At 46.3% G+C, this 288,358-nt stretch overlaps 1 long non-coding RNA gene across 1 annotated transcript; it reads right to left on the bottom strand.

Moving 5' to 3' along the window:
* Positions 1-57,235: 57,235 nt before the first annotated feature.
* On the bottom strand, positions 57,236-219,914 carry LOC148500849 (uncharacterized). Its single transcript, XR_015870113.1, has 2 exons — positions 219,800-219,914; positions 57,236-57,752 (listed from the first exon to the last, which is right to left on the bottom strand). It is a non-coding gene; the product is annotated as an uncharacterized LOC148500849 (long non-coding RNA).
* Between the last annotated feature and the right edge of the window lie 68,444 nt (positions 219,915-288,358).

Genomic DNA, 288,358 nt, shown 5'->3' on the forward strand with positions numbered 1-288,358 from the left:
ACTCAGTACCTTTACTCACTCTCACTGCTATGCCTGCTCATACTCAGTACCTTTGCTCACTCTCACAGCTATACCTGCTCATACTCAGTACCTTTACTCACTCTCACAGCTATACCTGCTCATACTCAGTACCTTTACTCACTCTCACAGCTATGCCTGCTCATACTCAGTACCTTTACTCACTCTCACAGCTATACCTACTCATACTCCGTATCTTTGCTCACTCTCACAACTATGCCTGCTCATACTCAGTACCTTTACTCACTCTCACAGCTATACCTGCTCATACTCAGTACCTTTACTCACCCTCACAGCTATGCCTGCTCATACTCAGTACCTTTGCTCACCCTCACAGCTATGCCTGCTCATACTCAGTACCTTTACTCACTCTCACAACTATACCTGCTCATACTCAGTACCTTTGCTCACCCTCACAGCTATGCCTGCTCATACTCAGTACCTTTACTCACTCTCACTGCTATGCCTGCTCATACTCAGTACCTTTGCTCACTCTCACAGCTATACCTGCTCATACTCAGTACCTTTGCTCACTCTCCCAGCTATACCTGCTCATACTCACAGCTATACCTGCTCATACTCAGTACCTTTGCTCACTCTAACAGCTATACCTGCTCATACTCAGTACCTTTACTCACCCTCACAGCTATGCCTGCTCATACTCAGTACCTTTACTCACTCTCACAGCTATACCTGCTCATACTCAGTACCTTTACTCACTCTCACTGCTATGCCTGCTCATACTCAGTACCTTTGCTCACTCTCACAGCTATACCTGCTCATACTCAGTACCTTTACTCACTCTCACAGCTATACCTGCTCATACTCAGTACCTTTACTCACTCTCACAGCTATGCCTGCTCATACTCAGTACCTTTACTCACTCTCACAGCTATGCCTGCTCATACTCAGTACCTTTACTCACTCTCACAGCTATACCTGCTCATACTCAGTACCTTTACTCACCCTCACAGCTATACCTGCTCATACTCCGTATCTTTGCTCACTCTCACAACTATGCCTGCTCATACTCAGTACCTTTACTCACTCTCACAGCTATACCTGCTCATACTCAGTACCTTTACTCACCCTCACAGCTATGCCTGCTCATACTCAGTACCTTTGCTCACCCTCACAGCTATACCTGCTCATACTCAGTACCTTTACTCACTCTCACAGCTATACCTACTCATACTCAGTACCTTTGCTCACCCTCACAGCTATGCCTGCTCATACTCAGTTCCTTTACTCACTCTCACAGCTATACCTACTCATACTCAGTATCTTTGCTCACTCTCACAACTATGCCTGCTCCTACTCAGTACCTTTGCTCACTCTCACAGCTATACCTACTCATACTCAGTATCTTTGCTCACTCTCACAACTATGCCTGCTCATACTCAGTACCTTTACTCACTCTCACAGCTATACCTGCTCATACTCAGTACCTTTACTCACCCTCACAGCTATGCCTGCTCATACTCAGTACCTTTACTCACTCTCACAGCTATACCTACTCATACTCAGTATCTTTGCTCACTCTCACAACTATGCCTGCTCATACTCAGTACCTTTACTCACTCTCACAGCTATACCTGCTCATACTCAGTACCTTTACTCACCCTCACAGCTATGCCTGCTCATACTCAGTACCTTTTCTCACTCTCACAGCTATACCTACTCATACTCAGTATCTTTGCTCACTCTCACAACTATGCCTGCTCATACTCAGTACCTTTACTCACTCTCACAGCTATACCTGCTCATACTCAGTACCTTTACTCACCCTCACAGCTATACCTGCTCATACTCAGTTCCTTTGCTCACCCTCACAGCTATGCCTGCTCATACTCAGTACCTTTGGTCACTCTCACAGCTATGCCTGCTCATACTCAGTACCTTTGCTCACCCTTACAGCTATGCCTGCTCATACTCAGTACCTTTACTCACTCTCACAGCTATACCTGCTCATACTCAGTACCTTTACTCACCCTCACAGCTATGCCTGCTCATACTCAGTACCTTTGGTCACTCTCACAGATAAACCAGCTCATACTCAGTACCATTACTCACTCTCACAGCTATACCTGCTCATACTCAGTACCTTTACTCACTCTCACAGCTATGCCTGCTCATACTCAGTACCATTACTCACTCTCACAGCTATGCCTGCTCATACTCAGTACCATTACTCACCCTCACAGCTATACCTGCTCATACTCAGTACCATTACTCACCCTCACAGCGATGCCTGCTCATACTCAGTACCATTGCTCACTCTCACTGCTTTGCCTGCTCATACTCAGTACCTTTGCTCACTCTCACAGCCATGCCTGCTCATACTCAGTACCTTTACTCACTCTCACAGCTATACCTGCTCATACTCAGTACCTTTGCTCACCCTCACAGCTATGCCTGCTCATACTCAGTACCTTTACTCACCCTCACAGCTATGCCTGCTCATACTCAGTACCTTTACTCACCCTCACAGCTATACCTGCTCATACTCAGTACCTTTACTCACTCTCACAGCTATGCCTGCTCATACTCATTACCTTTACTCACTCTCACAGCTATGCCTGCTCATACTCAGTACCTTTACTCACTCTCACAGCTATGCCTGCTCATTCTCAGTACCTTTACTCACTCTCACAGCTATGCCTGCTCATACTCAGTACCTTTACTCACTCTCACAGCTATGCCTGCTCATACTCAGTACCTTTGCTCACTCTCACAGCTATGCCTGCTCATACTCAGTACCTTTACTCACTCTCACAGCTATGCCTGCTCATACTCAGTACCTTTACTCACTCTCACAGCTATGCCTGCTCATACTCAGCACCTTTGCTCACTCTCACAGCTATGCCTGCTCATACTCGGTACCTTTACTCACTCTCACAGCTATGCCTGCTCATACTCGGTACCTTTGCTCACCCTCACAGCTATGCCTGCTCATACTCGGTACCTTTGCTCACTCTCACAGCTATACCTGCTCATACTCGGTACCTTTTCTCACTCTCACAGCTATACCTGCTCATACTCGGTACCTTTACTCACTCTCACAGCTATACCTGCTCATACTCGGTACCTTTACTCACCCTCACAGTTATACCTGCTCATACTCAGTACCTTTGCTCACTCTCACAGCTATGCCTGCTCATACTCAGTACCTTTACTCACTCTCACAGCTATGCCTGCTCATGCTCAGTACCTTTACTCACTCTCACAGCTATACCTGCTCATACTCAGTACCTATACTCACCCTCACAGCTATTCCTGCTCATACTCAGTACCTTTACTCACTCTCACAGCTATACCTACTCATACTCAGTATCTTTGCTCTCTCTCACAACTATGCCTGCTCATACTCAGTACCTTTACTCACTCTCACAGCTATACCTGCTCATACTCAGTACCTTTACTGACTCTCACAGCTATACCTGCTCATACTCAGTACCTTTACTCACCCTCACAGCTATGCCTGCTCATTCTCAGTACCTTTGGTCACTCTCACAGCTATACCTGCTCATACTCAGTACCATTACTCACTCTCACAGCTATACCTGCTCATATTCAGTACCATTACTCACCCTCACAGCTATGCCTGCTCATACTCAGTACCATTACTCACTCTCACTGCTATGCCTGCTCATACTCAGTACCTTTGCTCACTCTCACAGCTATGCCTGCTCATACTCAGTACCTTTACTCACTCTCACAGCTATGCCTGCTCATACTCATTACCTTTACTCACTCTCACAGCTATGCCTGCTCATACTCAGTACCTTTACTCACTCTCACAGCTATGCCTGCTCATACTCAGTACCTTTGCTCACTCTCACAGCTATGCCTGCTCATACTCAGTACCTTTACTCACTCTCACAGCTATGCCTGCTCATACTCGGTACCTTTACTCACTCTCACAGCTATGCCTGCTCATACTCAGTACCTTTGCTCACTCTCACAGATAAACCAGCTCATACTCAGTACCATTACTCACTCTCACAGCTATACCTGCTCATACTCAGTACCTTTACTCACTCTCACAGCTATGCCTGCTCATACTCAGTACCTTTGCTCACCCTCACAGCTATGCCTGCTCATACTCAGTTCCTTTACTCACTCTCACAGCTATACCTGCTCATACTCAGTACCTTTGCTCACCCTCACAGCTATGCCTGCTCATACTCAGTTCCTTTGCTCACCCTCACAGCTATGCCTGCTCATACTCAGTTCCTTTTCTCACTCTACCTGCTCATACTCAGTACCTTTGCTCACTCTCACAGCTATGCCTGCTCATACTCAGTACGTTTGCTCACCCTCACAGCTATACCTGCTCATACTCAGTACCTTTACTCACCATCTCAGGTATACCTGCTCATACTCAGTACCTTTACTCACCCTCACAACTATACCTGCTCATACTCAGTACCTTTACTCACTCTCACAACTATACCTGCTCATACTCAGTACCTTTACTCACTCTCACAGCTATACCTGCTCATACTCAGTACCTTTACTCACTCTCACAGCTATGCCTGCTCATACTCAGTACCTTTACTCACTCTCACAGCTATGCCTGCTCATACTCAGTACCTTTGCTCACTCACAGCTATGCCTGCTCATACTCAGTACCTTTACTCACTCTCACAGCTATATGCCTGCTCATTCTCAGTACCTTTACTCACTCTCACAGTAATACCTGCTCATACTCAGTACCTTTACTCACTCTCACAGCTATGCCTGCTCATACTCAGTACCTTTACTCACTCTCACAGCTATACCTGCTCATACTCAGTACCTTTACTCACTCTCACAGCTATACCTGCTTATACTCAGTATCTTTGCTCACTCTCACAACTATGCCTGCTCATACTCAGTACCTTTACTCACCCTCACAGCTATACCTGCTCATACTCAGTACCTTTGCTCACTCTCACAGCTATACCTGCTCATTCTCAGTAGCTTTACTCACTTTCACAGCTATGCCTGCTCATACTCAGTACCTTTGCTCACCCTCACAGCTATGCCTGCTCATACTCAGTACCTTTACTCACTCTCACAGCTATGCCTGCTCATACTCAGTACCTTTGCTCACTCTCCCAGCTATACCTGCTCATACTCAGTACCTTTACTCACCCTCACAGCTATGCCTGCTCATACTCAGTTCCTTTGCTCACCCTCACAGCTATACCTGCTCATACTCAGTACCTTTGCTCACTCTCCCAGCTATACCTGCTCATACTCAGTACCTTTACTCACCCTCACAGCTATACCTGCTCATACTCAGTACCTTTACTTGCTCTCACAGCTATGCCTGCTCATACTCAGTACCTTTACTCACCCTCACAGCTATACCTGCTCATACTCAGTACCTTTACTCACTCTCACAGCTATGCCTGCTCATACTCAGTACCTTTACTCACCCTCACAGCTATACCTGCTTATACTCAGTACCTTTACTCACTCTCACTGCTATGCCTGCTCATACTCTGTACCTTTGCTCACTCTCACAGCTATACCTGCTCATACTCAGTACCTTTACTCACTCTCACAGCTATACCTGCTCATACTCAGTACCTTTACTCACTCTCACAGCTATGCCTGCTCATACTCAGTACCTTTGCTCACTCTCCCAGCTATACCTGCTCATACTCACAGCTATACCTGCTCATGCTCACAGCTATGCCTGCTCATACTCAGTACCTTTACTCACCCTCACAGCTATGCCTGCTCATACTCAGTACCTTTACTCACCCTCACAACTATGCCTGCTCATACTCAGTACCTTTACTCACCCTCACAGCTATACCTGCTCATACTCAGAACCTTTGCTCACTCTCACAACTATGCCTGCTCATACTCAGTACCTTTACTCACCCTCACAGCTATACCTGCTCATACTCAGTACCTTTGCTCACCCTCACAGCTATACCTGCTCATACTCAGTACCTTTATTCACCCTCACAGCTATGCCTGCTCATACTCAGTACCTTTACTCACCCTCACAGCTATACCTGCTCATACTCAGTACCTTTACTCACCCTCACAGCTATACCTGCTCATACTCAGTACCTTTATTCACCCTCACAGCTATGCCTGCTCATACTCAGTACCTTTGCTCACCCTCACAGCTATACCTGCTCATACTCAGAACCTTTGCTCACTCTCACAACTATGCCTGCTCATACTCAGTACCTTTACTCACCCTCACAGCTATACCTGCTCATACTCAGTACCTTTATTCACTCTCACAGCTATGCCTACTCTTACTTAGTACCTTTGCTCACTCTCACAGCTATACCTGCTCATACTCAGTACCTTTATTCACCCTCACAGCTATGCCTGCTCATACTCAGTACCTTTACTCACTCTCACAGCTATGCCTGCTCATACTCAGTACCTTTACTCACTCTCACAGCTATACCTGCTCATACTCAGTACCTTTACTCACTCTCACTGCTATGCCTGCTCATACTCAGTACCTTTGCTCACTCTCACAGCTATACCTGCTCATACTCAGTACCTTTACTCACTCTCACAGCTATGCCTGCTCATACTCAGTACCTTTACTCTCTCTCACAGCTATACCTACTCATACTCAGTATCTTTGCTCACTCTCACAACTATGCCTGCTCATACTCAGTACCTTTACTCACTCTCACAGCTATACCTGCTCATACTCAGTACCTTTGCTCACCCTCACAGCTATACCTGCTCATACTCAGTACCTTTACTCACTCTCACAGCTATACCTGCTCATACTCAGTACCTTTACTCACTCTCACTGCTATGCCTGCTCATACTCAGTACCTTTGCTCACTCTCACAGCTATACCTGCTCATACTCAGTACCTTTACTCACTCTCACAGCTATGCCTGCTCATACTCAGTACCTTTACTCTCTCTCACAGCTATGCCTGCTCATACTCAGTACCTTTACTCACTCTCACAGCTATGCCTGCTCATACTCAGTACCTTTACTCACTCTCACAGCTATACCTACTCATACTCAGTATCTTTGCTCACTCTCACAACTATGCCTGCTCATACTCAGTACCTTTACTCACTCTCACAGCTATACCTGCTCATACTCAGTACCTTTACTCACCCTCACAGCTATGCCTGCTCATACTCAGTACCTTTACTCACTCTCACAGCTATACCTACTCATACTCAGTACCTTTGCTCACTCTCACAGCTATGCCTGCTCATACTCAGTACCTTTGCTCACTCTCACAGCTATACCTACTCATACTCAGTATCTTTGCTCACTCTCACAACTATGCCTGCTCATACTCAGTACCTTTGCTCACTCTCACAGCTATACCTGCTCATACTCAGTACCTTTACTCACTCTCAGAGCTATGCCTGCTCATACTCAGTACCTTTGCTCACCCTCACAGCTACGCCTGCTCATACTCAGTACCTTTACTCACTCTCAGAGCTATGCCTGCTCATACTCAGTACCTTTGCTCACCCTCACAGCTACGCCTGCTCATACTCAGTACCTTTACTCACCCTCACAGCTATACCTGCTCATACTCAGTACCTTTACTCACCCTCACAGCTTCGCCTGCTCATACTCAGTATCTTTGCTCACTCTCACAGCTATACCTGCTCATACTCAGTACCATTGCTCACCCTCACAGCTATACCTGCTCATACTCAGTACCTTTAATCACTCTCACAGCTATACCTGCTCATACTCAGTACCTTTACTCACTCTCACAGCTATACCTGCTCATACTCAGTACCTTTGCTCACCCTCACAGCTATGCCTGCTCATACTCAGTACCTTTACTCACTCTCACAGCTATGCCTGCTCATACTCAGTACCTTTACTCACCCTCACAGCTATGCCTGCTCATACTCAGTACCTTTACTCACTCTCACAGCTATGCCTGCTCATACTCAGTACCTTTGCTCACCCTCACAGCTATACCTGCTCATACTCTGTACCTTTACTCACTCTCACAGCTATGCCTGCTCATACTCAGTACCTTTACTCACTCTCACAGCTATACCTGCTCATACTCAGTACCTTTACTCACTCTCACAGCTATGCCTGCTCATACTCAGTACCTTTGCTCACCCTCACAGCTATGCCTGCTCATACTCAGTACCTTTACTCACTCTCACAGCTATGCCTGCTCATATTCAGTACCTTTGCTCACCCTCACAGCTATGCCTGCTCAAACTCAGTACCTTTACTCACTCTACCTGCTCATACTCAGTACCTTTACTCACTCTCACAACTATACCTGCTCATACTCAGTACCTTTACTCACCCTCACAACTATACCTGCTCATACTCAGTACCTTTACTCACTCTCACAACTATACCTGCTCATACTCAGTACCTTTACTCACTCTCACAGCTATACCTGCTCATACTCAGTACCTTTGCTCACTCTCACAGCTATACCTGCTCATACTCAGTACCTTTGCTCACTCTCACAGCTATGCCTGCTCATACTCAGTACCTTTACTCACCCTCACAGCTGTACCTGCTCATACTCAGTACCTTTAATCACTCTCACAGCTATACCTGCTCATACTCAGTACCTTTACTCACCCTCACAGCTATGCCTGCTCATACTGAGTACCTTTACTCACTCTCACAGTTATACCTGCTCATACTCAGTACCTTTACTTACTCTCACAGCTATGCCTGCTTATACTCAGTACGTTTACTCACTCTCACAGCTATGCCTGCTCATACTCAGTACCTTTGCTCACCCTCACAGCTATGCCTGCTCATACTCAGTACCTTTACTCACTCTCACAGCTATGCCTGCTCATATTCAGTACCTTTGCTCACCCTCACAGCTATGCCTGCTCATACTCAGTACCTTTACTCACTCTACCTTCTCATACTCAGTACCTTTACTCACTCTCACAACTATACCTGCTCATACTCAGTACCTTTACTCACCCTCACAACTATACCTGCTCATACTCAGTACCTTTACTCACTCTCACAACTATACCTGCTCATACTCAGTACCTTTACTCACTCTCACAGCTATACCTGCTCATACTCAGTACCTTTGCTCACTCTCACAGCTATACCTGCTCATACTCAGTACCTTTACTCACTCTCACAGCTATGCCTGCTCATACTCAGTACCTTTACTCACCCTCACAGCTATACCTGCTCATACTCAGTACCTTTGCTCACTCTCACAGCTATGCCTGCTCATACTCAGTACCTTTACTCACTCTCACAGCTATGCCTGCTCATATTCAGTACCTTTGCTCACCCTCACAGCTATGCCTGCTCATACTCAGTACCTTTACTCACTCTCACAGCTATGCCTGCTCATACTCAGTACCTTTGCTCACTCTCACAGCTATACCTGCTCATACTCAGTACCTTTGCTCACTCTCACAGCTATACCTGCTCATACTCACTACCTTTGCTCACTCTCACAGCTAAGCCTGCTCATACTCAGTACCTTTAATCACTCTCACAGCTATACCTGCTCATACTCAGTACCTTTACTCACTCTCACAGCTATGCCTGCTCATACTCAGTACCTTTACTCACCCTCACAGCTATACCTGCTCATACTCAGTACATTTAATCACTCTCACAGCTATACCTGCTCATACTCAGTACCTTTACTCACTCTCACAGTTATACCTGCTCATACTCAGTACCTTTACTCACTCTCACAGCTATGCCTGCTTATACTCAGTACGTTTACTCACTCTCACAGCTATGCCTGCTCATACTCAGTACCTTTGCTCACCCTCACAGCTATACCTTCTCATACTCAGTACCTTTACTCACTCTCACAGCTATGCCTGCTCATACTCAGTACCTTTGCTCACCCTCACAGCTATGCCTGCTCATACTCAGTACCTTTACTCACTCTCACAGCTATGCCTGCTCATACTCAGTACCTTTGCTCACCCTCACAGCTATGCCTGCTCATACTCAGTACCTTTACTCACTCTACCTTCTCATACTCAGTACCTTTACTCACTCTCACAACTATACCTGCTCATACTCAGTACCTTTACTCACCCTCACAACTATACCTGCTCATACTCAGTACCTTTACTCACTCTCACAACTGTAACTGCTCATACTCAGTACCTTTACTCCCTCTCACAGCTATACCTGCTCATACTCAGTACCTTTACTCACTCTCACAGCTATGCCTGCTCATACTCAGTACCTTTACTCACCCTCACAGCTATACCTGCTCATACTCAGTACCTTTAATCACTCTCACAGCTATACCTGCTCATACTCAGTACCTTTACTCACTCTCACAGCTATGCCTGCTTATACTCAGTACGTTTACTCACTCTCACAGCTATGCCTGCTCATACTCAGTACCTTTACTCACTCTCACAGCTATACCAGCTCATACTCAGTACCTTTGCTCACCCTCACAGCTATACCTGCTCATACTCAGTACCTTTACTCACCCTCACAGCTATGCCTGCTCATACTCAGTCCCTTTACTCACTCTCACAGCTATTCCTGCTCATACTCAGTCCCTTTACTCACTCTCACAGCTATGCCTGCTCATACTCAGTACCTTTACTCTCACAGCTATACCTGCTCATACTCAGTACCTTTACTCACTCTCATAGCTATGCCTGCTCATACTCAGTACCTTTACTCACTCTCACAGCTATACCTGCTCATACTCAGTACCTTTGCTCACTCTCATAGCTATGCCTGCTCATACTCAGTACCTTTACTCACTCTCACAGCTATACCTGCTCATACTCAGTACCTTTGCTCACTCTCACAGCTATGCCTGCTCATACTCAGTACCTTTACTCACCCTCACAGCTATGCCTGCTCATACTCAGTACCTTTGCTCACCCTCACAGCTATGCCTGCTCATACTCAGTTCCTTTGCTCACCCTCACAGCTATGCCTGCTCATACTCAGTTCCTTTGCTCACACTCACAGGTATGCCTGCTCATACTCAGTTCCTTTGCTCACCCTCACAGCTATGCCTGCTCATACTCAGTACCTTTACTCACCCTCACAGCTATGCCTGCTCATACTCAGTACCTTTACTCACCCTCACAGCTATACCTGCTCATACTCAGTACCTTTACTCACCATCTCAGCTATACCTGCTCATACTCAGTACCTTTACTCACCCTCACAACTATACCTGCTCATACTCAGTACCTTTACTCACTCTCACAACTATACCTGCTCATACTCAGTACCTTTACTCACTCTCACAGCTATACCTGCTCATACTCAGTACCTTTACTCACTCTCACAGCTATGCCTGCTCATACTCAGTACCTTTACTCACTCTCACAGCTATGCCTGCTCATACTCAGTACCTTTGCTCACTCTCACAGCTATGCCTGCTCATACTCAGTACCTTTACTCACTCTCACAGCTATATGCCTGCTCATTCTCAGTACCTTTACTCACTCTCACAGCAATACCTGCTCATACTCAGTACCTTTACTCACTCTCACAGCTATGCCTGCTCATACTCAGTACCTTTGCTCACTCTCACAGCTATACCTGCTCATGCTCAGTACCTTTGCTCACTCTCACAGCTATACCTGCTCATACTCAGTACCTTTACTCACTCTCACAGCAATACCTGCTCATACTCAGTACCTTTACTCACTCTCACAGCTATGCCTGCTCATACTCAGTACCTTTACTCACTCTCACAGCTATGCCTGCTCATACTCAGTACCTTTGCTCACTCTCACAGCTATGCCTGCTCATACTCAGTACCTTTACTCACTCTCACAGCTATGCCTGCTCATACTCAGTACCTTTACTCACTCTCACAGCTATACCTGCTCTTACTCAGTACCTTTGCTCACTCTCACAGCTATACCTGCTCATACTCAGTACCTTTGCTCACCCTCACAGCTATACCTGCTCATACTCAGTACCTTTACTCACTCTCACAGCTATATGCCTGCTCATACTCAGTACCTTTGCTCACTTTCCCAGCTATACCTGCTCATACTCAGTACCTTTACTCACCCTCACAGCTATACCTGCTCATGCTCAGTACCTTTACTCACTCTCACAGCTATACCTGCTCATACTCAGTACCTTTACTCACCCTCACAGCTATACCTGCTCATGCTCAGTACCTTTGCTCACCCTCACAGCTATACCTGCTCATACTCAGTACCTTTGCTCACTCTCCCAGCTATACCTGCTCATACTCAGTACCTTTACTCACCCTCACAGCTATACCTGCTCATGCTCAGTACCTTTACTCACTCTCACAGCTATGCCTGCTCATACTCAGTACCTTTGCTCACCCTCACAGCTATGCCTGCTCATACTCAGTTCCTTTGCTCACCCTCACAGCTATGCCTGCTCATACTCAGTTCCTTTGCTCACCCTCACAGCTATGCCTGCTCATACTCAGTACCTTTACTCACCCTCACAGCTATGCCTGCTCATACTCAGTTCCTTTGCTCACACTCACAGGTATGCCTGCTCATACTCAGTTCCTTTGCTCACCCTCACAGCTATGCCTGCTCATACTCAGTACCTTTACTCACTCTACCTGCTCATACTCAGTTCCTTTTCTCACTCTACCTGCTCATACTCAGTACCTTTACTCACTCTCACAGCTGTACCTGCTCATACTATGTACCGTTACTCACTCTCACAGCTATGCCTGCTCATACTCAGTACCTTTACTCACTCTCACAGCTATGCCTGCTCATACTCAGTACCTTTACTCACTCTCACAGCTATGCCTGCTCATACTCAGTACCGTTACTCACTCTCACAGCTATGCCTGCTCATACTCTGTACCTTTCCTCACTCTCACAGCTATACCTGCTCATACTCAGTACCTTTACTCACTCTCACAGCTATGCCTGCTCATACTCAGTACCTTTACTCACTCTCACAGCTATGCCTGCTCATACTCAGTACCTTTACTCACCCTCACAGCTATGCCTGCTCATGCTCAGTACCTTTACTCACTCTCACAGCTATACCTGCTCATACTCAGTACCATTGCTCACCCTCACAGCTATGCCTGCTTATACTCAGTACCTTTACTCACTCTCACAGCTATGCCTGCTCATACTCAGTACCTTTACTCACTCTCACAGCTATGCCTGCTCATACTCAGTACCGTTACTCACTCTCACAGCTATGCCTGCTCATACTCAGTACCTTTACTCACTCTCACAGCTATGCCTGCTCATACTCAGTACCTTTACTCACTCTCACAGCTATGCCTGCTCATACTCAGTACCTTTGCTCACCCTCACAGCTATGCCTGCTCATACTCAGTACCTTTACTCACTCTCACAGCTATACCTGCTCATACTCAGTACCTTTACTCACTCTCACAGCTATGCCTGCTCATACTCAGTACCTTTACTCACTCTCACAGCTATGCCTGCTCATACTCAGTACCTTTACTCACTCTCACAGCTATGCCTGCTCATACTCAGTACCTTTGCTCACTCTCACAGCTATGCCTGCTCATACTCAGTACCTTTGCTCACCCTCGCGGCTATACCTGCTCATACTCAGTACCTTTGGTCACTCTCACAGCTATACCTGCTCATACTCAGTACCTTTGCTCACTCTCACAGCTATGCCTGCTCATACTCAGTACCTTTGCTCACCCTCGCGGCTATACCTGCTCATACTCAGTACCTTTACTCACTCTCACAGCTATACCTGCTCATACTCAGTACCTTTACTCACTCTCACAGCTATACCTGCTCATACTCAGTACCTTTGCTCACTCTCACAGCTATACCTGCTCATACTCAGTACCTTTGCTCACCCTCGCGGCTATACCTGCTCATACTCAGTACCTTTACTCACTCTCACAACTATGCCTGCTCATACTCAGTACCTTTACTCACTCTCACAACTATGCCTGCTCATACTCAGTACCTTTACTCACTCTCACAGCTATACCTGCTCATACTCAGTACCTTTACTCACCCTCACAGCTATGCCTGCTCATACTCTGTACCTTTGCTCACTCTCACAGCTATACCTGCTCATACTCAGTACCTTTACTCACTCTCACAGCTATGCCTGCTCATACTCAGTACCTTTGCTCACCCTCACAGCTAGACCTGCTCATACTCAGTACCTTTACTCACTCTCACAACTATACCTACTCATACTCAGTACCTTTGCTCACCCTCACAGCTAGACCTGCTCATACTCAGTACCTTTACTCACTCTCACAGCTATGCCTGCTCATACTCAGTACCTTTACTCACTCTCACAGCTATAACTGCTCATACTCAGTACCTTTCCTCACCCTCGCGGCTATACCTGCTCATACTCAGTACCTTTACTCACTCTCACAACTATGCCTGCTCATACTCAGTACCTTTACTCACTCTCACAGCTATACCTGCTCATACTCAGTACATTTACTCACCCTCACAACTATACCTGCTCATACTCAGTACCTTTACTCACTCTCACAGCTATGCCTGCTCATACTCAGTACCTTTACTCACCCTCACAGCTATACCTGCTCATACTCAGTACCTTTACTCACTCTCACAGCTATACCTGCTCATACTCTGTACCGTTACTCACTCTCACAGCTATACCTGCTCATACTCAGTACCTTTACTCCCTCTCACAGCTATGCCTGCTCATACTCTGTACCTTTGCTCACTCTCACAGCTATGCCTACTCATACTCAGTACCTTTACTCACTCTCACAGCTATACCTGCTCATACTCAGTACCTTTACTCACCCTCGCGGCTATACCTGCTCATACTCAGTACCTTTACTCACTCTCACAGCTATACCTGCTCATACTCAGTACCTTTGCTCACCCTCGCGGCTATACCTGCTCATACTCAGTACCTTTACTCACCCTCACAGCTATGCCTGCTCATACTCAGTACCTTTACTCACTCTCACAACTATGCCTTCTCATACTCAGTACCTTTACTCACCCTCACAGCTATGCCTGCTCATACTCTGTACCGTTACTCACCCTCACAGCTATACCTGCTCATACTCAGTACCTTTGCTCACCCTCGCGGCTATACCTGCTCATACTCAGTACCTTTACTCACTCTCACAACTATGCCTTCTCATACTCAGTACCTTTACTCACCCTCACAGCTATGCCTGCTCATACTCTGTACCGTTACTCACCCTCACAGCTATGCCTTCTCATACTCAGTACCTTTACTCACCCTCACAGCTATACCTGCTCATACTCAGTACCTTTGCTCACCCTCGCGGCTATACCTGCTCATACTCAGTACCTTTACTCACCCTCACAGCTATGCCTGCTCATACTCAGTACCTTTACTCACTCTCACAACTATGCCTACTCATACTCAGTACCTTTACTCACTCTCACAGCTATACCTGCTCATACTCAGTACCTTTACTCACCCTCGCGGCTATACCTGCTCATACTCAGTACCTTTACTCACTCTCACAGCTATACCTGCTCATACTCAGTACCTTTGCTCACCCTCGCGGCTATACCTGCTCATACTCAGTACCTTTACTCACCCTCACAGCTATGCCTGCTCATACTCAGTACCTTTACTCACTCTCACAACTATGCCTTCTCATACTCAGTACCTTTACTCACCCTCACAACTATGCCTTCTCATACTCAGTACCTTTACTCACCCTCACAACTATACCTGCTCATACTCAGTACCTTTGCTCACTCTCACAGCTATACCTGCTCATACTCAGTACCTTTACTCACTCTCACAGCTATGCCTGCTCATACTCAGTACCTTTACTCACTCTCACTGCTATACCTGCTCATACTCAGTACCTTTACTCACCCTCACAGCTATGCCTGCTCATACTCAGTACCTTTGGTCACCCTCACAGCTAGACCTGCTCATACTCAGTACCTTTACTCACTCTCACAGCTATAACTGCTCATACTCAGTACCTTTCCTCACCCTCGCGGCTATACCTGCTCATACTCAGTACCTTTACTCACTCTCACAACTATGCCTGCTCATACTCAGTACCTTTACTCACTCTCACAGCTATGCCTGCTCATACTCAGTACCTTTGCTCACCCTCACAGCTATGCCTGCTCATACTCAGTACCTTTACTCACTCTCACAGCTATACCTGCTCATACTCAGTACCTTTACTCACTCTCACAGCTATACCTGCTCATACTCAGTACCTTTGCTCACCCTCGCGGCTATACCTGCTCATACTCAGTACCTTTACTCACTCTCACAACTATGCCTGCTCATACTCAGTACCTTAACTCACTCTCACAGCTATGCCTGCTCATACTCAGTACCTTAACTCACTCTCACAGCTATACCTGCTCATACTCAGTACCTTTGCTCACTCTCACAGCTATACCTGCTCATACTCAGTACCTTTACTCACTCTCCCAGCTATACCTGCTCATACTCAGTACCTTTGCTCACCCTCACAGCTATACCTGCACATAATCAGTACCTTTACTCACTCTCACAGCTATGCCTGCTCATACTCAGTACCTTTACTCACCCTCACAGCTATACCTGCTCATACTCTCTACCGTTACTCACTCTCACAGCTATGCCTGCTCATACTCAATACCTTTACTCACTCTCACAGCTATGCCTGCTCATACTCAGTACCGTTACTCACTCTCACAGCTATGCCTGCTCATACTCAGTACCTTTGCTCACTCTCACAGCTATGCCTGCTCATACTCAGTACCTTTACTCACTCTCACAGCTATACCTGCTCATACTCTGTACCTTTGCTCACTCACAGCTATGCCTGCTCATACTCACTACCTTTGCTCACTCTCACAACTATACCTGCTCATACTCAGTACCTTTACTCACTCTCACAGCTATGCCTGCTCATACTCAGTACCTTTGCTCACTCTCACAACTATACCTGCTCATACTCAGTACCGTTACTCACTCTCACAGCTCTGCCTACTCATACTCAGTACCTTTACTCACTCTCACAGCTATACCTGCTCATACTCAGTACCTTTACTCACTCTCACAGCTATGCCTGCTCATACTCAGTACCTTTACTCACTCTCACAGCTATGCCTGCTCATACTCAGTACCTTTACTAACCCTCACAGCTATACCTGCCCATATTCTGTACCGTTACTCACTCTCACAGCTATGCCTGCTCATACTCAGTACCTTTACTCACCATCTCAGCTATACCTGCTCATACTCAGTACCTTTGCTCACTCTCACAGCTATGCCTGCTCATACTCAGTACCTTTACTCACCCTCACAACTATACCTGCTCATACTCAGTACCTTTACTCACTCTCACAGCGATACCTGCTCATACTCAGTACCTTTACTCACTCTCACAGCTATGCCTGCTCATACTCAGTACCTTTACTCACCATCTCAGCTATACCTGCTCATACTCAGTACCTTTACTCACTCTCACAGCTATTCCTGCTCATACTCAGTACCTTTACTCACTCTCACAGCGATACCTGCTCATACTCAGTTCCTTTGCTCACCCTCACAGCTATGCCTGCTCATACTCAGTACCTTTACTCACTCTCACAACTATACCTGCTCATACTCAGTACCTTTACTCACTCTCACAGCTATACCTGCTCATACTCAGTACCTTTACTCACTCTCACAGCTATGCCTGCTCATACTCAGTACCTTTACTCACTCTCACAGCTATGCCTGCTCATACTCAGTACCTTTACTCACTCTCACAGCTATACCTGCTCATACTCAGTACCTTTACTCACTCTCACAGCTATACCTGCTCATACTCAGTACCTTTACTCACTCTCACAGCGATACCTGCTCATACTCAGTTCCTTTGCTCACCCTCACAGCTATGCCTGCTCATACTCAGTACCTTTACTCACTCTCACAACTATACCTGCTCATACTCAGTACCTTTACTCACTCTCACAGCTATACCTGCTCATACTCAGTACCTTTACTCACTCTCACAGCTATGCCTGCTCATACTCAGTACCTTTACTCACTCTCACAGCTATGCCTGCTCATACTCAGTACCTTTGCTCACTCTCACAGCTATGCCTGCTCATACTCAGTACCTTTACTCACTCTCACAGCTATATGCCTGCTCATTCTCAGTACCTTTACTCACTCTCACAGCAATACCTGCTCATACTCAGTACCTTTACTCACTCTCACAGCTATGCCTGCTCATACTCAGTACCTTTGCTCACTCTCACAGCTATACCTGCTCTTACTCAGTACCTTTGCTCACTCTCACAGCTATACCTGCTCATACTCAGTACCTTTACTCACTCTCCCAGCTATACCTGCTCATACTCAGTACCTTTACTCACCCTCACAGCTATACCTGCTCATGCTCAGTACCTTTACTCACTCTCACAGCTATGCCTGCTCATACTCAGTACCTTTACTCACTCTCACTGCTATGCCTGCTCATACTCAGTACCTTTGCTCACTCTCACAGCTATACCTGCTCATACTCAGTACCTTTACTCACTCTCACAGCTATGCCTGCTCATACTCAGTACCTTTACTCACTCTCACAGCTATGCCTGCTCATACTCAGTAGCTTTGCTCACTCTCCCAGCTATACCTGCTCATACTCAGTACCTTTACTCACCCTCACAGCTATGCCTGCTCATACTCAGTTCCTTTGCTCACCCTCACAGCTATACCTACTCATACTCAGTACCTTTGCTCACTCTCCCAGCTATACCTGCTCATACTCAGTACCTTTGCTCACTCTCACAGCTATGCCTGCTCATACTCAGTACCTTTACTCACTCTCACAGCTATACCTGCTCATACTCAGTACCTTTGCTCACTCTCACAGCTATGCCTGCTCATACTCAGTACCTTTACTCACCCTCACAGCTATACCTGCTCATACTCAGTACCTTTACTCACTCTCACAGCTATGCCTGCTCATACTCAGTACCTTTACTCACCCTCACAGCTATACCTGCTTATACTCAGTACCTTTACTCACTCTCACTGCTATGCCTGCTCATACTCTGTACCTTTGCTCACTCTCACAGCTATACCTGCTCATACTCAGTACCTTTACTCACTCTCACAGCTATGCCTGCTCATACTCAGTACCTTTACTCACCCTCACAGCTATGCCTGCTCATACTCAGTACCTTTACTCACTCTCACAGCAATACCTGCTCATACTCAGTACCTTTACTCACTCTCACAGCTATATGCCTGCTCATTCTCATTACCTTTACTCACTCTCACAGCAATACCTGCTCATACTCAGTACCTTTACTCACTCTCACAGCTATGCCTGCTCATACTCAGTACCTTTGCTCACTCTCACAGCTATACCTGCTCATGCTCAGTACCTTTGCTCACTCTCACAGCTATACCTGCTCATACTCAGTACCTTTACTCACTCTCACAGCTATATGCCTGCTCATTCTCATTACCTTTACTCACTCTCACAGCAATACCTGCTCATACTCAGTACCTTTACTCACTCTCACAGCTATGCCTGCTCATACTCAGTACCTTTACTCACTCTCACAGCTATGCCTGCTCATACTCAGTACCTTTGCTCACTCTCACAGCTATGCCTGCTCATACTCAGTACCTTTACTCACTCTCACAGCTATGCCTGCTCATACTCAGTACCTTTACTCACTCTCACAGCTATACCTGCTCTTACTCAGTACCTTTGCTCACTCTCACAGCTATACCTGCTCATACTCAGTACCTTTGCTCACCCTCACAGCTATACCTGCTCATACTCAGTACCTTTACTCACTCTCACAGCTATATGCCTGCTCATACTCAGTACCTTTGCTCACTTTCCCAGCTATACCTGCTCATACTCAGTACCTTTACTCACCCTCACAGCTATACCTGCTCATGCTCAGTACCTTTGCTCACCCTCACAGCTATACCTGCTCATACTCAGTACCTTTACTCACTCTCACAGCTATACCTGCTCATACTCAGTACCTTTACTCACCCTCACAGCTATACCTGCTCATGCTCAGTACCTTTGCTCACCCTCACAGCTATACCTGCTCATACTCAGTACCTTTGCTCACTCTCCCAGCTATACCTGCTCATACTCAGTACCTTTACTCACCCTCACAGCTATACCTGCTCATGCTCAGTACCTTTACTCACTCTCACAGCTATGCCTGCTCATACTCAGTACCTTTGCTCACCCTCACAGCTATGCCTGCTCATACTCAGTTCCTTTGCTCACCCTCACAGCTATGCCTGCTCATACTCAGTTCCTTTGCTCACCCTCACAGCTATGCCTGCTCATACTCAGTACCTTTACTCACCCTCACAGCTATGCCTGCTCATACTCAGTTCCTTTGCTCACACTCACAGGTATGCCTGCTCATACTCAGTTCCTTTGCTCACCCTCACAGCTATGCCTGCTCATACTCAGTTCCTTTTCTCACTCTACCTGCTCATACTCAGTACCTTTGCTCACTCTCACAGCTATGCCTGCTCATACTCAGTACGTTTGCTCACCCTCACAGCTATACCTGCTCATACTCAGTACCTTTACTCACCATCTCAGCTATACCTGCTCATACTCAGTACCTTTACTCACCCTCACAACTATACCTGCTCATACTCAGTACCTTTACTCACTCTCACAGCTATACCTGCTCATACTCAGTACCTTTACTCACTCTCACAGCTATGCCTGCTCATACTCAGTACCTTTACTCACCATCTCAGCTATACCTGCTCATACTCAGTACCTTTACTCACTCTCACAACTATACCTGCTCATACTCAGTACCTTTACTCACTCTCACAGCTATACCTGCTCATACTCAGTACCTTTACTCACTCTCACAGCTATGCCTGCTCATACTCAGTACCTTTACTCACTCTCACAGCTATGCCTGCTCATACTCAGTACCTTTGCTCACTCTCACAGCTATGCCTGCTCATACTCAGTACCTTTACTCACTCTCACAGCTATATGCCTGCTCATTCTCAGTACCTTTACTCACTCTCACAGCAATACCTGCTCATACTCAGTACCTTTACTCACTCTCACAGCTATGCCTGCTCATACTCAGTACCTTTGCTCACTCTCACAGCTATACCTGCTCTTACTCAGTACCTTTGCTCACTCTCACAGCTATACCTGCTCATACTCAGTACCTTTACTCACACTCACAGCTATACCTGCTCATACTCAGTACCTTTGCTCACTCTCCCAGCTATACCTGCTCATACTCAGTACCTTTACTCACCCTCACAGCTATACCTGCTCATGCTCAGTACCTTTACTCACTCTCACAGCTATGCCTGCTCATACTCAGTACCTTTACTCACTCTCACTGCTATGCCTGCTCATACTCAGTACCTTTGCTCACTCTCACAGCTATACCTGCTCATACTCAGTACCTTTACTCACTCTCACAGCTATGCCTGCTCATACTCAGTACCTTTACTCACTCTCACAGCTATGCCTGCTCATACTCAGTAGCTTTGCTCACTCTCCCAGCTATACCTGCTCATACTCAGTACCTTTACTCACCCTCACAGCTATGCCTGCTCATACTCAGTTCCTTTGCTCACCCTCACAGCTATACCTACTCATACTCAGTACCTTTGCTCACTCTCCCAGCTATACCTGCTCATACTCAGTACCTTTGCTCACTCTCACAGCTATGCCTGCTCATACTCAGTACCTTTACTCACCCTCACAGCTATACCTGCTCATACTCAGTACCTTTACTCACTCTCACAGCTATGCCTGCTCATACTCAGTACCTTTACTCACCCTCACAGCTATACCTGCTTATACTCAGTACCTTTACTCACTCTCACTGCTATGCCTGCTCATACTCTGTACCTTTGCTCACTCTCACAGCTATACCTGCTCATACTCAGTACCTTTACTCACTCTCACAGCTATACCTGCTCATAATCAGTACCTTTGCTCACTCTCCCAGCTATACCTGCTCATACTCACAGCTATACCTGCTCATGCTCACAGCTATGCCTGCTCATACTCAGTACCTTTACTCACCCTCACAGCTATGCCTGCTCATACTCAGAACCTTTTCTCACTCTCACAAATATGCCTGCTCATACTCAGTACCTTTACTCACCCTCACAGCTATACCTGCTCATACTCAGTACCTTTACTCACCCTCACAGCTATGCCTACTCATACTCAGTACCTTTGCTCACCCTCACAGCTATGCCTGCTCATACTCAGTACCTTTGCTCACTCTCACAGCTATACCTGCTCATACTCAGTACCTTTATTCACCCTCACAGCTATGCCTGCTCATACTCAGTACCTTTACTCACCCTCACAGCTATGCCTGCTCATACTCAGTACCTTTACTAACTCTCACAGCTATACCTGCTCATACTCAGTACCTTTACTCACTCTCACTGCTATGCCTGCTCATACTCAGTACCTTTGCTCACTCTCACAGCTATACCTGCTCATACTCAGTACCTTTACTCACTCTCACAGCTATACCTGCTCATACTCAGTACCTTTACTCACTCTCACTGCTATGCCTGCTCATACTCAGTATCTTTGCTCACTCTCACAACTATGCCTGCTCATACTCAGTACCTTTACTCACTCTCACTGCTATGCCTGCTCATACTCAGTATCTTTGCTCACTCTCACAACTATGCCTGCTCATACTCAGTACCTTTACTCACCCTCACAGCTATGCCTGCTCATACTCAGTACCTTTGCTCACCCTCACAGCTATGCCTGCTCATACTCAGTACCTTTACTCACTCTCACAGCTATACCTACTCATACTCAGTACCTTTGCTCACTCTCACAGCTATACCTACTCATACTCAGTATCTTTGCTCACTCTCACAACTATGCTTGCTCATACTCAGTACCTTTGCTCACTCTCACAGCTATACCTACTCATACTCAGTATCTTTGCTCACTCTCACAACTATGCTTGCTCATACTCAGTACCTTTGCTCACTCTCACAGCTATACCTGCTCATACTCAGTACCTTTACTCACTCTCACAGCTATGCCTGCTCATACTCAGTACCTTTACTCACTCTCACAGCTATACCTGCTCATACTCAATACCTTTACTCACCCTCACAGCTACGCCTGCTCATACTCAGTACCTTTACTCACTCTCACAGCTATACCTGCTCATACTCAGTACCTTTACTCACACTCACAGCTATGCCTGCTCATACTCAGTATCTTTGCTCACTCTCACAACTATGCCTGCTCATACTCAGTACCTTTGCTCACTCTCACAGCTATACCTGCTCATACTCAGTACCTTTACTCACTCTCACAGCTATGCCTGCTCATACTCAGTACCTTTACTCACTCTCACAGCTATACCTGCTCATACTCAGTACCTTTACTCACCCTCACAGCTACGCCTGCTCATTCTCAGTACCTTTACTCACTCTCACAGCTATGCCTGCTCATACTCAGTACCTTTACTCACTCTCACAGCTATGCCTGCTCATACTCAGTACCTTTGCTCACTCTCCCAGCTATACCTGCCCATACTCAGTACCTTTACTCACTCTCACAGCTATGCCTGCTCATACTCAGTACCTTTACTCACCCTCACAGCTATACCTGCTCATACTCAGTACCTTTACTCACTCTCACAGCTATGCCTGCTCATACTCAGTACCTTTACTCACCCTCACAGCTATACCTGCTTATACTCAGTACCTTTACTCACTCTCACTGCTATGCCTGCTCATACTCAGTACCTTTGCTCACTCTCACAGCTATACCTGCTCATACTCAGTACCTTTACTCACTCTCACAGCTATACCTACTCATACTCAGTATCTTTGCTCACTCTCACAACTATGCCTGCTCATACTCAGTACCTTTACTCACCCTCACAGCTATACCTGCTCATACTCAGTACCTTTGCTCACTCTCACAGCTATACCTGCTCATACTCAGTACCTTTGCTCACTCTCCCAGCTATACCTGCTCATACTCACAGCTATACCTGCTCATGCTCACAGCTATGCCTGCTCATACTCAGTACCTTTACTCACCCTCACAGCTATGCCTGCTCATACTCAGAACCTTTGCTCACTCTCCAAACTATGCCTGCTCATACTCAGTACCTTTACTCACCCTCACAGCTATACCTGCTCATACTCAGTACCTTTTCTCACCCTCACAGCTATGCCTACTCATACTCAGTACCTTTGCTCACCCTCACAGCTATACCTGCTCATACTCAGTACCTTTACTCACTCTCACAACTATGCCTGCTCATACTCAGTACCTTTACTCACCCTCACAGCTATACCTGCTCATACTCAGTACCTTTACTCACCCTCACAGCTATGCCTGCTCATACTCAGTACCTTTACTCACCCTCAAAGCTATACCTGCTCATGCTCAGTACCTTTACTCACTCTCACAGCTATACCTGCTCATACTCAGTACCTTTACTCACTCTCACTGCTATGCCTGCTCATACTCAGTACCTTTGCTCACTCTCACAGCTATACCTGCTCATACTCAGTACCTTTACTCACTCTCACAGCTATACCTGCTCATACTCAGTACCTTTACTCACTCTCACTGCTATGCCTGCTCATACTCAGTACCTTTACTCTCTCTCACAGCTATACCTACTCATACTCAGTATCTTTGCTCACTCTCACAACTATGCCTGCTCATACTCAGTACCTTTACTCACTCTCACAGTTATACCTGCTCATACTCAGTACCTTTACTCACCCTCACAGCTATGCCTGCTCATACTCAGTACCTTTGCTCACCCTCACAGCTATGCCTGCTCATACTCAGTACCTTTACTCACTCTCACAGCTATACCTACTCATACTCAGTACCTTTGCTCACTCTCACAGCTATGCTTCTCATACTCAGTACCTTTGCTCACTCTCACAGCTATACCTACTCATACTCAGTATCTTTGCTCACTCTCACAACTATGCCTGCTCATACTCAGTACCTTTGCTCACTCTCACAGCTATACCTGCTCATACTCAGTACCTTTACTCACTCTCACAGCTATGCCTGCTCATACTCAGTACCTTTACTCACTCTCACAGCTATACCTGCTCATACTCAGTACCTTTACTCACCCTCACAGCTATACCTGCTCATACTCAGTACCTTTGCTCACCCTCACAGCTATGCCTGCTCATACTCAGTACCTTTGGTCACTCTCACAGCTATGCCTGCTCATACTCAGTACCTTTACTCACTCTCACAGCTATACCTGCTCATACTCAGTACCTTTGCTCACCCTCACAGCTATGCCTGCTCATACTCAGTACCTTTACTCACTCTCACAGCTATGCCTGCTCATACTCAGTACCTTTGCTCACTCTCACAGCTATACCTGCTCATACTCAGTACCTTTACTCATTCTCACAGCTACGCCTGCTCATACTCAGTACTTTAACTCACTCTCACAGCTATACCTGCTCATACTCAGTACCTTTACTCACTCTCACAGCTATACCTGCTCATACTCAGTACCTTTACTCACTCTCACAGCTATACCTGCTCATACTCAGTACCTTTGCTCACTCTCACAGCTATGCCTGCTCATACTCAGTACCTTTGCTCACCCTCACAGCTATGCCTGCTCATACTCAGTACCTTTACTCACTCTCACAGCTATACCTGCTCATACTCAGTACCTTTACTCACTCTCACAGCTATACCTGCTCATACTCAGTACCTTTACTCACTCTCACAGCTATACCTGCTCATACTCAGTACCTTTACTCACTCTCACAGCTATGCCTGCTCATACTCAGTACCTTTGCTCACCCTCGCGGCTATACCTGCTCATACTCAGTACCTTTACTCACTCTCACAGCTATGCCTGCTCATACTCAGTACCTTTACTCACTCTCACAGCTATACCTGCTCATACTCAGTACCTTTGCTCACTCTCACAGCTATACCTGCTCATACTCAGTACCTTTACTCACTCTCACAACTATACCTGCTCATACTCAGTACCTTTACTCACTCTCACAGCTATACCTGCTCATACTCAGTACCTTTACTCACTCTCACAGCTATGCCTGCTCATACTCAGAACCTTTGCTCACTCTCACAGCTATGCCTGCTCATACTCAGTACTTTTACTCACTCTCACAGCTATATGCCTTCTCATACTCAGTACCTTTAATCACTCTCACAGCTATGCCTGCTCCTACTCAGTACCTTTACTCACTCTCACAGCTATGCCTGCTCATACTCAGTACCTTTGCTCACTCTCACAGCTATACCTGCTCATACTCAGTATCTTTACTCACTCTCACAGCTATGCCTGCTCATACTCAGTACCTTTACTCACTCTCACAGCTATGCCTGCTCATACTCAGTACCTTTGCTCACTCTCACAGCTATGCCTGCTCATACTCAGTACCTTTACTCACTCTCATAGCTATGCCTGCTCATACTCAGTACCTTTGCTCACTCTCACAGCTATACCTGCTCATACTTAGTACCTTTACTCACCCTCACAGCTATACCTGCTCATACTCAGTACCTTTGCTCACTCTCACAGCTATATGCCTGCTCATACTCAGTACCTTTACTCACTCTCACAGCTATGCCTGCTCATACTCAGTACCTTTACTCACTCTCACAGCTATGCCTGCTCATACTCAGTACCTTTGCTCACTCTCCCAGCTATACCTGCTCATACTCAGTACCTTTACTCACCCTCACAGCTATGCCTGCTCATACTCAGTACCTTTACTCACTCTCACAGCTATACCTGCTCATACTCAGTACCTTTACTCACTCTCACAGCTATGCCTGCTCATACTCAGTACCTTTACTCACTCTCACAGCTATGCCTGCTCATACTCAGTACCTTTACTCACTCTCACAGCTATGCCTGCTCATACTCAGTACCTTTACTCACTCTCACAGCTATGCCTGCTCATACTCAGTACCTTTGCTCACTCTCCCAGCTATACCTGCTCATACTCAGTACCTTTACTCACCCTCACAGCTATGCCTGCTCATACTCAGTACCTTTACTCACTCTCACAGCTATGCCTGCTCATACTCAGTACCTTTACTCACTCTCACAGCTATACCTGCTCATACTCAGTACCTTTGCTCACCCTCACAGCTATACCTGCTCATACTCAGTACCTTTGCTCACTCTCACAGCTATACCTGCTCATACTCAGTACATTTACTCACTCTCACAGCTATGCCTGCTCATACTCAGTACCTTTACTCACCCTCACAGCTATACCTGCTTATACTCAGTACCTTTACTCACTCTCACTGCTATGCCTGCTCATACTCAGTACCTTTGCTCACTCTCACAGCTATACCTGCTCTTACTCAGTACCTTTACTCACCCTCACAGCTATACCTGCTTATACTCAGTACCTTTACTCACTCTCACTGCTATGCCTGCTCATACTCAGTACCTTTGCTCACTCTGCCAGCTATACCTGCTCATACTCAGTACCTTTGCTCACTCTCCCAGCTATACCTGCTCATACTCAGTACCTTTGCTCACTCTCACAGCTATGCCTGCTCATACTCAGTACCTTTGCTCACCCTCACAGCTATGCCTGCTCATACTCAGTACCTTTACTCACTCTCACTGCTATGCCTGCTCATACTCAGTACCTTTGCTCACTCTCACAGCTATACCTGCTCATACTCAGTACCTTTGCTCACTCTCCCAGCTATACCTGCTCATACTCAGTACCTTTGCTCACTCTCCCAGCTATACCTGCTCATACTCACAGCTATACCTGCTCATACTCAGTACCTTTGCTCACTCTCACAGCTATACCTGCTCATACTCAGTACCTTTACTCACCCTCACAGCTATGCCTGCTCATACTCAGTACCTTTACTCACTCTCACAGCTATACCTGCTCATACTCAGTACCTTTACTCACCCTCACAGCTATACCTGCTCATACTCTGTATCTTTGCTCACTCTCACAACTATGCCTGCTCATACTCAGTACCTTTACTCACTCTCACAGCTATACCTGCTCATACTCAGTACCTTTACTCACTCTCACAGCTATGCCTGCTCATACTCAGTACCTTTACTCACTCTCACAGCTCTGCCTGCTCATACTCAGTACCTTTACTCACTCTCACAGCTATACCTGCTCATACTCAGTACCTTTACTCACCCTCACAGCTATACCTGCTCATACTCCGTATCTTTGCTCACTCTCACAACTATGCCTGCTCATACTCAGTACCTTTACTCACTCTCACAGCTATACCTGCTCATACTCAGTACCTTTACTCACCCTCACAGCTATGCCTGCTCATACTCAGTACCTTTGCTCACCCTCACAGCTATACCTGCTCATACTCAGTACCTTTACTCACTCTCACAGCTATACCTACTCATACTCAGTACCTTTGCTCACCCTCACAGCTATGCCTGCTCATACTCAGTTCCTTTACTCACTCTCACAGCTATACCTACTCATACTCAGTATCTTTGCTCACTCTCACAACTATGCCTGCTCCTACTCAGTACCTTTGCTCACTCTCACAGCTATACCTACTCATACTCAGTATCTTTACTCACTCTCACAACTATGCCTGCTCATACTCAGTACCTTTACTCACTCTCACAGCTATACCTGCTCATACTCAGTACCTTTACTCACCCTCACAGCTATGCCTGCTCATACTCAGTACCTTTACTCACTCTCACAGCTATACCTACTCATACTCAGTATCTTTGCTCACTCTCACAACTATGCCTGCTCATACTCAGTACCTTTACTCACTCTCACAGCTATACCTGCTCATACTCAGTACCTTTACTCACCCTCACAGCTATGCCTGCTCATACTCAGTATCTTTTCTCACTCTCACAGCTATACCTACTCATACTCAGTATCTTTGCTCACTCTCACAACTATGCCTGCTCATACTCAGTACCTTTGCTCACTCTCACAGCTATACCTGCTCATACTCAGTACCTTTACTCACCCTCACAGCTATACCTGCTCATACTCAGTTCCTTTGCTCACCCTCACAGCTATGCCTGCTCATACTCAGTACCTTTGGTCACTCTCACAGCTATGCCTGCTCATACTCAGTACCTTTACTCACTCTCACAGCTATGCCTGCTCATACTCAGTACCGTTACTCACTCTCACAGCTATACCTGCTCATACTCAGTACCTTTACTCACCCTCACAGCTATGCCTGCTCATACTCAGTACCTTTGGTCACTCTCACAGATAAACCAGCTCATACTCAGTACCATTACTCACTCTCACAGCTATACCTGCTCATACTCAGTACCTTTACTCACTCTCACAGCTATGCCTGCTCATACTCAGTACCATTACTCACTCTCACAGCTATGCCTGCTCATACTCAGTACCATTACTCACCCTCACAGCTATACCTGCTCATACTCAGTACCATTACTCACCCTCACAGCGATGCCTGCTCATACTCAGTACCATTGCTCACTCTCACTGCTTTGCCTGCTCATACTCAGTACCTTTGCTCACTCTCACAGCCATGCCTGCTCATACTCAGTACCTTTACTCACTCTCACAGCTATACCTGCTCATACTCAGTACCTTTGCTCACCCTCACAGCTATGCCTGCTCATACTCAGTACCTTTACTCACCCTCACAGCTATGCCTGCTCATACTCAGTACCTTTACTCACCCTCACAGCTATACCTGCTCATACTCAGTACCTTTACTCACTCTCACAGCTATGCCTGCTCATACTCATTACCTTTACTCACTCTCACAGCTATGCCTGCTCATACTCAGTACCTTTACTCACTCTCACAGCTATGCCTGCTCATACTCAGTACCTTTACTCACTCTCACAGCTATGCCTGCTCATACTCAGTACCTTTACTCACTCTCACAGCTATGCCTGCTCATACTCAGTACCTTTGCTCACTCTCACAGCTATGCCTGCTCATACTCAGTACCTTTACTCACTCTCACAGCTATGCCTGCTCATACTCAGTACCTTTACTCACTCTCACAGCTATGCCTGCTCATACTCAGCACCTTTGCTCACTCTCACAGCTATGCCTGCTCATACTCAGTACCTTTACTCACTCTCACAGCTATGCCTGCTCATACTCGGTACCTTTGCTCACCCTCACAGCTATGCCTGCTCATACTCGGTACCTTTGCTCACTCTCACAGCTATACCTGCTCATACTCGGTACCTTTACTCACTCTCACAGCTATACCTGCTCATACTCGGTACCTTTACTCACTCTCACAGCTATACCTGCTCATACTCGGTACCTTTACTCACCCTCACAGCTATACCTGCTCATACTCAGTACCTTTGCTCACTCTCACAGCTATGCCTGCTCATACTCAGTACCTTTACTCACTCTCACAGCTATGCCTGCTCATGCTCAGTACCTTTACTCACTCTCACAGCTATACCTGCTCATACTCAGTACCTTTACTCACCCTCACAGCTATTCCTGCTCATACTCAGTACCTTTACTCACTCTCACAGCTATACCTACTCATACTCAGTATCTTTGCTCTCTCTCACAACTATGCCTGCTCATACTCAGTACCTTTACTCACTCTCACAGCTATACCTGCTCATACTCAGTACCTTTACTCACCCTCACAGCTATACCTGCTCATACTCAGTACCTTTGCTCACCCTCACAGCTATGCCTGCTCATACTCAGTACCTTTACTGACTCTCACAGCTATACCTGCTCATACTCAGTACCTTTACTCACCCTCACAGCTATGCCTGCTCATACTCAGTACCTTTGGTCACTCTCACAGCTATACCTGCTCATTCTCAGTACCATTACTCACTCTCACAGCTATACCTGCTCATACTCAGTACCATTACTCACCCTCACAGCTATGCCTGCTCATACTCAGTACCATTACTCACTCTCACTGCTATGCCTGCTCATACTCAGTACCTTTGCTCACTCTCACAGCTATGCCTGCTCATACTCAGTACCTTTACTCACTCTCACAGCTATGCCTGCTCATACTCATTACCTTTACTCACTCTCACAGCTATGCCTGCTCATACTCAGTACCTTTACTCACTCTCACAGCTATGCCTGCTCATACTCAGTACCTTTACTCACCCTCACAGCTATGCCTGCTCATACTCAGTACCTTTACTCACTCTCACAGCTATACCTGCTCATACTCAGTACCTTTACTCACTCTCACAGCTATACCTGCTCATACTCAGTACCTTTGCTCACTCTCACAGCTATGCCTGCTCATACTCAGTACCTTTACTCACTCTCACAGCTATGCCTGCTCATACTCGGTACCTTTACTCACTCTCACAGCTATGCCTGCTCATACTCGGTACCTTTGCTCACTCTCACAGCTATGCCTGCTCATACTCGGTACCTTTGCTCACTCTCACAGCTATGCCTGCTCATACTCAGTACCTTTACTCACTCTCACAGCTATACCTGCTCATACTCAGTACCTTTACTCACTCTCACAGCTATACCTGCTCATACTCAGTACCTTTGCTCACTCTCACAGCTATGCCTGCTCATACTCAGTACCTTTACTCACTCTCACAGCTATGCCTGCTCATACTCGATACCTTTACTCACTCTCACAGCTATGCCTGCTCATACTCGGTACCTTTGCTCACTCTCACAGCTATGCCTGCTCATACTCGGTACCTTTCCTCACTCTCACAGCTATACCTGCTCATACTCGGTACCTTTACTCACTCTCACAGCTATACCTGCTCATACTCAGTACCTTTGCTCACTCTCACAACTATACCTGCTCATACTCAGTACCTTTACTCACTCTCACAGCTATACCTGCTCATACTCAGTACCTTTGCTCACTCTCACAACTATACCTGCTCATACTCAGTACCTTTACTCACTCTCACAACTATGCCTGCTCATACTCAGTACCTTTGCTCACTCTCACAGCTATACCTGCTCATACTCAGTACCTTTACTCTCTCTCACAGCTATGCCTGCTCATACTCAGTACCTTTACTCACTCTCACAGCTATATGCCTGCTCATTCTCAGTACCTTTACTCACTCTCACAGCAATACCTGCTCATACTCAGTACCTTTACTCACTCTCACAGCTATGCCTGCTCATACTCAGTACCTTTACTCACTCTCACAGCTATGCCTGCTCATACTCAGTACCTTTGCTCACTCTCACAGCTATGCCTGCTCACACTCAGTACCTTTACTCACTCTCACAGCTATGCCTGCTCATACTCAGTACCTTTACTCACTCTCACAGCTATACCTGCTCTTACTCAGTACCTTTGCTCACCCTCACAGCTATACCTGCTCATACTCAGTACCTTTACTCACTCTCACAGCTATATGCCTGCTCATACTCAGTACCTTTGCTCACTTTCCCAGCTATACCTGCTCATACTCAGTACCTTTACTCACCCTCACAGCTATACCTGCTCATACTCAGTACCTTTACTCACCCTCACAGCTATACCTGCTCATGCTCAGTACCTTTGCTCACCCTCACAGCTATACCTGCTCATACTCAGTACCTTTACTCACTCTCACAGCTATGCCTGCTCATACTCAGTACCTTTGCTCACTCTCCCAGCTATACCTGCTCATACTCAGTACCTTTACTCACCCTCACAGCTATACCTGCTCATGCTCAGTACCTTTACTCACTCTCACAGCTATGCCTGCTCATACTCAGTACCTTTACTCACTCTCACAGCTATGCCTGCTCATACTCAGTACCTTTGCTCACTCTCACAGCTATGCCTGCTCATACTCAGTACCTTTACTCACCCTCACAGCTATGCCTGCTCATACTCAGTACCTTTACTCACCCTCACAGCTATGCCTGCTCATACTCAGTATCTTTACTCACCCTCACAGCTATGCCTGCCCATACTCTGTACCTTTACTCACTCTCACAGCTATGCCTGCTCATACTCAGTACCTTTGCTCACTCTCACAGCTATACCTGCTCATACTCAGTACCTTTACTCACTCTCACAGCTATACCTGCTCATACTCAGTACCTTTACTCACTCTCACAGCTATTCCTGCTCATACTCAGTACCTTTACTCACTCTCACAGCTATACCTGCTCATACTCAGTACCTTTACTCACTCTCACAGCTATACCTGCTTATACTCAGTATCTTTGCTCACTCTCACAACTATGCCTGCTCATACTCAGTACCTTTACTCACCCTCACAGCTATACCTGCTCATACTCAGTACCTTTACTCACTTTCACAGCTATGCCTGCTCATACTCAGTACCTTTGCTCACCCTCACAGCTATGCCTGCTCATACTCAGTACCTTTACTCACTCTCACAGCTATGCCTGCTCATACTCAGTACCTTTGCTCACTCTCCCAGCTATACCTGCTCATACTCAGTACCTTTACTCACCCTCACAGCTATGCCTGCTCATACTCAGTTCCTTTGCTCACCCTCACAGCTATACCTGCTCATACTCAGTACCTTTGCTCACTCTCCCAGCTATACCTGCTCATACTCAGTACCTTTACTCACCCTCACAGCTATACCTGCTTATACTCAGTACCTTTACTCACTCTCACAGCTATGCCTGCTCATACTCTGTACCTTTGCTCACTCTCACAGCTATACCTGCTCATACTCAGTACCTTTACTCACTCTCACAGCTATACCTGCTCATACTCAGTACCTTTACTCACTCTCACAGCTATGCCTGCTCATACTCAGTACCTTTGCTCACTCTCCCAGCTATACCTGCTCATACTCACAGCTATACCTGCTCATGCTCACAGCTATGCCTGCTCATACTCAGTACCTTTACTCACCCTCACAGCTATTCCTGCTCATACTCAGAACCTTTGCTCACTCTCACAACTATGCCTGCTCATACTCAGTACCTTTACTCACCCTCACAGCTATACCTGCTCATACTCAGTACCTTTATTCACCCTCACAGCTATGCCTACTCATACTCAGTACCTTTGCTCACCCTCACAGCTATGCCTGCTCATACTCAGTACCTTTACTCACTCTCACAGCTATACCTACTCATACTCAGTACCTTTGCTCACTCTCACAGCTATGCCTGCTCATACTCAGTACCTTTGCTCACTCTCACAGCTATACCTGCTCATACTCAGTACCTTTGCTCACCCTCACAGCTATACCTGCTCATACTCAGTACCTTTGCTCACTCTCACAGCTATACCTGCTCATACTCAGTACCTTTATTCACCCTCACAGCTATGCCTGCTCATACTCAGTACCTTTACTCACCCTCACAGCTATACCTGCTCATACTCAGTACCTTTACTCACTCTCACAGCTATACCTGCTCATACTCAGTACCTTTACTCACTCTCACAGCTATGCCTGCTCATACTCAGTACCTTTACTCACCCTCACAGCTATACCTGCTTATACTCAGTACCTTTACTCACTCTCACTGCTGTGCCTGCTCATACTCAGTACCTTTGCTCACTCTCACTGCTGTGCCTGCTCATACTCAGTACCTTTACTCACTCTCACAGCTATACCTACTCATACTCAGTATCTTTGCTCACTCTCACAACTATGCCTGCTCATACTCAGTACCTTTACTCACCCTCACAGCTATGCCTGCTCATACTCAGTACCTTTACTCACCCTCACAGCTATGCCTGCTCATACTCAGAACCTTTGCTCACTCTCACAACTATGCCTGCTCATACTCAGTACCTTTACTCACCCTCACAGCTATACCTGCTCATACTCAGTACCTTTATTCACCCTCACAGCTATGCCTACTCATACTCAGTACCTTTGCTCACCCTCACAGCTATACCTGCTCATACTCAGTACCTTTGCTCACTCTCACAGCTATACCTGCTCATACTCAGTACCTTTATTCACCCTCACAGCTATGCCTGCTCATACTCAGTACCTTTACTCACCCTCACAGCTATACCTGCTCATACTCAGTACCTTTACTCACTCTCACAGCTATACCTGCTCATACTCAGTACCTTTACTCACTCTCACAGCTATGCCTGCTCATACTCAGTACCTTTACTCACTCTCACAGCTATACCTGCTCATACTCAGTACCTTTACTCACTCTCACAGCTATGCCTGCTCATACTCAGTACCTTTACTCACTCTCACAGCTATACCTGCTCATACTCAGTACCTTTGCTCACTCTCACAGCTATACCTGCTCATACTCAGTACCTTTACTCACTCTCACAACTATACCTGCTCATACTCAGTACCTTTACTCACTCTCACAGCTATACCTGCTCATACTCAGTACCTTTACTCACTCTCACAGCTATGCCTGCTCATACTCAGTACCTTTGCTCACTCTCACAGCTATGCCTGCTCATACTCAGTACCTTTACTCACTCTCACAGCTATGCCTGCTCATACTCAGTACCTTTGCTCACTCTCACAGCTATGCCTGCTCATACTCAGTACCTTTACTCACTCTCACAGCTATGCCTGCTCATACTCAGTACCTTTGCTCACTCTCACAGCTATACCTGCTCATACTCAGTACCTTTACTCACCCTCACAGCTATGCCTGCTCATACTCAGTACCTTTGCTCACTCTCCCAGCTATACCTGCTCATACTCAGTACCTTTACTCACTCTCACAGCTATGCCTGCTCATACTCAGTACCTTTGCTCACTCTCACAGCTATACCTGCTCATACTCAGTACCTTTGCTCACCCTCACAGCTATACCTGCTCATACTCAGTACCTTTACTCTCACAGCTATATGCCTGCTCATACTCAGTACCTTTGCTCACTCTCCCAGCTATACCTGCTCATACTCAGTACCTTTACTCACCCTCACAGCTATGCCTGCTCATACTCAGAACCTTTGCTCACTCTCACAACTATGCCTGCTCATACTCAGTACCTTTACTCACCCTCACAGCTATACCTGCTCATACTCAGTACCTTTATTCACCCTCACAGCTATGCCTACTCATACTCAGTACCTTTGCTCACCCTCACAGCTATACCTGCTCATACTCAGTACCTTTGCTCACTCTCACAGCTATACCTGCTCATACTCAGTACCTTTATTCACCCTCACAGCTATGCCTGCTCATACTCAGTACCTTTACTCACCCTCACAGCTATACCTGCTCATACTCAGTACCTTTACTCACTCTCACAGCTATACCTGCTCATACTCAGTACCTTTACTCACTCTCACAGCTATGCCTGCTCATACTCAGTACCTTTACTCACTCTCACAGCTATACCTGCTCATACTCAGTACCTTTACTCACTCTCACAGCTATGCCTGCTCATACTCAGTACCTTTACTCACTCTCACAGCTATACCTGCTCATACTCAGTACCTTTGCTCACTCTCACAGCTATACCTGCTCATACTCAGTACCTTTACTCACTCTCACAACTATACCTGCTCATACTCAGTACCTTTACTCACTCTCACAGCTATACCTGCTCATACTCAGTACCTTTACTCACTCTCACAGCTATGCCTGCTCATACTCAGTACCTTTGCTCACTCTCACAGCTATGCCTGCTCATACTCAGTACCTTTACTCACTCTCACAGCTATGCCTGCTCATACTCAGTACCTTTGCTCACTCTCACAGCTATGCCTGCTCATACTCAGTACCTTTACTCACTCTCACAGCTATGCCTGCTCATACTCAGTACCTTTGCTCACTCTCACAGCTATACCTGCTCATACTCAGTACCTTTACTCACCCTCACAGCTATGCCTGCTCATACTCAGTACCTTTGCTCACTCTCCCAGCTATACCTGCTCATACTCAGTACCTTTACTCACTCTCACAGCTATGCCTGCTCATACTCAGTACCTTTGCTCACTCTCACAGCTATACCTGCTCATACTCAGTACCTTTGCTCACCCTCACAGCTATACCTGCTCATACTCAGTACCTTTACTCTCACAGCTATATGCCTGCTCATACTCAGTACCTTTGCTCACTCTCCCAGCTATACCTGCTCATACTCAGTACCTTTACTCACTCTCACAGCTATGCCTGCTCATACTCAGTACCTTTGCTCACTCTCACAGCTATACCTGCTCATAGTACCTTTACTCACCCTCACAGCTTTGCCTGCTCATACTCAGTACCTTTACTCACTCTTACAGCTATGCCTGCTCATACTCAGTACCTTTGCTCACTCTCACAGCTATACCTGCTCATAGTACCTTTACTCACCCTCACAGCTTTGCCTGCTCATACTCAGTACCTTTACTCACTCTCACAGCTATACCTGCTCATACTCAGTACCTTTACTCACCCTCACAGCTTTGCCTGCTCATACTCAGTACCTTTACTCACTCTCACAGCTATGCCTGCTCATACTCAGTACCTTTACTCACTCTCACAGCTATGCCTGCTCATACTCAGTACCTTTGCTCACTCTCACAGCTATACCTGCTCATACTCAGTACCTTTACTCACTCTCACAGCTATGCCTGCTCATACTCAGTACCTTTACTCACTCTCACTGCTATGCCTGCTCATACTCAGTACCTTTGCTCACTCTCACAACTATGCCTGCTCATACTCAGTACCTTTGCTCACTCTCACAGCTATGCCTGCTCATACTCAGTACCTTTGCTCACTCTCACAGCTATGCCTGCTCATACTCAGTACCTTTACTCACTCTCACAGCTATGCCTGCTCATGCTCAGTTCCTTTACTCACTCTCACAGCTATACCTGCTCATACTCAGTACCTTTACTCACCCTCACAGCTATACCTGCTCATACTCAGTACCTTTGCTCACCCTCACAGCTATGCCTGCTCATACTCAGTACCTTTACTGACTCTCACAGCTATACCTGCTCATACTCAGTACCTTTACTCACCCTCACAGCTATGCCTGCTCATACTCAGTACCTTTGGTCACTCTCACAGCTATACCTGCTCATACTCAGTACCATTACTCACTCTCACAGCTATACCTGCTCATACTCAGTACCATTACTCACCCTCACAGCTATGCCTGCTCATACTCAGTACCATTACTCACTCTCACTGCTATACCTGCTCATACTCAGTACCATTACTCACTCTCACAGCTATGCCTGCTCATACTCAGTACCTTTGCTCACTCTCACAGCTATGCCTGCTCATACTCAGTACCTTTACTCACTCTCACAGCTATGCCTGCTCATACTCATTACCTTTACTCACTCTCACAGCTATGCCTGCTCATACTCAGTACCTTTACTCACTCTCACAGCTATGCCTGCTCATACTCAGTACCTTTGCTCACTCTCACAGCTATGCCTGCTCATACTCAGTACCTTTGCTCACTCTCACAGCTATGCCTGCTCATACTCGGTACCTTTACTCACTCTCACAGCTATGCCTGCTCATACTCGGTACCTTTGCTCACTCTCACAGCTATGCCTGCTCATACTCGGTACCTTTACTCACTCTCACAGCTATACCTGCTCATACTCGGTACCTTTACTCACTCTCACAGCTATACCTGCTCATTCTCAGTACCTTTGCTCACTCTCACAACTATGCCTGCTCCTACTCAGTACCTTTGCTCACTCTCACAGCTATACCTGCTCATACTCAGTACCTTTACTCACCCTCACAGCTATGCCTGCTCATACTCAGTACCTTTGCTCACTCTCACAGCTATACCTGCTCATACTCAGTACCTTTACTCACTCTCACAGCTATGCCTGCTCATACTCAGTACCTTTGCTCACTCTCACAGCTATACCTGCTCATACTCAGTACCTTTACTCACTCTCACAGCTATGCCTGCTCATACTCAGTACCTTTGCTCACCCTCACAGCTATGCCTGCTCATACTCAGTACCTTTGCTCACTCTCACAGCTATACCTTCTCATACTCAGTACCTTTACTCACTCTCACAGCTATACCTGCTCATACTCAGTACCTTTGCTCACCCTCACAGCTATGCCTGCTCATACTCAGTTCCTTTGCTCACCCTCACAGCTATGCCTGCTCATACTCAGTTCCTTTTCTCACTCTACCTGCTCATACTCAGTACCTTTGCTCACTCTCACAGCTATGCCTGCTCATACTCAGTACGTTTGCTCACCCTCACAGCTATACCTGCTCATACTCAGTACCTTTACTCACCCTCACAACTATACCTGCTCATACTCAGTACCTTTACTCACTCTCACAACTATACCTGCTCATACTCAGTACCTTTACTCACTCTCACAGCTATACCTGCTCATACTCAGTACCTTTACTCACTCTCACAGCTATGCCTGCTCATACTCAGTACCTTTACTCACTCTCACAGCTATGCCTGCTCATACTCAGTACCTTTGCTCACTCTCACAGCTATGCCTGCTCATACTCAGTACCTTTACTCACTCTCACAGCTATATGCCTGCTCATTCTCAGTACCTTTACTCACTCTCACAGTAATACCTGCTCATACTCAGTACCTTTACTCACTCTCACAGCTATGCCTGCTCATACTCAGTACCTTTGCTCACTCTCACAGCTATACCTGCTCATACTCAGTACCTTTGCTCACTCTCACAGCTATACCTGCTCATACTCAGTACCTTTACTCACTCTCACAGCTATATGCCTGCTCATTCTCAGTACCTTTACTCACTCTCACAGCAATACCTGCTCATACTCAGTACCTTTACTCACTCTCACAGCTATGCCTGCTCATACTCAGTACCTTTACTCACTCTCACAGCTATGCCTGCTCATACTCAGTACCTTTGCTCACTCTCACAGCTATGCCTGCTCACACTCAGTACCTTTACTCACTCTCACAGCTATGCCTGCTCATACTCAGTACCTTTACTCACTCTCACAGCTATACCTGCTCATACTCAGTACCTTTGCTCACTCTCACAGCTATACCTGCTCATACTCAGTACCTTTACTCACTCTCACAGCTATATGCCTGCTCATACTCAGTACCTTTGCTCACTCTCACAGCTATGCCTGCTCACACTCAGTACCTTTACTCACTCTCACAGCTATGCCTGCTCATACTCAGTACCTTTACTCACTCTCACAGCTATACCTGCTCTTACTCAGTACCTTTGCTCACTCTCACAGCTATACCTGCTCATACTCAGTACCTTTACTCACTCTCACAGCTATACCTGCTCATACTCAGTACCTTTACTCACTCTCACAGCTATACCTGCTCATACTCAGTACCTTTACTCACCCTCACAGCTATACCTGCTCATACTCAGTACCTTTACTCACTCTCACAGCTATATGCCTGCTCATACTCAGTACCTTTACTCACCCTCACAGCTATACCTGCTCATGCTCAGTACCTTTACTCACCCTCACAGCTATACCTGCTCATACTCAGTACCTTTACTCACCCTCACAGCTATACCTGCTCATGCTCAGTACCTTTGCTCACCCTCACAGCTATATGCCTGCTCATACTCAGTACCTTTACTCACCCTCACAGCTATACCTGCTCATGCTCAGTACCTTTACTCACTCTCACAGCTATGCCTGCTCATACTCAGTACCTTTACTCACCCTCACAGCTATACCTGCTCATGCTCAGTACCTTTGCTCACCCTCACAGCTATGCCTGCTCATACTCAGTACCTTTACTCACCCTCACAGCTATACCTGCTCATGCTCAGTACCTTTACTCACTCTCACAGCTATGCCTGCTCATACTCAGTACCTTTACTCACCCTCACAGCTATACCTGCTCATACTCAGTACCTTTACTCACCCTCACAGCTATACCTGCTCATGCTCAGTACCTTTACTCACTCTCACAGCTATACCTGCTCATACTCAGTACCTTTACTCACTCTCACAGCTATACCTGCTCATGCTCAGTACCTTTACTCACTCTCACAGCTATGCCTGCTCATACTCAGTACCTTTACTCACTCTCACAGCTATGCCTGCTCATACTCAGTACCTTTACTCACTCTCACAGCTATGCCTGCTCATACTCAGTACCTTTGCTCACTCTCACAGCTATGCCTGCTCATACTCAGTATCTTTACTCACCCTCACAGCTATGCCTGCCCATACTCTGTACCTTTGCTCACTCTCACAGCTATGCCTGCTCATACTCAGTACCTTTGCTCACTCTCACAGCTATACCTGCTCATACTCAGTACCTTTACTCACTCTCACAGCTATACCTGCTCATACTCAGTACCTTTACTCACTCTCACAGCTATACCTGCTCATACTCAGTACCTTTACTCACTCTCACAGCTATACCTGCTCATACTCAGTACCTTTGCTCACTCTCACAGCTATGCCTGCTCATACTCAGTACCTTTACTCACTCTCACAGCTATACCTGCTCATACTCAGTACCTTTACTCACCCTCACAGCTATACCTGCTCATACTCAGTACCTTTGCTCACTCTCACAGCTATGCCTGCTCATACTCAGTACCTTTACTCACTCTCACAGCTATGCCTGCTCATACTCAGTACCTTTGCTCACTCTCCCAGCTATACCTGCTCATACTCAGTACCTTTACTCACCCTCACAGCTATACCTGCTCATACTCAGTACCTTTACTCACTCTCACAGCTATGCCTGCTCATACTCTGTACCTTTGCTCACTCTCACAGCTATACCTGCTCATACTCAGTACCTTTACTCACTCTCACAGCTATGCCTGCTCATACTCAGTACCTTTACTCACTCTCACAGCTATGCCTGCTCATACTCAGTACCTTTACTCACTCTCACAGCTATACCTGCTCATACTCAGTACCTTTACTCACTCTCACAGCTATACCTGCTCATACTCAGTACCTTTACTCACTCTCACAGCTATACCTGCTCATACTCAGTACCTTTACTCACTCTCACAGCTATACCTGCTTATACTCAGTATCTTTGCTCACTCTCACAACTATGCCTGCTCATACTCAGTACCTTTACTCACCCTCACAGCTATACCTGCTCATACTCAGTACCTTTGCTCACTCTCACAGCTATGCCTGCTCATACTCAGTACCTTTACTCACTCTCACAGCTATGCCTGCTCATACTCAGTACCTTTGCTCACTCTCCCAGCTATACCTGCTCATACTCAGTACCTTTACTCACCCTCACAGCTATACCTGCTCATACTCAGTACCTTTACTCACTCTCACAGCTATGCCTGCTCATACTCTGTACCTTTGCTCACTCTCACAGCTATACCTGCTCATACTCAGTACCTTTACTCACTCTCACAGCTATGCCTGCTCATACTCAGTACCTTTACTCACTCTCACAGCTATACCTGCTCATACTCAGTACCTTTACTCACCCTCACAGCTATACCTGCTCATACTCAGTACCTTTGCTCACTCTCACAGCTATGCCTGCTCATACTCAGTACCTTTACTCACTCTCACAGCTATGCCTGCTCATACTCAGTACCTTTGCTCACTCTCCCAGCTATACCTGCTCATACTCAGTACCTTTACTCACCCTCACAGCTATACCTGCTCATTCTCAGTACCTTTACTCACTCTCACAGCTATGCCTGCTCATACTCTGTACCTTTGCTCACTCTCACAGCTATACCTGCTCATACTCAGTACCTTTACTCACTCTCACAGCTATGCCTGCTCATACTCAGTACCTTTACTAACTCTCACAGCTATACCTGCTCATACTCAGTACCTTTACTCACTCTCACAGCTATACCTGCTCATACTCAGTACCTTTGCTCACTCTCACAGCTATACCTGCTCATACTCAGTACCTTTGCTCACTCTCCCAGCTATACCTGCTCATACTCAGTACCTTTACTCACCCTCACAGCTATACCTGCTCATACTCAGTACCTTTACTCACTCTCACAGCTATGCCTGCTCATACTCTGTACCTTTGCTCACTCTCACAGCTATACCTGCTCATACTCAGTACCTTTACTCACCCTCACAGCTATACCTGCTCATACTCAGTACCTTTACTCACTCTCACAGCTATACCTGCTCATACTCAGTACCTTTACTCACCCTCACAGCTATACCTGCTCATACTCAGTACCTTTACTCACTCTCACAGCTATGCCTGCTCATACTCAGTACCTTTACTCACTCTCACAGCTATGCCTGCTCATACTCAGTACCTTTGCTCACTCTCACAGCTATACCTGCTCATACTCAGTACCTTTACTCACTCTCACAGCTATACCTGCTCATACTCAGTACCTTTACTTACTCTCACAGCTATACCTGCTCATACTCAGTACCTTTGCTCACTCTCAGAGCTATACCTGCTCATACTCAGTACCTTTGCTCACTCTCACAGCTATACCTGCTCATACTCAGTACATTTACTCACTCTCACAGCTATGCCTGCTCATACTCAGTACCTTTACTCACTCTCACAGCTATACCTGCTCATACTCAGTACCTTTGCTCACTCTCAGAGCTATACCTGCTCATACTCAGTACCTTTGCTCACTCTCACAGCTAGACCTGCTCATACTCAGTACCTTTACTCACTCTCACAGCTATACCTGCTCATACTCAGTACCTTTACTCACTCTCACAGCTATGCCTGCTCATACTCAGTACCTTTACTCACTCTCACAGCTATACCTGCTCATACTCAGTACATTTACTCACTCTCACAGCTATGCCTGCTCATACTCAGTACCTTTACTCACCCTCACAGCTATACCTGCTCATACTCAGTACCTTTACTCACCCTCACAGCTATGCCTGCTCATACTCAGTACCTTTACTCACTCTCACAGCTATACCTGCTCATACTCAGTACCTTTGCTCACCCTCACAGCTATGCCTGCTCATACTCAGTACCTTTACTCACCCTCACAGCTATACCTGCTCATACTCAGTACCTTTACTCACCCTCACAGCTATGCCTGCTCATACTCAGTACCTTTACTCACCCTCACAGCTATGCCTGCTCATACTCAGAACCTTTGCTCACTCTCACAACTATGCCTGCTCATACTCAGTACCTTTACTCACCCTCACAGCTATACCTGCTCATACTCAGTACCTTTATTCACCCTCACAGCTGTGCCTACTCATACTCAGTACCTTTGCTCACCCTCACAGCTATACCTGCTCATACTCAGTACCTTTACTCACTCTCACTGCTATGCCTGCTCATACTCAGTACCTTTGCTCACTCTCACAGCTATACCTGCTCATACTCAGTACCTTTACTCACTCTCACAGCTATGCCTGCTCATACTCAGTACCTTTACTCTCTCTCACAGCTATACCTACTCATACTCAGTATCTTTGCTCACTCTCACAACTATGCCTGCTCATACTCAGTACCTTTACTCACTCTCACAGCTATAGCTGCTCATACTCAGTACCTTTACTCACCCTCACAGCTATGCCTGCTCATACTCAGTACCTTTACTCACTCTCACAGCTATACCTACTCATACTCAGTACCTTTGCTCACTCTCACAGCTATGCCTGCTCATACTCAGTACCTTTGCTCACTCTCACAGCTATACCTACTCATACTCAGTACCTTTACTCACTCTCACAGCTATACCTGCTCATACTCAGTACCTTTGCTCACTCTCACAGCTATACCTGCTCATACTCAGTACCTTTACTCACTCTCAGAGCTATGCCTGCTCATACTCAGTACCTTTACTCACTCTCACAGCTACACCTGCTCATACTCAGTACCTTTACTCACCCTCACAGCTACGCCTGCTCATACTCAGTACCTTTGCTCACTCTCCCAGATATACCTGCTCATACTCAGTACCTTTACTCACTCTCACAGCTATGCCTGCTCATACTCAGTACCTTTACTCACCGTCACAGCTATTCCTGCTCATACTCAGTACCTTTACTCACTCTCACAGCTATGCCTGCTCATACTCAGTACCTTTACTCACCCTCACAGCTATACCTGCTTATACTCAGTACCTTTACTCACCCTCACAGCTATGCCTGCTCATACTCAGAACCTTTGCTCACTCTCACAACTATGCCTGCTCATACTCAGTACCTTTACTCACCCTCACAGCTATACCTGCTCATACTCAGTACCTTTATTCACTCTCACTGCTGTGCCTGCTCATACTCAGTACCTTTGCTCACTCTCACAGCTATACCTGCTCATACTCAGTACCTTTACTCACTCTCACAGCTATACCTACTCATACTCAGTATCTTTGCTCACTCTCACAACTATGCCTGCTCATACTCAGTACCTTTACTCACCCTCACAGCTATACCTGCTCATACTCAGTACCTTTACTCACCCTCACAGCTATACCTGCTCATACTCAGTACCTTTACTCACTCTCACAGCTATGCCTGCTCATACTCAGTACCTTTACTCACTCTCACAGCTATGCCTGCTCATACTCAGTACCTTTGCTCACTCTCACAGCTATGCCTGCTCATACTCAGTACCTTTACTCACTCTCACAGCTATACCTGCTCATACTCAGTACCTTTACTCACTCTCACAGCTATGCCTGCTCATACTCAGTACCTTTACTCACTCTCACAGCTATACCTGCTCATACTCAGTACCTTTACTCACTCTCACAGCTATGCCTGCTCATACTCAGTACCTTTACTCACTCTCACAGCTATGCCTGCTCATACTCAGTACCTTTGCTCACTCTCACAGCTATGCCTGCTCATACTCAGTACCTTTACTCACTCTCACAGCTATATGCCTTCTCATACTCAGTACCTTTACTCACTCTCACAGCAATACCTGCTCATACTCAGTATCTTTACTCACTCTCACAGCTATGCCTGCTCATACTCAGTACCTTTACTCACTCTCACAGCTATGCCTGCTCATACTCAGTACCTTTACTCACTCTCACAGCTATGCCTGCTCATACTCAGTACCTTTGCTCACTCTCACAGCTATGCCTGCTCATACTCAGTACCTTTACTCACTCTCACAGCTATGCCTGCTCATACTCAGTACCTTTGCTCACTCTCACAGCTATACCTGCTCATACTCAGTACCTTTACTCACCCTCACAGCTATACCTGCTCATACTCAGTACCTTTACTCACTCTCACAGCTATATGCCTGCTCATACTCAGTACCTTTGCTCACTCTCCCAGCTATACCTGCTCATACTCAGTACCTTTACTCACTCTCACAGCTATACCTGCTCATACTCAGTACCTTTGCTCACTCTCACAGCTATACCTGCTCATACTCAGTACCTTTACTCACTCTCAGAGCTATGCCTGCTCATACTCAGTACCTTTACTCACTCTCACAGCTACACCTGCTCATACTCAGTACCTTTACTCACCCTCACAGCTACGCCTGCTCATACTCAGTACCTTTGCTCACTCTCCCAGATATACCTGCTCATACTCAGTACCTTTACTCACTCTCACAGCTATGCCTGCTCATACTCAGTACCTTTACTCACCGTCACAGCTATTCCTGCTCATACTCAGTACCTTTACTCACTCTCACAGCTATGCCTGCTCATACTCAGTACCTTTACTCACCCTCACAGCTATACCTGCTTATACTCAGTACCTTTACTCACTCTCACTGCTGTGCCTGCTCATACTCAGTACCTTTGCTCACTCTCACAGCTATACCTGCTCATACTCAGTACCTTTACTCACTCTCACAGCTATACCTACTCATACTCAGTATCTTTGCTCACTCTCACAACTATGCCTGCTCATACTCAGTACCTTTACTCACCCTCACAGCTATACCTGCTCATACTCAGTACCTTTACTCACCCTCACAGCTATACCTGCTCATACTCAGTACCTTTACTCACTCTCACAGCTATGCCTGCTCATACTCAGTACCTTTACTCACTCTCACAGCTATGCCTGCTCATACTCAGTACCTTTGCTCACTCTCACAGCTATGCCTGCTCATACTCAGTACCTTTACTCACTCTCACAGCTATACCTGCTCATACTCAGTACCTTTACTCACTCTCACAGCTATGCCTGCTCATACTCAGTACCTTTACTCACTCTCACAGCTATACCTGCTCATACTCAGTACCTTTGCTCACTCTCACAGCTATACCTGCTCATACTCAGTAGTTATAGTGGGGTTGCTGGTTAGAGGTATAGGCTGGCTCAGTGGAATAACTCATAGGTGCTCTGCACATACTGTAGTTATAGTGGGGTTGCTGGTTAGAGGTATAGGCTGGCTCAGTGTCCTAACTCATAGGTGCTCTGCACATACTGTAGTTATAGTGGGGTTACTGGTTAGAGGTATAGGCTGGCTCAGTGTCCTAACTCATAGGTGCTCTGCACATACTGTAGTTACAGTGGGGTTGCTGGTTAGAGGTATAGGCTGGCTCAGTGGAATAACTCATAGGTGCTCTGCACATACTGTAGTTACAGTGGGGTTGCTGGTTAGAGGTATAGGCTGGCTCAGTGGAATAACTCATAGGTGCTCTGCGCATACTGTAGTTATGGTGGGGTTGCTGGTTAGAGGTATAGGCTGGCTCAGTGGAATAACTCATAGGTGCTCTGCACATACTGTAGTTATAGTGGGGTTGCTGGTTAGAGGTATAGGCTGGCTCTGTGGAATAACTCATAGGTGCTCTGCACATACTGTAGTTACAGTGGGGTTGCTGGTTAGAGGTATAGGCTGGCTCAGTGGAATAACTCATAGGTGCTCTGCACATACTGTAGTTACAGTGGGGTTGCTGGTTAGAGGTATAGGCTGGCTCAGTGGAATAACTCATAGGTGCTCTGCGCATACTGTAGGTATGGTGGGGTTGCTGGTTAGAGGTATAGGCTGTCTCAGTGGAATAACTCATAGGTGCTCTGCACATACTGTAGTTATGGTGGGGTTGCTGGTTAGAGGTATAGGCTGGCTCAGTGGAATAACTCATAGGTGCTCTGCACATACTGTAGTTATAGTGGGGTTGCTGGTTAGAGGTATAGGCTGGCTCAGTGGAATAACTCATAGGTGCTCTGCACATACTGTAGTTATAGTGGAGTTGCTGGTTAGAGGTATAGGCTGGCTCAGTGGAATAACTCATAGGTGCTCTGCACATACTGTAGTTATAGTGGGGTTGCTGGTTAGAGGTATAGGCTGGCTCTGTGGAATTACTCATAGGTGCTCTGCACATACTGTAGTTATGGTGGGGTTGCTGGTTAGAGGTATAGGCTGGCTCAGTGGAATAACTCATAGGTGCTCTGCACATACTGTAGTTATAGTGGGGTTGCTGATTAGAGGTATAGGCTGGCTCAGTGGAATAACTCATAGGTGCTCTGCACATACTGTAGTTATAGTGGAGTTGCTGGTTAGAGGTATAGGCTGGCTCTGTGGAATAACTCATAGGTGCTCTGCACATACTGTAGTTACAGTGGGGTTGCTGGTTAGAGGTATAGGCTGGCTCAGTGTCCTAACTCATAGGTGCTCTGCACATACTGTAGTTATAGTGGGGTTGCTGGTTAGAGGTATAGGCTGGCTCAGTGTCCTAACTCATAGGTGCTCTGCACATACTGTAGTTATAGTGGGGTTGCTGGTTAGAGGTATAGGCTGGCTCAGTGGCCTAACTCATAGGTGCTCTGCACATACTGTAGTTATAGTGGGGTTGCTGGTTTGAATCCCAAAACCTGTTTTATTTATATTACCTGTAATTTCCCCCCAGACTGAATGATAACATTAGTAAAAGTCTTCCTAGATACTTGGTCATGCGGTGGCTTAGCTGAATGGCTGCCAGGTTTATTGCTGGTGGTGACCATGGAGGTCCTGGTTTGAATCCCAGTATCAATGTTATTTATATCACCTTTAATTTTCCCCCAGATTACATGATAAAGTTTCCTCCCATGTCTGGTCCTGCGGTGGCTTAGTGGTCTAGCTGATAGGTACTCTTTACATAGTTGTGGTGGGGTCACTAGTTCGAATCCCGGGACCAATGTTATTTATATTACTTATAATTTTCCCCCAGATTGCATGATAACATTGGTAAAAGTGTCCCTTTGTACTTGGTCATGCGGTGGCTCAGCTGAATGGCTGCCTGTTTTACTGCTGGTGGTGACCATGGAGATTCTGGTTTGAATCCCTTGACCGATGTTATTTATATTACCTATAAGTTTTCCCCCGATTGCATGATAACATTACTAAAAGGTCCTGTTGTGGCTCAGTGGTCTAGCTGATAGACACTCTACACATAGTTGTGGTGGGGTCTCTGGATCAAATCCCAGGACAAATGTTATTCATGTTACTTGTTATTTTTCCCCAGACTGAATGATAACATTAGGAAAAGTCTCCTCATATACTTGGTCCTGCGGTGGCTCAGCTGAATGACCGCTAGGATAACTTCTGGTGATGACCATGGAAATCCTGGTTTGAATCCCTTGTTATTTATATTAGCTGTAATTTTCCCCCAGACTTTATGATAACATTGGTAAAAGTGTCCTTACATACTAGGTCCTCTGGTGGCTCAGTGGTCTACCTGATAGACACTCTACACATACTTGTGGTGGGGTCACTGGTTCGAATCCCAGGATAAATGTTATTTATATTACTTATAATTTTCCCCCCGATTGCATGATAACATTAGTAAAAGTCACACTAGATACTTGGTCATGCGGTGGCTCAGCTGAATGGCTGCCAGGTTTACGGCTGGTGATGACCATGGAGATCCTGGTTCGAATCTCTGGTAGTCTGGCTGAGTCTCCTGTGGCACAGAGCACCTTGGGCTAGTGGATGATGGTTGGTATCCTCAGTGAGGTGTCCTAGGTTGGAATGTTGCACCGTGTTTATTTATTTAAGGTGCAACATCAACTGTAATGGACAGCCTTCTACAGGATCATCTACCACAATCTGCTAACAGGTGACCTGCCTACTGGGGGCCTTTTATCAATGTCATCCATCTTCCATAGAAGACACAGGAAGAGAGAGAGAGAGCACGAAGACACGGAGCGCGCGCGGAGGAGAGAGAGAAGACGAGAGATCGTGCGGAGGAGAGAGAGAGCGCGGAAGACGAGAGAGCGAGCGCGGAGGAGAGAGAGAGAAGACGAGAGAGCGAGTGCGGAGGAGAGAGAGAAGAGAGAGAGAGCGCGCGCGGAGGAGAGGGCGAGCGCGGAGGAGAGAAAGAGAAGACGAGAGAGAGAGAAGACGAGAGAGCGAGCGCGGAGGAGAGAGAAGAGAAGACGAGAGAGCGAGCGCGCGGAGGAGAGAGGGAAGAGCGCGCTCGCTCTCTCGTCTTCTCTTCTCTCTCCTCCGCGCGCGCTCTCTCTTCTCGCTCTCCTCCGCGCTCGCTCTCTCGTCTTCTCTTCTCTCTCCTCCGCGCTCGCTCTCTCTTTCTCCTCCGCGCGCGCTCTCTCTTCTCTCTCTCCTCCGCGCTCGCTCTCTCTCTCGTCTTCTCTTCTCTCTCCTCCGCGCTCGCTCTCTCTTTCTCCTCCGCGCGCGCTCTCTCTCTCCCCCCTCCGCGCACGCTCTCTCTTCCGCGCTCGCTCTCTCGTCTTCTCTCTCCCCTCCGCGCGCGCTCTCTCGTCTTCTCTCTCCTCCGCGCGCGCTCTCTCGTCTTCTCTCTCCTCCGCGCTCGCTCTCTCTCGTCTTCTCTCTCCTCCGCGCTCGCTCTCTCTCGTCTTCTCTCTCCTCCGCGCTCGCTCTCTCTCGTCTTCTCTCTCTCTCCTCCGCGCGCGCTCTCTCTCTCTCCTCCGCGCTCTCGTCTTCTCCGCGCGATCTCTCGTCTTCTCTCTCTCCTCCGCGCGCGCTTCGTGCTCTCTCTCTCTTCCTGTGTCTTCTATGGAAGATGGATGACATTGATAAAAGGCCCCCAGTAGGCAGGTCACCTGTTAGCAGATTGTGGTAGATGATCCTGTAGAAGGCTGTCCATTACAGTTGATGTTGCACCTTAAATAAATAAACACGGTGCAACATTCCAACCTAGGACACCTCACTGAGGATACCAACCATCATCCACTAGCCCAAGGTGCTCTGTGCCACAGGAGACTCAGCCAGACTACCAGAGATTCGAACCAGGATCTCCATGGTCATCACCAGCCGTAAACCTGGCAGCCATTCAGCTGAGCCACCGCATGACCAAGTATCTAGTGTGACTTTTACTAATGTTATCATGCAATCGGGGGGAAAATTATAAGTAATATAAATAACATTTATCCTGGGATTCGAACCAGTGACCCCCACCACAAGTATGTGTAGAGTGTCTATCAGGTAGACCACTGAGCCACCAGAGGACCTAGTATGTACGGACACTTTTACCAATGTTATCATAAAGTCTGGGGGAAAATTACAGCTAATATAAATAACAAGGGATTCAAACCAGGATTTCCATGGTCATCACCAGAAGTTATCCTAGCGGTCATTCAGCTGAGCCACCGCAGGACCAAGTATATGAGGAGACTTTTCCTAATGTTATCATTCAGTCTGGGGAAAAATAACAAGTAACATGAATAACATTTGTCCTGGGATTTGATCCAGAGACCCCACCACAACTATGTGTAGAGTGTCTATCAGCTAGACCACTGAGCCACAACAGGACCAATCATGTAAAGAAACTTTTACCAATGTTATCATACAGTCTGGGGGAAAATTACAGAAATTACAGATAATATAAATAATATTGGACATTTTCCACCAGAATGCATGATAACATTGGTAAAAGTTTCCTCCCCTCCCCAATCTTGTGGTGGCTCAGTGGCCTAACTATTTATTAGTGAATAACTTGTAATAACTCGTCTCTTCCTCCTCTCATCTTCTCTTCCTCCGCGCTCTCTCGTCTTCTCTTCCTCCTCTCGTCTTCTCTTCCTCCGCGCTCTCGTCTTCTCTTCGTCCTCTCCAGTAGTGTCTTCTATTGAAGATGGATGACACTCTGCAGATAGTTGTGGTGGGGTCTCAGGTTCGAATCCCAGGACCAATGTTATTTATATTACCTGTAATTTCCCCCCAGACTGAATGATAATATTAGTAAAAGTCTCACTAAGTAATTGGTCATGCGGTGGCTCAGCTGAATGGGTGCTAGGATTACTTCTGGTACTGACCAAGGAGATCCAGCTTTGAATCCCTGAACCAGTGTTATTTATTTTATCTGTAATTCTCTCCCAGATGGAATGATGACAATAGGAAGTCTCCTCCAAGCCTTGGTCATGTGGTGGCTCAGCTGAATGGCTGCCAGGTTTACTACTGGTGATGACCAAGATCCTGGTTGGAATCTCCGGCAGTCATAGCAGAGCAGCGGGTGTGCAGGAGCAGATGCGCACGGCATCTGTTCTCTTCTGTAGGAAGAGCCTGGGGGCTGCCCAGCGTCTCGGAGAGTGCTGGGCACGCCTCAAAGTGATAAAAAAACAGGTGAGGCTCCGCCCCTTTTACAGCATGCCACGCCCACTTTTCGGCCGAGTGACCTGTCCCTCCTCAACATCTTTGAAAGTTGGGAGGTATAGAGTGCGAGACGGCTGTAGGTGTAGTGGCAGCGGTGCAGAGCAAAGAGGGCATCAATGGGTGACAGAGGGCTCACTGGTAGTGAGTATGCACCTGAGAAAACCAAATCAATAAGTCACAGATGGAGGAATGCAGCAGTGAGATCTACGCATCTATTTTAAAAATTGAATGTGTAAAAAAAAAAAAGCGTAGCCCCCCCCCTCCCAGGAAAACAACCAGCCTCAGGCTTTGGAGCCCCAGTACTAGTTGTGCTAAATACAGGGGACACACGACGTAGGGGTCCCACGTATGAAGCACAGCCAGCACCAGGCTTTTGAGAATTAGTCCTGGTTGCCAAAATCCGGGGGACAAATGATGCAGGGGTCCCCCGTATTTAGCGCAACCAGCACTGGGCTCTGAGCCGGTCCTGGTTCTGGAAACACAGGGGGAAAAAATGCATAGAGCTCCCCCTGTATTTCCCAAAACCAGCACCGGACTCCATCTAGCGGGGAGGTGATGCCACAGCCAGGGGAGCCCTTTCACTGGGCCCCCCAGCCGCAGCATCACCCCTGTCCGCTAGTCAGCCCAGGCCGGGGATCCCTGGGTAGTTGGGCCCCCCCCCAATAAAGGGGTACCCCTCCTCAGGGCACCCCAGGCTATCCCTGGCACCCCTGGGCGGTGGGTGCCAGGTTGATTATGTATAGTGTGGTGCATAAGAAAATATGGTCTTTTGCAGTAGCACTACAGGTTCCAGCAGGCATCCCCGGCATGCTGGTACTTGGAGAACCACAAGTACCAGCAGGCAGGGTATTAAGAGCCTGCTGGCACCCCCGTAAAAGAAATATTAAAATAAAACAGACACCGTTTTTAAAAGTATTTTATTATGCCGCACCTTCACCTGGAGGGCGACGGCCTTTAAGCTCTTTTACATGGCCGTTGCCCATCCAGGACTTCTATGGCGTCTTCACCTGGAGCGCGGCGGCCAGTAAGCTCATTTGCGTGGCCGCCGCACATCCAGGGCTTCCCGGCATCTTCTTGCTTCAGCTGGTCTCTCCAGCTCCCTGGCCGACGGACTGAATGGACGGACTGAGCTCGCGCTGGCTCTATTTAACCTAGCCGAGGGGGGCGGGGCGATGACGTCGCAAGGCGGAGGGTCCGGCGGTGGTGAGGGTGTTGGCGTTGGGCGTGGATCTGAGAAGATCTAGTCCCCGCCAGCCATTCTGCCGAGTAAGGCAGCAGCGCCCATTTTTGAAATGGGCGCCGCTGACGTATTCGGCATAATGGCTGGCGGGGTCTGAATCCTCTCGGGGCCAAGCCCACCGCCAACACCCTCACCGGACCCTCCGCCACCACCGGACCCTCCGCTGCCGACACCCGTTTCCCCCGCGCTCTGATATAAATATTATTTCTCATCATGTTTCTATACCTCCTATAAATATATATATTATATCTCATCATGTTATTCTATATGTCCTATACAGACATATTATATCTCATCATGTGTTTCTATACCTCCTATATACATATATGATATCTCATCATGTGATTCTATACCTCCTATATACATATATTATATCTCATCATGTGTTTCTATACCTCCTATATACATATATGATATCTCATCATGTGTTTCTATACCTCCTATATACATATATTATATCTCATCATGTGTTTCTATACCTCCTATATACATATATTATATCTCATCATGTGATTCCATACATCCTATATACATATATTATATCTCATCATGTGTTTCTATACCTCCTATATACATATATTATATCTCATCATGTGATTCTATACCTCCTATATACAGATATTATATCTCATCATGTGTTTCCCTATATACATATATTATATATCATCATGTGTTTCTATACCTCCTATATACATATATTATATCTCATCATGTGTTTCCCTATATACATATATTATATCTCATCATGTGTTTCCCTATATACATATATTATATCTTATCATGTGATTCTATACCTCCTATATACATATATTATATCTGATCCTGTGTTTCTATACCTCCTATATACATATATCTCATCATGTGTTTCTATACCTCCTATATACATATATTATATCTCATCATGTGATTCTATGCCTCCTATATACATATATTATGTCTCATCATGTGATTCTATACCTCCTATATACATATATTATATCTCATCATGTGTTTCTATACCTCCTATATACATATATTATATCTCATCATGTGTTTCTATACCTCCTATATACATATATTATATCTCATCATGTGATTCTATACCTCCTATATACATATATTATATCCCATCATGTGATTCTATACCTCCTATATACATATATTATATCTCATCATGTGTTTCTATACCTCCTATATACATATATTATATCTCATCATGTGATTCTATACCTCCTATATACATATATTATATCTCATCATGTGATTCTATACCTCCTATATACATATATTATATCTCATCATGTGTTTCTATACCTCCTATATACATATATTATATCCCATCATGTGATTTTATATACCTCCTATATACATATGTTATATCTCATCATGTGTTTCTATACCTCCTATATACATATATTATATCCCATCATGTGATTCTATACCTCCTATATACATATATTATATCTCATCATGTGTTTCTATACCTCCTATATACATATATTATATCTCATCATGTGATTCTATGCCTCCTATATTATATCTCATCATGTGTTTCTATACCTCCGATATACATATATCTCATCATGTGTTTCTATACCTCCTATATACATATATTATATCTCATCATGTGTTTCTATACCTCCTATATACATATATTATATCCCATCATGTGATTCTATACCTCCTATATACATATATTATATCTCATCATGTGATTCTATACCTCCTATATACATATATTATATCTCATCATGTGATTCTATACCTCCTATATACATATATTATATCCCATCATGTGATTCTATACCTCCTATATACAGATATTATATCTCATCATGTGTTTCTATACTTCCTATATACATATATTATATCTCATCATGTGATTCTATATCTGACATATTATATCTCCTCATGTGATTCTATACGCCTTCTCCTATATAGCGATAATATTATATCTCAAAGTGTGATTTTATGACTCCTGACCATAACCACAAGGATGTATAAATGATATCCCTTATATCAGTGCATCTGGAAAGTATTCACAGCGCTTCACTTTTTCCACATGTTGTTATGTTTCAGCCTTATTCCAAAAGAAATAAATTCATTTTTGTCCTCAAAATCCTACACACAATACCCCATAATGACCACGTGTACAAAGTTTCTTTGAGATTTTTGCAAATTTAACAAAAAAGAAAAAACCCTAATAAATCGCATGTACATAAGTAATCACAGCCTTTGCTCAATACTTTGTTGATGCACCTTTGGCAGCAATTACAGCCTCAAGTCTTAATGAATATGATGTCACAAGCTTGGCACACCTATCTTTGGGCAGTTTCGCCCATTCCTCTTTGCAGCACCTCTCAAGCTCCATCAGGTTGGATGGGAAGCGTCGGTGCACAGCCATAATCAGATCTCTCCAGAGATGTTCAATCGGATTCAAGTCTGGGCTCTGGCTGGGCCACTCAAGGACATTCACAGAGTTGTCCTGAAGCCACTCCTTTCATATCTTGGCTGTGTGCTTAGGGTCGTTGTCCTGTTGAAAGATGAATCGTCGCCCCAGTCTGAGGTCAAGAGCGCTCTGGAGCAGGTTTTCATCCAGGATGTCTCTGTACATTGCTGCATTCATCTTTCCCTCTATCCTCACTAGTCTCCCAGTTCCTGCCACTGATCAACATCTCCACAGCATGATGCTGCCACCACCATGCTTCACTGTAGGGATGGTATTGGCCTGATGATGAGCGGTGCCTGGTTTGCTCCAAACATAACGCCTGGCATTCACGCCAAAGAGTTCAATCTTTGTCTCTCATGGTCTGAGAGTCCTTCAGGTGCATTTTGGCAAACTCCAGGTTGGCTGCCATGTGCTTTTTACTAAGGAGTGGCTTCCGTCAGGCCAATCTACCATACAGGCCTGATTGGTGGATTGCTGCAGAGATGGTTGTCCTTCTGGAAAGTTCTCCTCACTCCACAGAGGAATGCTGTAGCTCTGACAGAGTGACCATCGGGTTCTTGGCCACCTCCCTGACTAGGACCCTTCTCCCCCGATCGCTCAGTTTAGACGGCCGGCCAACTCTAGGAAGAGTCCTGGTGGTTCCGAACTTCTTCCATTTACGGATGATGGAGGCCACTGTGCTCATTGGGAAAGCAAAGCAGCAGATATTTTTCTGTAACCTTCCCCAGATTTGTGCCTTGAGACAATCCTGTCTCGGTGGTGTACAGACAATTCCTTGGACTTCATGCTTGGTTTGTGATCTGACATGCACTGTCAAGTGTGGGACCTTATATAGACAGGTGTATGCCTTTCAAAATCATGTCCAGTTAACTGAATTTACCACAGGTGCACTCCAATGAAGCTGTAGGAACATCTCAAGGAAGATCAGTGGAAACAGGATGCACCTGAGCTCAATTTTGAGTTTCATGGCAAAGGCTATGAATACTTATGTACATGTGATTTCTTAGTGTTTTTATTTAATTAAATTAGCAAAAATTGCAAAATAACTTCTTTACACGTTGTCATTATGGGGTACTGTGTGTAGAATTTTGAGGACAAAAATGAATTTATTCCATTTTGGAATAAGGCTGTAACATAACAAAATGTGGAAAAAGTGAAGCGTTGTGAATACTTTCCGGATGCACTGTATATTTTGGGAATTACTTCCATAAGGGTTATTACTGCGTCGGTCACAGGCCACAGCAAGAAAGCACTCAGACGTCACTAGAGAAACTCATGTAGTTTAAGAGAAGTTATTGTGATATGAGATGGGAAAGGGAACACACAATGACCCAGGTAAGTCTACATAACCAACTCTGGGGACTCAGCCACGTCCTGTAATGCCACGGTCCACAAAATGTCCCACCACACCAGAATCAACTAGGACAATGCTCCTGAAGACAACGTTGCCATCTGAGATGAAGAAGGTTGACCCAGGAGAACTTGTACCCTCCCATTACACCATTTCCATGTGATAATTCCTTGCCACAGAGGCTGGGCCCCTTCTCTGTCCAGGGAGTGACTTGCAGATATCACAGGATCGTCTGTGTTGGGTGGAGGCCTACCATGTCCATGCACGGGATGTGGCAACCCTCTGGAGCTGCTCTATGGACCGTGAACAGACCCTGGAATGTCAGATGGAAGTGCTGGACCTGTAACTGTGGTATATTGGGGTCATAATACTTAGTCCCGAGCTTCCAGGAGAATCCGTCTGTATGGCTCAAAGTCCTCAGGAATTGTGTCTGTAAGGTGAAACAACTAGTGAGTACAAGAAAATGCAAGGGCACACTCACTTCTATACCTGCTCACAGTCATCATTACACTGTACCACTCAAAGAGACCTTTATACCGACATGGCACAGTCATAGCCACAATTATTCACACCCTCGTCATTTTATTCGGTAAGTACAGACTTTGAAAAATATAACTATACTGTGGATATACTGCGGGTACCACAGGTGACGTCACTACACAGCGACACAACACCCGCAGGATGAGTGATGGTTATACTCCGGGTACCACAGGTGACGTCACTACACAGCGACACAACACCCGCAGGAGGAGTGATGGCTATACTGCGGGTACCACAGGTGACGTCACTACACAGCGACACAACACCCGCAGGAGGAGTGATGGTTATACTGCGGGTACCACAGGTGACGTCAGTACACAGCGACACAACACCCGTAGAAGGAGTGATGGTTATACTGCGGGTACCACAGGTGACGTCACTACAAAGCGACACAACACCCGTAGAAGGAGTGATGGTTATACTGCGGGTACCACAGGTGACGTCACTACACAGCGACACAACACCCGTAGGAGGAGTGATGGTTATACTGCAGGTACCACAGGTGACGTCACTACACAGCGACACAACACCCGTAGAAGGAGTGATGGTTATACTGCGGGTACCACAGGTGACGTCACTACACAGCGACACAACACCCGTAACAGCAGTGATGGTTATACTGCAGGTACCACAGGTGACGTCACTAAACAGCGACACAACACCCGCAGAAGGAGTGATGGTTATACTGCGGGTACCACAGGTGACATCACTACACAGCGACACAACGCCCGCAGGAGGAGTGATGGTTATACTGCGGGTGCCACAGGTGACGTCACTACAAAGCGACACAACACGTTATACTGCGGGTACCACAGGTGACATCACTACACAGCGACACAAGACCCGCAGGAGGAGTGATGGTTATACTGCGGGTACCACAGGTGACGTCACTACACAGCGACACAACACCCGCAAGAGGAGTGATGGTTATACTGCGGGTACCACAGGTGACGTCACTACAAAGCGAAACAACACCCGCAGGAGGAGTGATGGTTATACTGCGGGTACCACAGGTGACGTCACTACACAGCGACACAACACCCGCAGGAGGAGTGATGAAATACTGCTGGTACCACATGTGACGTCACTACACAGCGACACAACACCCACAGGAGGAGTGATGGTTATACTGCAGGTACAACAGGTGACGTCACTACACAGCGACACAACACCCGTTGAAGGAGTGATGGTTATACTGCGGGTACCACAGTTGACGTCACTACACAGCGACACAACACCCGCAGAAGGAGTGATGGTTATACTGCGGGTACCACAGGTGACGTCACTACACAGCGACACAACACCCGCAGGAGGAGTGATGGTAATACTGCGGGTACCACAGGTGACGTCACTACACAGCGACACAACACCTGTAGAAGGAGTGATGGTTATACTGCGGGTACCACAGGTGACGGCACTACACAGCGACACAACATCTGCAGGAGGAGTGATGGTTATACTGCGGGTACCATAGGTGACGTCACTACACAGCGACACAACACCCGTAGAAGAAGTGATGGTTATACTGCGGGTACCACAGGTGACGTCACTACACAGCGACACAACACCCGCAGGAGGAGTGATGGTTATACTGCTGGTACCACAGGTGACGTCACTACACAGCGACACAACACCCGTAGAAGGAGTGATGGTTATACTGCGGGTACCACAGGTGACGTCACTACACAGCGACACAACACCCGTAGGAGGAGTGATGGTTATACTGCGGGTACCACAGGTGACGTCACTACACAGCGACACAACACCCGTAACAGCAGTGATGGTTATACTGCAGGTACCACAGGTGACGTCACTACACAGCGACACAACACCCGCAGGAGGAGTGATGGTTATACTGCGGGTGCCACAGGTGACGTCACTACAAAGCGACACAACACGTTATACTGCGGGTACCACAGGTGACGTCACTACACAGCGACACAACATCTGCAGGAGGAGTGATGGTTATACTGCGGGTACCACAGGTGACGTCACTACACAGCGACACAACACCCGTAGAAGGAGTGATGGTTATACTGCGGGTACCACAGGTGACGTCACTACACAGCGACACAACACCCGCAGGAGGAGTGATGGTTATACTGCAGGTACCACAGGTGACGTCACTACACAGCAACACAACACCCGCAGGAGGAGTGATGATTATACTGCGGGTACCACACACTAAGCGTCACTATACAGCGACACAACACCCGTAGAAGCAGTGATGGTTATACTGCGGGTACCACAGGTGACGGCACTACACAGCGACACAACACCCGTAGAAGCAGTGATGGTTATACTGCGGGTACCACAGGTGACGTCACTACAAAGCGACACAAAACCCGCAGGAGGAGTGATGGTTATACTGCGGGTACCACAGGTGACGTCACTACAAAGCGACACAAAACCCGCAGGAGGAGTGATGGTTATACTGCGGGTACCACAGGTGACGTCACTACACAGCAACACAACACCCGCAGGAGGAGTGATGATTATACTGCGGGTACCACACACTAAGCGTTACATCAGTCATACACACTTACCCCTGCTCACACTAAGCATTACATCATTCTTACACACCATTACCCCTGCTCACACTGAGCGTTACATCATTCATACACACTAAGCGTTACATTAGTCATACACACCATTAACCCTGCTCACACTGAGCGTTACATCATTCATACACACTAAGCGTTACATTAGTCATACACACCATTACCCCTGCTCACACTGAGCGTTACATAATTCATACACACTAAGCGTTACATCAGTCATACACATCGTTACCCTTGCTCACACTAAGCGTTACATCATTCATACACACCGTTACCCCTGCTCACACTGAGCGTTACATCATTCATACACGCTAAGCGTTACATGAGTCATACACACCGTTACCCCTGCTCACACTCAGCGTTACATCATTCATACACACTAAGCGTTACATCAGTCATACACACCGTTACCCCTGCTCACACTGAGCGTTACATCATTCATACACACTAAGCGTTACATCAGTTACACACACCGTTACCCCTGCTCACACTAAGTGTTACATCATTCATACACACTAAGCGTTACATCAGTCATACACACTAAGCGTTAAATCATTCATACACACCGTTACCCCTGCTCACACTGAGCATTACATCATTCATACACACTAAGCGATACATCAGTCATAAACACCGTTACCCCTGCACACACTGAGCGTTACATCATTCATACACACTAAGCGTTACATCAGTCATACACACTAAGCGTTACATTATTCATACACACTAAGCGTTACATTAGTCGTACACACCGTTACCCCTGCTCACACTAAGCATTACATTATTCATACACACTAAGCGTTACATCAGTCATACACACCGTTACCACACACTAAGCATTACATCAGTCATACACACCGTTACCCATCATACACTCAGCGTTACATCAGTCATACACACCGTTACATCATTCATACACACCGTTACCCCTGCTCACACTAAGCATCATACACACCGTTACCCGTCATACACTCAGCGTTACTTCAGTCATACACACCGTTACCCCTGCTCACACTAAGCGTTACATCAGTCATACACACTAAGCGTTACATAAGTCATACACACCGTTACCCCTGCTCCCACTAAGCGTTACCTCAGTCATACACACTAAGCGTTACATCAGTCATACACACCGTTACCCCTGCTCACACTAAGCGTTACATCAGTCATACACACCGTTACCCTTGCTCACACTGAGCGTTACATCATTCATAGACACCGTTACCCCTGCTCACACTGAGCCTTACATCATTCATGCACACTAAGCTTTACATCAGTCATACACACCATTACCGCAGCTCACACTAAGCGTTGCATCATTCATACACACTAAGCGTTACATCAGTCATACACACCATTACCCGTGCCCACACTGAGCGTTACATCATTCATACACACTAAGCGTTACATCAGTCATACACACCGTTACCCCTGCTCACACTGAGCGGTACATCAGTCATACACACTAAGAGTTACATCAGTCATACACACCATTACCCCTGCTCACACTGAGCGGTACATCAGTTATACATACTAAGCGTTACATCAGTCATACACACCATTACCCCTGCTCACACTAAGCGTTACATCAGTCATACACACCATTACCCCTGCTCACTCTAAGCGTTGCATCAGTCATACACACCATTACCACTGCTCACACTGAGTGTTACATCAGTCATACACACTAAGCGTTACATCAGTCATGCACACTGTTACCCCTGCTCACACTGAGCGTTACATCATTCATACACACTAAGCGTTACATCATTCTTACACTCCGTTACCCCTGCTCACACTGAGCGTTACATCAGTCATACACACTAATCGTTACATCAGTCATACAAACCGTTACCCCTGCTCACACTACGCATTACATCAGTCATACATACCATTACCCCTGCACACACTGAGCGTTACATCATTCATACACACTAAGCGTTATATCAGTCATACACACTAAGCGTTACATTATTCATACACACTAAGCGTTACATTAGTCGTACACACCGTTACCCCTGCTCACACTAAGCGTTACATTATTCATACACACTAAGCGTTACATCAGTCATACACACCGTTACCACACACTAAGCATTACATCAGTCAGACACACCGTTACCCATCATACACTCAGCGTTACATCAGTCATACACACCGTTACATCATTCATACACACCGTTACCCCTGCTCACACTAAGCATCATACACACCGTTACCCGTCATACACTCAGCGTTACTTCAGTCATACACACCGTTACCCCTGCTCACACTAAGCGTTACATCAGTCATACACACTAAGCGTTACATAAGTCATACACACCGTTACCCCTGCTCCCACTAAGCGTTACCTCAGTCATACACACTAAGCGTTACATCAGTCATACACACCGTTACCCTTGCTCACACTGAGCGTTACATCATTCATAGACACCGTTACCCCTGCTCACACTGAGCCTTACATCATTCATGCACACTAAGCTTTACATCAGTCATACACACCGTTACCGCAGCTCACACTAAGCGTTGCATCATTCATACACACTAAGCGTTACATCAGTCATACACACCATTACCCGTGCCCACACTGAGCATTACATCATTCATACACACTAAGCGTTACATCAGTCATGCACACTGTTACCCCTGCTCACACTGAGCGGTACATCAGTCATACATACTAAGCGTTACATCAGTCATACACACCATTACCCCTGCTCACTCTAAGCGTTGCATCAGTCATACACACCATTACCCCTGCTCACACTGAGTGTTACATCAGTCATACACACTAAGCGTTACATCAGTCATGCACACTGTTACCCCTGCTCACACTGAGCGTTACATCATTCATACACACTAAGAGTTACATCATTCATACACACTAAGAGTTACATCAGTCATACACACTAAACGTTACATCAGTCATACACACTAGGCGTTACATCAGTCATACACACCGTTACCCCTGCTCACACTGAGCGTTACATATTTCATACACACTAAGCGTTACATCATTCATACACTCCGTTACCCCTGCTCACACTGAGCGTTACATCAGTCATACACACTAATCGTTACATCAGTCATACAAACCGTTACCCCTGCTCACACTACGCATTACATCATTCATACATACCATTACCCCTGCTCACACTAAGCGTTACATCATTCATACACACTAAGCGTTACATCAGTCATACATACCGTTACCCCTGCTCACACTGAGCGTTACATCATTCATACACACTAAGCGTTACATCAGTCATACACACCGTTACACCTGCTCACACTTAGCGTTACATCATTCATACACACTAAGCGTTACATCAGTCATACACACCATTACCCCTGCTCACACTGAGCGTTACATCATTCATACACACTAAGAGTTACATCAGTCATACACACTAAGCGTTACATCAGTCAAACACACTAAGCGTCACGTCAGTCATACACACTAAGCGTCACATCATACATACACACCGTTACCCCTGCTCACACTGAGCGTTACATCAGTCATACACACTAATCATTACATAAGTCATACAAACCATTACCCCTGCTCACACTAAGCGTTACATCATTCATACATACCGTTACCCCTGCTCACACTAAGCGTTATATCAGTCATACACACCGTTACCCCTGCTCACACTGAGCGTTACATCATTCATACACACTAGGCGTTACATTCATACACACCATTACCCGTGCTCACACTAAGCGTTACATTAGTCACACACACCGTTACCCCTGCTCACACTAAGCATTACATCAGTCATACACACTAAGCGTTACATCAGTCATACACACTAAGCGTTACATCAGTCATACACACTAAGCGTTACATCAATCATACACACCGTTACCCCTGCTCACACTAAGCGTTACATCAGTCATACACACCGTTACCCCTGCTCACACTAAGCATTACATCAGTCACACACACCGTTACCCCTGCTCACACTAAGCGTTACATCAGTCATCCACACTAAGCGTTACATCATTCATACACACTAAGCGTTACATCAGTCATACACACCGTTACCCCTGCTCACACTGAGCGTTACATCAGTTATACACACCGTTACCCCTGCTCACACTAAGCGTTACATCAGTCATACACACTAAGCGTTACATCAGTCATACACACCGTTACCCCTGCTCACACTAAGCATTACATCATTCATACACACTAAGAGTTACATCAGTCATACACACCGTTACACCTGCTCACACTGAGCGTTACATCATTCATACACACTAAGCGTTACATCAGTCATACACACCGTACCCCTGCTCACACTGAGCGTTACATCATTCATACACACTAAGAGTTACATCAGTCATACACACTAAGCGTTACATCAGTCAAACACACTAAGCGTCACGTCAGTCATACACACTAAGCGTCACATCATACATACACACCGTTACCCCTGCTCACACTGAGCGTTACATCAGTCATACACACTAATCGTTACATAAGTCATACAAACCATTACCCCTGCTCACACTAAGCGTTACATCATTCATACATACCGTTACCCCTGCTCACACTAAGCTTTACATCAGTCATACACACCGTTACCCCTGCTCACACTGAGCGTTACATCATTCATACACACTAGGCGTTACATCAGTCATACACACCATTACCCGTGCTCACACTAAGCGTTACATTAGTTACACACACCGTTACCCCTGCTCACACTAAGCATTACATCAGTCATACACACTAAGCGTTACATCAGTCATACACACTAAGCGTTACATCAGTCATACACACTAAGCGTTACATCAATCATACACACCGTTACCCCTGCTCACACTAAGCGTTACATCAGTTATACACACCATTACCCCTGCTCACACTAAGCGTTACATCAGTCATACACACCGTTACCCCTGCTCACACTGAGTGTTACATCAGTCACACACACCGTTACCCCTGCTCACACTAAGCGTTACATCAGTCATCCACACTAAGCGTTACATCATTCATACACACTAAGCGTTACATCAGTCATACACACTGTTACCCCTGCTCACACTGAGCGTTACATCAGTTATACACACCGTTACCCCTGCTCACACTAAGCGTTACATCAGTCATACACACTAAGCGTTACATCAGTCATACACACCATTACCCCTGCTCACACTAAGCATTACATCAGTCATACACACTAAGCGTTACATCATTCACACACACCGTTACCCCTGCTCACACTAAGCATTACATCAGTCATACACACTGTTACCCCTGCTCACACTAAGCGTTACATCAGTCATACACACCGTTACCCCTGCTCACACTCAGCGTTACATCAGTCATACACACCTTTACCCCTGCTCACACTAAGCGTTACATCAGTCATACACACCATTACCCCTGCTCACACTAAGCGTTACATCAGTCATACACACCATTACCCCTGCTCACACTAAGCGGTACATCAGTCATACACACCATTACCCCTGCTCACACTAAGCGTTACATCAGTCATACACACCGTTACCCCTGCTCACACTAAGCGTTACATCGGTCACACACACCATTACCCCTGCTCACACTAAGCATTACATCATTTACACACACCGTTACCCCTGCTCACACTAAGCGTTACATCAGTCATACACAACGTTACCCCTGCTCACACTAAGCGTTACAACAGTCATACACACTAGGCGTTACATCAGTCATACACACCATTACCCGTGCTCACACTAAGCGTTACATTAGTTACACACACCGTTACCCCTGCTCACACTAAGCATTACATCAGTCATACACACTAAGCGTTACATCAGTCATACACACTAAGCGTTACATCAGTCATACACACTAAGCGTTACATCAATCATACACACCGTTACCCCTGCTCACACTAAGCGTTACATCAGTCATACACACTACGCATTACATCAGTCATACACACCGTTACCCCTGCTCACACTAAGCATTACATCATTCATACACACTAAGAGTTACATCAGTCATCCACACTAAGCGTTACGTCAGTCATAGACACCGTAACCACTGCACACACTAAGCAATACATCATTCATACACAATAAGCGTTACATCATTCATACACACTAAGCGTTACATCATTCTTACACATTAAGCATTACATCATTCATACACACTAAGCGTTACATCATTCATACACACTAAGCATTACATCAGTCACACACACCATTACCTCTGCTCACACTAAGCGTTACATCAGTTATACACACCGTTACCCCTGCTCACACTAAGCGTTACTTCAGTCATACACACCGTTACCCCTGCTCACACTGAGTGTTACATCAGTCACACACACCGTTACCCCTGCTCACACTAAGCGTTACATCAGTCATCCACACTAAGCGTTACATCATTCATACACACTAAGTGTTACATCAGTCATACACACCGTTACCCCTGCTCACACTGAGCATTACATCAGTTATACACACCGTTACCCCTGCTCACACTAAGCCTTACGTCAGTCATACACACTAAGCGTTACCTCAGTCATACACACCGTTACCCCTGCTCACACTAAGCATTACATCATTCATACACACTAAGAGTTACATCAGTCATCCACACTAAGCGTTACGTCAGTCATAGACACCGTAACCACTGCTCACACTAAGCAATACATCATTCATACACAATAAGCGTTACATCATTCATACACACTAAGCGTTACATCATTCTTACACATTAAGCATTACATCATTCATACACACTAAGCGTTACATCATTCATACACACTAAGCGTTACATCAGTCATACACACCGTTACCACTGCTCACACTAAGCGTTACATCATTCATACACACTAAGCGTTACATCAGTCATACACACCATTACCCGTGCTCACACTAAGCGTTACATCATTCATACACACTAAGCGTTACATCAGTCATACACACTAAGCATTACATCAGTCACACACACCGTTACCCCTGATCACATTAAGCGTTACATCATTCATACACACTAAGCGTTACATCAGTCATACACACGGTTACCCCTGCTCACACTGAGTGTTACATCAGTCACACACACCGTTACCCCTGCTCACACTAAGCATTACATCAGTCACACACACCAATACCCCTGCTCACACTAAGTGTTACATCAGTCATACACACCATTACCCTGCTCACACTAAGCGTTACATCAGTCATACACACCGTTACCCCTGCTCACACTAAGCATTACCTCAGTCACACACACCGTTACCCCTGCTCACACTAAGCGTTACATCAGTCATACACACCGTTACCCCTGCTCACACTAAGCATTACATCATTCACACACACCGTTACCCCTGCTTACACTAAGCGTTACATCAGTCATACACAACGTTACCCTGCTCACACTAAGCATTACATCAGTCAAACACACTAAGCATTACATCATTCACACACACCGTTACCCCTGCTTACACTAAGCGTTACATCAGTCATACACACCGTTACCCCTGCTCCCACTAAGCATTACATCAGTAATACACACTAAGCATTACATCAGTCACACACACCATTACCTCTGCTCACACTAAGCGTTACATCAGTCATACACACCATTACCCCTGCTCACACTAAGCATTAAATCAGTCATACACACTAAGCATTACATCAGTCACACACACCATTACCCCTGCTCACAGAAAGTGTTACATCAGTCATACACACCATTACTCCTGCTCACACTAAGCGTTACATCAGTCACACACACCATTACCCCTGCTCACACTAAGCATTACATCATTCACACACACCGTTACCCCTGCTCACACTAAGCGTTACATCAGTCATACACAACGTTACCCCTGCTCACACTAAGTGTTACATCAGTCATACACACTAAGCATTACATCAGTCACACACACCATTACCCCTGCTCACACTAAGCGTTACATCAGTCATACACACTGTTACCCCTGCTCACACTAAGCATTACATCAGTCATACACACTAAGCGTTACATCAGTCACACACACCGTTACCCCTGCTCACACTAAGCGTTACATCAGTCATACACACTAAGCGTTACATCAGTCACACACACCATTACCCCTGCTCACAGAAAGTGTTACATCAGTCATACACACCATTACTCCTGCTCACACTAAGCGTTACATCAGTCACACACACCATTACCCCTGCTCACACTAAGCATTACATCATTCACACACACCGTTACCCCTGCTCACACTAAGTGTTACATCAGTCATACACACTAAGCATTACATCAGTCACACACACCATTACCCCTGCTCACACTAAGCGTTACATCAGTCATACACACCGTTACCCCTGCTCACACTAAGCATTACATCAGTCATACACACTAAGCGTTACATCAGTCACACACACCGTTACCTCTGCTCACACTAAGCGTTACATCAGTCATACACACTAAGCGTTACATCAGTCATACACACCGTTACCCCTGCTCACACTAAGCGTTACATCAGTCATACACAACGTTACCCCTGCTCACACTAAGCGTTACATCAGTCATACACACTAAGCGTTACATCAGTCATACACACCTTTACCCCTGCTCACACTAAGCATTACATCAGTCATACACACTAAGCATTACATCAGTCACACACACCATTACCCATGCTCACACTAAGCGTTACATCAGTCATACACACCATTACCCCTGCTCACACTAAGCATTACATCAGTCATACACACTAAGCGTTACATCAGTCACACACACCGTTACCCCTGCTCACACTAAGCGTTACATCAGTCATACACAACATTACCCCTGCTCACACTAAGCGTTACATCAGTCATACACACTAAGCATTACATCAGTCATACACACCGTTACCCATGCTCACACTAAGCATTACATCAGTCATACACACTAAGCATTACATCAGTCACACACACCGTTACCCCTGCTCACACTAAGCGTTACATCAGTCATACACACCATTACCCCTGCTCACACTAAGCATTACATCAGTCATACACACTAAGCGTTACATCATTCATACACACTAAGTGTTACTTCAGTCATACACACCGTTACCCCTGCTCACACTGAGCGTTACATCAATCATACACACCGTTACCCCTGCTCACACTAAGCGTTACATCAGTCATACACACCATTACCCCTACTCACACTAAGCGTTACATCAGTCATACACACCTTTACCCCTGCTCACACTAAGCGTTACATCAGTCACACACACCATTACCCTTGCTCACACTAAGCATTACATCAGTCATACACACCATTACCCCTGCTCACACTAAGCGTTACATCAGTCATACACACCGTTACCGCTGCTCACACTAAGCGTTACATCAGTCATACACACCATTACCCCTACTCACACTAAGCGTTACATCAGTCATACACACCTTTACCCCTGCTCACACTAAGCGTTACATCAGTCATACACACCATTACCCCTGCTCACACTAAGCGTTACATCAGTCATACACACCATTACCCCTGCTCACACTAAGCGTTACACCACACATATACACATAGTTACCCCTGCTCACACTAAGCATTACATCAGTCACACACACCATTACCCCTGCTCACACTAAGCATTACATCAGTCATACACAACGTTACCCCTGCTCGCACTAAGCGTTACATCAGTCATACACACCGTTACCCCTGCTCACACTAAGCAATACATCAGTCATACACACTAACCATTACATCAGTCACACACACCATTACCCCTGCTCACACTAATCAATACATCAGTCATACACAACGTTACCCCTGCTCACACTAAGCGTTACATCAGTCATACACACTAAGCGTTACATCAGTCATACACACCGATACCCCTGCTCACACTAAGCATTACATCAGTCATACACACCATTACCCCTGCTCACACTAAGCATTACATCATTCACACACACCGTTACCCCTGCTCACACTAAGTGTTACATCAGTCATACACACTAAGCATTACATCAGTCACACACACCATTACCCCTGCTCACACTAAGCGTTACATCAGTCATACACACCGTTACCCCTGCTCACACTAAGCATTACATCAGTCATACACACTAAGCGTTACATCAGTCACACACACCGTTACCTCTGCTCACACTAAGCGTTACATCAGTCATACACACTAAGCGTTACATCAGTCATACACACCGTTACCCCTGCTCACACTAAGCGTTACATCAGTCATACACAACGTTACCCCTGCTCACACTAAGCGTTACATCAGTCATACACACTAAGCGTTACATCAGTCATACACACCTTTACCCCTGCTCACACTAAGCATTACATCAGTCATACACACTAAGCATTACATCAGTCACACACACCATTACCCATGCTCACACTAAGCGTTACATCAGTCATACACACCATTACCCCTGCTCACACTAAGCATTACATCAGTCATACACACTAAGCGTTACATCAGTCACACACACCGTTACCCCTGCTCACACTAAGCGTTACATCAGTCATACACAACATTACCCCTGCTCACACTAAGCGTTACATCAGTCATACACACTAAGCATTACATCAGTCATACACACCGTTACCCATGCTCACACTAAGCATTACATCAGTCATACACACTAAGCATTACATCAGTCACACACACCGTTACCCCTGCTCACACTAAGCGTTACATCAGTCATACACACCATTACCCCTGCTCACACTAAGCATTACATCAGTCATACACACTAAGCGTTACATCATTCATACACACTAAGTGTTACTTCAGTCATACACACCGTTACCCCTGCTCACACTGAGCGTTACATCAATCATACACACCGTTACCCCTGCTCACACTAAGCGTTACATCAGTCATACACACCATTACCCCTACTCACACTAAGCGTTACATCAGTCATACACACCTTTACCCCTGCTCACACTAAGCGTTACATCAGTCACACACACCATTACCCTTGCTCACACTAAGCATTACATCAGTCATACACACCATTACCCCTGCTCACACTAAGCGTTACATCAGTCATACACACCGTTACCGCTGCTCACACTAAGCGTTACATCAGTCATACACACCATTACCCCTACTCACACTAAGCGTTACATCAGTCATACACACCTTTACCCCTGCTCACACTAAGCGTTACATCAGTCATACACACCATTACCCCTGCTCACACTAAGCGTTACATCAGTCATACACACCATTACCCCTGCTCACACTAAGCGTTACACCACACATATACACATAGTTACCCCTGCTCACACTAAGCATTACATCAGTCACACACACCATTACCCCTGCTCACACTAAGCATTACATCAGTCATACACAACGTTACCCCTGCTCGCACTAAGCGTTACATCAGTCATACACACCGTTACCCCTGCTCACACTAAGCAATACATCAGTCATACACACTAACCATTACATCAGTCACACACACCATTACCCCTGCTCACACTAATCAATACATCAGTCATACACAACGTTACCCCTGCTCACACTAAGCGTTACATCAGTCATACACACTAAGCGTTACATCAGTCATACACACCGATACCCCTGCTCACACTAAGCATTACATCAGTCATACACACCATTACCCCTGCTCACACTAAGCGTTACATCAGTCATACACACTAAGCGTTACATCAGTCACAAACACCGTTACCCCTGCTTACACTAAGCGTTACATCAGTCATACACACTAAGCGTTACATCAGTCATACACACCGTTACCCCTGCTCACACTAAGCGTTACATCAGTCATACACATTAAGCGTTACATCAGTCATACACAAGGTTACCCCTGCTCACACTAAGCGTTACATCAGTCATACACACCGCACACTAAACGTTACATCAGTCATACACACCGCACACTAAGCGTTACATCAATCATACACACTATTTCCCCTGCTCACACTAAGCGTTACATCAGTCATACACACCATTACCCCTGCTCACACTAAGCATTACATCAGTCACACACACCATTACCCCTGCTCACTCTAAGCGTTACATCATTCACACACCGTAACCCCTGCTCACACTAAGCGTTACATCAGTCACACACACCGTTACCCCTGCTCACACTAAGCGTTACATCAGTCACACACACCGTTACCCCTGCTCACACTAAGCGTTACATCAGTCATACACACTAAGCATTACATCAGTCACACACACCATTACCCCTGCTCACACTAAGCATTACATCAGTCATACACACCGTTACCCCTGCTCACACTAAGCATTACATCAGTCATACACACTAAGCGTTACATCAGTCACACACACCGTTACCTCTGCTCACACTAAGCGTTACATCAGTCATACTCACTAAGCGTTACATCAGTCATACACACCGTTACCCCTGCTCACACTAAGCGTTACATCAGTCATACACAACGTTACCCCTGCTCACACTAAGCGTTACATCAGTCATACACAACGTTACCCCTGCTCACACTAAGCGTTACATCAGTCATACACACTAAGCGTTACATCAGTCATACACACCGTTACCCCTGCTCACACTAAGCATTACATCAGTCATACACACTAAGCATTACTTCAATCACACACACCATTACCCATGCTCACACTAAGTGTTACATCAGTCATACACACCATTACCCCTGCTCACACTAAGCATTACATCAGTCATACACACTAAGCGTTACATCAGTCACACACACCGTTACCCCTGCTCACACTAAGCGTTACATCAGTCATACACACTAAGCGTTACATCAGTCACACACACCATTACCCCTGCTCACACTAAGCATTACATCAGTCATACACAACATTACCCCTGCTCACACTAAGCGTTACATCAGTCATACACACCATTACCCCTGCTCACACTAAGCATTACATCAGTCATACACACTAAGCGATACATCATTCATACACACTAAGTGTTACTTCAGTCATACACATCGTTACCCCTGCTCACACTAAGCATTACATCAGTCATACACACTAAGCATTACTTCAATCACACACACCATTACCCATGCTCACACTAAGCGTTACATCAGTCATACACACCATTACCCCTGCTCACACTAAGCATTACATCAGTCATACACACTAAGCGTTACATCAGTCACACACACCGTTACCCCTGCTCACACTAAGCGTTACATCAGTCATACACACTAAGCATTACATCAGTCACACACACCATTACCCCTGCTCACACTAAGCATTACATCAGTCATACACAACATTACCCCTGCTCACACTAAGCATTACATCAGTCATACACACCATTACCCCTGCTCACACTAAGCGTTACATCAGTCATACACACCGTTACCCCTGCTCACACTAAGCGTTACATCAGTCATACACACCGTTACCCCTGCTCACACTAAGCGTTACATCAGTCATACACACCATTACCCCTACTCACACTAAGCGTTACATCAGTCATACACACCTTTACCCCTGCTCACACTAAGCGTTACATCAGTCATACACACCGTTACCCCTGCTCACACTAAGCATTACATCAGTCACACACACCGTTACCCCTGCTCACACTAAGCGTTACATCAGTCATCCACACTAAGCGTTACATCATTCATACACACTAAGCGTTACATCAGTCATACACACCGTTACCCCTGCTCACACTGAGCGTTACATCAGTTATACACACCGTTACCCCTGCTCACACTAAGCGTTACATCAGTCATACACACTAAGCGTTACATCAGTCATACACACCGTTACCCCTGCTCACACTAAGCATTACATCATTCATACACACTAAGAGTTACATCAGTCATACACACCGTTACACCTGCTCACACTGAGCGTTACATCATTCATACACACTAAGCGTTACATCAGTCATACACACCGTACCCCTGCTCACACTGAGCGTTACATCATTCATACACACTAAGAGTTACATCAGTCATACACACTAAGCGTTACATCAGTCAAACACACTAAGCGTCACGTCAGTCATACACACTAAGCGTCACATCATACATACACACCGTTACCCCTGCTCACACTGAGCGTTACATCAGTCATACACACTAATCGTTACATAAGTCATACAAACCATTACCCCTGCTCACACTAAGCGTTACATCATTCATACATACCGTTACCCCTGCTCACACTAAGCTTTACATCAGTCATACACACCGTTACCCCTGCTCACACTGAGCGTTACATCATTCATACACACTAGGCGTTACATCAGTCATACACACCATTACCCGTGCTCACACTAAGCGTTACATTAGTTACACACACCGTTACCCCTGCTCACACTAAGCATTACATCAGTCATACACACTAAGCGTTACATCAGTCATACACACTAAGCGTTACATCAGTCATACACACTAAGCGTTACATCAATCATACACACCGTTACCCCTGCTCACACTAAGCGTTACATCAGTTATACACACCATTACCCCTGCTCACACTAAGCGTTACATCAGTCATACACACTGTTACCCCTGCTCACACTGAGTGTTACATCAGTCACACACACCGTTACCCCTGCTCACACTAAGCGTTACATCAGTCATCCACACTAAGCGTTACATCATTCATACACACTAAGCGTTACATCAGTCATACACACTGTTACCCCTGCTCACACTGAGCGTTACATCAGTTATACACACCGTTACCCCTGCTCACACTAAGCGTTACATCAGTCATACACACTAAGCGTTACATCAGTCATACACACCATTACCCCTGCTCACACTAAGCATTACATCAGTCATACACACTAAGCGTTACATCATTCACACACACCGTTACCCCTGCTCACACTAAGCATTACATCAGTCATACACACTGTTACCCCTGCTCACACTAAGCGTTACATCAGTCATACACACCGTTACCCCTGCTCACACTCAGCGTTACATCAGTCATACACACCTTTACCCCTGCTCACACTAAGCGTTACATCAGTCATACACACCATTACCCCTGCTCACACTAAGCGTTACATCAGTCATACACACCATTACCCCTGCTCACACTAAGCGGTACATCAGTCATACACACCATTACCCCTGCTCACACTAAGCGTTACATCAGTCATACACACCGTTACCCCTGCTCACACTAAGCGTTACATCGGTCACACACACCATTACCCCTGCTCACACTAAGCATTACATCATTTACACACACCGTTACCCCTGCTCACACTAAGCGTTACATCAGTCATACACAAAGTTACCCCTGCTCACACTAAGCGTTACAACAGTCATACACACTAGGCGTTACATCAGTCATACACACCATTACCCGTGCTCACACTAAGTGTTACATTAGTTACACACACCGTTACCCCTGCTCACACTAAGCATTACATCAGTCATACACACTAAGCGTTACATCAGTCATACACACTAAGCGTTACATCAGTCATACACACTAAGCGTTACATCAATCATACACACCGTTACCCCTGCTCACACTAAGCGTTACATCAGTCATACACACTACGCATTACATCAGTCATACACACCGTTACCCCTGCTCACACTAAGCATTACATCATTCATACACACTAAGAGTTACATCAGTCATCCACACTAAGCGTTACGTCAGTCATAGACACCGTAACCACTGCACACACTAAGCAATACATCATTCATACACAATAAGCGTTACATCATTCATACACACTAAGCGTTACATCATTCTTACACATTAAGCATTACATCATTCATACACACTAAGCGTTACATCATTCATACACACTAAGCATTACATCAGTCACACACACCATTACCTCTGCTCACACTAAGCGTTACATCAGTTATACACACCGTTACCCCTGCTCACACTAAGCGTTACTTCAGTCATACACACCGTTACCCCTGCTCACACTGAGTGTTACATCAGTCACACACACCGTTACCCCTGCTCACACTAAGCGTTACATCAGTCATCCACACTAAGCGTTACATCATTCATACACACTAAGTGTTACATCAGTCATACACACCGTTACCCCTGCTCACACTGAGCATTACATCAGTTATACACACCGTTACCCCTGCTCACACTAAGCCTTACGTCAGTCATACACACTAAGCGTTACCTCAGTCATACACACCGTTACCCCTGCTCACACTAAGCATTACATCATTCATACACACTAAGAGTTACATCAGTCATCCACACTAAGCGTTACGTCAGTCATAGACACCGTAACCACTGCTCACACTAAGCAATACATCATTCATACACAATAAGCGTTACATCATTCATACACACTAAGCGTTACATCATTCTTACACATTAAGCATTACATCATTCATACACACTAAGCGTTACATCATTCATACACACTAAGCGTTACATCAGTCATACACACCGTTACCACTGCTCACACTAAGCGTTACATCATTCATACACACTAAGCGTTACATCAGTCATACACACCATTACCCGTGCTCACATTAAGCGTTGCATCAGTCACACACACCGTTACCCCTGCTCACACTAAGCATTACATCAGTCACACACACCAATACCCCTGCTCACACTAAGTGTTACATCAGTCATACACACCATTACCCTGCTCACACTAAGCGTTACATCAGTCATACACACCGTTACCCCTGCTCACACTAAGCGTTACCTCAGTCACACACACCGTTACCCCTGCTCACACTAAGCGTTACATCAGTCATACACACCGTTACCCCTGCTCACACTAAGCATTACATCATTCACACACACCGTTACCCCTGCTTACACTAAGCGTTACATCAGTCATACACAACGTTACCCTGCTCACACTAAGCATTACATCAGTCAAACACACTAAGCATTACATCATTCACACACACCGTTACCCCTGCTTACACTAAGCGTTACATCAGTCATACACACCGTTACCCCTGCTCCCACTAAGCATTACATCAGTAATACACACTAAGCATTACATCAGTCACACACACCATTACCTCTGCTCACACTAAGCGTTACATCAGTCATACACACCATTACCCCTGCTCACACTAAGCATTAAATCAGTCATACACACTAAGCATTACATCAGTCACACACACCATTACCCCTGCTCACAGAAAGTGTTACATCAGTCATACACACCATTACTCCTGCTCACACTAAGCGTTACATCAGTCACACACACCATTACCCCTGCTCACACTAAGCATTACATCATTCACACACACCGTTACCCCTGCTCACACTAAGCGTTACATCAGTCATACACAACGTTACCCCTGCTCACACTAAGTGTTACATCAGTCATACACACTAAGCATTACATCAGTCACACACACCATTACCCCTGCTCACACTAAGCGTTACATCAGTCATACACACTGTTACCCCTGCTCACACTAAGCATTACATCAGTCATACACACTAAGCGTTACATCAGTCACACACACCGTTACCCCTGCTCACACTAAGCGTTACATCAGTCATACACACTAAGCGTTACATCAGTCACACACACCATTACCCCTGCTCACAGAAAGTGTTACATCAGTCATACACACCATTACTCCTGCTCACACTAAGCGTTACATCAGTCACACACACCATTACCCCTGCTCACACTAAGCATTACATCATTCACACACACCGTTACCCCTGCTCACACTAAGCATTACATCAGTCATACACACCGTTACCCCTGCTCACACTAAGCATTACATCAGTCATACACACTAAGCGTTACATCAGTCACACACACCATTACCCCTGCTCACACTAAGCGTTACATCAGTCATACACACCGTTACCCCTGCTCACACTAAGCATTACATCAGTCATACACACTAAGCGTTACATCAGTCACACACACCGTTACCTCTGCTCACACTAAGCGTTACATCAGTCATACACACTAAGCGTTACATCAGTCATACACACCGTTACCCCTGCTCACACTAAGCGTTACATCAGTCATACACAACGTTACCCCTGCTCACACTAAGCGTTACATCAGTCATACACACTAAGCGTTACATCAGTCATACACACCGTTACCCCTGCTCACACTAAGCATTACATCAGTCATACACACTAAGCATTACATCAGTCACACACACCATTACCCATGCTCACACTAAGCGTTACATCAGTCATACACACCATTACCCCTGCTCACACTAAGCATTACATCAGTCATACACACTAAGCGTTACATCAGTCACACACACCGTTACCCCTGCTCACACTAAGCGTTACATCAGTCATACACACTAAGCGTTACATCAGTCACACACACCATTACTCCTGCTCACACTAAGCATTACATCAGTCATACACAACATTACCCCTGCTCACACTAAGCGTTACATCAGTCATACACACTAAGCATTACATCAGTCATACACACCGTTACCCATGCTCACACTAAGCATTACATCAGTCATACACACTAAGCATTACATCAGTCACACACACCGTTACCCCTGCTCACACTAAGCGTTACATCAGTCATACACACCATTACCCCTGCTCACACTAAGCATTACATCAGTCATACACACTAAGTGTTACATCATTCATACACACTAAGTGTTACTTCAGTCATACACACCGTTACCCCTGCTCACACTGAGCGTTACATCAATCATACACACCGTTACCCCTGCTCACACTAAGCGTTACATCAGTCATACACACCATTACCCCTACTCACACTAAGCGTTACATCAGTCATACACACCTTTACCCCTGCTCACACTAAGCGTTACATCAGTCACACACACCATTACCCTTGCTCACACTAAGCATTACATCAGTCATACACACCATTACCCCTGCTCACACTAAGCGTTATATCAGTCATACACACCGTTACCCCTGCTCACACTAAGCGTTACATCAGTCATACACACCGTTACCGCTGCTCACACTAAGCGTTACATCAGTCATACACACCATTACCCCTACTCACACTAAGCGTTACATCAGTCATACACACCTTTACCCCTGCTCACACTAAGCGTTACATCAGTCATACACACCATTACCCCTGCTCACACTAAGCGTTACATCAGTCATACACACCATTACCCCTGCTCACACTAAGCGTTACACCACACATATACACATAGTTACCCCTGCTCACACTAAGCATTACATCAGTCACACACACCATTACCCCTGCTCACACTAAGCATTACATCAGTCATACACAACGTTACCCCTGCTCGCACTAAGCGTTACATCAGTCATACACACCGTTACCCCTGCTCACACTAAGCAATACATCAGTCATACACACTAACCATTACATCAGTCACACACACCATTACCCCTGCTCACACTAATCATTACATCAGTCATACACAACGTTACCCCTGCTCACACTAAGCGTTACATCAGTCATACACACTAAGCGTTACATCAGTCATACACACCGATACCCCTGCTCACACTAAGCATTACATCAGTCATACACACCATTACCCCTGCTCACACTAAGCGTTACATCAGTCATACACACTAAGCGTTACATCAGTCACAAACACCGTTACCCCTGCTTACACTAAGCGTTACATCAGTCATACACACTAAGCGTTACATCAGTCATACACACCATTACCCCTGCTCACACTAAGCGTTACATCAGTCATACACATTAAGCGTTACATCAGTCATACACAAGGTTACCCCTGCTCACACTAAGCGTTACATCAGTCATACACACCGCACACTAAACGTTACATCAGTCATACACACCGCACACTAAGCGTTACATCAATCATACACACTATTTCCCCTGCTCACACTAAGCGTTACATCAGTCATACACACCATTACCCCTGCTCACACTAAGCATTACATCAGTCACACACACCATTACCCCTGCTCACTCTAAGCGTTACATCATTCACACACCGTAACCCCTGCTCACACTAAGCGTTACATCAGTCACACACACCGTTACCCCTGCTCACACTAAGCGTTACATCAGTCACACACACCGTTACCCCTGCTCACTCTAAGCGTTACATCAGTCATACACACCGTTACCCCTGCTCACACTAAGCGTTACATCAGTCATAGACACCGTTACCCCTGCTCACTCTAAGCGTTACATCAGTCATACACACCGTTACCACTGCTCACACTAAGCGTTACATCAGTCACACACACCGTAACCCCTGCTCACACTAAGCGTTACATCATTCATACACACTAAGCATTACATCAGTCACACACACCGTTACGCCTGCTCACACTAAGCGCTACATAAGTCATACACACTAAGCATTACATTTGTCATACACACCATTACCCCTGCTCACACTTAGCGTTACATCAGTCACACACACCATTACCCCTGCTCACACTAAGCGTTACATCAGTCACACACACCATAACCCCTGCTCACACTAAGCTTTACATCAGTCACACACACCATTACCCCTGCACATACTAAGTGTTACATCAGTCACACACACCGTTACCCCTGCTCACACTAAGCGTTACATCAGTCATACACACTAAGCGTTACATCAGTCACACACACCATTACCCCTACTCACAGAAAGTGTTACATCAGTCATACACACCATTACTCCTGCTCACACTAAGCGTTACATCAGTCACACACACCATTACCCCTGCTCACACTAAGCATTACATCATTCACACACACCGTTACCCCTGCTCACACTAAGCATTACATCAGTCATACACAACGTTACCCCTGCTCACACTAAGTGTTACATCAGTCATACACACTAAGCATTACATCAGTCACACACACCATTACCCCTGCTCACACTAAGCATTACATCAGTCATACACACCGTTACCCCTGCTCACACTAAGCATTACATCAGTCATACACACTAAGCGTTACATCAGTCACACACACCGTTACCTCTGCTCACACTAAGCGTTACATCAGTCATACTCACTAAGCGTTACATCAGTCATACACACCGTTACCCCTGCTCACACTAAGCGTTACATCAGTCATACACAACGTTACCCCTGCTCACACTAAGCGTTACATCAGTCATACACAATGTTACCCCTGCTCACACTAAGCGTTACATCAGTCATACACACAAAGCGTTACATCAGTCATACACACCGTTACCCCTGCTCACACTAAGCATTACATCAGTCATACACACTAAGCATTACTTCAATCACACACACCATTACCCATGCTCACACTAAGTGTTACATCAGTCATACACACCATTACCCCTGCTCACACTAAGCATTACATCAGTCATACACACTAAGCGTTACATCAGTCACACACACCGTTACCCCTGCTCACACTAAGCGTTACATCAGTCATACACACTAAGCGTTACATCAGTCACACACACCATTACCCCTGCTCACACTAAGCATTACATCAGTCATACACAACATTACCCCTGCTCACACTAAGCGTTACATCAGTCATACACACCATTACCCCTGCTCACACTAAGCATTACATCAGTCATACACACTAAGCGATACATCATTCATACACACTAAGTGTTACTTCAGTCATACACATCGTTACCCCTGCTCACACTAAGCATTACATCAGTCATACACACTAAGCATTACTTCAATCACACACACCATTACCCATGCTCACACTAAGCGTTACATCAGTCATACACACCATTACCCCTGCTCACACTAAGCATTACATCAGTCATACACACTAAGCGTTACATCAGTCACACACACCGTTACCCCTGCTCACACTAAGCGTTACATCAGTCATACACACTAAGCATTACATCAGTCACACACACCATTACCCCTGCTCACACTAAGCATTACATCAGTCATACACAACATTACCCCTGCTCACACTAAGCATTACATCAGTCATACACACCATTACCCCTGCTCACACTAAGCGTTACATCAGTCATACACACCGTTACCCCTGCTCACACTAAGCGTTACATCAGTCATACACACCGTTACCCCTGCTCACACTAAGCGTTACATCAGTCATACACACCATTACCCCTACTCACACTAAGCGTTACATCAGTCATACACACCTTTACCCCTGCTCACACTAAGCGTTACATCAGTCATACACACCATTACCCCTGCTCACACTAAGCGTTACATCAGTCATACACACCATTACCCCTGCTCACACTAAGCGTTACATCAGTCATACACACCGTTACCCCTGCTCACACTAAGCATTACATCAGTCACACACACCATTACCCCTGCTCACACTAAGCATTACATCAGTCATACACAACGTTACCCCTGCTCGCACTAAGCGTTACATCAGTCATACACACCGTTACCCCTGCTCACACTAAGCATTACATCAGTCATACACACTAACCATTACATCAGTCACACACACCATTACCCCTGCTCACACTAATCATTACATCAGTCATACACAACGTTACCCCTGCTCACACTAAGCATTACATCAGTCATACACACTAAGCGTTACATCAGTCATACACACCGATACCCCTGCTCAAACTAAGCATTACATCAGTCATACACACCATTACCCCTGCTCACACTAAGCGTTACATCACTCATACACACTAAGCGTTACATCAGTCACAAACACCGTTACCCCTGCTTACACTAAGCGTTACATCAGTCATACACACTAAGCGTTACATCAGTCATACACACCGTTACCCCTGCTCACACTAAGCGTTACATCAGTCATACACACTAAGCGTTACATCAGTCATACACAAGGTTACCCCTGCTCACACTAAGCGTTACATCAGTCATACACACCGCACACTAAACGTTAGATCAGTCATACACACCGCACACTAAGCGTTACATCATTCACACACACCATTACCCCTGCTCACACTAAGCGTTACATCAGTCATACACACCATTACCCCTGCTCACACTAAGCGTTACATCAGTCATACACACCGTTACCCCTGCTCACACTAAGCATTACATCAGTCACACACACCATTACCCCTGCTCACACTAAGCATTACATCAGTCATACACAACGTTATCCCTGCTCGCACTAAGCGTTACATCAGTCATACACACCGTTACCCCTGCTCACACTAAGCATTACATCAGTCATACACACTAACCATTACATCAGTCACACACACCATTACCCCTGCTCACACTAATCATTACATCAGTCATACACAACATTACCCCTGCTCACACTAAGCATTACATCAGTCATACACACTAAGCGTTACATCAGTCATACACACCGATACCCCTGCTCAAACTAAGCATTACATCAGTCATACACACCATTACCCCTGCTCACACTAAGCGTTACATCAGTCATACACACTAAGCGTTACATCAGTCACAAACACCGTTACCCCTGCTTACACTAAGCGTTACATCAGTCATACACACTAAGCGTTACATCAGTCATACACACCGTTACCCCTGCTCACACTAAGCGTTACATCAGTCATACACACTAAGCGTTACATCAGTCATACACAAGGTTACCCCTGCTCACACTAAGCGTTACATCAGTCATACACACCGCACACTAAACGTTACATCAGTCATACACACCGCACACTAAGCGTTACATCATTCACACACACCATTACCCCTGCTCACACTAAGCGTTACATCAGTCATACACACCATTACCCCTGCTCACACTAAGCATTACATCAGTCATACACACTAAGTGTTACATCAGTCACACACACCATTACCCCTGCTCACTCTAAGCGTTACATCATTCACACACCGTAACCCCTGCTCACACTAAGCATTACATCAGTCACACACACCGTTACCCCTGCTCACACTAAGCGTTACATCAGTCACACACACCGTTACCCCTGCTCACACTAAGCGTTACATCAGTCATAGACACCGTTACCCCTGCTCACACTAAGCGTTACATCAGTCATACACACCGTTACCACTGCTCACACTAAGCGTTACATCAGTCACACACACTGTAACCCCTGCTCACACTAAGCGTTACATCATTCATACACACTAAGCATTACATCAGTCACACACACCGTTACGCCTGCTCACACTAAGCACTACATAAGTCATACACACTAAGCATTACATTTGTCATACACACCGTTACCCCTGCTCACACTTAGCGTTACATCAGTCACACACACCATTACCCCTGCTCACACTAAGCGTTACATCAGTCACACACACCATAACCCCTGCTCACACTAAGCGTTACATCAGTCACACACACCATTACCCCTGCACATACTAAGCGTTACATCAGTCATACACACCGTTACCCCTGCTCACACTAAGCTTTACATCAGTCATACACACTAAGCATTACATCAGTCATACACACCGTTACCCATGCTCACACTAAGCATTACATCAGTCATACACACTAAGCGTTACATCAGTCATACACACTAAGCGTTACATCAGTCATCAGTCATACACACCATTACCCCTGCTCACACTAAGCGTTACATCAGTCATACACACTAAGCTTTATATCAGTCACACACACCGTTACCCCTGCTCACACTAAGCAATACATCAGTCATATACAATGTTACCCCTGCTCACACTAAGCGTTACATCAGTCATACACACCGCACACTAAGCGTTACATCAGTTATACACACCGCACACTAAGCGTTACATCAATCATACACACTATTTCCCCTGCTCACACTAAGCGTTACATCAGTCATACACACCATTACCCCTGCTCATACTCAGCGTTACATCATACACACACACCGTAACCCCTGCTCACACTAAGCGTTACAACAGTCACACACACCGTTACCCCTGTTCACACTAAGCGTTACATCAGTCACACACACCGTTACCCCTGCTCACACTAAGCGTTATATCAGTCATAGCCAGCCTTAACCCCTGCTCACACTAAGCGTTACATCAGTCATACACACCGTTACCCCTGCTCACACTAAGCGTTACATCAGTCATACACACCATTACCCCTGCTCACACTAAGCGTTACATCAGTCACACACACCGTAACCCCTGCTCACACTAAGCGTTACATCATTCATACACACTAAGCATTACATCAGTCACACACAACATTACGCCTGCTCACACTAAGCGCTACATCAGTCATACACACTAAGCATTACATTAGTCATACACACCGTTACCCCTGCTCACACTAAGCGTTACATCAGTCATACACACCATTACCCCTGCTCACACTAAGCGTTACATCAGTCATACACACCATTACCCCTGCTCACACTAAGCGTTACATCAGTCACACACACCATTACCCCTGCTCACACTAAGCATTACATCATTCACACACACCGTTACCCCTGCTCACAATAAGCATTACATCAGTCATACACAACGTTACCCCTGCTCACACTAAGCGTTACAACAGTCATACACACTAAGCGTTACATCATTCATACACACTAAGTGTTACTTCAGTCATACACACCGTTACCCCTGCTCACACTGAGCGTTACATCAATCATACACACTAAGCGTTACATCAGTCACACACACCATTACCCTTGCTCACACTAAGCATTACATCAGTCATACACACCATTACCCCTGCTCACACTAAGCGTTACATCAGTCATACACACCGTTACCCCTGCTCACACTAAGCGTTACATCAGTCATACACACCGTTACCCCTGCTCACACTAAGCGTTACATCAGTCATAACCACCATTACCCCTACTTACACTAAGCGTTACATCAGTCACACACACCATTACCCCTGCTCACACTAAGCATTACATCAGTCATACACAACGTTACCCCTGCTCGCACTAAGCGTTACATCAGTCATACACACCATTACCCCTGCTCACACTAAGCATTACATCAGTCATACACACTAAGTGTTACATCAGTCACACACACCATTACCCCTGCTCACTCTAAGCGTTACATCATTCACACACCGTAACCCCTGCTCACACTAAGCATTACATCAGTCATACACACCTTTACCCCTGCTCACACTAAGCGCTACATCAGTCATACACACTAAGCATTACATTAGTCATACACACCGTTACCCCTGCTCACACTCTGCGTTACATCAGTCATACACACCATTACCCCTGCTCACACTAAGCGTTACATCAGTCATACACACCGTTACCCCTGCTCACACTAAGCGTTACATCAGTCACACACACCATTACCCTTGCTCACACTAAGCATTACATCAGTCATACACAACGTTACCCCTGCTCGCACTAAGCGTTACATCAGTCATACACACCATTACCCCTGCTCACACTAAGCATTACATCAGTCATACACACTAAGTGTTACATCAGTCACACACACCATTACCCCTGCTCACTCTAAGCGTTACATCATTCACACACCGTAACCCCTGCTCACACTAAGCATTACATCAGTCATACACACCTTTACCCCTGCTCACACTAAGCACTATATCAGTCATACACACTAAGCATTACATCATTCATACACACCATTACCCCTGCTCACACTAAGCGTTACATCAGTCATACACACCATTACCCCTGCTCACACTAAGCGTTACATCAGTCATACACACCGTTACCCCTGCTCACACTAAGCGTTACATCAGTCACACACACCATTACCCCTGCTCACACTAAGCATTACATCAGTCATACACAACGTTACCCCTGCTCGCACTAAGCGTTACATCAGTCATACACACCGTTACCCCTGCTCACACTAAGCATTACATCAGTCACACACACCATAACCCCTGCTCACACTAAGCGTTACATCATTCATACACACTAACCATTACATCAGTCACACACCATTACCCCTGCTCACACTAAGCGTTACATCAGTCATACACAACGTTACCCCTGCTCACACTAAGCGTTACATCAGTCATACACACTAAGCTTTACATCAGTCATACACACCGATACCCCTGCTCACACTAAGCATTACATCAGTCATACACACCATTACCCCTGCTCACACTAAGCGTTACATCAGTCATACACACTAAGCGTTACGTCAGTCACAAACACCGTTACCCCTGCTTACACTAAGTGTTACATCAGTCATACACACTAAGCGTTACATCAGTCATACACAAGGTTACCCCAGCTCACACTAAGCGTTACATCAGTCATACACACCGCACACTAAACGTTACATCAGTCATACACACCGCACACTAAGCGTTACATCAATCATACACACTATTTCCCCTGCTCACACTAAGCGTTACATCAGTCATACACACCATTACCCCTGCTCACACTAAGCATTACATCAGTCATACACACTAAGTGTTACATCAGTCACACACACCATTACCCCTGCTCACTCTAAGCGTTACATCATTCACACACCGTAACCCCTGCTCACACTAAGCATTACATCAGTCACACACACCGTTACCCCTGCTCACACTAAGCGTTACATCAGTCACACACACCGTTACCCCTGCTCACACTAAGCATTACATCAGTCATAGACACCGTTACCCCTGCTCACACTAAGCGTTACATCAGTCATACACACCGTTACCACTGCTCACACTAAGCGTTACATCAGTCACACACACCATAACCCCTGCTCACACTAAGCGTTACATCATTCATACACACTAAGCATTACATCAGTCACACACACCGTTACGCCTGCTCACACTAAGCGCTACATCAGTCATACACACTAAGCATTACATTTGTCATACACACCGTTACCCCTGCTCACATTAAGCGTTACATCAGTCACACACACAATTACCCCTGCTCACACTAAGCGTTACATCAGTCACACACACCATAACCCCTGCTCACACTAAGCGTTACATCAGTCACACACACCGTTACCCTGCACATACTAAGCGTTACATCAGTCATACACACCGTTACCCCTGCTCACACTAAGCTTTACATCAGTCACACACCGTTACCCCTGCTCAGACTAAGCGTTACATCAGTCATACACACTAAGCGTTACATCAGTCACACACACCATTACCCCTGCTCACACTAAGCATTACATCAGTCATACACAACATTACCCCTGCTCACTCTAAGCGTTACATCAGTCATACACACTAAGCATTACATCAGTCATACACACCGTTACCCCTGCCCATACTAAGCGTTACATCAGTCATACACACAGTGTTACATCAGTCATACACACCGTTACACCTGCTCACACTAAGCGTTACATCAGTCATACACAATGTTACCCCTGCTCACACTAAGAGTTACATCAGTCATACACACCGCACACTAAGCGTTACATCAGTTATACACACCGCACACTAAGCGTTACATCAATCATACACACTATTTCCCCTGCTCACACTAAGCGTTACATCAGTCATACACACCATTACCCCTGCTCATACTCAGCGTTACATCATACACACACACCGTAACCCCTGCTCACACTAAGCATTACAACAGTCACACACACCGTTACCCCTGTTCACACTAAGCATTACATCAGTCACACACACCGTTACCCCTGCTCACACTAAGCGTTATATCAGTCATAGCCAGTCTTAACCCCTGCTCACACTAAGCGTTACATCAGTCATACACACCGTTACCCCTGCTCACAATAAGCGTTACATCAGTCATACACACCATTACCCCTGCTCACACTAAGCGTTACATCAGTCACACACACTAAAACCCCTGCTCACACTAAGCGTTACATCATTCATACACACTAAGCATTACATCAGTCACACACAACATTACGCCTGCTCACACTAAGCGCTACATCAGTCATACACACTAAGCATTACATTAGTCATACACACCGTTACCCCTGCTCACACTAAGCATTACATCAGTCACACACACCGTTACCCCTGCTCACACTAAGCGTTACATCAGTCACACACACCGTAACCCCTGCTCACACTAAGCGTTACATCAGTCATACACACCGTAACCCCTGCTCTTGCTAAGCGTTACATCAGTCATGCACACTAAGCTTTACATCAGTCATACACACCGCACACTAAGCGTTACATCAATCATACACACTATTACCCCTGCTCACACTAAGCGTTACATCAGTCATACACACCGTTACCCCTGCTCACACTAAGCGTTACATCAGTCATACACACCGTTACCCCTGCTCACACTAAGCGTTACATCAGTCATACACACTAAGCGTTACATCAGTCACACACACCGTAACCCCTGCTCACACTAAGCGTTACATCAGTCATACACACTAAGCGTTACATCAGTCACACACACACCGTTACCTCTGCTCACACTAAGCGTTACATCAGTCATACACACCGTTACCCCTGCTCACACTAAGCATTACATCATTCATACACACCGTTACCCCTGCTCACACTAAGCATTACATCATTCATACACACTAAGAGTTACATCAGTCATACACACTAAGCATTACATCAGTCATACACACCGTTACCACTGCTCACACCAAGCAATACATCATTCATACACACTAAGTGCTACATTATTCATACACACTAAGCGTTACATCATTCATACACACTAAGCATTACATCATTCATACACACTAAGCGTTACATCATTCATACACTCTAAGCGTTACATCAGTCATGCACACACCGTTACCCCTGCTCACACTGAGTGCTACATCATTCATACACACTAAGCGTTACATCATTCATACACACTAAGTGTTACATCAGTCATACACACTGTTATCCCTGCTCACACTGAGCGATACATCAATCATACACACTAAGCGTTACATCAGTCACACACACTATTACCCCTGCTCACACTAAGCATTACATCATTCACACACACCGTTACCCCTGCTCACACTAAGCGTTACATCAGTCAAACACAACATTACCCCTGCTCGCACTAAGTGTTACATCAGTCCTACACACCATTACCCCTGCTCACACTAAGCATTACATCAGTCATACACACTAACCATTACATCAGTCACACACACCATTACCCCTGCTCACACTAAGCGTTACATCAGTCATACACACTAAGCGTTACATCAGTCACACACACCATTACCCCTGCTCACAGAAAGTGTTACATCAGTCATACACACCATTACTCCTGCTCACACTAAGCGTTACATCAGTCACACACACCATTACCCCTGCTCACACTAAGCATTACATCATTCACACACACCGTTACCCCTGCTCACACTAAGCATTACATCAGTCATACACAACGTTACCCCTGCTCACACTAAGTGTTACATCAGTCATACACACTAAGCATTACATCAGTCACACACACCATTACCCCTGCTCACACTAAGCGTTACATCAGTCATACACACCGTTACCCCTGCTCACACTAAGCATTACATCAGTCATACACACTAAGCGTTACATCAGTCACACACACCGTTACCTCTGCTCACACTAAGCGTTACATCAGTCATACACACTAAGCGTTACATCAGTCATACACACCGTTACCCCTGCTCACACTAAGCGTTACATCAGTCATACACAACGTTACCCCTGCTCACACTAAGCGTTACATCAGTCATACACACTAAGCGTTACATCAGTCATACACACCGTTACCCCTGCTCACACTAAGCATTACATCAGTCATACACACTAAGCATTACTTCAATCACACACACCATTACCCATGCTCACACTAAGTGTTACATCAGTCATACACACCATTACCCCTGCTCACACTAAGCATTACATCAGTCATACACACTAAGCGTTACATCAGTCACACACACCATTACCCCTGCTCACACTAAGCATTACATCAGTCATACACAACATTACCCCTGCTCACACTAAGCGTTACATCAGTCATACACACCATTACCCCTGCTCACACTAAGCATTACATCAGTCATACACACTAAGCGATACATCATTCATACACACTAAGTGTTACTTCAGTCATACACACCGTTACCCCTGCTCACACTAAGCATTACATCAGTCATACACACTAAGCATTACTTCAATCACACACACCATTACCCATGCTCACACTAAGTGTTACATCAGTCATACACACCATTACCCCTGCTCACACTAAGCATTACATCAGTCATACACACTAAGCGTTACATCAGTCACACACACCGTTACCCCTGCTCACACTAAGCGTTACATCAGTCATACACACTAAGCGTTACATCAGTCACACACACCATTACCCCTGCTCACACTAAGCATTACATCAGTCATACACAACATTACCCCTGCTCACACTAAGCATTACATCAGTCATACACACCATTACCCCTGCTCACACTAAGCGTTACATCAGTCATACACACCGTTACCCCTGCTCACACTAAGCGTTACATCAGTCATACACACCGTTACCCCTGCTCACACTAAGCGTTACATCAGTCATACACACCATTACCCCTACTCACACTAAGCGTTACATCAGTCATACACACCTTTACCCCTGCTCACACTAAGCGTTACATCAGTCATACACACCATTACCCCTGCTCACACTAAGCGTTACATCAGTCATACACACCATTACCCCTGCTCACACTAAGCGTTACATCAGTCATACACACCGTTACCCCTGCTCACACTAAGCATTACATCAGTCACACACACCATTACCCCTGCTCACACTAAGCATTACATCAGTCATACACAACGTTATCCCTGCTCGCACTAAGCGTTACATCAGTCATACACACTAACCATTACATCAGTCACACACACCATTACCCCTGCTCACACTAATCATTACATCAGTCATACACAACGTTACCCCTGCTCACACTAAGCATTACATCAGTCATACACACTAAGCGTTACATCAGTCATACACACCGATACCCCTGCTCAAACTAAGCATTACATCAGTCATACACACCGCACACTAAACGTTACATCAGTCATACACACCGCACACTAAGCGTTACATCATTCACACACACCATTACCCCTGCTCACACTAAGCGTTACATCAGTCATACACACCATTACCCCTGCTCACACTAAGCGTTACATCAGTCATACACACCGTTACCCCTGCTCACACTAAGCATTACATCAGTCACACACACCATTACCCCTGCTCACACTAAGCATTACATCAGTCATACACAACGTTATCCCTGCTCGCACTAAGCGTTACATCAGTCATACACACCGTTACCCCTGCTCACACTAAGCATTACATCAGTCATACACACTAACCATTACATCAGTCACACACACCATTACCCCTGCTCACACTAATCATTACATCAGTCATACACAACGTTACCCCTGCTCACACTAAGCATTACATCAGTCATACACACTAAGCGTTACATCAGTCATACACACCGATACCCCTGCTCAAACTAAGCATTACATCAGTCATACACACCATTACCCCTGCTCACACTAAGCGTTACATCAGTCATACACACTAAGCGTTACATCAGTCACAAACACCGTTACCCCTGCTTACACTAAGCGTTACATCAGTGATACACACTAAGCGTTACATCAGTCATACACACCGTTACCCCTGCTCACACTAAGCGTTACATCAGTCATACACACTAAGCGTTACATCAGTCATACACAAGGTTACCCCTGCTCACACTAAGCGTTACATCAGTCATACACACCGCACACTAAACGTTACATCAGTCATACACACCGCACACTAAGCGTTACATCATTCACACACACCATTACCCCTGCTCACACTAAGCGTTACATCAGTCATACACACCATTACCCCTGCTCACACTAAGCATTACATCAGTCATACACACTAAGTGTTACATCAGTCACACACACCATTACCCCTGCTCACTCTAAGCGTTACATCATTCACACACCGTAACCCCTGCTCACACTAAGCATTACATCAGTCACACACACCGTTACCCCTGCTCACACTAAGCGTTACATCAGTCACACACACCGTTACCCCTGCTCACACTAAGCGTTACATCAGTCATAGACACCGTTACCCCTGCTCACACTAAGCGTTACATCAGTCATACACACCGTTACCACTGCTCACACTAAGCGTTACATCAGTCACACACACCGTAACCCCTGCTCACACTAAGCGTTACATCATTCATACACACTAAGCATTACATCAGTCACACACACCGTTACACCTGCTCACACTAAGCGCTAAATAAGTCATACACACTAAGCATTACATTTGTCATACACACCGTTACCCCTGCTCACACTTAGCGTTACATCAGTCACACACACCATTACCCCTGCTCACACTAAGCGTTACATCAGTCACACACACCATAACCCCTGCTCACACTAAGCGTTACATCAGTCACACACACCATTACCCCTGCACATACTAAGCGTTACATCAGTCATACACACCGTTACCCCTGCTCACACTAAGCTTTACATCAGTCATACACACTAAGCATTACATCAGTCATACACACCGTTACCCATGCTCACACTAAGCATTACATCAGTCATACACACTAAGCGTTACATCAGTCATACACACTAAGCGTTACATCAGTCATCAGTCATACACACCATTACCCCTGCTCACACTAAGCGTTACATCAGTCATACACACTAAGCTTTATATCAGTCACACACACCGTTACCCCTGCTCACACTAAGCAATACATCAGTCATATACAATGTTACCCCTGCTCACACTAAGCGTTACATCAGTCATACACACCGCACACTAAGCGTTACATCAGTTATACACACCGCACACTAAGCGTTACATCAATCATACACACTATTTCCCCTGCTCACACTAAGCGTTACATCAGTCATACACACCATTACCCCTGCTCATACTCAGCGTTACATCATACACACACACCGTAACCCCTGCTCACACTAAGCGTTACAACAGTCACACACACCGTTACCCCTGTTCACACTAAGCGTTACATCAGTCACACACACCGTTACCCCTGCTCACACTAAACGTTATATCAGTCATAGCCAGCCTTAACCCCTGCTCACACTAAGCATTACATCAGTCATACACACCGTTACCCCTGCTCACACTAAGCATTACATCAGTCATACACACCATTACCCCTGCTCACACTAAGCGTTACATCAGTCACACACACCGTAACCCCTGCTCACACTAAGCGTTACATCATTCATACACACTAAGCATTACATCAGTCACACACAACATTACGCCTGCTCACACTAAGCGCTACATCAGTCATACACACTAAGCATTACATTAGTCATACACACCGTTACCCCTGCTCACACTAAGCGTTACATCAGTCATACACACCATTACCCCTGCTCACACTAAGCGTTACATCAGTCATACACACCATTACCCCTGCTCACACTAAGCGTTACATCAGTCACACACACCATTACCCCTGCTCACACTAAGCATTACATCATTCACACACACCGTTACCCCTGCTCACACTAAGCATTACATCAGTCATACACAACGTTACCCCTGCTCACACTAAGCGTTACAACAGTCATACACACTAAGCATTACATCATTCATACACACTAAGTGTTACTTCAGTCATACACACCGTTACCCCTGCTCACACTGAGCGTTACATCAATCATACACACTAAGCGTTACATCAGTCACACACACCATTACGCTTGCTCACACTAAGCATTACATCAGTCATAGACACCGTTACCCCTGCTCACACTAAGCGTTACATCAGTCATACACACCGTTACCACTGCTCACACTAAGCGTTACATCAGTCACACACACCATAACCCCTGCTCACACTAAGCGTTACATCATTCATACACACTAAGCATTACATCAGTCACACACACCGTTACGCCTGCTCACACTAAGCGCTACATCAGTCATACACACTAAGCATTACATTTGTCATACACACCGTTACCCCTGCTCACATTAAGCGTTACATCAGTCACACACACAATTACCCCTGCTCACACTAAGCGTTACATCAGTCACACACACCATAACCCCTGCTCACACTAAGCGTTACATCAGTCACACACACCGTTACCCTGCACATACTAAGCGTTACATCAGTCATACACACCGTTACCCCTGCTCACACTAAGCTTTACATCAGTCACACACCGTTACCCCTGCTCAGACTAAGCGTTACATCAGTCATACACACTAAGCGTTACATCAGTCACACACACCATTACCCCTGCTCACACTAAGCATTACATCAGTCATACACAACATTACCCCTGCTCACTCTAAGCGTTACATCAGTCATACACACTAAGCATTACATCAGTCATACACACCGTTACCCCTGCCCATACTAAGCGTTACATCAGTCATACACACAGTGTTACATCAGTCATACACACCGTTACACCTGCTCACACTAAGCGTTACATCAGTCATACACAATGTTACCCCTGCTCACACTAAGAGTTACATCAGTCATACACACCGCACACTAAGCGTTACATCAGTTATACACACCGCACACTAAGCGTTACATCAATCATACACACTATTTCCCCTGCTCACACTAAGCGTTACATCAGTCATACACACCATTACCCCTGCTCATACTCAGCGTTACATCATACACACACACCGTAACCCCTGCTCACACTAAGCATTACAACAGTCACACACACCGTTACCCCTGTTCACACTAAGCATTACATCAGTCACACACACCGTTACCCCTGCTCACACTAAGCGTTATATCAGTCATAGCCAGTCTTAACCCCTGCTCACACTAAGCGTTACATCAGTCATACACACCGTTACCCCTGCTCACAATAAGCGTTACATCAGTCATACACACCATTACCCCTGCTCACACTAAGCGTTACATCAGTCACACACACTAAAACCCCTGCTCACACTAAGCGTTACATCATTCATACACACTAAGCATTACATCAGTCACACACAACATTACGCCTGCTCACACTAAGCGCTACATCAGTCATACACACTAAGCATTACATTAGTCATACACACCGTTACCCCTGCTCACACTAAGCATTACATCAGTCACACACACCGTTACCCCTGCTCACACTAAGCGTTACATCAGTCACACACACCGTAACCCCTGCTCACACTAAGCGTTACATCAGTCATACACACCGTAACCCCTGCTCTTGCTAAGCGTTACATCAGTCATGCACACTAAGCTTTACATCAGTCATACACACCGCACACTAAGCGTTACATCAATCATACACACTATTACCCCTGCTCACACTAAGCGTTACATCAGTCATACACACCGTTACCCCTGCTCACACTAAGCGTTACATCAGTCATACACACCGTTACCCCTGCTCACACTAAGCGTTACATCAGTCATACACACTAAGCGTTACATCAGTCACACACACCGTAACCCCTGCTCACACTAAGCGTTACATCAGTCATACACACTAAGCGTTACATCAGTCACACACACACCGTTACCTCTGCTCACACTAAGCGTTACATCAGTCATACACACCGTTACCCCTGCTCACACTAAGCATTACATCATTCATACACACCGTTACCCCTGCTCACACTAAGCATTACATCATTCATACACACTAAGAGTTACATCAGTCATACACACTAAGCATTACATCAGTCATACACACCGTTACCACTGCTCACACCAAGCAATACATCATTCATACACACTAAGTGCTACATTATTCATACACACTAAGCGTTACATCATTCATACACACTAAGCATTACATCATTCATACACACTAAGCGTTACATCATTCATACACTCTAAGCGTTACATCAGTCATGCACACACCGTTACCCCTGCTCACACTGAGTGCTACATCATTCATACACACTAAGCGTTACATCATTCATACACACTAAGTGTTACATCAGTCATACACACTGTTATCCCTGCTCACACTGAGCGATACATCAATCATACACACTAAGCGTTACATCAGTCACACACACTATTACCCCTGCTCACACTAAGCATTACATCATTCACACACACCGTTACCCCTGCTCACACTAAGCGTTACATCAGTCAAACACAACATTACCCCTGCTCGCACTAAGTGTTACATCAGTCCTACACACCATTACCCCTGCTCACACTAAGCATTACATCAGTCATACACACTAACCATTACATCAGTCACACACACCATTACCCCTGCTCACACTAAGCGTTACATCAGTCATACACACTAAGCGTTACATCAGTCACACACACCATTACCCCTGCTCACAGAAAGTGTTACATCAGTCATACACACCATTACTCCTGCTCACACTAAGCGTTACATCAGTCACACACACCATTACCCCTGCTCACACTAAGCGTTACATCAGTCACACACACCGTTACCCCTGCTCACACTAAGCATTACATCAGTCATAGACACCGTTACCCCTGCTCACACTAAGCGTTACATCAGTCATACACACCGTTACCACTGCTCACACTAAGCGTTACATCAGTCACACACACCATAACCCCTGCTCACACTAAGCGTTACATCATTCATACACACTAAGCATTACATCAGTCACACACACCGTTACGCCTGCTCACACTAAGCGCTACATCAGTCATACACACTAAGCATTACATTTGTCATACACACCGTTACCCCTGCTCACATTAAGCGTTACATCAGTCACACACACAATTACCCCTGCTCACACTAAGCGTTACATCAGTCACACACACCATAACCCCTGCTCACACTAAGCGTTACATCAGTCACACACACCGTTACCCTGCACATACTAAGCGTTACATCAGTCATACACACCGTTACCCCTGCTCACACTAAGCTTTACATCAGTCACACACCGTTACCCCTGCTCAGACTAAGCGTTACATCAGTCATACACACTAAGCGTTACATCAGTCACACACACCATTACCCCTGCTCACACTAAGCATTACATCAGTCATACACAACATTACCCCTGCTCACTCTAAGCGTTACATCAGTCATACACACTAAGCATTACATCAGTCATACACACCGTTACCCCTGCCCATACTAAGCGTTACATCAGTCATACACACAGTGTTACATCAGTCATACACACCGTTACACCTGCTCACACTAAGCGTTACATCAGTCATACACAATGTTACCCCTGCTCACACTAAGAGTTACATCAGTCATACACACCGCACACTAAGCGTTACATCAGTTATACACACCGCACACTAAGCGTTACATCAATCATACACACTATTTCCCCTGCTCACACTAAGCGTTACATCAGTCATACACACCATTACCCCTGCTCATACTCAGCGTTACATCATACACACACACCGTAACCCCTGCTCACACTAAGCATTACAACAGTCACACACACCGTTACCCCTGTTCACACTAAGCATTACATCAGTCACACACACCGTTACCCCTGCTCACACTAAGCGTTATATCAGTCATAGCCAGTCTTAACCCCTGCTCACACTAAGCGTTACATCAGTCATACACACCGTTACCCCTGCTCACAATAAGCGTTACATCAGTCATACACACCATTACCCCTGCTCACACTAAGCGTTACATCAGTCACACACACTAAAACCCCTGCTCACACTAAGCGTTACATCATTCATACACACTAAGCATTACATCAGTCACACACAACATTACGCCTGCTCACACTAAGCGCTACATCAGTCATACACACTAAGCATTACATTAGTCATACACACCGTTACCCCTGCTCACACTAAGCATTACATCAGTCACACACACCGTTACCCCTGCTCACACTAAGCGTTACATCAGTCACACACACCGTAACCCCTGCTCACACTAAGCGTTACATCAGTCATACACACCGTAACCCCTGCTCTTGCTAAGCGTTACATCAGTCATGCACACTAAGCTTTACATCAGTCATACACACCGCACACTAAGCGTTACATCAATCATACACACTATTACCCCTGCTCACACTAAGCGTTACATCAGTCATACACACCGTTACCCCTGCTCACACTAAGCGTTACATCAGTCATACACACCGTTACCCCTGCTCACACTAAGCGTTACATCAGTCATACACACTAAGCGTTACATCAGTCACACACACCGTAACCCCTGCTCACACTAAGCGTTACATCAGTCATACACACTAAGCGTTACATCAGTCACACACACACCGTTACCTCTGCTCACACTAAGCGTTACATCAGTCATACACACCGTTACCCCTGCTCACACTAAGCATTACATCATTCATACACACCGTTACCCCTGCTCACACTAAGCATTACATCATTCATACACACTAAGAGTTACATCAGTCATACACACTAAGCATTACATCAGTCATACACACCGTTACCACTGCTCACACCAAGCAATACATCATTCATACACACTAAGTGCTACATTATTCATACACACTAAGCGTTACATCATTCATACACACTAAGCATTACATCATTCATACACACTAAGCGTTACATCATTCATACACTCTAAGCGTTACATCAGTCATGCACACACCGTTACCCCTGCTCACACTGAGTGCTACATCATTCATACACACTAAGCGTTACATCATTCATACACACTAAGTGTTACATCAGTCATACACACTGTTATCCCTGCTCACACTGAGCGATACATCAATCATACACACTAAGCGTTACATCAGTCACACACACTATTACCCCTGCTCACACTAAGCATTACATCATTCACACACACCGTTACCCCTGCTCACACTAAGCGTTACATCAGTCAAACACAACATTACCCCTGCTCGCACTAAGTGTTACATCAGTCCTACACACCATTACCCCTGCTCACACTAAGCATTACATCAGTCATACACACTAACCATTACATCAGTCACACACACCATTACCCCTGCTCACACTAAGCGTTACATCAGTCATACACACTAAGCGTTACATCAGTCACACACACCATTACCCCTGCTCACAGAAAGTGTTACATCAGTCATACACACCATTACTCCTGCTCACACTAAGCGTTACATCAGTCACACACACCATTACCCCTGCTCACACTAAGCATTACATCATTCACACACACCGTTACCCCTGCTCACACTAAGCATTACATCAGTCATACACAACGTTACCCCTGCTCACACTAAGTGTTACATCAGTCATACACACTAAGCATTACATCAGTCACACACACCATTACCCCTGCTCACACTAAGCGTTACATCAGTCATACACACCGTTACCCCTGCTCACACTAAGCATTACATCAGTCATACACACTAAGCGTTACATCAGTCACACACACCGTTACCTCTGCTCACACTAAGCGTTACATCAGTCATACACACTAAGCGTTACATCAGTCATACACACCGTTACCCCTGCTCACACTAAGCGTTACATCAGTCATACACAACGTTACCCCTGCTCACACTAAGCGTTACATCAGTCATACACACTAAGCGTTACATCAGTCATACACACCGTTACCCCTGCTCACACTAAGCATTACATCAGTCATACACACTAAGCATTACTTCAATCACACACACCATTACCCATGCTCACACTAAGTGTTACATCAGTCATACACACCATTACCCCTGCTCACACTAAGCATTACATCAGTCATACACACTAAGCGTTACATCAGTCACACACACCATTACCCCTGCTCACACTAAGCATTACATCAGTCATACACAACATTACCCCTGCTCACACTAAGCGTTACATCAGTCATACACACCATTACCCCTGCTCACACTAAGCATTACATCAGTCATACACACTAAGCGATACATCATTCATACACACTAAGTGTTACTTCAGTCATACACACCGTTACCCCTGCTCACACTAAGCATTACATCAGTCATACACACTAAGCATTACTTCAATCACACACACCATTACCCATGCTCACACTAAGTGTTACATCAGTCATACACACCATTACCCCTGCTCACACTAAGCATTACATCAGTCATACACACTAAGCGTTACATCAGTCACACACACCGTTACCCCTGCTCACACTAAGCGTTACATCAGTCATACACACTAAGCGTTACATCAGTCACACACACCATTACCCCTGCTCACACTAAGCATTACATCAGTCATACACAACATTACCCCTGCTCACACTAAGCATTACATCAGTCATACACACCATTACCCCTGCTCACACTAAGCGTTACATCAGTCATACACACCGTTACCCCTGCTCACACTAAGCGTTACATCAGTCATACACACCGTTACCCCTGCTCACACTAAGCGTTACATCAGTCATACACACCATTACCCCTACTCACACTAAGCGTTACATCAGTCATACACACCTTTACCCCTGCTCACACTAAGCGTTACATCAGTCATACACACCATTACCCCTGCTCACACTAAGCGTTACATCAGTCATACACACCATTACCCCTGCTCACACTAAGCGTTACATCAGTCATACACACCGTTACCCCTGCTCACACTAAGCATTACATCAGTCACACACACCATTACCCCTGCTCACACTAAGCATTACATCAGTCATACACAACGTTATCCCTGCTCGCACTAAGCGTTACATCAGTCATACACACTAACCATTACATCAGTCACACACACCATTACCCCTGCTCACACTAATCATTACATCAGTCATACACAACGTTACCCCTGCTCACACTAAGCATTACATCAGTCATACACACTAAGCGTTACATCAGTCATACACACCGATACCCCTGCTCAAACTAAGCATTACATCAGTCATACACACCGCACACTAAACGTTACATCAGTCATACACACCGCACACTAAGCGTTACATCATTCACACACACCATTACCCCTGCTCACACTAAGCGTTACATCAGTCATACACACCATTACCCCTGCTCACACTAAGCGTTACATCAGTCATACACACCGTTACCCCTGCTCACACTAAGCATTACATCAGTCACACACACCATTACCCCTGCTCACACTAAGCATTACATCAGTCATACACAACGTTATCCCTGCTCGCACTAAGCGTTACATCAGTCATACACACCGTTACCCCTGCTCACACTAAGCATTACATCAGTCATACACACTAACCATTACATCAGTCACACACACCATTACCCCTGCTCACACTAATCATTACATCAGTCATACACAACGTTACCCCTGCTCACACTAAGCATTACATCAGTCATACACACTAAGCGTTACATCAGTCATACACACCGATACCCCTGCTCAAACTAAGCATTACATCAGTCATACACACCATTACCCCTGCTCACACTAAGCGTTACATCAGTCATACACACTAAGCGTTACATCAGTCACAAACACCGTTACCCCTGCTTACACTAAGCGTTACATCAGTGATACACACTAAGCGTTACATCAGTCATACACACCGTTACCCCTGCTCACACTAAGCGTTACATCAGTCATACACACTAAGCGTTACATCAGTCATACACAAGGTTACCCCTGCTCACACTAAGCGTTACATCAGTCATACACACCGCACACTAAACGTTACATCAGTCATACACACCGCACACTAAGCGTTACATCATTCACACACACCATTACCCCTGCTCACACTAAGCGTTACATCAGTCATACACACCATTACCCCTGCTCACACTAAGCATTACATCAGTCATACACACTAAGTGTTACATCAGTCACACACACCATTACCCCTGCTCACTCTAAGCGTTACATCATTCACACACCGTAACCCCTGCTCACACTAAGCATTACATCAGTCACACACACCGTTACCCCTGCTCACACTAAGCGTTACATCAGTCACACACACCGTTACCCCTGCTCACACTAAGCGTTACATCAGTCATAGACACCGTTACCCCTGCTCACACTAAGCGTTACATCAGTCATACACACCGTTACCACTGCTCACACTAAGCGTTACATCAGTCACACACACCGTAACCCCTGCTCACACTAAGCGTTACATCATTCATACACACTAAGCATTACATCAGTCACACACACCGTTACACCTGCTCACACTAAGCGCTAAATAAGTCATACACACTAAGCATTACATTTGTCATACACACCGTTACCCCTGCTCACACTTAGCGTTACATCAGTCACACACACCATTACCCCTGCTCACACTAAGCGTTACATCAGTCACACACACCATAACCCCTGCTCACACTAAGCGTTACATCAGTCACACACACCATTACCCCTGCACATACTAAGCGTTACATCAGTCATACACACCGTTACCCCTGCTCACACTAAGCTTTACATCAGTCATACACACTAAGCATTACATCAGTCATACACACCGTTACCCATGCTCACACTAAGCATTACATCAGTCATACACACTAAGCGTTACATCAGTCATACACACTAAGCGTTACATCAGTCATCAGTCATACACACCATTACCCCTGCTCACACTAAGCGTTACATCAGTCATACACACTAAGCTTTATATCAGTCACACACACCGTTACCCCTGCTCACACTAAGCAATACATCAGTCATATACAATGTTACCCCTGCTCACACTAAGCGTTACATCAGTCATACACACCGCACACTAAGCGTTACATCAGTTATACACACCGCACACTAAGCGTTACATCAATCATACACACTATTTCCCCTGCTCACACTAAGCGTTACATCAGTCATACACACCATTACCCCTGCTCATACTCAGCGTTACATCATACACACACACCGTAACCCCTGCTCACACTAAGCGTTACAACAGTCACACACACCGTTACCCCTGTTCACACTAAGCGTTACATCAGTCACACACACCGTTACCCCTGCTCACACTAAACGTTATATCAGTCATAGCCAGCCTTAACCCCTGCTCACACTAAGCATTACATCAGTCATACACACCGTTACCCCTGCTCACACTAAGCATTACATCAGTCATACACACCATTACCCCTGCTCACACTAAGCGTTACATCAGTCACACACACCGTAACCCCTGCTCACACTAAGCGTTACATCATTCATACACACTAAGCATTACATCAGTCACACACAACATTACGCCTGCTCACACTAAGCGCTACATCAGTCATACACACTAAGCATTACATTAGTCATACACACCGTTACCCCTGCTCACACTAAGCGTTACATCAGTCATACACACCATTACCCCTGCTCACACTAAGCGTTACATCAGTCATACACACCATTACCCCTGCTCACACTAAGCGTTACATCAGTCACACACACCATTACCCCTGCTCACACTAAGCATTACATCATTCACACACACCGTTACCCCTGCTCACACTAAGCATTACATCAGTCATACACAACGTTACCCCTGCTCACACTAAGCGTTACAACAGTCATACACACTAAGCATTACATCATTCATACACACTAAGTGTTACTTCAGTCATACACACCGTTACCCCTGCTCACACTGAGCGTTACATCAATCATACACACTAAGCGTTACATCAGTCACACACACCATTACGCTTGCTCACACTAAGCATTACATCAGTCATACACACCATTACCCCTGCTCACACTAAGCGTTACATCAGTCATACACACCGTTACCCCTGCTCACACTAAGCGTTACATCAGTCATACACACCGTTACCCCTGCTCACACTAAGCGTTACATCAGTCATAACCACCATTACCCCTACTTACACTAAGCGTTACATCAGTCACACACACCATTACCCCTGCTCACACTAAGCATTACATCAGTCATACACAACGTTACCCCTGCTCGCAATAAGCGTTACATCAGTCATACACACCATTACCCCTGCTCACACTAAGCATTACATCAGTCATACACACTAAGTGTTACATCAGTCACACACACCATTACCCCTGCTCACTCTAAGCGTTACATCATTCACACACCGTAACCCCTGCTCACACTAAGCATTACATCAGTCATACACACCTTTACCCCTGCTCACACTAAGCGCTACATCAGTCATACACACTAAGCATTACATTAGTCATACACACCGTTACCCCTGCTCACACTAAGCGTTACATCAGTCATACACACCATTACCCCTGCTCACACTAAGCGTTACATCAGTCATACACACAATTACCCCTGCTCACACTAAGCGTTACATCAGTCACACACACCATTACCCCTGCTCACACTAAGCATTACATCAGTCATACACAACGTTACCCCTGCTCGCACTAAGCGTTACATCAGTCATACACACCATTACCCCTGCTCACACTAAGCATTACATCAGTCATACACACCAAGTGTTACATCAGTCACACACACCATTACCCCTGCTCACTCTAAGCGTTACATCATTCACACACCGTAACCCCTGCTCACACTAAGCATTACATCAGTCATACACACCTTTACCCCTGCTCACACTAAGCGCTACATCAGTCATACACACTAAGCATTACATCATTCATACACACCATTACCCCTGCTCACACTAAGCGTTACATCAGTCATACACACCATTACCCCTGCTCACACTAAGCATTACATCAGTCATACACACTAAGCGTTACATCAGTCATACACACTAAGCGTTACATCAGTCATCAGTCATACACACCATTACCCCTGCTCACACTAAGCGTTACATCAGTCATACACACTAAGCTTTATATCAGTCACACACACCGTTACCCCTGCTCACACTAAGCAATACATCAGTCATATACAATGTTACCCCTGCTCACACTAAGCGTTACATCAGTCATACACACCGCACACTAAGCATTACATCAGTTATACACACCGCACACTAAGCGTTACATCAATCATACACACTATTTCCCCTGCTCACACTAAGCGTTACATCAGTCATACACACCATTACCCCTGCTCATACTCAGCGTTACATCATACACACACACCGTAACCCCTGCTCACACTAAGCGTTACAACAGTCACACACACCGTTACCCCTGTTCACACTAAGCGTTACATCAGTCACACACACCGTTACCCCTGCTCACACTAAGCTTTATATCAGTCATAGCCAGCCTTAACCCCTGCTCACACTAAGCATTACATCAGTCATACACACCGTTACCCCTGCTCACACTAAGCATTACATCAGTCATACACACCATTACCCCTGCTCACACTAAGCGTTACATCAGTCACACACACCGTAACCCCTGCTCACACTAAGCGTTACATCATTCATACACACTAAGCATTACATCAGTCACACACAACATTACGCCTGCTCACACTAAGCGCTACATCAGTCATACACACTAAGCATTACATTAGTCATACACACCGTTACCCCTGCTCACACTAAGCGTTACATCAGTCATACACACCATTACCCCTGCTCACACTAAGCGTTACATCAGTCATACACACCATTACCCCTGCTCACACTAAGCGTTACATCAGTCACACACACCATTACCCCTGCTCACACTAAGCATTACATCATTCACACACACCGTTACCCCTGCTCACACTAAGCATTACATCAGTCATACACAACGTTACCCCTGCTCACACTAAGCGTTACAACAGTCATACACACTAAGCGTTACATCATTCATACACACTAAGTGTTACTTCAGTCATACACACCGTTACCCCTGCTCACACTGAGCGTTACATCAATCATACACACTAAGCGTTACATCAGTCACACACACCATTACCCTTGCTCACACTAAGCATTACATCAGTCATACACACCATTACCCCTGCTCACACTAAGCGTTACATCAGTCATACACACCGTTACCCCTGCTCACACTAAGCGTTACATCAGTCATACACACCGTTACCCCTGCTCACACTAAGCGTTACATCAGTCATAACCACCATTACCCCTACTTACACTAAGCGTTACATCAGTCACACACACCATTACCCCTGCTCACACTAAGCATTACATCAGTCATACACAACGTTACCCCTGCTCGCAATAAGCGTTACATCAGTCATACACACCATTACCCCTGCTCACACTAAGCATTACATCAGTCATACACACTAAGTGTTACATCAGTCACACACACCATTACCCCTGCTCACTCTAAGCGTTACATCATTCACACACCGTAACCCCTGCTCACACTAAGCATTACATCAGTCATACACACCTTTACCCCTGCTCACACTAAGCGCTACATCAGTCATACACACTAAGCATTACATTAGTCATACACACCGTTACCCCTGCTCACACTAAGCGTTACATCAGTCATACACACCATTACCCCTGCTCACACTAAGCGTTACATCAGTCATACACACAGTTACCCCTGCTCACACTAAGCGTTACATCAGTCACACACACCATTACCCCTGCTCACACTAAGCATTCCATCAGTCATACACAACGTTACCCCTGCTCGCACTAAGCGTTACATCAGTCATACACACCATTACCCCTGCTCACACTAAGCATTACATCAGTCATACACACCAAGTGTTACATCAGTCACACACACCATTACCCCTGCTCACTCTAAGCGTTACATCATTCACACACCGTAACCCCTGCTCACACTAAGCATTACATCAGTCATACACACCTTTACCCCTGCTCACACTAAGCGCTACATCAGTCATACACACTAAGCATTACATCATTCATACACACCATTACCCCTGCTCACACTAAGCGTTACATCAGTCATACACACCATTACCCCTGCTCACACTAAGCATTACATCAGTCATACACACTAAGCGTTACATCAGTCACACACACCATTACCCCTGCTCACACTAAGCATTACATCAGTCATACACAACATTACCCCTGCTCACACTAAGCATTACATCAGTCATACACACCATTACCCCTGCTCACACTAAGCATTACATCAGTCATACACACTAAAGTATACATCATTCATACACACTAAGTGTTACTTCAGTCATACACACCGTTACCCCTGCTCACACTAAGCATTACATCAGTCATACACACTAAGCATTACTTCAATCACACACACCATTACCCATGCTCACACTAAGCGTTACATCAGTCATACACACCATTACCCCTGCTCACACTAAGCATTACATCAGTCATACACACTAAGCGTTACATCAGTCACACACACCGTTACCCCTGCTCACACTAAGCGTTACATCAGTCATACACACTAAGCGTTACATCAGTCACACACACCATTACCCCTGCTCACACTAAGCATTACATCAGTCATACACAACATTACCCCTGCTCACACTAAGCATTACATCAGTCATACACACCATTTCCCCTGCTCACACTAAGCGTTACATCAGTCATACACACCGTTACCCCTGCTCACACTAAGCGTTACATCAGTCATACACACCGTTACCCCTGCTCACACTAAGCGTTACATCAGTCATACACACCATTACCCCTACTCACACTAAGCGTTACATCAGTCATACACACCTTTACCCCTGCTCACACTAAGCGTTACATCAGTCATACACACCATTACCCCTGCTCACACTAAGCGTTACATCAGTCATACACACCATTACCCCTGCTCACACTAAGCGTTACATCAGTCATACACACCGTTACCCCTGCTCACACTAAGCATTACATCAGTCACACACACCATTACCCCTGCTCACACTAAGCATTACATCAGTCATACACAACGTTACCCCTGCTCGCACTAAGCGTTACATCAGTCATACACACCGTTACCCCTGCTCACACTAAGCATTACATCAGTCACACACACCATTACCCCTGCTCACACTAAGCATTACATCAGTCATACACAACGTTACCCCTGCTCGCACTAAGCGTTACATCAGTCATACACACCGTTACCCCTGCTCACACTAATCATTACATCAGTCATACACAACGTTACCCCTGCTCACACTAAGCATTACATCAGTCATACACACTAAGCGTTACATCAGTCATACACACCGATACCCCTGCTCAAACTAAGCATTACATCAGTCATACACACCATTACCCCTGCTCACACTAAGCGTTACATCAGTCATACACACTAAGCGTTACATCAGTCACAAACACCGTTACCCCTGCTTACACTAAGCGTTACATCAGTCATACACACTAAGCGTTACATCAGTCATACACACCGTTACCCCTGCTCACACTAAGCGTTACAGCAGTCATACACACTAAGCGTTACATCAGTCATACACAAGGTTACCCCTGCTCACACTAAGCGTTACATCAGTCATACACACCGCACACTAAACGTTACATCAGTCATACACACCGCACACTAAGCGTTACATCATTCACACACACCATTACCCCTGCTCACACTAAGCGTTACATCAGTCATACACACCATTACCCCTGCTCACACTAAGCATTACATCAGTCATACACACTAAGTGTTACATCAGTCACACACACCATTACCCCTGCTCACTCTAAGCGTTACATCATTCACACACCGTAACCCCTGCTCACACTAAGCATTACATCAGTCACACACACCGTTACCCCTGCTCACACTAAGCGTTACATCAGTCACACACACCGTTACCCCTGCTCACACTAAGCGTTACATCAGTCATAGACACCGTTACCCCTGCTCACACTAAGCGTTACATCAGTCATACACACCGTTACCACTGCTCACACTAAGCATTACATCAGGCACACACACCGTTACGCCTGCTCACACTAAGCGCTACATAAGTCATACACACTAAGCATTACATTTGTCATACACACCGTTACCCCTGCTCACACTTAGCGTTACATCAGTCACACACACCATTACCCCTGCTCACACTAAGCGTTACATCAGTCACACACACCATAACCCCTGCTCACACTAAGCGTTACATCAGTCACACACACCATTACCCCTGCACATACTAAGCGTTACATCAGTCATACACACCGTTACCCCTGCTCACACTAAGCTTTACATCAGTCATACACACTAAGCATTACATCAGTCATACACACCGTTACCCATGCTCACACTAAGCATTACATCAGTCATACACACTAAGCGTTACATCAGTCATACACACTAAGCGTTACATCAGTCATCAGTCATACACACCATTACCCCTGCTCACACTAAGCGTTACATCAGTCATACACACTAAGCTTTATATCAGTCACACACACCGTTACCCCTGCTCACACTAAGCAATACATCAGTCATATACAATGTTACCCCTGCTCACACTAAGCGTTACATCAGTCATACACACCGCACACTAAGCGTTACATCAATCATACACACTATTTCCCCTGCTCACACTAAGCGTTACATCAGTCATACACACCATAACCCCTGCTCATACTCAGCGTTACATCATACACACACACCGTAACCCCTGCTCACACTAAGCGTTACAACAGTCACACACACCGTTACCCCTGTTCACACTAAGCGTTACATCAGTCACACACACCGTTACCCCTGCTCACACTAAGCGTTATATCAGTCATAGCCAGCCTTAACCCCTGCTCACACTAAGCGTTACATCAGTCATACACACCGTTACCCCTGCTCACACTAAGCGTTACATCAGTCATACACACCATTACCCCTGCTCACACTAAGCGTTACATCAGTCACACACACCGTAACCCCTGCTCACACTAAGCGTTACATCATTCATACACACTAAGCATTACATCAGTCACACACAACATTACGCCTGCTCACACTAAGCGCTACATCAGTCATACACACTAAGCATTACATTAGTCATACACACCGTTACCCCTGCTCACACTAAGCGTTACATCAGTCATACACACCATTACCCCTGCTCACACTAAGCGTTACATCAGTCATACACACCATTACCCCTGCTCACACTAAGCGTTACATCAGTCACACACACCATTACCCCTGCTCATACTAAGCATTACATCATTCACACACACCGTTACCCCTGCTCACACTAAGCATTACATCAGTCATACACAACGTTACCCCTGCTCACACTAAGCGTTACAACATTCATAAACACTAAGCGTTACATCATTCATACACACTAAGTGTTACTTCAGTCATACACACCGTTACCCCTGCTCACACTGAGCGTTACATCAATCATACCCACTAAGCGTTACATCAGTCACACACACCATTACCCTTGCTCACACTAAGCATTACATCAGTCATACACACCATTACCCCTGCTCACACTAAGCGTTACATCAGTCATACACACCGTTACCCCTGCTCACACTAAGCGTTACATCAGTCATACACACCGTTACCCCTGCTCACACTAAGCGTTACATCAGTCATAACCACCATTACCCCTACTTACACTAAGCGTTACATCAGTCACACACACCATTACCCCTGCTCACACTAAGCATTACATCAGTCATACACAACGTTACCCCTGCTCGCAATAAGCGTTACATCAGTCATACACACCATTACCCCTGCTCACACTAAGCATTACATCAGTCATACACACTAAGTGTTACATCAGTCACACACACCATTACCCCTGCTCACTCTAAGCGTTACATCATTCACACACCGTAACCCCTGCTCACACTAAGCATTACATCAGTCATACACACCTTTACCCCTGCTCACACTAAGCGCTACATCAGTCATACACACTAAGCATTACATTAGTCATACACACCGTTACCCCTGCTCACACTAAGCGTTACATCAGTCATACACACCATTACCCCTGCTCACACTAAGCATTACATCAGTCATACACACCGTTACCCCTGCTCACACTAAGCGTTACATCAGTCACACACACCATTACCCCTGCTCACACTAAGCATTACATCAGTCATACACAACGTTACCCCTGCTCGCACTAAGCGTTACATCAGTCATACACACCATTACCCCTGCTCACACTAAGCATTACATCAGTCATACACACTAAGTGTTACATCAGTCACACACACCATTACCCCTGCTCACTCTAAGCGTTACATCATTCACACACCGTAACCCCTGCTCACACTAAGCATTACATCAGTCATACACACCTTTACCCCTGCTCACACTAAGCGCTACATCAGTCATACACACTAAGCATTACATCATTCATACACACCATTACCCCTGCTCACACTAAGCGTTACATCAGTCATACACACCATTACCCCTGCTCACACTAAGCGTTACATCAGTCATACACACCGTTACCCCTGCTCACACTAAGCGTTACATCAGTCACACACACCATTACCCCTGCTCACACTAAGCATTACATCAGTCATACACAACGTTACCCCTGCTCGCACTAAGCGTTACATCAGTCATACACACCGTTACCCCTGCTCACACTAAGCATTACATCAGTCACACACACCATAACCCCTGCTCACACTAAGCGTTACATCATTCATACACACTAACCATTACATCAGTCACACACACCATTACCCCTGCTCACACTAAGCGTTACATCAGTCATACACAACGTTACCCCTGCTCACACTAAGCGTTACATCAGTCATACACACTAAGCTTTACATCAGTCATACACACCGATACCCCTGCTCACACTAAGCATTACATCAGTCATACACACCATTACCCCTGCTCACACTAAGCGTTACATCAGTCATACACACTAAGCGTTACATCAGTCACAAACACCGTTACCCCTGCTTACACTAAGTGTTACATCAGTCATACACACTAAGCGTTACATCAGTCATACACAAGGTTACCCCAGCTCACACTAAGCGTTACATCAGTCATACACACCGCACACTAAACGTTACATCAGTCATACACACCGCACACTAAGCGTTACATCAATCATACACACTATTTCCCCTGCTCACACTAAGCGTTACATCAGTCATACACACCATTACCCCTGCTCACACTAAGCATTACATCAGTCATACACACTAAGTGTTACATCAGTCACACACACCATTACCCCTGCTCACTCTAAGCGTTACATCATTCACACACCGTAACCCCTGCTCACACTAAGCATTACTTCAGTCACACACACCGTTACCCCTGCTCACACTAAGCGTTACATCAGTCACACACACCGTTACCCCTGCTCACACTAAGCATTACATCAGTCATAGACACCGTTACCCCTGCTCACACTAAGCGTTACATCAGTATTACACACCGTTACCACTGCTCACACTAAGCGTTACATCAGTCACACACACCATAACCCCTGCTCACACTAAGCGTTACATCATTCATACACACTAAGCATTACATCAGTCACACACACCGTTACGCCTGCTCACACTAAGCGCTACATCAGTCATACACACTAAGCATTACATTTGTCATACACACCGTTACCCCTGCTCACACTAAGCGTTACATCAGTCACACACACCATTACCCCTGCTCACACTAAGCGTTACATCAGTCACACACACCATAACCCCTGCTCACACTAAGCGTTACATCAGTCACACACACCGTTACCCTGCACATACTAAGCGTTACATCAGTCATACACACCGTTACCCCTGCTCACACTAAGCTTTACATCAGTCACACACCGTTACCCCTGCTCAGACTAAGCGTTACATCAGTCATACACACTAAGCGTTACATCAGTCACACACACCATTACCCCTGCTCACACTAAGCATTACATCAGTCATACACAACATTACCCCTGCTCACTCTAAGCGTTACATCAGTCATACACACTAAGCATTACATCAGTCATACACACCGTTACCCCTGCCCACACTAAGCGTTACATCAGTCATACACACTAAGTGTTACATCAGTCATACACACCGTTACACCTGCTCACACTAAGCGTTACATCAGTCATACACAATGTTACCCCTGCTCACACTAAGAGTTACATCAGTCATACACACCGCACACTAAGCGTTACATCAGTTATACACACCGCACACTAAGCGTTACATCAATCATACACACTATTTCCCCTGCTCACACTAAGCGTTACATCAGTCATACACACCATTACCCCTGCTCATACTCAGCGTTACATCATACACACACACCGAAACCCCTGCTCACACTAAGCATTACAACAGTCACACACACCGTTACCCCTGTTCACACTAAGCATTACATCAGTCACACACACCGTTACCCCTGCTCACACTAAGCGTTACATCAGTCACACACACCGTAACCCCTGCTCACACTAAGCGTTACATCAGTCACACACACCGTTACCCCTGCTCACACTAAGCGTTACATCAGTCATACACACTAAGCGTTACATCAGTCACACACACCGTAACCCCTGCTCACACTAAGCGTTACATCATTCATACACACTAAGCGTTACATCAGTCACACACACACCGTTACCCCTGCTCACACTAAGCGTTACATCAGTCATACACACCGTTACCCCTGCTCACACTAAGCATTACATCAGTCACACACACCGTTACCCCTGCTCACACTAAGCGTTACATCAGTCACACACACTAAAACCCCTGCTCACACTAAGCGTTACATCAGTCATACACACCGTAACCCCTGCTCACGCTAAGCGTTACATCAGTCATGCACACTAAGCTTTACATCAGTCATACACACCGCACACTAAGCGTTACATCAATCATACACACTATTACCCCTGCTCACACTAAGCGTTACATCAGTCATACACACCGTTACCCCTGCTCACACTAAGCGTTACATCAGTCATACACACCGTTACCCCTGCTCACACTAAGCGTTACATCAGTCATACACACCGTTACCCCTGCTCACACTAAGCATTACATCATTCATACACACCGTTACCCCTGCTCACACTAAGCATTACATCATTCATACACACTAAGAGTTACATCAGTCATACACACTAAGCGTTACATCAGTCATACACACCATTACCACTGCTCACACTAAGCAATACATCATTCATACACACTAAGCGTTACATCATTCATACACACTAAGCGTTACATCATTCATACACACTAAGCATTACATCATTCATACACACTAAGCGTTACATCATTCATACACACTAAGCGTTACATCAGTCATACACACCGTGCTCACACTAAGCTTTACATCATTCATATACACTAAGCGTTACATCACTCATACACACAAAGCGTTACATCAGTCACACACACCGTTACCCCTGCTCACACTGAGCGCTACATCATTCATACACACTAAGCGTTACATCATTCATACACACTAAGCGTTACATCAGTCACACACACACCGTTACCCCTGCTCACACTAAGCGTTACATCAGTCATACACACCGTTACCCCTGCTCACACTAAGCATTACATCATTCATACACACCGTTACCCCTGCTCACACTAAGCATTACATCATTCATACACACTAAGAGTTACATCAGTCATACACACTAAGCGTTACATCAGTCATACACACCGTTACCACTGCTCACACCAAGCAATACATCATTCATACACACTAAGTGCTACATTATTCATACACACTAAGCGTTACATCATTCATACACACTAAGCATTACATCATTCATACACACTAAGCATTACATCATTCATACACTCTAAGCGTTACATCAGTCATGCACACTAAGCATTACATCAGTCACACACACCGTTACCCCTGCTCACACTGAGTGCTACATCATTCATACACACTAAGCGTTACATCATTCATACACACTAAGTGTTACATCAGTCATACACACTGTTATCCCTGCTCACACTGAGCGATACATCAATCATACACACTAAGCGTTACATCAGTCACACACACCATTACCCCTGCTCACACTAAGCGTTACATCAGTCATACACACCATTACCCCTGCTCACACTAAGCGTTACATCAGTCATATACACCGTTACCCCTGCTCACACTAAGCGTTACATCAGTCATACACACCGTTACCCCTGCTCACACTAAGCATTACATCAGTCATACACACTATTACCCCTGCTCACACTAAGCGTTACATCAGTCATACACACCATTACCCCTGCTCACACTAAGCGTTACATCAGTCATACACACCGTTACCCCTGCTCACACTAAGCGTTACATCAGTCACACACACCATTACCCCTGCTCACACTAAGCATTACATCAGTCATACACAACGTTACCCCTGCTCGCACTAAGCGTTACATCAGTCATACACACCGTTACCCCTGCTCACACTAAGCATTACATCAGTCACACACACCATAACCCCTGCTCACACTAAGCGTTACATCATTCATACACACTAACCATTACATCAGTCACACACACCATTACCCCTGCTCACACTAAGCGTTACATCAGTCATACACAACGTTACCCCTGCTCACACTAAGCGTTACATCAGTCATACACACTAAGCTTTACATCAGTCATACACACCGATACCCCTGCTCACACTAAGCATTACATCAGTCATACACACCATTACCCCTGCTCACACTAAGCGTTACATCAGTCATACACACTAAGCGTTACATCAGTCACAAACACCGTTACCCCTGCTTACACTAAGTGTTACATCAGTCATACACACTAAGCGTTACATCAGTCATACACAAGGTTACCCCAGCTCACACTAAGCGTTACATCAGTCATACACACCGCACACTAAACGTTACATCAGTCATACACACCGCACACTAAGCGTTACATCAATCATACACACTATTTCCCCTGCTCACACTAAGCGTTACATCAGTCATACACACCATTACCCCTGCTCACACTAAGCATTACATCAGTCATACACACTAAGTGTTACATCAGTCACACACACCATTACCCCTGCTCACTCTAAGCGTTACATCATTCACACACCGTAACCCCTGCTCACACTAAGCATTACTTCAGTCACACACACCGTTACCCCTGCTCACACTAAGCGTTACATCAGTCACACACACCGTTACCCCTGCTCACACTAAGCATTACATCAGTCATAGACACCGTTACCCCTGCTCACACTAAGCGTTACATCAGTATTACACACCGTTACCCCTGCTCACACTAAGCGTTACATCAGTCACACACACCGTAACCCCTGCTCACACTAAGCGTTACATCATTCATACACACTAAGCATTACATCAGTCACACACAACATTACGCCTGCTCACACTAAGCGCTACATCAGTCATACACACTAAGCATTACATTAGTCATACACACCGTTACCCCTGCTCACACTAAGCGTTACATCAGTCATACACACCATTACCCCTGCTCACACTAAGCGTTACATCAGTCATACACACCATTACCCCTGCTCACACTAAGCGTTACATCAGTCACACACACCATTACCCCTGCTCACACTAAGCATTACATCATTCACACACACCGTTACCCCTGCTCACACTAAGCATTACATCAGTCATACACAACGTTACCCCTGCTCACACTAAGCGTTACAACAGTCATACACACTAAGCGTTACATCATTCATACACACTAAGTGTTACTTCAGTCATACACACCGTTACCCCTGCTCACACTGAGCGTTACATCAATCATACACACTAAGCGTTACATCAGTCACACACACCATTACCCTTGCTCACACTAAGCATTACATCAGTCATACACACCATTACCCCTGCTCACACTAAGCGTTACATCAGTCATACACACCGTTACCCCTGCTCACACTAAGCGTTACATCAGTCATACACACCGTTACCCCTGCTCACACTAAGCGTTACATCAGTCATAACCACCATTACCCCTACTTACACTAAGCGTTACATCAGTCACACACACCATTACCCCTGCTCACACTAAGCATTACATCAGTCATACACAACGTTACCCCTGCTCGCAATAAGCGTTACATCAGTCATACACACCATTACCCCTGCTCACACTAAGCATTACATCAGTCATACACACTAAGTGTTACATCAGTCACACACACCATTACCCCTGCTCACTCTAAGCGTTACATCATTCACACACCGTAACCCCTGCTCACACTAAGCATTACATCAGTCATACACACCTTTACCCCTGCTCACACTAAGCGCTACATCAGTCATACACACTAAGCATTACATTAGTCATACACACCGTTACCCCTGCTCACACTAAGCGTTACATCAGTCATACACACCATTACCCCTGCTCACACTAAGCGTTACATCAGTCATACACACAGTTACCCCTGCTCACACTAAGCGTTACATCAGTCACACACACCATTACCCCTGCTCACACTAAGCATTACATCAGTCATACACAACGTTACCCCTGCTCGCACTAAGCGTTACATCAGTCATACACACCATTACCCCTGCTCACACTAAGCATTACATCAGTCATACACACCAAGTGTTACATCAGTCACACACACCATTACCCCTGCTCACTCTAAGCGTTACATCATTCACACACCGTAACCCCTGCTCACACTAAGCATTACATCAGTCATACACACCTTTACCCCTGCTCACACTAAGCGCTACATCAGTCATACACACTAAGCATTACATCATTCATACACACCATTACCCCTGCTCACACTAAGCGTTACATCAGTCATACACACCATTACCCCTGCTCACACTAAGCATTATATCAGTCATACACACTAAGCGTTACATCAGTCACACACACCATTACCCCTGCTCACACTAAGCATTACATCAGTCATACACAACATTACCCCTGCTCACACTAAGCGTTACATCAGTCATACACACCATTACCCCTGCTCACACTAAGCATTACATCAGTCATACACACTAAAGTATACATCATTCATACACACTAAGTGTTACTTCAGTCATACACACCGTTACCCCTGCTCACACTAAGCATTACATCAGTCATACACACTAAGCATTACTTCAATCACACACACCATTACCCATGCTCACACTAAGCGTTACATCAGTCATACACACCATTACCCCTGCTCACACTAAGCATTACATCAGTCATACACACTAAGCGTTACATCAGTCACACACACCGTTACCCCTGCTCACACTAAGCGTTACATCAGTCATACACACTAAGCGTTACATCAGTCACACACACCATTACCCCTGCTCACACTAAGCATTACATCAGTCATACACAACATTACCCCTGCTCACACTAAGCATTACATCAGTCATACACACCATTTCCCCTGCTCACACTAAGCGTTACATCAGTCATACACACCGTTACCCCTGCTCACACTAAGCGTTACATCAGTCATACACACCGTTACCCCTGCTCACACTAAGCGTTACATCAGTCATACACACCATTACCCCTACTCACACTAAGCGTTACATCAGTCATACACACCTTTACCCCTGCTCACACTAAGCGTTACATCAGTCATACACACCATTACCCCTGCTCACACTAAGCGTTACATCAGTCATACACACCATTACCCCTGCTCACACTAAGCGTTACATCAGTCATACACACCGTTACCCCTGCTCACACTAAGCATTACATCAGTCACACACACCATTACCCCTGCTCACACTAAGCATTACATCAGTCATACACAACGTTACCCCTGCTCGCACTAAGCGTTACATCAGTCATACACACCGTTACCCCTGCTCACACTAAGCATTACATCAGTCACACACACCATTACCCCTGCTCACACTAAGCATTACATCAGTCATACACAACGTTACCCCTGCTCGCACTAAGCGTTACATCAGTCATACACACCGTTACCCCTGCTCACACTAATCATTACATCAGTCATACACAACGTTACCCCTGCTCACACTAAGCATTACATCAGTCATACACACTAAGCGTTACATCAGTCATACACACCGATACCCCTGCTCAAACTAAGCATTACATCAGTCATACACACCATTACCCCTGCTCACACTAAGCGTTACATCAGTCATACACACTAAGCGTTACATCAGTCACAAACACCGTTACCCCTGCTTACACTAAGCGTTACATCAGTCATACACACTAAGCGTTACATCAGTCATACACACCGTTACCCCTGCTCACACTAAGCGTTACAGCAGTCATACACACTAAGCGTTACATCAGTCATACACAAGGTTACCCCTGCTCACACTAAGCGTTACATCAGTCATACACACCGCACACTAAACGTTACATCAGTCATACACACCGCACACTAAGCGTTACATCATTCACACACACCATTACCCCTGCTCACACTAAGCGTTACATCAGTCATACACACCATTACCCCTGCTCACACTAAGCATTACATCAGTCATACACACTAAGTGTTACATCAGTCACACACACCATTACCCCTGCTCACTCTAAGCGTTACATCATTCACACACCGTAACCCCTGCTCACACTAAGCATTACATCAGTCACACACACCGTTACCCCTGCTCACACTAAGCGTTACATCAGTCACACACACCGTTACCCCTGCTCACACTAAGCGTTACATCAGTCATAGACACCGTTACCCCTGCTCACACTAAGCGTTACATCAGTCATACACACCGTTACCACTGCTCACACTAAGCATTACATCAGGCACACACACCGTTACGCCTGCTCACACTAAGCGCTACATAAGTCATACACACTAAGCATTACATTTGTCATACACACCGTTACCCCTGCTCACACTTAGCGTTACATCAGTCACACACACCATTACCCCTGCTCACACTAAGCGTTACATCAGTCACACACACCATAACCCCTGCTCACACTAAGCGTTACATCAGTCACACACACCATTACCCCTGCACATACTAAGCGTTACATCAGTCATACACACCGTTACCCCTGCTCACACTAAGCTTTACATCAGTCATACACACTAAGCATTACATCAGTCATACACACCGTTACCCATGCTCACACTAAGCATTACATCAGTCATACACACTAAGCGTTACATCAGTCATACACACTAAGCGTTACATCAGTCATCAGTCATACACACCATTACCCCTGCTCACACTAAGCGTTACATCAGTCATACACACTAAGCTTTATATCAGTCACACACACCGTTACCCCTGCTCACACTAAGCAATACATCAGTCATATACAATGTTACCCCTGCTCACACTAAGCGTTACATCAGTCATACACACCGCACACTAAGCGTTACATCAATCATACACACTATTTCCCCTGCTCACACTAAGCGTTACATCAGTCATACACACCATAACCCCTGCTCATACTCAGCGTTACATCATACACACACACCGTAACCCCTGCTCACACTAAGCGTTACAACAGTCACACACACCGTTACCCCTGTTCACACTAAGCGTTACATCAGTCACACACACCGTTACCCCTGCTCACACTAAGCGTTATATCAGTCATAGCCAGCCTTAACCCCTGCTCACACTAAGCGTTACATCAGTCATACACACCGTTACCCCTGCTCACACTAAGCGTTACATCAGTCATACACACCATTACCCCTGCTCACACTAAGCGTTACATCAGTCACACACACCGTAACCCCTGCTCACACTAAGCGTTACATCATTCATACACACTAAGCATTACATCAGTCACACACAACATTACGCCTGCTCACACTAAGCGCTACATCAGTCATACACACTAAGCATTACATTAGTCATACACACCGTTACCCCTGCTCACACTAAGCGTTACATCAGTCATACACACCATTACCCCTGCTCACACTAAGCGTTACATCAGTCATACACACCATTACCCCTGCTCACACTAAGCGTTACATCAGTCACACACACCATTACCCCTGCTCATACTAAGCATTACATCATTCACACACACCGTTACCCCTGCTCACACTAAGCATTACATCAGTCATACACAACGTTACCCCTGCTCACAATAAGCGTTACAACATTCATAAACACTAAGCGTTACATCATTCATACACACTAAGTGTTACTTCAGTCATACACACCGTTACCCCTGCTCACACTGAGCGTTACATCAATCATACACACTAAGCGTTACATCAGTCACACACACCATTACCCTTGCTCACACTAAGCATTACATCAGTCATACACACCATTACCCCTGCTCACACTAAGCGTTACATCAGTCATACACACCGTTACCCCTGCTCACACTAAGCGTTACATCAGTCATACACACCGTTACCCCTGCTCACACTAAGCGTTACATCAGTCATAACCACCATTACCCCTACTTACACTAAGCGTTACATCAGTCACACACACCATTACCCCTGCTCACACTAAGCATTACATCAGTCATACACAACGTTACCCCTGCTCGCAATAAGCGTTACATCAGTCATACACACCATTACCCCTGCTCACACTAAGCATTACATCAGTCATACACACTAAGTGTTACATCAGTCACACACACCATTACCCCTGCTCACTCTAAGCGTTACATCATTCACACACCGTAACCCCTGCTCACACTAAGCATTACATCAGTCATACACACCTTTACCCCTGCTCACACTAAGCGCTACATCAGTCATACACACTAAGCATTACATTAGTCATACACACCGTTACCCCTGCTCACACTAAGCGTTACATCAGTCATACACACCATTACCCCTGCTCACACTAAGCATTACATCAGTCATACACACCGTTACCCCTGCTCACACTAAGCGTTACATCAGTCACACACACCATTACCCCTGCTCACACTAAGCATTACATCAGTCATACACAACGTTACCCCTGCTCGCACTAAGCGTTACATCAGTCATACACACCATTACCCCTGCTCACACTAAGCATTACATCAGTCATACACACTAAGTGTTACATCAGTCACACACACCATTACCCCTGCTCACTCTAAGCGTTACATCATTCACACACCGTAACCCCTGCTCACACTAAGCATTACATCAGTCATACACACCTTTACCCCTGCTCACACTAAGCGCTACATCAGTCATACACACTAAGCATTACATCATTCATACACACCATTACCCCTGCTCACACTAAGCGTTACATCAGTCATACACACCATTACCCCTGCTCACACTAAGCGTTACATCAGTCATACACACCGTTACCCCTGCTCACACTAAGCGTTACATCAGTCACACACACCATTACCCCTGCTCACACTAAGCATTACATCAGTCATACACAACGTTACCCCTGCTCGCACTAAGCGTTACATCAGTCATACACACCGTTACCCCTGCTCACACTAAGCATTACATCAGTCACACACACCATAACCCCTGCTCACACTAAGCGTTACATCAGTCATACACACTAACCATTACATCAGTCACACACACCATTACCCCTGCTCACACTAAGCGTTACATCAGTCATACACAACGTTACCCCTGCTCACACTAAGCGTTACATCAGTCATACACACTAAGCTTTACATAAGTCATACACACCGATACCCCTGCTCACACTAAGCATTACATCAGTCATACACACCATTACCCCTGCTCACACTAAGCGTTACATCAGTCATACACACTAAGCGTTACATCAGTCACAAACACCGTTACCCCTGCTTACACTAAGTGTTACATCAGTCATACACACTAAGCGTTACATCAGTCATACACAAGGTTACCCCAGCTCACACTAAGCGTTACATCAGTCATACACACCGCACACTAAACGTTACATCAGTCATACACACCGCACACTAAGCGTTACATCAATCATACACACTATTTCCCCTGCTCACACTAAGCGTTACATCAGTCATACACACCATTACCCCTGCTCACACTAAGCATTACATCAGTCATACACACTAAGTGTTACATCAGTCACACACACCATTACCCCTGCTCACTCTAAGCGTTACATCATTCACACACCGTAACCCCTGCTCACACTAAGCATTACTTCAGTCACACACACCGTTACCCCTGCTCACACTAAGCGTTACATCAGTCACACACACCGTTACCCCTGCTCACACTAAGCATTACATCAGTCATAGACACCGTTACCCCTGCTCACACTAAGCGTTACATCAGTATTACACACCGTTACCACTGCTCACACTAAGCGTTACATCAGTCACACACACCATAACCCCTGCTCACACTAAGCGTTACATCATTCATACACACTAAGCATTACATCAGTCACACACACCGTTACGCCTGCTCACACTAAGCGCTACATCAGTCATACACACTAAGCATTACATTTGTCATACACACCGTTACCCCTGCTCACACTAAGCGTTACATCAGTCACACACACCATTACCCCTGCTCACACTAAGCGTTACATCAGTCACACACACCATAACCCCTGCTCACACTAAGCGTTACATCAGTCACACACACCGTTACCCTGCACATACTAAGCGTTACATCAGTCATACACACCGTTACCCCTGCTCACACTAAGCTTTACATCAGTCACACACCGTTACCCCTGCTCAGACTAAGCGTTACATCAGTCATACACACTAAGCGTTACATCAGTCACACACACCATTACCCCTGCTCACACTAAGCATTACATCAGTCATACACAACATTACCCCTGCTCACTCTAAGCGTTACATCAGTCATACACACTAAGCATTACATCAGTCATACACACCGTTACCCCTGCCCACACTAAGCGTTACATCAGTCATACACACTAAGTGTTACATCAGTCATACACACCGTTACACCTGCTCACACTAAGCGTTACATCAGTCATACACAATGTTACCCCTGCTCACACTAAGAGTTACATCAGTCATACACACCGCACACTAAGCGTTACATCAGTTATACACACCGCACACTAAGCGTTACATCAATCATACACACTATTTCCCCTGCTCACACTAAGCGTTACATCAGTCATACACACCATTACCCCTGCTCATACTCAGCGTTACATCATACACACACACCGAAACCCCTGCTCACACTAAGCATTACAACAGTCACACACACCGTTACCCCTGTTCACACTAAGCATTACATCAGTCACACACACCGTTACCCCTGCTCACACTAAGCGTTACATCAGTCACACACACCGTAACCCCTGCTCACACTAAGCGTTACATCAGTCACACACACCGTTACCCCTGCTCACACTAAGCGTTACATCAGTCATACACACTAAGCGTTACATCAGTCACACACACCGTAACCCCTGCTCACACTAAGCGTTACATCATTCATACACACTAAGCGTTACATCAGTCACACACACACCGTTACCCCTGCTCACACTAAGCGTTACATCAGTCATACACACCGTTACCCCTGCTCACAATAAGCGTTACATCAGTCATACACACCATTACCCCTGCTCACACTAAGCGTTACATCAGTCACACACACTAAAACCCCTGCTCACACTAAGCGTTACATCATTCATACACAACATTACGCCTGCTCACACTAAGCGCTACATCAGTCATACACACTAAGCATTACATTAGTCATACACACCGTTACCCCTGCTCACACTAAGCATTACATCAGTCACACACACCGTTACCCCTGCTCACACTAAGCGTTACATCAGTCACACACACTGTAACCCCTGCTCACACTAAGCGTTACATCAGTCATACACACCGTAACCCCTGCTCACGCTAAGCGTTACATCAGTCATGCACACTAAGCTTTACATCAGTCATACACACCGCACACTAAGCGTTACATCAATCATACACACTATTACCCCTGCTCACACTAAGCGTTACATCAGTCATACACACCGTTACCCCTGCTCACACTAAGCGTTACATCAGTCATACACACCGTTACCCCTGCTCACACTAAGCGTTACATCAGTCATACACACCGTTACCCCTGCTCACACTAAGCATTACATCATTCATACACACCGTTACCCCTGCTCACACTAAGCATTACATCATTCATACACACTAAGAGTTACATCAGTCATACACACTAAGCGTTACATCAGTCATACACACCATTACCACTGCTCACACTAAGCAATACATCATTCATACACACTAAGCGTTACATCATTCATACACACTAAGCGTTACATCATTCATACACACTAAGCATTACATCATTCATACACACTAAGCGTTACATCATTCATACACACTAAGCGTTACATCAGTCATACACACCGTGCTCACACTAAGCTTTACATCATTCATATACACTAAGCGTTACATCACTCATACACACAAAGCGTTACATCAGTCACACACACCGTTACCCCTGCTCACACTGAGCGCTACATCATTCATACACACTAAGCGTTACATCATTCATACACACTAAGCGTTACATCAGTCACACACACACCGTTACCCCTGCTCACACTAAGCGTTACATCAGTCATACACACCGTTACCCCTGCTCACACTAAGCATTACATCATTCATACACACCGTTACCCCTGCTCACACTAAGCATTACATCATTCATACACACTAAGAGTTACATCAGTCATACACACTAAGCGTTACATCAGTCATACACACCGTTACCACTGCTCACACCAAGCAATACATCATTCATACACACTAAGTGCTACATTATTCATACACACTAAGCGTTACATCATTCATACACACTAAGCATTACATCATTCATACACACTAAGCATTACATCATTCATACACTCTAAGCGTTACATCAGTCATGCACACTAATCATTACATCAGTCACACACACCGTTACCCCTGCTCACACTGAGTGCTACATCATTCATACACACTAAGCGTTACATCATTCATACACACTAAGTGTTACATCAGTCATACACACTGTTATCCCTGCTCACACTGAGCGATACATCAATCATACACACTAAGCGTTACATCAGTCACACACACCATTACCCCTGCTCACACTAAGCGTTACATCAGTCATACACACCATTACCCCTGCTCACACTAAGCATTACATCAGTCATATACACCGTTACCCCTGCTCACACTAAGCGTTACATCAGTCATACACACCGTTACCCCTGCTCACACTAAGCATTACATCAGTCATACACACTATTACCCCTGCTCACACTAAGCGTTACATCAGTCATACACACCATTACCCCTGCTCACACTAAGCGTTACATCAGTCATACACACCGTTACCCCTGCTCACACTAAGCGTTACATCAGTCACACACACCATTACCCCTGCTCACACTAAGCATTACATCAGTCATACACAACGTTACCCCTGCTCGCACTAAGCGTTACATCAGTCATACACACCGTTACCCCTGCTCACACTAAGCATTACATCAGTCACACACACCATAACCCCTGCTCACACTAAGCGTTACATCATTCATACACACTAACCATTACATCAGTCACACACACCATTACCCCTGCTCACACTAAGCGTTACATCAGTCATACACAACGTTACCCCTGCTCACACTAAGCGTTACATCAGTCATACACACTAAGCTTTACATCAGTCATACACACCGATACCCCTGCTCACACTAAGCATTACATCAGTCATACACACCATTACCCCTGCTCACACTAAGCGTTACATCAGTCATACACACTAAGCGTTACATCAGTCACAAACACCGTTACCCCTGCTTACACTAAGTGTTACATCAGTCATACACACTAAGCGTTACATCAGTCATACACAAGGTTACCCCAGCTCACACTAAGCGTTACATCAGTCATACACACCGCACACTAAACGTTACATCAGTCATACACACCGCACACTAAGCGTTACATCAATCATACACACTATTTCCCCTGCTCACACTAAGCGTTACATCAGTCATACACACCATTACCCCTGCTCACACTAAGCATTACATCAGTCATACACACTAAGTGTTACATCAGTCACACACACCATTACCCCTGCTCACTCTAAGCGTTACATCATTCACACACCGTAACCCCTGCTCACACTAAGCATTACTTCAGTCACACACACCGTTACCCCTGCTCACACTAAGCGTTACATCAGTCACACACACCGTTACCCCTGCTCACACTAAGCATTACATCAGTCATAGACACCGTTACCCCTGCTCACACTAAGCGTTACATCAGTATTACACACCGTTACCACTGCTCACACTAAGCGTTACATCAGTCACACACACCATAACCCCTGCTCACACTAAGCGTTACATCATTCATACACACTAAGCATTACATCAGTCACACACACCGTTACGCCTGCTCACACTAAGCGCTACATCAGTCATACACACTAAGCATTACATTTGTCATACACACCGTTACCCCTGCTCACACTAAGCGTTACATCAGTCACACACACCATTACCCCTGCTCACACTAAGCGTTACATCAGTCACACACACCATAACCCCTGCTCACACTAAGCGTTACATCAGTCACACACACCATTACCCTGCACATACTAAGCGTTACATCAGTCATACACACCGTTACCCCTGCTCACACTAAGCTTTACATCAGTCACACACCGTTACCCCTGCTCAGACTAAGCGTTACATCAGTCATACACACTAAGCGTTACATCAGTCACACACACCATTACCCCTGCTCACACTAAGCATTACATCAGTCATACACAACATTACCCCTGCTCACTCTAAGCGTTACATCAGTCATACACACTAAGCATTACATCAGTCATACACACCGTTACCCCTGCCCACACTAAGCGTTACATCAGTCATACACACTAAGTGTTACATCAGTCATATACACCGTTACACCTGCTCACACTAAGCGTTACATCAGTCATACACAATGTTACCCCTGCTCACACTAAGAGTTACATCAGTCATACACACCGCACACTAAGCGTTACATCAGTTATACACACCGCACACTAAGCGTTACATCAATCATACACACTATTTCCCCTGCTCACACTAAGCGTTACATCAGTCATACACACCATTACCCCTGCTCATACTCAGCGTTACATCATACACACACACCGTAACCCCTGCTCACACTAAGCATTACAACAGTCACACACACCGTTACCCCTGTTCACACTAAGCATTACATCAGTCACACACACCGTTACCCCTGCTCACACTAAGCGTTACATCAGTCACACACACCGTAACCCCTGCTCACACTAAGCGTTACATCAGTCACACACACCGTTACCCCTGCTCACACTAAGCGTTACATCAGTCATACACACTAAGCGTTACATCAGTCACACACACCGTAACCCCTGCTCACACTAAGCGTTACATCATTCATACACACTAAGCGTTACATCAGTCACACACACACCGTTACCCCTGCTCACACTAAGCGTTACATCAGTCATACACACCGTTACCCCTGCTCACAATAAGCGTTACATCAGTCATACACACCATTACCCCTGCTCACACTAAGCGTTACATCAGTCACACACACTAAAACCCCTGCTCACACTAAGCGTTACATCATTCATACACAACATTACGCCTGCTCACACTAAGCGCTACATCAGTCATACACACTAAGCATTACATTAGTCATACACACCGTTACCCCTGCTCACACTAAGCATTACATCAGTCACACACACCGTTACCCCTGCTCACACTAAGCGTTACATCAGTCACACACACTGTAACCCCTGCTCACACTAAGCGTTACATCAGTCATACACACCGTAACCCCTGCTCACGCTAAGCGTTACATCAGTCATGCACACTAAGCTTTACATCAGTCATACACACCGCACACTAAGCGTTACATCAATCATACACACTATTACCCCTGCTCACACTAAGCGTTACATCAGTCATACACACCGTTACCCCTGCTCACACTAAGCGTTACATCAGTCATACACACCGTTACCCCTGCTCACACTAAGCGTTACATCAGTCATACACACTAAGCGTTACATCAGTCACATACACCGTAACCCCTGCTCACACTAAGCGTTACATCAGTCATACACACTAAGCGTTACATCAGTCACACACACACCGTTACCCCTGCTCACACTAACCGTTACATCAGTCATACACACCGTTACCCCTGCTCACACTAAGCATTACATCATTCATACACACCGTTACCCCTGCTCACACTAAGCATTACATCATTCATACACACTAAGAGTTACATCAGTCATACACACTAAGCGTTACATCAGTCATACACACCATTACCACTGCTCACACTAAGCAATACATCATTCATACACACTAAGCGTTACATCATTCATACACACTAAGCGTTACATCATTCATACACACTAAGCATTACATCATTCATACACACTAAGCGTTACATCATTCATACACACTAAGCGTTACATCAGTCATACACACCGTGCTCACACTAAGCTTTACATCATTCATATACACTAAGCGTTACATCACTCATACACACAAAGCGTTACATCAGTCACACACACCGTTACCCCTGCTCACACTGAGCGCTACATCATTCATACACACTAAGCGTTACATCATTCATACACACTAAGCGTTACATCAGTCACACACACACCGTTACCCCTGCTCACACTAAGCGTTACATCAGTCATACACACCGTTACCCCTGCTCACACTAAGCATTACATCATTCATACACACCGTTACCCCTGCTCACACTAAGCATTACATCATTCATACACACTAAGAGTTACATCAGTCATACACACTAAGCGTTACATCAGTCATACACACCGTTACCACTGCTCACACCAAGCAATACATCATTCATACACACTAAGTGCTACATTATTCATACACACTAAGCGTTACATCATTCATACACACTAAGCATTACATCATTCATACACACTAAGCATTACATCATTCATACACTCTAAGCGTTACATCAGTCATGCACACTAAGCATTACATCAGTCACACACACCGTTACCCCTGCTCACACTGAGTGCTACATCATTCATACACACTAAGCGTTACATCATTCATACACACTAAGTGTTACATCAGTCATACACACTGTTATGCCTGCTCACACTGAGCGTTACATCAGTCATACACACCATTACCCCTGCTCACACTAAGCGTTACATCAGTCATATACACCGTTACCCCTGCTCACACTAAGCGTTACATCAGTCATACACACCGTTACCCCTGCTCACACTAAGCATTACATCAGTCATACACACTATTACCCCTGCTCACACTAAGCGTTACATCAGTCATACACACCGTTACCCCTGCTCACACTAAGCGTTCCATCAGTCACACACACCATTACCCCTGCTCACACTAAGCATTACATCATTCACACACACCGTTACCCCTGCTCACACTAAGCGTTACATCAGTCAAACACAACGTTACCCCTGCTCGCACTAAGTGTTACATCAGTCATACACACCATTACCCCTGCTCACACTAAGCATTACATCAGTCATACACACTAACCATTACATCAGTCACACACACCATTACCCCTGCTCAAACTAAGCGTTACATCAGTCATACACAACGTTACCCCTGCTCACACTAAGCGTTACCTCAGTCATACACACTAAGCATTACATCAGTCATACACACCGATACCCCTGCTCACACTAAGCCTTACATCAGTCATACACACCATTACCCCTGCTCACACTAAGTGTTACATCAGTCATACACACTAAGCGTTACATCAGTCACAAACACCGTTACCCCTGCTCACACTAAGCGTTACATCAGTCATACACACTAAGCGTTACATCAGTCATACACACCGTTACCCCTGCTGACACTAAGCGTTACATCAGTCATACACACTAAGCGTTACATCAGTCATACACACCGTTACCCCTGCTCACACTAAGTGTTACATCAGTTATACACACTAAGCGTTACATCAGTCATACACAAGGTTACCCCTGCTCACACTAAGCGTTACATCAGTCATACACACCGCACACTAAGCGTTACATCAATCATACACACTATTTCCCCTGCTCACACTAAGCGTTACATCAGTCATACACACCATTACCCCTGCTCATACTAAGCATTACATCATTCACACACCGTAACCCCTGCTCACACTAAGCATTACATCAGTCACACACACCGTTACCCCTGCTCACACTAAGCGTTACATCAGTCACACACACCGTTACCCCTGCTCACACTAAGCGTTACATCAGTCATAGACACCGTTACCCCTGCTCACACTAAGCGTTACATCAGTCATACACACCGTTACCACTGCTCACACTAAGAGTTACATCAGTCACACACACCGTAACCCCTGCTCACACTAAGCGTTACATCATTCATACACACTAAGCATTACATCAGTCACACACACCGTTATGCCTGCTCACACTAAGCGCTCCATCAGTCAAACACACTAAGCATTACATTAGTCATACACACCGTTACCCCTGCTCACACTAAGCGTTACATCAGTCACACACACCATTACCCCTGCTCACACTAAGCGTTACATCAGTCACACACGCCATAACCCCTGCTCACACTAAGCGTTACATCAGTCATACACACTAAGCATTACATCAGTCACACACACCGTTACCCCTGCACATACTAAGCGTTACATCAGTCATACACACCGTTACCCCTGCTCACACTAAGCTTTACATCAGTCACACACACCGTTACCCCTGCTCACACTAAGCGTTACATCAGTCATACACACCGTTACCCCTGCTCACACTAAGCGTTACATCAGTCATACACACCGTTACCCCTGCTCACACTAAGCGTTACATCAGTCACACACACCGTTACACCTGCTCACACTAAGCGTTACATCAGTCATACACACCGTTACCCCTGCTCACACTAAGAGTTACATCAGTCGTACACACTAAGCGTTACATCAGTCACACAAACCGTTACCCCTGCTCACACTAAGCGTTACATCAGTCACACACACTGTTACCCCTGCTCACACTAAGCGTTACATCAGTCATACACACATACCCCTGCTCACACTAAGCGTTACATCAGTCACACACACCATTACACCTGCTCACACTAAGCGTTACATCAGTCGTACACACTAAGCGTTACATCAGTCACACAAACCGTTACCCCTGCTCACACTAAGCGTTACATCAGTCATAGACACATACCCCTGCTCACACTAAGCGTTACATCAATCATACACACTATTACCCCTGCTCACACTAAGCGTTACATCAGTCATACACACCGTTACCCCTGCTCACACTAAGCGTTACATCAGTCATACACACCGTTACCCCTGCTCACACTAAGCGTTACATCAGTCATACACACTAAGCGTTACATCAGTCACACACACCGTAACCCCTGCTCACACTAAGCGTTACATCAGTCATACACACTAAGCGTTACATCAGTCACACACACACCATTACCCCTGCTCACACTAACCGTTACATCAGTCATACACACCGTTACCCCTGCTCACACTAAGCATTACATCATTCATACACACCGTTACCCCTGCTCACACTAAGCATTACATCATTCATACACACTAAGAGTTACATCAGTCATACACACTAAGCGTTACATCAGTCATACACACCATTACCACTGCTCACACTAAGCAATACATCATTCATACACACTAAGCGTTACATCATTCATACACACTAAGCGTTACATCATTCATACACACTAAGCATTACATCATTCATACACACTAAGCGTTACATCATTCATACACACTAAGCGTTACATCAGTCATACACACCGTGCTCACACTAAGCTTTACATCATTCATATACACTAAGCGTTACATCACTCATACACACAAAGCGTTACATCAGTCACACACACCGTTACCCCTGCTCACACTGAGCGCTACATCATTCATACACACTAAGCGTTACATTATTCATACACACTAAGTGTTACATCAGTCATACAAACCGTTATCCCTGCTCACACTGAGCGATACATCAATCATACACACTAAGCGTTACATCAGTCACACACACCATTACCCCTGCTCACACTAAGCGTTACATCAGTCATACACACCATTACCCCTGCTCACACTAAGCGTTACATCAGTCATACACACCGTTACCCCTGCTCACACTAAGCATTACATCAGTCATACACACCATTACCCCTGCTCACACTAAGCGTTACATCAGTCATACTCACTATTACCCCTGCTCACACTAAGCGTTACATCAGTCATACACACCGTTACCCCTGCTCACACTAAGCGTTACATCAGTCACACACACCATTACCCCTGCTCACACTAAGCATTACATCATTCACACACACCGTTACCCCTGCTCACACTAAGCATTACATGAGTCATACACAACGTTACCCCTGCTCGCACTAAGCGTTACATCAGTCATACACACCGTTACCCCTGCTCACACTAAGCATTACATCAGTCATACACACTAACCATTACATCAGTCACACACACCATTACCCCTGCTCACACTAAGCGTTACATCAGTCATACACAACGTTACCCCTGCTCACACTAAGCGTTACATCAGTCATACACACTAAGCATTACATCAGTCATACACACCGATACCCCTGCTCACACTAAGCATTACATCAGTCATACACACCATTACCCCTGCTCACACTAAGTGTTACATCAGTCATACACACTAAGCGTTACATCAGTCACAAACACCGTTACCCCTGCTCACACTAAGCGTTACATCAGTCATACACACTAAGCTTTACATCAGTCATACACACCGTTACCCCTGCTCACACTAAGCGTTACATCAGTCATACACACTAAGCGTTACATCAGTCATACACACCGTTACCCCTGCTCACACTAAGCGTTACATCAGTCATACACACCGTTACCACTACTCACACTAAGAGTTACATCAGTCACACACACCGTAACCCCTGCTCACACTAAGCGTTACATCATTCATACACACTAAGCATTACATCAGTCACACACACCGTTATGCCTGCTCACACTAAGCGCTACATCAGTCATACACACTAAGCATTACATTAGTCATACACACCGTTACCCCTGCTCACACTAAGCGTTACATCAGTCACACACACCGTTACCCCTGCACATACTAAGCGTTACATCAGTCATACACACCGTTACCCCTGCTCACACTAAGCTTTACATCAGTCACACACACCGTTACCCCTGCTCACACTAAGCGTTACATCAGTCATACACACCGTTACCCCTGCTCACACTAAGCGTTACATCAGTCATACACACCGTTACCCCTGCTCACACTAAGCGTTACATCAGTCACACACACCGTTACACCTGCTCACACTAAGCGTTACATCAGTCATACACACCGTTACCCCTGCTCACACTAAGAGTTACATCAGTCGTACACACTAAGCGTTACATCAGTCACACAAACCGTTACCCCTGCTCACACTAAGCGTTACATCAGTCACACACACTGTTACCCCTGCTCACACTAAGCGTTACATCAGTCACACACACCGTTACCCCTGCTCACACTAAGCGTTACATCAGTCATACACACCGTTACACCTGCTCACACTAAGCGTTACATCAGTCATACACACCGTTACCCCTGCTCACACTAAGCGTTACATCAGTCACACACACCATTACACCTGCTCACACTAAGCGTTACATCAGTCATACACACCGTTACCCCTGCTCACACTAAGAGTTACATCAGTCGTACACACTAAGCGTTACATCAGTCACACAAACCGTTACCCCTGCTCACACTAAGCGTTACATCAGTCATAGACACATACCCCTGCTCACACTAAGCGTTACATCAGTCATACACACCGTTACCCCTGCTCACACTAAGCGTTACATCAGTCATACACACCGTTACCCCTGCTCACACTAAGCGTTACATCAGTCATACACACTAAGCGTTACATCAGTCACACACACCGTAACCCCTGCTCACACTAAGCGTTACATCAGTCATACACACTAAGCGTTACATCAGTCACACACACACCGTTACCCCTGCTCACACTAACCGTTACATCAGTCATACACACCGTTACCCCTGCTCACACTAAGCATTACATCATTCATACACACCGTTACCCCTGCTCACACTAAGCATTACATCATTCATACACACTAAGAGTTACATCAGTCATACACACTAAGCGTTACATCAGTCATACACACCATTACCACTGCTCACACTAAGCAATACATCATTCATACACACTAAGCGTTACATCATTCATACACACTAAGCGTTACATCATTCATACACACTAAGCATTACATCATTCATATACACTAAGCGTTACATCATTCATACACACTAAGCGTTACATCAGTCACACACACCGTTACCCCTGCTCACACTGAGCGCTACATCATTCATACACACTAAGCGTTACATTATTCATACACACTAAGTGTTACATCAGTCATACAAACCGTTATCCCTGCTCACACTGAGCGATACATCAATCATACACACTAAGCGTTACATCAGTCACACACACCATTACCCCTGCTCACACTAAGCGTTACATCAGTCATACACACCATTACCCCTGCTCACACTAAGCTTTACATCAGTCATACACACCGTTACCCCTGCTCACACTAAGCATTACATCAGTCATACACACCATTACCCCTGCTCACACTAAGCGTTACATCAGTCATACTCACTATTACCCCTGCTCACACTAAGCGTTACATCAGTCACACACACCATTACCCCTGCTCACACTAAGCATTACATCATTCACACACACCGTTACCCCTGCTCACACTAAGCATTACATGAGTCATACACAACGTTACCCCTGCTCGCACTAAGCGTTACATCAGTCATACACACCGTTACCCCTGCTCACACTAAGCATTACATCAGTCATACACACTAACCATTACATCAGTCACACACACCATTACCCCTGCTCACACTAAGCGTTACATCAGTCATACACAACGTTACCCCTGCTCACACTAAGCGTTACATCAGTCATACACACTAAGCATTACATCAGTCATACACACCGATACCCCTGCTCACACTAAGCATTACATCAGTCATACACACCATTACCCCTGCTCACACTAAGTGTTACATCAGTCATACACACTAAGCGTTACATCAGTCACAAACACCGTTACCCCTGCTCACACTAAGCGTTACATCAGTCATACACACTAAGCTTTACATCAGTCATACACACCGTTACCCCTGCTCACACTAAGCGTTACATCAGTCATACACACTAAGCGTTACATCAGTCATACACACCGTTACCCCTGCTCACACTAAGCGTTACATCAGTCATACACACCGTTACCACTGCTCACACTAAGAGTTACATCAGTCACACACACCGTAACCCCTGCTCACACTAAGCGTTACATCATTCATAGACACTAAGCATTACATCAGTCACACACACCGTTATGCCTGCTCACACTAAGCGCTACATCAGTCATACACACTAAGCATTACATTAGTCATACACACCGTTACCCCTGCTCACACTAAGCGTTACATCAGTCACACACACTAAAACCCCTGCTCACACTAAGCGTTACATCATTCATACACACTAAGCATTACATCAGTCACACACAACATTACGCCTGCTCACACTAAGCGCTACATCAGTCATACACACTAAGCATTACATTAGTCATACACACCGTTACCCCTGCTCACACTAAGCATTACATCAGTCACACACACCGTTACCCCTGCTCACACTAAGCGTTACATCAGTCACACACACCGTAACCCCTGCTCACACTAAGCGTTACATCAGTCATACACACCGTTACCCCTGCTCACACTAAGCATTACATCATTCATACACACCGTTACCCCTGCTCACACTAAGCATTACATCATTCATACACACTAAGAGTTACATCAGTCATACACACTAAGCGTTACATCAGTCATACACACCGTTACCACTGCTCACACCAAGCAATACATCATTCATACACACTAAGTGTTACATTATTCATACACACTAAGCGTTACATCATTCATACACACTAAGCATTACATCATTCATACACTCTAAGCGTTACATCATTCATACACTCTAAGCGTTACATCAGTCATACACACCGTGCTCACACTAAGCTTTACATCATTCATATACACTAAGCGTTACATCACTCATGCACACTAAGCATTACATCAGTCACACACACCGTTACCCCTGCTCACACTGAGTGCTACATCATTCATACACACTAAGCGTTACATCATTCATACACACTAAGTGTTACATCAGTCATACACACCGTTATCCATGCTCACACTGAGCGATACATCAATCATACACACTAAGCGTTACATCAGTCACACACACCATTACCCCTGCTCACACTAAGCGTTACATCAGTCATACACACCATTACCCCTGCTCACACTAAGCGTTACATCAGTCATATACACCGTTACCCCTGCTCACACTAAGCGTTACATCAGTCATACACACCATTACCCCTGCTCACACTAAGCGTTACATCAGTCATACACACTATTACCCCTGCTCACACTAAGCGTTACATCAGTCATACACACCGTTACCCCTGCTCACACTAAGCGTTACATCAGTCACACACACCATTACCCCTGCTCACACTAAGCATTACATCATTCACACACACCGTTACCCCTGCTCACACTAAGCGTTACATCAGTCAAACACAACGTTACCCCTGCTCGCACTAAGTGTTACATCAGTCATACACACCGTTACCCCTGCTCACACTAAGCATTACATCAGTCATACACACTAACCATTACATCAGTCACACACACCATTACCCCTGCTCACACTAAGCGTTACATCAGTCATACACAACGTTACCCCTGCTCACACTAAGCGTTACATCAGTCATACACACTAAGCATTACATCAGTCATACACACCGATACCCCTGCTCACACTAAGCCTTACATCAGTCATACACACCATTACCCCTGCTCACACTAAGTGTTACATCAGTCATACACACTAAGCGTTACATCAGTCACAAACACCGTTACCCCTGCTCACACTAAGCGTTACATCAGTCATACACACTAAGCGTTACATCAGTCATACACACCGTTACCCCTGCTGACACTAAGCATTACATCAGTCATACACACTAAGCATTACATCAGTCATACACACCGTTACCCCTGCTCACACTAAGCGTTACATCAGTCATACACACTATGCGTTACATCAGTCATACACAAGGTTACCCCTGCTCACACTAAGCGTTACATCAGTCATACACACCGCACACTAAACGTTACATCAGTCATACACACCGCACACTAAGCGTTACATCAATCATACACACTATTTCCCCTGGTCACACTAAGCGTTACATCAGTCATAAACACCATTAGCCCTGCTCATACTAAGCATTACATCATTCACACACCGTAACCCCTGCTCACACTAAGCATTACATCAGTCACACACACCGTTACCCCTGCTCACACTAAGCGTTACATCAGTCATAGACACCGTTACCCCTGCTCACACTAAGCGTTACATCAGTCATACACACCGTTACCACTGCTCACACTAAGAGTTACATCAGTCACACACACCGTAACCCCTGCTCACACTAAGCGTTACATCATTCATACACACTAAGCATTACATCAGTCACACACACCGTAATGCCTGCTCACACTAAGCGCTACATCAGTCATACACACTAAGCATTACATTAGTCATACACACCGTTACCCCTGCTCACACTAAGCTTTACATCAGTCACACACACCATTACCCCTGCTCACACTAAGCGTTACATCAGTCACACACGCCATAACCCCTGCTCACACTAAGCGTTACATCAGTCATACACACTAAGCATTACATCAGTCACACACACCGTTACCCCTGCACATACTAAGCGTTACATCAGTCATACACACCATTACGCCTGCTCACACTAAGCTTTACATCAGTCACACACACCGTTACCCCTGCTCACACTAAGCGTTACATCAGTCATACACACCGTTACCCCTGCTCACACTAAGCGTTACATCAGTCACACACACCGTTACCCCTGCTCACACTAAGCGTTACATCAGTCACACACACCGTTACACCTGCTCACACTAAGCGTTACATCAGTCATACACACCGTTACCCCTGCTCACACTAAGAGTTACATCAGTCGTACACACTAAGCGTTACATCAGTCACACAAACCGTTACCCCTGCTCACACTAAGCATTACATCAGTCACACACACTGTTACCCCTGCTCACACTAAGCGTTACATCAGTCATACACACATACCCCTGCTCACACTAAGCGTTACATCAGTCACACACACCGTTACCCCTGCTCACACTAAGCGTTACATCAGTCACACACACCGTTACCCCTGCTCACACTAAGCGTTACATCAGTCATACACACCGTTACCCCTGCTCACACTAAGCGTTACATCAGTCATACACACCGTTACCCCTGCTCACACTAAGCGTTACATCAGTCACACACACCATTACACCTGCTCACACTAAGCGTTACATCAGTCATACACACCGTTACCCCTGCTCACACTAAGAGTTACATCAGTCGTACACACTAAGCGTTACATCAGTCACACAAACCGTTACCCCTGCTCACACTAAGCGTTACATCAGTCATAGACACATACCCCTGCTCACACTAAGCGTTACATCAATCATACACACTATTACCCCTGCTCACACTAAGCGTTACATCAGTCATACACACCGTTACCCCTGCTCACACTAAGCGTTACATCAGTCATACACACCGTTACCCCTGCTCACACTAAGCGTTACATCAGTCATACACACTAAGCGTTACATCAGTCACACACACCGTAACCCCTGCTCACACTAAGCGTTACATCAGTCATACACACTAAGCGTTACATCAGTCACACACACACCGTTACCCCTGCTCACACTAACCGTTACATCAGTCATACACACTGTTACCCCTGCTCACACTAAGCATTACATCATTCATACACACCGTTACCCCTGCTCACACTAAGCATTACATCATTCATACACACTAAGAGTTACATCAGTCATACACACTAAGCGTTACATCAGTCATTCACACCATTACCACTGCTCACACTAAGCAATACATCATTCATACACACTAAGCGTTACATCATTCATACACACTAAGCGTTACATCATTCATATACACTAAGCGTTACATCATTCATACACACTAAGCGTTACATCATTCATACACACTAAGCGTTACATCAGTCATACACACCGTGCTCACACTAAGCTTTACATCATTCATATACACTAAGCGTTACATCACTCATACACACAAAGCGTTACATCAGTCACACACACCGTTACCCCTGCTCACACTGAGCGCTACATCATTCATACACACTAAGCGTTACATCATTCATACACACTAAGTGTTACATCAGTCATACAAACCGTTATCCCTGCTCACACTGAGCGATACATCAATCATACACACTAAGCGTTACATCAGTCACACACACCATTACCCCTGCTCACACTAAGCGTTACATCAGTCATACACACCATTACCCCTGCTCACACTAAGCGTTACATCAGTTATACACACCGTTACCCCTGCTCACACTAAGCATTACATCAGTCATACACACCATTACCCCTGCTCACACTAAGCGTTACATCAGTCATACTCACTATTACCCCTGCTCACACTAAGCGTTACATCAGTCATACACACCGTTACCCCTGCTCACACTAAGCGTTACATCAGTCACACACACCATTACCCCTGCTCACACTAAGCATTACATCATTCACACACACCGTTACCCCTGCTCACACTAAGCATTACATGAGTCATACACAACGTTACCCCTGCTCGCACTAAGCGTTACATCAGTCATACACACCGTTACCCCTGCTCACACTAAGCATTACATCAGTCATACACACTAACCATTACATCAGTCACACACACCATTACCCCTGCTCACACTAAGCGTTACATCAGTCATACACAACGTTACCCCTGCTCACACTAAGCGTTACATCAGTCATACACACTAAGCATTACATCAGTCATACACACCGATACCCCTGCTCACACTAAGCATTACATCAGTCATACACACCATTACCCCTGCACACACTAAGTGTTACATCAGTCATACACACTAAGCGTTACATCAGTCACAAACACCGTTACCCCTGCTCACACTAAGCGTTACATCAGTCATACACACTAAGCTTTACATCAGTCATACACACCGTTACCCCTGCTCACACTAAGCGTTACATCAGTCATACACACTAAGCGTTACATCAGTCATACACACCGTTACCCCTGCTCACACTAAGCGTTACATCAGTCATACACACCGTTACCACTGCTCACACTAAGAGTTACATCAGTCACACACACCGTAACCCCTGCTCACACTAAGCGTTACATCATTCATACACACTAAGCATTACATCAGTCACACACACCGTTATGCCTGCTCACACTAAGCGCTACATCAGTCATACACACTAAGCATTACATTAGTCATACACACCATTACCCCTGCTCACACTAAGCGTTACATCAGTCACACACACCATTACCCCTGCTCACACTAAGCATTACATCAGTCACACACACCATAACCCCTGCTCACACTAAGCGTTACATCAGTCATACACACTAAGCATTACATCAGTCACACACACCGTTACCCCTGCACATACTAAGCGTTACATCAGTCATACACACCGTTACCCCTGCTCACACTAAGCTTTACATCAGTCACACACACCGTTACCCCTGCTCACACTAAGCGTTACATCAGTCATACACACCGTTACCCCTGCTCACACTAAGCGTTACATCAGTCATACACACCGTTACCCCTGCTCACACTAAGCGTTACATCAGTCACACACACCGTTACACCTGCTCACACTAAGCGTTACATCAGTCATACACACCGTTACCCCTGCTCACACTAAGAGTTACATCAGTCGTACACACTAAGCATTACATCAGTCACACAAACCGTTACCCCTGCTCACACTAAGCGTTACATCAGTCATACACACATACCCCTGCTCACACTAAGCGTTACATCAGTCACACACACCGTTACCCCTGCTCACACTAAGTGTTACATCAGTCACACACACCGTTACCCCTGCTCACACTAAGCGTTACATCAGTCATACACACCTTTTCCCCTGCTCACACTAAGCATTACGTCAGTCATACACACCGTCACCCCTGCTCACACTAAGCGTTACATCAGTCATACACACTAAGCGTTACATCAGTCACACACACCGTTACCCCTGCTCACACTATGCGTTACATCAGTCATACACACTAAGCGTTACATCAGTCATACACACCGTTACCCCTGCTCACACTAAGCGTTACATCAGTCATACACACTAAGCGTTGCATCAGTCATACACACCGTTACCCCTGCCCACACTAAGCGTTACATCAGTCATACACACTAAGCATTACATCAGTCATACACAAGGTTACCCCTGCTCACACTAAGCGTTATATGAGTCATACACACCGCACACTAAGCGTTACATCAGTTATACACACCGCACTCTAAGCGTTACATCAATCATACACACTATTTCCCCTGCTCACACTAAGTGTTACATCAGTCATACACACCATTACCCCTGCTCATACTAAGCGTTACATAATACACACACACCGTAACCCCTGCTCACACTAAGCGTTACATCAGTCACACACACCGTTACCCCTGTTCACACTAAGTGCTACATCAGTCACACACACCGTTACCCCTGCTCACACTAAGCGTTACATCAGTCATACACACCATTACCCCTGCTCACACTAAGCGTTACATCAGTCACACACACCGTAACCCCTGCTCACACTAAGCGTTACATCATTCATACACAATAAGCATTACATCAGTCACACACAACGTTACGCCTGCTCACACTAAGCACTACATCAGTCATACACACTAAGCTTTACATCAGTCATACACACCGTTACCCCTGCTCACACTAAGCGTTACATCAGTCATACACACTAAGCGTTACATAAGTCATACACACCGTTACCCCTGCTCACACTAAGCGTTACATCAGTCATACACACTAAGCATTACATCAGTCATACACAAGGTTACCCCTGCTCACACTAAGCGTTACATCAGTCATACACACCGCACACTAAACGTTACATCAGTCATACACACCGCACACTAAGCATTACATCAATCATACACACTATTTCCCCTGCTCACACTAAGCGTTACATCAGTCATACACACCATTACCCCTGCTCATACTAAGCATTACATCATTCACACACCGTAACCCCTGCCAACACTAAGCATTACATCAGTCACACACACAGTTACCCCTGCTCACACTAAGCGTTACATCAGTCACACACACCGTTACCCCTGCTCACACTAAGCGTTACATCAGTCATAGACACCGTTACCCCTGCTCACACTAAGCGTTACATCAGTCATACACACCATTACCACTGCTCACACTAAGAGTTACATCAGTCACACACACCGTAACCCCTGCTCACACTAAGCGTTACATCATTCATACACACTAAGCATTACATCAGTCACACACACCGTTATGCCTGCTCACACTAAGCGCTACATCAGTCATACACACTAAGCATTACATTAGTCATACACACCGTTACCCCTGCTCACACTAAGCGTTATATCAGTCACACACACCATTACCCCTGCTCACACTAAGCATTACATCAGTCACACACACCATAACCCCTGCTCACACTAAGCGTTACATCAGTCATACACACTAAGCATTACATCAGTCACACACACCGTTACCCCTGCACATACTAAGCGTTACATCAGTCATACACACCGTTACCCCTGCTTACACTAAGCTTTACATCAGTCACACACACCGTTACCCCTGCTCACACTAAGCGTTACATCAGTCATACACACTAAGCGTTACATCAGTCACACACACCGTTACCCCTGCTCACACTATGCGTTACATCAGTCATACACACTAAGCGTTACATCAGTCATACACACCGTTACCCCTGCTCACACTAAGCGTTACATCAGTCATACACACTAAGCGTTGCATCAGTCATACACACCGTTACCCCTGCCCACACTAAGCGTTACATCAGTCATACACACTAAGCATTACATCAGTCATACACAAGGTTACCCCTGCTCACACTAAGCGTTATATGAGTCATACACACCGCACACTAAGCGTTACATCAGTTATACACACCGCACTCTAAGCGTTACATCAATCATACACACTATTTCCCCTGCTCACACTAAGTGTTACATCAGTCATACACACCATTACCCCTGCTCATACTAAGCGTTACATAATACACACACACCGTAACCCCTGCTCACACTAAGCGTTACATCAGTCACACACACCGTTACCCCTGTTCACACTAAGTGCTACATCAGTCACACACACCGTTACCCCTGCTCACACTAAGCGTTACATCAGTCATACACACCATTACCCCTGCTCACACTAAGCGTTACATCAGTCACACACACCGTAACCCCTGCTCACACTAAGCGTTACATCATTCATACACAATAAGCATTACATCAGTCACACACAACGTTACGCCTGCTCACACTAAGCACTACATCAGTCATACACACTAAGCTTTACATCAGTCATACACACCGTTACCCCTGCTCACACTAAGCGTTACATCAGTCATACACACTAAGCGTTACATAAGTCATACACACCGTTACCCCTGCTCACACTAAGCGTTACATCAGTCATACACACTAAGCATTACATCAGTCATACACAAGGTTACCCCTGCTCACACTAAGCGTTACATCAGTCATACACACCGCACACTAAACGTTACATCAGTCATACACACCGCACACTAAGCATTACATCAATCATACACACTATTTCCCCTGCTCACACTAAGCGTTACATCAGTCATACACACCATTACCCCTGCTCATACTAAGCATTACATCATTCACACACCGTAACCCCTGCCAACACTAAGCATTACATCAGTCACACACACAGTTACCCCTGCTCACACTAAGCGTTACATCAGTCACACACACCGTTACCCCTGCTCACACTAAGCGTTACATCAGTCATAGACACCGTTACCCCTGCTCACACTAAGCGTTACATCAGTCATACACACCATTACCACTGCTCACACTAAGAGTTACATCAGTCACACACACCGTAACCCCTGCTCACACTAAGCGTTACATCATTCATACACACTAAGCATTACATCAGTCACACACACCGTTATGCCTGCTCACACTAAGCGCTACATCAGTCATACACACTAAGCATTACATTAGTCATACACACCGTTACCCCTGCTCACACTAAGCGTTATATCAGTCACACACACCATTACCCCTGCTCACACTAAGCATTACATCAGTCACACACACCATAACCCCTGCTCACACTAAGCGTTACATCAGTCATACACACTAAGCATTACATCAGTCACACACACCGTTACCCCTGCACATACTAAGCGTTACATCAGTCATACACACCGTTACCCCTGCTTACACTAAGCTTTACATCAGTCACACACACCGTTACCCCTGCTCACACTAAGCGTTACATCAGTCATACACACCGTTACCCCTGCTCACACTAAGCGTTACATCAGTCATACACACCGTTACCCCTGCTCACACTAAGTGTTACATCAGTCACACACACCGTTACACCTGCTCACACTAAGCGTTACATCAGTCATACACACCGTTACCCCTGCTCACACTAAGAGTTACATCAGTTGTACACACTAAGCGTTACATCAGTCACACAAACCGTTACCCCTGCTCACACTAAGCGTTACATCAGTCACACACACTGTTACCCCTGCTCACACTAAGCGTTACATCAGTCATACACACATACAACTGCTCACACTAAGCGTTACATCAGTCACACACACCGTTACCCCTGCTCACACTAAGCGTTACATCAGTCACACACACCGTTACCCCTGCTCACACTAAGTGTTACATCAGTCACACACACCGTTACCCCTGCTCACACTAAGCGTTACATCAGTCATACACACCTTTTCCCCTGCTCACACTAAGCATTACGACAGTCATACACACCGTCACCCCTGCTCACACTAAGCGTTACATCAGTCATACACACTAAGCGTTACATCAGTCACACACACCGTTACCCCTGCTCACACTATGCGTTACATCAGTCATACACACTAAGCGTTACATCAGTCATACACACCGTTACCCCTGCTCACACTAAGCGTTACATCAGTCATACACACTAAGCGTTACATCAGTCATACACTCCGTTACCCCTGCCCACACTAAGCGATACATCAGTCATACACACCGTTACCCCTGCTCACACTAAGCGTTACATCTGTCATACACACTAAGCGTTACATCAGTCATACACAAGGTTACCCCTGCTCACACTAAGCGTTATATCAGTCATACACACCGCACACTAAGCATTACATCAGTTATACACACCGCACTCTAAGCGTTACATCAATCATACACACTATTTCCCCTGCTCACACTAAGTGTTACATCAGTCATACACACCATTACCCCTGCTCATACTAAGCGTTACATCATACACACACACCGTAACCCCTGCTCACACTAAGCGTTACATCAGTCACACACACCGTTACCCCTGTTCACACTAAGCGCTACATCAGTCACACACACCATTACCCCTGCTCACACTAAGCGTTACATCAGTCATACACACCATTACCCCTGCTCACACTAAGCGTTACATCAGTCACACACACCGTAACCCCTGCTCACACTAAGCGTTACATCATTCATACACAATAAGCATTACATCAGTCACACACAACGTTACGCCTGCTCACACTAAGCGCTACATCAGTCATACACACTAAGCTTTACATCAGTCATACACACCGTTACCCCTGCTCACACTAAGCGTTACATCAGTCATACACACTAAGCGTTACATCAGTCATACACACCGTTACCCCTGCTCACACTAAGCGTTACATCAGTCATACACACTAAGCGTTACATCAGTCATACACAAGGTTACCCCTGCTCACACTAAGCATTACATCAGTCATACACACTGCACACTAAACGTTACATCAGTCATACACACCGCACACTAAGCTTTACATCAATCATACACACTATTTCCCCTGCTCACACTAAGCGTTACATCAGTCATACACACCATTACCCCTGCTCATACTAAGCATTACATCATTCACACACCGTAACCCCTGCCAACACTAAGCATTACATCAGTCACACACACCATTACACCTGCTCACACTAAGCGTTACATCAGTCATACACACCGTTACCCCTGCTCACACTAAGAGTTACATCAGTCGTACACACTAAGCATTACATCAGTCACACAAACCGTTACCCCTGCTCACACTAAGCGTTACATCAGTCATAGACACATACCCCTGCTCACACTAAGCGTTACATAAGTCACACACACCGTTACCCCTGCTCACACTAAGCGTTACATCAGTCACACACACCGTAACCCCTGCTCACACTAAGCGTTACATCAGTCATACACACTGTAACCCCTGCTCACACTAAGCGTTACATCAGTCATGCACACTAAGCTTTACATCAGTCATACACACCGCACACTAAGCGTTACATCAATCATACACACTATTACCCCTGCTCACACTAAGCGTTACATCAGTCATACACACCGTTACCCCTGCTCACACTAAGCGTTACATCAGTCATACACACCGTTACCCCTGCTCACACTAAGCGTTACATCAGTCATACACACTAAGCGTTACATCAGTCACACACACTGTAACCCCTGCTCACACTAAGCGTTACATCAGTCATACACACTAAGCGTTACATCAGTCACACACACACCGTTACCCCTGCTCACACTAAGCGTTACATCAGTCATACACACCGTTACCCCTGCTCACACTAAGGATTACATCATTCATACACACCGTTACCCCTGCTCACACTAAGCATTACATCATTCATACACACTAAGCATTACATTATTCATACACACTAAGCGTTACATCAGTCATACACACCATTACCACTGCTCACACTAAGCAATACATCATTCATACACACTAAGCATTACATTATTCATACACACTAAGCGTTACATCAGTCATACACACCGTGCTCACACTAAGCTTTACATCATTCATATACACTAAGCGTTACATCACTCATACACACTAAGCGTTACATCAGTCACACACACCGTTACCCCTGCTCACACTGAGCGCTACATCATTCATACACACTAAGCGTTACATCATTCATACACACTAAGTGTTACATCAGTCACACACACCATTACCCCTGCTCACACTAAGCGTTACATCAGTCATACACACCATTACCCCTGCTCACACTAAGCGTTACATCAGTCATACACACCGTTACCCCTGCTCACACTAAGCATTACATCAGTCATACACACCATTACCCCTGCTCACACTAAGCGTTACATCAGTCATACTCACTATTATCCCTGCTCACACTAAGCGTTACATCAGTCATACACACCGTTACCCCTGCTCACACTAAGCGTTACATCAGTCACACACACCATTACCCCTGCTCACACTAAGCATTACATCATTCACACACACCATTACCCCTGCTCACACTAAGCATTACATGAGTCATACACAACGTTACCCCTGCTCGCACTAAGCGTTACATCAGTCATACACACCGTTACCCCTGCTCACACTAAGCATTACATCAGTCATACACACTAACCATTACATCAGTCACACACACCATTACCCCTGCTCACACTAAGCGTTACATCAGTCATACACAACGTTACCCCTGCTCACACTAAGCGTTACATCAGTCATACACACTAAGTATTACATCAGTCATACACACCGATACCCCTGCTCACACTAAGCATTACATCAGTCATACACACCATTACCCCTGCTCACACTAAGTGTTACATCAGTCATACACACTAAGCGTTACATCAGTCACAAACACCGTTACCCCTGCTCACACTAAGCGTTACATCAGTCATACACACTAAGCTTTACATTAGTCATACACACCGTTACCCCTGCTCACACTAAGCGTTACATCAGTCATACACACTAAGCGTTACATCAGTCATACACACCGTTACCCCTGCTCACACTAAGCGTTACATCAGTCACACACACCATTACCCCTGCTCACACTAAGCATTACATCATTCACACACACCATTACCCCTGCTCACACTAAGCATTACATGAGTCATACACAACGTTACCCCTGCTCGCACTAAGCGTTACATCAGTCATACACACCGTTACCCCTGCTCACACTAAGCATTACATCAGTCATACACACTAACCATTACATCAGTCACACACACCATTACCCCTGCTCACACTAAGCGTTACATCAGTCATACACAACGTTACCCCTGCTCACACTAAGCGTTACATCAGTCATACACACTAAGTATTACATCAGTCATACACACCGATACCCCTGCTCACACTAAGCATTACATCAGTCATACACACCATTACCCCTGCTCACACTAAGTGTTACATCAGTCATACACACTAAGCGTTACATCAGTCACAAACACCGTTACCCCTGCTCACACTAAGCGTTACATCAGTCATACACACTAAGCTTTACATTAGTCATACACACCGTTACCCCTGCTCACACTAAGCGTTACATCAGTCATACACACTAAGCGTTACATCAGTCATACACACCGTTACCCCTGCTCACACTAAGCGTTACATCAGTCATACACACCGTTACCACTGCTCACACTAAGAGTTACATCAGTCACACACACCGTAACCCCTGCTCACACTAAGCGTTACATCATTCATACACACTAAGCATTACATCAGTCACACACACCGTTATGCCTGCTCACACTAAGCGCTACATCAGTCATACACACTAAGCATTACATTAGTCATACACACCGTTACCCCTGCTCACACTAAGCGTTACATCAGTCACACACACCATTACCCCTGCTCACACTAAGCATTACATCAGTCACACACACCATAACCCCTGCTCACACTAAGCGTTACATCAGTCATACACACTAAGCATTACATCAGTCACACACACCGTTACCCCTGCACATACTAAGCGTTACATCAGTCATACACACCGTTACCCCTGCTCACACTAAGCTTTACATCAGTCACACACACCGTTACCCCTGCTCACACTAAGCGTTACATCAGTCATACACACCGTTACCCCTGCTCACACTAAGCGTTACATCAGTCATGCACACCGTTACCCCTGCTCACACTAAGCGTTACATCAGTCACACACACCATTACACCTGCTCACACTAAGCGTTACATCAGTCATACACACCGTTACCCCGGCTCACACTAAGAGTTACATCAGTCGTACACACTAAGCGTTACATCAGTCACACAAACCGTTACCCCTGCTCACACTAAGCATTACATCAGTCACACACACTGTTACCCCTGCTCACACTAAGCATTACATCAGTCATACACACATACCCCTGCTCACACTAAGCGTTACATCAGTCACACACACCGTTACCCCTGCTCACACTAAGTGTTACATCAGTCACACACACCGTTACCCCTGCTCACACTAAGCGTTACATCAGTCACACACACCTTTTCCCCTGCTCACACTAAGCATTACGTCAGTCATACACACCGTCACCCCTGCTCACACTAAGCGTTACATCAGTCATACACACTAATCGTTACATCAGTCACACACACCGTTATCCCTGCTCACACTAAGCGTTACATCAGTCATACACACCGTTACCCCTGCTCACACTAAGCTTTACATCAGTCACACACACCGTTACCCCTGCTCACACTAAGCGTTACATCAGTCATACACACAGTTACCCCTGCTCACACTAAGCATTACATCAGTCATACACACCGTTACCCCTGCTCACACTAAGCGTTACATCAGTCACACACACCGTTACACCTGCTCACACTAAGCGTTACATCAGTCATACACACCGTTACCCCTGCTCACACTAAGAGTTACATCAGTCGTACACACTAAGCGTTACATCAGTCACACAAACCGTTACCCCTGCTCACACTAAGCGTTACATCAGTCACACACACTGTTACCCCTGCTCACACTAAGCGTTACATCAGTCATACACACATACCCCTGCTCACACTAAGCGTTACATCAGTCACACACACCGTTACCCCTGCTCACACTAAGCGTTACATCAGTCACACACACCGTTACCCCTGCTCACACTAAGCGTTACATCAGTCACACACACCGTTACCCCTGCTCACACTAAGCGTTACATCAGTCATACACACCTTTTCCCCTGCTCACACTAAGCATTACGACAGTCATACACACCGTCACCCCTGCTCACACTAAGCGTTACATCAGTCATACACACTAAGCGTTACATCAGTCACACACACCGTTACCCCTGCTCACACTAAGCGTTACATCAGTCACACACACCATTACCCCTGCTCACACTAAGCGTTACATCAGTCATACACACTAAGCATTACATCAGTCACACACACCGTTACCCCTGCACATACTAAGCGTTACATCAGTCATACACACCGTTACCCCTGCTCACACTAAGCTTTACATCAGTCACACACACCGTTACCCCTGCTCACACTAAGCGTTACATCAGTCATACACACCGTTACCCCTGCTCACACTAAGCGTTACATCAGTCATACACACCGTTACCCCTGCTCACACTAAGCGTTACATCAGTCATACACACCGTTACCCCTGCTCACACTAAGCGATACATCAGTCACACACACCGTTACACCTGCTCACACTAAGCGTTACATCAGTCATACACACCGTTACCCCTGCTCACACTAAGAGTTACATCAGTCGTACACACTAAGCGTTACATCAGTCACACAAACCGTTACCCCTGCTCAGACTAAGCGTTACATCAGTCACACACACTGTTACCCCTGCTCACACTAAGCGTTACATCAGTCATACACACATACCCCTGCTCACACTAAGCGTTACATCAGTCACACACACCGTTACCCCTGCTCACACTAAGCGTTACATCAGTCACACACACCGTTACCCCTGCTCACACTAAGTGTTACATCAGTCACACACACCGTTACCCCTGCTCACACTAAGCGTTACATCAGTCATACACACCTTTTCCCCTGCTCACACTAAGCATTACGACAGTCATACACACCGTCACCCCTGCTCACACTAAGCGTTACATCAGTCATACACACTAAGCGTTACATCAGTCACACACACCGTTACCCCTGCTCACACTATGCGTTACATCAGTCATACACACTAAGCGTTACATCAGTCATACACACCGTTACCCCTGCTCACACTAAGCGTTACATCAGTCATACACACTAAGCGTTACATCAGTCATACACACCGTTACCCCTGCCCACACTAAGCGTTACATCAGTCATACACACTAAGTGTTACATCAGTCATACACACCGTTACCCCTGCTCACACTAAGCGTTACATCTGTCATACACACTAAGCATTACATCAGTCATACACAAGGTTACCCCTGCTCACACTAAGCGTTATATCAGTCATACACACCGCACACTAAGCGTTACATCAGTTATACACACCGCACTCTAAGCGTTACATCAATCATACACACTATTTCCCCTGCTCACACTAAGTGTTACATCAGTCATACACACCATTACCCCTGCTCATACTAAGCGTTACATCATACACACACACCGTAACCCCTGCTCACACTAAGCGTTACATCAGTCACACACACCGTTACCCCTGTTCACACTAAGCGTTACATCAGTCACACACACCGTTACCCCTGCTCACACTAAGCGTTACATCAGTCATACACACCATTACCCCTGCTCACACTAAGGGTTACATCAGTCACACACACCGTAACCCCTGCTCACACTAAGCGTTACATCATTCATACACAATAAGCATTACATCAGTCACACACAACGTTACGCCTGCTCACACTAAGCGCTACATCAGTCATACACACTAAGCTTTACATCAGTCATACACACCGTTACCCCTGCTCACACTAAGCGTTACATCAGTCATACACACTAAGCGTTACATCAGTCATACACACCGTTACCCCTGCTCACACTAAGCGTTACATCAGTCATACACACTAAGCGTTACATCAGTCATACACAAGGTTACCCCTGCTCACACTAAGCGTTACATCAGTCATACACACCGCACACTAAACGTTACATCAGTCATACACACCGCACACTAAGCTTTACATCAATCATACACACTATTTCCCCTGCTGACACTAAGCGTTACATCAGTCATACACACCATTACCCCTGCTCATACTAAGCATTACATCATTCACACACCGTAACCCCTGCCAACACTAAAGCATTACATCAGTCACACACAGTTACCCCTGCTCACTCTAAGCGTTACATCAGTCACACACACCGTTATTCCTGTTCACACTAAGCGTTACATCAGTCATAGACACCATTACCCCTGCTCACACTAAGCGTTACATCAGTCATACACACCGTTACCACTGCTCACACTAAAAGTTACATCAGTCACACACACCGTAACCCCTGCTCACACTAAGCGTTACATCATTCATACACACTAAGCATTACATCAGTCACACACACCATTATGCCTGCTCACACTAAGCGCTACATCAGTCATACACACTAAGCATTACATTAGTCATACACACCGTTACCCCTGCTCACACTAAGCATTACATCAGTCACACACACCATAACCCCTGCTCACACTAAGCGTTACATCAGTCATACACACTAAGCATTACATCAGTCACACACACCGTTACCCCTGCACATACTAAGCGTTACATCAGTCATACACACCGTTACCCCTGCTCACACTAAGCTTTACATCAGTCACACACACCGTTACCCCTGCTCACACTAAGCGTTACATCAGTCATACACACCGTTACCCCTGCTCACACTAAGCGTTACATCAGTCATACACACCGTTACCCCTGCTCACACTAAGCGTTACATCAGTCACACACACCATAACCCCTGCTCACACACACCGTTACACCTGCTCACACTAAGCGTTACATCAGTCATACACACCGTTACCCCTGCTCACACTAAGAGTTACATCAGTCGTACACACTAAGCGTTACATCAGTCACACAAACCGTTACCCCTGCTCAAACTAAGCGTTGCATCAGTCACACACACTGTTACCCCTGCTCACACTAAGCGTTACATCAGTCATACACACATACCCCTGCTCACACTAAGCGTTACATCAGTCATACACACCTTTTCCCCTGCTCACACTAAGCATTACGTCAGTCATACACACCGTCACTCCTGCTCACACTAAGCGTTACATCAGTCATACACACTAAGCGTTACATCAGTCACACACACCGTTACCCCTGCTCACACTATGCGTTACATCAGTCATACACACTAAGCGTTACATCAGTCATACACACTGTTACCCCTGCTCACACTAAGCGTTACATCAGTCATACACACTAAGCGTTACATCAGTCATACACACCGTTACCCCTGCCCACACTAAGTGTTACATCAGTCATACACACTAAGTGTTACATCAGTCATACACACCGTTACCCCTGCTCACACTAAGCGTTACATCAGTCATACACACTAAGCGTTACATCAGTCATACACAAGGTTACCCCTGCTCACACTAAGCGTTATATCAGTCATACACACCGTAACCCCTGCTCACACTAAGCGTTACATCATACACATACACTGTTACCCCTGCTCACACTAAGCGTTACATCAGTCACACACACCGTTACCCCTGTTCACACTAAGCGTTACATCAGTCACACACACCGTTACCCCTGCTCACACTAAGCGTTACATCAGTCATACACACCATTACCCCTGCTCACACTAAGCGTTACATCAGTCACACACACCGTATCCCCTACTCACTCTAAGCGTTACATCATTCATACACAATAAGCATTACATCAGTCACACACAACGTTACGCCTGCTCACACTAAGCGCTACATCAGTCATGCACACTAAGCATTACATTAGTTATACACACTGTTACCCCTGCTCACACTAAGCGTTACATCAGTCACACACACCGTTACCCCTGCTCACACTAAGCGTTACATCAGTCACACACACCGTAACCCCTGCTCACACTAAGCGTTACATCAGTCATACACACCGAAACCCCTGCTCACACTAAGCGTTACATCAGTCATGCACACTAAGCTTTACATCAGTCATACACACCGCACACTAAGCGTTACATCAATCATACACACCATTACCCCTGCTCACACTAAGCATTACATCAGTCACACACACCGTAACCCCTGCTCACACTAAGCGTTACATCAGTCACACACACTGTTACCCCTGCTCACACTGAGCGTTACATCAGTCATACACACTAAGCATTACATCAGTCATACACACTAAGCGTTACATCAGTCATACACACCGTTACCCCTGCTCACACTGAGCGTTACATCAGTCATACACACTAAGCGTTACATCAGTCATACACACCGTTACCCCTGCTCACACTAAGCGTTACATCAGTCATACACACTAAGCGTTACATCAATCATACACACCGTTACCCCTGCTCATACTCACCATTCTTTCTGCTTACACTCACAGGTACATTTACTCACATTCATTATTATCTCTGCTCACACTGAGAAAGTTTATCACTGAGTGTGAGAAAGTATAACACTCATACTTAGTATTATCTCTGCTCACACTCTGTATTATCTCTACTCACACTCAGTTCCTTTGCTCACTCTCACAGCTATGCCTGCTCATACTCAGTAACTTTGCTCACCCTCAAAGCTATACCTGCTCATTCTCAGTACCTTTGCTCACTCTCACAGCTATACCTGCTCATACTCAGTACCTTTGCTCACTCTCACAGCTATACCTGCTCATACTCAGTACCTTTGCTCACTCTCAGAGCTATACCTGCTCATACTCAGTATCTTTACTCACTCTCACAGCTATACCTGCTCATACTCAGTACCTTTGCTCACTCTCACAGCTATGCCTGCACACACTCAGTATCTTTGCTCACTCTCACAGCTATGCCTGCTCACACTCAGTACCTTTACTCACTCTCACAGCTATGCCTGCTCATACTCAGTACCTTTACTCACATTCACTGCTATGCCTGCTCACACTCAGTACCTTTACTCACCCTCACAGCTATGCCTGCTCATACCCAGTACCTTTGCTCACCCTCACAGCTATGCCTGCTCATACTCAGTACCTTTGCTCACCCTCACAGCTATGCCTGCTCATACTCAGTACCTTTGCTCACCCTCACAGCTATGCCTGCTCATACTCAGTACCTTTGCTCACTCTCACAGCTATACCTGCTCATACTCAGTACCTTTACTCACTCTCACAGCTATGCCTGCTCATACTCAGTACCTTTGCTCACTCTCACAGCTAAGCCTGCTCATACTCAGTACCTTTGCTCACTCTCACAGCTATACCTGCTCATACTCAGTACCTTTACTCACTCTCAAAGCTATGCCTGCTCATACTCAGTACCTTTGCTCACTCTCACAGCTATACCTGCTCATACTCAGTACCTTTACTCACTCTCACAGCTATGCCTGCTCATACTCAGTACCTTTACTCACTCTCACAGCTATACCTGCTCATACTCAGTACCTTTACTCACTCTCACAGCTATTCCTGCTCATACTCAGTACCTTTACTCACTCTCACAGCTATGCCTGCTCATACTCAGTACCTTTACTCACTCTCACAGCTATGCCTGCTCATACTCAGTACCTTTACTCACTCTCACAGCTATGCCTGCTCATACTCAGTACCTTTGCTCACTCTCACAGCTATGCCTGCTCATACTCAGTACCTTTACTCACTCTTACAGCTATGCCTGCTCATACTCAGTACCTTTACTCACCCTCACAGCTATGCCTGCTCATACTCAGTACCTTTGCTCACTCTCACAGCTATGCCTGCTCATACTCAGTACCTTTGCTCACTCTCACAGCTATGCCTGCTCATACTCAGTACCTTTACTCACACTCAGTATTATCTCTACTCACACTCAGTACCTTTGCTCACCCTCACAGCTATACCTGCTCATAATCAGTACCTTTACTCACTCTCACAGCTATGCCTACTCATACTCAGTACCTTTACTCACTCTCACTGCTATGCCTGCTCATACTCAGTAACTTTACTCACTCTCACAGCTATGCCTGCTCATACTCAGTACCTTTACTCACACTCAGTATTATCTCTACTCACACTCAGTACCTTTGCTCACCCTCACAGCTATACCTGCTCATAATCAGTACCTTTACTCACTCTCACAGCTATGCCTACTCATACTCAGTACCTTTACTCACTCTCACTGCTATGCCTGCTCATACTCAGTAACTTTACTCACTCTCACAGCTATGCCTGCTCATACTCAGTACCTTTACTCACACTCAGTATTATCTCTACTCACACTCAGTACCTTTGCTCACCCTCACAGCTATACCTGCTCATAATCAGTACCTTTACTCACTCTCACAGCTATGCCTACTCATACTCAGTACCTTTGCTCACCCTCACAGCTATGCCTGCTCATACTCAGTACCTTTGCTCACTCTCACAACTATACCTGCTCATACTCAGTACCTTTACTCACTCTCACAGCTATGCCTGCTCATACTCAGTACCTTTACTCACTCTCACAGCTATGTCTGCTCATACTCAATACCTTTGCTCACCCTCACAGCTATGGCTGCTCTTACTCAGTACCATTGCTCACCCTCACAGCTATACCTGCTCATACTCAGTACCTTTACTCACCCTCACAGCTTTGCCTGCTCATACTCAGTACCTTTACTCACTCTCACAGCTATACCTGCTCATACTCAGTACCTTTACTCACCCTCACATCTTTGCCTGCTCATACTCAGTACCTTTACTCACTCTCACAGCTATACCTGCTCATACTCAGTACCTTTACTCACTCTCACAGCTATACCTGCTCATACTCAGTACCTTTGCTCACCCTCACAGCTATGCCTGCTCATACTCAGTACCTTTACTCACTCTCACAGCTATACCTGCTCATACTCAGTACCTTTGCTCACTCTCACAACTATACCTGCTCATACTCAGTACCTTTACTCACCCTCACAGCTATGCCTGCTCATACTCAGTACCTTTACTCACTCTCACAGCTATGCCTGCTCATACTCAGTACCTTTACTCACTCTCACAGCTATACCTGCTCATAATCAGTACCTTTGCTCACTCTCACAGCTATGCCTGCTCATACTCAGTACCTTTACTCACTCTCACAGCTATGCCTGCTCATACTCAGTACCTTTACTCACTCTCACAGCTATACCTGCTCATACTCAGTACCTTTGCTCACCCTCACAGCTATGCCTGCTCATACTCAGTACCTTTACTCACTCTCACTGCAGTGCCTGCTCATTCTCAGTACCTTTACTCACTCTCACAGCTATGCCTGCTCATACTCAGTTCCTTTACTCACCCTCACAGCTATGCCTGCTCATACTCAGTACCTTTGCTCACCCTCAAAGCTATGCCTGCTCATACTCAGTACCTTTGCTCACCCTCACAGCTATGCCTGCTCATACTCAGTACCTTTACTCACTCTACCTGCTCATACTCAGTACCTTTACTCACTCTCACAACTATACCTGCTCATACTCAGTACCTTTGCTCACCCTCACAGCTATGCCTGCTCATACTCAGTACCTTTGCTCACTCTCACAGCTATACCTGCTCATACTCAGTACCTTTACTCACTCTCACAGCTATGCCTGCTCATACTCAGTACCTTTGCTCACTCTCACAGCTAAGCCTGCTCATACTCAGTACCTTTGCTCACTCTCACAGCTATACCTGCTCATACTCAGTACCTTTACTCACTCTCAAAGCTATGCCTGCTCATACTCAGTACCTTTGCTCACTCTCACAGCTATACCTGCTCATACTCAGTACCTTTACTCACTCTCACAGCTATGCCTGCTCATACTCAGTACCTTTACTCACTCTCACAGCTATACCTGCTCATACTCAGTACCTTTACTCACTCTCACAGCTATGCCTGCTCATACTCAGTACCTTTACTCACTCTCACAGCTATGCCTGCTCATACTCAGTACCTTTGCTCACTCTCACAGCTATGCCTGCTCATACTCAGTACCTTTACTCACTCTCACAGCTATGCCTGCTCATACTCAGTACCTTTACTTACCCTCACAGCTATGCCTGCTCATACTCAGTACCTTTGCTCACTCTCACAGCTATGCCTGCTCATACTCAGTACCTTTGCTCACTCTCACAGCTATGCCTGCTCATACTCAGTACCTTTACTCACACTCAGTATTATCTCTACTCACACTCAGTACCTTTGCTCACCCTCACAGCTATACCTGCTCATAATCAGTACCTTTACTCACTCTCACAGCTATGCCTACTCATACTCAGTACCTTTACTCACTCTCACTGCTATGCCTGCTCATACTCAGTAACTTTACTCACTCTCACAGCTATGCCTGCTCATACTCAGTACCTTTACTCACACTCAGTATTATCTCTACTCACACTCAGTACCTTTGCTCACCCTCACAGCTATACCTGCTCATAATCAGTACCTTTACTCACTCTCACAGCTATGCCTACTCATACTCAGTACCTTTACTCACTCTCACTGCTATGCCTGCTCATACTCAGTAACTTTACTCACTCTCACAGCTATGCCTGCTCATACTCAGTACCTTTACTCACACTCAGTATTATCTCTACTCACACTCAGTACCTTTGCTCACCCTCACAGCTATACCTGCTCATAATCAGTACCTTTACTCACTCTCACAGCTATGCCTACTCATACTCAGTACCTTTGCTCACCCTCACAGCTATGCCTGCTCATACTCAGTACCTTTGCTCACTCTCACAACTATACCTGCTCATACTCAGTACCTTTACTCACTCTCACAGCTATGCCTGCTCATACTCAGTACCTTTACTCACTCTCACAGCTATGTCTGCTCATACTCAATACCTTTGCTCACCCTCACAGCTATGGCTGCTCTTACTCAGTACCATTGCTCACCCTCACAGCTATACCTGCTCATACTCAGTACCTTTACTCACCCTCACAGCTTTGCCTGCTCATACTCAGTACCTTTACTCACTCTCACAGCTATACCTGCTCATACTCAGTACCTTTACTCACCCTCACAGCTTTGCCTGCTCATACTCAGTACCTTTACTCACTCTCACAGCTATACCTGCTCATACTCAGTAGCTTTACTCACTCTCACAGCTATACCTGCTCATACTCAGTACCTTTGCTCACCCTCACAGCTATGCCTGCTCATACTCAGTACCTTTACTCACTCTCACAGCTATACCTGCTCATACTCAGTACCTTTGCTCACTCTCACAACTATACCTGCTCATACTCAGTACCTTTACTCACCCTCACAGCTATGCCTGCTCATACTCAGTACCTTTACTCACTCTCACAGCTATGCCTGCTCATACTCAGTACCTTTACTCACTCTCACAGCTATACCTGCTCATAATCAGTACCTTTACTCACTCTCACAGCTATGCCTGCTCATACTCAGTACCTTTACTCACTCTCACAGCTATGCCTGCTCATACTCAGTACCTTTACTCACTCTCACAGCTATACCTGCTCATACTCAGTACCTTTGCTCACCCTCACAGCTATGCCTGCTCATACTCAGTACCTTTACTCACTCTCACTGCAGTGCCTGCTCATTCTCAGTACCTTTACTCACTCTCACAGCTATGCCTGCTCATACTCAGTTCCTTTACTCACCCTCACAGCTATGCCTGCTCATACTCAGTACCTTTGCTCACCCTCAAAGCTATGCCTGCTCATACTCAGTACCTTTGCTCACCCTCACAGCTATGCCTGCTCATACTCAGTACCTTTACTCACTCTACCTGCTCATACTCAGTACCTTTACTCACTCTCACAACTATACCTGCTCATACTCAGTACCTTTACTCACCCTCACAACTATACCTTCTCATACTCAGTACCTTTACTCACTCTCACAGCTATACCTGCTAATACTCAGTACCTTTACTCACTCTCACAGCTATGCCTGCTCATACTCAGTACCTTTGCTCACCCTCACAGCTATACCTGCTCATTCTCAGTACCTTTGCTCACTCTCACAGCTATGCCTGCTCATACTCAGTACCTTTACTCACCCTCACAGCTATACCTGCTCATACTCAGTACCTTTGCTCACCCTCACAGCTATACCTGCTCATACTCAGTACCTTTGCTCACTCTCACAGCTATACCTGCTCATACTCAGTACCTTTACTCACTCTCACAGCTATACCTGCTCATACTCAGTACCTTTACTCACTCTCACAGCTATACCTGCTCATACTCAGTACCTTTGCTCACCCTCACAGCTATGCCTGCTCATACTCAGTACCTTTACTCACTCTCACAGCTATACCTGCTCATACTCAGTACCTTTGCTCACTCTCACAACTATACCTGCTCATACTCAGTACCTTTACTCACCCTCACAGCTATGCCTGCTCATACTCAGTACCTTTACTCACTCTCACAGCTATGCCTGCTCATACTCAGTACCTTTACTCACTCTCACAGCTATACCTGCTAATAATCAGTACCTTTACTCACTCTCACAGCTATGCCTGCTCATACTCAGTACCTTTACTCACTCTCACAGCTATGCCTGCTCATACTCAGTACCTTTACTCACTCTCACAGCTATACCTGCTCATACTCAGTACCTTTGCTCACCCTCACAGCTATGCCTGCTCATACTCAGTACCTTTACTCACTCTCACTGCAGTGCCTGCTCATTCTCAGTACCTTTACTCACTCTCACAGCTATGCCTGCTCATACTCAGTTCCTTTACTCACCCTCACAGCTATGCCTGCTCATACTCAGTACCTTTGCTCACCCTCAAAGCTATGCCTGCTCATACTCAGTACCTTTGCTCACCCTCACAGCTATGCCTGCTCATACTCAGTACCTTTACTCACTCTACCTGCTCATACTCAGTACCTTTACTCACTCTCACAACTATACCTGCTCATACTCAGTACCTTTACTCACCCTCACAACTATACCTTCTCATACTCAGTACCTTTACTCACTCTCACAGCTATACCTGCTAATACTCAGTACCTTTACTCACTCTCACAGCTATGCCTGCTCATACTCAGTACCTTTGCTCACCCTCACAGCTATACCTGCTCATTCTCAGTACCTTTGCTCACTCTCACAGCTATGCCTGCTCATACTCAGTACCTTTACTCACCCTCACAGCTATACCTGCTCATACTCAGTACCTTTGCTCACCCTCACAGCTATACCTGCTCATACTCAGTACCTTTGCTCACTCTCACAGCTATACCTGCTCATACTCAGTACCTTTACTCACTCTCACAGCTATACCTGCTCATACTCAGTACCTTTACTCACTCTCACAGCTATACCTGCTCATACTCAGTACCTTTACTCACTCTCACAGCTATACCTGCTCATACTCAGTACCTTTACTCACTCTCACAGCTATGCCTGCTCATACTCAGTACCTTTACTCACTCTCACAGCTATGCCTGCTCATACTCAGTACCTTTACTCACTCTCACAGCTATGCTTGCTCATACTCAGTACATTTACTCACTCTCACAGCTATACCAGCTCATACTCAGTACCTTTGCTCACCCTCACAGCTATACCTGCTCATACTCAGTCCCTTTACTCACCCTCACAGCTATACCTGCTCATACTCAGTCCCTTTACTCATTCTCACAGCTATGCCTGCTCATACTCAGTCCCTTTACTCATTCTCACAGCTATACCTGCTCATACTCAGTCCCTTTACTCACCCTCACAGCTATGCCTGCTCATACTCAGTACCTTTACTCACTCTCACAGCTATACCTGCTCATACTCAGTACCTTTGCTCACCCTCGCGGCTATACCTGCTCATACTCAGTACCTTTACTCACTCTCACAACTATGCCTGCTCATACTCAGTACCTTTACTCACTCTCACAACTATGCCTGCTCATACTCAGTACCTTTACTCACTCTCACAGCTATACCTGCTCATACTCAGTACCTTTACTCACCCTCACAGCTATACCTGCTCATACTCAGTACCTTTACTCACTCTCACAACTATGCCTGCTCATACTCAGTACCTTTACTCACTCTCACAACTATGCCTGCTCATACTCAGTACCTTTACTCACTCTCACAGCTATACCTGCTCATACTCAGTACCTTTGCTCACTCTCACAGCTATGCCTGCTCATACTCAGTACCTTTGCTCACCCTCGCGGCTATACCTGCTCATACTCAGTACCTTTACTAACTCTCACAACTATGCCTGCTCATACTCAGTACCTTTACTCACTCTCACAGCTATGCCTGCTCATACTCTGTACCTTTGCTCACTCTCACAGCTATACCTGCTCATACTCAGTACCTTTGCTCACCCTCACAGCTATACCTGCTCATACTCAGTACCTTTGCTCACCCTCACAGCTATACCTGCTCATACTCTGTACCGTTACTCACTCTCACAGCTATGCCTGCTCATACTCAATACCTTTACTCACTCTCACAGCTATGCCTGCTCATACTCAGTACCGTTACTCACTCTCACAGCTATACCTGCTCATACTCTGTACCGTTACTCACTCTCACAGCTATGCCTGCTCATACTCAGTATCGTTACTCACTCTCACAGCTATACCTGCTCATACTCTGTACCGTTACTCACTCTCACAGCTATGCCTGCTCATACTCAGTACCTTTACTCACTCTCACAGCTATACCTGCTCATACTCAGTACCTTTACTCACTCTCACAGCAATGCCTGCTCATACTCAGTACCTTTACTCACCCTCACAGCTATGCCTGCTCATACTCAGTACCTTTGCTCACTCTCACAGCTATACCTGCTCATACTCAGTACCTTTGGTCACCCTCACAGCTAGACCTGCTCATACTCAGTACCTTTACTCACTCTCACAGCTATAACTGCTCATACTCAGTACCTTTACTCACTCTCACAGCTATGCCTGCTCATACTCAGTACCTTTCCTCACCCTCGCGGCTATACCTGCTCATACTCAGTACCTTTACTCACTCTCACAACTATGCCTGCTCATACTCAGTACCTTTGCTCACTCTCACAGCTATACCTGCTCATACTCAGTACCTTTACTCACTCTCACAGCTATACCTGCTCATACTCAGTACCTTTACTCACCGTCACAGCTATAACTGCTCATACTCAGTACCTTTACTCACTCTCACAGCTATGCCTGCTCATACTCAGTACCTTTACTCACTCTCACAGCTATAACTGCTCATACTCAGTACCTTTACTCACTCTCACAGCTATAACTGCTCATACTCAGTACCTTTCCTCACCCTCGCGGCTATACCTGCTCATACTCAGTACCTTTACTCACTCTCACAACTATGCCTGCTCATACTCAGTACCTTTGCTCACTCTCACAGCTATACCTGCTCACACTCAGTACCTTTACTCACCCTCACAGCTATACCTGCTCATACTCAGTACCTTTACTCACTCTCACAGCTATACCTGCTCATACTCAGTACCTTTGCTCACCCTCACAGCTAGACCTGCTCATACTCAGTACCTTTACTCACTCTCACAGCTATAACTGCTCATACTCAGTACCTTTACTCACTCTCACAGCTATGCCTGCTCATACTCAGTACCTTTACTCACCCTCACAGCTATGCCTGCTCATACTCAGTACCTTTCCTCACCCTCGCGGCTATACCTGCTCATACTCAGTACCTTTACTCACTCTCACAACTATGCCTGCTCATACTCAGTACCTTTACTCACTCTCACAGCTATACCTGCTCATACTCAGTACCTTTGCTCACCCTCACAGCTATACCTGCTCATACTCAGTACCTTTACTCACTCTCACAGCTATGCCTGCTCATACTCAGTACCTTTACTCACCCTCACAGCTATACCTGCTCATACTCTGTACCGTTACTCACTCTCACAGCTATGCCTGCTCATACTCAGTACCTTTGCTCACCCTCACAGCTATACCTGCTCATACTCAGTACCTTTGCTCACCCTCGCGGCTATACCTGCTCATACTCAGTACCTTTACTCACTCTCACACCTATGCCTGCTCATACTCAGTACCTTTACTCACTCTCACAACTATGCCTGCTCATACTCAGTACCTTTACTCACCCTCACAGCTATGCCTGCTCATACTCTGTACCTTTGCTCACTCTCACAGCTAGACCTGCTCATACTCAGTACCTTTACTCACTCTCACAACTATGCCTGCTCATACTCAGTACCTTTACTCACTCTCACAGCTATGCCTGCTCATACTCAGTACCTTTGCTCACCCTCACAGCTATACCTGCTCATACTCAGTACCATTACTCACTCTCACAGCTATGCCTGCTCATACTCAGTACCTTTACTCACTCTCACAGCTATACCTGCTCATACTCAGTACCTTTGCTCACTCTCACAGCTATACCTGCTCATACTCAGTACCTTTGCTCACCCTCGCGGCTATACCTGCTCATACTCAGTACCTTTACTCACTCTCACACCTATGCCTGCTCATACTCAGTACCTTTACTCACTCTCACAACTATGCCTGCTCATACTCAGTACCTTTACTCACCCTCACAGCTATGCCTGCTCATACTCTGTACCTTTGCTCACTCTCACAGCTATGCCTGCTCATACTCAGTACCTTTACTCACTCTCACAACTATGCCTGCTCATACTCAGTACCTTTACTCACTCTCACAGCTATGCCTGCTCATACTCAGTACCTTTGCTCACCCTCACAGCTATACCTGCTCATACTCAGTACCTTTACTCACTCTCACAGCTATACCTGCTCATACTCAGTACCTTTGCTCACCCTCGCGGCTATACCTGCTCATACTCAGTACCTTTGCTCACTCTCACAGCTATACCTGCTCATACTAGGTACCTTTGCTCACTCTCACAGCTATACCTGCTCATACTCAGTACCTTTACTCACCCTCACAGCTATACCTGCTCATACTCTCTACCGTTACTCACTCTCACAGCTATGCCTGCTCATACTCAATACCTTTACTCACTCTCACAGCTATGCCTGCTCATACTCAGTACCGTTACTCACTCTCACAGCTATACCTGCTCATACTCAGTACCTTTGCTCACTCACAGCTATGCCTGCTCATACTCACTACCTTTGCTCACTCTCACAACTATACCTGCTCATACTCAGTACCTTTACTCACTCTCACAGCTATGCTTGCTCATACTCAGTACCTTTGCTCACTCTCACAACTATACCTGCTCATACTCAGTACCGTTACTCACTCTCACAGCTCTGCCTACTCATACTCAGTACCTTTACTCACTCTCACAGCTATACCTGCTCATACTCAGTACCTTTACTCACTCTCACAGCTATGCCTGCTCATACTCAGTACCTTTACTCACTCTCACAGCTATGCCTGCTCATACTCAGTACCTTTACTAACCCTCACAGCTATACCTGCTCATATTCTGTACCGTTACTCACTCTCACAGCTATGCCTGCTCATACTCAGTACCTTTACTCACTCTCACAGCTATACCTGCTCATATTCTGTACCGTTACTCACTCTCACAGCTATGCCTGCTCATACTCTGTACCGTTACTCACTCTCACAGCTATACCTGCTCATACTCAGTACCTTTACTCACTCTCACAGCTATACCTGCTCATAATCAGTACCTTTACTCACTCTCACAGCTATACCTGCTCATACTCAGTACCTTTACTCACTCTCACAGCTATGCCTGCTCATACTCAGTACCTTTACTCACTCTCACAGCTATGCCTGCTCATACTCAGTACCTTTACTCACTCTCACAGCTATACCTGCTCATACTCAGTACCTTTACTCACTCTCACAGCTATGCCTGCTCATACTCAGTACCTTTACTCACTCTCACAGCTATGCCTGCTCATACTCTGTACCGTTACTCACTCTCACAGCTATGCCTGCTCATACTCAGTACCGTTACTCACTCTCACAGCTATACCTGCTCATACTCTGTACCGTTACTCACTCTCACAGCTATGCCTGCTCATACTCAGTACCTTTACTCACTCTCACAGCTATACCTGCTCATACTCTGTACCGTTACTCACTCTCACAGCTATGCCTGCTCATACTCAGTACCTTTACTCACTCTCACAGCTATACCTGCTCATACTCTGTACCGTTACTCACTCTCACAGCTATGCCTGCTCATACTCAGTACCTTTACTCACTCTCACAGCTATACCTGCTCATACTCAGTACCTTTACTCACTCTCACAGCAATGCCTGCTCATACTCAGTACCTTTACTCACCCTCACAGCTATGCCTGCTCATACTCAGTACCTTTACTCACCCTCACAGCTATGCCTGCTCATGCTCAGTACCTTTACTCACTCTCACAGCTATGCCTGCTCATGCTCAGTACCTTTACTCACTCTCACAGCTATACCTGCTCATACTCAGTACCATTGCTCACCCTCACAGCTATGCCTGCTTATACTCAGTACCTTTACTCACTCTCACAGCTATGCCTGCTCATACTCAGTACCTTTACTCACTCTCACAGCTATGCCTGCTCATACTCAGTACCGTTACTCACTCTCACAGCTATGCCTGCTCATACTCAGTACCTTTACTCACTCTCACAGCTATGCCTGCTCATACTCAGTACCTTTACTCACTCTCACAGCTATGCCTGCTCATACTCAGTACCTTTGCTCACCCTCACAGCTATGCCTGCTCATACTCAGTACCTTTACTCACTCTCACAGCTATACCTGCTCATACTCAGTACCTTTACTCACTCTCACAGCTATGCCTGCTCATACTCAGTACCTTTACTCACTCTCACAGCTATGCCTGCTCATACTCAGTACCTTTACTCACTCTCACAGCTATGCCTGCTCATACTCAGTACCTTTGCTCACTCTCACAGCTATGCCTGCTCATACTCAGTACCTTTGCTCACCCTCGCGGCTATACCTGCTCATACTCAGTACCTTTGGTCACTCTCACAGCTATACCTGCTCATACTCAGTACCTTTGCTCACTCTCACAGCTATGCCTGCTCATACTCAGTACCTTTGCTCACCCTCGCGGCTATACCTGCTCATACTCAGTACCTTTACTCACTCTCACAGCTATACCTGCTCATACTCAGTACCTTTACTCACTCTCACAGCTATACCTGCTCATACTCAGTACCTTTGCTCACTCTCACAGCTATACCTGCTCATACTCAGTACCTTTGCTCACCCTCGCGGCTATACCTGCTCATACTCAGTACCTTTACTCACTCTCACAACTATGCCTGCTCATACTCAGTACCTTTACTCACTCTCACAACTATGCCTGCTCATACTCAGTACCTTTACTCACTCTCACAGCTATACCTGCTCATACTCAGTACCTTTACTCACCCTCACAGCTATGCCTGCTCATACTCTGTACCTTTGCTCACTCTCACAGCTATACCTGCTCATACTCAGTACCTTTACTCACTCTCACAGCTATGCCTGCTCATACTCAGTACCTTTGCTCACCCTCACAGCTAGACCTGCTCATACTCAGTACCTTTACTCACTCTCACAACTATACCTACTCATACTCAGTACCTTTGCTCACCCTCACAGCTAGACCTGCTCATACTCAGTACCTTTACTCACTCTCACAGCTATGCCTGCTCATACTCAGTACCTTTACTCACTCTCACAGCTATAACTGCTCATACTCAGTACCTTTCCTCACCCTCGCGGCTATACCTGCTCATACTCAGTACCTTTACTCACTCTCACAACTATGCCTGCTCATACTCAGTACCTTTACTCACTCTCACAGCTATACCTGCTCATACTCAGTACCTTTACTCACCCTCACAACTATACCTGCTCATACTCAGTACCTTTACTCACTCTCACAGCTATGCCTGCTCATACTCAGTACCTTTACTCACCCTCACAGCTATACCTGCTCATACTCAGTACCTTTACTCACTCTCACAGCTATACCTGCTCATACTCTGTACCGTTACTCACTCTCACAGCTATACCTGCTCATACTCAGTACCTTTACTCCCTCTCACAGCTATGCCTGCTCATACTCTGTACCTTTGCTCACTCTCACAGCTATGCCTACTCATACTCAGTACCTTTACTCACTCTCACAGCTATACCTGCTCATACTCAGTACCTTTACTCACCCTCGCGGCTATACCTGCTCATACTCAGTACCTTTACTCACTCTCACAGCTATACCTGCTCATACTCAGTACCTTTGCTCACCCTCGCGGCTATACCTGCTCATACTCAGTACCTTTGCTCACCCTCACAGCTATGCCTGCTCATACTCAGTACCTTTACTCACTCTCACAGCTATACCTGCTCATACTCAGTACCTTTACTCACTCTCACAGCTATACCTGCTCATACTCAGTACCTTTGCTCACCCTCGCGGCTATACCTGCTCATACTCAGTACCTTTACTCACTCTCACAACTATGCCTGCTCATACTCAGTACCTTAACTCACTCTCACAGCTATGCCTGCTCATACTCAGTACCTTAACTCACTCTCACAGCTATACCTGCTCATACTCAGTACCTTTGCTCACTCTCACAGCTATACCTGCTCATACTCAGTACCTTTACTCACTCTCCCAGCTATACCTGCTCATACTCAGTACCTTTACTCACCCTCACAGCTATACCTGCACATAATCAGTACCTTTACTCACTCTCACAGCTATGCCTGCTCATACTCAGTACCTTTACTCACCCTCACAGCTATACCTGCTCATACTCTCTACCGTTACTCACTCTCACAGCTATGCCTGCTCATACTCAATACCTTTACTCACTCTCACAGCTATGCCTGCTCATACTCAGTACCGTTACTCACTCTCACAGCTATGCCTGCTCATACTCAGTACCTTTGCTCACTCTCACAGCTATGCCTGCTCATACTCAGTACCTTTACTCACTCTCACAGCTATACCTGCTCATACTCTGTACCTTTGCTCACTCACAGCTATGCCTGCTCATACTCACTACCTTTGCTCACTCTCACAACTATACCTGCTCATACTCAGTACCTTTACTCACTCTCACAGCTATGCCTGCTCATACTCAGTACCTTTGCTCACTCTCACAACTATACCTGCTCATACTCAGTACCGTTACTCACTCTCACAGCTCTGCCTACTCATACTCAGTACCTTTACTCACTCTCACAGCTATACCTGCTCATACTCAGTACCTTTACTCACTCTCACAGCTATGCCTGCTCATACTCAGTACCTTTACTCACTCTCACAGCTATACCTGCTCATACTCAGTACCTTTACTCACTCTCACAGCTATGCCTGCCCATACTCTGTACCTTTACTCACTCTCACAGCTATGCCTGCTCATACTCAGTAACTTTACTCACTCTCACAACTATACCTGCTCATACTCAGTACCTTTACTCACTCTCACAGCTATGCCTGCTCATACTCAGTACCTTTGCTCACTCTCACAACTATACCTGCTCATACTCAGTACCGTTACTCACTCTCACAGCTCTGCCTACTCATACTCAGTACCTTTACTCACTCTCACAGCTATACCTGCTCATACTCAGTACCTTTACTCACTCTCACAGCTATGCCTGCTCATACTCAGTACCTTTACTCACTCTCACAGCTATACCTGCTCATACTCAGTACCTTTACTCACTCTCACAGCTATGCCTGCCCATACTCTGTACCTTTACTCACTCTCACAGCTATGCCTGCTCATACTCAGTACCTTTACTCACTCTCACAGCTATACCTGCTCATACTCAGTACCTTTGCTCACCCTCGCGGCTATACCTGCTCATACTCAGTACCTTTGCTCACCCTCACAGCTATGCCTGCTCATACTCAGTACCTTTACTCACTCTCACAGCTATACCTGCTCATACTCAGTACCTTTACTCACTCTCACAGCTATACCTGCTCATACTCAGTACCTTTGCTCACCCTCGCGGCTATACCTGCTCATACTCAGTACCTTTACTCACTCTCACAACTATGCCTGCTCATACTCAGTACCTTAACTCACTCTCACAGCTATGCCTGCTCATACTCAGTACCTTAACTCACTCTCACAGCTATACCTGCTCATACTCAGTACCTTTACTCACTCTCACAGCTATACCTGCTCATACTCAGTACCTTTACTCACTCTCCCAGCTATACCTGCTCATACTCAGTACCTTTACTCACCCTCACAGCTATACCTGCACATAATCAGTACCTTTACTCACTCTCACAGCTATGCCTGCTCATACTCAGTACCTTTACTCACCCTCACAGCTATACCTGCTCATACTCTCTACCGTTACTCACTCTCACAGCTATGCCTGCTCATACTCAATACCTTTACTCACTCTCACAGCTATGCCTGCTCATACTCAGTACCGTTACTCACTCTCACAGCTATGCCTGCTCATACTCAGTACCTTTGCTCACTCTCACAGCTATGCCTGCTCATACTCAGTACCTTTACTCACTCTCACAGCTATACCTGCTCATACTCTGTACCTTTGCTCACTCACAGCTATGCCTGCTCATACTCACTACCTTTGCTCACTCTCACAACTATACCTGCTCATACTCAGTACCTTTACTCACTCTCACAGCTATGCCTGCTCATACTCAGTACCTTTGCTCACTCTCACAACTATACCTGCTCATACTCAGTACCGTTACTCACTCTCACAGCTCTGCCTACTCATACTCAGTACCTTTACTCACTCTCACAGCTATACCTGCTCATACTCAGTACCTTTACTCACTCTCACAGCTATGCCTGCTCATACTCAGTACCTTTACTCACTCTCACAGCTATACCTGCTCATACTCAGTACCTTTACTCACTCTCACAGCTATGCCTGCCCATACTCAGTACCTTTACTCACTCTCACAGCTATGCCTGCTCATACTCAGTACCTTTACTAACCCTCACAGCTATACCTGCCCATATTCTGTACCGTTACTCACTCTCACAGCTATGCCTGCTCATACTCAGTACCTTTACTCACTCTCACAGCTATACCTGCTCATATTCTGTACCGTTACTCACTCTCACAGCTATGCCTGCTCATACTCAGTACCTTTACTCACTCTCACAGCTATACCTGCTCATATTCTGTACCGTTACTCACTCTCACAGCTATGCCTGCTCATACTCAGTACCTTTACTCACTCTCACAGCTATGCCTGCTCATACTCAGTACATTTACTCACTCTCACAGCTATGCCTGCTCATACTCTGTACCGTTACTCACTCTCACAGCTATGCCTGCTCATACTCAGTACCGTTACTCACTCTCACAGCTATACCTGCTCATACTCTGTACCGTTACTCACTCTCACAGCTATGCCTGCTCATACTCAGTACCTTTACTCACTCTCACAGCTATACCTGCTCATACTCTGTACCGTTACTCACTCTCACAGCTATGCCTGCTCATACTCAGTACCTTTACTCACTCTCACAGCTATACCTGCTCATACTCTGTACCGTTACTCACTCTCACAGCTATGCCTGCTCATACTCAGTACCTTTACTCACTCTCACAGCTATACCTGCTCATACTCAGTACCTTTACTCACTCTCACAGCAATGCCTGCTCATACTCAGTACCTTTACTCACCCTCACAGCTATGCCTGCTCATACTCAGTACCTTTACTCACCCTCACAGCTATGCCTGCTCACGCTCAGTACCTTTACTCACTCTCACAGCTATACCTGCTCATACTATGTACCGTTACTCACTCTCACAGCTATGCCTGCTCATGCTCAGTACCTTTACTCACTCTCACAGCTGTACCTGCTCATACTATGTACCGTTACTCACTCTCACAGCTATGCCTGCTCATACTCAGTACCTTTACTCACTCTCACAGCTATGCCTGCTCATACTCAGTACCTTTACTCACTCTCACAGCTATGCCTGCTCATACTCAGTACCGTTACTCACTCTCACAGCTATGCCTGCTCATACTCTGTACCTTTCCTCACTCTCACAGCTATACCTGCTCATACTCAGTACCTTTACTCACTCTCACAGCTATGCCTGCTCATACTCAGTACCTTTACTCACTCTCACAGCTATGCCTGCTCATACTCAGTACCTTTACTCACCCTCACAGCTATGCCTGCTCATGCTCAGTACCTTTACTCACTCTCACAGCTATACCTGCTCATACTCAGTACCATTGCTCACCCTCACAGCTATGCCTGCTTATACTCAGTACCTTTACTCACTCTCACAGCTATGCCTGCTCATACTCAGTACTTTTACTCACTCTCACAGCTATGCCTGCTCATACTCAGTACCGTTACTCACTCTCACAGCTATGCCTGCTCATACTCAGTACCTTTACTCACTCTCACAGCTATGCCTGCTCATACTCAGTACCTTTACTCACTCTCACAGCTATGCCTGCTCATACTCAGTACCTTTACTCACTCTCACAGCTATGCCTGCTCATACTCAGTACCTTTGCTCACCCTCACAGCTATGCCTGCTCATACTCAGTACCTTTACTCACTCTCACAGCTATACCTGCTCATACTCAGTACCTTTACTCACTCTCACAGCTATGCCTGCTCATACTCAGTACCTTTACTCACTCTCACAGCTATGCCTGCTCATACTCAGTACCTTTACTCACTCTCACAGCTATGCCTGCTCATACTCAGTACCTTTGCTCACTCTCACAGCTATGCCTGCTCATACTCAGTACCTTTGCTCACCCTCGCGGCTATACCTGCTCATACTCAGTACCTTTGGTCACTCTCACAGCTATACCTGCTCATACTCAGTACCTTTGCTCACTCTCACAGCTATGCCTGCTCATACTCAGTACCTTTGCTCACCCTCGCGGCTATACCTGCTCATACTCAGTACCTTTACTCACTCTCACAGCTATACCTGCTTATACTCAGTACCTTTACTCACTCTCACAGCTATGCCTGCTCATACTCAGTACCTTTACTCACTCTCACAGCTATGCCTGCTCATACTCAGTACCTTTACTCACTCTCACAGCTATGCCTGCTCATACTCTGTACCGTTACTCACTCTCACAGCTATGCCTGCTCATACTCAGTACCGTTACTCACTCTCACAGCTATACCTGCTCATACTCTGTACCGTTACTCACTCTCACAGCTATGCCTGCTCATACTCAGTACCTTTACTCACTCTCACAGCTATACCTGCTCATACTCTGTACCGTTACTCACTCTCACAGCTATGCCTGCTCATACTCAGTACCTTTACTCACTCTCACAGCTATACCTGCTCATACTCTGTACCGTTACTCACTCTCACAGCTATGCCTGCTCATACTCAGTACCTTTACTCACTCTCACAGCTATACCTGCTCATACTCAGTACCTTTACTCACTCTCACAGCAATGCCTGCTCATACTCAGTACCTTTACTCACCCTCACAGCTATGCCTGCTCATACTCAGTACCTTTACTCACCCTCACAGCTATGCCTGCTCATGCTCAGTACCTTTACTCACTCTCACAGCTATACCTGCTCATACTATGTACCGTTACTCACTCTCACAGCTATGCCTGCTCATGCTCAGTACCTTTACTCACTCTCACAGCTGTACCTGCTCATACTATGTACCGTTACTCACTCTCACAGCTATGCCTGCTCATACTCAGTACCTTTACTCACTCTCACAGCTATGCCTGCTCATACTCAGTACCTTTACTCACTCTCACAGCTATGCCTGCTCATACACAGTACCGTTACTCACTCTCACAGCTATGCCTGCTCATACTCTGTACCTTTCCTCACTCTCACAGCTATACCTGCTCATACTCAGTAGCTTTACTCACTCTCACAGCTATACCTGCTCATACTCAGTACCTTTGCTCACCCTCACAGCTATGCCTGCTCATACTCAGTACCTTTACTCACTCTCACAGCTATACCTGCTCATACTCAGTACCTTTGCTCACTCTCACAACTATACCTGCTCATACTCAGTACCTTTACTCACCCTCACAGCTATGCCTGCTCATACTCAGTACCTTTACTCACTCTCACAGCTATGCCTGCTCATACTCAGTACCTTTACTCACTCTCACAGCTATACCTGCTCATAATCAGTACCTTTACTCACTCTCACAGCTATGCCTGCTCATACTCAGTACCTTTACTCACTCTCACAGCTATGCCTGCTCATACTCAGTACCTTTACTCACTCTCACAGCTATACCTGCTCATACTCAGTACCTTTGCTCACCCTCACAGCTATGCCTGCTCATACTCAGTACCTTTACTCACTCTCACTGCAGTGCCTGCTCATTCTCAGTACCTTTACTCACTCTCACAGCTATGCCTGCTCATACTCAGTTCCTTTACTCACCCTCACAGCTATGCCTGCTCATACTCAGTACCTTTGCTCACCCTCAAAGCTATGCCTGCTCATACTCAGTACCTTTGCTCACCCTCACAGCTATGCCTGCTCATACTCAGTACCTTTACTCACTCTACCTGCTCATACTCAGTACCTTTACTCACTCTCACAACTATACCTGCTCATACTCAGTACCTTTACTCACCCTCACAACTATACCTTCTCATACTCAGTACCTTTACTCACTCTCACAGCTATACCTGCTAATACTCAGTACCTTTACTCACTCTCACAGCTATGCCTGCTCATACTCAGTACCTTTGCTCACCCTCACAGCTATACCTGCTCATTCTCAGTACCTTTGCTCACTCTCACAGCTATGCCTGCTCATACTCAGTACCTTTACTCACCCTCACAGCTATACCTGCTCATACTCAGTACCTTTGCTCACCCTCACAGCTATACCTGCTCATACTCAGTACCTTTGCTCACTCTCACAGCTATACCTGCTCATACTCAGTACCTTTACTCACTCTCACAGCTATACCTGCTCATACTCAGTACCTTTACTCACTCTCACAGCTATACCTGCTCATACTCAGTACCTTTGCTCACCCTCACAGCTATGCCTGCTCATACTCAGTACCTTTACTCACTCTCACAGCTATACCTGCTCATACTCAGTACCTTTGCTCACTCTCACAACTATACCTGCTCATACTCAGTACCTTTACTCACCCTCACAGCTATGCCTGCTCATACTCAGTACCTTTACTCACTCTCACAGCTATGCCTGCTCATACTCAGTACCTTTACTCACTCTCACAGCTATACCTGCTCATAATCAGTACCTTTACTCACTCTCACAGCTATGCCTGCTCATACTCAGTACCTTTACTCACTCTCACAGCTATGCCTGCTCATACTCAGTACCTTTACTCACTCTCACAGCTATACCTGCTCATACTCAGTACCTTTGCTCACCCTCACAGCTATGCCTGCTCATACTCAGTACCTTTACTCACTCTCACTGCAGTGCCTGCTCATTCTCAGTACCTTTACTCACTCTCACAGCTATGCCTGCTCATACTCAGTTCCTTTACTCACCCTCACAGCTATGCCTGCTCATACTCAGTACCTTTGCTCACCCTCAAAGCTATGCCTGCTCATACTCAGTACCTTTGCTCACCCTCACAGCTATGCCTGCTCATACTCAGTACCTTTACTCACTCTACCTGCTCATACTCAGTACCTTTACTCACTCTCACAACTATACCTGCTCATACTCAGTACCTTTTCTCACCCTCACAACTATACCTTCTCATACTCAGTACCTTTACTCACTCTCACAGCTATACCTGCTAATACTCAGTACCTTTACTCACTCTCACAGCTATGCCTGCTCATACTCAGTACCTTTGCTCACCCTCACAGCTATACCTGCTCATTCTCAGTACCTTTGCTCACTCTCACAGCTATGCCTGCTCATACTCAGTACCTTTACTCACCCTCACAGCTATACCTGCTCATACTCAGTACCTTTGCTCACCCTCACAGCTATACCTGCTCATACTCAGTACCTTTGCTCACTCTCACAGCTATACCTGCTCATACTCAGTACCTTTACTCACTCTCACAGCTATACCTGCTCATACTCAGTACCTTTACTCACTCTCACAGCTATACCTGCTCATACTCAGTACCTTTACTCACTCTCACAGCTATACCTGCTCATACTCAGTACCTTTACTCACTCTCACAGCTATGCCTGCTCATACTCAGTACCTTTACTCACTCTCACAGCTATGCCTGCTCATACTCAGTACCTTTACTCACTCTCACAGCTATGCTTGCTCATACTCAGTACATTTACTCACTCTCACAGCTATACCAGCTCATACTCAGTACCTTTGCTCACCCTCACAGCTATACCTGCTCATACTCAGTCCCTTTACTCACCCTCACAGCTATACCTGCTCATACTCAGTCCCTTTACTCATTCTCACAGCTATGCCTGCTCATACTCAGTCCCTTTACTCATTCTCACAGCTATACCTGCTCATACTCAGTCCCTTTACTCACCCTCACAGCTATGCCTGCTCATACTCAGTACCTTTACTCACTCTCACAGCTATACCTGCTCATACTCAGTACCTTTGCTCACCCTCGCGGCTATACCTGCTCATACTCAGTACCTTTACTCACTCTCACAACTATGCCTGCTCATACTCAGTACCTTTACTCACTCTCACAACTATGCCTGCTCATACTCAGTACCTTTACTCACTCTCACAGCTATACCTGCTCATACTCAGTACCTTTACTCACCCTCACAGCTATACCTGCTCATACTCAGTACCTTTACTCACTCTCACAACTATGCCTGCTCATACTCAGTACCTTTACTCACTCTCACAACTATGCCTGCTCATACTCAGTACCTTTACTCACTCTCACAGCTATACCTGCTCATACTCAGTACCTTTGCTCACTCTCACAGCTATGCCTGCTCATACTCAGTACCTTTGCTCACCCTCGCGGCTATACCTGCTCATACTCAGTACCTTTACTAACTCTCACAACTATGCCTGCTCATACTCAGTACCTTTACTCACTCTCACAGCTATGCCTGCTCATACTCTGTACCTTTGCTCACTCTCACAGCTATACCTGCTCATACTCAGTACCTTTGCTCACCCTCACAGCTATACCTGCTCATACTCAGTACCTTTGCTCACCCTCACAGCTATACCTGCTCATACTCTGTACCGTTACTCACTCTCACAGCTATGCCTGCTCATACTCAATACCTTTACTCACTCTCACAGCTATGCCTGCTCATACTCAGTACCGTTACTCACTCTCACAGCTATACCTGCTCATACTCTGTACCGTTACTCACTCTCACAGCTATGCCTGCTCATACTCAGTATCTATACTCACTCTCACAGCTATACCTGCTCATACTCTGTACCGTTACTCACTCTCACAGCTATGCCTGCTCATACTCAGTACCTTTACTCACTCTCACAGCTATACCTGCTCATACTCAGTACCTTTACTCACTCTCACAGCAATGCCTGCTCATACTCAGTACCTTTACTCACCCTCACAGCTATGCCTGCTCATACTCAGTACCTTTACTCACCCTCACAGCTATACCTGCTCATACTCAGTACCTTTACTCACCCTCACAGCTATGCCTGCTCATACTCTGTACCTTTGCTCACTCTCACAGCTATACCTGCTCATACTCAGTACCTTTACTCACTCTCACAGCTATACCTGCTCATACTCAGTACCTTTACTCACCCTCACAGCTATGCCTGCTCATACTCAGTACCTTTACTCACCCTCACAGCTATACCTGCTCATACTCAGTACCTTTACTCACCCTCACAGCTATGCCTGCTCATACTCTGTACCTTTGGTCACCCTCACAGCTAGACCTGCTCATACTCAGTACCTTTACTCACTCTCACTGCTATAACTGCTCATACTCAGTACCTTTCCTCACCCTCGCGGCTATACCTGCTCATACTCAGTACCTTTACTCACTCTCACAACTATGCCTGCTCATACTCAGTACCTTTGCTCACTCTCACAGCTATACCTGCTCATACTCAGTACCTTTACTCACCCTCACAGCTATACCTGCTCATACTCAGTACCTTTACTCACTCTCACAGCTATACCTGCTCATACTCAGTACCTTTGCTCACCCTCACAGCTAGACCTGCTCATACTCAGTACCTTTACTCACTCTCACAGCTATAACTGCTCATACTCAGTACCTTTACTCACTCTCACAGCTATGCCTGCTCATACTCAGTACCTTTACTCACCCTCACAGCTATGCCTGCTCATACTCAGTACCTTTCCTCACCCTCGCGGCTATACCTGCTCATACTCAGTACCTTTACTCACTCTCACAACTATGCCTGCTCATACTCAGTACCTTTACTCACTCTCACAGCTATACCTGCTCATACTCAGTACCTTTGCTCACCCTCACAGCTATACCTGCTCATACTCAGTACCTTTACTCACTCTCACAGCTATGCCTGCTCATACTCAGTACCTTTACTCACCCTCACAGCTATACCTGCTCATACTCTGTACCGTTACTCACTCTCACAGCTATGCCTGCTCATACTCAGTACCTTTACTCCCTCTCACAGCTATGCCTGCTCATACTCTGTACCTTTGCTCACTCTCACAGCTATGCCTACTCATACTCAGTACCTTTACTCACTCTCACAGCTATACCTGCTCATACTCAGTACCTTTACTCACCCTCGCGGCTATACCTGCTCATACTCAGTACCTTTACTCACTCTCACAGCTATGCCTGCTCATACTCAGTACCTTTGCTCACTCTCACAGCTATACCTGCTCATACTCAGTACCTTTGCTCACCCTCGCGGCTATACCTGCTCATACTCAGTACCTTTACTCACTCTCACACCTATGCCTGCTCATACTCAGTACCTTTACTCACTCTCACAACTATGCCTGCTCATACTCAGTACCTTTACTCACCCTCACAGCTATGCCTGCTCATACTCTGTACCTTTGCTCACTCTCACAGCTATGCCTGCTCATACTCAGTACCTTTACTCACTCTCACAACTATGCCTGCTCATACTCAGTACCTTTACTCACTCTCACAGCTATGCCTGCTCATACTCAGTACCTTTGCTCACCCTCACAGCTATACCTGCTCATACTCAGTACCTTTACTCACTCTCACAGCTATACCTGCTCATACTCAGTACCTTTGCTCACCCTCGCGGCTATACCTGCTCATACTCAGTACCTTTGCTCACTCTCACAGCTATACCTGCTCATACTAGGTACCTTTGCTCACTCTCACAGCTATACCTGCTCATACTCAGTACCTTTACTCACCCTCACAGCTATACCTGCTCATACTCAGTACCTTTACTCACTCTCACAGCTATGCCTGCTCATACTCAATACCTTTACTCACTCTCACAGCTATGCCTGCTCATACTCAATACCTTTACTCACTCTCACAGCTATGCCTGCTCATACTCAGTACCGTTACTCACTCTCACAGCTATACCTGCTCATACTCAGTACCTTTGCTCACTCACAGCTATGCCTGCTCATACTCACTACCTTTGCTCACTCTCACAACTATACCTGCTCATACTCAGTACCTTTACTCACTCTCACAGCTATGCCTGCTCATACTCAGTACCTTTGCTCACTCTCACAACTATACCTGCTCATACTCAGTACCGTTACTCACTCTCACAGCTCTGCCTACTCATACTCAGTACCTTTACTCACTCTCACAGCTATACCTGCTCATACTCAGTACCTTTACTCACTCTCACAGCTATGCCTGCTCATACTCAGTACCTTTACTCACTCTCACAGCTATGCCTGCTCATACTCAGTACCTTTACTAACCCTCACAGCTATACCTGCTCATATTCTGTACCGTTACTCACTCTCACAGCTATGCCTGCTCATACTCAGTACCTTTACTCACTCTCACAGCTATACCTGCTCATATTCTGTACCGTTACTCACTCTCACAGCTATGCCTGCTCATACTCTGTACCGTTACTCACTCTCACAGCTATACCTGCTCATACTCAGTACCTTTACTCACTCTCACAGCTATACCTGCTCATAATCAGTACCTTTACTCACTCTCACAGCTATACCTGCTCATACTCAGTACCTTTACTCACTCTCACAGCTATGCCTGCTCATACTCAGTACCTTTACTCACTCTCACAGCTATGCCTGCTCATACTCAGTACCTTTACTCACTCTCACAGCTATACCTGCTCATACTCAGTACCTTTACTCACTCTCACAGCTATGCCTGCTCATACTCAGTACCTTTACTCACTCTCACAGCTATGCCTGCTCATACTCTGTACCGTTACTCACTCTCACAGCTATGCCTGCTCATACTCAGTACCGTTACTCACTCTCACAGCTATGCCTGCTCATACTCTGTACCGTTACTCACTCTCACAGCTATGCCTGCTCATACTCAGTACCTTTACTCACTCTCACAGCTATACCTGCTCATACTCTGTACCGTTACTCACTCTCACAGCTATGCCTGCTCATACTCAGTACCTTTACTCACTCTCACAGCTATACCTGCTCATACTCTGTACCGTTACTCACTCTCACAGCTATGCCTGCTCATACTCAGTACCTTTACTCACTCTCACAGCTATACCTGCTCATACTCAGTACCTTTACTCACTCTCACAGCAATGCCTGCTCATACTCAGTACCTTTACTCACCCTCACAGCTATGCCTGCTCATACTCAGTACCTTTACTCACCCTCACAGCTATGCCTGCTCATGCTCAGTACCTTTACTCACTCTCACAGCTATACCTGCTCATACTATGTACCGTTACTCACTCTCACAGCTATGCCTGCTCATGCTCAGTACCTTTACTCACTCTCACAGCTGTACCTGCTCATACTATGTACCGTTACTCACTCTCACAGCTATGCCTGCTCATACTCAGTACCTTTACTCACTCTCACAGCTATGCCTGCTCATACTCAGTACCTTTACTCACTCTCACAGCTATGCCTGCTCATACTCAGTACCGTTACTCACTCTCACAGCTATGCCTGCTCATACTCTGTACCTTTCCTCACTCTCACAGCTATACCTGCTCATACTCAGTACCTTTACTCACTCTCACAGCTATGCCTGCTCATACTCAGTACCTTTACTCACTCTCACAGCTATGCCTGCTCATACTCAGTACCTTTACTCACCCTCACAGCTATGCCTGCTCATGCTCAGTACCTTTACTCACTCTCACAGCTATACCTGCTCATACTCAGTACCATTGCTCACCCTCACAGCTATGCCTGCTTATACTCAGTACCTTTACTCACTCTCACAGCTATGCCTGCTCATACTCAGTACCTTTACTCACTCTCACAGCTATGCCTGCTCATACTCAGTACCGTTACTCACTCTCACAGCTATGCCTGCTCATACTCAGTACCTTTACTCACTCTCACAGCTATGCCTGCTCATACTCAGTACCTTTACTCACTCTCACAGCTATGCCTGCTCATACTCAGTACCTTTGCTCACCCTCACAGCTATGCCTGCTCATACTCAGTACCTTTACTCACTCTCACAGCTATACCTGCTCATACTCAGTACCTTTACTCACTCTCACAGCTATGCCTGCTCATACTCAGTACCTTTACTCACTCTCACAGCTATGCCTGCTCATACTCAGTACCTTTACTCACTCTCACAGCTATGCCTGCTCATACTCAGTACCTTTGCTCACTCTCACAGCTATGCCTGCTCATACTCAGTACCTTTGCTCACCCTCGCGGCTATACCTGCTCATACTCAGTACCTTTGGTCACTCTCACAGCTATACCTGCTCATACTCAGTACCTTTGCTCACTCTCACAGCTATGCCTGCTCATACTCAGTACCTTTGCTCACCCTCGCGGCTATACCTGCTCATACTCAGTACCTTTACTCACTCTCACAGCTATACCTGCTCATACTCAGTACCTTTACTCACTCTCACAGCTATACCTGCTCATACTCAGTACCTTTGCTCACTCTCACAGCTATACCTGCTCATACTCAGTACCTTTGCTCACCCTCGCGGCTATACCTGCTCATACTCAGTACCTTTACTCACTCTCACAACTATGCCTGCTCATACTCAGTACCTTTACTCACTCTCACAACTATGCCTGCTCATACTCAGTACCTTTACTCACTCTCACAGCTATACCTGCTCATACTCAGTACCTTTACTCACCCTCACAGCTATGCCTGCTCATACTCTGTACCTTTGCTCACTCTCACAGCTATACCTGCTCATACTCAGTACCTTTACTCACTCTCACAGCTATGCCTGCTCATACTCAGTACCTTTGCTCACCCTCACAGCTAGACCTGCTCATACTCAGTACCTTTACTCACTCTCACAACTATACCTACTCATACTCAGTACCTTTGCTCACCCTCACAGCTAGACCTGCTCATACTCAGTACCTTTACTCACTCTCACAGCTATGCCTGCTCATACTCAGTACCTTTACTCACTCTCACAGCTATAACTGCTCATACTCAGTACCTTTCCTCACCCTCGCGGCTATACCTGCTCATACTCAGTACCTTTACTCACTCTCACAACTATGCCTGCTCATACTCAGTACCTTTACTCACTCTCACAGCTATACCTGCTCATACTCAGTACATTTACTCACCCTCACAACTATACCTGCTCATACTCAGTACCTTTACTCACTCTCACAGCTATGCCTGCTCATACTCAGTACCTTTACTCACCCTCACAGCTATACCTGCTCATACTCAGTACCTTTACTCACTCTCACAGCTATACCTGCTCATACTCTGTACCGTTACTCACTCTCACAGCTATACCTGCTCATACTCAGTACCTTTACTCCCTCTCACAGCTATGCCTGCTCATACTCTGTACCTTTGCTCACTCTCACAGCTATGCCTACTCATACTCAGTACCTTTACTCACTCTCACAGCTATACCTGCTCATACTCAGTACCTTTACTCACCCTCGCGGCTATACCTGCTCATACTCAGTACCTTTACTCACTCTCACAGCTATACCTGCTCATACTCAGTACCTTTGCTCACCCTCGCGGCTATACCTGCTCATACTCAGTACCTTTACTCACCCTCACAGCTATGCCTGCTCATACTCAGTACCTTTACTCACTCTCACAACTATGCCTTCTCATACTCAGTACCTTTACTCACCCTCACAGCTATGCCTGCTCATACTCTGTACCGTTACTCACCCTCACAGCTATACCTGCTCATACTCAGTACCTTTGCTCACCCTCGCGGCTATACCTGCTCATACTCAGTACCTTTACTCACTCTCACAACTATGCCTTCTCATACTCAGTACCTTTACTCACCCTCACAGCTATGCCTGCTCATACTCTGTACCGTTACTCACCCTCACAGCTATGCCTTCTCATACTCAGTACCTTTACTCACCCTCACAGCTATACCTGCTCATACTCAGTACCTTTGCTCACCCTCGCGGCTATACCTGCTCATACTCAGTACCTTTACTCACCCTCACAGCTATGCCTGCTCATACTCAGTACCTTTACTCACTCTCACAACTATGCCTACTCATACTCAGTACCTTTACTCACTCTCACAGCTATACCTGCTCATACTCAGTACCTTTACTCACCCTCGCGGCTATACCTGCTCATACTCAGTACCTTTACTCACTCTCACAGCTATACCTGCTCATACTCAGTACCTTTGCTCACCCTCGCGGCTATACCTGCTCATACTCAGTACCTTTACTCACCCTCACAGCTATGCCTGCTCATACTCAGTACCTTTACTCACTCTCACAACTATGCCTTCTCATACTCAGTACCTTTACTCACCCTCACAACTATGCCTTCTCATACTCAGTACCTTTACTCACCCTCACAACTATACCTGCTCATACTCAGTACCTTTGCTCACTCTCACAGCTATACCTGCTCATACTCAGTACCTTTACTCACTCTCACAGCTATGCCTGCTCATACTCAGTACCTTTACTCACTCTCACTGCTATACCTGCTCATACTCAGTACCTTTACTCACCCTCACAGCTATGCCTGCTCATACTCAGTACCTTTGGTCACCCTCACAGCTAGACCTGCTCATACTCAGTACCTTTACTCACTCTCACAGCTATAACTGCTCATACTCAGTACCTTTCCTCACCCTCGCGGCTATACCTGCTCATACTCAGTACCTTTACTCACTCTCACAACTATGCCTGCTCATACTCAGTACCTTTACTCACTCTCACAGCTATGCCTGCTCATACTCAGTACCTTTGCTCACCCTCACAGCTATGCCTGCTCATACTCAGTACCTTTACTCACTCTCACAGCTATACCTGCTCATACTCAGTACCTTTACTCACTCTCACAGCTATACCTGCTCATACTCAGTACCTTTGCTCACCCTCGCGGCTATACCTGCTCATACTCAGTACCTTTACTCACTCTCACAACTATGCCTGCTCATACTCAGTACCTTAACTCACTCTCACAGCTATGCCTGCTCATACTCAGTACCTTAACTCACTCTCACAGCTATACCTGCTCATACTCAGTACCTTTGCTCACTCTCACAGCTATACCTGCTCATACTCAGTACCTTTACTCACTCTCCCAGCTATACCTGCTCATACTCAGTACCTTTGCTCACCCTCACAGCTATACCTGCACATAATCAGTACCTTTACTCACTCTCACAGCTATGCCTGCTCATACTCAGTACCTTTACTCACCCTCACAGCTATACCTGCTCATACTCTCTACCGTTACTCACTCTCACAGCTATGCCTGCTCATACTCAATACCTTTACTCACTCTCACAGCTATGCCTGCTCATACTCAGTACCGTTACTCACTCTCACAGCTATGCCTGCTCATACTCAGTACCTTTGCTCACTCTCACAGCTATGCCTGCTCATACTCAGTACCTTTACTCACTCTCACAGCTATACCTGCTCATACTCTGTACCTTTGCTCACTCACAGCTATGCCTGCTCATACTCACTACCTTTGCTCACTCTCACAACTATACCTGCTCATACTCAGTACCTTTACTCACTCTCACAGCTATGCCTGCTCATACTCAGTACCTTTGCTCACTCTCACAACTATACCTGCTCATACTCAGTACCGTTACTCACTCTCACAGCTCTGCCTACTCATACTCAGTACCTTTACTCACTCTCACAGCTATACCTGCTCATACTCAGTACCTTTACTCACTCTCACAGCTATGCCTGCTCATACTCAGTACCTTTACTCACTCTCACAGCTATGCCTGCTCATACTCAGTACCTTTACTAACCCTCACAGCTATACCTGCCCATATTCTGTACCGTTACTCACTCTCACAGCTATGCCTGCTCATACTCAGTACCTTTACTCACTCTCACAGCTATACCTGCTCATATTCTGTACCGTTACTCACTCTCACAGCTATGCCTGCTCATACTCAGTACCTTTACTCACTCTCACAGCTATACCTGCTCATATTCTGTACCGTTACTCACTCTCACAGCTATGCCTGCTCATACTCAGTACCTTTACTCACTCTCACAGCTATGCCTGCTCATACTCTGTACATTTACTCACTCTCACAGCTATGCCTGCTCATACTCTGTACCGTTACTCACTCTCACAGCTATGCCTGCTCATACTCAGTACCGTTACTCACTCTCACAGCTATACCTGCTCATACTCTGTACCGTTACTCACTCTCACAGCTATGCCTGCTCATACTCAGTACCTTTACTCACTCTCACAGCTATACCTGCTCATACTCTGTACCGTTACTCACTCTCACAGCTATGCCTGCTCATACTCAGTACCTTTACTCACTCTCACAGCTATACCTGCTCATACTCTGTACCGTTACTCACTCTCACAGCTATGCCTGCTCATACTCAGTACCTTTACTCACTCTCACAGCTATACCTGCTCATACTCAGTACCTTTACTCACTCTCACAGCAATGCCTGCTCATACTCAGTACCTTTACTCACCCTCACAGCTATGCCTGCTCATACTCAGTACCTTTACTCACCCTCACAGCTATGCCTGCTCACGCTCAGTACCTTTACTCACTCTCACAGCTATACCTGCTCATACTATGTACCGTTACTCACTCTCACAGCTATGCCTGCTCATGCTCAGTACCTTTACTCACTCTCACAGCTGTACCTGCTCATACTATGTACCGTTACTCACTCTCACAGCTATGCCTGCTCATACTCAGTACCTTTACTCACTCTCACAGCTATGCCTGCTCATACTCAGTACCTTTACTCACTCTCACAGCTATGCCTGCTCATACTCAGTACCGTTACTCACTCTCACAGCTATGCCTGCTCATACTCTGTACCTTTCCTCACTCTCACAGCTATACCTGCTCATACTCAGTACCTTTACTCACTCTCACAGCTATGCCTGCTCATACTCAGTACCTTTACTCACTCTCACAGCTATGCCTGCTCATACTCAGTACCTTTACTCACCCTCACAGCTATGCCTGCTCATGCTCAGTACCTTTACTCACTCTCACAGCTATACCTGCTCATACTCAGTACCATTGCTCACCCTCACAGCTATGCCTGCTTATACTCAGTACCTTTACTCACTCTCACAGCTATGCCTGCTCATACTCAGTACTTTTACTCACTCTCACAGCTATGCCTGCTCATACTCAGTACCGTTACTCACTCTCACAGCTATGCCTGCTCATACTCAGTACCTTTACTCACTCTCACAGCTATGCCTGCTCATACTCAGTACCTTTACTCACTCTCACAGCTATGCCTGCTCATACTCAGTACCTTTACTCACTCTCACAGCTATGCCTGCTCATACTCAGTACCTTTGCTCACCCTCACAGCTATGCCTGCTCATACTCAGTACCTTTACTCACTCTCACAGCTATACCTGCTCATACTCAGTACCTTTACTCACTCTCACAGCTATGCCTGCTCATACTCAGTACCTTTACTCACTCTCACAGCTATGCCTGCTCATACTCAGTACCTTTACTCACTCTCACAGCTATGCCTGCTCATACTCAGTACCTTTGCTCACTCTCACAGCTATGCCTGCTCATACTCAGTACCTTTGCTCACCCTCGCGGCTATACCTGCTCATACTCAGTACCTTTGGTCACTCTCACAGCTATACCTGCTCATACTCAGTACCTTTGCTCACTCTCACAGCTATGCCTGCTCATACTCAGTACCTTTGCTCACCCTCGCGGCTATACCTGCTCATACTCAGTACCTTTACTCACTCTCACAGCTATACCTGCTTATACTCAGTACCTTTACTCACTCTCACAGCTATGCCTGCTCATACTCAGTACCTTTACTCACTCTCACAGCTATGCCTGCTCATACTCAGTACCTTTACTCACTCTCACAGCTATGCCTGCTCATACTCTGTACCGTTACTCACTCTCACAGCTATGCCTGCTCATACTCAGTACCGTTACTCACTCTCACAGCTATACCTGCTCATACTCTGTACCGTTACTCACTCTCACAGCTATGCCTGCTCATACTCAGTACCTTTACTCACTCTCACAGCTATACCTGCTCATACTCTGTACCGTTACTCACTCTCACAGCTATGCCTGCTCATACTCAGTACCTTTACTCACTCTCACAGCTATACCTGCTCATACTCTGTACCGTTACTCACTCTCACAGCTATGCCTGCTCATACTCAGTACCTTTACTCACTCTCACAGCTATACCTGCTCATACTCAGTACCTTTACTCACTCTCACAGCAATGCCTGCTCATACTCAGTACCTTTACTCACCCTCACAGCTATGCCTGCTCATACTCAGTACCTTTACTCACCCTCACAGCTATGCCTGCTCATGCTCAGTACCTTTACTCACTCTCACAGCTATACCTGCTCATACTATGTACCGTTACTCACTCTCACAGCTATGCCTGCTCATGCTCAGTACCTTTACTCACTCTCACAGCTGTACCTGCTCATACTATGTACCGTTACTCACTCTCACAGCTATGCCTGCTCATACTCAGTACCTTTACTCACTCTCACAGCTATGCCTGCTCATACTCAGTACCTTTACTCACTCTCACAGCTATGCCTGCTCATACACAGTACCGTTACTCACTCTCACAGCTATGCCTGCTCATACTCTGTACCTTTCCTCACTCTCACAGCTATACCTGCTCATACTCAGTACCTTTACTCACTCTCACAGCAATGCCTGCTCATACTCAGTACCTTTACTCACCCTCACAGCTATGCCTGCTCATACTCAGTACCTTTGGTCACCCTCACAGCTAGACCTGCTCATACTCAGTACCTTTACTCACCCTCACAGCTATACCTGCTCATACTCAGTACCTTTGGTCACCCTCACAGCTAGACCTGCTCATACTCAGTACCTTTGCTCACCCTCGCGGCTATACCTGCTCATACTCAGTACCTTTACTCACCCTCACAGCTATGCCTGCTCATACTCAGTACCTTTACTCACTCTCACAACTATGCCTTCTCATACTCAGTACCTTTACTCACCCTCACAACTATGCCTTCTCATACTCAGTACCTTTACTCACCCTCACAACTATACCTGCTCATACTCAGTACCTTTGCTCACTCTCACAGCTATACCTGCTCATACTCAGTACCTTTACTCACTCTCACAGCTATGCCTGCTCATACTCAGTACCTTTACTCACTCTCACTGCTATACCTGCTCATACTCAGTACCTTTACTCACCCTCACAGCTATGCCTGCTCATACTCAGTACCTTTGGTCACCCTCACAGCTAGACCTGCTCATACTCAGTACCTTTACTCACTCTCACAGCTATAACTGCTCATACTCAGTACCTTTCCTCACCCTCGCGGCTATACCTGCTCATACTCAGTACCTTTACTCACTCTCACAACTATGCCTGCTCATACTCAGTACCTTTACTCACTCTCACAGCTATGCCTGCTCATACTCTGTACCTTTGCTCACTCTCACAGCTATACCTGCTCATACTCAGTACCTTTGCTCACCCTCACAGCTATGCCTGCTCATACTCAGTACCTTTACTCACTCTCACAGCTATACCTGCTCATACTCAGTACCTTTACTCACTCTCACAGCTATACCTGCTCATACTCAGTACCTTTGCTCACCCTCGCGGCTATACCTGCTCATACTCAGTACCTTTACTCACTCTCACAACTATGCCTGCTCATACTCAGTACCTTAACTCACTCTCACAGCTATGCCTGCTCATACTCAGTACCTTAACTCACTCTCACAGCTATACCTGCTCATACTCAGTACCTTTACTCACTCTCCCAGCTATACCTGCTCATACTCAGTACCTTTGCTCACCCTCACAGCTATACCTGCACATAATCAGTACCTTTACTCACTCTCACAGCTATGCCTGCTCATACTCAGTACCTTTACTCACCCTCACAGCTATACCTGCTCATACTCAGTACCGTTACTCACTCTCACAGCTATGCCTGCTCATACTCAGTACCTTTGCTCACTCTCACAGCTATGCCTGCTCATACTCAGTACCTTTACTCACTCTCACAGCTATGCCTGCTCATACTCAGTACCGTTACTCACTCTCACAGCTATGCCTGCTCATACTCAGTACCTTTGCTCACTCTCACAGCTATGCCTGCTCATACTCAGTACCTTTACTCACTCTCACAGCTATACCTGCTCATACTCTGTACCTTTGCTCACTCACAGCTATGCCTGCTCATACTCACTACCTTTGCTCACTCTCACAACTATACCTGCTCATACTCAGTACCTTTACTCACTCTCACAGCTATGCCTGCTCATACTCAGTACCTTTGCTCACTCTCACAACTATACCTGCTCATACTCAGTACCGTTACTCACTCTCACAGCTCTGCCTACTCATACTCAGTACCTTTACTCACTCTCACAGCTATACCTGCTCATACTCAGTACCTTTACTCACTCTCACAGCTATGCCTGCTCATACTCAGTACCTTTACTCACTCTCACAGCTATGCCTGCTCATACTCAGTACCTTTACTAACCCTCACAGCTATACCTGCCCATATTCTGTACCGTTACTCACTCTCACAGCTATGCCTGCTCATACTCAGTACCTTTACTCACTCTCACAGCTATACCTGCTCATATTCTGTACCGTTACTCACTCTCACAGCTATGCCTGCTCATACTCAGTACCTTTACTCACTCTCACAGCTATACCTGCTCATATTCTGTACCGTTACTCACTCTCACAGCTATGCCTGCTCATACTCAGTACCTTTACTCACTCTCACAGCTATGCCTGCTCATACTCTGTACATTTACTCACTCTCACAGCTATGCCTGCTCATACTCTGTACCGTTACTCACTCTCACAGCTATGCCTGCTCATACTCAGTACCGTTACTCACTCTCACAGCTATACCTGCTCATACTCTGTACCGTTACTCACTCTCACAGCTATGCCTGCTCATACTCAGTACCTTTACTCACTCTCACAGCTATACCTGCTCATACTCTGTACCGTTACTCACTCTCACAGCTATGCCTGCTCATACTCAGTACCTTTACTCACTCTCACAGCTATACCTGCTCATACTCTGTACCGTTACTCACTCTCACAGCTATGCCTGCTCATACTCAGTACCTTTACTCACTCTCACAGCTATACCTGCTCATACTCAGTACCTTTACTCACTCTCACAGCAATGCCTGCTCATACTCAGTACCTTTACTCACCCTCACAGCTATGCCTGCTCATACTCAGTACCTTTACTCACCCTCACAGCTATGCCTGCTCACGCTCAGTACCTTTACTCACTCTCACAGCTATACCTGCTCATACTATGTACCGTTACTCACTCTCACAGCTATGCCTGCTCATGCTCAGTACCTTTACTCACTCTCACAGCTGTACCTGCTCATACTATGTACCGTTACTCACTCTCACAGCTATGCCTGCTCATACTCAGTACCTTTACTCACTCTCACAGCTATGCCTGCTCATACTCAGTACCTTTACTCACTCTCACAGCTATGCCTGCTCATACTCAGTACCGTTACTCACTCTCACAGCTATGCCTGCTCATAAACTGTACCTTTCCTCACTCTCACAGCTATACCTGCTCATACTCAGTACCTTTACTCACTCTCACAGCTATGCCTGCTCATACTCAGTACCTTTACTCACTCTCACAGCTATGCCTGCTCATACTCAGTACCTTTACTCACCCTCACAGCTATGCCTGCTCATGCTCAGTACCTTTACTCACTCTCACAGCTATACCTGCTCATACTCAGTACCATTGCTCACCCTCACAGCTATGCCTGCTTATACTCAGTACCTTTACTCACTCTCACAGCTATGCCTGCTCATACTCAGTACTTTTACTCACTCTCACAGCTATGCCTGCTCATACTCAGTACCGTTACTCACTCTCACAGCTATGCCTGCTCATACTCAGTACCTTTACTCACTCTCACAGCTATGCCTGCTCATACTCAGTACCTTTACTCACTCTCACAGCTATGCCTGCTCATACTCAGTACCTTTACTCACTCTCACAGCTATGCCTGCTCATACTCAGTACCTTTGCTCACCCTCACAGCTATGCCTGCTCATACTCAGTACCTTTACTCACTCTCACAGCTATACCTGCTCATACTCAGTACCTTTACTCACTCTCACAGCTATGCCTGCTCATACTCAGTACCTTTACTCACTCTCACAGCTATGCCTGCTCATACTCAGTACCTTTACTCACTCTCACAGCTATGCCTGCTCATACTCAGTACCTTTGCTCACTCTCACAGCTATGCCTGCTCATACTCAGTACCTTTGCTCACCCTCGCGGCTATACCTGCTCATACTCAGTACCTTTGGTCACTCTCACAGCTATACCTGCTCATACTCAGTACCTTTGCTCACTCTCACAGCTATGCCTGCTCATACTCAGTACCTTTGCTCACCCTCGCGGCTATACCTGCTCATACTCAGTACCTTTACTCACTCTCACAGCTATACCTGCTTATACTCAGTACCTTTACTCACTCTCACAGCTATGCCTGCTCATACTCAGTACCTTTACTCACTCTCACAGCTATGCCTGCTCATACTCAGTACCTTTACTCACTCTCACAGCTATGCCTGCTCATACTCTGTACCGTTACTCACTCTCACAGCTATGCCTGCTCATACTCAGTACCGTTACTCACTCTCACAGCTATACCTGCTCATACTCTGTACCGTTACTCACTCTCACAGCTATGCCTGCTCATACTCAGTACCTTTACTCACTCTCACAGCTATACCTGCTCATACTCTGTACCGTTACTCACTCTCACAGCTATGCCTGCTCATACTCAGTACCTTTACTCACTCTCACAGCTATACCTGCTCATACTCTGTACCGTTACTCACTCTCACAGCTATGCCTGCTCATACTCAGTACCTTTACTCACTCTCACAGCTATACCTGCTCATACTCAGTACCTTTACTCACTCTCACAGCAATGCCTGCTCATACTCAGTACCTTTACTCACCCTCACAGCTATGCCTGCTCATACTCAGTACCTTTACTCACCCTCACAGCTATGCCTGCTCATGCTCAGTACCTTTACTCACTCTCACAGCTATACCTGCTCATACTATGTACCGTTACTCACTCTCACAGCTATGCCTGCTCATGCTCAGTACCTTTACTCACTCTCACAGCTGTACCTGCTCATACTATGTACCGTTACTCACTCTCACAGCTATGCCTGCTCATACTCAGTACCTTTACTCACTCTCACAGCTATGCCTGCTCATACTCAGTACCTTTACTCACTCTCACAGCTATGCCTGCTCATACACAGTACCGTTACTCACTCTCACAGCTATGCCTGCTCATACTCTGTACCTTTCCTCACTCTCACAGCTATACCTGCTCATACTCAGTACCTTTACTCACTCTCACAGCAATGCCTGCTCATACTCAGTACCTTTACTCACCCTCACAGCTATGCCTGCTCATACTCAGTACCTTTGGTCACCCTCACAGCTAGACCTGCTCATACTCAGTACCTTTACTCACCCTCACAGCTATACCTGCTCATACTCAGTACCTTTGGTCACCCTCACAGCTAGACCTGCTCATACTCAGTACCTTTACTCACCCTCACAGCTATACCTGCTCATACTCAGTACCTTTACTCACTCTCACAGCTATACCTGCTCATACTCAGTACCTTTACTCACTCTCACAGCTATACCTGCTCATACTCAGTACCTTTACTCACCCTCACAGCTATGCCTGCTCATACTCAGTACCTTTGGTCACCCTCACAGCTAGACCTGCTCATACTCAGTACCTTTACTCACCCTCACAGCTAGACCTGCTCATACTCAGTACCTTTACTCACCCTCACAGCTATACCTGCTCATACTCAGTACCTTTACTCACTCTCACAGCTATACCTGCTCATACTCAGTACCTTTACTCACCCTCACAGCTATACCTGCTCATACTCAGTACCTTTACTCACTCTCACAGCTATGCCTGCTCATACTCAGTACCTTTACTCACTCTCACAGCTATGCCTGCTCATACTCAGTACCTTTGCTCACTCTCACAGCTATACCTGCTCATACTCAGTACCTTTACTTACTCTCACAGCTATACCTGCTCATACTCAGTACCTTTACTCACTCTCACAGCTATGCCTGCTCATACTCAGTACCTTTGCTCACTCTCAGAGCTATACCTGCTCATACTCAGTACCTTTGCTCACTCTCACAGCTATACCTGCTCATACTCAGTACATTTACTCACTCTCACAGCTATGCCTGCTCATACTCAGTACCTTTGCTCACTCTCACAGCTATGCCTGCTCATACTCAGTACCTTTACTCACTCTCACAGCTATAACTGCTCATACTCAGTACCTTTCCTCACCCTTGCGGCTATACCTGCTCATACTCAGTACCTTTACTCACTCTCACAACTATGCCTGCTCATACTCAGTACCTTTACTCACTCTCACAGCTATGCCTGCTCATACTCAGTACCGTTACTCACTCTCACAGCTATACCTGCTCATACTCTGTACCGTTACTCACTCTCACAGCTATGCCTGCTCATACTCAGTACCTTTACTCACTCTCACAGCTATACCTGCTCATACTCTGTACCGTTACTCACTCTCACAGCTATGCCTGCTCATACTCAGTACCTTTACTCACTCTCACAGCTATACCTGCTCATACTCAGTACCTTTACTCACTCTCACAGCAATGCCTGCTCATACTCAGTACCTTTACTCACCCTCACAGCTATGCCTGCTCATACTCAGTACCTTTACTCACCCTCACAGCTATGCCTGCTCATGCTCAGTACCTTTACTCACTCTCACAGCTATACCTGCTCATACTATGTACCGTTACTCACTCTCACAGCTATGCCTGCTCATGCTCAGTACCTTTACTCACTCTCACAGCTGTACCTGCTCATACTATGTACCGTTACTCACTCTCACAGCTATGCCTGCTCATACTCAGTACCTTTACTCACTCTCACAGCTATGCCTGCTCATACTCAGTACCTTTACTCACTCTCACAGCTATGCCTGCTCATACTCAGTACCGTTACTCACTCTCACAGCTATGCCTGCTCATACTCTGTACCTTTCCTCACTCTCACAGCTATACCTGCTCATACTCAGTACCTTTACTCACTCTCACAGCAATGCCTGCTCATACTCAGTACCTTTACTCACCCTCACAGCTATGCCTGCTCATACTCAGTACCTTTGGTCACCCTCACAGCTATACCTGCTCATACTCAGTACCTTTACTCACTCTCACAGCAATGCCTGCTCATACTCAGTACCTTTACTCACCCTCACAGCTATGCCTGCTCATACTCAGTACCTTTGGTCACCCTCACAGCTAGACCTGCTCATACTCAGTACCTTTACTCACTCTCACAGCTATACCTGCTCATACTCAGTACCTTTACTCACCCTCACAGCTATGCCTGCTCATACTCAGTACCTTTGGTCACCCTCACAGCTAGACCTGCTCATACTCAGTACCTTTACTCACCCTCACAGCTAGACCTGCTCATACTCAGTACCTTTACTCACCCTCACAGCTATACCTGCTCATACTCAGTACCTTTGCTCACTCTCACAGCTATGCCTGCTCATACTCAGTACCTTTACTCACTCTCACAGCTATAACTGCTCATACTCAGTACCTTTCCTCACCCTCGCGGCTATACCTGCTCATACTCAGTACCTTTACTCACTCTCACAACTATGCCTGCTCATACTCAGTACCTTTACTCACTCTCACAGCTATACCTGCTCATACTCAGTACCTTTGCTCACCCTCACAGCTATACCTGCTCATACTCAGTACCTTTACTCACTCTCACAGCTATGCCTGCTCATACTCAGTACCTTTACTCACCCTCACAGCTATACCTGCTCATACTCTGTACCGTTACTCACTCTCACAGCTATGCCTGCTCATACTCAGTACCTTTACTCCCTCTCACAGCTATGCCTGCTCATACTCTGTACCTTTGCTCACTCTCACAGCTATGCCTACTCATACTCAGTACCTTTACTCACTCTCACAGCTATACCTGCTCATACTCAGTACCTTTACTCACCCTCGCGGCTATACCTGCTCATACTCAGTACCTTTACTCACTCTCACAGCTATACCTGCTCATACTCAGTACCTTTGCTCACTCTCACAGCTATACATGCTCATACTCAGTACCTTTGCTCACCCTCGCGGCTATACCTGCTCATACTCAGTACCTTTACTCACTCTCACACCTATGCCTGCTCATACTCAGTACCTTTACTCACTCTCACACCTATGCCTGCTCATACTCAGTACCTTTACTCACTCTCACAACTATGCCTGCTCATACTCAGTACCTTTACTCACCCTCACAGCTATACCTGCTCATACTCAGTACCTTTGCTCACTCTCACAGCTATACCTGCTCATACTCAGTACCTTTACTCACCCTCACAGCTATACCTGCTCATACTCAGTACCTTTACTCACCCTCACAGCTATACCTGCTCATACTCAGTATCTTTGGTCACTCTCACAGCTATAACTGCTCATACTCTGTACCTTTACTCACTCTCACAGCTATACCTGCTCATACTCAGTACCTTTACTCACCCTCACAGCTATGCCTGCTCATACTCTGTACCTTTACTCACTCTCACAGCTAGACCTGCTCATACTCAGTACCTTTACTCACTCTCACAGCTATAACTGCTCATACTCAGTACCTTTCCTCACCCTCGCGGCTATACCTGCTCATACTCAGTACCTTTACTCACTCTCACAGCTATGCCTGCTCATACTCAGTACCTTTACTCACTCTCACAGCTATACCTGCTCATACTCAGTACCTTTACTCACTCTCACAACTATGCCTGCTCATACTCAGTACCTTTACTCACTCTCACAGCTATGCCTGCTCATACTCAGTACCTTTGCTCACCCTCACAGCTATACCTGCTCATACTCAGTACCTTTACTCACTCTCACAGCTATACCTGCTCATATTCTGTACCGTTACTCACTCTCACAGCTATGCCTGCTCATACTCTGTACCGTTACTCACTCTCACAGCTATACCTGCTCATACTCAGTACCTTTACTCACTCTCACAGCTATACCTGCTCATAATCAGTACCGTTACTCACTCTCACAGCTATACCTGCTCATACTCTGTACCGTTACTCACTCTCACAGCTATGCCTGCTCATACTCAGTACCTTTACTCACTCTCACAGCTATACCTGCTCATACTCTGTACCGTTACTCACTCTCACAGCTATGCCTGCTCATACTCAGTACCTTTACTCACTCTCACAGCTATACCTGCTCATACTCAGTACCTTTACTCACTCTCACAGCAATGCCTGCTCATACTCAGTACCTTTACTCACCCTCACAGCTATGCCTGCTCATACTCAGTACCTTTACTCACCCTCACAGCTATGCCTGCTCATGCTCAGTACCTTTACTCACTCTCACAGCTATACCTGCTCATACTATGTACCGTTACTCACTCTCACAGCTATGCCTGCTCATGCTCAGTACCTTTACTCACTCTCACAGCTGTACCTGCTCATACTATGTACCGTTACTCACTCTCACAGCTATGCCTGCTCATACTCAGTACCTTTACTCACTCTCACAGCTATGCCTGCTCATACTCAGTACCTTTACTCACTCTCACAGCTATGCCTGCTCATACTCAGTACCGTTACTCACTCTCACAGCTATGCCTGCTCATACTCTGTACCTTTCCTCACTCTCACAGCTATACCTGCTCATACTCAGTACCTTTACTCACTCTCACAGCAATGCCTGCTCATACTCAGTACCTTTACTCACCCTCACAGCTATGCCTGCTCATACTCAGTACCTTTGGTCACCCTCACAGCTATACCTGCTCATACTCAGTACCTTTACTCACTCTCACAGCAATGCCTGCTCATACTCAGTACCTTTACTCACCCTCACAGCTATGCCTGCTCATACTCAGTACCTTTGGTCACCCTCACAGCTAGACCTGCTCATACTCAGTACCTTTACTCACTCTCACAGCTATACCTGCTCATACTCAGTACCTTTACTCACCCTCACAGCTATGCCTGCTCATACTCAGTACCTTTGGTCACCCTCACAGCTAGACCTGCTCATACTCAGTACCTTTACTCACCCTCACAGCTAGACCTGCTCATACTCAGTACCTTTACTCACCCTCACAGCTATACCTGCTCATACTCAGTACCTTTGCTCACTCTCACAGCTATGCCTGCTCATACTCAGTACCTTTACTCACTCTCACAGCTATAACTGCTCATACTCAGTACCTTTCCTCACCCTCGCGGCTATACCTGCTCATACTCAGTACCTTTACTCACTCTCACAACTATGCCTGCTCATACTCAGTACCTTTACTCACTCTCACAGCTATACCTGCTCATACTCAGTACCTTTGCTCACCCTCACAGCTATACCTGCTCATACTCAGTACCTTTACTCACTCTCACAGCTATGCCTGCTCATACTCAGTACCTTTACTCACCCTCACAGCTATACCTGCTCATACTCTGTACCGTTACTCACTCTCACAGCTATGCCTGCTCATACTCAGTACCTTTACTCCCTCTCACAGCTATGCCTGCTCATACTCTGTACCTTTGCTCACTCTCACAGCTATGCCTACTCATACTCAGTACCTTTACTCACTCTCACAGCTATACCTGCTCATACTCAGTACCTTTACTCACCCTCGCGGCTATACCTGCTCATACTCAGTACCTTTACTCACTCTCACAGCTATACCTGCTCATACTCAGTACCTTTGCTCACTCTCACAGCTATACATGCTCATACTCAGTACCTTTGCTCACCCTCGCGGCTATACCTGCTCATACTCAGTACCTTTACTCACTCTCACACCTATGCCTGCTCATACTCAGTACCTTTACTCACTCTCACACCTATGCCTGCTCATACTCAGTACCTTTACTCACTCTCACAACTATGCCTGCTCATACTCAGTACCTTTACTCACCCTCACAGCTATACCTGCTCATACTCAGTACCTTTGCTCACTCTCACAGCTATACCTGCTCATACTCAGTACCTTTACTCACCCTCACAGCTATACCTGCTCATACTCAGTACCTTTACTCACCCTCACAGCTATACCTGCTCATACTCAGTATCTTTGGTCACTCTCACAGCTATAACTGCTCATACTCTGTACCTTTACTCACTCTCACAGCTATACCTGCTCATACTCAGTACCTTTACTCACCCTCACAGCTATGCCTGCTCATACTCTGTACCTTTACTCACTCTCACAGCTAGACCTGCTCATACTCAGTACCTTTACTCACTCTCACAGCTATAACTGCTCATACTCAGTACCTTTCCTCACCCTCGCGGCTATACCTGCTCATACTCAGTACCTTTACTCACTCTCACAGCTATGCCTGCTCATACTCAGTACCTTTACTCACTCTCACAGCTATACCTGCTCATACTCAGTACCTTTACTCACTCTCACAACTATGCCTGCTCATACTCAGTACCTTTACTCACTCTCACAGCTATGCCTGCTCATACTCAGTACCTTTGCTCACCCTCACAGCTATACCTGCTCATACTCAGTACCTTTACTCACTCTCACAGCTATACCTGCTCATACTCAGTACCTTTACTCACCCTCACAGCTATACCTGCTCATACTCAGTACCTTTACTCACTCTCACAGCTATACCTGCTCATACTCAGTACCTTTACTCACCCTCACAGCTATGCCTGCTCATACTCAGTACCTTTGCTCACCCTCGCGGCTATACCTGCTCATACTCAGTACCTTTACTCACTCTCACAACTATGCCTGCTCATACTCAGTACCTTAACTCACTCTCACAGCTATACCTGCTCATACTCTGTACCTTTGCTCACTCTCACAGCTATACCTGCTCATACTCAGTACCTTTGCTCACCCTCACAGCTATACCTGCTCATACTCAGTACCTTTACTCACCCTCACAGCTATACCTGCTCATACTCTCTACCGTTACTCACTCTCACAGCTATACCTGCTCATACTAGGTACCTTTGCTCACTCTCACAGCTATACCTGCTCATACTCAGTACCTTTACTCACCCTCACAGCTATACCTGCTCATACTCTCTACCGTTACTCACTCTCACAGCTATGCCTGCTCATACTCAATACCTTTACTCACTCTCACAGCTATGCCTGCTCATACTCAGTACCGTTACTCACTCTCACAGCTATGCCTGCTCATACTCAGTACCTTTACTCACTCTCACAGCTATGCCTGCTCATACTCAGTACCTTTGCTCACTCTCACAACTATACCTGCTCATACTCTGTACCTTTGCTCACTCACAGCTATGCCTGCTCATACTCACTACCTTTGCTCACTCTCACAACTATACCTGCTCATACTCAGTACCTTTACTCACTCTCACAGCTATGCCTGCTCATACTCAGTACCTTTGCTCACTCTCACAACTATACCTGCTCATACTCAGTACCGTTACTCACTCTCACAGCTCTGCCTACTCATACTCAGTACCTTTACTCACTCTCACAGCTATACCTGCTCATACTCAGTACCTTTACTCACTCTCACAGCTATGCCTGCTCATACTCAGTACCTTTACTCACTCTCACAGCTATGCCTGCTCATACTCAGTACCTTTACTAACCCTCACAGCTATACCTGCCCATATTCTGTACCATTACTCACTCTCACAGCTATGCCTGCTCATACTCAGTACCTTTACTCACTCTCACAGCTATACCTGCTCATATTCTGTACCGTTACTCACTCTCACAGCTATGCCTGCTCATACTCAGTACCTTTACTCACTCTCACAGCTATACCTGCTCATATTCTGTACCGTTACTCACTCTCACAGCTATGCCTGCTCATACTCAGTACCTTTACTCACTCTCACAGCTATGCCTGCTCATACTCAGTACCTTTACTCACTCTCACAGCTATGCCTGCTCATACTCTGTACCGTTACTCACTCTCACAGCTATGCCTGCTCATACTCAGTACCGTTACTCACTCTCACAGCTATACCTGCTCATACTCTGTACCGTTACTCACTCTCACAGCTATGCCAGCTCATACTCAGTACCTTTACTCACTCTCACAGCTATGCTATGCCTGCTCATACTCAGTACCTTTACTCACTCTCACAGCTATACCTGCTCATACTCTGTACCGTTACTCACTCTCACAGCTATGCCTGCTCATACTCAGTACCTTTACTCACTCTCACAGCTATACCTGCTCATACTCTGTACCGTTACTCACTCTCACAGCTATGCCTGCTCATACTCAGTACCTTTACTCACTCTCACAGCTATACCTGCTCATACTCAGTACCTTTACTCACTCTCACAGCAATGCCTGCTCATACTCAGTACCTTTACTCACCCTCACAGCTATGCCTGCTCATACTCAGTACCTTTACTCACCCTCACAGCTATGCCTGCTCATGCTCAGTACCTTTACTCACTCTCACAGCTATACCTGCTCATACTATGTACCGTTACTCACTCTCACAGCTATGCCTGCTCATGCTCAGTACCTTTACTCACTCTCACAGCTGTACCTGCTCATACTATGTACCGTTACTCACTCTCACAGCTATGCCTGCTCATACTCAGTACCTTTACTCACTCTCACAGCTATGCCTGCTCATACTCAGTACCTTTACTCACTCTCACAGCTATGCCTGCTCATACTCAGTACCGTTACTCACTCTCACAGCTATGCCTGCTCATACTCTGTACCTTTCCTCACTCTCACAGCTATACCTGCTCATACTCAGTACCTTTACTCACTCTCACAGCTATGCCTGCTCATACTCAGTACCTTTACTCACTCTCACAGCTATGCCTGCTCATACTCAGTACCTTTACTCACCCTCACAGCTATGCCTGCTCATGCTCAGTACCTTTACTCACTCTCACAGCTATACCTGCTCATACTCAGTACCATTGCTCACCCTCACAGCTATGCCTGCTTATACTCAGTACCTTTACTCACTCTCACAGCTATGCCTGCTCATACTCAGTACCTTTACTCACTCTCACAGCTATGCCTGCTCATACTCAGTACCGTTACTCACTCTCACAGCTATGCCTGCTCATACTCAGTACCTTTACTCACTCTCACAGCTATGCCTGCTCATACTCAGTACCTTTACTCACTCTCACAGCTATGCCTGCTCATACTCAGTACCTTTACTCACTCTCACAGCTATGCCTGCTCATACTCAGTACCTTTGCTCACCCTCACAGCTATGCCTGCTCATACTCAGTACCTTTACTCACTCTCACAGCTATACCTGCTCATACTCAGTACCTTTACTCACTCTCACAGCTATGCCTGCTCATACTCAGTACCTTTACTCACTCTCACAGCTATGCCTGCTCATACTCAGTACCTTTACTCACTCTCACAGCTATGCCTGCTCATACTCAGTACCTTTGCTCACTCTCACAGCTATGCCTGCTCATACTCAGTACCTTTGCTCACTCTCGCGGCTATACCTGCTCATACTCAGTACCTTTGGTCACTCTCCCAGCTATACCTGCTCATACTCAGTACCTTTGCTCACTCTCACAGCTATGCCTGCTCATACTCAGTACCTTTGCTCACCCTCGCGGCTATACCTGCTCATACTCAGTACCTTTACTCACTCTCACAGCTATACCTGCTTATACTCAGTACCTTTACTCACTCTCACAGCTATGCCTGCTCATACTCAGTACCTTTACTCACTCTCACAGCTATGCCTGCTCATACTCAGTACCGTTACTCACTCTCACAGCTATGCCTGCTCATACTCAGTACCTTTACTCACTCTCACAGCTATGCCTGCTCATACTCAGTACCTTTACTCACTCTCACAGCTATGCCTGCTCATACTCAGTACCTTTACTCACTCTCACAGCTATGCCTGCTCATACTCAGTACCTTTGCTCACCCTCACAGCTATGCCTGCTCATACTCAGTACCTTTACTCACTCTCACAGCTATACCTGCTCATACTCAGTACCTTTACTCACTCTCACAGCTATGCCTGCTCATACTCAGTACCTTTACTCACTCTCACAGCTATGCCTGCTCATACTCAGTACCTTTACTCACTCTCACAGCTATGCCTGCTCATACTCAGTACCTTTACTCACTCTCACAGCTATACCTGCTCATACTCAGTACCTTTGCTCACTCTCACAGCTATACCTGCTCATACTCAGTACCTTTACTCACTCTCACAGCTATACCTGCTCATACTCGGTACCTTTGCTCACTCTCACAGCTATACCTGCTCATACTCGGTACCTTTGCTCACTCTCACAGCTATACCTGCTCATACTCAGTACCTTTACTCACTCTCACAGCTATACCTGCTCATACTCAGTACCTTTACTCACTCTCACAGCTATACCTGCTCATACTCGGTACCTTTGCTCACTCTCACAGCTATACCTGCTCATACTCGGTACCTTTGCTCACTCTCACAGCTATACCTGCTCATACTCAGTACCTTTACTCACCCTCACAGCTATGCCTGCTCATACTCAGTACCTTTACTCACTCTCACAGCTATGCCTGCTCATACTCAGTACCTTTACTCACCCTCACAGCTATGCCTGCTCATACTCAGTACCTTTACTCACTCTCACAGCTATGCCTGCTCATACTCAGTACCTTTACTCACTCTCACAGCTATGCCTGCTCATACTCAGTACCTTTACTCACCCTCACAGCTATGCCTGCTCATACTCAGTACCTTTACTCACCCTCACAGCTATACCTGCTCATACTCAGTACCTTTACTCACTCTCACAGCTATACCTGCTCATACTCAGTACCTTTACTCACCCTCACAGCTATACCTGCTCATACTCAGTACCTTTACTCACCCTCACAGCTATATGCCTGCTCATACTCAGTACCTTTACTCACTCTCACAGCTATGCCTGCTCATACTCAGTACCTTTGCTCACTCTCACAGCTATGCCTGCTCATACTCAGTACCTTTACTCACTCTCACAGCTATACCTGCTCATACTCAGTACATTTACTCACTCTCACAGCTATACCTGCTCATACTCAGTACCTTTGGTCACTCTCACAACTATACCTGCTCATACTCAGTACCGTTACTCACTCTCACAGCTCTGCCTACTCATACTCAGTACCTTTACTCACTCTCACAGCTATACCTGCTCATACTCAGTACCTTTACTCACTCTCACAGCTATGCCTGCTCATACTCAGTACCTTTACTCACTCTCACAGCTATGCCTGCTCATACTCAGTACCTTTACTAACCCTCACAGCTATACCTGCCCATATTCTGTACCGTTACTCACTCTCACAGCTATGCCTGCTCATACTCAGTACCTTTACTCACTCTCACAGCTATACCTGCTCATATTCTGTACCGTTACTCACTCTCACAGCTATGCCTGCTCATACTCAGTACCTTTACTCACTCTCACAGCTATACCTGCTCATATTCTGTACCGTTACTCACTCTCACAGCTATGCCTGCTCATACTCAGTACCTTTACTCACTCTCACAGCTATGCCTGCTCATACTCAGTACCTTTACTCACTCTCACAGCTATGCCTGCTCATACTCTGTACCGTTACTCACTCTCACAGCTATGCCTGCTCATACTCAGTACCGTTACTCACTCTCACAGCTATACCTGCTCATACTCTGTACCGTTACTCACTCTCACAGCTATGCCTGCTCATACTCAGTACCTTTACTCACTCTCACAGCTATGCTATGCCTGCTCATACTCAGTACCTTTACTCACTCTCACAGCTATACCTGCTCATACTCTGTACCGTTACTCACTCTCACAGCTATGCCTGCTCATACTCAGTACCTTTACTCACTCTCACAGCTATACCTGCTCATACTCTGTACCGTTACTCACTCTCACAGCTATGCCTGCTCATACTCAGTACCTTTACTCACTCTCACAGCTATACCTGCTCATACTCAGTACCTTTACTCACTCTCACAGCAATGCCTGCTCATACTCAGTACCTTTACTCACCCTCACAGCTATGCCTGCTCATACTCAGTACCTTTACTCACCCTCACAGCTATGCCTGCTCATGCTCAGTACCTTTACTCACTCTCACAGCTATACCTGCTCATACTATGTACCGTTACTCACTCTCACAGCTATGCCTGCTCATGCTCAGTACCTTTACTCACTCTCACAGCTGTACCTGCTCATACTATGTACCGTTACTCACTCTCACAGCTATGCCTGCTCATACTCAGTACCTTTACTCACTCTCACAGCTATGCCTGCTCATACTCAGTACCTTTACTCACTCTCACAGCTATGCCTGCTCATACTCAGTACCGTTACTCACTCTCACAGCTATGCCTGCTCATACTCTGTACCTTTCCTCACTCTCACAGCTATACCTGCTCATACTCAGTACCTTTACTCACTCTCACAGCTATGCCTGCTCATACTCAGTACCTTTACTCACTCTCACAGCTATGCCTGCTCATACTCAGTACCTTTACTCACCCTCACAGCTATGCCTGCTCATGCTCAGTACCTTTACTCACTCTCACAGCTATACCTGCTCATACTCAGTACCATTGCTCACCCTCACAGCTATGCCTGCTTATACTCAGTACCTTTACTCACTCTCACAGCTATGCCTGCTCATACTCAGTACCTTTACTCACTCTCACAGCTATGCCTGCTCATACTCAGTACCGTTACTCACTCTCACAGCTATGCCTGCTCATACTCAGTACCTTTACTCACTCTCACAGCTATGCCTGCTCATACTCAGTACCTTTACTCACTCTCACAGCTATGCCTGCTCATACTCAGTACCTTTACTCACTCTCACAGCTATGCCTGCTCATACTCAGTACCTTTGCTCACCCTCACAGCTATGCCTGCTCATACTCAGTACCTTTACTCACTCTCACAGCTATACCTGCTCATACTCAGTACCTTTACTCACTCTCACAGCTATGCCTGCTCATACTCAGTACCTTTACTCACTCTCACAGCTATGCCTGCTCATACTCAGTACCTTTACTCACTCTCACAGCTATGCCTGCTCATACTCAGTACCTTTGCTCACTCTCACAGCTATGCCTGCTCATACTCAGTACCTTTGCTCACCCTCGCGGCTATACCTGCTCATACTCAGTACCTTTGGTCACTCTCCCAGCTATACCTGCTCATACTCAGTACCTTTGCTCACTCTCACAGCTATGCCTGCTCATACTCAGTACCTTTGCTCACCCTCGCGGCTATACCTGCTCATACTCAGTACCTTTACTCACTCTCACAGCTATACCTGCTTATACTCAGTACCTTTACTCACTCTCACAGCTATGCCTGCTCATACTCAGTACCTTTACTCACTCTCACAGCTATGCCTGCTCATACTCAGTACCGTTACTCACTCTCACAGCTATGCCTGCTCATACTCAGTACCTTTACTCACTCTCACAGCTATGCCTGCTCATACTCAGTACCTTTACTCACTCTCACAGCTATGCCTGCTCATACTCAGTACCTTTACTCACTCTCACAGCTATGCCTGCTCATACTCAGTACCTTTGCTCACCCTCACAGCTATGCCTGCTCATACTCAGTACCTTTACTCACTCTCACAGCTATACCTGCTCATACTCAGTACCTTTACTCACTCTCACAGCTATGCCTGCTCATACTCAGTACCTTTACTCACTCTCACAGCTATGCCTGCTCATACTCAGTACCTTTACTCACTCTCACAGCTATGCCTGCTCATACTCAGTACCTTTACTCACTCTCACAGCTATACCTGCTCATACTCAGTACCTTTGCTCACTCTCACAGCTATACCTGCTCATACTCAGTACCTTTACTCACTCTCACAGCTATACCTGCTCATACTCGGTACCTTTGCTCACTCTCACAGCTATACCTGCTCATACTCGGTACCTTTGCTCACTCTCACAGCTATACCTGCTCATACTCAGTACCTTTACTCACTCTCACAGCTATACCTGCTCATACTCAGTACCTTTACTCACTCTCACAGCTATACCTGCTCATACTCGGTACCTTTGCTCACTCTCACAGCTATACCTGCTCATACTCGGTACCTTTGCTCACTCTCACAGCTATACCTGCTCATACTCAGTACCTTTACTCACCCTCACAGCTATGCCTGCTCATACTCAGTACCTTTACTCACTCTCACAGCTATGCCTGCTCATACTCAGTACCTTTACTCACCCTCACAGCTATGCCTGCTCATACTCAGTACCTTTACTCACTCTCACAGCTATGCCTGCTCATACTCAGTACCTTTACTCACTCTCACAGCTATGCCTGCTCATACTCAGTACCTTTACTCACTCTCACAGCTATACCTGCTCTTACTCAGTACCTTTACTCACCCTCACAGCTATACCTGCTCATACTCAGTACCTTTACTCACTCTCACAGCTATGCCTGCTCATACTCAGTACCTTTACTCACCCTCACAGCTATACCTGCTCATACTCAGTACCTTTGCTCACTCTCACAGCTATACCTGCTCATACTCGGTACCTTTACTCACTCTCACAGCTATGCCTGCTCATACTCAGTACCTTTACTCACTCTCACAGCTATACCTGCTCTTACTCAGTACCTTTACTCACTCTCACAGCTATGCCTGCTCATACTCAGTACCTTTACTCACTCTCACAGCTATGCCTGCTCATACTCAGTACCTTTACTCACTCTCACAGCTATACCTGCTCTTACTCAGTACCTTTACTCACCCTCACAGCTATACCTGCTCATACTCAGTACCTTTGCTCACTCTCACAGCTATACCTGCTCATACTCGGTACCTTTGCTCACTCTCACAGCTATACCTGCTCATACTCAGTACCTTTACTCACCCTCACAGCTATGCCTGCTCATACTCAGTACCTTTACTCACTCTCACAGCTATGCCTGCTCATACTCAGTACCTTTACTCACCCTCACAGCTATGCCTGCTCATACTCAGTACCTTTACTCACTCTCACAGCTATGCCTGCTCATACTCAGTACCTTTACTCACTCTCACAGCTATGCCTGCTCATACTCAGTACCTTTACTCACTCTCACAGCTATACCTGCTCTTACTCAGTACCTTTACTCACCCTCACAGCTATGCCTGCTCATACTCAGTACCTTTACTCACCCTCACAGCTATGCCTGCTCATACTCAGTACCTTTACTCACCCTCACAGCTATACCTGCTCATACTCAGTACCTTTACTCACTCTCACAGCTATGCCTGCTCATACTCAGTACCTTTACTCACCCTCACAGCTATACCTGCTCATACTCAGTACCTTTACTCACCCTCACAGCTATATGCCTGCTCATACTCAGTACCTTTACTCACTCTCACAGCTATGCCTGCTCATACTCAGTACCTTTGCTCACTCTCACAGCTATGCCTGCTCATACTCAGTACCTTTGCTCACTCTCACTGCTATACCTGCTCATACTCAGTACCTTTACTCACTCTCACAGCTATACCTGCTCATACTCAGTACCTTTGCTCACTCTCACAGCTATGCCTGCTCATACTCAGTACCTTTGCTCACTCTCACAGCTATGCCTGCTCATACTCAGTACCTTTGGTCACTCTCACAGCTATACCTACTCATACTCAGTACCTTTACTCACCCTCACAGCTATACCTGCTCATACTCAGTACCTTTACTCACTCTCACAGCTATACCTGCTCATACTCAGTACCTTTACTCACTCTTACAGCTATACTTGCTCATACTCAGTACCTTTACTCACTCTTACAGCTATACCTGCTCATACTCAGTACCTTTACTCACTCTCACAGCTATACCTGCTCATACTCAGTACCTTTGCTCACTCTCACAGCTATGCCTGCTCATACTCAGTACCTTTACTCACTCTTACAGCTATACCTGCTCATACTCAGTACCTTTACTCACTCTCACAGCTATACCTGCTCATACTCAGTACCTTTACTCACCCTCACAGCTATGCCTGCTCATACTCAGTACCTTTACTCACCCTCACAGCTATGCCTGCTCATACTCAGTACCTTTACTCACCCTCACAGCTATGCCTGCTTATACTCAGTACCTTTACTCACCCTCACAGCTATACCTGCTCATACTCAGTACCTTTACTCACCCTCACAGCTATACCTGCTCATACTCAGTACCTTTACTCACCCTCACAGCTATGCCTGCTCATACTCAGTACCTTTGCTCACCCTCACAGCTATACCTGCTCATACTCAGTACCTTTACTCACTCTCACAGCTATGCCTGCTCATACTCAGTACCTTTACTCACTCTCACAGCTTTGCCTGCTCATACTCAGTACCTTTACTCACTCTCACAGCTATACCTGCACACACTCAGTACCTTTACTCACTCTCACAGCTATGCCTGCTCATACTCAGTACCTTTGCTCACCCTCACAGCTATGCCTGCTTATACTCAGTACCTTTACTCACTCTCACAGCTTTGCCTGCTCATACTCAGTACCTTTACTCACTCTCACAGCTATGCCTGCTCATACTCAGTACCTTTACTCACTCTCACAGCTATGCCTGCTCATACTCAGTAGTTATAGTGGAGTTGCTGGTTAGAGGTATAGGCTGGCTCAGTGTCCTAACTCATAGGTGCTCTGCACATACTGTAGTTATAGTGGGGTTGCTAGTTAGAGGTATAGGCTGGCTCAGTGGAATAACTCATAGGTGCTCTGCACATACTGTAGTTACAGTGGGGTTGCTGGTTAGAGGTATAGGCTGGCTCAGTGGAATAACTCATAGGTGCTCTGCACATACCGTAGTTATAGTGGGGTTACTGGTTAGAGGTATAGGCTGGCTCAGTGGAATAACTCATAGATGCTCTGCACATACTGTAGTTATAGTGGGGTTGCTGGTTAGAGGTTTAGGCTGGCTCAGTGGAATAACTCATAGGTGCTCTGCACATACTGTAGTTATAGTGGGGTTGCTGGTTAGAGGTATAGGCTGGCTCAGTGGAATAACTCATAGGTGCTCTGCACATACCGTAGTTATAGTGGGGTTGCTGGTTAGAGGTATAGTCTGGCTCAGTGGAATAACTCATAGATGCTCTGCACATACTGTAGTTATAGTGGGGTTGCTGGTTAGAGGTATAGGCTGGCTCAGTGGCCTAACTCATAGGTGGTCTGCACATACTGTAGTTATAGTGGGGTTGCTGGTTAGAGGTATAGGCTGGCTCAGTGGAATAACTCATAGGTGCTCTGCACATACCGTAGTTATAGTGGGGTTACTGGTTAGAGGTATAGGCTGGCTCAGTGGAATAACTCATAGATGCTCTGCACATACTGTAGTTATAGTGGGGTTGCTGGTTAGAGGTATAGGCTGGCTCAGTGGCCTAACTCATAGGTGCTCTGCACATACTGTAGTTATAGTGGGGTTGCTGGTTAGAGGTATAGGCTGGCTCAGTGGAATAACTCATAGATGCTCTGCACATACTGTAGTTATAGTGGGGTTGCTGGTTAGAGGTTTAGGCTGGCTCAGTGGAATAACTCATAGGTGCTCTGCACATACTGTAGTTATAGTGGGGTTGCTGGTTAGAGGTATAGGCTGGCTCAGTGGCCTAACTCATAGGTGCTCTGCACATGCTGTAGTTATAGTGGGGTTGCTGGTTAGAGGTATAGGCTGGCTCAGTGGCCTAACTCATAGGTGCTCTGCACATACTGTAGTTATAGTGGGGTTGCTGGTTAGAGGTATAGGCTGGCTCAGTGGAATAACTCATAGGTGCTCTGCACATACCGTAGTTATAGTGGGGTTACTGGTTAGAGGTATAGGCTGGCTCAGTGGAATAACTCATAGATGCTCTGCACATACTGCAGTTATGGTGGGGTTGCTGGTTAGAGGAATAGGCTGTCTCAGTGGCCTAACTCATAGGTGCTCTGTACATACTGTAGTTATAGTGGGGTTGCTGGTTAGAGGAATAGGCTGTCTCAGTGGCCTAACTCATAGGTGCTCTGCACATACTGTAGTTATAGTGGGGTTGCTGGTTAGAGGTATAGGCTGTCTCAGTGGCCTAACTCATAGGTGCTCTGTACATATTGTAGTTATAGTGGGGTTGCTGGTTAGAGGTATAGGCTGTCTCAGTGGCCTAACTCATAGGTGCTCTGCACATACTGTAGTTATAGTGGGGTTACTGGTTAGAGGTATAGGCTGGTTCAGTGGCCTAACTCATAGGTGCTCTGCACATACTGTAGTTACAGTGGGGTTGCTGGTTAGAGGTATAGGCTGGCTCAGTGGAATAACTCATAGGTGCTCTGCACATACTGTAGTTATAGTGGTGTTGCTGGTTAGAGGTATAGGCTATCTCAGTGGCCTAACTCATAGGTGCTCTGTACATACTGTAGTTATAGTGGGTTTGCTGGTTAGAGGTATAGGCTGGCTCAGTGGAATAACTCATAGATGCTCTGCACATACTGTAGTGATGGTGGGGTTGCTGGTTAGAGGTATAGGCTGGCTTAGTGGAATAACTCATAGGTGCTCTGCACATACTGTAGTTATAGTGGGGTTGCTGGTTAGAGGTATAGGCTGTCTCAGTGGCCTAACTCATAGGTGCTCTGTACATACTGTAGTTATAGTGGGTTTGCTGGTTAGAAGTATAGGCTGGCTCAGTGGAATAACTCATAGATGCTCTGCACATACTGTAGTGATGGTGGGGTTGCTGGTTAGAGGTATAGGCTGGCTTAGTGGAATAACTCATAGGTGCTCTGCACATACTGTAGTTATAGTGGGGTTGCTGGTTAGAGGTATAGGCTGGCTCAGTGGCCTAACTCATAGGTGCTCTGCACATACTGTAGTTATAGTGGGGTTGCTGGTTAGAGGTATAGGCTGGCTCAGTGGAATAACTCATAGGTGCTCTGCACATACTGTAGTTATAGTGGGGTTGCTGGTTAGAGGTGTAGGCTGTCTCAGTGGCCTAACTCATAGGTGCTCTGTACATACTGTAGTTATAGTGGGTTTGCTGGTTAGAGGTATAGGCTGGCTCAGTGGAATAACTCATAGATGCTCTGCACATACTGTAGTTATAGTGGGGTTGCTGGTTAGAGGTATAGGCTGTCTCAGTGGCCTAACTCATAGGTGCTCTGTACATACTGTAGTTATAGTGGGGTTGCTGGTTAGAGGTATAGGCTGGCTCAGTGGCCTAACTCATAGGTGCTCTGCACATACTGTAGTTATGGTGGGGTTGCTGGTTAGAGGTATAGGCTGGCTCAGTGGCCTAACTCATAGGTGCTCTGCACATACTGTAGTTATGGTGGGGTTGCTGGTTAGAGGTATAGGCTGGCTCAGTGGCCTAACTCATAGGTGCTCTGCACATACTGTAGTTATAGCGGAGTTGCTGGTTAGAGGAATAGGCTGGCTCAGTGGCTAACTCATAGATGCTCTGCACTTACTGTAGTTATAGTGGGGTTGCTGGTCAGAGTTATAGGCTGGCTCAGTGGCTAACTCATAGATGCTCTGCACATACTGTAGTTATAGTGGGGTTCCTGGTTAGAGGTATAGGCTGGCTCAGTGGAATAACTCATAGGTGCTCTGCCCATACTGTAGTTACAGTGGGGTTGCTGACTAGAGGTATAGGCTGGCTCAGTGGAATAACTCATAGGTGCTCTGTACATACTGTAGTTATAGTGGGGTTGCTGTTTAGAGGTATAGGCTGGCTCAGTGTCCTAACTCATAGGTGCTCTGCACATACTGTAGTTATAGTGGGGTTGCTGGTTAGAGGTATAGGCTGGCTCAGTGTCCTAACTCATAGGTGCTCTGCACATACTGTAGTTATAGTGGGGTTGCTGGTTAGAGGTATAGGCTGGCTCAGTGTCCTAACTCATAGGTGCTCTGCACATACTGTAGTTATAGTGGTGTTGCTGGTTAGAGGTATAGGCTGGCTCAGTGGAATAACTCATAGGTGCTCTGTACATACTGTAGGTATGGTGGGGTTGCTGGTTAGAGGTATAGGCTGGCTTAGTGGAATAACTCATAGGAGCTCTGTACATACTGTAGTTATAGTGGGGTTGCTGTGTAGAGGTATAGGCTGGCTTAGTGGAATAACTCATAGGTGCTCTGCACATGCTGTAGTTATAGTGGAGTTCCTGGTTAGAGGTATAGGCTGGCTCAGTGTCCTATCTCATAGGTGCTCTGCACATACTGTAGTTATAGTGGGGTTGCTGGTTAGAGGTGTAGGCTGGCTCAGTGGATTAACTCATAGATGCTCTGCACATACTGTAGTTAAAGTGGGGTTGCTGGTTAGAGGTATAGGCTGGCTCAGTGGAATAACTCATAGGTGCTCTGTACATACTGTAGTTATAATGGGGTTGCTGGTTAGAGGTATTGGCTGGCTCAGTGTCCTAACTCATAGGTGCTCTGCACATACTGTAGTTATAGTGGGGTTGCTAGTTAGAGGTATAGGCTGGCTCAGTGGAATAACTCATAGGTGCTCTGCACATACTGTAGTTATGGTGGGGTTGCTGGTTAGAGGTTTAGGCTGGCTCAGTGGAATAACTCATAGGTGCTCTGCACATACCGTAGTTATAGTGGGGTTGCTGGTTAGAGGTATAGGCTGGCTCAGTGGAATAACTCATAGGTGCTCTGCACATGCTGTCGTTACAGTGGGGTTGCTGGTTAGAGGTATAGGCTGGCTCAGTGGCCTAACTCATAGGTGCTCTGCACATACTGTAGTTATAGTGGGGTTGCTGGTTACAGGTATAGGCTGGCTCAGTGGCCTAACTCATAGGTGCTCTGCACATGCTGTAGTTATTGTGGGGTTGCTGGTTAGAGGTATAGGCTGGCTCAGTGGCCTAACTCATAGGTGCTCTGCACATACTGTAGTTATAGTGGGGTTACTGGTTAGAGGTATAGGCTGGCTCAGTGGAATAACTCATAGGTGCTCTGCACATACTGTAGTTATGGTGGGGTTGCTGGTTAGAGGTTTAGGCTGGCTCAGTGGAATAACTCATAGGTGCTCTGCACATACCGTAGTTATAGTGGGGTTGCTGGTTAGAGGTATTGGCTGGCTCAATAGAATAACTCATAGGTGCTCTGCACATGCTGTCGTTACAGTGGGGTTGCTGGTTAGAGGTATAGGCTGGCTCAGTGGCCTAACTCATAGGTGCTCTGCACATACTGTAGTTATAGTGGGGTTGCTGGTTACAGGTATAGGCTGGCTCAGTGGCCTAACTCATAGGTGCTCTGCACATGCTGTAGTTATAGTGGGGTTTCTGGTTAGAGGTATAGGCTGGCTCAGTGGCCTAACTCATAGGTGCTCTGCACATACTGTAGTTATAGTGGGGTTGCTGGTTAGAGGTATAGGCTGGCTCAGTGGCCTAACTCATAGGTGCTCTGCACATACTGTAGTTATAGTGGGGTAGCTGGTTAGAGGTATAGGCTGGCTCAGTGGAATAACTCATAGGTGCTCTGCACATTCCGTAGTTATAGTGGGGTTACTGGTTAGAGGTATAGGCTGGCTCAGTGGAATAACTCATAGATGCTCTGCACATACTGTAGTTATAGTGGGGTTGCTGGTTAGAGGTTTAGGCTGGCTCAGTGGAATAACTCATAGGTGCTCTGCACATACTGTAGTTATAGTGGGGTTGCTGGTTAGAGGTATAGGCTGGCTCAGTGGCCTAACTCATAGGTGCTCTGCACATACTGTAGTTATAGTGGGGTTGCTGGTTAGAGGTATAGGCTGGCTCAGTGGAATAACTCATAGGTGCTCTGCACATACCGTAGTTATAGTGGGGTTGCTGGTTAGAGGTATAGTCTGGCTCAGTGGCCTAACTCATAGGTGCTCTGCACATACTGTAGTTATAGTGGGGTTACTGGTTAGAGGTATAGGCTGGCTCAGTGGAATAACTCATAGGTGCTCTGCACATACTGTAGTTATGGTGGGGTTGCTGGTTAGAGGTTTAGGCTGGCTCAGTGGAATAACTCATAGGTGCTCTGCACATACCGTAGTTATAGTGGGGTTGCTGGTTAGAGGTATAGGCTGGCTCAGTGGAATAACTCATAGGTGCTCTGCACATGCTGTCGTTACAGGGGGGTTGCTGGTTAGAGGTATAGGCTGGCTCAGTGGCCTAACTCATAGGTGCTCTGCACATACTGTAGTTATAGTGGGGTTTCTGGTTACAGGTATAGGCTGGCTCAGTGGCCTAACTCATAGGTGCTTTGCACATGCTGTAGTTATAGTGGGGTTGCTGGTTAGAGGTATAGGCTGGCTCAGTGGCCTAACTCATAGGTGCTCTGCACATACTGTAGTTATAGTGGGGTTACTGGTTAGAGGTATAGGCTGGCTCAGTGGAATAACTCATAGGTGCTCTGCACATACTGTAGTTATAGTGTGGTTTCTGGTTAGAGGTATAGGCTGGCTCAGTGGCCTAACTCATAGGTGCTCTGCACATACTGTAGTTATAGTGGGGTTGCTGGTTAGAGGTATAGGCTGGCTCAGTGGCCTAACTCATAGGTGCTCTGCACATGCTGTAGTTATAGTGGGGTTGCTGGTTAGAGGTATAGGCTGGCTCAGTGGCCTAACTCATAGGTGCTCTGCACATACTGTAGTTATAGTGGGGTTGCTGGTTGGAGGTATAGGCTGGCTCAGTGGCCTAACTCATAGGTGCTCTGCACATACTGTAGTTATAGTGGGGTTGCTGGTTAGAGGTATAGGCTGGCTCAGTGGAATAACTCATAGGTGCTCTGCACATACCGTAGTTATAGTGGGGTTACTGGTTAGAGGTATAGGCTGGCTCAGTGGAATAACTCATAGATGCTCTGCACATACTGTAGTTATAGTGGGGTTGCTGGTTAGAGGTATAGGCTGGCTCAGTGGCCTAACTCATAGGTGCTCTGCACATACTGTAGTTATAGTGGGGTTGCTGGTTAGAGGTATAGGCTGGCTCAGTGGAATAACTCATAGATGCTCTGCACATACTGTAGTTATAGTGGGGTTGCTGGTTAGAGGTTTAGGCTGGCTCAGTGGAATAACTCATAGGTGCTCTGCACATACTGTAGTTATAGTGGGGTTGCTGGTTAGAGGTATAGGCTGGCTCAGTGGAATAACTCATAGGTGCTCTGTACATACTGTAGTTATAGTGGGGTTGCTGGTTAGAGGTATAGGCTGGCTCAGTGGAATAACTCATAGGTGCTCTGCACATGCTGTCGTTACAGTGGGGTTGCTGGTTAGAGGTATAGGCTGGCTCAGTGGCCTAACTCATAGGTGCTCTGCACATACTGTAGTTATAGTGTGGTTTCTGGTTAGAGGTATAGGCTGGCTCAGTGGCCTAACTCATAGGTGCTCTGCACATGCTGTAGTTATAGTGGGGTTGCTGGTTAGAGGTATAGGCTGGCTCAATGGCCTAACTCATAGGTGCTCTGCACATACTGTAGTTATAGTGTGGTTTCTGGTTAGAGGTATAGGCTGGCTCAGTGGCCTAACTCATAGGTGCTCTGCACATACTGTAGTTATAGTGGGGTTGCTGGTTAGAGGTATAGGCTGGCTCAGTGGCCTAACTCATAGGTGCTCTGCACATGCTGTAGTTATAGTGGGGTTGCTGGTTAGAGGTATAGGCTGGCTCAGTGGCCTAACTCATAGGTGCTCTGCACATACTGTAGTTATAGTGGGGTTGCTGGTTGGAGGTATAGGCTGGCTCAGTGGCCTAACTCATAGGTGCTCTGCACATACTGTAGTTATAGTGGGGTTGCTGGTTAGAGGTATAGGCTGGCTCAGTGGAATAACTCATAGGTGCTCTGCACATACCGTAGTTATAGTGGGGTTACTGGTTAGAGGTATAGGCTGGCTCAGTGGAATAACTCATAGATGCTCTGCACATACTGTAGTTATAGTGGGGTTGCTGGTTAGAGGTATAGGCTGGCTCAGTGGCCTAACTCATAGGTGCTCTGCACATACTGTAGTTATAGTGGGGTTGCTGGTTAGAGGTATAGGCTGGCTCAGTGGAATAACTCATAGATGCTCTGCACATACTGTAGTTATAGTGGGGTTGCTGGTTAGAGGTTTAGGCTGGCTCAGTGGAATAACTCATAGGTGCTCTGCACATACTGTAGTTATAGTGGGGTTGCTGGTTAGAGGTATAGGCTGGCTCAGTGGAATAACTCATAGGTGCTCTGTACATACTGTAGTTATAGTGGGGTTGCTGGTTAGAGGTATAGGCTGGCTCAGTGGAATAACTCATAGGTGCTCTGCACATGCTGTCGTTACAGTGGGGTTGCTGGTTAGAGGTATAGGCTGGCTCAGTGGCCTAACTCATAGGTGCTCTGCACATACTGTAGTTATAGTGTGGTTTCTGGTTAGAGGTATAGGCTGGCTCAGTGGCCTAACTCATAGGTGCTCTGCACATGCTGTAGTTATAGTGGGGTTGCTGGTTAGAGGTATAGGCTGGCTCAATGGCCTAACTCATAGGTGCTCTGCACATACTGTAGTTATAGTGGGGTTGCTGGTTAGAGGTATAGGCTGGCTCAGTGGCCTAACTCATAGGTGCTCTGCACATACTGTAGTTATAGTGGGGTTGCTGGTTAGAGGTATAGTCTGGCTCAGTGGCCTAACTCATAGATGTGAGGAGACAAGGGAAAAGGACTTCTAGGACTTGCCTGCATGTTGAAAAGAGTTATGACCCAGTTCTGTGTTCTTAAATTGAAGCCCTCAGTCTGCATAAGTCTCATACAGGAAGTTTGCCAGCAGCAGACAGCAAAGGTGTGTTCCTGTTACAAAGCCCTCCTCCTTCCTCTCTGCAAAGACTGACAGCTGAGCCCACCAATGTGTGAGAGAGAGGGAAGTAGGGTGGTGCAGCAAGGGGAATTGTGGGGTAGTGTGTGAGTACAGTGTGACTCTGAAGGTTGGGGTGTTGTCCCCTCTCAGTGTCTTTAGATATAGAGCAGCTCTGTGTGCCCTGCTACATCTGACATTGCTGGCCAGGTAGGGAAGAGATATACAGCAGCTGGAAAAGACTTTGCTGAACTCTGAGTGGACTGTAATGATATAACCCTGCTTACTGTTTGCTGGATTTCTGTGTCTCCATGAATAAAGTTCATCATTCCTTCATTATAACCTGCTCCACTGTGTGATCCCTGAACCCCAGGATACCCAGGACACCCGGTATCCTCACATTTGGTGGCAGTGGTGGGATGTCACACAGTTCCTGCAGTAATTCCAGGGGAGTGAGTAGAAGCCACGCTAATACCAGAGAATATCAGCATGGAGAGTCAGTCAGCAGTTGCAACCGGCGGCCAAATTGAAAACGTCATGAGAGAGCAGGAGAAGTTTTACCGGACAGCCCGGAAACCGCACCTGCAAGGATTTTGCAGGATGAAGGGAATTGCTTATAATGTGACTGACACCCGGGAGATTCTGGTACTACGGTTGTTGGAGTGGGATCGTGCACACCCAGAGGATCCCGACCACCTCAGTGATGATGAAGAAGGGCCGACAGGCAGTGGAAGCACTTCCAGTCGGTTACCCGAGTCAACCACCGCTACTCCCGCCCTACTACAGAGCTGGCTGGGGGCGCTAGGTGAAAGTGCAACTACACAAGAGAGAGCTGGAGTGATCCAAGCAATATTAGGGGTACAAATCCCTACTAGCAGCGGAACTGTGCTGTCGCCCAGAGGGGCTGAGCAAGAGAAGCGGCGCTTGGGATTTAAGGATGTTCCCACATTTCGAGAGAATGAAACTGACATTGACACTCACCTGCAGATCTTTGAGATTCTCATGGGAGTGCACGGGATAGAGCCAGCTGAATGGCCCAAGTACTTGGGGCCAAGTCTCACCGGTAGGGCTTTGGAAGCCTACAGGGCTCTAACTTCCCAGGAATGTGGAATCTACACCTACATAAAGAAGGCATTGCTGGCTAAGTTTCAGATCACTGCAGAATCTTATCGTCTCAAATTCAGGACACTGAGCAAAAGTGGGACTGCTTCCTACCAAGAGTTTGCCAGTCCGCTACGGCAAGCTTGTGGAAAATGGCTCGAGGGTAGACAGGCCTCTACCGTGGAGCAGATCATCAACCTAATTGTGGTAGAACAACTAATGATTAAGATGGCACCAGAGATACGGGAGTGGGTCGCAGACCGGAAGCCCAGCACGCCTGAACAAGCTGCAGAATGGGCTGAAGAATATATAGCTAACCGTCCCCAATGGAGAGTCTTCAGTGCAACAGGTGGTACAAGAACCCCACGAGCGGAGAAGCTCCCTGACAGAGAACCACGCATAAATGATAGTAGTAAAGGAGGCCCTATCAAAAACATTTCTTATCAACCACCCAGATTCAAAGTGGCTAACCCAGAACCTCGGAAGTGCTACCGCTGCAATCAACCAGGACACTTGTTGAGGGACTGTCCACGCACGTGAGGGCCATTCCCTGGGGCTAGACCGGCCCCAGTCTCTGTGGTATGTTACCCCATGGAGGATTATTGCGAGGAGGTCATCCAGTCAGATGCGGCCGAGATGATGGATGGGGTGTATATTGTAGACCTGGTTCTGGGGGAGGAGCTGGCAACTCCTCAGAATATGCAGGGGCACTTACAGCCTGTGTTGGTAGAGGACCAGCGGGTACAGGGCCTACGAGATTCTGGGGCCTCACTCACATTGATTGAGTCAGACCTGATTCCCACCTCCCGGGTGATTCCTGGACAGTATGTACAAATTGCCACCGCCGGGGGACAACAGACCGATATCCCCGTCGCCAAGATACATCTCAACTGGGGAGCTGATCAAGGAATCGTGGAGGTCGGAGTACTCAAGGGGCTACCAGCCAAGGTCATCCTCGGGAATGATCTGGGACAGGGACTGGTGACACGCTTCGTTCAAGTGGTGACCCGGAGCCAAACCCAAAGAGCAGTGACCCAGGTGACAGATTCAGAACAGAACCAACCTACCCCGACCACAATGGTGAGTGATTCCAGTTTCTTGTCCAGTACTTCAGAGTTAGACTTGGGGGAGGTGGACCGGAGCGAGTTTCGACAGGCCCAACGGACAGACCCTTCCCTAAGTAAATTAAGGAGTGCAGCCGACCTGGGGTTGGAAACAGCTGATGGGAGCAAGATAGTTTGGGAAGAGGAATTGCTGTACTGAGTGGTCGTCCTTCAGTCTGGACAGGAAACAGTAATGCCTACTAAACAGTTGGTGGTACCTACACCGTACAGAGCACAATTACTAGCCCTTGCTCATGACATTCCAGCGGCCGGGCATTTTGGCACCCGTAAAACACTGGCACGATTGTTTCGGAATTTCTTCTGGCCACGAATCTCTAGAGACGTTAAGCAGTATCGAGACACCTGCAATACCTGCCAGAGGCTCGGGAAGCCCCAGCGAAAAGCTCCTCTGCACCCATTACCTATTATAGGGGAGCCCTTTGCCCGTGTTGCCATAGACCTAATTGGACCATTAGCTATTCCCAGTCATACGGGAAAGAAGTACATCCTAACACTGGTGGACTTTGCTAAACGCTATCCTGAGGCTGTGGCCCTATCATCTATTGACACAGAACACGTTGCGCAAGCATTAACAGACATATTCAGTCGGCTTGGATACCCACAGGAAGTCATCACAGATCAAGGGCCCCAATTCCAAGGTGAACTAATGCAAACCCTGTGGGAAAAGTGGGGGGTTCGACCTCTTCGGACCACCTCTTACCATCCACAGACCAACGGACTCTGTGAACGTTTCAATGGAACGCTAAAAAGACAAGCTTACGTGCTGTCCGAGGGGAGGGACTGGGAGAGAGCCCTTCAACAGCTTCTCTTCGCTTATCGGGAAGTCCCACAGGCGTCTACTGGATATTCCACATTTGAACTTTTGTACGGCCGAAAAGTGCGGGGGCATCTAGACCTGGTCAAAGAGAGCTGGGAGGGAACTTTCCAAGAACACCAGCAGCCCATTTTACAATATGTAGAGAATATGCGGAACCGCATGAGAAGATTGCTACAGTTAACCCAAGAGCATCACAGGGAATCACAAGAGAGACAAAAGGAATGGTATGACGCCCATGCTCAAGACAGAGAGTTGCATCCAGGGCAAAAAGTAATGGTGCTTATCCCAGTGCGAAGAAACAAACTGCAGGCCATGTGGGAAGGACCGTATACCGTGGTAAGGCGCACCGGGCCGGTCAATTACGTGATTGCCCTGGATAAGGGAGGGAAGTACCTACGCACCTTCCATATAAATCGAATTAAGGCCTATCATGATCGTCAAGTAGTAACAATGGCTGTATGTTGTCCTCCGATGGAGGCACCAGAAACTGATCCATTGCTTGACCTTTTGGGAGCTGCTAAAGAGAAGAAAGGAGTGGAATCAGTCCAGGTGGGACAACAGTTGAATGCAGCCCAGCAGCAAGAGATGTGGAGGATCTTAGAGGCTGAACAGGCCCAGTTTTCTTGTCTACCTGGTCGAACTCATCTGACTGCCCACCATGTGGACACTGGGAGTGCTAGGCCCATCCGACAAGTCGCTTACCGGATGACTCCAGGTGTTATGAGGCAGGTAAAGGCTGAGATCGAGGAGATGCTAGCTTTGGGGGTCATAGTGCCATCTAAAAGCCCATGGGCTGCTGGGGTTGTGTTGGTTCCCAAGAAAGATGGGACCACACGGTTTTGTGTGGACTATCGCAAATTGAACGAAGTCACCACCACTGATGCTTACCCTATGCCCGTGTTGATGAGCTACTGGATCGGATTGGAGGGGCTGAGTTTGTCTCAACATTGGATTTGAGCAAAGGCTACTGGCAAATCCCACTTACCAAAGAGGCCCAGGAGCGTTCTGCCTTCATCACACCGGAAGGACTCTTTGAGTGGACTACAATGCCTTTCGGGATGAAGAACGCCCCTGCCACATTCCAGCGAATGGTTAATGACCTCTTGGAGGGGTGTCAAGACTTTTCCCAAGCCTACTTAGATGACATTGCCATCTTGAGCCATACCTGGGAGGAGCATTTAATTCAGGTGACAGAAGTGCTGAAGAGGATTAGACAGGCTGGACTCACCATACGCCCAGATAAGTGTCAAATGGGGATGGCTGAGGTTCAGTAACTAGGACATCGGGTCGGAGGAGGTGCTATCAGACCTGATCCGGCAAAGGTGGAGGCTATTTCCAATTGGCCCCAACCTGTCAACCAAAAACAAGTGCGGGCGTTCCTTGGAGTCGCTGGCTATTACAGGAAATTTATACCACATTACAGCACCGTGGCCAAGGCTCTGACAGACTTGACCAAAAAGAGATATGCTCGGAATATTGAATGGACTGTTGAATGTGAGCAAGCTTTCAACACCTTAAAAGACTTGCTGACTCGAGCCCCAGTGTTGGCTGCCAGTGACTACAACAGAAAGTTTATTGTGCAGACAGACGCATCAGGGTGTGGACTTGGGGCAGTGTTGAGTCAAGTGGGAGCAGATGGTAGGGAACATCCAATTGTGTATCTATCCCATAAACTAGCTGACCGAGAGATAGCCTACGCCACTATTGAAAAAGAATGTCTAGCCATAGTCTGGGCCTTAAAGAAGCTACAACCATATCTTTATGGGAAAGAATTTACTGTTGTCACTGACCATAACCCGTTGTATTGGCTAAACAGAACCTCGGGGGAAAATGGGAGGTTGTTGAGGTGGAGTCTGGCGTTACAAAGTTTCAACTTTTCCATTTCTCACAAAAAGGGACGAGAACATCACAATGCTGACGGGCTATCCAGATGTGAGGAAACAAATATCAAGCTTTGCAGACCCTCGGGCCGAGTCGACAGTCAGGACTCCAACATTGGGACCATGTCTGTCTCCTCGATTTAAGAAGGGGGAGGTATGTGAGGAGACAAGGGAAAAGGACTTCTAGGACTTGCCTGCATGTTGAAAAGAGTTATGACCCAGTTCTATGTTCTTAAATTGAAGCCCTCAGTCTGCATGTCTCATACAGGAAGTTTGCCAGCAGCAGACAGCAAAGGTGTGTTCCTGTTACAAAGCCCTCCTCCTTCCTCTCTGCAAAGACTGACACCTGAGCCCACCAATGAGTGAGAGAGAGGGAAGTAGGGTGGTGCAGGAAGGGGAATTGTGGGAGAGTGTGTGAGTACAGTGTGACTCTGAAGGTTGGGGTGTTGTCCCCTCTCAGTGTCTTTAGATATAGAGCAGCTCTGTGTGCCCTGCTACATCTGACATTGCTGGCCAGGTAGAGAAGAGATATACAGCAGCTGGAAAAGACTTTGCTGAACTCTGAGTGGACTGTAATGATATAACCCTGCTTACTGTTTGCTGGATTTCTGTGTCTCCATGAATAAAGTTCATCATTCCTTCATTATAACCTGCTCCACTGTGTGATCCCTGAACCCCAGGATACCCAGGACACCCAGTATCCTCACAATAGGTGCTCTGCACGTGCTGCAGTTATGGTGGGGTTGCTGGTTAGAGGAATAGGCTGTCTCAGTGGCCTAACTCATAGGTGCTCTGTACATACTGTAGTTATAGTGGGGTTGCTGGTTAGAGGAATAGGCTGTCTCAGTGGCCTAACTCATAGGTGCTCTGTACATATTGTAGTTATAGTGGGGTTGCAGGTTAGAGGTATAGGCTGTCTCAGTGGCCTAACTCATAGGTGCTCTGCACATACTGTAGTTATAATGGGGTTACTGGTTAGAGGTATAGGCTGGTTCAGTGGCCTAACTCATAGGTGCTCTGCACATACTGTAGTTACAGTGGGGTTGCTGGTTAGAGGTATAGGCTGGCTCAGTGGAATAACTCATAGGTGCTCTGCACATACTGTAGTTATAGTGGTGTTGCTGGTTAGAGGTATAGGCTGTCTCAGTGGCCTAACTCATAGGTGCTCTGTACATACTGTAGTTATAGTGGGTTTGCTGGTTAGAGGTATAGGCTGGCTCAGTGGAATAACTCATAGATGCTCTGCACATACTGTAGTGATGGTGGGGTTGCTGGTTAGAGGTATAGGCTGGCTTAGTGGAATAACTCATAGGTGCTCTGCACATACTGTAGTTATAGCGGGGTTGCTGGTTAGAGGTATAGGCTGTCTCAGTGGCCTAACTCATAGGTGCTCTGTACATACTGTAGTTATAGTGGGTTTGCTGGTTAGAGGTATAGGCTGGCTCAGTGGAATAACTCATAGATGCTCTGCACATACTGTAGTGATGGTGGGGTTGCTGGTTAGAGGTATAGGCTGGCTTAGTGGAATAACTCATAGGTGCTCTGCACATACTGTAGTTATAGTGGGGTTGCTGGTTAGAGGTATAGGCTGTCTCAGTGGCCTAACTCATAGGTGCTCTGTACATACTGTAGTTATAGTGGGTTTGCTGGTTAGAGGTATAGGCTGGCTCAGTGGAATAACTCATAGATGCTCTGCACATACTGTAGTGATGGTGGGGTTGCTGGTTAGAGGTATAGGCTGGCTTAGTGGAATAACTCATAGGTGCTCTGCACATACTGTAGTTATAGTGGGGTTGCTGGTTAGAGGTGTAGGCTGTCTCAGTGGCCTAACTCATAGGTGCTCTGTACATACTGTAGTTATAGTGGGTTTGCTGGTTAGAGGTATAGGCTGGCTCAGTGGAATAACTCATAGATGCTCTGCACATACTGTAGTGATGGTGGGGTTGCTGGTTAGAGGTATAGGCTGGTTCAGTGGCCTAACTCATAGGTGATCTGCACATACTGTAGTTACAGTGGGGTTGCTGGTTAGAGGTATAGGCTGTCTCAGTGGCCTAACTCATAAGTGATCTGTACATACTGTAGTTATAGTGGGGTTGCTGGTTAGAGGTATAGGCTGTCTCAGTGGCCTAACTCATAGGTGCTCTGCACATACTGTAGTTATAGTGGGGTTGCTGGTTAGAGGTATAGGCTGGATCAGTGGAATAACTCATAGGTGCTCTGTACATACTGTAGTTAAAGTGGGTTTGCTGGTTAGAGGTATAGGCTGGCTCAGTGGAATAACTCATAGGTGCTCTGCACATACTGTAGTTATGGTGGGGTTGCTGATTAGAGGTATAGGCTGGCTCAGTGACCTAACTCATAGATGCTCTGCACATACTGTAGTTATAGTGGGGTTGCTGGTTAGAGGTATAGGCTGGCTCAGTGGTCTAACTCATAGGTGCTCTGCACATACTGTAGTTATAGTGGGTTTGCTGGTTAGAGGTATAGGCTGGCTCAGTGGCCTAACTTACAGGTGCTCTGCACATACTGTAGTTATGGTGGGGTTGCTGGTTAGAGGTATAGGCTGGCTCTGGGGCCTAACTCATAGGTGCTCTGCACATACTGTAGTTATAGTGGGGTTGCTGGTTAGAGGTATAGGCTGGCTCAGTGACCTAACTCATAGGTGCTCTGCACATACTGTAGTTATAGTGGGGTTGCCGGTTAGAGGAATAGGCTGGCTCAGTGGAATATCTCATAGGTGCTCTGCACATGCTGCAGTTATGGTGGGGTTGCTGGTTAGAGGTATAGGCTGGCTCAGTGGAATAACTCATAGATGCTCTGCACATACTGTAGTGATGGTGGGGTTGCTGGTTAGAGGTATAGGCTGTCTCAGTGGCCTAACTCATAGGTGCTCTGTACATACTGTAGTTATAGTGGGGTTGCTGGTTAGAGGTATAGGCTGGCTCAGTGGCCTAACTCATAGGTGCTCTGCACATACTGTAGTTATGGTGGGGTTGCTGGTTAGAGGTATAGGCTGGCTCAGTGGCCTAACTCATAGGTGCTCTGCACATACTGTAGTTATAGCGGAGTTGCTGGTTAGAGGAATAGGCTGGCTCAGTGGCTAACTCATAGATGCTCTGCACTTACTGTAGTTATAGTGGGGTTGCTGGTCAGAGTTATAGGCTGGCTCAGTGGCTAACTCATAGATGCTCTGCACATACTGTAGTTATAGTGGGGTTCCTGGTTAGAGGTATAGGCTGGCTCAGTGGAATAACTCATAGGTGCTCTGCCCATACTGTAGTTACAGTGGGGTTGCTGGCTAGAGGTATAGGCTGGCTCAGTGGAATAACTCATAGGTGCTCTGTACATACTGTAGTTATAGTGGGGTTGCTGTTTAGAGGTATAGGCTGGCTCAGTGTCCTAACTCATAGGTGCTCTGCACATACTGTAGTTATAGTGGGGTTGCTGGTTAGAGGTATAGGCTGGCTCAGTGTCCTAACTCATAGGTGCTCTGCACATACTGTAGTTATAGTGGGGTTGCTGGTTAGAGGTATAGGCTGGCTCAGTGTCCTAACTAATAGGTGCTCTGCACATACTGTAGTTATAGTGGTGTTGCTGGTTAGAGGTATAGGCTGGCTCAGTGGAATAACTCATAGGTGCTCTGTACATACTGTAGGTATGGTGGGGTTGCTGGTTAGAGGTATAGGCTGGTTTAGTGGAATAACTCATAGGTGCTCTGTACATACTGTAGTTATAGTGGGGTTGCTGTGTAGAGGTATAGGCTGGCTCAGTGTCCTATCTCATAGGTGCTCTGCACATACTGTAGTTATAGTGGGGTTGCTGGTTAGAGGTGTAGGCAGGCTCAGTGGAATAACTCATAGATGCTCTGCACATACTGTAGTTATAGTGGGGTTGCTGGTTAGAGGTATAGGCTGGCTCAGTGGAATAACTCATAGGTGCTCTGTACATACTGTAGTTATAATGGGGTTGCTGGTTAGAGGTATTGGCTGGCTCAGTGTCCTAACTCATAGGTGCTCTGCACATACTGTAGTTATAGTGGGGTTGCTAGTTAGAGGTATAGGCTGGCTCAGTGGAATAACTCATAGGTGCTCTGTACATGCTGTAGTTATAGTGGGGTTGCTGGTTAGAGGTATAGGCTGGCTTAGTGGAATAACTCATAGGTGCTCTGTACATGCTGTAGTTATAGTGGGGTTGCTGGTTAGAGGTATAGGCTGGCTCAGTGGAATAACTCATAGGTGCTCTGCACATACTGTAGTCATAGTGGGGTTGCTGGGTAGAGGTATAGGCTGGCTCAGTGTCCTAACTCATAAATGCTCTGCACATACTGTACTTATAGTGGGGTTGCTGGTTAGAGGTATAGGCTTGCTCAGTGGCCTAACTCATAAATGCTCTGCACATACTGTAGTTATAGTGGTGTTGCTGGTTAGAGGTATAGGCTGGCTCAGTGGAATAACTCATAGGTGCTCTGTACATACTGTAGGTATGGTGGGGTTGCTGGTTAGAGGTATAGGCTGGTTTAGTGGAATAACTCATAGGTGCTCTGTACATACTGTAGTTATAGTGGGGTTGCTGTGTAGAGGTATAGGCTGGCTCAGTGTCCTATCTCATAGGTGCTCTGCACATACTGTAGTTATAGTGGGGTTGCTGGTTAGAGGTGTAGGCAGGCTCAGTGGAATAACTCATAGATGCTCTGCACATACTGTAGTTATAGTGGGGTTGCTGGTTAGAGGTATAGGCTGGCTCAGTGGAATAACTCATAGGTGCTCTGTACATACTGTAGTTATAATGGGGTTGCTGGTTAGAGGTATTGGCTGGCTCAGTGTCCTAACTCATAGGTGCTCTGCACATACTGTAGTTATAGTGGGGTTGCTAGTTAGAGGTATAGGCTGGCTCAGTGGAATAACTCATAGGTGCTCTGTACATGCTGTAGTTATAGTGGGGTTGCTGGTTAGAGGTATAGGCTGGCTTAGTGGAATAACTCATAGGTGCTCTGTACATGCTGTAGTTATAGTGGGGTTGCTGGTTAGAGGTATAGGCTGGCTCAGTGGAATAACTCATAGGTGCTCTGCACATACTGTAGTCATAGTGGGGTTGCTGGGTAGAGGTATAGGCTGGCTCAGTGTCCTAACTCATAAATGCTCTGCACATACTGTACTTATAGTGGGGTTGCTGGTTAGAGGTATAGGCTTGCTCAGTGGCCTAACTCATAAATGCTCTGCACATACTGTAGTTATAGTGGGGTTGCTGGTTAGAGGTATAGGCTGGCTCAGTGGAATAACTCATAGGTGCTCTGCACATACTTTAGTTATGGTGGGGTTGCTGGTCAGAGGTATAGGCTGGCTCAGTGGAATAACTCATAGGTGCTCTGCACATTCTGTAGTTACAGTGGGGTTCCTGGTTAGAGGTATAGGCTGGCTCAGTGGAATAACTCATAGGTGCTCTGCCCATACTGTAGTTACAGTGGGGTTGCTGGCTAGAGGTATAGGCTGGCTCAGTGGAATAACTCATAGGTGCTCTGTACATACTGTAGTTATAGTGGGGTTGCTGTTTAGAGGTATAGGCTGGCTCAGTGTCCTAACTCATAGGTGCTCTGCACATACTGTAGTTATAGTGGGGTTGCTGGTTAGAGGTATAGGCTGGCTCAGTGTCCTAACTAATAGGTGCTCTGCACATACTGTAGTTATAGTGGGGTTGCTGGTTAGAGGTATAGGCTGGCTCAGTGGAATAACTCATAGGTGCTCTGCACATACTGTAGTTATAGTGGGGTTGCTGGTTAGAGGTATAGGCTGGCTCAGTGGAATAACTCATAGGTGCTCTGTACATAATGTAGGTATGGTGGGGTTGCTGGTTAGAGGTATAGGCTGGCTTAGTGGAATAACTCATAGGTGCTCTGTACATACTGTAGTTATAGTGGGGTTGCTGGGTAGAGGTATAGGCTGGCTCAGTGGAATAACTCATAGGTGCTTTGCACATACTGTACTTATAGTGGGGTTGCTGGTTAGAGGTATAGGCTGGCTCAGTGGCCTAACTCATAGGTGCTCTGCACATACTGTAGTTATAGTGGGGTTGCTGGTTATAGGTATAGGCTGGCTCAGTGGCCTAACTCATAGGTGCTCTGCACATACTGTAGTTATAGTGGGGTTGCTGGTTAGAGGTATAGGCTGGCTCAGTGGCCTAACTCATAGGTGCTCTGCACATGCTGTAGTTATAGTGGGGTTGCTGGTTAGAGGTATAGGCTGGCTCAGTGGCCTAACTCATAGGTGCTCTGCACATACTGTAGTTATAGTGGGGTTGCTGGTTAGAGGTATAGGCTGGCTCAGTGGCCTAACTCATAGGTGCTCTGCACATACTGTAGTTATAGTGGGGTTGCTGGTTAGAGGTATAGGCTGGCTCAGTGGAATAACTCATAGGTGCTCTGCACATACCGTAGTTATAGTGGGGTTACTGGTTAGAGGTATAGGCTGGCTCAGTGGAATAACTCATAGATGCTCTGCACATACTGTAGTTATAGTGGGGTTGCTGGTTAGAGGTATAGGCTGGCTCAGTGGCCTAACTCATAGGTGCTCTGCACATACTGTAGTTATAGTGGGGTTGCTGGTTAGAGGTATAGGCTGGCTCAGTGGAATAACTAATAGATGCTCTGCACATACTGTAGTTATAGTGGGGTTGCTGGTTAGAGGTTTAGGCTGGCTCAGTGGAATAACTCATAGGTGCTCTGCACATACTGTAGTTATAGTGGGGTTGCTGGTTAGAGGTATAGGCTGGCTCAGTGGAATAACTCATAGGTGCTCTGTACATACTGTAGTTATAGTGGGGTTGCTGGTTAGAGGTATAGGCTGGCTTAGTGGAATAACTCATAGGTGCTCTGCACATACTGTAGTTATAGTGGGGTTGCTGGTTAGAGGTGTAGGCTGTCTCAGTGGCCTAACTCATAGGTGCTCTGTACATACTGTAGTTATAGTGGGTTTGCTGGTTAGAGGTATAGGCTGGCTCAGTGGAATAACTCATAGATGCTCTGCACATACTGTAGTGATGGTGGGGTTGCTGGTTAGAGGTATAGGCTGGTTCAGTGGCCTAACTCATAGGTGATCTGCACATACTGTAGTTACAGTGGGGTTGCTGGTTAGAGGTATAGGCTGTCTCAGTGGCCTAACTCATAAGTGATCTGTACATACTGTAGTTATAGTGGGGTTGCTGGTTAGAGGTATAGGCTGGCTTAGTGGAATAACTCATAGGTGCTCTGCACATACTGTAGTTATAGTGGGGTTGCTGGTTAGAGGTGTAGGCTGTCTCAGTGGCCTAACTCATAGGTGCTCTGTACATACTGTAGTTATAGTGGGTTTGCTGGTTAGAGGTATAGGCTGGCTCAGTGGAATAACTCATAGATGCTCTGCACATACTGTAGTGATGGTGGGGTTGCTGGTTAGAGGTATAGGCTGGTTCAGTGGCCTAACTCATAGGTGATCTGCACATACTGTAGTTACAGTGGGGTTGCTGGTTAGAGGTATAGGCTGTCTCAGTGGCCTAACTCATAAGTGATCTGTACATACTGTAGTTATAGTGGGGTTGCTGGTTAGAGGTATAGGCTGTCTCAGTGGCCTAACTCATAGGTGCTCTGCACATACTGTAGTTATAGTGGGGTTGCTGGTTAGAGGTATAGGCTGGATCAGTGGAATAACTCATAGGTGCTCTGTACATACTGTAGTTAAAGTGGGTTTGCTGGTTAGAGGTATAGGCTGGCTCAGTGGAATAACTCATAGGTGCTCTGCACATACTGTAGTTATGGTGGGGTTGCTGATTAGAGGTATAGGCTGGCTCAGTGACCTAACTCATAGATGCTCTGCACATACTGTAGTTATAGTGGGGTTGCTGGTTAGAGGTATAGGCTGGCTCAGTGGTCTAACTCATAGGTGCTCTGCACATACTGTAGTTATAGTGGGTTTGCTGGTTAGAGGTATAGGCTGGCTCAGTGGCCTAACTTACAGGTGCTCTGCACATACTGTAGTTATGGTGGGGTTGCTGGTTAGAGGTATAGGCTGGCTCTGGGGCCTAACTCATAGGTGCTCTGCACATACTGTAGTTATAGTGGGGTTGCTGGTTAGAGGTATAGGCTGGCTCAGTGACCTAACTCATAGGTGCTCTGCACATACTGTAGTTATAGTGGGGTTGCCGGTTAGAGGAATAGGCTGGCTCAGTGGAATATCTCATAGGTGCTCTGCACATGCTGCAGTTATGGTGGGGTTGCTGGTTAGAGGTATAGGCTGGCTCAGTGGAATAACTCATAGATGCTCTGCACATACTGTAGTGATGGTGGGGTTGCTGGTTAGAGGTATAGGCTGTCTCAGTGGCCTAACTCATAGGTGCTCTGTACATACTGTAGTTATAGTGGGGTTGCTGGTTAGAGGTATAGGCTGGCTCAGTGGCCTAACTCATAGGTGCTCTGCACATACTGTAGTTATGGTGGGGTTGCTGGTTAGAGGTATAGGCTGGCTCAGTGGCCTAACTCATAGGTGCTCTGCACATACTGTAGTTATAGCGGAGTTGCTGGTTAGAGGAATAGGCTGGCTCAGTGGCTAACTCATAGATGCTCTGCACTTACTGTAGTTATAGTGGGGTTGCTGGTCAGAGTTATAGGCTGGCTCAGTGGCTAACTCATAGATGCTCTGCACATACTGTAGTTATAGTGGGGTTCCTGGTTAGAGGTATAGGCTGGCTCAGTGGAATAACTCATAGGTGCTCTGCCCATACTGTAGTTACAGTGGGGTTGCTGGCTAGAGGTATAGGCTGGCTCAGTGGAATAACTCATAGGTGCTCTGCACATACTGTAGTTATAGTGGGGTTGCTGTTTAGAGGTATAGGCTGGCTCAGTGTCCTAACTCATAGGTGCTCTGCACATACTGTAGTTATAGTGGGGTTGCTGGTTAGAGGTATAGGCTGGCTCAGTGTCCTAACTCATAGGTGCTCTGCACATACTGTAGTTATAGTGGGGTTGCTGGTTAGAGGTATAGGCTGGCTCAGTGTCCTAACTAATAGGTGCTCTGCACATACTGTAGTTATAGTGGTGTTGCTGGTTAGAGGTATAGGCTGGCTCAGTGGAATAACTCATAGGTGCTCTGTACATACTGTAGGTATGGTGGGGTTGCTGGTTAGAGGTATAGGCTGGTTTAGTGGAATAACTCATAGGTGCTCTGTACATACTGTAGTTATAGTGGGGTTGCTGTGTAGAGGTATAGGCTGGCTCAGTGTCCTATCTCATAGGTGCTCTGCACATACTGTAGTTATAGTGGGGTTGCTGGTTAGAGGTGTAGGCAGGCTCAGTGGAATAACTCATAGATGCTCTGCACATACTGTAGTTATAGTGGGGTTGCTGGTTAGAGGTATAGGCTGGCTCAGTGGAATAACTCATAGGTGCTCTGTACATACTGTAGTTATAATGGGGTTGCTGGTTAGAGGTATTGGCTGGCTCAGTGTCCTAACTCATAGGTGCTCTGCACATACTGTAGTTATAGTGGGGTTGCTAGTTAGAGGTATAGGCTGGCTCAGTGGAATAACTCATAGGTGCTCTGTACATGCTGTAGTTATAGTGGGGTTGCTGGTTAGAGGTATAGGCTGGCTTAGTGGAATAACTCATAGGTGCTCTGTACATGCTGTAGTTATAGTGGGGTTGCTGGTTAGAGGTATAGGCTGGCTCAGTGGAATAACTCATAGGTGCTCTGCACATACTGTAGTCATAGTGGGGTTGCTGGGTAGAGGTATAGGCTGGCTCAGTGTCCTAACTCATAAATGCTCTGCACATACTGTACTTATAGTGGGGTTGCTGGTTAGAGGTATAGGCTTGCTCAGTGGCCTAACTCATAAATGCTCTGCACATACTGTAGTTATAGTGGTGTTGCTGGTTAGAGGTATAGGCTGGCTCAGTGGAATAACTCATAGGTGCTCTGTACATACTGTAGGTATGGTGGGGTTGCTGGTTAGAGGTATAGGCTGGTTTAGTGGAATAACTCATAGGTGCTCTGTACATACTGTAGTTATAGTGGGGTTGCTGTGTAGAGGTATAGGCTGGCTCAGTGTCCTATCTCATAGGTGCTCTGCACATACTGTAGTTATAGTGGGGTTGCTGGTTAGAGGTGTAGGCAGGCTCAGTGGAATAACTCATAGATGCTCTGCACATACTGTAGTTATAGTGGGGTTGCTGGTTAGAGGTATAGGCTGGCTCAGTGGAATAACTCATAGGTGCTCTGTACATACTGTAGTTATAATGGGGTTGCTGGTTAGAGGTATTGGCTGGCTCAGTGTCCTAACTCATAGGTGCTCTGCACATACTGTAGTTATAGTGGGTTTGCTAGTTAGAGGTATAGGCTGGCTCAGTGGAATAACTCATAGGTGCTCTGTACATGCTGTAGTTATAGTGGGGTTGCTGGTTAGAGGTATAGGCTGGCTTAGTGGAATAACTCATAGGTGCTCTGTACATGCTGTAGTTATAGTGGGGTTGCTGGTTAGAGGTATAGGCTGGCTCAGTGGAATAACTCATAGGTGCTCTGCACATACTGTAGTCATAGTGGGGTTGCTGGGTAGAGGTATAGGCTGGCTCAGTGTCCTAACTCATAAATGCTCTGCACATACTGTACTTATAGTGGGGTTGCTGGTTAGAGGTATAGGCTTGCTCAGTGGCCTAACTCATAAATGCTCTGCACATACTGTAGTTATAGTGGGGTTGCTGGTTAGAGGTATAGGCTGGCTCAGTGGAATAACTCATAGGTGCTCTGCACATACATAAGTTATGGTGGGGTTGCTGGTCAGAGGTATAGGCTGGCTCAGGGGAATAACTCATAGGTGCTCTGCACATTCTGTAGTTACAGTGGGGTTCCTGGTTAGAGGTATAGGCTGGCTCAGTGGAATAACTCATAGGTGCTCTGCCCATACTGTAGTTACAGTGGGGTTGCTGGCTAGAGGTATAGGCTGGCTCAGTGGAATAACTCATAGGTGCTCTGTACATACTGTAGTTATAGTGGGGTTGCTGTTTAGAGGTATAGGCTGGCTCAGTGTCCTAACTCATAGGTGCTCTGCACATACTGTAGTTATAGTGGGGTTGCTGGTTAGAGGTATAGGCTGGCTCAGTGGAATAACTCATAGGTGCTCTGCACATACTGTAGTTATAGTGGGGTTGCTGGTTAGAGGTATAGGCTGGCTCAGTGGAATAACTCATAGGTGCTCTGCACATACTGTAGTTATAGTGGGGTTGCTGGTTAGAGGTATAGGCTGGCTCAGTGGAATAACTCATAGGTGCTCTGTACATAATGTAGGTATGGTGGGGTTGCTGGTTAGAGGTATAGGCTGGCTCAGTGGAATAACTCATAGGTGCTCTGCACATGCTGTCGTTACAGTGGGGTTGCTGGTTAGAGGTATAGGCTGGCTAAGTGGCCTAACTCATAGGTGCTCTGCACATACTGTAGTTATAGTGGGGTTGCTGGTTACAGGTATAGGCTGGCTCAGTGGCCTAACTCATAGGTGCTCTGCACATGCTGTAGTTATTGTGGGGTTGCTGGTTAGAGGTATAGGCTGGCTCAGTGGCCTAACTCATAGGTGCTCTGCACATACTGTAGTTATAGTGGGGTTACTGGTTAGAGGTATAGGCTGGCTCAGTGGAATAACTCATAGGTGCTCTGCACATACTGTAGTTATGGTGGGGTTGCTGGTTAGAGGTTTAGGCTGGCTCAGTGGAATAACTCATAGGTGCTCTGCACATACCGTAGTTATAGTGGGGTTGCTGGTTAGAGGTATTGGCTGGCTCAATAGAATAACTCATAGGTGCTCTGCACATGCTGTCGTTACAGTGGGGTTGCTGGTTAGAGGTATAGGCTGGCTCAGTGGCCTAACTCATAGGTGCTCTGCACATACTGTAGTTATAGTGGGGTTGCTGGTTACAGGTATAGGCTGGCTCAGTGGCCTAACTCATAGGTGCTCTGCACATGCTGTAGTTATAGTGGGGTTTCTGGTTAGAGGTATAGGCTGGCTCAGTGGCCTAACTCATAGGTGCTCTGCACATACTGTAGTTATAGTGGGGTTGCTGGTTAGAGGTATAGGCTGGCTCAGTGACCTAACTCATAGGTGCTCTGCACATACTGTAGTTATAGTGGGGTTGCCGGTTAGAGGAATAGGCTGGCTCAGTGGAATATCTCATAGGTGCTCTGCACATGCTGCAGTTATGGTGGGGTTGCTGGTTAGAGGTATAGGCTGGCTCAGTGGAATAACTCATAGATGCTCTGCACATACTGTAGTGATGGTGGGGTTGCTGGTTAGAGGTATAGGCTGTCTCAGTGGCCTAACTCATAGGTGCTCTGTACATACTGTAGTTATAGTGGGGTTGCTGGTTAGAGGTATAGGCTGGCTCAGTGGCCTAACTCATAGGTGCTCTGCACATACTGTAGTTATGGTGGGGTTGCTGGTTAGAGGTATAGGCTGGCTCAGTGGCCTAACTCATAGGTGCTCTGCACATACTGTAGTTATAGCGGAGTTGCTGGTTAGAGGAATAGGCTGGCTCAGTGGCTAACTCATAGATGCTCTGCACTTACTGTAGTTATAGTGGGGTTGCTGGTCAGAGTTATAGGCTGGCTCAGTGGCTAACTCATAGATGCTCTGCACATACTGTAGTTATAGTGGGGTTCCTGGTTAGAGGTATAGGCTGGCTCAGTGGAATAACTCATAGGTGCTCTGCCCATACTGTAGTTACAGTGGGGTTGCTGGCTAGAGGTATAGGCTGGCTCAGTGGAATAACTCATAGGTGCTCTGTACATACTGTAGTTATAGTGGGGTTGCTGTTTAGAGGTATAGGCTGGCTCAGTGTCCTAACTCATAGGTGCTCTGCACATACTGTAGTTATAGTGGGGTTGCTGGTTAGAGGTATAGGCTGGCTCAGTGTCCTAACTCATAGGTGCTCTGCACATACTGTAGTTATAGTGGGGTTGCTGGTTAGAGGTATAGGCTGGCTCAGTGTCCTAACTAATAGGTGCTCTGCACATACTGTAGTTATAGTGGTGTTGCTGGTTAGAGGTATAGGCTGGCTCAGTGGAATAACTCATAGGTGCTCTGTACATACTGTAGGTATGGTGGGGTTGCTGGTTAGAGGTATAGGCTGGTTTAGTGGAATAACTCATAGGTGCTCTGTACATACTGTAGTTATAGTGGGGTTGCTGTGTAGAGGTATAGGCTGGCTCAGTGTCCTATCTCATAGGTGCTCTGCACATACTGTAGTTATAGTGGGGTTGCTGGTTAGAGGTGTAGGCAGGCTCAGTGGAATAACTCATAGATGCTCTGCACATACTGTAGTTATAGTGGGGTTGCTGGTTAGAGGTATAGGCTGGCTCAGTGGAATAACTCATAGGTGCTCTGTACATACTGTAGTTATAATGGGGTTGCTGGTTAGAGGTATTGGCTGGCTCAGTGTCCTAACTCATAGGTGCTCTGCACATACTGTAGTTATAGTGGGGTTGCTAGTTAGAGGTATAGGCTGGCTCAGTGGAATAACTCATAGGTGCTCTGTACATGCTGTAGTTATAGTGGGGTTGCTGGTTAGAGGTATAGGCTGGCTTAGTGGAATAACTCATAGGTGCTCTGTACATGCTGTAGTTATAGTGGGGTTGCTGGTTAGAGGTATAGGCTGGCTCAGTGGAATAACTCATAGGTGCTCTGCACATACTGTAGTCATAGTGGGGTTGCTGGGTAGAGGTATAGGCTGGCTCAGTGTCCTAACTCATAAATGCTCTGCACATACTGTACTTATAGTGGGGTTGCTGGTTAGAGGTATAGGCTTGCTCAGTGGCCTAACTCATAAATGCTCTGCACATACTGTAGTTATAGTGGTGTTGCTGGTTAGAGGTATAGGCTGGCTCAGTGGAATAACTCATAGGTGCTCTGTACATACTGTAGGTATGGTGGGGTTGCTGGTTAGAGGTATAGGCTGGTTTAGTGGAATAACTCATAGGTGCTCTGTACATACTGTAGTTATAGTGGGGTTGCTGTGTAGAGGTATAGGCTGGCTCAGTGTCCTATCTCATAGGTGCTCTGCACATACTGTAGTTATAGTGGGGTTGCTGGTTAGAGGTGTAGGCAGGCTCAGTGGAATAACTCATAGATGCTCTGCACATACTGTAGTTATAGTGGGGTTGCTGGTTAGAGGTATAGGCTGGCTCAGTGGAATAACTCATAGGTGCTCTGTACATACTGTAGTTATAATGGGGTTGCTGGTTAGAGGTATTGGCTGGCTCAGTGTCCTAACTCATAGGTGCTCTGCACATACTGTAGTTATAGTGGGGTTGCTAGTTAGAGGTATAGGCTGGCTCAGTGGAATAACTCATAGGTGCTCTGTACATGCTGTAGTTATAGTGGGGTTGCTGGTTAGAGGTATAGGCTGGCTTAGTGGAATAACTCATAGGTGCTCTGTACATGCTGTAGTTATAGTGGGGTTGCTGGTTAGAGGTATAGGCTGGCTCAGTGGAATAACTCATAGGTGCTCTGCACATACTGTAGTCATAGTGGGGTTGCTGGGTAGAGGTATAGGCTGGCTCAGTGTCCTAACTCATAAATGCTCTGCACATACTGTACTTATAGTGGGGTTGCTGGTTAGAGGTATAGGCTTGCTCAGTGGCCTAACTCATAAATGCTCTGCACATACTGTAGTTATAGTGGGGTTGCTGGTTAGAGGTATAGGCTGGCTCAGTGGAATAACTCATAGGTGCTCTGCACATACTTTAGTTATGGTGGGGTTGCTGGTCAGAGGTATAGGCTGGCTCAGTGGAATAACTCATAGGTGCTCTGCACATTCTGTAGTTACAGTGGGGTTCCTGGTTAGAGGTATAGGCTGGCTCAGTGGAATAACTCATAGGTGCTCTGCCCATACTGTAGTTACAGTGGGGTTGCTGGCTAGAGGTATAGGCTGGCTCAGTGGAATAACTCATAGGTGCTCTGTACATACTGTAGTTATAGTGGGGTTGCTGTTTAGAGGTATAGGCTGGCTCAGTGTCCTAACTCATAGGTGCTCTGCACATACTGTAGTTATAGTGGGGTTGCTGGTTAGAGGTATAGGCTGGCTCAGTGTCCTAACTAATAGGTGCTCTGCACATACTGTAGTTATAGTGGGGTTGCTGGTTAGAGGTATAGGCTGGCTCAGTGGAATAACTCATAGGTGCTCTGCACATACTGTAGTTATAGTGGGGTTGCTGGTTAGAGGTATAGGCTGGCTCAGTGGAATAACTCATAGGTGCTCTGTACATAATGTAGGTATGGTGGGGTTGCTGGTTAGAGGTATAGGCTGGCTTAGTGGAATAACTCATAGGTGCTCTGTACATACTGTAGTTATAGTGGGGTTGCTGGGTAGAGGTATAGGCTGGCTCAGTGGAATAACTCATAGGTGCTTTGCACATACTGTACTTATAGTGGGGTTGCTGGTTAGAGGTATAGGCTGGCTCAGTGGCCTAACTCATAGGTGCTCTGCACATACTGTAGTTATAGTGGGGTTGCTGGTTATAGGTATAGGCTGGCTCAGTGGCCTAACTCATAGGTGCTCTGCACATACTGTAGTTATAGTGGGGTTGCTGGTTAGAGGTATAGGCTGGCTCAGTGGCCTAACTCATAGGTGCTCTGCACATGCTGTAGTTATAGTGGGGTTGCTGGTTAGAGGTATAGGCTGGCTCAGTGGCCTAACTCATAGGTGCTCTGCACATACTGTAGTTATAGTGGGGTTGCTGGTTAGAGGTATAGGCTGGCTCAGTGGCCTAACTCATAGGTGCTCTGCACATACTGTAGTTATAGTGGGGTTGCTGGTTAGAGGTATAGGCTGGCTCAGTGGAATAACTCATAGGTGCTCTGCACATACCGTAGTTATAGTGGGGTTACTGGTTAGAGGTATAGGCTGGCTCAGTGGAATAACTCATAGATGCTCTGCACATACTGTAGTTATAGTGGGGTTGCTGGTTAGAGGTATAGGCTGGCTCAGTGGCCTAACTCATAGGTGCTCTGCACATACTGTAGTTATAGTGGGGTTGCTGGTTAGAGGTATAGGCTGGCTCAGTGGAATAACTAATAGATGCTCTGCACATACTGTAGTTATAGTGGGGTTGCTGGTTAGAGGTTTAGGCTGGCTCAGTGGAATAACTCATAGGTGCTCTGCACATACTGTAGTTATAGTGGGGTTGCTGGTTAGAGGTATAGGCTGGCTCAGTGGAATAACTCATAGGTGCTCTGTACATACTGTAGTTATAGTGGGGTTGCTGGTTAGAGGTATAGGCTGGCTTAGTGGAATAACTCATAGGTGCTCTGCACATACTGTAGTTATAGTGGGGTTGCTGGTTAGAGGTGTAGGCTGTCTCAGTGGCCTAACTCATAGGTGCTCTGTACATACTGTAGTTATAGTGGGTTTGCTGGTTAGAGGTATAGGCTGGCTCAGTGGAATAACTCATAGATGCTCTGCACATACTGTAGTGATGGTGGGGTTGCTGGTTAGAGGTATAGGCTGGTTCAGTGGCCTAACTCATAGGTGATCTGCACATACTGTAGTTACAGTGGGGTTGCTGGTTAGAGGTATAGGCTGTCTCAGTGGCCTAACTCATAAGTGATCTGTACATACTGTAGTTATAGTGGGGTTGCTGGTTAGAGGTATAGGCTGTCTCAGTGGCCTAACTCATAGGTGCTCTGCACATACTGTAGTTATAGTGGGGTTGCTGGTTAGAGGTATAGGCTGGATCAGTGGAATAACTCATAGGTGCTCTGTACATACTGTAGTTAAAGTGGGTTTGCTGGTTAGAGGTATAGGCTGGCTCAGTGGAATAACTCATAGGTGCTCTGCACATACTGTAGTTATGGTGGGGTTGCTGATTAGAGGTATAGGCTGGCTCAGTGACCTAACTCATAGATGCTCTGCACATACTGTAGTTATAGTGGGGTTGCTGGTTAGAGGTATAGGCTGGCTCAGTGGTCTAACTCATAGGTGCTCTGCACATACTGTAGTTATAGTGGGTTTGCTGGTTAGAGGTATAGGCTGGCTCAGTGGCCTAACTTACAGGTGCTCTGCACATACTGTAGTTATGGTGGGGTTGCTGGTTAGAGGTATAGGCTGGCTCTGGGGCCTAACTCATAGGTGCTCTGCACATACTGTAGTTATAGTGGGGTTGCTGGTTAGAGGTATAGGCTGGCTCAGTGACCTAACTCATAGGTGCTCTGCACATACTGTAGTTATAGTGGGGTTGCCGGTTAGAGGAATAGGCTGGCTCAGTGGAATATCTCATAGGTGCTCTGCACATGCTGCAGTTATGGTGGGGTTGCTGGTTAGAGGTATAGGCTGGCTCAGTGGAATAACTCATAGATGCTCTGCACATACTGTAGTGATGGTGGGGTTGCTGGTTAGAGGTATAGGCTGTCTCAGTGGCCTAACTCATAGGTGCTCTGTACATACTGTAGTTATAGTGGGGTTGCTGGTTAGAGGTATAGGCTGGCTCAGTGGCCTAACTCATAGGTGCTCTGCACATACTGTAGTTATGGTGGGGTTGCTGGTTAGAGGTATAGGCTGGCTCAGTGGCCTAACTCATAGGTGCTCTGCACATACTGTAGTTATAGCGGAGTTGCTGGTTAGAGGAATAGGCTGGCTCAGTGGCTAACTCATAGATGCTCTGCACTTACTGTAGTTATAGTGGGGTTGCTGGTCAGAGTTATAGGCTGGCTCAGTGGCTAACTCATAGATGCTCTGCACATACTGTAGTTATAGTGGGGTTCCTGGTTAGAGGTATAGGCTGGCTCAGTGGAATAACTCATAGGTGCTCTGCCCATACTGTAGTTACAGTGGGGTTGCTGGCTAGAGGTATAGGCTGGCTCAGTGGAATAACTCATAGGTGCTCTGTACATACTGTAGTTATAGTGGGGTTGCTGTTTAGAGGTATAGGCTGGCTCAGTGTCCTAACTCATAGGTGCTCTGCACATACTGTAGTTATAGTGGGGTTGCTGGTTAGAGGTATAGGCTGGCTCAGTGTCCTAACTCATAGGTGCTCTGCACATACTGTAGTTATAGTGGGGTTGCTGGTTAGAGGTATAGGCTGGCTCAGTGTCCTAACTAATAGGTGCTCTGCACATACTGTAGTTATAGTGGTGTTGCTGGTTAGAGGTATAGGCTGGCTCAGTGGAATAACTCATAGGTGCTCTGTACATACTGTAGGTATGGTGGGGTTGCTGGTTAGAGGTATAGGCTGGTTTAGTGGAATAACTCATAGGTGCTCTGTACATACTGTAGTTATAGTGGGGTTGCTGTGTAGAGGTATAGGCTGGCTCAGTGTCCTATCTCATAGGTGCTCTGCACATACTGTAGTTATAGTGGGGTTGCTGGTTAGAGGTGTAGGCAGGCTCAGTGGAATAACTCATAGATGCTCTGCACATACTGTAGTTATAGTGGGGTTGCTGGTTAGAGGTATAGGCTGGCTCAGTGGAATAACTCATAGGTGCTCTGTACATACTGTAGTTATAATGGGGTTGCTGGTTAGAGGTATTGGCTGGCTCAGTGTCCTAACTCATAGGTGCTCTGCACATACTGTAGTTATAGTGGGGTTGCTAGTTAGAGGTATAGGCTGGCTCAGTGGAATAACTCATAGGTGCTCTGTACATGCTGTAGTTATAGTGGGGTTGCTGGTTAGAGGTATAGGCTGGCTTAGTGGAATAACTCATAGGTGCTCTGTACATGCTGTAGTTATAGTGGGGTTGCTGGTTAGAGGTATAGGCTGGCTCAGTGGAATAACTCATAGGTGCTCTGCACATACTGTAGTCATAGTGGGGTTGCTGGGTAGAGGTATAGGCTGGCTCAGTGTCCTAACTCATAAATGCTCTGCACATACTGTACTTATAGTGGGGTTGCTGGTTAGAGGTATAGGCTTGCTCAGTGGCCTAACTCATAAATGCTCTGCACATACTGTAGTTATAGTGGTGTTGCTGGTTAGAGGTATAGGCTGGCTCAGTGGAATAACTCATAGGTGCTCTGTACATACTGTAGGTATGGTGGGGTTGCTGGTTAGAGGTATAGGCTGGTTTAGTGGAATAACTCATAGGTGCTCTGTACATACTGTAGTTATAGTGGGGTTGCTGTGTAGAGGTATAGGCTGGCTCAGTGTCCTATCTCATAGGTGCTCTGCACATACTGTAGTTATAGTGGGGTTGCTGGTTAGAGGTGTAGGCAGGCTCAGTGGAATAACTCATAGATGCTCTGCACATACTGTAGTTATAGTGGGGTTGCTGGTTAGAGGTATAGGCTGGCTCAGTGGAATAACTCATAGGTGCTCTGTACATACTGTAGTTATAATGGGGTTGCTGGTTAGAGGTATTGGCTGGCTCAGTGTCCTAACTCATAGGTGCTCTGCACATACTGTAGTTATAGTGGGTTTGCTAGTTAGAGGTATAGGCTGGCTCAGTGGAATAACTCATAGGTGCTCTGTACATGCTGTAGTTATAGTGGGGTTGCTGGTTAGAGGTATAGGCTGGCTTAGTGGAATAACTCATAGGTGCTCTGTACATGCTGTAGTTATAGTGGGTTTGCTGGTTAGAGGTATAGGCTGGCTCAGTGGAATAACTCATAGGTGCTCTGCACATACTGTAGTCATAGTGGGGTTGCTGGGTAGAGGTATAGGCTGGCTCAGTGTCCTAACTCATAAATGCTCTGCACATACTGTACTTATAGTGGGGTTGCTGGTTAGAGGTATAGGCTTGCTCAGTGGCCTAACTCATAAATGCTCTGCACATACTGTAGTTATAGTGGGGTTGCTGGTTAGAGGTATAGGCTGGCTCAGTGGAATAACTCATAGGTGCTCTGCACATACATAAGTTATGGTGGGGTTGCTGGTCAGAGGTATAGGCTGGCTCAGTGGAATAACTCATAGGTGCTCTGCACATTCTGTAGTTACAGTGGGGTTCCTGGTTAGAGGTATAGGCTGGCTCAGTGGAATAACTCATAGGTGCTCTGCCCATACTGTAGTTACAGTGGGGTTGCTGGCTAGAGGTATAGGCTGGCTCAGTGGAATAACTCATAGGTGCTCTGTACATACTGTAGTTATAGTGGGGTTGCTGTTTAGAGGTATAGGCTGGCTCAGTGTCCTAACTCATAGGTGCTCTGCACATACTGTAGTTATAGTGGGGTTGCTGGTTAGAGGTATAGGCTGGCTCAGTGGAATAACTCATAGGTGCTCTGCACATACTGTAGTTATAGTGGGGTTGCTGGTTAGAGGTATAGGCTGGCTCAGTGGAATAACTCATAGGTGCTCTGCACATACTGTAGTTATAGTGGGGTTGCTGGTTAGAGGTATAGGCTGGCTCAGTGGAATAACTCATAGGTGCTCTGTACATAATGTAGGTATGGTGGGGTTGCTGGTTAGAGGTATAGGCTGGCTTAGTGGAATAACTCATAGGTGCTCTGTACATACTGTAGTTATAGTGGGGTTGCTGGGTAGAGGTATAGGCTGGCTCAGTGGAATAACTCATAGGTGCTTTGCACATACTGTACTTATAGTGGGGTTGCTGGTTAGAGGTATAGGCTGGCTCAGTGGCCTAACTCATAGGTGCTCTGCACATACTGTAGTTATAGTGGGGTTGCTGGTTATAGGTATAGGCTGGCTCAGTGGCCTAACTCATAGGTGCTCTGCACATACTGTAGTTATAGTGGGGTTGCTGGTTAGAGGTATAGGCTGGCTCAGTGGCCTAACTCATAGGTGCTCTGCACATGCTGTAGTTATAGTGGGGTTGCTGGTTAGAGGTATAGGCTGGCTCAGTGGCCTAACTCATAGGTGCTCTGCACATACTGTAGTTATAGTGGGGTTGCTGGTTAGAGGTATAGGCTGGCTCAGTGGCCTAACTCATAGGTGCTCTGCACATACTGTAGTTATAGTGGGGTTGCTGGTTAGAGGTATAGGCTGGCTCAGTGGAATAACTCATAGGTGCTCTGCACATACCGTAGTTATAGTGGGGTTACTGGTTAGAGGTATAGGCTGGCTCAGTGGAATAACTCATAGATGCTCTGCACATACTGTAGTTATAGTGGGGTTGCTGGTTAGAGGTATAGGCTGGCTCAGTGGCCTAACTCATAGGTGCTCTGCACATACTGTAGTTATAGTGGGGTTGCTGGTTAGAGGTATAGGCTGGCTCAGTGGAATAACTAATAGATGCTCTGCACATACTGTAGTTATAGTGGGGTTGCTGGTTAGAGGTTTAGGCTGGCTCAGTGGAATAACTCATAGGTGCTCTGCACATACTGTAGTTATAGTGGGGTTGCTGGTTAGAGGTATAGGCTGGCTCAGTGGAATAACTCATAGGTGCTCTGTACATACTGTAGTTATAGTGGGGTTGCTGGTTAGAGGTATAGGCTGGCTTAGTGGAATAACTCATAGGTGCTCTGCACATACTGTAGTTATAGTGGGGTTGCTGGTTAGAGGTGTAGGCTGTCTCAGTGGCCTAACTCATAGGTGCTCTGTACATACTGTAGTTATAGTGGGTTTGCTGGTTAGAGGTATAGGCTGGCTCAGTGGAATAACTCATAGATGCTCTGCACATACTGTAGTGATGGTGGGGTTGCTGGTTAGAGGTATAGGCTGGTTCAGTGGCCTAACTCATAGGTGATCTGCACATACTGTAGTTACAGTGGGGTTGCTGGTTAGAGGTATAGGCTGTCTCAGTGGCCTAACTCATAAGTGATCTGTACATACTGTAGTTATAGTGGGGTTGCTGGTTAGAGGTATAGGCTGTCTCAGTGGCCTAACTCATAGGTGCTCTGCACATACTGTAGTTATAGTGGGGTTGCTGGTTAGAGGTATAGGCTGGATCAGTGGAATAACTCATAGGTGCTCTGTACATACTGTAGTTAAAGTGGGTTTGCTGGTTAGAGGTATAGGCTGGCTCAGTGGAATAACTCATAGGTGCTCTGCACATACTGTAGTTATGGTGGGGTTGCTGATTAGAGGTATAGGCTGGCTCAGTGACCTAACTCATAGATGCTCTGCACATACTGTAGTTATAGTGGGGTTGCTGGTTAGAGGTATAGGCTGGCTCAGTGGTCTAACTCATAGGTGCTCTGCACATACTGTAGTTATAGTGGGTTTGCTGGTTAGAGGTATAGGCTGGCTCAGTGGCCTAACTTACAGGTGCTCTGCACATACTGTAGTTATGGTGGGGTTGCTGGTTAGAGGTATAGGCTGGCTCTGGGGCCTAACTCATAGGTGCTCTGCACATACTGTAGTTATAGTGGGGTTGCTGGTTAGAGGTATAGGCTGGCTCAGTGACCTAACTCATAGGTGCTCTGCACATACTGTAGTTATAGTGGGGTTGCCGGTTAGAGGAATAGGCTGGCTCAGTGGAATATCTCATAGGTGCTCTGCACATGCTGCAGTTATGGTGGGGTTGCTGGTTAGAGGTATAGGCTGGCTCAGTGGAATAACTCATAGATGCTCTGCACATACTGTAGTGATGGTGGGGTTGCTGGTTAGAGGTATAGGCTGTCTCAGTGGCCTAACTCATAGGTGCTCTGTACATACTGTAGTTATAGTGGGGTTGCTGGTTAGAGGTATAGGCTGGCTCAGTGGCCTAACTCATAGGTGCTCTGCACATACTGTAGTTATGGTGGGGTTGCTGGTTAGAGGTATAGGCTGGCTCAGTGGCCTAACTCATAGGTGCTCTGCACATACTGTAGTTATAGCGGAGTTGCTGGTTAGAGGAATAGGCTGGCTCAGTGGCTAACTCATAGATGCTCTGCACTTACTGTAGTTATAGTGGGGTTGCTGGTCAGAGTTATAGGCTGGCTCAGTGGCTAACTCATAGATGCTCTGCACATACTGTAGTTATAGTGGGGTTCCTGGTTAGAGGTATAGGCTGGCTCAGTGGAATAACTCATAGGTGCTCTGCCCATACTGTAGTTACAGTGGGGTTGCTGGCTAGAGGTATAGGCTGGCTCAGTGGAATAACTCATAGGTGCTCTGTACATACTGTAGTTATAGTGGGGTTGCTGTTTAGAGGTATAGGCTGGCTCAGTGTCCTAACTCATAGGTGCTCTGCACATACTGTAGTTATAGTGGGGTTGCTGGTTAGAGGTATAGGCTGGCTCAGTGTCCTAACTCATAGGTGCTCTGCACATACTGTAGTTATAGTGGGGTTGCTGGTTAGAGGTATAGGCTGGCTCAGTGTCCTAACTAATAGGTGCTCTGCACATACTGTAGTTATAGTGGTGTTGCTGGTTAGAGGTATAGGCTGGCTCAGTGGAATAACTCATAGGTGCTCTGTACATACTGTAGGTATGGTGGGGTTGCTGGTTAGAGGTATAGGCTGGTTTAGTGGAATAACTCATAGGTGCTCTGTACATACTGTAGTTATAGTGGGGTTGCTGTGTAGAGGTATAGGCTGGCTCAGTGTCCTATCTCATAGGTGCTCTGCACATACTGTAGTTATAGTGGGGTTGCTGGTTAGAGGTGTAGGCAGGCTCAGTGGAATAACTCATAGATGCTCTGCACATACTGTAGTTATAGTGGGGTTGCTGGTTAGAGGTATAGGCTGGCTCAGTGGAATAACTCATAGGTGCTCTGTACATACTGTAGTTATAATGGGGTTGCTGGTTAGAGGTATTGGCTGGCTCAGTGTCCTAACTCATAGGTGCTCTGCACATACTGTAGTTATAGTGGGGTTGCTAGTTAGAGGTATAGGCTGGCTCAGTGGAATAACTCATAGGTGCTCTGTACATGCTGTAGTTATAGTGGGGTTGCTGGTTAGAGGTATAGGCTGGCTTAGTGGAATAACTCATAGGTGCTCTGTACATGCTGTAGTTATAGTGGGGTTGCTGGTTAGAGGTATAGGCTGGCTCAGTGGAATAACTCATAGGTGCTCTGCACATACTGTAGTCATAGTGGGGTTGCTGGGTAGAGGTATAGGCTGGCTCAGTGTCCTAACTCATAAATGCTCTGCACATACTGTACTTATAGTGGGGTTGCTGGTTAGAGGTATAGGCTTGCTCAGTGGCCTAACTCATAAATGCTCTGCACATACTGTAGTTATAGTGGTGTTGCTGGTTAGAGGTATAGGCTGGCTCAGTGGAATAACTCATAGGTGCTCTGTACATACTGTAGGTATGGTGGGGTTGCTGGTTAGAGGTATAGGCTGGTTTAGTGGAATAACTCATAGGTGCTCTGTACATACTGTAGTTATAGTGGGGTTGCTGTGTAGAGGTATAGGCTGGCTCAGTGTCCTATCTCATAGGTGCTCTGCACATACTGTAGTTATAGTGGGGTTGCTGGTTAGAGGTGTAGGCAGGCTCAGTGGAATAACTCATAGATGCTCTGCACATACTGTAGTTATAGTGGGGTTGCTGGTTAGAGGTATAGGCTGGCTCAGTGGAATAACTCATAGGTGCTCTGTACATACTGTAGTTATAATGGGGTTGCTGGTTAGAGGTATTGGCTGGCTCAGTGTCCTAACTCATAGGTGCTCTGCACATACTGTAGTTATAGTGGGTTTGCTAGTTAGAGGTATAGGCTGGCTCAGTGGAATAACTCATAGGTGCTCTGTACATGCTGTAGTTATAGTGGGGTTGCTGGTTAGAGGTATAGGCTGGCTTAGTGGAATAACTCATAGGTGCTCTGTACATGCTGTAGTTATAGTGGGTTTGCTGGTTAGAGGTATAGGCTGGCTCAGTGGAATAACTCATAGGTGCTCTGCACATACTGTAGTCATAGTGGGGTTGCTGGGTAGAGGTATAGGCTGGCTCAGTGTCCTAACTCATAAATGCTCTGCACATACTGTACTTATAGTGGGGTTGCTGGTTAGAGGTATAGGCTTGCTCAGTGGCCTAACTCATAAATGCTCTGCACATACTGTAGTTATAGTGGGGTTGCTGGTTAGAGGTATAGGCTGGCTCAGTGGAATAACTCATAGGTGCTCTGCACATACATAAGTTATGGTGGGGTTGCTGGTCAGAGGTATAGGCTGGCTCAGTGGAATAACTCATAGGTGCTCTGCACATTCTGTAGTTACAGTGGGGTTCCTGGTTAGAGGTATAGGCTGGCTCAGTGGAATAACTCATAGGTGCTCTGCCCATACTGTAGTTACAGTGGGGTTGCTGGCTAGAGGTATAGGCTGGCTCAGTGGAATAACTCATAGGTGCTCTGTACATACTGTAGTTATAGTGGGGTTGCTGTTTAGAGGTATAGGCTGGCTCAGTGTCCTAACTCATAGGTGCTCTGCACATACTGTAGTTATAGTGGGGTTGCTGGTTAGAGGTATAGGCTGGCTCAGTGGAATAACTCATAGGTGCTCTGCACATACTGTAGTTATAGTGGGGTTGCTGGTTAGAGGTATAGGCTGGCTCAGTGGAATAACTCATAGGTGCTCTGCACATACTGTAGTTATAGTGGGGTTGCTGGTTAGAGGTATAGGCTGGCTCAGTGGAATAACTCATAGGTGCTCTGTACATAATGTAGGTATGGTGGGGTTGCTGGTTAGAGGTATAGGCTGGCTCAGTGGAATAACTCATAGGTGCTCTGCACATGCTGTCGTTACAGTGGGGTTGCTGGTTAGAGGTATAGGCTGGCTAAGTGGCCTAACTCATAGGTGCTCTGCACATACTGTAGTTATAGTGGGGTTGCTGGTTACAGGTATAGGCTGGCTCAGTGGCCTAACTCATAGGTGCTCTGCACATGCTGTAGTTATTGTGGGGTTGCTGGTTAGAGGTATAGGCTGGCTCAGTGGCCTAACTCATAGGTGCTCTGCACATACTGTAGTTATAGTGGGGTTACTGGTTAGAGGTATAGGCTGGCTCAGTGGAATAACTCATAGGTGCTCTGCACATACTGTAGTTATGGTGGGGTTGCTGGTTAGAGGTTTAGGCTGGCTCAGTGGAATAACTCATAGGTGCTCTGCACATACCGTAGTTATAGTGGGGTTGCTGGTTAGAGGTATTGGCTGGCTCAATAGAATAACTCATAGGTGCTCTGCACATGCTGTCGTTACAGTGGGGTTGCTGGTTAGAGGTATAGGCTGGCTCAGTGGCCTAACTCATAGGTGCTCTGCACATACTGTAGTTATAGTGGGGTTGCTGGTTACAGGTATAGGCTGGCTCAGTGGCCTAACTCATAGGTGCTCTGCACATGCTGTAGTTATAGTGGGGTTTCTGGTTAGAGGTATAGGCTGGCTCAGTGGCCTAACTCATAGGTGCTCTGCACATACTGTAGTTATAGTGGGGTTGCTGGTTAGAGGTATAGGCTGGCTCAGTGGCCTAACTCATAGGTGCTCTGCACATACTGTAGTTATAGTGGGGTAGCTGGTTAGAGGTATAGGCTGGCTCAGTGGAATAACTCATAGGTGCTCTGCACATTCCGTAGTTATAGTGGGGTTACTGGTTAGAGGTATAGGCTGGCTCAGTGGAATAACTCATAGATGCTCTGCACATACTGTAGTTATAGTGGGGTTGCTGGTTAGAGGTTTAGGCTGGCTCAGTGGAATAACTCATAGGTGCTCTGCACATACTGTAGTTATAGTGGGGTTGCTGGTTAGAGGTATAGGCTGGCTCAGTGGCCTAACTCATAGGTGCTCTGCACATACTGTAGTTATAGTGGGGTTGCTGGTTAGAGGTATAGGCTGGCTCAGTGGAATAACTCATAGGTGCTCTGCACATACCGTAGTTATAGTGGGGTTGCTGGTTAGAGGTATAGTCTGGCTCAGTGGCCTAACTCATAGGTGCTCTGCACATACTGTAGTTATAGTGGGGTTACTGGTTAGAGGTATAGGCTGGCTCAGTGGAATAACTCATAGGTGCTCTGCACATACTGTAGTTATGGTGGGGTTGCTGGTTAGAGGTTTAGGCTGGCTCAGTGGAATAACTCATAGGTGCTCTGCACATACCGTAGTTATAGTGGGGTTGCTGGTTAGAGGTATAGGCTGGCTCAGTGGAATAACTCATAGGTGCTCTGCACATGCTGTCGTTACAGGGGGGTTGCTGGTTAGAGGTATAGGCTGGCTCAGTGGCCTAACTCATAGGTGCTCTGCACATACTGTAGTTATAGTGGGGTTTCTGGTTACAGGTATAGGCTGGCTCAGTGGCCTAACTCATAGGTGCTCTGCACATGCTGTAGTTATAGTGGGGTTGCTGGTTAGAGGTATAGGCTGGCTCAGTGGCCTAACTCATAGGTGCTCTGCACATACTGTAGTTATAGTGGGGTTACTGGTTAGAGGTATAGGCTGGCTCAGTGGAATAACTCATAGGTGCTCTGCACATACTGTAGTTATAGTGTGGTTTCTGGTTAGAGGTATAGGCTGGCTCAGTGGCCTAACTCATAGGTGCTCTGCACATACTGTAGTTATAGTGGGGTTGCTGGTTAGAGGTATAGGCTGGCTCAGTGGCCTAACTCATAGGTGCTCTGCACATGCTGTAGTTATAGTGGGGTTGCTGGTTAGAGGTATAGGCTGGCTCAGTGGCCTAACTCATAGGTGCTCTGCACATACTGTAGTTATAGTGGGGTTGCTGGTTGGAGGTATAGGCTGGCTCAGTGGCCTAACTCATAGGTGCTCTGCACATACTGTAGTTATAGTGGGGTTGCTGGTTAGAGGTATAGGCTGGCTCAGTGGAATAACTCATAGGTGCTCTGCACATACCGTAGTTATAGTGGGGTTACTGGTTAGAGGTATAGGCTGGCTCAGTGGAATAACTCATAGATGCTCTGCACATACTGTAGTTATAGTGGGGTTGCTGGTTAGAGGTATAGGCTGGCTCAGTGGCCTAACTCATAGGTGCTCTGCACATACTGTAGTTATAGTGGGGTTGCTGGTTAGAGGTATAGGCTGGCTCAGTGGAATAACTCATAGATGCTCTGCACATACTGTAGTTATAGTGGGGTTGCTGGTTAGAGGTTTAGGCTGGCTCAGTGGAATAACTCATAGGTGCTCTGCACATACTGTAGTTATAGTGGGGTTGCTGGTTAGAGGTATAGGCTGGCTCAGTGGAATAACTCATAGGTGCTCTGTACATACTGTAGTTATAGTGGGGTTGCTGGTTAGAGGTATAGGCTGGCTCAGTGGAATAACTCATAGGTGCTCTGCACATGCTGTCGTTACAGTGGGGTTGCTGGTTAGAGGTATAGGCTGGCTCAGTGGCCTAACTCATAGGTGCTCTGCACATACTGTAGTTATAGTGTGGTTTCTGGTTAGAGGTATAGGCTGGCTCAGTGGCCTAACTCATAGGTGCTCTGCACATGCTGTAGTTATAGTGGGGTTGCTGGTTAGAGGTATAGGCTGGCTCAATGGCCTAACTCATAGGTGCTCTGCACATACTGTAGTTATAGTGGGGTTGCTGGTTAGAGGTATAGGCTGGCTCAGTGGCCTAACTCATAGGTGCTCTGCACATACTGTAGTTATAGTGGGGTTGCTGGTTAGAGGTATAGGCTGGCTCAGTGGCCTAACTCATAGGTGCTCTGCACATACTGTAGTTATAGTGGGGTTGCTGGTTAGAGGTATAGGCTGGCTCAGTGGAATAACTCATAGGTGCTCTGCACATACCGTAGTTATAGTGGGGTTGCTGGTTAGAGGTATAGTCTGGCTCAGTGGCCTAACTCATAGGTGCTCTGCACATACTGTAGTTATAGTGGGGTTACTGGTTAGAGGTATAGGCTGGCTCAGTGGAATAACTCATAGGTGCTCTGCACATACTGTAGTTATGGTGGGGTTGCTGGTTAGAGGTTTAGGCTGGCTCAGTGGAATAACTCATAGGTGCTCTGCACATACCGTAGTTATAGTGGGGTTGCTGGTTAGAGGTATAGGCTGGCTCAGTGGAATAACTCATAGGTGCTCTGCACATGCTGTCGTTACAGGGGGGTTGCTGGTTAGAGGTATAGGCTGGCTCAGTGGCCTAACTCATAGGTGCTCTGCACATACTGTAGTTATAGTGGGGTTTCTGGTTACAGGTATAGGCTGGCTCAGTGGCCTAACTCATAGGTGCTCTGCACATGCTGTAGTTATAGTGGGGTTGCTGGTTAGAGGTATAGGCTGGCTCAGTGGCCTAACTCATAGGTGCTCTGCACATACTGTAGTTATAGTGGGGTTACTGGTTAGAGGTATAGGCTGGCTCAGTGGAATAACTCATAGGTGCTCTGCACATACTGTAGTTATAGTGTGGTTTCTGGTTAGAGGTATAGGCTGGCTCAGTGGCCTAACTCATAGGTGCTCTGCACATACTGTAGTTATAGTGGGGTTGCTGGTTAGAGGTATAGGCTGGCTCAGTGGCCTAACTCATAGGTGCTCTGCACATGCTGTAGTTATAGTGGGGTTGCTGGTTAGAGGTATAGGCTGGCTCAGTGGCCTAACTCATAGGTGCTCTGCACATACTGTAGTTATAGTGGGGTTGCTGGTTGGAGGTATAGGCTGGCTCAGTGGCCTAACTCATAGGTGCTCTGCACATACTGTAGTTATAGTGGGGTTGCTGGTTAGAGGTATAGGCTGGCTCAGTGGAATAACTCATAGGTGCTCTGCACATACCGTAGTTATAGTGGGGTTACTGGTTAGAGGTATAGGCTGGCTCAGTGGAATAACTCATAGATGCTCTGCACATACTGTAGTTATAGTGGGGTTGCTGGTTAGAGGTATAGGCTGGCTCAGTGGCCTAACTCATAGGTGCTCTGCACATACTGTAGTTATAGTGGGGTTGCTGGTTAGAGGTATAGGCTGGCTCAGTGGAATAACTCATAGATGCTCTGCACATACTGTAGTTATAGTGGGGTTGCTGGTTAGAGGTTTAGGCTGGCTCAGTGGAATAACTCATAGGTGCTCTGCACATACTGTAGTTATAGTGGGGTTGCTGGTTAGAGGTATAGGCTGGCTCAGTGGAATAACTCATAGGTGCTCTGTACATACTGTAGTTATAGTGGGGTTGCTGGTTAGAGGTATAGGCTGGCTCAGTGGAATAACTCATAGGTGCTCTGCACATGCTGTCGTTACAGTGGGGTTGCTGGTTAGAGGTATAGGCTGGCTCAGTGGCCTAACTCATAGGTGCTCTGCACATACTGTAGTTATAGTGTGGTTTCTGGTTAGAGGTATAGGCTGGCTCAGTGGCCTAACTCATAGGTGCTCTGCACATGCTGTAGTTATAGTGGGGTTGCTGGTTAGAGGTATAGGCTGGCTCAATGGCCTAACTCATAGGTGCTCTGCACATACTGTAGTTATAGTGGGGTTGCTGGTTAGAGGTATAGGCTGGCTCAGTGGCCTAACTCATAGGTGCTCTGCACATACTGTAGTTATAGTGGGGTTGCTGGTTAGAGGTATAGTCTGGCTCAGTGGCCTAACTCATAGATGTGAGGAGACAAGGGAAAAGGACTTCTAGGACTTGCCTGCATGTTGAAAAGAGTTATGACCCAGTTCTGTGTTCTTAAATTGAAGCCCTCAGTCTGCATAAGTCTCATACAGGAAGTTTGCCAGCAGCAGACAGCAAAGGTGTGTTCCTGTTACAAAACCCTCCTCCTTCCTCTCTGCAAAGACTGACAGCTGAGCCCACCAATGTGTGAGAGAGAGGGAAGTAGGGTGGTGCAGCAAGGGGAATTGTGGGGTAGTGTGTGAGTACAGTGTGACTCTGAAGGTTGGGGTGTTGTCCCCTCTCAGTGTCTTTAGATATATAGCAGCTCTGTGTTCCCTGTTACAGCTGGCCAGGTAGGGAAGAGATATACAGCAGCTGGAAAAGACTTTGCTGAACTCTGAGTGGACTGTAATGATATAACCCTGCTTACTGTTTGCTGGATTTCTGTGTCTCCATGAATAAAGTTCATCATTCCTTCATTATAACCTGCTCCACTGTGTGATCCCTGAACCCCAGGATACCCAGGACACCCGGTATCCTCACATTTGGTGGCAGTGGTGGGATGTCACACAGTTCCTGCAGTAATTCCAGGGGAGTGAGTAGAAGCCACGCTAATACCAGAGAATATCAGCATGGAGAGTCAGTCAGCAGTTGCAACCGGCGGCCAAATTGAAAACGTCATGAGAGAGCAGGAGAAGTTTTACCGGACAGCCCGGAAACCGCACCTGCAAGGATTTTGCAGGATGAAGGGAATTGCTTATAATGTGACTGACACCCGGGAGATTCTGGTACTACGGTTGTTGGAGTGGGATCGTGCACACCCAGAGGATCCCGACCACCTCAGTGATGATGAAGAAGGGCCGACAGGCAGTGGAAGCACTTATAGTCGGTTACCCGAGTCAACCACCGCTACTCCCGCCCTACTACAGAGCTGGCTGGGGGCGCTAGGTGAAAGTGCAACTACACAAGAGAGAGCTGGAGTGATCCAAGCAATATTAGGGGTACAAATCCCTACTAGCAGCGGAACTGTGCTGTCGCCCAGAGGGGCTGAGCAAGAGAAGCGGCGCTTGGGATTTAAGGATGTTCCCACATTTCGAGAGAATGAAACTGACATTGACACTCACCTGCAGATCTTTGAGATTCTCATGGGAGTGCACGGGATAGAGCCAGCTGAATGGCCCAAGTACTTGGGGCCAAGTCTCACCGGTAGGGCTTTGGAAGCCTACAGGGCTCTAACTTCCCAGGAATGTGGAATCTACACCTACATAAAGAAGGCATTGCTGGCTAAGTTTCAGATCACTGCAGAATCTTATCGTCTCAAATTCAGGACACTGAGCAAAAGTGGGACTGCTTCCTACCAAGAGTTTGCCAGTCCGCTACGGCAAGCTTGTGGAAAATGGCTCGAGGGTAGACAGGCCTCTACCGTGGAGCAGATCATCAACCTAATTGTGGTAGAACAACTAATGATTAAGATGGCACCAGAGATACGGGAGTGGGTCGCAGACCGGAAGCCCAGCACGCCTGAACAAGCTGCAGAATGGGCTGAAGAATATATAGCTAACCGTCCCCAATGGAGAGTCTTCAGTGCAACAGGTGGTACAAGAACCCCACGAGCGGAGAAGCTCCCTGACAGAGAACCACGCATAAATGATAGTAGTAAAGGAGGCCCTATCAAAAACATTTCTTATCAACCACCCAGATTCAAAGTGGCTAACCCAGAACCTCGGAAGTGCTACCGCTGCAATCAACCAGGACACTTGTTGAGGGACTGTCCACGCACGTGAGGGCCATTCCCTGGGGCTAGACCGGCCCCAGTCTCTGTGGTATGTTACCCCATGGAGGATTATTGCGAGGAGGTCATCCAGTCAGATGCGGCCGAGATGATGGATGGGGTGTATATTGTAGACCTGGTTCTGGGGGAGGAGCTGGCAACTCCTCAGAATATGCAGGGGCACTTACAGCCTGTGTTGGTAGAGGACCAGCGGGTACAGGGCCTACGAGATTCTGGGGCCTCACTCACATTGATTGAGCCAGACCTGATTCCCACCTCCCGGGTGATTCCTGGACAGTATGTACAAATTGCCACCGCCGGGGGACAACAGACCGATATCCCCGTCGCCAAGATACATCTCAACTGGGGAGCTGATCAAGGAATCGTGGAGGTCGGAGTACTCAAGGGGCTACCAGCCAAGGTCATCCTCGGGAATGATCTGGGACAGGGACTGGTGACACGCTTCGTTCAAGTGGTGACCCGGAGCCAAACCCAAAGAGCAGTGACCCAGGTGACAGATTCAGAACAGAACCAACCTACCCCGACCACAATGGTGAGTGATTCCAGTTTCTTGTCCAGTACTTCAGAGTTAGACTTGGGGGAGGTGGACCGGAGCGAGTTTCGACAGGCCCAACGGACAGACCCTTCCCTAAGTAAATTAAGGAGTGCAGCTGACCTGGGGTTGGAAACAGCTGATGGGAGCAAGATAGTTTGGGAAGAGGAATTGCTGTACTGAGTGGTCGTTCTTCAGTCTGGACAGGAAACAGTAATGCCTACTAAACAGTTGGTGGTACCTACACCGTACAGAGCACAATTACTAGCCCTTGCTCATGACATTCCAGCGGCCGGGCATTTTGGCACCCGTAAAACACTGGCACGATTGTTTCGGAATTTCTTCTGGCCACGAATCTCTAGAGACGTTAAGCAGTATCGAGACACCTGCAATACCTGCCAGAGGCTCGGGAAGCCCCAGCGAAAAGCTCCTCTGCACCCATTACCTATTATAGGGGAGCCCTTTGCCCGTGTTGCCATAGACCTAATTGGACCATTAGCTATTCCCAGTCATACGGGAAAGAAGTACATCCTAACACTGGTGGACTTTGCTAAACGCTATCCTGAGGCTGTGGCCCTATCATCTATTGACACAGAACACGTTGCGCAAGCATTAACAGACATATTCAGTCGGCTTGGATACCCACAGGAAGTCATCACAGATCAAGGGCCCCAATTCCAAGGTGAACTAATGCAAACCCTGTGGGAAAAGTGGGGGGTTCGACCTCTTCGGACCACCTCTTACCATCCACAGACCAACGGACTCTGTGAACGTTTCAATGGAACGCTAAAAAGACAAGCTTACGTGCTGTCCGAGGGGAGGGACTGGGAGAGAGCCCTTCAACAGCTTCTCTTCGCTTATCGGGAAGTCCCACAGGCGTCTACTGGATATTCCACATTTGAACTTTTGTACGGCCGAAAAGTGCGGGGGCATCTAGACCTGGTCAAAGAGAGCTGGGAGGGAACTTTCCAAGAACACCAGCAGCCCATTTTACAATATGTAGAGAATATGCGGAACCGCATGAGAAGATTGCTACAGTTAACCCAAGAGCATCACAGGGAATCACAAGAGAGACAAAAGGAATGGTATGACGCCCATGCTCAAGACAGAGAGTTGCATCCAGGGCAAAAAGTAATGGTGCTTATCCCAGTGCGAAGAAACAAACTGCAGGCCATGTGGGAAGGACCGTATACCGTGGTAAGGCGCACCGGGCCGGTCAATTACGTGATTGCCCTGGATAAGGGAGGGAAGTACCTACGCACCTTCCATATAAATCGAATTAAGGCCTATCATGATCGTCAAGTAGTAACAATGGCTGTATGTTGTCCTCCGATGGAGGCACCAGAAACTGATCCATTGCTTGACCTTTTGGGAGCTGCTAAAGAGAAGAAAGGAGTGGAATCAGTCCAGGTGGGACAACAGTTGAATGCAGCCCAGCAGCAAGAGATGTGGAGGATCTTAGAGGCTGAACAGGCCCAGTTTTCTTGTCTACCTGGTCGAACTCATCTGACTGCCCACCATGTGGACACTGGGAGTGCTAGGCCCATCCGACAAGTCGCTTACCGGATGACTCCAGGTGTTATGAGGCAGGTAAAGGCTGAGATCGAGGAGATGCTAGCTTTGGGGGTCATAGTGCCATCTAAAAGCCCATGGGCTGCTGGGGTTGTGTTGGTTCCCAAGAAAGATGGGACCACACGGTTTTGTGTGGACTATCGCAAATTGAACGAAGTCACCACCACTGATGCTTACCCTATGCCCGTGTTGATGAGCTACTGGATCGGATTGGAGGGGCTGAGTTTGTCTCAACATTGGATTTGAGCAAAGGCTACTGGCAAATCCCACTTACCAAAGAGGCCCAGGAGCGTTCTGCCTTCATCACACCGGAAGGACTTTTTGAGTGGACTACAATGCCTTTCGGGATGAAGAACGCCCCTGCCACATTCCAGCGAATGGTTAATGACCTCTTGGAGGGGTGTCAAGACTTTTCCCAAGCCTACTTAGATGACATTGCCATCTTGAGCCATACCTGGGAGGAGCATTTAATTCAGGTGACAGAAGTGCTGAAGAGGATTAGACAGGCTGGACTCACCATACGCCCAGATAAGTGTCAAATGGGGATGGCTGAGGTTCAGTAACTAGGACATCGGGTCGGAGGAGGTGCTATCAGACCTGATCCGGCAAAGGTGGAGGCTATTTCCAATTGGCCCCAACCTGTCAACCAAAAACAAGTGCGGGCGTTCCTTGGAGTCGCTGGCTATTACAGGAAATTTATACCACATTACAGCACCGTGGCCAAGGCTCTGACAGACTTGACCAAAAAGAGATATGCTCGGAATATTGAATGGACTGTTGAATGTGAGCAAGCTTTCAACACCTTAAAAGACTTGCTGACTCGAGCCCCAGTGTTGGCTGCCAGTGACTACAACAGAAAGTTTATTGTGCAGACAGACGCATCAGGGTGTGGACTTGGGGCAGTGTTGAGTCAAGTGGGAGCAGATGGTAGGGAACATCCAATTGTGTATCTATCCCATAAACTAGCTGACCGAGAGATAGCCTACGCCACTATTGAAAAAGAATGTCTAGCCATAGTCTGGGCCTTAAAGAAGCTACAACCATATCTTTATGGGAAAGAATTTACTGTTGTCACTGACCATAACCCGTTGTATTGGCTAAACAGAACCTCGGGGGAAAATGGGAGGTTGTTGAGGTGGAGTCTGGCGTTACAAAGTTTCAACTTTTCCATTTCTCACAAAAAGGGACGAGAACATCACAATGCTGACGGGCTATCCAGATGTGAGGAAACAAATATCAAGCTTTGCAGACCCTTGGGCCGAGTCGACAGTCAGGACTCCAACATTGGGACCATGTCTGTCTCCTCGATTTAAGAAGGGGGAGGTATGTGAGGAGACAAGGGAAAAGGACTTCTAGGACTTGCCTGCATGTTGAAAAGAGTTATGACCCAGTTCTATGTTCTTAAATTGAAGCCCTCAGTCTGCATGTCTCATACAGGAAGTTTGCCAGCAGCAGACAGCAAAGGTGTGTTCCTGTTACAAAGCCCTCCTCCTTCCTCTCTGCAAAGACTGACACCTGAGCCCACCAATGAGTGAGAGAGAGGGAAGTAGGGTGGTGCAGGAAGGGGAATTGTGGGAGAGTGTGTGAGTACAGTGTGACTCTGAAGGTTGGGGTGTTGTCCCCTCTCAGTGTCTTTAGATATAGAGCAGCTCTGTGTGCCCTGCTACATCTGACATTGCTGGCCAGGTAGAGAAGAGATATACAGCAGCTGGAAAAGACTTTGCTGAACTCTGAGTGGACTGTAATGATATAACCCTGCTTACTGTTTGCTGGATTTCTGTGTCTCCATGAATAAAGTTCATCATTCCTTCATTATAACCTGCTCCACTGTGTGATCCCTGAACCCCAGGATACCCAGGACACCCAGTATCCTCACAATAGGTGCTCTGCACGTGCTGCAGTTATGGTGGGGTTGCTGGTTAGAGGAATAGGCTGTCTCAGTGGCCTAACTCATAGGTGCTCTGTACATACTGTAGTTATAGTGGGGTTGCTGGTTAGAGGAATAGGCTGTCTCAGTGGCCTAACTCATAGGTGCTCTGTACATATTGTAGTTATAGTGGGGTTGCAGGTTAGAGGTATAGGCTGTCTCAGTGGCCTAACTCATAGGTGCTCTGCACATACTGTAGTTACAGTGGGGTTGCTGGTTAGAGGTATAGGCTGGCTCAGTGGAATAACTCATAGGTGCTCTGCACATACTGTAGTTATAGTGGTGTTGCTGGTTAGAGGTATAGGCTGTCTCAGTGGCCTAACTCATAGGTGCTCTGTACATACTGTAGTTATAGTGGGTTTGCTGGTTAGAGGTATAGGCTGGCTCAGTGGAATAACTCATAGATGCTCTGCACATACTGTAGTGATGGTGGGGTTGCTGGTTAGAGGTATAGGCTGGCTTAGTGGAATAACTCATAGGTGCTCTGCACATACTGTAGTTATAGCGGGGTTGCTGGTTAGAGGTATAGGCTGTCTCAGTGGCCTAACTCATAGGTGCTCTGTACATACTGTAGTTATAGTGGGTTTGCTGGTTAGAGGTATAGGCTGGCTCAGTGGAATAACTCATAGATGCTCTGCACATACTGTAGTGATGGTGGGGTTGCTGGTTAGAGGTATAGGCTGGCTTAGTGGAATAACTCATAGGTGCTCTGCACATACTGTAGTTATAGTGGGGTTGCTGGTTAGAGGTATAGGCTGTCTCAGTGGCCTAACTCATAGGTGCTCTGTACATACTGTAGTTATAGTGGGTTTGCTGGTTAGAGGTATAGGCTGGCTCAGTGGAATAACTCATAGATGCTCTGCACATACTGTAGTGATGGTGGGGTTGCTGGTTAGAGGTATAGGCTGGCTTAGTGGAATAACTCATAGGTGCTCTGCACATACTGTAGTTATAGTGGGGTTGCTGGTTAGAGGTGTAGGCTGTCTCAGTGGCCTAACTCATAGGTGCTCTGTACATACTGTAGTTATAGTGGTGTTGCTGGTTAGAGGTATAGGCTGGCTCAGTGGAATAACTCATAGGTGCTCTGTACATACTGTAGGTATGGTGGGGTTGCTGGTTAGAGGTATAGGCTGGTTTAGTGGAATAACTCATAGGTGCTCTGTACATACTGTAGTTATAGTGGGGTTGCTGTGTAGAGGTATAGGCTGGCTCAGTGTCCTATCTCATAGGTGCTCTGCACATACTGTAGTTATAGTGGGGTTGCTGGTTAGAGGTGTAGGCAGGCTCAGTGGAATAACTCATAGATGCTCTGCACATACTGTAGTTATAGTGGGGTTGCTGGTTAGAGGTATAGGCTGGCTCAGTGGAATAACTCATAGGTGCTCTGTACATACTGTAGTTATAATGGGGTTGCTGGTTAGAGGTATTGGCTGGCTCAGTGTCCTAACTCATAGGTGCTCTGCACATACTGTAGTTATAGTGGGGTTGCTAGTTAGAGGTATAGGCTGGCTCAGTGGAATAACTCATAGGTGCTCTGTACATGCTGTAGTTATAGTGGGGTTGCTGGTTAGAGGTATAGGCTGGCTTAGTGGAATAACTCATAGGTGCTCTGTACATGCTGTAGTTATAGTGGGGTTGCTGGTTAGAGGTATAGGCTGGCTCAGTGGAATAACTCATAGGTGCTCTGCACATACTGTAGTCATAGTGGGGTTGCTGGGTAGAGGTATAGGCTGGCTCAGTGTCCTAACTCATAAATGCTCTGCACATACTGTACTTATAGTGGGGTTGCTGGTTAGAGGTATAGGCTTGCTCAGTGGCCTAACTCATAAATGCTCTGCACATACTGTAGTTATAGTGGGGTTGCTGGTTAGAGGTATAGGCTGGCTCAGTGGAATAACTCATAGGTGCTCTGCACATACTTTAGTTATGGTGGGGTTGCTGGTCAGAGGTATAGGCTGGCTCAGTGGAATAACTCATAGGTGCTCTGCACATTCTGTACTTACAGTGGGGTTCCTGGTTAGAGGTATAGGCTGGCTCAGTGGAATAACTCATAGGTGCTCTGCCCATACTGTAGTTACAGTGGGGTTGCTGGCTAGAGGTATAGGCTGGCTCAGTGGAATAACTCATAGGTGCTCTGTACATACTGTAGTTATAGTGGGGTTGCTGTTTAGAGGTATAGGCTGGCTCAGTGTCCTAACTCATAGGTGCTCTGCACATACTGTAGTTATAGTGGGGTTGCTGGTTAGAGGTATAGGCTGGCTCAGTGTCCTAACTCATAGGTGCTCTGCACATACTGTAGTTATAGTGGGGTTGCTGGTTAGAGGTATAGGCTGGCTCAGTGGAATAACTCATAGGTGCTCTGCACATACTGTAGTTATAGTGGGGTTGCTGGTTAGAGGTATAGGCTGGCTCAGTGGAATAACTCATAGGTGCTCTGTACATAATGTAGGTATGGTGGGGTTGCTGGTTAGAGGTATAGGCTGGCTTAGTGGAATAACTCATAGGTGCTCTGTACATACTGTAGTTATAGTGGGGTTGCTGGGTAGAGGTATAGGCTGGCTCAGTGGAATAACTCATAGGTGCTTTGCACATACTGTACTTATAGTGGGGTTGCTGGTTAGAGGTATAGGCTGGCTCAGTGGCCTAACTCATAGGTGCTCTGCACATACTGTAGTTATAGTGGGGTTGCTGGTTATAGGTATAGGCTGGCTCAGTGGCCTAACTCATAGGTGCTCTGCACATACTGTAGTTATAGTGGGGTTGCTGGTTAGAGGTATAGGCTGGCTCAGTGGCCTAACTCATAGGTGCTCTGCACATACTGTAGTTATAGCGGAGTTGCTTGTTAGAGGAATAGGCTGGCTCAGTGGCTAACTCATAGGTGCTCTGCACATACTGTAGTTACAGTGGGGTTGCTGGCTAGAGGTATAGGCTGGCTCAGTGGAATAACTCATAGGTGCTCTGTACATACTGTAGGTATGGTGGGGTTGCTGGTTAGAGGTATAGGCTGGCTTAGTGGAATAACTCATAGGTGCTCTGCACATACTGTAGTTATAGTGGGGTTGCTGGTTAGAGGTATAGGCTGGCTCAGTGTCCTAACTCATAGGTGCTCTGCACATACTGTAGTTATAGTGGGGTTGCTGGTTAGAGGTATAGGCTGGCTCAGTGTCCTAACTCATAGGTGCTCTGCACATACTGTAGTTATAGTGGGGTTGCTGGTTAGAGGTATAGGCTGGCTCAGTGGAATAACTCATAGGTGCTCTGTACATACTGTAGGTATGGTGGGGTTGCTGGTTAGAGGTATAGGCTGGCTTAGTGGAATAACTCATAGGTGCTCTGCACATACTGTAGTTATTGTGGGGTTGCTGGTTAGAGGTGTAGGCTGGCTCAGTGTCCTAACTCATAGGTGCTCTGCACATACTGTAGTTATAGTGGGGTTGCTGGTTAGAGGTATAGGCTGGCTCAGTGGAATAACTCATAGGTGCTCTGCACATACTGTAGTTATAATGGCATTGCTGGTTAGAGGTATAGGATGGCTCAGTGGAATAACTCATAGGTGCTCTGCACATACTGTAGTTACGGTGGGGTTCCTGGTTAGAGGTATAGACTGGCTCAGTGGAATAACTCATAGATGCTCTGCACATACTGTAGTTATAGTGGAGTTGCTGGTTAGAAGTATAGGCTGGCTCAGTGGAATAACTCATAGGTGCTCTGTACATACTGTAGTTATAGTGGAGTTGCTGGCTAGAGGTATAGGCTTGCTCATTTCCCTAACTCATAAATGCTCTGCACATACTTTAGTTATAGTGGGGTTGCTGGTTAGAGGTATAGGCTGGCTCAGTGGAATAACTCATAGGTGCTCTGCACATACTGTAGTTATAATGGGGTTGCTGGTAAGAGGTATAGGCTGGCTCAGTGGCCTAACTCACGGGTGCTCTGCACATACTGTACTTATAGTGGGGTTGCTGGTTATAGGTATAGGCTGGCTCAGTGGCCTAACTCATAAATGCTCTGCACATACTGTAGTTATAGTGGGGTTGCTGGTTAGAGGTATAGGCTGGCTCAGTGGAATAACTCATAGGTGCTCTGCACATACTGTACTTATAGTGGGGTTGCTGGTTAGAGGTATAGGCTGGCTCAGCGGCCTAACTCATAAATGCTCTGCACATACTGTAGTTATAGCGGAGTTGCTGGTTAGAGGATTAGGCTGGCTCAGTGGCTAACTCATAGATGCTCTGCACTTACTGTAGTTATAGTGGGGTTGCTGGTTAGAGGTATAGGCTGGCTCAGTGGAATAACTCATAGGTGCTTTGCACATACTGTAGTTATGGTGGGGTTGCTGGTTAGAGGTATAGGCTGGCTCAGTGGAATAACTCATAGGTGCTTTGCACATACTGTAGTTATGGTGGGGTTGCTGGTTAGAGGTATAGGCTGGCTCAGTGGAATAACTCATAGGTGCTCTGCACATACTGTAGTTATAATGGGGTTGCTGGTTAAAGGTATAGGCTGGCTCAGTGGAATAACTCTTAGGTGCTCTACACATACTGTAGTTATAATGGGGTTGCTGGTTAGAGGTATAGGCTGGCTCAGTGGCCTAACTCATAGGTGCTCTGCACATACTGTAGTTATAGTGGGGTTGCTGGTTAGAGGTATAGGCTGGCTCAGTGGAATAACTCATAGGTGCTTTGCACATACTGTAGTTATGGTGGGGTTGCTGGTTAGAGGTATAGGCTGGCTCAGTGGAATAACTCATAGGTGCTTTGCACATACTGTAGTTATGGTGGGGTTGCTGGTTAGAGGTACAGGCTGGCTCAGTGGAATAACTCATTTGTGCTCTGCACATACTGTGGTTATAATGGGGTTGCTGGTTAGAGGTATAGGCTGGCTCAGTGGAATAACTCTTAGGTGCTCTGCACATACTGTAGTTATAATGGGGTTGCTGGTTAGAGGTATAGGCTGGCTCAGTGGCCTAACTCGTAGGTGCTCTGTAGATACTGTAGTTATAGTTGGGTTGCTGGTTAGAGGTATAGGATGGCTCAGTGGCCTAACTCATAGGTGCTCTGCACATACTGTAGTTATAGTGGGGTTGCTGGTTAGAGGTATAGGCTGGCTCAGTGGAATAACTCATAGGTGCTTTGCACATACTGTAGTTATGGTGGGGTTGCTGGTTAGAGGTATAGGCTGGCTCAGTGGAATAACTCATAGGTGCTCTGCACATACTGTAGTTATAATGGGGTTACTGGTTAGAGGTATAGGCTGGCTCAGTGGAATAACTCTTAGGTGCTCTGCACATACTGTAGTTATAATGGGGTTGAAGGTTAGAGGTATAGGCTGGCTCAGTGGCCTAACTCGTAAGTGCTCTGTACATACTGTAGTTATAGTGGGGTTTCTGGTTAGAGGTATAGGATGGCTCAGTGGCCTAACTCATAGGTGCTCTGTACATACTGTAGTTATAGTGGGTTTGCTGGTTAGAGGTATAGGCTGGCTCAGTGGAATAACTCATAGGTGCTCTGCACATACTGTAGTTATAGTGGGGATGCTGGTTAGAGGTATAGGCTGTCTCAGTAGCCTAACTCATAGGTGCTCTGCACATACTGTAGTTATAGTGGGGTTTCTGATTAGAGGTATAGGCTGGCTCAGTGGAATAACTCATAGGTGCTCTGCACACACTGTAGTTATGGTGGGGTTGCTCGTTAGAGGTATAGGCTGGCTCAGTGGAATAACTCATAGGTGCTCTGCACATACTGTAGTTATAGCTGGGTTGCTGGTAAGAGGTATAGGCTGGCTCAGTGGCCTAACTCATAGGTGCTCTGCACATACTGTAGTTATAGTGGGGTTGCTGGTTAGAGGTATAGGCTGGCTCAGTGGTCTAACTCATAGGTGCTCTGCACATACTGTAGTTATAGTGGGGTTGCTGGTTAGAGGTATAGGCTGGCTCAGTGGAATAACTCATAGGTGCTTTGCACATACTGTAGTTATGGTGGGGTTGCTGGTTAGAGGTATAGGCTGGCTCAGTGGAATAACTCATAGGTGCTTTGCACATACTGTACTTATAGTGGGGTTGCTGGTTAGAGGTATAGGCTGGCTCAGTGGCCTAACTCATAGGTGCTCTGCACATACTGTAGTTATAGTGGGGTTGCTGGTTAGAGGTATAGGCTGGCTCAGTGGCCTAAGTCATAGGTGCTCTGCACATACTGTAGTTATAGTGGGGTTGCTGGTTAGAGGTATAGGCTGGCTCAGTGGCCTAATTCATAGGTGCTCTGCACATACTGTAGTTATAGCGGAGTTGCTGGTTAGAGGAATAGGCTGGCTCAGTGGCTAACTCATAGATGCTCTGCACTTACTGTAGTTATAGTGGGGTTGCTGGTCAGAGTTATAGGCTGGCTCAGTGGCTAACTCATAGATGCTCTGCACATACTGTAGTTATAGTGGGGTTCCTGGTTAGAGGTATAGGCTGGCTCAGTGGAATAACTCATAGCTGCTCTGCCCATACTGTAGTTACAGTGGGGTTGCTGGCTAGAGGTATGGGCTGGCTCAGTGGAATAACTCTTAGGTGCTCTGCACATACTGTAGTTATAATGGGGTTGCTGGTTAGAGGTATAGGCTGGCTCAGTGGCCTAACTCATAGGTGCTCTGCACATACTGTAGTTATAGTGGGGTTGCTGGTTAGAGGTATAGGCTGGCTCAGTGGAATAACTCATAGGTGCTTTGCACATACTGTAGTTATGGTGGGGTTGCTGGTTAGAGGTATAGGCTGGCTCAGTGGAATAACTCATAGGTGCTCTGCACATACTGTAGTTATAATGGGGTTGCTGGTTAGAGGTATAGGCTGGCTCAGTGGAATAACTCTTAGGTGCTCTGCACATACTGTAGTTATAATGGGGTTGCTGGTTAGAGGTATAGGCTGGCTCAGTGGCCTAACTCGTAGGTGCTCTGTAGATACTGTAGTTATAGTTGGGTTGCTGGTTAGAGGTATAGGATGGCTCAGTGGCCTAACTCATAGGTGCTCTGCACATACTGTAGTTATAGTGGGGTTGCTGGTTAGAGGTATAGGCTGGCTCAGTGGAATAACTCATAGGTGCTTTGCACATACTGTAGTTATGGTGGGGTTGCTGGTTAGAGGTATAGGCTGGCTCAGTGGAATAACTCATAGGTGCTTTGCACATACTGTAGTTATGGTGGGGTTGCTGGTTAGAGGTATAGGCTGGCTCAGTGGAATAACTCATAGGTGCTCTGCACATACTGTAGTTATAATGGGGTTACTGGTTAGAGGTATAGGCTGGCTCAGTGGAATAACTCTTAGGTGCTCTGCACATACTGTAGTTATAATGGGGTTGAAGGTTAGAGGTATAGGCTGGCTCAGTGGCCTAACTCGTAAGTGCTCTGTACATACTGTAGTTATAGTGGGGTTTCTGGTTAGAGGTATAGGATGGCTCAGTGGCCTAACTCATAGGTGCTCTGTACATACTGTAGTTATAGTGAGTTTGCTGGTTAGAGGTATAGGCTGGCTCAGTGGAATAACTCATAGGTGCTCTGCACATACTGTAGTTATAGTGGGGTTGCTGGTTAGAGGTATAGGCTGTCTCAGTAGCCTAACTCATAGGTGCTCTGCACATACTGTAGTTATAGTGGGGTTTCTGGTTAGAGGTATAGGCTGGCTCAGTGGAATAACTCATAGGTGCTCTGCACACACTGTAGTTATGGTGGGGTTGCTCGTTAGAGGTATAGGCTGGCTCAGTGGAATAACTCATAGGTGCTCTGCACATACTGTAGTTATAGCTGGGTTGCTGGTTAGAGGTATAGGCTGGCTCAGTGGCCTAACTCATAGGTGCTCTGCACATACTGTAGTTATAGTGGGGTTGCTGGTTAGAGGTATAGGCTGGCTCAGTGGTCTAACTCATAGGTGCTCTGCACATACTGTAGTTATAGTGGGGTTGCTGGTTAGAGGTATAGGCTGGCTCAGTGGAATAATTCATAGGTGCTTTGCACATACTGTAGTTATGGTGGGGTTGCTGGTTAGAGGTATAGGCTGGCTCAGTGGAATAACTCATAGGTGCTTTGCACATACTGTAGTTATGGTGGGGTTGCTGGTTAGAGGTATAGGCTGGCTCAGTGGAATAACTCATAGGTGCTCTGCACATACTGTAGTTATAGTGGGGTTGCTGGTTAGAGGTATAGGCTGGCTCAGTGGAATAACTCTTAGGTGCGCTGCACATACTGTAGTTATAGTGGGGTTGCTGGTTAGAGGTATAGGCTGGCTCAGTGGAATAACTCATAGGTGCTTTGCACATACTGTACTTATAGTGGGGTTGCTGGTTAGAGGTATAGGCTGGCTCAGTGGCCTAACTCATAGGTGCTCTGCACATACTGTAGTTATAGTGGGGTTGCTGGTTAGAGGTATAGGCTGGCTCAGTGGCCTAACTCATAGGTGCTCTGCACATACTGTAGTTATAGTGGGGTTGCTGGTTAGAGGTATAGGCTGGCTCAGTGGCCTAACTCATAGGTGCTCTGCACATACTGTAGTTATAGCGGAGTTGCTGGTTAGAGGAATAGGCTGGCTCAGTGGCTAACTCATAGATGCTCTGCACTTACTGTAGTTATAGTGGGGTTGCTGGTCAGAGTTATAGGCTGGCTCAGTGGCTAACTCATAGATGCTCTGCACATACGGTAGTTATAGTGGGGTTCCTGGTTAGAGGTATAGGCTGGCTCAGTGGAATAACTCATAGGTGCTCTGCCCATACTGTAGTTACAGTGGGGTTGCTGGCTAGAGGTATAGGCTGGCTCAGTGATATAACTTAGGTGCTCTGCACATACTGTAGTTATAATGGGGTTGCTGGTTAGAGGTATAGGCTGGCTCAGTGGCCTAACTCATAGGTGCTCTGCACATACTGTAGTTATAGTGGGGTTGCTGGTTAGAGGTATAGGCTGGCTCAGTGGAATAACTCATAGGTGCTTTGCACATACTGTAGTTATGGTGGGGTTGCTGGTTAGAGGTATAGGCTGGCTCAGTGGAATAACTCATAGGTGCTTTGCACATACTGTAGTTATGGTGGGGTTGCTGGTTAGAGGTATAGGCTGGCTCAGTGGAATAACTCATAGGTGCTTTGCACATACTGTAGTTATGGTGGGGTTGCTGGTTAGAGGTATAGGCTGGCTCAGTGGAATAACTCATAGGTGCTCTGCACATACTGTAGTTATAATGGGGTTGCTGGTTAGAGGTATAGGCTGGCTCAGTGGAATAACTCTTAGGTGCTCTGCACATACTGTAGTTATAATGGGGTTGCTGGTTAGAGGTATAGGCTGGCTCAGTGGCCTAACTCGTAGGTGCTCTGTAGATACTGTAGTTATAGTTGGGTTGCTGGTTAGAGGTATAGGATGGCTCAGTGGCCTAACTCATAGGTGCTCTGCACATACTGTAGTTATAGTGGGGTTACTGGTTAGAGGTATAGGCTGGCTCAGTGGAATAACTCATAGGTGCTTTGCACATACTGTAGTTATGGTGGGGTTGCTGGTTAGAGGTATAGGCTGGCTCAGTGGAATAACTCATAGGTGCTTTGCACATACTGTAGTTATGGTGGGGTTGCTGGTTAGAGGTATAGGCTGGCTCAGTGGAATAACTCATAGGTGCTCTGCACATACTGTAGTTATAATGGGGTTACTGGTTAGAGGTATAGGCTGGCTCAGTGGAATAACTCTTAGGTGCTCTGCACATACTGTAGTTATAATGGGGTTGAAGGTTAGAGGTATAGGCTGGCTCAGTGGCCTAACTCGTAAGTGCTCTGTACATACTGTAGTTATAGTGGGGTTTCTGGTTAGAGGTATAGGATGGCTCAGTGGCCTAACTCATAGGTGCTCTGTACATACTGTAGTTATAGTGGGTTTGCTGGTTAGAGGTATAGGCTGGCTCAGTGGAATAACTCATAGGTGTTCTGCACATACTGTAGTTATAGTGGGGTTGCTGGTTAGAGGTATAGGCTGTCTCAGTAGCCTAACTCATAGGTGCTCTGCACATACTGTAGTTATAGTGGGGTTTCTGGTTAGAGGTATAGGCTGGCTCAGTGGAATAACTCATAGGTGCTCTGCACACACTGTAGTTATGGTGGGGTTGCTGGTTAGAGGTATAGGCTGGCTCAGTGGAATAACTCATAGGTGCTCTGCACATACTGTAGTTATAGCTGGGTTGCTGGTTAGAGGTATAGGCTGGCTCAGTGGCCTAACTCATAGGTGCTCTGCACATACTGTAGTTATAGTGGGGTTGCTGGTTAGAGGTATAGGCTGGCTCAGTGGTCTAACTCATAGGTGCTCTGCACATACTGTAGTTATAGTGGGGTTGCTGGTTAGAGGTATAGGCTGGCTCAGTGGAATAACTCATAGGTGCTTTGCACATACTGTAGTTATGGTGGGGTTGCTGGTTAGAGGTATAGGCTGGCTCAGTGGAATAACTCATAGGTGCTTTGCACATACTGTAGTTATGGTGGGGTTGCTGGTTAGAGGTATAGGCTGGCTCAGTGGAATAACTCAAAGGTGCTCTGCACATACTGTAGTTATAGTGGGGTTGCTGGTTAGAGGTATAGGCTGGCTCAGTGGAATAACTCATAGGTGCGCTGCACATACTGTAGTTATAGTGGGGTTGCTGGTTAGAGGTATAGGCTGGCTCAGTGGAATAACTCATAGGTGCTTTGCACATACTGTACTTATAGTGGGGTTGCTGGTTAGAGGTATAGGCTGGCTCAATGGCCTAACTCATAGGTGCTCTGCACATACTGTAGTTATAGCGGAGTTGCTGGTTAGAGGAATAGGCTGGCTCAGTGGCTAACTCATAGATGCTCTGCACTTACTGTAGTTATAGTGGGGTTGCTGGTCAGAGTTATAGGCTGGCTCAGTGGCTAACTCATAGATGCTCTGCACATACTGTAGTTATAGTGGGGTTCCTGGTTAGAGGTATAGGCTGGCTCAGTGGAATAACTCATAGGTGCTCTGCCCATACTGTAGTTACAGTGGGGTTGCTGGCTAGAGGTATAGGCTGGCTCTGTGGAATAACTCATAGGTGCTCTGTACATACTGTAGTTATAGTGGGGTTGCTGTTTAGAGGTATAGGCTGGCTCAGTGTCCTAACTCATAGGTGCTCTGCACATACTGTAGTTATAGTGGGGTTGCTGGTTAGAGGTATAGGCTGGCTCAGTGTCCTAACTCATAGGTGCTCTGCACATACTGTAGTTATAGTGGGGTTGCTGGTTAGAGGTATAGGCTTGCTCAGTGTCCTAACTCATAGGTGCTCTGCACATACTGTAGTTATAGTGGGGTTGCTGGTTAGAGGTATAGGCTGGCTCAGTGGAATAACTCATAGGTGCTCTGTACATACTGTAGGTATGGTGGGGTTGCTGGTTAGAGGTATAGGCTGGCTTAGTGGAATAACTCATAGGTGCTCTGTACATACTGTAGTTATAGTGGGGTTGCTGGGTAGAGGTATAGGCTGGCTCAGTGTCCTATCTCATAGGTGCTCTGCACATACTGTAGTTACAGTGGGGTTGCTGGTTAGAGGTGTAGGCTGGCTTAGTGGAATAACTCATAGATGCTCTGCACATACTGTAGTTATAGTGGGGTTGCTGGTTAGAGGTATAGGCTGGCTCAGTGGAATAACTCATAGGTGCTCTGTACATACTGTAGTTATAATGGGGTTGCTGGTTAGAGGTATAGGCTGTCTCAGTAGCCTAACTCATAGGTGCTCTGCACATACTGTAGTTATAGTGGGGTTTCTGGTTAGAGGTATAGGCTGGCTCAGTGGAATAACTCATAGGTGCTCTGCACACACTGTAGTTATGGTGGGGTTGCTCGTTAGAGGTATAGGCTGGCTCAGTGGAATAACTCATAGGTGCTCTGCACATACTGTAGTTATAGCTGGGTTGCTGGTTAGAGGTATAGGCTGGCTCAGTGGCCTAACTCATAGGTGCTCTGCACATACTGTAGTTATAGTGGGGTTGCTGGTTAGAGGTATAGGCTGGCTCAGTGGTCTAACTCATAGGTGCTCTGCACATACTGTAGTTATAGTGGGGTTGCTGGTTAGAGGTATAGGCTGGCTCAGTGGAATAACTCATAGGTGCTTTGCACATACTGTAGTTATGGTGGGGTTGCTGGTTAGAGGTATAGGCTGGCTCAGTGGAATAACTCATAGGTGCTCTGCACATACTGTAGTTATAGTGGGGTTGCTGGTTAGAGGTATAGGCTGGCTCAGTGGAATAACTCTTAGGTGCGCTGCACATACTGTAGTTATAGTGGGGTTGCTGGTTAGAGGTATAGGCTGGCTCAGTGGAATAACTCATAGGTGCTTTGCACATACTGTACTTATAGTGGGGTTGCTGGTTAGAGGTATAGGCTGGCTCAGTGGCCTAACTCATAGGTGCTCTGCACATACTGTAGTTATAGTGGGGTTGCTGGTTAGAGGTATAGGCTGGCTCAGTGGCCTAACTCATAGGTGCTCTGCACATACTGTAGTTATAGTGGGGTTGCTGGTTAGAGGTATAGGCTGGCTCAGTGGCCTAACTCATAGGTGCTCTGCACATACTGTAGTTATAGCGGAGTTGCTGGTTAGAGGAATAGGCTGGCTCAGTGGCTAACTCATAGATGCTCTGCACTTACTGTAGTTATAGTGGGGTTGCTGGTCAGAGTTATAGGCTGGCTCAGTGGCTAACTCATAGATGCTCTGCACATACGGTAGTTATAGTGGGGTTCCTGGTTAGAGGTATAGGCTGGCTCAGTGGAATAACTCATAGGTGCTCTGCCCATACTGTAGTTACAGTGGGGTTGCTGGCTAGAGGTATAGGCTGGCTCAGTGATATAACTTAGGTGCTCTGCACATACTGTAGTTATAATGGGGTTGCTGGTTAGAGGTATAGGCTGGCTCAGTGGCCTAACTCATAGGTGCTCTGCACATACTGTAGTTATAGTGGGGTTGCTGGTTAGAGGTATAGGCTGGCTCAGTGGAATAACTCATAGGTGCTTTGCACATACTGTAGTTATGGTGGGGTTGCTGGTTAGAGGTATAGGCTGGCTCAGTGGAATAACTCATAGGTGCTTTGCACATACTGTAGTTATGGTGGGGTTGCTGGTTAGAGGTATAGGCTGGCTCAGTGGAATAACTCATAGGTGCTCTGCACATACTGTAGTTATAATGGGGTTGCTGGTTAGAGGTATAGGCTGGCTCAGTGGAATAACTCTTAGGTGCTCTGCACATACTGTAGTTATAATGGGGTTGCTGGTTAGAGGTATAGGCTGGCTCAGTGGCCTAACTCGTAGGTGCTCTGTAGATACTGTAGTTATAGTTGGGTTGCTGGTTAGAGGTATAGGATGGCTCAGTGGCCTAACTCATAGGTGCTCTGCACATACTGTAGTTATAGTGGGGTTACTGGTTAGAGGTATAGGCTGGCTCAGTGGAATAACTCATAGGTGCTTTGCACATACTGTAGTTATGGTGGGGTTGCTGGTTAGAGGTATAGGCTGGCTCAGTGGAATAACTCATAGGTGCTTTGCACATACTGTAGTTATGGTGGGGTTGCTGGTTAGAGGTATAGGCTGGCTCAGTGGAATAACTCATAGGTGCTCTGCACATACTGTAGTTATAATGGGGTTACTGGTTAGAGGTATAGGCTGGCTCAGTGGAATAACTCTTAGGTGCTCTGCACATACTGTAGTTATAATGGGGTTGAAGGTTAGAGGTATAGGCTGGCTCAGTGGCCTAACTCGTAAGTGCTCTGTACATACTGTAGTTATAGTGGGGTTTCTGGTTAGAGGTATAGGATGGCTCAGTGGCCTAACTCATAGGTGCTCTGTACATACTGTAGTTATAGTGGGTTTGCTGGTTAGAGGTATAGGCTGGCTCAGTGGAATAACTCATAGGTGCTCTGCACATACTGTAGTTATAGTGGGGTTGCTGGTTAGAGGTATAGGCTGTCTCAGTAGCCTAACTCATAGGTGCTCTGCACATACTGTAGTTATAGTGGGGTTTCTGGTTAGAGGTATAGGCTGGCTCAGTGGAATAACTCATAGGTGCTCTGCACACACTGTAGTTATGGTGGGGTTGCTGGTTAGAGGTATAGGCTGGCTCAGTGGAATAACTCATAGGTGCTCTGCACATACTGTAGTTATAGCTGGGTTGCTGGTTAGAGGTATAGGCTGGCTCAGTGGCCTAACTCATAGGTGCTCTGCACATACTGTAGTTATAGTGGGGTTGCTGGTTAGAGGTATAGGCTGGCTCAGTGGTCTAACTCATAGGTGCTCTGCACATACTGTAGTTATAGTGGGGTTGCTGGTTAGAGGTATAGGCTGGCTCAGTGGAATAACTCATAGGTGCTTTGCACATACTGTAGTTATGGTGGGGTTGCTGGTTAGAGGTATAGGCTGGCTCAGTGGAATAACTCATAGGTGCTTTGCACATACTGTAGTTATGGTGGGGTTGCTGGTTAGAGGTATAGGCTGGCTCAGTGGAATAACTCAAAGGTGCTCTGCACATACTGTAGTTATAGTGGGGTTGCTGGTTAGAGGTATAGGCTGGCTCAGTGGAATAACTCATAGGTGCGCTGCACATACTGTAGTTATAGTGGGGTTGCTGGTTAGAGGTATAGGCTGGCTCAGTGGAATAACTCATAGGTGCTTTGCACATACTGTACTTATAGTGGGGTTGCTGGTTAGAGGTATAGGCTGGCTCAATGGCCTAACTCATAGGTGCTCTGCACATACTGTAGTTATAGTGGGGTTGCTGGTTAGAGGTATAGGCTGGCTCAGTGGCCTAACTCATAGGTGCTCTGCACATACTGTAGTTATAGTTTGGTTGCTGGTTAGAGGTATAGGCTGGCTCAGTGGCCTAACTCATAGGTGCTCTGCACATACTGTAGTTATAGCGGAGTTGCTGGTTAGAGGAATAGGCTGGCTCAGTGGCTAACTCATAGATGCTCTGCACTTACTGTAGTTATAGTGGGGTTGCTGGTCAGAGTTATAGGCTGGCTCAGTGGCTAACTCATAGATGCTCTGCACATACTGTAGTTATAGTGGGGTTCCTGGTTAGAGGTATAGGCTGGCTCAGTGTCCTAACTCATAGGTGCTCTGCACATACTGTAGTTATAGTGGGGTTGCTGGTTAGAGGTATAGGCTGGCTCAGTGTCCTAACTCATAGGTGCTCTGCACATACTGTAGTTATAGTGGGGTTGCTGGTTAGAGGTATAGGCTTGCTCAGTGTCCTAACTCATAGGTGCTCTGCACATACTGTAGTTATAGTGGGGTTCCTGGTTAGAGGTATAGGCTGGCTCAGTGGAATAACTCATAGGTGCTCTGTACATACTGTAGGTATGGTGGGGTTGCTGGTTAGAGGTATAGGCTGGCTTAGTGGAATAACTCATAGGTGCTCTGTACATACTGTAGTTATAGTGGGGTTGCTGGGTAGAGGTATAGGCTGGCTCAGTGTCCTATCTCATAGGTGCTCTGCACATACTGTAGTTACAGTGGGGTTGCTGGTTAGAGGTGTAGGCTGGCTTAGTGGAATAACTCATAGATGCTCTGCACATACTGTAGTTATAGTGGGGTTGCTGGTTAGAGGTATAGGCTGGCTCAGTGGAATAACTCATAGGTGCTCTGTACATACTGTAGTTATAATGGGGTTGCTGGTTAGAGGTATAGGCTGTCTCAGTAGCCTAACTCATAGGTGCTCTGCACATACTGTAGTTATAGTGGGGTTTCTGGTTAGAGGTATAGGCTGGCTCAGTGGAATAACTCATAGGTGCTCTGCACACACTGTAGTTATGGTGGGGTTGCTCGTTAGAGGTATAGGCTGGCTCAGTGGAATAACTCATAGGTGCTCTGCACATACTGTAGTTATAGCTGGGTTGCTGGTTAGAGGTATAGGCTGGCTCAGTGGCCTAACTCATAGGTGCTCTGCACATACTGTAGTTATAGTGGGGTTGCTGGTTAGAGGTATAGGCTGGCTCAGTGGTCTAACTCATAGGTGCTCTGCACATACTGTAGTTATAGTGGGGTTGCTGGTTAGAGGTATAGGCTGGCTCAGTGGAATAACTCATAGGTGCTTTGCACATACTGTAGTTATGGTGGGGTTGCTGGTTAGAGGTATAGGCTGGCTCAGTGGAATAACTCATAGGTGCTCTGCACATACTGTAGTTATAGTGGGGTTGCTGGTTAGAGGTATAGGCTGGCTCAGTGGAATAACTCTTAGGTGCGCTGCACATACTGTAGTTATAGTGGGGTTGCTGGTTAGAGGTATAGGCTGGCTCAGTGGAATAACTCATAGGTGCTTTGCACATACTGTACTTATAGTGGGGTTGCTGGTTAGAGGTATAGGCTGGCTCAGTGGCCTAACTCATAGGTGCTCTGCACATACTGTAGTTATAGTGGGGTTGCTGGTTAGAGGTATAGGCTGGCTCAGTGGCCTAACTCATAGGTGCTCTGCACATACTGTAGTTATAGTGGGGTTGCTGGTTAGAGGTATAGGCTGGCTCAGTGGCCTAACTCATAGGTGCTCTGCACATACTGTAGTTATAGCGGAGTTGCTGGTTAGAGGAATAGGCTGGCTCAGTGGCTAACTCATAGATGCTCTGCACTTACTGTAGTTATAGTGGGGTTGCTGGTCAGAGTTATAGGCTGGCTCAGTGGCTAACTCATAGATGCTCTGCACATACTGTAGTTATAGTGGGGTTCCTGGTTAGAGGTATAGGCTGGCTCAGTGGAATAACTCATAGGTGCTCTGCCCATACTGTAGTTACAGTGGGGTTGCTGGCTAGAGGTATAGGCTGGCTCAGTGGAATAACTTAGGTGCTCTGCACATACTGTAGTTATAATGGGGTTGCTGGTTAGAGGTATAGGCTGGCTCAGTGGCCTAACTCATAGGTGCTCTGCACATACTGTAGTTATAGTGGGGTTGCTGGTTAGAGGTATAGGCTGGCTCAGTGGAATAACTCATAGGTGCTTTGCACATACTGTAGTTATGGTGGGGTTGCTGGTTAGAGGTATAGGCTGGCTCAGTGGAATAACTCATAGGTGCTTTGCACATACTGTAGTTATGGTGGGGTTGCTGGTTAGAGGTATAGGCTGGCTCAGTGGAATAACTCATAGGTGCTCTGCACATACTGTAGTTATAATGGGGTTGCTGGTTAGAGGTATAGGCTGGCTCAGTGGAATAACTCTTAGGTGCTCTGCACATACTGTAGTTATAATGGGGTTGCTGGTTAGAGGTATAGGCTGGCTCAGTGGCCTAACTCGTAGGTGCTCTGTAGATACTGTAGTTATAGTTGGGTTGCTGGTTAGAGGTATAGGATGGCTCAGTGGCCTAACTCATAGGTGCTCTGCACATACTGTAGTTATAGTGGGGTTGCTGGTTAGAGGTATAGGCTGGCTCAGTGGAATAACTCATAGGTGCTTTGCACATACTGTAGTTATGGTGGGGTTGCTGGTTAGAGGTATAGGCTGGCTCAGTGGAATAACTCATAGGTGCTTTGCACATACTGTAGTTATGGTGGGGTTGCTGGTTAGAGGTATAGGCTGGCTCAGTGGAATAACTCATAGGTGCTCTGCACATACTGTAGTTATAATGGGGTTACTGGTTAGAGGTATAGGCTGGCTCAGTGGAATAACTCTTAGGTGCTCTGCACATACTATAGTTATAATGGGGTTGAAGGTTAGAGGTATAGGCTGGCTCAGTGGCCTAACTCGTAAGTGCTCTGTACATACTGTAGTTATAGTGGGGTTTCTGGTTAGAGGTATAGGATGGCTCAGTGGCCTAACTCATAGGTGCTCTGTACATACTGTAGTTATAGTGGGTTTGCTGGTTAGAGGTATAGGCTGGCTCAGTGGAATAACTCATAGGTGCTCTGCACATACTGTAGTTATAGTGGGGTTGCTGGTTAGAGGTATAGGCTGTCTCAGTAGCCTAAATCATAGGTGCTCTGCACATACTGTAGTTATAGTGGGGTTTCTGGTTAGAGGTATAGGCTGGCTCAGTGGAATAACTCATAGGTGCTCTGCACACACTGTAGTTATGGTGGGGTTGCTGGTTAGAGGTATAGGCTGGCTCAGTGGAATAACTCATAGGTGCTCTGCACATACTGTAGTTATAGCTGGGTTGCTGGTTAGAGGTATAGGCTGGCTCAGTGGCCTAACTCATAGGTGCTCTGCACATACTGTAGTTATAGTGGGGTTGCTGGTTAGAGGTATAGGCTGGCTCAGTGGTCTAACTCATAGGTGCTCTGCACATACTGTAGTTATAGTGGGTTTGCTGGTTAGAGGTATAGGCTGGCTCAGTGGAATAACTCATAGGTGCTTTGCACATACTGTAGTTATGGTGGGGTTGCTGGTTAGAGGTATAGGCTGGCTCAGTGGAATAACTCATAGGTGCTTTGCACATACTGTAGTTATGGTGGGGTTGCTGGTTAGAGGTATAGGCTGGCTCAGTGGAATAACTCAAAGGTGCTCTGCACATACTGTAGTTATAGTGGGGTTGCTGGTTTGAGGTATAGGCTGGCTCAGTGGAATAACTCATAGGTGCGCTGCACATACTGTAGTTATAGTGGGGTTGCTGGTTAGAGGTATAGGCTGGCTCAGTGGAATAACTCATAGGTGCTTTGCACATACTGTACTTATAGTGGGGTTGCTGGTTAGAGGTATAGGCTGGCTCAGTGCCCTAACTCATAGGTGCTCTGCACATACTGTAGTTATAGTGGGGTTGCTGGTTAGAGGTATAGGCTGGCTCAGTGGCCTAACTCATAGGTGCTCTGCACATACTGTAGTTATAGTGGGGTTGCTGGTTAGAGGTATAGGCTGGCTCAGTGGCCTAACTCATAGGTGCTCTGCACATACTGTAGTTATAGCGGAGTTGCTGGTTAGAGGAATAAGCTGGCTCAGTGGCTAACTCATAGATGCTCTGCACTTACTGTAGTTATAGTGGGGTTGCTGGTCAGAGTTATAGGCTGGCTCAGTGGCTAACTCATAAATGCTCTGCACATACTGTAGTTATAGTGGGGTTCCTGGTTAGAGGTATAGGCTGGCTCAGTGGAATAACTCATAGGTGCTCTGCCCATACTGTAGTTACAGTGGGGTTGCTGGCTAGAGGTATAGGCTGGCTCTGTGGAATAACTCATAGGTGCTCTGTACATACTGTAGTTATAGTGGGGTTGCTGTTTAGAGGTATAGGCTGGCTCAGTGTCCTAACTCATAGGTGCTCTGCACATACTGTAGTTATAGTGGGGTTGCTGGTTAGAGGTATAGGCTGGCTCAGTGTCCTAACTCATAGGTGCTCTGCACATACTGTAGTTATAGTGGGGTTGCTGGTTAGAGGTATAGGCTTGCTCAGTGTCCTAACTCAGGTGCTCTGCACATACTGTAGTTATAGTGGGGTTGCTGGTTAGAGGTATAGGCTGGCTCAGTGGAATAACTCATAGGTGCTCTGTACATACTGTAGGTATGGTGGGGTTGCTGGTTAGAGGTATAGGCTGGCTTAGTGGAATAACTCATAGGTGCTCTGTACATACTGTAGTTATAGTGGGGTTGCTGGGTAGAGGTATAGGCTGGCTCAGTGTCCTATCTCATAGGTGCTCTGCACATACTGTAGTTACAGTGGGGTTGCTGGTTAGAGGTGTAGGCTGGCTTAGTGGAATAACTCATAGATGCTCTGCACATACTGTAGTTATAGTGGGGTTGCTGGTTAGAGGTATAGGCTGGCTCAGTGGAATAACTCATAGGTGCTCTGTACATACTGTAGTTATAATGGGGTTGCTGGTTAGAGGTATTGGCTGGCTCAGTGTCCTAACTCATAGGTGCTCTGCACATACTGTAGTTATAGTGGGGTTGCTAGTTAGAGGTATAGGCTGGCTCAGTGGAATAACTCATAGGTGCTCTGCACATACTGTAGTTATAGTGGGGTTGCTGGTTAGAGGTATAGGCTGGCTCAGTGGAATAACTCATAGGTGCTCTGCACATACTGTAGTTATGGTGGGGTTGCTGGTCAGAGGTATAGGCTGGCTCAGTGGAATAACTCATAGGTGCTCTGCACATACTGTAGTTACAGTGTGGTTCCTGGTTAGAGGTATAGGCTGGCTCAGTTGAATAACTCATAGGTGCTCTGCACATACTGTAGTTACAGTGGGGTTATAGTAGAATAACTCATAGGTGCTCTGCACATACTGTAGTTACAGTGGGGTTGCTGGCTAGAGGTATAGGCTGGCTCAGTGGAATAACTCATAGGTGCTCTGTACATACTGTAGTTATAGTGGGGTTGCTGTTTAGAGGTATAGGCTGGCTCAGTGTCCTAACTCATAAATGCTCTGCACATACTGTACTTATAGTGGGGTTGCTGGTTAGAGGTATAGGCTGGCTCAGTGTCCTAACTCATAGGTGCTCTGCACATACTGTAGTTATAGTGGGGTTGCTGGTTAGAGGTATAGGCTGGCTCAGTGGAATAACTCATAGGTGCTCTGCACATACTGTAGTTATAATGGGGTTGCTGGTTAGAGGTATAGGATCGCTCAGTGGAATAACTCATAGGTGCTCTGCACATACTGTAGTTACGGTGGGGTTCCTGGTTAGAGGTATAGGCTGGCTCAGTGGAATAACTCATAGATGCTCTGCACATACTGTAGTTATAGTGGAGTTGCTGGTTAGAAGTATAGGCTGGCTCAGTGGAATAACTCATAGGTGCTCTGTACATACTGTAGTTATAGTGGAGTTGCTGGCTAGAGGTATAGGCTTGCTCAGTGGCCTAACTCATAAATGCTCTGCACATACTTTAGTTATAGTGGGGTTGCTGGTTAGAGGTATAGGCTGGCTCAGTGGAATAACTCATAGGTGCTCTGCACATACTGTAGTAATAATGGGGTTGCTGGTAAGAGGTATAGGCTAGCTCAGTGGCCTAACTCACGGGTGCTCTGCACATACTGTAGTTATAGTGGGGTTGCTGGTTAGAGGTATAGGCTGGCTCAGTTGTCTAACTCATAGGTGCTCTGCACATACTGTAGTTATAGTGGGGTTGCTGGTTAGAGGTATAGGCTGTCTCAGTGGAATAACTCATAGGTGCTCTGTACATGCTGTAGTTATAGTGGGGTTGCTGGTTAGACGTATAGGCTGGCTTAGTGGAATAACTCATAGGTGCTCTGTACATGCTGTAGTTATAGTGGGGTTGCTAGTTAGAGGTATAGGCTGGCTCAGTGGAATAACTCATAGGTGCTTTGCACATACTGTAGTCATAGTGGGGTTGCTGGGTAGAGGTATAGGCTGGCTCAGTGTCCTAACTCATAAATGCTCTGCACATACTGTACTTATAGTGGGGTTGCTGGTTAGAGGTATAGGCTGGCTCAGTGGCCTAACTCATAAATGCTCTGCACATACTGTAGTTATAGTGGGGTTGCTGGTTAGAGGTATAGGCTGGCTCAGTGGAATAACTCATAGGTGCTCTGCACATACTGTAGTTATGGTGGGGTTGCTGATCAGAGGTATAGGCTGGCTCAGTGGAATAACTCATAGGTGCTCTGCACATACTGTAGTTACAGTGGGGTTCCTGGTTAGAGGTATAGGCTGGCTCAGTGGCTAACTCATAGATGCTCTTCACATACTGTAGTTATGGTGGGGTTGCTGGTTAGAGGTATAGGCTGGCTCAGTGGAATAACTCGTAAGTGCTCTGTACATACTGTAGTTATGGTGGGGTTGCTGGTTAGAGGTATAGGATGGCTCAGTGGAATAACTCATAGGTGCTCTGCACATACTGTAGTTATGGTGGGGTTGCTGGTTAGAGGTATAGGCTGGCTCAGTGGAATAACTCATAGGTGCTCTGCACATACCGTAGTTATAGTGGGGTTGCTGGTAAGAGGTATAGGCTAGCTCAGTGGCCTAACTCACGGGTGCTCTGCACATACTGTAGTTATAGTGGGGTTGCTGGTTAGAGGTATAGGCTGGCTCAGTTGTCTAACTCATAGGTGCTCTGCACATACTGTAGTTATAGTGGGGTTGCTGGTTAGAGGTATAGGCTGGCTCAGTGGAATAACTCATAGGTGCTCTGTACATGCTGTAGTTATAGTGGGGTTGCTGGTTAGACGTATAGGCTGGCTTAGTGGAATACTCATAGGTGCTCTGTACATGCTGTAGTTATAGTGGGGTTGCTAGTTAGAGGTATAGGCTGGCTCAGTGGAATAACTCATAGGTGCTTTGCACATACTGTAGTCATAGTGGGGTTGCTGGGTAGAGGTATAGGCTGGCTCAGTGTCCTAACTCATAAATGCTCTGCACATACTGTACTTATAGTGGGGTTGCTGGTTAGAGGTATAGGCTGGCTCAGTGGCCTAACTCATAAATGCTCTGCACATACTGTAGTTATAGTGGGGTTGCTGGTTAGAGGTATAGGCTGGCTCAGTGGAATAACTCATAGGTGCTCTGCACATACTGTAGTTATGGTGGGGTTGCTGATCAGAAGTATAGGCTGGCTCAGTGGAATAACTCATAGGTGCTCTGCACATACTGTAGTTACAGTGGGGTTCCTGGTTAGAGGTATAGGCTGGCTCAGTGGCTAACTCATAGATGCTCTTCACATACTGTAGTTATGGTGGGGTTGCTGGTTAGAGGTATAGGCTGGCTCAGTGGAATAACTCGTAAGTGCTCTGTACATACTGTAGTTATGGTGGGGTTGCTGGTTAGAGGTATAGGATGGCTCAGTGGAATAACTCATAGGTGCTCTGCACATACTGTAGTTATGGTGGGGTTGCTGGTTAGAGGTTTAGGCTGGCTCAGTGGAATAACTCATAGGTGCTCTGCACATACCGTAGTTATAGTGGGGTTGCTGGTTAGAGGTATAGGCTGGCTCAGTGGAATAACTCATAGGTGCTCTGCACATACTGTAGTTATGGTGGGGTTGCTGGTTAGAGGTTTAGGCTGGCTCAGTGGAATAACTCATAGGTGCTCTGCACATACTGTACTTATAGTGGGGTTGCTGGTTAGAGGTATAGGCTGGCTCAGTGGCCTAACTCATAAATGCTCTGCACATACTGTAGTTATAGTGGGGTTGCTGGTTAGAGGTATAGGCTGGCTCAGTGGAATAACTCATAGGTGCTCTGCACATACTGTAGTTATAGTGGGGTTGCTGGTTAGAGGTATAGGCTGGCTCAGTGGAATAACTCATAGGTGTTCTGCACATACTGTAGTTATAGTGGGGTTGCTGGGTAGAGGTATAGGCTGGCTCAGTGTCCTAACTCATAAATGCTCTGCACATACTGTAGTTATAGTGGGGTTGCTGGTTAGAGGTATAGGCTGGCTCAGTTGTCTAACTCATAGGTGCTCTGCACATACTGTAGTTATAGTGGGGTTGCTGGTTAGAGGTATAGGCTGGCTCAGTGGAATAACTCATAGGTGCTCTGTACATGCTGTAGTTATAGTGGGGTTGCTGGTTAGACGTATTGGCTGGCTTAGTGGAATAACTCATAGGTGCTCTGTACATGCTGTAGTTATAGTGGGGTTGCTAGTTAGAGGTATAGGCTGGCTCAGTGGAATAACTCATAGGTGCTTTGCACATACTGTAGTCATAGTGGGGTTGCTGGGTAGAGGTATAGGCTGGCTCAGTGTCCTAACTCATAAATGCTCTGCACATACTGTACTTATAGTGGGGTTGCTGGTTAGACGTATAGGCTGGCTTAGTGGAATAACTCATAGGTGCTCTGTACATGCTGTAGTTATAGTGGGGTTGCTAGTTAGAGGTATAGGCTGGCTCAGTGGAATAACTCATAGGTGCTCTGCACATACTGTAGTTATAGTGGGGTTGCTGGTTAGAGGTATAGGCTGGCTCAGTGGAATAACTCATAGGTGTTCTGCACATACTGTAGTTATAGTGGGGTTGCTGGGTAGAGGTATAGGCTGGCTCAGTGTCCTAACTCATAAATGCTCTGCACATACTGTACTTATAGTGGGGTTGCTGGTTAGAGGTATAGGCTGGCTCAGTGGCCTAACTCATAAATGCTCTGCACATACTGTAGTTATAGTGGGGTTGCTGGTTAGAGGTATAGGCTGGCTCAGTGGAATAACTCATAGGTGCTCTGCACATACTGTAGTTATGGTGGGGTTGCTGGTCAGAGGTATAGGCTGGCTCAGTGGAATAACTCATAGGTGCTCTGCACATACTGTAGTTACAGTGGGGTTCCTGGTTAGAGGTATAGGCTGGCTCAGTTGAATAACTCATAGGTGCTCTGCACATACTGTAGTTACAGTGGGGTTGCTGGCTAGAGGTATAGGCTGGCTCAGTGGAGTAACTCATAGGTGCTCTGTACATACTGTAGTTATAGTGGGGTTGCTGTTTAGAGGTATAGGCTGGCTCAGTCTCCTAACTCATAAATGCTCTGCACATACTGTACTTATAGTGGGGTTGCTGGTTAGAGGTATAGGCTGGCTCAGTGGCCTAACTCATAAATGCTCTGCACATACTGTAGTTATAGTGGGGTTGCTGGTTAGAGGTATAGGCTGGCTCAGTGGCATAACTCATAGGTGCTCTGCACATACTGTAGTTATAGTGGGGTTGCTGGTTAGAGGTATAGGCTGGCTCAGTGGAATAGCTCATAGGTGTTCTGCACATACTGTAGTTATAGTGGGGTTGCTGGGTAGAGGTATAGGCTGGCTCAGTGTCCTAACTCATAAATGCTCTGCACATACTGTACTTATAGTGGGGTTGCTGGTTAGAGGTATAGGCTGGCTCAGTGGCCTAACTCATAAATGCTCTGCACATACTGTAGTTATAGTGGGGTTGCTGGTTAGAGGTATAGGCTGGCTCAGTGGAATAACTCATAGGTGCTCTGCACATACTGTAGTTATGGTGGGGTTGCTGGTCAGAGGTATAGGCTGGCTCAGTGGAATAACTCATAGGTGCTCTGCACATACTGTAGTTACGGTGTGGTTCCTGGTTAGAGGTATAGGCTGGCTCAGTAGAATAACTCATAGGTGCTCTGCACATACTGCAGTTACAGTGGGGTTGCTGGCTAGAGGTATAGGCTGGCTCAGTGGAATAACTCATAGGTGCTCTGTACATACTGTAGTTATAGTGGGGTTGCTGTTTAGAGGTATAGGCTGGCTCAGTGGCCTAACTCATAGGTGCTCTGCACATACTGTAGTTATAGTGGGGTTGCTGGTTAGAGGTATAGGCTGGCTCAGTGGCCTAACTCATAGGTGCTCTGCACATACTGTAGTTATAGTGGGGTTGCTGGTTAGAGGTATAGGCTGGCTCAGTGGCCTAACTCATAGGTGCTCTGCACATACTGTAGTTATAGCGGAGTTGCTGGTTAGAGGATTAGGCTGGCTCAGTGGCTAACTCATAGATGCTCTGCACTTACTGTAGTTATAGTGGGGTTGCTGGTCAGAGTTATAGGCTGGCTCAGTGGCTAACTCATAGATGCTCTGCACATACTGTAGTTATAGTGGGGTTGCTGGTTAGAGGTATAGGCTAGCTCAGTGGAATAACTCATAGGTGCTCTGCCCATACTGTAGTTACAGTGGGGTTGCTGGCTAGAGGTATAGGCTGGCTCAGTGGAATAACTCATAGGTGCTCTGTACATACTGTAGTTATAGTTGGGTTGCTGTTTAGAGGTATAGGCTGGCTCAGTGTCCTAACTCATAGGTGCTCTGCACATACTGTAGTTATAGTGGGGTTGCTGGTTAGAGGTATAGGCTGGCTCAGTGTCCTAACTCATAGGTGCTCTGCACATACTGTAGTTATAGTGGGGTTGCTGGTTAGAGGTATAGGCTGGCTCAGTGTCCTAACTCATAGGTGCTCTGCACATACTGTAGTTATAGTGGGGTTGCTGGTTAGAGGTATAGGCTGGCTCAGTGGAATAACTCATAGGTGCTCTGTACATACTGTAGGTATGGTGGGGTTGCTGGTTAGAGGTATAGGCTGGCTTAGTGGAATAACTCATAGGTGCTCTGTACATACTGTAGTTATAGTGGGGTTGCTGGGTAGAGGTATAGGCTGGCTCAGTGTCCTATCTCATAGGTGCTCTGCACATACTGTAGTTATAGTGGGGTTGCTGGTTAGAGGTGTAGGCTGGCTCAGTGGAATAACTCATAGATGCTCTGCACATACTGTAGTTATAGTGGGGTTGCTGGTTAGAGGTATAGGCTGGCTCAGTGGAATAACTCATAGGTGCTCTGCACATGCTGTAGTTATAGTGGGGTTGCTGGTTAGAGGTATAGGCTGGCTTAGTGGAATAACTCATAGGTGCTCTGTAGATGCTGTAGTTATAGTGGGGTTGCTGGTTAGAGGTATAGGCTGGCTCAGTGGAATAACTCATAGGTGCTCTGCACATACTGTAGTCATAGTGGGGTTGCTGGGTAGAGGTATAGGCTGGCTCAGTGTCCTAACTCATAAATGCTCTGCACATACTGTACTTATAGTGGGGTTGCTGGTTAGAGGTATAGGCTGGCTCAGTGGCCTAACTCATAAATGCTCTGCACATACTGTAGTTATAGTGGGGTTGCTGGTTAGAGGTATAGGCTGGCTCAGTGGAATAACTCATACGTGCTCTGCACATACTGTAGTTATGGTGGGGTTGCTGGTCAGAGGTATAGGCTGACTCAGTGGAATAACTCATAGGTGCTCTGCACATACTGTAGTTACAGTGGGGTTACTGGATAGAGGTATAGGCTTGCTCAGTTGAATAACTCATAGGTGCTCTGCACATACTGTAGTTACAGTGGGGTTGCTGGCTAGAGGTATAGGCTGGCTCAGTGGAATAACTCATAGGTGCTCTGTACATACTGTAGTTATAGTGGGGTTGCTGTTTAGAGGTATAGGCTGGCTCAGTGTCCTAACTCATAAATGCTCTGCACATACTGTACTTAGAGTGGGGTTGCTGGTTAGAGGTATAGGCTGGCTCAGTGGCCTAACTCATAGGTGCTCTGCACATACTGTAGTTATAGTGGGGTTGCTGGTTAGAGGTATAGGCTGGCTCAGTGGTCTAACTCATAGGTGCTCTGCACATACTGTAGTTATAGTGGGGTTGCTGGTTAGAGGTATAGGCTGGCTCAGTGGAATAACTCATAGGTGCTTTGCACATACTGTAGTTATGGTGGGGTTGCTGGTTAGAGGTATAGGCTGGCTCAGTGGAATAACTCATAGGTGCTTTGCACATACTGTAGTTATGGTGGGGTTGCTGGTTAGAGGTATAGGCTGGCTCAGTGGAATAACTCATAGGTGCTCTGCACATACTGTAGTTATAGTGGGGTTGCTGGTTAGAGGTATAGGCTGGCTCAGTGGAATAACTCATAGGTGCGCTGCACATACTGTAGTTATAGTGGGGTTGCTGGTTAGAGGTATAGGCTGGCTCAGTGGAATAACTCATAGGTGCTTTGCACATACTGTA

Source organism: Taudactylus pleione, unplaced genomic scaffold (genome assembly GCF_031769625.1).
Source record: "Taudactylus pleione unplaced genomic scaffold, aTauple2 ptg000542l, whole genome shotgun sequence".
In the NCBI taxonomy this organism is placed as follows: Eukaryota; Metazoa; Chordata; class Amphibia; order Anura; family Myobatrachidae; genus Taudactylus; species Taudactylus pleione.